The sequence below is a fragment of the Pantherophis guttatus genome, chromosome 2 (assembly GCF_059756535.1).
Source record: "Pantherophis guttatus breed Tessera chromosome 2, ASM5975653v1, whole genome shotgun sequence".
NCBI lineage: Eukaryota > Metazoa > Chordata > Lepidosauria > Squamata > Colubridae > Pantherophis > Pantherophis guttatus.
In genome coordinates this window covers 60,114,522-60,358,481 of record NC_142064.1, presented here as the reverse complement: position 1 = coordinate 60,358,481, position 243,960 = coordinate 60,114,522, and the positions used below count along the sequence as shown (strand labels likewise).

At 38.7% G+C, this 243,960-nt stretch overlaps 1 long non-coding RNA gene across 1 annotated transcript; it reads right to left on the bottom strand.

The window, feature by feature from the left end:
• Nucleotides 1-24,610: 24,610 nt before the first annotated feature.
• LOC148115129 (uncharacterized) lies at nt 24,611-227,291 on the bottom strand. Its single transcript, XR_015731892.1, has 3 exons — nt 227,166-227,291; nt 132,453-132,613; nt 24,611-24,767 (listed from the first exon to the last, which is right to left on the bottom strand). It is a non-coding gene; the product is annotated as an uncharacterized LOC148115129 (long non-coding RNA).
• Between the last annotated feature and the right edge of the window lie 16,669 nt (nt 227,292-243,960).

The window sequence follows — 243,960 nt, the reverse complement described above, 5'->3', positions numbered from 1 at the left end:
ATAAATCCAAACCTGTCAAAAGAGTTTTTGACAAGGAGAAAACTTAACTTGGAGATTGAGGTGAAGTCTGTTTTGGGTGAAGTTGCCGTGTCTTTGAAAATGGGTCTACAGCCTGGGAATATTCTTTGATCCTTAGCTGTCATTGGGCTCATAACCTGTCAGCCTTCCCCTTCAGCAAGGATTGTGGTACTCAGTTAACATATAGTCATTTTAATATGCAAATATAGATCAAAGCAATTCTTTAATATTGCAGACCTTTCTGTTCTGATTATATAAAAGCAATGGATAATGAAAAGAGGTACATAATCTTTCTTTGTTAGGTGACTTTGCTTCAAAAAGTCATCTGACTTTTTGTATGCCACATAATAATTTGCCTACTGCTTTCTTTTGAACAGGAAAAGATCTTAGAAGGAGATTGCAATTTTGAGAACTAGCTTTATTTTTATTATCATTCATCATATTTGCAATGATTAAAGTCAACTCTGTGCTAAGTAAAATTAATGAGATACTGTTAATTCTGATCATCAACCTGACACAATGATTTGTGCTTGTGAAGAGCTTTCTCTAAATGGCTGAAAAGAAACACTTTAGCAAAGGACATAGTTACTTGTGCTTTGTGTTGTTCCAATTTTTGCTTTTTACTATACTTCTGTCAAACTATAATACCACTGTGAAGAGTATCTTTCACTCTTGTCAGAAGTAAACATTAAGCATACTTCAAAAGTCATTTCCAGCTATTTGAAAAGATATTAAAAATGGAATGCTTGCTGTTTTAATCCACGGAACAGTATATTATGGTTTAGAATATAACCTTTTAAAAGGATAATGTATCATTCTCAGAAATCATTTAAGAACACAGGCATTAGATTTTAGTTGTTGTAAGCTACATGCAGCTTGCTGGAATTGTCATTTTCACAGCAGGATGGCATGAATTATACCAGTTTCTTTCTGATCACATTTATACTTTCCACTATTTGAAATAAAAGGCTTCCCAACATTACCAATCCTAATTTATTATTTAACTTAATGTTATTCGTAAGATAAAATTAGCCTGTTCTAGTTATTACAAAGCTTACAGGAGTATCAGGCACTTACATCAAACAGGTGTTATATAGTCACTAATAATTCTATTTTAGAATTAGAATTCTAAAGTTCTATTCTAGAACTATAAAAGCACAGATTTATTGAACATGAAAGTCTGAAACTATTAAGAGCAAAACAAAGGAAAAAAACAGTAGTGATATGGTTGTGTGAGATGTGTCCTTTGCATGTTAGGAAGCAAGTCTGTGTGTTTCTTTGCCTATAGAACAGTGGTGAAATCTAATTTTTTTTACTACCGGTTTTGTGGGCATAGCTTGGTGGGCATGGCAGAGAAGGATATCATCCAAATCTCCATCCCCACCCCACTCCAGGGGAAGGATACTGTAAAATCTCCATTCCCACCCCGCTCCAGGGGAAGGATATTGCAAAATCTCCATTCCCACCCCACTCTGGGGCCAACCAGAGGTGGTATTTGCTGGTTCTCTGAACTACTCAAAATTTCCGCTACCGGTTCTCCGAACTGCGCAAAATTTCCGCTACCAGTTTTACAGAACCTGTCAGAACCTGCTGGATTTCACCCCTGCTATAGAGTTAAATTATCCTATAATCCAGTAGCATATAAAAACAGGTATTTTGGGAATGCAGCATCAAGTTCTCTTTCCCGGCCCAGAATCCACTTAATCATCAGTATTTCCCAAAAACATTTTGACATTTCTAGCAAAAATGGCTGTCTTATCCTTGATTCCGGGTTAGTTTCTAAACTATGCAACTGAAACAGTGGCCAGATCTCATACATAATTCTCTCTTGCATGAGTAATCCACTTCAGAAGTATCTCTTATACACTGATGCAGTGTGCAAAGTAATACTTCTGTAGAGAACCTGGATACATCAAGGACAATCCTTTGGGGATGATCTTTCAGAATATTGCTCCTTCTAGTCTGACATAGCTTCTAATTAGTTCCAACAAATCTCACAAGATCTGATTACCACTGTGTCCTGTGGACACAGAAATGGTTTGCTCAAATATTCTCAGCTATGCAGGCTGAAGTTCTTAGCTTCCGTTTCTTTCCTTTTGCAGACTTCATCTTTTATATTGGAGTATATTGTAATGGCATATTGGTGGTGTTACCTTGTTCTGTCTATGGTGACACCACCCAAAAAATATCCTGTAAAACTTTAGCATTAATGCATTACATATTAGATATAGATGCATGAATATCATCAGTCAAATGCCAGGGTTCTGTGTGTTTAAGGAAGTCAGCTACCTTCAGAAATGGTGGAGAACTCACTCTTCATGCCAAAGTAGAAATAAAACTCAAAAGCTTTTGTATAAGGAATGGAGGAAGAACACCGTCTTTGCCTCAGGCAATGAAATATGTTATACCTGCCAGGTCTGATAAAATAGCTTTTCTTCAACCAGGAAGTCACTGCAGTCAATTATGTATAAATTAAACATGGGATGTGTGTGCCACTCAAGAGTATGTGAATCTGCCTTATTTCTAAATTGGACATTACATTCAAGCAAATGATATATAAATTTTGAAGTTACATAAAATTGGCCTTGGTATTATATGTATATTTGAAGTTATATTGCAAAACTGGTGGCTATTTCAAAACTTGCCACCAGAATTTTTAAATAGAACATCAAATGATACATATAACATTACAGGTTAGGATATTGCATTAGGATCTGAGAAATGCATATTCAAGTCTACTTTCAGCCATCAAAATTCAATGGATGATTTTGGAACACAATCCTCTCCCAGCCCCCCCCCCCCAGGACTGTAATGCAGGTAGTCCTTGACTTACAACCACAATCGAGCCCCAAATTCCTGTTACTAAACGAGATATACTTGTTAAGTGGGTTTTGCTCCATTTTACAACCTTTCTTACCACAGTTGCTAAGTGAATCATTGCAGCTCTTAAATTAGTAACACGGCTGTTAAATCTGGCTTCCCCATAGACTTTGCTTGTTAGAAGGTCACAAAGGGGAGCCCAGGATACTGCAACCATCATAAATACGAATCAGTTGCCAAGCGTGTGACCATGGGGATCCTGCAATGGTTGTAGGTCTGAAAAAAAGTCATAAGTCACATTTTTCAGTGCCATTGTAACTTTGAACGGTCTCTAAATGAACTGTTGTAAGTCAAGGACTACCTGTAGTGACAAGAATTAGGGAAGGAATATTATATTATGAATCCCACCTTGTACTCCTGGAGGAATGACAGGCTTCAAATTTAATTAATAAATTATAAGCAAAGCAGGTAGCAATAGAAGCGTAAAGCTAAATGATAGGTGACTGTAAGACACTGAAAAAAATTAATTGAAACTGTAATTTTAAGTCTTGGACTTACTGTCTAGTAATTTGTGCTGACATACACAGTAATACCAAAATTCTCAGTAGGGATTCAAGTTTCCATCTCCAACTGTTCATCCGTTAAGTTGTATTACAGAGGACACTATAAACTGATCAATTAGCATATCTCTTACTAATTAAGGAGTCACCCAGGGACAATGACACTAATGACAAAAACTTCAAGTTGATGAATATACTCCATTCACAGCGACTCAATGTCAAGGGATCACAGCGGAGCAGGTAGATGTAGAAAAAGAAAGCAGATGAGCGCAGAGAAAACCAAATTACCACGTGTGCAACTGCATATGGATGATTGTCTTTTCAGAATCTTTTTTTAAAAAAAAAAAAAGAAAATGTATGTCTTGTGGAATATATGTAAATTGTTCCCAAATGAGCCGTTTAACATCTTTTGTCCTTTCCGTAGCAACTGAGCAGGCACCACACAATCAAGGGCTTTTTCTGATGTCTCTGGGCTGGTATGCTCTGATTACAGTCCCCACTGCCATGTTTTGGACCATCAACGAGAAGCCCAAAAATGCTGCTTTGCTGGCATGATTTTTTTTTTCTTTTGGTCTTACTGCTATGGGAAACACAAGCTGATCTGGTTGCATGCGGGGAAGAAAGAGCCTTTCTGGCTTTTCTCTGACATGTAACTACTCCCTAGAGTTCAATAACCCACCCCATCAGCAAAGCTGATCTGTTGCAAAGGCGAAAAGAAAGCATTTCAGGCATCTCTGTGGCTTTGCTAATTGTTGCAACGCTCAAACTTCCTCCATGGGGAAGATGGCAAATGCGTTTTTAAAAAAATATATGGGAAAAAAAAGATGTGCTGGATGAGCACTGGATAAGCATTGGTGGCGCTGGAAACGACTTGCTTTTCTTGCTGGGAAGGGAAAAAAAGAGGGACTGTTCTGTTATTTGGGGTTTACTCACAGCTGTCTGAGAAGCCAACAAATACAGTAAAACCTGTGATTGATAATAGAGGGAGAAAACAATGGTTGACTTGCAATCTATGCAATATATTATTGGCTGACTCAGGCTGGGCAGGGATTGTATGGTATTTCAGTCTCAAATTCCAGACTTCCATGGATATGGATCCAATGTATTATGGTGTTGTGGCCTGCCGGTGGCCAGCAGAGCTGGCAGCAGAGTTGGACAGTGAGGCGGTTAGGGAGGAACATGGGCAGTCCTGGGAGCTGGGAAAAGCTCGGACGAGGGCTCTGCATTGGAGGCAGAGAGGGAGCTAGACAGCAGTGAGGCAGAGGAACAGCTGGAACCCGTTCCTAGTGTGTGCATGCGCAGAACTGCCAGAAGACAAAACAACTAAGAAAGCAGGGTCAATTTGGGAGTTTTTGTTTTGTTTTTTGTTTTTATTGGATTTATATACCGCCCTACTCCCGAAGGACTCAGGGCGGTGAACAGCCACAGAATAAAACACATAAATACAAAATTTTAAAATAGAATAAAAACGAATTAAATAATTTGGCTGAGACAAATTTAAAATACCCAATAATTTAAAAACAAATTAAAATTTACATTTAAAAGGGGAAAAGATTTAGGCCAGGCCAGCTTGATGAAATAAGAAAGTCTTGAGTGCGCGATGGAAGGTGCGCAGATCCGGGATCCTCCGTATCTCTGGGGGGAGCTCATTCCAGATCGTAGGTGCCCCCACAGAAAAGGCTCTCCCCCTAGGGGCTGCCAGTCAACATTGTTTGGCCGACAGCACCTGGAGGAGCCCCTCTCTATGGGAGCGTACTGGCCGGTGGGAGGCTATTGGTGGTAGCAGGCGGTCCCGTAGATAACTAGGTCCTAAGCCATGGAGCGCTCTAAAGGTGATAACCAAAACCTTGAAGTGCACCCGGAAGACCACCAGGAGCCAGTGCAGCTTGCGCAGGAGAGGTGTTACATGGGAACGGCACGTTGCTCCCATAACCACCCGCGTGGCTGCACTCTGCGCCAGTTGGAGCCTCCGAGTGCTCCTCAAGGGGAGCCCCATGTAGAGAGCATTATAATAGTCCAGATGGGAGGTGACGAGGGCATGAGTGTCTGTGCGTAGGGAGTCCCGATCTAGAAAGGGACGCAACTGGTGAATCAGGCGAACCTGATGAAAAATCCTCCCGGTCACGGCCGTCAAGTGCTCTTCTAAAGACAGCTGTGAATCCAGGAGGACGCCCAAGTTGCGAGCCCTTTTTGTGGGGGCCAATGATTCACCCCCAATAGTCAGCGATGGCACCAGCCATATCGGGACATCAGAAACCACAGCCACTCGGTCTTGGATGGGTTGAGCCTGAGCCTGTTTCTCCCCATCCAGATCCGTACGCCTCCAGGCACCGGGACATCACTTCAAGGGCATCATTGGGATGGTCCGGGGTGGAGATGTACAGCTGGGTGTCATCAGCGTACTGGTGGTACTTCACCCCAAAACCAGAGATGATCTCGCCCAGTGGCTTTACATAAATGTTGAACAAAAGAGGCGAGAGGACCGATCCTTGTGGCACCCCACATATGAGGGGCCTCGGGGTCGACCTCTGCCCCCCTGTCAACACAGATTGTGACTGGTCGGAGAGAAAGAAGGAGAACCACCATAGTACGGTGCCTCCCACCCCCAACTCTTCCAACCGGTACAGCATGATACCATGGTCGATGGTATCAAAAGCCGCTGAGAGATCTAACAGGACCAGGACAGAGGAGCAACCCCTGTCCCAAGCCCTCCAGAGATCATCCACCAACGCGACCAATGCCATTTCCGTGCTGTACCCAGGCCTGAAACCCGACTGGAATGGATCCAGATACGTTGTTTCATCCAGGTACGGTGGAAGCTTTCGCGCAATCACACTCTCAACAACCTTCGCCATGAAGCGAAGGTTGGAGACTGGATGATAATTAGCCAATACTGCCAGGTCCAGGGAAGGCTTCTTGAGGAGAGGCCTCACCACCGCCTCCTTCAGGGCGGCAGGGAAGACACCCTCGCCCAATGAAGCATTTATAATTCCCTGGAGCCAGCCTCGCGTCACCTCCCAGGAAGCCAGCACTAACCAGGAGGGACATGGGTCCAACAAACATGTGGTCGCATTCAGTCTACCCATAATCCTGTCCATGTCATCAGGGGTCACAGGATCAAACTCATCCCAGATAACATTCTCAAGACCTGCCTCCGTCACCCTCACTGGATCTACCCAGTCGGAGTCCAGATCTTCCCGAATCTGAGTGATTTTGTCATATAGATACTGAACAAAATCCTTGGCTCTTCTCTCCAAGGGGTCCTCCCGCGCTTCCTGGTGGAGCAGGGAGCGGATCACCCTAAACAGGGTGGCCGGGCGATTATCTGATGATGCAATAAGAGCAGCAAAATGAGTACATTTTGCTGCTTTTATCGCCACTAGGTAATTCTTAATATGAGATTTTACCAGTGTCCGGTCAGATTCAGAAAGACTGGCCCTCCAACTACTCTCTAGGTGTCTTTTCCGGCGCTTCATCTCCCTCAGCTCCTCGGTGAACCAAGGAGCCAGGTGAGATTGGCGCCAGGTCAGAGGCCGCAAAGGCACGACTCGATCCAGACCTCCAGCGGCCGCCCTATCCCAGGCGGCCACTAGGTCTCCAGTCAAGGCGTGAGCCAGAACCTCGAGAATTGGCCCAAGCTCCATCTGGAACCTGTCAGGTTCCATCAGGTGCCTGGGGTGGTACCATCTTATCGGTTCCGCCTCCCTGCAGTCGGGTGCAGCGGTTCGAAGGTCAAGGCGAAGGAGAGAGTGATCCGACCATGACAAGGGCTCGATGACTATATCCCCTATCTCAAGATCACTCAGCCACTGTCCAGAGACAAAGACTAAGTCCAGTGTGTTTCCCCTCATGTGCGTAGGGCCATGATTTAGCTGGGTCAGGTCCATAGCCGTCATGGAAGCCATGAACTCCCGAGCCACCTCAGACACCTCACCCATGGACGGCAGGTTAAAATCCCCCATGACCATAAGTCTGGGGGTATCAACCGCCACCACGGCGATAATGTTGAGTAGCTCGGGCAGGGCTGCTGCCACTTGGCAGGGAGCCAGGTACGTGATCAGCAAACCCATCTGAACCCCATGACCCCACTTCACAAGGGGGCTCTCACAACCGGCCGTCTGAGGAACAGTGGCCTCCTTCGGCCTAAGGCCTTCTCTAATAATAACCGCTACTCCCCTGCCCCTCCCCTGTGACCTCGGCTGATGGAATGCATGGAAGCCTGGTGGGCACATTTCTACCAGAGGGACCCCTCCCTCCAGGCCCAACCAGGTCTCCGTAATACCCGCCAGGTCCGCTCCCCCCTCCTGAACAAGATCACAAATGAGGGGGGCTTTATTTACTACAGACCTGGCATTGTACAACATCAGTTGAAGGCCTGGGCCCTGAGGGTCTGTGCAACCTGGAGAACGAGTGGAGCCTTGGGGGCCGGAGCACGCTACCACTTGAAGACAGTGGGTGCATGCTCCCTTAACATGATATGGCCCCTGCTCCCGCCATATCTTCCCCTCCCACTCACAGTACCGATTGTAAAAACACAATGGTAAAAACACACCTTGTGTAAAGCCACACCTTGGAGATGATTGGCCCCTCCCATAGGAAACAAAAGAGGAGTGAACAGGGAGGGGGGTTTTGCAGGAAACAATTCATTTGGTTGGTCATTTCAAGAGTGGAAAGTTCTGTTCATGACTGTAAGAGACTCTGTGCCAAGTTTTGCCTTACACTGCATTTGGAAACAAGTTACGTGGCAGCTTGCCAAGAAAGATAAGGTGTGTTGATAAATATTCCTTTGAAAAACTGTTTGGACAAGCCTTGCTGACTGTGAATAAAAAATTCTATCACTGAAAATAAGGAAATGAAGCAGGAAGAAGAGAACGCACATACCAGTATGTACAAAGTTAGAACAGTCTTAGTAACTTACAGATGAAGATCATATACTGCATTCTGTAATATCTTACTATTCTGTCAAGACGAGTGTATAAAATATCAGTTTGTTCAAATGCATTTCAAGTATCTTTTAAAAAGATGCAATTGAATAATGTCTCAGCAAGAACCAATTATGCATCCATTTCGGGGGGGAAAAAGACATTAAAAAATCACAATTAGATTTTAACCACGGTTATATAACTTTATGGATACAAATTGGGAAATAGTTGCTTAAATTCAGAGGGCTGGGTATCTGTGATTCTCTCCTTGACTTTTAGGAAGCATCAGACAGAATATATTAGGGGAGGGGGGCAATGTGGTTACAGGATAGGAAAGCTTCTTGTTTCCCTTGTTTTATGCCATTTGAAGTTTCCCAAGAAATACCAAAATTTCACTGATTAAAGATTTTATTTTTAAAAAAGTTGCAATCGTTAGGCATTGGTACCTATAATTAAATACACAATATGGTTATGCAAAAGGATACTTTACTTTGATGAAGATTTGTCCAAAGCATCCTTTCAAAGATACTATTGAAAGTGAAGGGAAAAAGTCTCTCACTTCACATCACCCAGAGTCTTATTTGACAGTCCCAGAAGCTGGAAAGAAGCTTTACAGGTAAATTGTGCCTTCCCCCTCCTTGTATTTATAAGATGTATGCACATAAAAACAGACACACACACTTAAAGGGACAGATATAAAAATCAACGAGGGGGCCTTGGTGCTCTTTGAGCTTGGGGTACCCTTCCCTGAGCTACAAATATTCTCTTTTAGCAGTGGTGAAATTCAAATTTTTTTACTACTGGTTCTGTGGGTGTGGCTTGGGGGTGTGGTGTGGCTTGGTGGGCGTGGCTTGGTGGGCATAGCAAGGGAAGGATACTGCAAAATTTCCATTCTCACCCGACTCCAGAGGGAAGGATATTGCAGAACCTCCATTCCCACCCCACTCTGGGGCCAGTCAGAGGTGGTATTTCTGGTTCTCTGAACTACTCAAAATTTCCGCTACCAGTTCTCCAGAACCTGTCAGAACCCGCTGGATTTCACCTTTGTCCTTTAGTGAAAAAAACCAACCCGACGATTACTCGTTGAAGTAAGAGACCTTTTAAATAAAAGTTACTTTAGAATGCAAAACTATTTCAGTTTAAAAGAGGTGCTCTCTAGTCATAGCTCTGCTGGCTAGTTACATACAAAGGAAGAAGACTGAGCAAGGGCAAATCAGCTTTATATACAGCTCATTAAGCACTCAGCTCTAACCATATACATCAGCTTAACAACATTAAGCTGTATAATAAGTATGTGGAAAAGCCCACAAATCAAAGCCTCTTAAATATCTATGTCAGCAGCCCTTCAGATGTGACCAGCTGAATCTCCATTTAAATTTTCCTCAGCTATCATCTGATGGAGTTCTTAGCTGTCATTGTTATTAGGAATAAGGACACTTGTCTTTTCCAATTTTGAACCCACTCTAACAGCACCAATTAACATGCAAGCCTTATACTTTGGTCTTCAAGACAATCAAGATGGACTTCAGGCTTCTCATACGTTTGCCATATAGCTGAGGTGAAAGCTGAACTACAGCGCAGAGCAAAGTTGGCTGCCCTCTATTTTTTAATCATCTACACATAATTTTGTAAGTCTCACAACTGAATAAGCAGAAGCTCCATTTTTTACAAATTCTGCCTCCTTCCCAATGTATCCCACTGTCCAGATTAAAAACTAAAAAGCACAAAACTTAATTGGCACCAAGGGAAATTTCTTCTTATCCCCAGACGAGAGGGTGGGGGGGAGGGGTCAGCAAATATTGAGAGATTACCGGAAGGGAAGGTTAATGTTTGGTTATCTTGCTGAGGATCACCCCCTTGAATAAAGGGGATGAAGGTGGTAAAAAGCATGCATGGGCTTACTAACCAAACCTTATGGCTCTGGTTATTGTGTGAATACCACCAAAGTGATCTTGTTGAAAGGCTGATCAATTATTTAATTTTTAGAAACCTTTCATAGCCCAAAGATTAGCTGCTAGGATCCTGCTCTGTATTCCTCTTCAACTTGTATTAGACTGTTGGGAATTAGGAAGAGGTGTGTGTGTGTGTGTGTGTGTGTGTGTGTGTGTGAGAGAGAGAGAGAGAGAGAGAGAGAGAGAGAGAGAGAGAGAGAGAGAGAGAGAGAGAGAGAGAGAGAGAGAGAGAGAGAGAGAGAGAGAGTAGCATAGTTATGGAACCCTCCCGCAGAAATGTAGAAGGTCCACTACTGCCCCATATGAATGTCTTCTTTTATTGCATATATTATGAATTTGACACCTCACAAATTTCTCCAGGAAAGATTTGTAGAATTCTCTCTGGAGAGGAAGGTTCAGAGGCTATTTAATCAGACCAGTGGAAGACATCCTTCTCCCATATTCCTCCAAACTACAGTATATATTCCCTTTAGATAAGCATTAACGCTTGCTTTACCCAACCATTTAAATGTTAATCATTTTGCTATTTATATCTTTTAATGTGCATTAATTGTCCAATTCTTTTTTTAAAAAAAATATTGTTGATATTTCTGTATTTCTTGTATATGTCATTAGCAAATGAAATGAAAGTTCTACCATTGAAAAGCCAGATATGAACTGTAACAGCAATAATAACGTTTTAACTTGTATTTATATATATATGTTTTTAATTGGATTGCTTCTATCTATACTTCAAGAGTAGTTTGCTGCTATGGTTTATATTAACTATGCTTTGGAGATCTTTGCTCTGAAAACTGAATTTTAAAAAGCTTATATATTTCCCTGTTATACAAAACTAGCAAAGTGATAAGTAGAAATGTGGTCATTAAAAAAAAATTCTAAGTATGTTGAGGACTTCCAGTCTAATTTTCCTTCCCAACAAGAGTGCTCAAATTTTATATATACAAAAGGTGAAAGAGGGGAGGGAAGGATCAGCTATCCCAAGTAGAGCTACCATATCTAGACTGCAAAAAAAACCTGGATGACCACTAGATAAGAACAAAGAGAAACATGCAATATTCTGTGCTGCCATCAAGGGAGTAATCTGGACAAAAGTATATAATTCTCACTGTCTTCCTATAGAGATGTAGAATTATAAACCCTGCTTTTCAGTTGAAAGATGATTCTACCTTCAGTTCATCTCACGGTTCTCCTCTTGCTCAATAAAATAAGAAAATCAATTGAATGTCCTTCTACAGTATCATCCAGGGATGGTTTGCAATTTTCAGCAACTAATCTAAGAAGGTTTCCCTGGAAAATTGCTCTCTCCACCATTTCCCAAGAAACCTTCTTAGATTGGTTGCTGAAAATTGCACACCAATGTGATTTGACTACCTCTGGATGATACTGTAGAATAGTGATGGCAAACCTATGGCATGCATGCCAGAGGTGGCATGCAGTGCCCTCTCTTTGGGCATGTGAGCCGTCGCCCCAGTTCAGCTCTGCTGTGCATGCATGCATGCTTCCCGCTAGCCAGCTGGTCTTTGGGTCTCTGCTGTGCAAGCACGGGGACATGCACGTGTGTGGGGTGCACGCATGCATGGGGGCGGGACGCATACACAGGGCTCACACATGCATGCATGGGTGCATGTGCAGGGCCTGCACAAATTGAATTTTGGGGGTTTGGGTGCACACACACTTTGGGCATTCAGTCTGGAGTGCTGCTGTAGAAGGACATTCATGGTTCAAAAATAGTCAGTGGTCATGGTAAACCCTCATTCTCAAAAAGCATTTCAAAACAAACTTACTTCATCTCTTCCTTTTACTCCTGGGGTGGGGGGAATGAAGTCATTGGTAGCACAAATCTAGAAAAGAAAAGTCAGTCTAATTTTAATTGCATGATTTGCTTGTCCTTGAATTGAAAATAGCATGGAAAAGTAATGATTAAATACTTTGAGCTTGTTTGGAGGATCTAGTCAGGGAACACAGCCATCAAGTACCCTGGGATCAAGAATGGATACACTCCTTCTCTCTGAGATGGTTTTCTTCTTCCGCTGAATACATGGTTCACTGCAGAAGAAAGGAGACACTATCTAGCCACCAAATCAACAGAATCAGTGGTGAAATCCTCCGCGGTTTGCCACCAGTTCGCTGTCTGTGCATGTGCAGTGCACACCAAACGCACGCTATGTCTGTGCCCATGTGCAGTGTGCACCAAACACATTGTGTGCACATGTGTAGTGTGCACCAAATGCATGCTGAATGCACACGCATGCACAGTGCGCACTAAACGCATGCTTCACGCTGAAAAGGGACACTTAACAAGATAAGTAGAACAGCAAGGGGAGGAACAGCTTTGCTGTGAGATTTAGATTCGCTAGAAAGCAGGATTTCCTGCTTTCTAGCGAATATAAATCGCACGACACAGCTGATCGTTGGAAAAATGGTTTTTTTACTACTGGTTTGCCGAACCGGTAGCTTTTATCACTACCGGTTCGCCCAATCCGGTGTGAACCTGTAGGATTTCACCATTGAGCAGAATCAATCCCGATCATCAGTTGGCTGATGGATGTTGTAGCCGAATCACTCTCACTTCTTTTTTCAACTTGTACATCAATTCAGACTCTGCCATAATTTCACATACCCCTATAGGACTGAAAAGAACAACAATATTTCTGCACTGAAGGCAAAATCACCTGCTTCCTGATTTTGATAAATCTGAAATTCTGGTCTTTGCTAGGACCGCACAATAATCCTGGAGAGTATACTGACACAAATGAAAGCAAGTTACTGCATTTAAATATCGTAGGGTGGTTTCACTTCAGCACACTCCAGAATCAAGTAGCTCTTAGGTCTATGAATGCTATTAAGTGCTTCTTTTATGCAACTGGAGGACAATTTTTCCCTGTGGCATTAAAACCTTTTGAGGCCAAACCACTGCCCCAAATCTTTATGAGGCACAAGTAGAAAATTATGCAAAGATGGATGTACTGGAAACAGTGTAAACAAACATTTTGAAATAAATCCTTGCTGCACCCAATGGAACAGCAAATGCTCAATTAAGGCAATCTAGTTAAGGGCTTGGAGGAAGGGGATAAATTTCTGGCTAAAAATCCAATTCTTCCCAGTCAAACTGACCCCTTTAGTTTTAATAGACAGTTATCCTTTTCTGTGGAAATAGGCAGTAGAGTAGAAGTTGGCATTATAAGGACCTTCTGTTGTTGCTCCTAATTTCTTTAGGATAGGGCCAGGTCAAACAACTGATCAAAGAATAAGGATATAGAGTTTAAGATTAAAGTTAATAGGCTGCCCCAATATGGTATAAGTTGGATAAATGACAGCACCTGGGAGCTAGCAAACTATCTTCAAAATCTAACTTTTCCCAAACTGAGAATAGCATTTTTTAAAGCCAGGCATAATATCTTATGATCCACACTGCAGCAAGCCCCATTAACCGAGTGTCCTGCCCACAAGGCAACAGGGAGATCAAAACCATTTTGCACATACTACTGCACTGTAAATTCTACAGGGATAAAGGTAAAGATAAAGGTTCCCCTCGCACATATGTGCTAGTTGTTCCTGATTCTAGGGGGCGGTGCTCATCTCTGTTTCAAAGCCAAAGAGCCAGCGCTGTCCAAAGATATCTCCGTGGTCATGTGGCTGGCATGACTAAACACCGAAAGCGCACAGAGCACTGTTACCTTCCCACCAAAGGTGGTCCCTATTTTTCTACTTGCATTTTTTTACATGCTTTCGAACAGCTAGGTTGGCAGAAGTTGGGACAAGTAACGGGAGCTCACCCCATTATGCGGCACTAGGGATTCGAACCGTTGAACTGCCAACCATTCAATCGACAATCTCAGGTCTTAGCCACTGAGCCACCGCATCCCTTCTACAGGGATAGAGGTCTGCTAATACTGTATTCTGCCCCTAATATTTAAATTTCCAGGAAAACCAGAACATTTCTGTGTGAACCATCTTCTGGAAGATTCAAAACTCTTTATGAGCTATGCAATAGCCAAATGCCCAGGTAACTAATAACAATTATGAAAGTGTATGTCACTTTCTATGGGTTACTTTATACTTTTTATGCTAGTATTTTATCCAATCTATTTGGTTTTTGTTTTTGTTTTTTGTTTTTTTAATTTGATTTATATGCCGCCCTTCTCCGGAGACTCAGGGCGGCTTACAATGCGTTAAGCAATAGCCTTCATACTTTTGTATATTTTATACAAAGTCAGCTTATTGCCCCCACAAACTGGGTCCTCATTTCACCTACCTTAGAAAGGATGGAAGGCTGAGTCAACCTTGAGCCTTGGAATGATTCGAACCAGCAGAAATTGCAGGCAGCTGTGTGCACAGGGTGCACTAAACCACTGTACTATCAAGGCTCTTTTAATTTGGTGTTGTATTTTTTTAAATAAAAATGCTGGTCATTGACCAAATTTTATTTATTTGTATATGTATACATATAAGTGTTTATATGTTTATATAAACAGTGTTTATATGTATTTAAACTCACCCAAATTAGTCAATATAGAATCACCTCCAGGCGATATAGGTGGCATATAAGTTTAATAAATAAATAAATAATAAATAAATAAATGTCTAATAATAACAGCTATGTTATTTATATGTCACATGCGATGCTAGAAACAAAACTAATAAGATACATTTTTGTTGTCTTTGATATTTCTGTCTTTCTTTTTTTTCCTATCATTCTTATCCTATCATTCCTATCATTATTTTTTTCCATCAAATCATTTATTCACTAGCTGTGTACAGTAATGGTGACTCTGAGATTTAGAACTGGCTGGATATTGTGAAATATACTATGTTGTCATTATTGCACCTTTATCAGTAAAAATCAAATCTCCGTAGTTGAATTACAAAAACTTCTTATAAATCTAAAAGTATGTTTATTAGTGTATTTGTCACCCAATAGTCTACATATGTTGTGTTTTATCAGGTTAATAATCCAGCTGTCCTGAATTATGGCATCTGTAAGCAGACTGTTACCAGGAAAAACCACAATATATTGTATATAGACGACATGGTGGCATTTGATATTCTGGATAGCAACTTTCCACAGCTCCAGCCAGTATGACCAAGTTTGGTTAAGCGAGCTCTGCTCTGAAGTAAGCTATGTGCCATGTTGCTTACTTCTTTTTGCTGTCCTGGTCCATGTCTTTTGCATTTTATGTGCAAGTCTAGTCAAACTAATTTGTATGTCCTTTTCTCATTTGCCACATTCATATAGCTTCACAACAGATGCACCATCATAACAATTAAGTTCATTATAAAAATAAGTCATCAAAACTGCATAATCACTGCTATATTCAGTATTCATTACAGCAGAACATCCAATAACACTGTAATAGCAGTATTAATAAAAGTACAATTCATTTACCCAATCTAGCAAAAATTACCATCAGGAATAAAATGCCTCATGCATTAAATAAGCCTTTCCTTTCCTTTCCTTTCCTTTCCTTTCCTTTCCTTTCCTTTCCTTTCCTTTCCTTTCCTTTCCTGCACAGCTACTCAATATGGACTGAGATTACCACTCACAGTGAGGAATTAATTTATTTCCCCCTACATTTATCAATATTTACTTGCCCTCCTACAGACACAGAGATGTGCTTACTTAAAACTCCAGAAAACCATGGAGATTTCACGTTTTTGGGATAGGTGGAGAGGGGACGTTTCTAAGCAATGGCACAGAAAGATGAAATAAGCAACTATCCTGAACAATTAAACTAAAACAATGAGATCAATCCAGATCAGGCCACTAGTGTGCACTTATTCTAAAATAAAATGGCACAATAGTATTTCAAATGGGGTATAGTTTGTTTTCCATGCTTGTACTGGGTGGAAAAATACATATGATAGCTTCTCATAAATTATAAATATTTATGTACCTATGAACACATTTAATGTTTAAATTATAAGAATAACTTTGACATCATTCAGTAATTGAGCTACTGTATATCAATAAAAACTATACACATGTTGTTTTCCTTTTCAATAATTCTAATTTTATACTGGTTTCAATGATTGGCAGCCTCCATGAATGTGGATAATGCACTAGATTTGTGGGTTATAGTTTTAAAAATATATCAATAATTAAGACACAGCTGTCCTTAATATACCAATAAACCAATTCTCTAATTTCCTACATTTGTAGGAAAGGCCAACATTTGTGGTTTTCTACAGTTTGCAATAACAAAACCATGCACAAATTATGCATAAAAGAAGAAAATAAAAATAACATTGTGAATATCTCAGGAAAAATACTCAGAATTGTACTGTACCCTGGGAAAACATTTTAATCTTTGTAATCTGATGTGATTTTACTAGTATGATGTTATTGTACCACTAGGAAAATATTTTTAATGAAAAGGCAGTTAAAAGGTTTTATAAATAAATGTTACTAATCAAATAATAAAGGCTACCTTCAAGGTAAATATGCATATGATTGTACTCTTAAACAGCAGTATGAAAACACTTGCAAGAGAATAAAGGATCCTGAAATGTCTTTAATTTGAGCAACCGAACTGTTGGGCTCTTCCCAAAGGTAACCTACCATAAATCCATGGGATCCACTGATGATCCCAAGACCTTTCCACCAAGGATAATTATAATGTCTAGTGATTTTTTTTCAAATAGATCAAATCATTTACCTTGGGGTGTTGGGTAGGTCATGCATATCTATCTATCTATCTATCTATCTATCTATCTATCTATCTATCTATCATCTAGCTAGCTAGCTCTCATATTTAGAGATTGCCCATCTCCCTCATAGAGCAACTCTGAGTGCCATATGTATAGACATAAAACATAAAAGATATATATAAATATTATAATAGAAAGATTTAAAACAAGAATAAAATAATTAAAAATCAGAAGTAGATATATATGTTTTTAGCAGTAATAAACCTGCAAACCTTTCCTGAAACCTTTAAAAAAAAAAACAGCCAACAATCATTCCAGCACATTATTTATATTTTCTCAGATTTTTTTTGTAACTATCTAAACATTTGCATTCAAGAGCACCAGGTGAGTATTTTGAAGCTTCTATCTTTATGGCACTAAGAGAGGCATTAAAAAGAAGGGGCTTCTTTTGTTTGTTTATTGTTTGTTGAGGTCAATGCATCAATGATTTGGGCATGTGCTAATTCAGAGTTAGTTTTGCAGTACCTTTCCAAACAAGCCATGATTAGCATGGGGATAAACATTTGAATAAGACGCTCCTCAAATTGTATGCAAACCTATGCAAGGGGGCAAGGTGTCCAGGAGAAACTGATAAACCGCCTTGAACATCAGAAATGAACCTTTGTTTCTGAAGTAATATTCTCTTTGGCATCACCAGGTTTTGCTTGTTTGCTTTTTGCTTCTGCAGAGATCCCTCTGGTGTCCGATCATCTTGCGATACTCATGTTTTACATTGCCTGAATGGGGCAGGTGTACGCTGGCTTTGCTACTGTTTTCTCTGCCAAGCACATGCATTCATTTATCAGTCTTAATGAAGTGTTTTAATGGACCATGGTGTTTTCTTTTTATGAGGCATTCTTTTCTGATTTAATTTCCTAATGGCAGGGGGAAAAAATCTCTCTAAAATGGAGAGAGGAAGGGAATGTGAAGGAAAATACCACAGATGGTTAGAATGGGAAAAGAGCAAGCAAATTTAGCCAAGGGCACCACCAGGTTCCTCCCTGAATCTAAATCTCATTACCAAGCCAATACGTTCCTGCCAAAAACACTTTTTTATTTCTGTACTGAGCAGGAGATTTGAATCACAGGTTTCTTTACAATACAAGGATACAATGATCAAGATTTCTGGAATCCATTGATAAGGAATGTTTCATTCCTACAATATTCCACAGCACGGCCTCATGATATGTACTTCTTAAAGGTCACTCTTTAGGAGAAACAGCAAGTCAAATAAAAGTGTATTATATTTAATGTACAGATACAAAATTTCTTATTTATAAAATGTGAAGAGCAGATGAAGGGAGACCTAAGCAGAGGTGGGCTGCTGCCAGTTCGCACCGGTTTGGGGATACCAGTAGTTAAGATTCTGTGCAGTTCGGCGAACCAGCAAATGCCACCACTGGCTGGCCCCACCCGCTCCACCCAGTCAATCCTTATCTTGCCTCGCCTGCCTTGGCCAATGCCCAGAGTCACGCCCGAGGCAGAGCTGCTGCTGTTGCTCTCTGGTTCCCTCGCTTGCCTCAACCACATGGCCCAACTGATCTCTGCCAGGTGAGCCTTCCTTCGCCAATCTTCACTCCTTGCCCAGCTGCCCTCCACACAACCCAGCTCTCTCTGTCTGGTAAGCCTTCCTTCACTCCTCACCCAGTGGCCCAGACTGCTTGTCTGCCTTCTACATGGCCTACCACACAGCGCCTGTGGCCCAGCCTGCTTATCTGCCTTCCACGCAGCCTACCACACTGCCCTCTGCAGCCCAGCCCACTTACCTTCCTTCCCTACAAATTCCAGCGCCAGAGAGTGTGGGGAGGGAAAACGGCCAGGCTGCTGCTGCCTTTCATTGGGGACCTGAGATGAAGCTCCTCTTGCCGTCTCTTCTTCCTCCCCCCACCCCACCGAGAATGGCAGGGTTTCCTGCTCTTCACTTAGCCACCTGCCCCCCTTTTCAATGCAATTTGGGAGTGTGGCAGGTGGGGCGGAGGAGAAAGGGTATTCCTAGCTGACTCCTGGGCCAACTGGTTTCTTCCAGGCAGCTCTTGCTCTGCCTTTCAGTGTCATCCATCAAAGATGAGGTTTTTGTGAGCAGAAGAGCTTGCCCCAGCCACCACTGCTCAAGCACTTCTTTGCCTACCTGATTTCTAGCTCCATCACATTTCTCACCATTGTGTGCAGGGAAGCAAAGCTTGTGGGACTAAAAAAAACTTCAATCAATCAATTCTAACTTCTCGTAAAAAAAAAAAAATCTGCTGCTTGACCTTCCCTTGTTCCAGCAGCTCCCTTTCTCATTTCTCTGTTGAGTGTGGTGCCTCCTCTTTGATAGCAAGTGGAGGGATTTAGCAACCAGGCTCACAATGAACAGAGTAAAAAGGCCCTGTCTTTCCCCAAGGGGGGGCTCTCCAGTGGCTGAGAGGGGCAGGCCAGGTGAGTGATGTCTAGTTGACCCCACCCAAGTAAGGTCAGAAATGTGACATAATTTTATAATGGACTGTTAGAGTAATCATGAGAACAGGAGAAAAAGCTGCAACCAAGACAATGATGGATATAAGAAATTTAAGCCCAGGTCAGATAGGTAATTTGAGAAAACATCACAGAATTGATTCCCTCTAATTCTCTTGAAGATAAAGGGAGGGAGGAAGTGGGGAAATACATTCAGAGTTTCTGTTAATGTAGCTAGATAATAAAAGTAGTATCAGCATTCATAATGTTGGCTTCCTGGTCTAATCTATGTCAAAAGGCTGGCATTTCCTCTCACTTGTTCTAAGTGTAGAAAGGGAATCTGCCATTTCTGATGTTTCCCTCCCCTAGAGCTAACAGACAAAGAGTGGCTTTGTTTGTGTTAGGGTGAGAAGGGATTAACCCCTATGGTTGTTGTCAGGCACAAATCACCAGAAACAATCATTGAGTTCAAAGCACAGAGGAGTTTATCATTGCTACATGTCCCAAAGGTGCTTTTTCAAAAGGCAACGGGACTTTCTGGTTTTTCTTTGAAGATATTTTGCTTCTCATCCAAGAAGCTTCTTCAGCTTTTTGGATCAAAAGCAAAACAACTTCAAAGAAAAACCAGAAACTCCTGTTGCCTCTTGAAAAAGCACCTTTGGGACAACCATGACCTGGATGACTGAGAATTTCATAGACATCATTGCTACATATACACAAGAATCTAGTCAACTAATGGTCAAAGCTAAATTGGTGCTAGATACTGTAAGGGTCAACAGAATTCATGCAGGGCTGGACTTGGGCCTCTTGTGGCAATGCAATGACTCCAAAATGATGGCATGTTTAACTCCACCTTCCAGCTCAGCCTGCTCTTCTCCTACATTTGTGTTTTTAAAACATTCCAATATAAGGTCCAATAGTACAGTTGCATCATGGTTCTTAGTATAACAAATATTTTTCAGGTTTCTATTTTCATCTCTTGCAATGTGTCTCCAACTTATTATAACTTGATTCACCTTGAGTGACTTTGTCCTCACTGAATAGTATCCAGCACATTGAACCATCTCTACTAAGCTTTCTCAGCCATATCATTCTTAGCAGTGCAAATGTATCAGAACTAACTTTGGGGAAACACGGTACTACCAATGTGCTTACTTCCAATGGTTGTAATAAATACATTAGTTATTTGCTGAAACTGTGAAAGTAATCCTTCTCCTTCCTCTAAATTTAAAAATATCATTTTTAAAAAGCCCATCCGGTCAACTGCCAAATTTGCTAACTCTGACAAAATTCTCATGAAATCAGTGGGATTGCACTATGGCTTGGAAACTTGGTTCGTGCTTTGAAATTCAATCTTTACAGAATATAACTTAACTTTTCTCCTAAACATTTGAACAAAACTGATGACTTTAAACAAGAAGATAGGTTTCTACCAGTACAAAAAGATTTCTGTTTCTCTGCCTAGTGTTGCCAAGTGCTGGGCTGCAGTAGGCATGACATGTTTTGCGAATTGATTATTTTTTCATTTCTACCAAATATCATTTCCCCCCACATTTCCTATAGTTATACTATTAGTAGCATGTATAGAAACTCTTAATTTTCAGCTGTATGTTTCCTAAAAGAATACCTGAGAAGGATACAGATGGTTTATATTATTTAGCTTTTGGTGTTCAGGATGATAAGATAAAATAAATCTAGCAAATTAAAGCATGATTGAAATCACAATAATAAGGAATGAACAATGGCTTGCATAATAAAGACATTTCCATAAAACAAGGTTTCCTGTGCAAGATGCAGAAACATTTGTTAAAAAATACTGAGCAACTCCCCCCACCCCAAATTAGCTAAGAGTAATTTCAGTTTTAAAACAATTATACTATATGTCAGAATTGGTATTCCAGCATTTCTCTCGTTCTAGTTTAGTGATTTTACTTCTTCCAAAGACTCTGGAAATTTAACATTTCTGAAAGTGTAAGGTATAGTAGAAACTTCGCTGTTCTTTCAAAGAATAACGATTCTTAGAAGTCTTTGTGGGAAAGCACAATACTTTAACTGGCTTAATTTTGTAATATGGGAGACCTCTTCAGGCTGAATTGCACAATGTTTGCAACGAATTGTGTTCTTGGGGGGGAGTGTTCCTCCCTTTCATCTCTATCAACTGATTTATCACTACTGATAAATTTAGCTCTTGGACAAGATTTTTGGGGTCAAGGAAGCCCATTTAAATATGGCTTCTAGGCAGTGGTGGAATTTGATTTTTTTAATACTGGTTCTGTGAGCATGGCTTGGTGGGCATGGCAGGGGAAGGATACTGCAAAATCTCCATTCCCACCCCACTCCAGGGTAAGGATATTGCAAAATCTCCATTCCCACCCCACTCCAGAGGAAGGTTACTGCAAAATCTCCATTCCCACCCCACTCCAGGGGAAGGATATTGCAAAATCTCCATTCCCACCCCACTCCAGGGGAAGGATATTGCAAAATCTCCATTCCCACCCCATTCTGGGGCCAGCCAGAGGTGGTATTTGCCGGTTCTCCGAACTACTCAAAATTTCTGCTACCGGTTCTCCAGAACCTGTGAAAACCTGCTGAATAGCACCCCTGCTGAATAGCACCCCTGCTTCTAGGGCATAATGAAATCTATGAGGGAGAAGGCCATGGTAGGTTCATCATAGTCTGAACTGGGCCCAGCAACCCTTTTCTAGTGCTACAGTTTGTTTTAACAGACCAATACTTCTCACTGAATTGTTGTTGTTCCTTACATAGATTGTGTACTTAAAAAAATAAAGCCAACTCCCAGGAATAGGATTCCTATTCTAGGAATAGGATTGTGGCTGTACTTTATTTTTTATTCTTATGTAGCTCCTGTGTTAAAGCAGTAGCTGGTTCCAAGTTTGAGAAGCTGATTCCCTAGAGGATCTCCTAGGACAGGAGCTCTTCAGCTTCTATCCAATTTGCTTCAAACAATCCTCCTAAGAAACGTCTTCCAGCTTTGGCAAGTGTTTCTGGAGAATACAGAGAAGAATTGGGAAGGAACGTGAAGTGCTTGATAGAAGCAAATGGCACGACCCCTTTGTTTTAACGATCACATTGCTTCCATGTCACAAATCTCTTCATTAAGGTGAATCTACTCACGGTCACTCACAGGATAAATGAATTCTTTTGCTAGCAGCTCAAGCATTTATAAGAGAAAGGTGGGAATGTGTTACATCTCTCTCCCTCTCCTTCTCTCTCTCTCTCTCTCTCTCTCTCTCTCTCTCTCTCTCTCTCTCTCTCTCTCTGTGTGTGTGTGTGTGTAACAGAGAGAGAATCAATGAGCCCTTTGCTTGTTTCAAAATAACCAGAAACTTTTTGCTTTTAAGGTCCACATATTTTAGCTGAGGGAGAATAAATGAAATAGCACAAGTAACATAAACAAATAATATATTCATTTAATTATGACATGTTTTCCATGCAGACTACATGTTTTATATGCAGAATGGCCTCATCCAATCTGACTTTCTTCTGATGTGCTTGGATTGCAAATTTTAGAGTGTACGATTGTAACTTCTCTCCCAGCCAGGACAGAAAATTGTCTTTTGTTGTTGTTGTCATTGTCATTGTATTAACTGGAAATTATAATTCCAAAACATCTGGAAGGAAGCAGCTTGAGAATATCTCTATTTTAGTTATTGTCCTTTCTAGTTTTAGAAAGATGAGTCTTTCCAGACAGAATCAGTGTGCTCCAGCACTTATTCAGAGGGTGTCCCCTTTATTTCTTTTCAGAAATAATTTTTTTATTTCTTATCAGGCCTTTGTAGGTTACACTATTGAAAGCAAGTCCTTCTAAGAATATTTTTAAAAAAATATTAAAAAGGTAAGGGATAAAGCTGAGAACCATTTTCAGCATACAAACAGGCACACACACATCAGATGCCAGCTTAATATAGTGGTTAAGGCTATAAACCAGGAGATTGTAAATTCTAGTCCTGCCTTAGGCATGAAATCAACTGGATGACCTTGGGCCAGTCATTCTCCTTCAACCCTAGGAAGCAAGCAATGGCAAACCATTACTGGAAAACTTTGCCCAAAAAATAATCAGAGAGTTTTCCAGACAGTTTCTAGAAGTCATCATTGACTCAAAGGGACACACACACACACACACACACACACACACAGAGAGAGAGAGAGAGAGAGAGAGAGAGAGAGAGAGGGAGAGAGAGAGAGAGAGAGGGAGAGAGAGAGAGAGAAAATAAAGTTACATAAATGACTGTGAATTACTCGCACTTGAGAACCCATAATATTTTAAGGTGGAGAATATTTCTGGCTTTTCCCACTGGCTTTATTGTAAACTGGCTGCTGTTTTTTTCCAGATAATTGAGAAATGTGCAGGCACTTGTTTTCCACAGTCTCTCCTGAATCTTTAACAGACTCTGAACAGACTATTATAGTCTGGAACATCCATTTTGGTATCAATCAAAGTAGATAATTATGCTCTTGGTGGATAAAGAAGCTTTGAAATGGATGTGTTTCTTTTCCCCCAGAAATGGTTTGATGATGATCAAAATCCACATCCTTTAATCCGTTAATCAAATAAACCTTGATATGTGAAATAGCACCAGATAACTTATATGAATAAAGTAAATATTTTGTAGTTATGAGTGTACTATGTTTTTCAACAGAGAACTACTAATGAGTCATTTTCTCTTATTGCAGTATTCTTTTATAAGTCCTTTTATAAGGATTTGTATAACAAATCCTGTAGCTTCTCAATGATATCTAAAAACTGAATTCACAGAACTAAATAGTTTGGTGTCTTTTGCTTTGTTTAATGAGTAACCAATCTGTTTCCTTTAATATATATTTGCCTCTTTGATAGATCTTCACACTCCATGGCCTTTTCAAACTTTTAATTCCTTCCCTGTTCATTTTCTATCCTCACTTTGTTTACTGTTTCAAGAACGAATTGGAAAAAAAAATTAACTAGTCAAAACAGAGAATATTAAAAAGGTCAGATTTATAAGACATACCAGGTAGCATTTCGGCTTTTTTTAAAAAAAAAAATCTAATAAACGTATGCGGAGATATCACAACATCCGTAATGATATTTATGTTCCATCATGTGGCTAATTTATCCTTATTTCAATAACTTCTTTCATACATATGACATTCATATCCTGATTTCATCGTTAATCTTAAAAGTGTAATGAGAACCAATTCTGCATGTAGCCACAGAACTTTATATAGGGTTTATTTCAAAGCAGCTCATTTTTATGCAGAGCGTCTCATTAAATGGCTTTGAAACATTTGCTCAGGTATGGCGTTACCCTTTCTTCTCCTTCCAGCTCTTGTACTAGATGAGCACTCAGCTTTTCCAGGCATGCATCAGTACTCTGTGGGAACAAAAGAAAGTAAGGAACTGAAATGAATAAAACTTCACATAAGAAAGTTACAAAGCATGGTACATGCTTTGATACAGAGAGATTTCTTTTCCAAATAGGGCATTTGTTATGCTGTTATTATTTCTTCATGAGGGTAGATCTTGAAATTGGCAGTTTTTGGTAGCAAAAGGCTCAGCGTGATGAACTACTATAGAAAACTTGTCTCTAAAACAGAAACGTTATTAAAAAAAAAAGAAAAGAAAAAAGAAAGGAACAGGATTTTAATCATACTATAACTTGATGGCCAACATGTCTTTTAAACTGAAACTGTCATCCATAACCATCCTTGGCCATCTGCAGGGTATCAAGTAGTAGAAAGCTATAATAATGCTATTAAATTTCTGATCAACCAGAGCATTGTTTCAAAATCATTTTGGGCACTACTTCAGTGCAAAGCGTTTGGTCCCGGGATCTTCCTGGACACCGAGAAATACAGAGAATCCAGAGAAGGTCTGGAAACATAGTTAGAAGAAAAAAAAAGATTATGGTGACTCAAGAGTAAGATACAGCTTAATAAGAGCTGTGGTGGCGCAGTGGTTAGAATTCAGTACTGCAGGCTACTTCTGTTGACTACTGGCTGCCAGCAGTTTGGCAGTTCAAGTCTCACCGGCTCAAGGTTGACTCAGCCTTCCATCCTTCTCAGGTCGGTAAAATGAGGATTGTTGGGGACAATATGCTGGCACTGTAAACCGCTTAGAGAGGGGTTGTAAAGCACTGTGAAGCAGTATATAAGTGCTATTGCTATTAAGATAATAAGAATCAACACTTTAAAGGAAAAGAGAGAAATGTTACACAAAATTAAGAAACAGATAAAAAAGGAAATTTTCATGTTAATGGGGATAGAAGGAAGAAACTGAGAACAGAAAGGTTTTATGAGATTTGCAATTCAGCTGCAGTTGTGAATATTTTTCCCAAAGATTGGACAGCAGGAGATAGTTGGATTCTTTGAATATATTCCATGACATTGAACTACAGAGCTTCTTTAAAGAGTCTTTCTGGATGCTGGATGAGAGAGTGGGAGTCTGTTTTCTTTAACCAAACCATCAATGCGATCATATGGATTTCAGCTAGCAGAAATTCCCATCCTTAGTACTCCTTGTCTGCACTTATATTCATTTTTTTCCAGCTGTTACTCAGTAAATCTTTGCAGAAAGAGAGTCAACAGGAAAAGAAGAGTAAGAGACATATTAACAACCATCATGCTTAAAGGCTGAATTGTTCTGAAAGAGTAAAATTGGAATTGTTGCCTAAGGCAGACTTTATGGCAAAATCCCAAATACATTAGCAACAAAATTCAGCATTATCATTTTTGCTATGTGGCACAATATCTCACAACTACTTATATCTCTCCAAGAAAAAAATCCCCCAAAAATCCTGGTTTTTCTATTTTTCATTTCTGAATTCTGAATACAAATGGGAGGATTTTAAAACAATAAAAAAAGATATGAGATTTTTTTTTCTTTCCATCTGCGTTTGTTTGTTTGTTTGTTTGAACAACTCTGGGCAGTTTAAAACCTTGACTGCATTCAAGAAAATAAATATTTCATATGCTTTTTCTAATGCGAATTCAGCTTTCAGTTATTAGGGAAGGGGGTTACATTGATACCACTTATTCTGAACCATGATTTTTGGGGGAAATCTCTCCACCTCCATCACCATCTATTTCTATGATGTTTGAAGAAGATCCTACCAAGGAAAGCATATTCCTCTGGAATCCCTGCATCACTTTTTATGTCTGAGGCATCACTGTGCTGCTCTTTGTTTCGAAGACATTTCTTTGAAGTGGGCACACATTAGTAAATTCTGTAATAATTCCATATCAGAAGCACTAAAGTGCTTTCATGGTAAAAGGATCAGCTGGTGACATCATCTTTGTTCAAGGGAGATCCAGTTGGTTGCTCCTTTCATGTCCCCATTAATGAGCCCACCAAAGTGGTATCTATTTATCTAATGTTTACACATTTTTGAACTGATAGGTGGACAGGAGCTGGAGTGAATGATGGGAACTCACCCCATCAAACAGCAAGCTTCAAATGTATGCTTGCAAATTGTCAACCCAGGATCCTAAGCACATGAACCACCATGCTTCTCACATTAGTAAACATTTTATAATATTTTTATAACCTAACTGTGCCAAATAAAAATATAGAATGATAGCAGCAATGGAAATCTTCTACATGTTGGGGTGCCTTTCATTCCCCCCCCCCCCAATTATCTCTTTTCCTTTTCCTCCAGCTTTCTGATTTTGGAAGTTATTCCACAATAGAATAGATAGAAAGATAGATATTCTAATCCTACCTGAAATCCACAGGCAAAGTCACAGCTTGGTTGGCACACTCTGGGAAACTATCATTTGTTTTAACTAATGATTTGTGGAATAAGCTATAGTGACTGATTGCACACCATGCAAAACCATAAAATACAATTTCCAAGCCACAATGGATGGATTCTCACAGCACGTCAACAACAATCAAACAAATCATCTTGTAACTTAATAATATGTAAACTAGGCTAGTAACTTTCTGCATGTCTCTTCAAGCAGACTTTCACCTGCCTTTGGAATAAGCAAGCTGTAATCCACTCTATCATCTTATCTGCTGTGTAGTACTTTTTTTGCATGAAGGAAACAAAAAGAGTTTTGTCTTTATGAAGACCTGAGCTGATATTTTCTCTCAATGAAGAAATGGAGCGTAAGATGGATGCAACATTTGATTGCTTTCAACAAATCACATATTCAGACATTATAGTATTGGGCTTAGCTATACAACTATGGAGATGCGATTTGTTACTGAAATGTGCAAAGAAAGTAAATGATTAACCACCCAGTATGAACACTAAAATCCTCTAAAGAAAGGCAGGTCCTGTTTTGTGTTCTCAACCACTCCCCTCCCCTAGAAGGTGTAATACGAAGCCCCATTGCCAAACATTTTTGCATACTAAAGCAATTCTCCCTAATGGTTGTCATAAGCATATGTTCTCCATGTCAAAACTACTGGCACAATAAAACCTCAATGAGCAAATGACAGAAAGGTGAAGACAGAATTTGTGGAGTTGCTAAATGCATGAATAAGCCTCATGTTACAGTTATGACTACAAAAGAGTGTTTCAAAATAAATTGAAAGAAAATACCTGAATCTTTTTTTGCAGAACTTTTAAGGCACTGCAGCAAATTAAGAAAAAATGTTTAAAACTGATATTTTACAGATTGCATAAGAAAAATATAAGTTCATAAAAGAAGCTCAAAACTCTGAGAAGTTCAAAAATGAGTGTTAGTTGAATAATCATTAGTAAAGGAGGAAGAAACACATCTGGAAAAAACTGTCTACAATTAATAAATAAACAATTAAGCACAGCTGAGAAAATAGTTGTTCACCAAATTCAGCTATTGTTTTTATTGTCCACTTAACTGTGACTTTTAAAATGTGTTCAACTAATTGGGTGTTAAATATATGATTGTATAAATCTATTTACATTTCATTTCTATTTAGTTATATCCTTTTTTCTGGACAGCCTTTACATTATGATTAATTTTTTTTCTTGGAGGACACCAACAACAATACAGTTTCCCCAAAATAGATAGTTGTTTCTTCTTCATTTTCTTCTTTTCTCGAACCAACAGAACCTCCTAGGCAAAACTATTACATATATTATTTCTTCAGTTGGCTTCTACGCACTGAATCAATCATTTTATTGCCTTATAGCAATAAGCAACATACATTGATATTATGTACTTTTTTTCAGATTCTAAAGGACCCTATTGTCTAAAAGAAATGCATTTATGCATCATCTTTTCAAGCAGCAAGAGACACATCTGGAGATGTACAGGGATGGGGAGGGAGAGAAAAAATGGGTATCATATAAGTTTGAAAGGCAGGCTTTTTTCTGTTTTTCTTTTTGCATGAGACAAAATGGAGATAAGAGTTCTAGGGAGGAAAAAAAAGCTATTTTCCCTGACAACTGAAACCCTCCTTGCTTAGCATTCATGCAACTTTAACAGAGCAAAATGACTGTCACAGAAAAGGCGACATGAATCATATTTAAAAGGCTGTGATGTCATCCACCTTAATATAAGGACACAAAGTTTGTGAAGAATGATTTATAAATCGTTATGTGGCTGAAACGTAAAACTGTTGAAAGTCAGTAATGTTAAACAAAAGGCTGGTTGAATTCTGGTAAGAAAGATTTAGGAAAGAGCCTGGCCAATTCAATAAACAGAAGCTATATTTAGATAAAAGCAGTGGTGGGATTCAAGTAATTTAACAACCGGTTCTCTGCCCTAATGATTTCTTCCAACAACCAGTTTGCCAAACTCCTCAGAAAGTTAACAACCGGTTCTCCCGAAGTGGTGCTGAACTGGCTGAATCCCACCACTGGATAAAACAATAAGATTTAAAATAAACAAAGCAAAATGAAGAACTTTTAAATGATTTATGCCTTCTGCTTTTTTATAATTTATCAGGAAATTATGCAGAAGCTCTATTGTACAAGATTTTTTTTCTAAAATGATATAACTTCTCTTTTAACTGTACACTGACTGAGGTGACAAACATTTCTTATTTATGAAGAAGTTTCTCACTATCAACTGTAGCAAAGGAGACCGCCAATACCTAGATTTGAAGATTCTGCTGCTTAAAACCCATGTCCCATTCTTAGCTTACTTTCTCACTTTTGCAGGTAAAATCAAAAGATGTATTGTTTTTTAAAGAAAGAAGAATCCACAGGAGGTTGAATATAAGAAGAAACTGAATGGTAGCTGTATTTGGTAACAGTAACAGGGTTGGAAGGGACCTTGGAGGTAATCTAGTCCAACCCCCTGCTCACGCAGGAGACCTATACTAGGGATTCGAACCGCCTTTCTGATCGACAAGCTCAGTGTCTTAGCCACTGAGCCACCTCACCAGGCTATGGAAACATTCTCAGACTATGCACCTCATACTAAACTTTTCAGCATTATGTATGTCCATACAATGCAGATTTGTCATCTATTATTTTAGAGTTACCCAGTTTAGAAATGATTAAAATCAGAACAGAAATATAACACTCTACCATAACAAGGAATACCACGACACCATCTAAATTGCATCGTTGCTCATTCTGCTGCTGAAGGGATGATGGGTAACTTCAAAAATGCCAGCCATGTTTTAAAAGCTTATTATCTTTTATTTGGACTTGGATCACAGAGTCGTCAAGAATAAAGGCCTCTACATAAAAGATATCACCCAGAGAGATCTACAGGTGAAAAATTCAATTGTAAAGAAAAATTGAGGGTCACCCTGTCTGTGTGATCTGAATATAGTCTTCACCACTTATAAAAGTCTATCATATTTTACTGGTCCCAGTGATTAGAGTCAATATACTTTAAGTACTGAAAAAATATCTCACTTGAATCCTTCATGAAAGAAACATTATTTTGTATACCAGCCTGTCACTTTGCAAACCTAGAAATCAAAACATGAGGCTTTGACAATGTGTTCTAGCATTTTGTGAAATATGTTTTTAATTCAAGTTCTTTATCTCACATTTTATCATTCTTACATTAAACAAAAATATCCATAGATGTAAAATTAAATGAACCCAATCACTTGAATGATTGTAATTTTAAGTGGCAGAAAAATATATTCTCAAAGCAGAGTGTTTTGTGGATGAATTTTAGAAATATAGCGTGGATGGAATAGGGAAGGGTTATAAAATGAGTGTTGAGACATTGCAATGCAAACTCCACTTCTTTCATAATCACATCCTCATGTCTCATACTTCTCTCTAAGGAGTAGAACCCCAAAAGAGAGTTTTGGGATAGAAAGAGAGAAGATAAGTTTGACCTCCCAGCCAATGCAAAACAGCTACATTTTACCTATAGATTATTGGATTGTTCTCCTTGATTCCTATACTGTCTTATCACAAATTTATATGCCTATGTGTTCCCATAGTTAGCCTCAGGGGTGGATTCTACTTACCTTTACTACCGGTTCGCAACAGAAGTACAGATCGTCAATTATGACATCCGGACAGGTGGGCGGAGTCTCCCGCTGCTTTTACTATCGGTTCTAAAGAACCGGACAGAACCGGGAGCAACCCACCACTGGTTAGCCTAAATCTCAGGTTGGTTGGCTTTCATTGATTGATAAAATTTGGACATAGTTTAAGAATGTCAGTTGGCATGCATTAGCACAGTGTTTCTCAGCTTGGCAACTTTAAGATGTGTGGAGGTCAGCTCCCAAATTTCCTCAGCCCTTCAACTGGGAGTTGAAGGGCACCAGATCAAGTTTGACAAACACGGCATTAAAATGTCTAAAAGTGGCATATAAAGGCTTACCATAGATGCTCCCCAGGTGAGCAAAGCAGCCTTGCTGAGCTGTATGCACATTCATTTGCTGAGGATGACTCTGAAGTGCTCCTACTGAGGACATAATCCCTTCCCCCCCCCACCCCTCAAAATAAGCAATCTTTGTGGGGAGCTTATTTCCATTGAATGAATTGCTTTCAATATATCATAAATACACTTACAATTGTGCACGTACTTAAGAAAAATGCTAGAGCCTTTCCCCCCATTTTTTTAAACTTTCCCCAAGCCTATTTCTAATGTTAACTATCTGGAGTCCTGGCAACATAGAATGAATCTTTGGAATTCAGTCTTTAAACTTTTACCAGAATGAAGGGCAAGAAGAAAGGCATTGGGGGAGGGGCAGAAAAGTCAAGATGACAGGCGTGACCACATAGTTTGTGCCATAACCTTAACTTTAAAAAAAAAAAAAAACTTTCTTCCCTACTTAGGAAGGAAATAGGTAAAATGGTGCGGTATGGGTTAAATGTTGATAAGTTTATGACAAAATATCAAAATTTTGTCCTGTTAAAAGGTCCAGTTCAGATTTTGAAGTACAGTATTTATAACTGGGCAGGACATGGAAGCCATTCAATCCAGATCCTGAGAGAAGTGGGGCAGACAATGCAAAAGAAGAGCAAAGATGGCCTCAGCCACAAAGGTTGGATTGAATAACAAGAGTAATAACCTGTTTTTATTCTGTTTTAACCTTTTATTTAGACTTAAACCAACAAATCTCAGTAGTAGCTGCTCTGAAGAATTTCTTTTCTTACTTGTTTAAAATGTGTGTTTCTAACATCCCTATTATTCTTTGGTTAAAATTCCAAATGGCTTTCAGCAAAGGTATTTATTAGCAAGTTTGTGGCAAACGAAATGCTACATTAATTGTCAGTGATCAGGAAGCAGAAAATGTCAGTCTAGCTAACACGCACACTACATACACGCAGGTCACTGTGCAATAGATACATGGAGCAATTCCCTTTCAATTAATAAATACATTTTTTTTTCATGTCCTGACAAAGAGATAATTACAGCAGTTTGACTTGGTCAAAAAAAAAAAAAAAAAAAACCAGAAGATTCTCTGTGGAAGACAGGATAGAAAAGTTCTCCAAGGTGCATTTATCTGGGAGTTGAGGGTGAAACCCCTACAGTGCCAGGCAATTTCTTTGTTGAGAGGAACTGGCTCTCTAGGCAGCCTCCCAACATGGTCCCTGTGGGCTCCTTGGCAATTCTCTTTAAAGAAGTCTGCTGCCAAGTCTCTAGCCAACAAAGAGACTTCTAAGAATGATTTCTCCTCTCCTTCTTTTCCTCCCCTGTAAACAGGAATGGGCTGCTGGGGGTTCTCAGGGGTTCAGGAGAACCTCTAGCTAAGATTCTGTGCAGTTCAGAGAACCCCCAAATCCCACTCCTGGCTGGCCCCATCCATCCTGCCCCTCCCAGGAGTCCCTACTGTTTTTGATGCAGGGCACATGCGGAGGCTCGGGGAGGGTGAAAAATGGGCCTACCGGAAGTTTAGGAAGGCCAGAAACAGGCCCATTTCCAGCCTCCAGAGGGCCTCCGGAGCCTGGGGAGGCTGTTTCTGCCCTCCTGGAAGCTTGAGGAAAACCTCCGGAGCCCAGGGAGGACCAAAATGCCCCCCCCATGGTCCAGGAAGCTGATTAGGCCACACCCACCATGGCCACGCCCACCCAGCAATCGGGCAGAGAATTCTCTTGCTAAAATTTTTGAAGTCCACCCCTTCCTGTAAAAGAAACACCCAACCAGTGATAGATGTAAACACCTTTACTGTTTTCATTAGAAAAACCACCCCAGTGTTATACAGGTATAAGAAAAATGTTAACTTGAAACAACATTAAGCTACCAAATACAACTGGAGTATTTTCTTATGTCCTGCTCGCTCAGATCCAGCAGTTCAGACTCAATCAACTGAGTAGTTCCATTAAAGAAGCAGTAAAAACACAGTAAACATTTACATCAATGTCTCTCATTCTTAGCAAATTTAAGATGGGTGGACTTCAGTTCCTGAAATTCTTGGCTAGGTTCTTCTCCTCCCTCTCTTCTTCTCAAGATGTATATGTTCTGTCTTTGCATCTATAGATTCACAACTTTTTATATCTTTATAGACCTTTCTTGGCTCTTCTGAGTTTTGTTTCTCTTTTTCCTACTCTTTGGGACAGACCTGTTTGCCTCCAAGCTATCTACCAGATGCTTCTTACTGCTCCCTTTAATCTCTACCTCAACATCTCTTGAGGATCTCATTTCTTCTGTTTCTGAGTTCTTCCAGTTACAGACCTGTGCAACCAGAATCATCTCTCTCTGTCCCTCACTCACTCAGTCAGTCAGTTTGCTTTAAGCTTTGTTTCCTTTCCTATCCAACATTTTTCATTCTTCTAGTGACAACTGCTGCCATTTCACGGTTTTCTTAAAATAAGTAGAACTATGATCATCAGTGGAACAGATTCTCCACTGGACTTTCAGCCCCACTTTTCCCTCACATGACATGTTAAGGCAATCTATCTCAATGTCGGCAATTTTAAGATTGGCAACTTAAAGTCAGCAACTTTAAGACTCAACTCCCAGACTTTCCTAACCAGCAGAATTCTGGAAGTTGAAGTCCATATTTTTTAGTGTTGCCACAATTGGAGAACCCTGAGGTAAAGGACTAATGTTTTGTTTCCCAGTCTTGTCTTCTATTTCTTCCAAAGTGCAAGTACATATAACAAAATATGTAACTGTATTCAGCAGATAATTAATGAGACAAGCATACTGATGTAATGTATATTTACTGAATCATACTTTCTTTCTCCTTGTGACCCCATATATATGGGTTGGGGTATAAATTGGGGATGTTCATGAGGCCATGAAATATTGCTTGACACTTGTCCTAATCTCTGTGTGCGGCAACTAAGCCTCAGTATTGCAGGTATATAATTTTGACAACGGGGGGAAAGGAGAAAGCACACATATACACAGAAAAAATCATTTTCTTTCCCATTTGCTTTAGAGTATTGTAAAAAAAAAAATCAAATAAAAAACTGACTTGCTTGAGAAAAAGAAACATTGACCAAAAAAAAGTGATAGCACAATGAAAGAAGCAAAACATTTTCACATAGCAAGCTATTTTTCCTGTACATGTAATCTATATAGCAAAACAAAATCAACTTTGATTTCTCCGTTTATAAACAATAGCAGAATGGTGAGAAATTTGATCCAAGACCTTGAGCTAGAAAAGAAAATTCATTTATTCTTTCTTGGATGTTTCTATATGTTTTCATGTTCTGCCTCTGGAAATTTAGAAACAAGACAAATTTGTCAAACGGTGTGTCAGTTCTGGGGACAAAATAGATAACTAATAGATTAAAGAAATACAACTTGGAAATACAATTTTTATTGTCTTATATTCATACCCATCTTTCCATTTGTTTAAAAATTGTATTACAATGCACACTTTAATAAAATATATGAGGTAGATTTAATTCAAATGTTAGACCTTTAGCAAAACATGAGGCTTGTCTACATGAGGTCACTAATTCTTCAAGAAGTCATCTTCATCATGAATCAAATTACATGTTACATAAAACTTTGCCTGCATGCATGTTTTAAAATTACAGCTAAGAGGAATGTAGATCAGCTTATAGTATAAATATAGAATTAATGTAGAATGATTCATTGCACCAATGTAACATTAATGAGGATCATTTTATACACAAATGTAGAGAATGTAACATGACTCAACATGACATTTGTAACATGCCACATGAAACGTAAGCCAGATACTGGAAAGATGATGATCATATGGATCAAAATGAAAAATATAGTTGCAGCCAACCTAGTGGTCAAACAACATGTCATGATTAGGTGAATGACATGCAGTGAAAAGGTCCATGTATATTGTAGCATAAGAACAGCTCAGCTCAACCAAGGCAAAGCACATTTTACTCCAATATAACGTTTCTCATAGTCTCCAGCACTTCGAGGTGCTCACAAATAGAATGTAGAGATATATCTTTACCTGCTGTAGTTCACCTTTGACTGGTATTTGGAGCCAAGCTGTCCCCATTCTGGATGTAATATTGAGCTTTCTAGACTAACATGTTGTGCATGAATTTATCTAATGTCCTTTTAAAACTCAGTGGCCCTCACTGTGTCCTGATAGTTCTACAGGTTAGTTATATGCTGACTCACAATAAACAAAAAAAAATATGTTTAAAATTTCTTTAGCAAGCTTCATTGGATAATCTCTGGTCCTAGTGATTTGAGAGAATCAAATCCAAATTCTCCAAATCCAATATACCCATGGAATGCATGGTTCTATATTGAGGGCCACAAAGGATGGACTTTGTAATACTTGTTCTTACTTGTAGTACTATTGCACTAGCTAAGTAACATGGGTTTTCTTGTGTTTTAAATTTGCTTTTTCAGTTGTATTGCTAATAATTTCCATAAGCCTTAAACTTCAAGAAAAAGCCTCTCTTTCAGAAACCACGACTTTCAGACCATTTGATACATTGTAGATAACAGTTTCATTTTTAGCTGTTCTCAAGCCTCCATGAACGAAGAAAATAGTGAAGCTCAACCTTGGGAAGCATTGAGAAAATATCTTACCTATACCCATCCTGATGTTTTACTTTGCAAATGTTTCTTTTTCTCAGAATACAATGCCCTTTTCTATGGCTATGTTCATATATGTTTGGATGCTTTAATTCTTGTGATGTAACTGGACAGATGACTATTTCTAAACCAATCAGCTTTTGCTTTGAAGTTCTTTGTTGTGTTAACTATAAAAGGTTCCCCCTTTTCATAGGGAGACACCACTTTATCAGAGTACTCTAATAATTTTTTTTAAAATGATCTTCCAAGTCAGTTGCTTATTGGAAAAGATAAACAAAAGCAGAACCTAGGGCCAGATTTGGCCAATGAAATGCAATACCCCAATCACGTCTCCTATTAGTCACTTTCTTTCTAAGTTAAAGATTCTCAAACATTAAAGTGAGCTAATAAAACTGAGGGTGGTGACTTATGAAATATAAACCAGGCACCGAGAAAACATGATTGGACAAGACAAGGCAGGAGGGGAGAACTCCATGTAGTCTACTGCCACATATCAGCATAAGAAAACACATCCTAAGACATTAGATTCTACATCTCTGCTCTTTCTTCCTTAAAGACAGCTGACTTTGGATTTGGGGTTTTCTTTTAAGAACCCAAAGCTCATCTTTTCTACCCAAGCCAATGTAACAGCAGAGATTGTTACAGTACAATTTTTCATAAGTCTGAAGTCATTTGCCCAAGTTTTTGGGTCAGGAAGTTGGGCAAGCTCTGTTTTTGATGATATGTTCTCTTTGTTTCATTGGGGTTTACTGATTTAAGCTTTAGCAGTTTTTATGTTCAGCACGTTGTTTTAATTTTTATACAGTCCCCAAGTCACTCTGTGAAATGGGCTGCTTTATAAATTATATAGGGACATGGTGGGTCAGTGGCTAAGGCGCTGAGATTGTCGATTGAAAGGTCGGCAGTTCAGCGGTTTGAATCCCTGGTGCTGCGTAATGGGTTGAGCTCCCGTTACTTATTGCAGCTTCTGCCAATCTAGCAGTTCAAAAGCACGTAAAAAATGCAAGTAGAAAAATAGGGACCACCTTTGATGACAAGGTAACAGCATTCCGTGTGCCTTTGGCATTTAGTCATGCTGGCCACATGACCATGGAGACCTCTTCAGACAGCGCTGACTCTTCGGCTTTGAAATGGAGATGAGCACTGCCCCCTAGAGTTGGGAATGACTAGCACATATGTGCGAGGGGAACCTTTATCTTTATCTTTATAAATTATATAAAGAAATGGGGAGATTAGCATTGGGAAGAGACTAGCAGGTTTGTGGAACAAAATGTAAGTGACATATTTTCTTCTTTCCTTTCTTCTTTCCTTTCTTGCTCATTGAAATCATATAATTAGAATTGAATGATATTTAATAATGAAGCTTCTGGTTGGTATGGTGACAAATTGAATTTGCCAACTTCTTCCTTGTTAGACTAAGGGGCTATCTCGTCATCTTTTAGCTGTTTTATTGGTAAGTGGAAAAATCCTTTTCTCTTTTTTCATTTAAATTATATCTTTTCAGTAATAAATTATGGATTTAAAATCGAAAGACAGAGAAAACAAAAGAGCTGTTTCCCAAGTGAGGTGAAGAAAAGCAGAAAGCTCTAATTTCAGCCAAATTTCTTCAGGACCCACAAGAGAAAGAAACACAAAAAGTAGCTGAAAAAGAAAATTATTTCTTTTTAGGTTAAAAGCTTTTTTAAAATATAATTTTAGAATGGCTGAATTTATGCCGGTAAAAACTACATGAATTATGTGAAACACAACTTTTTGGAGGTGAAACAAAATTCTGACACAGTAGACCAGAAAATGAACAAAGCTGAAAGTAAATAGAGATGTTCAAGATGCATTGATCAGTTTGCAGGATTTATTTCATAGAAATTGTTGATAATTTTGAAAGATCCCTTACAATGTTGGGCAAGATTAAGTTTTAGTATGACACAATTGTACTTTTTTCCCCTTCATTCAGAATACAAGCATCTTGTGTGGGGTTGGTTTTCTTGTTTGTTTGTTTGCATTCAGTATAAAAAAATCTCATACCATTGTGAGCTTTTTAATATTGATAGTCTGACATCATAGCCTGCAATTTTTTGGCAAGTGATGGGGGTTTTTTTTTTGTTTTTTGTTTTTTGTTTTTTTTTTGGGGGGGGGAATGCAATAAAGAATAATGATTTTTTTCCAGATTGCTTTTCCAAATGTTTCGGAAGTGGAATTTACTCAGTGAAGGTTGTTTGGCAGGACATTGTGGGGGTTTTTTCTGTTTTAGAATGTGAAGAATCCAGAGATAGATGATAGATGATAGACAGACAGACAGACAGGATAGACAGATAGATGGATATATGGACAGATATGATAGACAGACAGACAGACAGTTAGATACATTTTCAGGGAATATTATTATTCTGGGATCATCTGAATAAAAAGGTATAATTCATAATGTGTCCAAAGTAAGATAGTTTGAACCTGGTCAATAAAAAGATGTAATATATTATTTTAGTTCAAGCACTAAGAGACAATAGTTAAAAAGCCAAGAGTCCTTTCCACAGGGCCCATAATCCAGAAAATGTCGGGTAAATTACCTACTTAGAAGTGGTAACTAATTAGAAATCATGATGGTGGCAAAAGAGAAGAGAGTTAGACATAAATCTAACAGTGTGCATATCCATATTTTCTGGAGAAGAATAAGATCAAATTGTGGGGTGAACTTTACACATCAGTTAAATTTCAAAGTTTCTTTGTTTTTTTGTTTGTCTTCTTTTTTGTTTTTTGTTTTTTTCCTAAATGAGGAAAAATCTCATCTGGAAAGGCCAGGAAGCTGCAGATGGTGTAGAAACAAGAGGTTTCAAGGGGAGAAAACTTCACAATCTGAAGGCAGATTTTAGCAGAACATTAGCTGAAGTAATTCAATTGGACTAAATAAAGGTAGTCCTCGATTTACGACTACAATTGAGCCCAAATTTTCTGTTGTTAAGTGAGATACTTGTTAAGTGAGTTTTGCCCCATTTTATGATTTTTCTTGCCTCAGTTGTTAAGTGAATCACTGCAGTTGATAAATTAATAACCCAATTGTTAAGTGAATCTGGCTTCTTCATTGACTTTGCTTGTCAGAAGATTGCAAAAGGGGATCCCATGATCTTGGGACACAGCAACGGTCATAAATATGAACCAGTTTCCAAGCATCTGGATTTTGATCACATGATCATGGGGATGCCACAATGGTCATACATGTGAAAAACAGTCATAAGTCCCTTTTCACAGGGCCGTTTTAACTTTGAACACTAAATGAACTGTTGTAAATTGAGGACTACCTGTACAATACGCTTAAAGGATGTGTTCTTCCTTTCCTTTCACAGGAAGGAATACTGCTTCTAAAATAGGCTGCTACAACACTATGTACAATATGCAAACTCAAAACCATGCTTCAGTTAATGTATTTAATTCAAGTGTATTCAATGGAGTAATCAATTAATCATCTAGTCCTAAAAAAAATACTTCGTGTTTGGGGGTTTTTTTTCTGTGCTTGCAATTGAAAACAAATTCAAGATTATAAATGAGGACACAACCAGTAAAAACAGTAATTATTGAGTCTCCCAGCCAAATTATTAGTCGTATACAGTTTTATGAAATATATAACCCCTAACGTTATTATTTACTTTCAATTTATTATTTATTGTTTATAATATATATATATATATATATATATATATATATATATATATATATATATATATATATATATATATATTTCTTTTGATTCATAGGTATAAATGTGCGATATTTTTGCAATCAGGGTTTTTTCCTATGTTGAAAGATGTTAAAATGGCCATGGTGGGATGAAATCTCTATTCATCACTTTCAGACCTGTCAGAAATTTTATGTTGTTTCTTCTGTGACTTATGGGAGACTGGGATAGCACTATTTCGGCCTTTTTAGGCCTCTTCAGCCAGACACACCCATATTTTGTGACTCCTCCCTGTAGAGGTCAAATATTTATTTCTTTTGATTCATAGGTATAAATGTGCGATATTTTTGCAATCAGGGTTTTTTCCTATGTTGAAAGATGTTAAAATGGCCATGGTGCTATCCATAGTGCTATCCCATATGGCCATAGTGCTATCCCAGTCTCCCATAAGTCACAGAAGAAACAACATAAAATTTCTGACAGGTCTGAAAGTGATGAATAGAGATTTCATCCCACCATGGCCATTTTAACATCTTTCAACATAGGAAAAAACCCTGATTGCAAAAATATCGCATATATATATATATATATATATATATATATATATATATATATATATATATATGAAATCTTATTCTGTTCACCGCCCTGAGTCCTTCGGGAGAAGGGCAGTATAGAAATTAATTAAATAAATAAATAAATAAATAAATAAATAAATAAATAAATAAATAAACGTTGCAGGTTCTGGAATTTCCTCGTCAGATGCAAGAGACCATGAATTTTAATATTATCTATTTCTTGGTAACTCAATGCATTGTACTATTTAAAGTTTAGAGAGAATACCAAGCAGCCTTGCCTTTGTTTTGGCTGCAGAAATATACAGAAAATTGCTTCCAAAACAAAGAGTTCAATCGATGACAGCTTTGGCAATTAAAGATAAGATATGGGCTGTGTGTGCTGAATATGACTGTCATATAACATCTCTGCACATGTCCAAGCCTTCAAATGAATAGAAACGCACAACTTGTGTCACCCTGGTGAGCAGCTGTCAGCAAATGCAACAGATTGGAAAAGAGAAAATCTATTACAAAGAAAACAATGCAGCCACCAGATCCGGGGAGTCATCCTCCAGTGAACCAGGACTTTGTAGAAGGCATAATGTGGTATCCCTAGAAGTTGTAAAGGCTACCGGGCCTGTCCTCCTGACACTTTCTAAATAGGCTATTTCTTTTAACTATCTTCTTCTGCAGAAATGGTGGATTTCCTCACTTAGCAATCGTTCTTCCCATTATGGTTCTAATTATGTATGAGCCCGCAGGGCTAACAAAATGGAAGCACAGCATGAGTTTTTTTTATAAGACCAGGTAGCTTGATGAACATTGGGACTGGAACAGACAGCCTTTCATGAGGTCTAAATATCTATGAACTCTGAGTAGAAGCTGGGGCAGGGTTTAATTTACTCTGGTGTTGCTGTAATTTACATGCAAATGGAATTAAATTAAACTACATTTAACGGGGTCTATTTCTGAAACTATTCCTTTCAAATAATTTAAACATGTTGCTTCATTTTTGCATTATGAGGGAGAGAAGAAAGGTGCAGTTTTGCCTCTGCTGTCGAATACCTGTAGTAAAGAAAAAAGATTTTTACAAAATATAGTTACTCTTCTGGCAAATATGAATGTGGCTTGGGACTAGCAATGTGACAGAAAGGTTGATTCTGCCATGGTGTAGGAGGAAGGGTCCTACTTCAGGCAGAGAGGAACAGAAACAAGCCAAGCTAAGAATTGAATAGTTCAACAAGACATAATAAAATTCTGGCCAAAGAACAAATTGAGTCACAATTCAGACTTTGGTGAGACAACTAAATCAGTGGTGGGTTGCCCCCGGTTTGGACCGGTTCGCAAGAACTGGTAGTAAAACCAGTGGGAGGCCCTGCCCACCGCCCCAGATGTCATCATCAGTGATCTGTACATGCACAGATCCCGTTGCGAACCTCTGGTAAAGGTAAGTAGAACCCACCCCTGAACTAAATGCATTGGATTGCTACTGTGCAGTTAAACAAGATAGTCCTTGACATAAGTCCTCCACTTAATAAATATCAGCTGTGGTGGTGCAGTGGTAAGAATGCAGTACTGCAGTCTAACTCACTGCTCACTCCAGGAGTTCAGTTCTGAGCTGCTCAAGGTTGACTCAGCCTTCTATTCTTCAAAGGTCAGTAAAACGAGCATCCAGATTGCTGGGGACAATATGATGACTCTATAAACCTCTTAGAGAGGCCTGTAAAACACTGTGAAGCAGTATATAAGTACTATTGCTATCATTTTACTGTGCGCCATCTTTGATGATATTTCCTGTACTGTTGCCATATACATCAGCAGTCCCCAACTTTTCTGGCTTGGCAGACCAGTAGTGGTGATGGTAGCAGAGGGGAAGAGGGGATCGATTCGTGCCCGCACCGCTTTCACAAATGCAGTTTCATGTGTGCTTGTTCACCCACCATTTTTGGGGCCAGGTCCCCAAAGGACTATGGAGCTGGACCATGAACCAGGAGTTGGGGGCCCCTGATATACATAATATCAAGATCCTTGGTAGACCTGCTGAATCTGAGAGCTCTGGCAAGCAGATTAGATGCACAGAATATTCTGCTCAGTAAAACTATTGCATTTAATAAAATTAAGAAACATATTCTGCCAGTTTTGGTCTCTCTCTATACCTCTTGATAATTCCAACAAGAAATAGTGATAAGTTCGCAACACATTTCATGGTTGGATGGGATAATGTCAACCCCTATTAATATTATCATATTTTCTCAGCTTATTTCATTAATCAGTTTTTAAGCTCTCTTTGTGTCTATATGCACATTCATATTAAAATAATATTTATAACAAAGAGGTTTATAGATATTGAAAATACATGATTTTTAAATATGGTAAAATTGGGAAAACTATATTTTAATAAGTAAGGAAAAACAGAAATAACTTCACCTTTTTCATTTTCATTAGCTTGACATTTTCTCTAATATTTTCACCAAAACTCTTTTCATCCCATTTCTCATCTTTCACCTATTGGCAAATAACAAATCTTCACCTTTCAATCTTAATCAACAAAAGTCTATTAAGAGCTACCAGAAATAACTACATATATAAATTTTAAAGAAGTAAATAATTTCAAAATTCTTTCTTCTTTACATAATACTTTACTTGTCATTTTCTCTAAAACTCTTCTTCCCATGCCTTATCTCATATCTATAAACCAATCTGAAAACCTCATCATTCAATCATAAAATTCCATTAAGAATGACTAGAAACAACAAATGGAAAATATTAATTTTTAATCTCTTCAAATGAGGTCCCATGAATTAATTTATATTTTTGTCTCCCCTCAATATAATGGCTTATCACTTTCTTTAAAAATACCACAAAGCTCTCTTCTTCCCATATTTTATCCATAAACAAATCTTTGAATAAATCATCTTTATTCTAGTTGGGGGGGGATTTACTGCTGTTAGAAAAGAGAGGATTACTTACAATTTAATCTTGATCATATAGGTCAAATTTATAAACCTTAGTTTTAGTTTTAAGTGTCTTGATTATTCCTTTTGCATAATGTCCCCAAAACTTATTTCTTCTCTCTTTTTCTTTTCTCAGAATTTTCTTCATAGGAATCCTTCACATCTCTTTTGCTAAATCCAAAGTAAGAAAATTGTCTAGATAACTTTTCTGAGTTAAGATCCATGTTTCTAAGTCATTCTTCTGGTTTATTTTTTGTATGACCCTTTTAACTATTGAAACCTCAGCCAGTTTAGAAAAATAGGCAGAGCTGGTGGGTGGAATGTGGAAAATCAACAGCAATGCCACTTCTGGCTTCTAGTGAAAGAAAGAAGACAACTGTCAGTTATCTGACCAAAAGGACAATGAAGTAAATGCAAACATTTCTAAGATGATTAAAACCTATAAAGATGGTGTAATATGATTCATGAAGAAATTGGCAATTGATAGCTGTAAGATAAAAATGGATACACATTTAGGTAGCAAATGATCAATTGTAGCTCCAAAGTCTCCATCTGCTATTTTGCAATGAATTGTTCCTGAAGGGGACAATTAAAATTTGGTAAAAAGCTTCAGGCAGCTGACTATATTCTAACTAGATTATGTTACATTTATCATACTAGACCAGTGATGGCTAACCTTTTTGCCATCGCATGCCAGGAGCAGGGGGGGCATCATGCACGTGCATGCCCACACCCATAATTCTATGCGCCCTGCCCCTGCGCATGCGCCCCCAACCCCCTCTTCCACGCTCCCCCTGCTCTTGGCACGTGATGGCATGGTAAACCCATTTGTTGATCTCCCCAACCTCCAGAGCCTTTCTAGGAATCTGGGGAGGGCCAGAATTTCTGAAGGCCAGAAACGGCCCGTTTGCCAACTTCTGATGTGACCAGTAGGACTGGAAGTTGACAAATGGGCTGTTTTTGGCCTCTGGAGGGCCTCCGGTGAGGTGGGGAAGGCCTCCCCAGACTCCTAGAAAGGCTCTGGAGGCTGGGGAGAGAGAAAAATGGGCCTTCCCCACCAACCCCCCCCCAGGTCCTCTGGAGGCAGAAAACAGCCTGCTTCCCTACTTCTGGTGAGCCCAGAAGGCCTGAAAATTAGCTGGGAGCTAAGCTCGCGTGCCCACCAATATGGCTAAGTGTGCCACATGGTAGATGTCAACTCCTAGAGTTCCCAAGTCAGCTGACTGGGGAATTCTGGGAGTTGAAGTCCATTCATTTTAAAGTTGCAAAGATTGAAAAATGCTGCTATAGACAGTGATACCATACATGGCCTGCAGCAATACAAGTAACTAGTGGATAAAAACAACAATGAGAGTTTTCTGCCAATAGCGGTCATCTGAATTTGTAGAGTGCAGGCACCGTAGCCCAGTTCTAATAAAATACATCTGGTACATTAACAAATGGAAGCATACTTGCTTATTTGTATCTCTGTAAATTGTGCTAATTTGGAGTACATTTGGATGATTGGCTCCACTTGTTTCTATTGCAATCGGTTTCTAGGGGAACTGTGTTAGACTTCTGTAGCAAGAACAATGTATAATCTTGTGGCACTTTAAGCACTGGCACATTTATTTTGACATAAGCTTTAGGGCCTTACAGAATCACTTGATAAAGTGGAATGTAAACCAGAATAGCTTATCTGATCATAAATTTGTAGTCTTTAAAGCGCCATAGGAACACTGTTTTTCTTTCTATTTGACTCATCTGTTTCTTCCAGGCTGATTCATTAGATTAAGTTTTCCCAAACCTCATATTGTTCTGGTGCTTGAATCTTCGAGCATCCAGTTTTGTCTGTCTTGCAGCTCTTAAGGATAGGAATGCTGGCAGAGGCAGTTCTTCTTCTATTTTGCAAATGTGGCTTTATGTTGTAAAAGTTTACAAACGAGGAATGTAAACATATCAGCATAGCTTGGCCCGATGCAACAGGGAACATAGTAAGTGCCCCTTTCAGGGCTGTGAGAGAAAGGGGAATTTCTGCAAGTGTGATTTGCATCATTAGGCATCACTGCAGAAATTCTTAAAGGTGCACAAGCCATAATGAAAATCACTGCTGACTTTTATGTCGGTTAAGAGGCAAATTAAGAATGGCCGCTTGCAAAAGAGGGCCTATCTGCTGAATAGGAGTGATAGGAATGGAAACCCAACTCATTTAGAGATTGGAGAAAGTTCTGTAACACTTAGATGTTTGGGTAACACATAAAAGCAGAAACCAGGAGTTACTTCCATCAGGGAAAAACTTCCTGTTTTGAAAAAGATGTGATCCAATTTTTTTTAAAGAAACCCATCTGTTTGGAGCTTCAGTTCCAATTAGCTTTTCTCATTATGAAATCCCATTTAATAATTTGAATAAAATGAGACTTAGGAGAGGAAAAGAATGGGAAAGAAATGGACAGTTCTTAAAATATATAGACATGCAGCTACACATATGATCTTTTAGAAAGTATCAAATACTGTTATGCTCAGACAAAAACATAGAATATTTCAGCCCTAGAAGGGATCATTTCAATTGTTTCAGAATTTTGGAGAAGGGGGAGGTTGAAGAGTGACCACTGGCTCATTTCAAAGTTGGCATGTTTCATGATGGAATACTTTTCACCCTTATTGGAGACATAGGGTTGGCTGGTATGGCCTTTGGCTGGATTGTTCTGTGTTGTTCTTGAACCTGAACCTGACATATGTGTGTGTGTGTATATCTGTGTATGAGGAGAGAGATTTTTATAAGGCTGCCCAACTCAGGACAATTCTTGACCACACTATTTTGTAAATTAGAAACCTCTGTGATGGAACAGAATGGATACTCCAATTTTTACCTATCTTAAGCTTCTAAAATATGAATATGGTAAAACAGTAAATGAATGTTGCTCCTTAGTCCACAAAGAAATATTGGTAAAAATCCTAAATTACTTACAGCTTTTGGAATAAGAGCATGAAAGAATATATGAGAAACAAAGTAAAATACCTAACTCTTTCTTTGCACAATCAGCTTAGCAACACATTCTTTTCATTGCAATTCTACATATCTCAGAATACTTTGTCTTCCAGTTTCTCATAAAGTAGGCAATATTACAACTAAAGATAATTGTGTGATGGGGGGGTCTAAATCAAATATGGTATCCTTAAGAAGCAGCAACTGAGCTTAAGTAGACAGTATTGATTGTTTAGAGCCAAGATTAATATTAAGATGAAAAAAGATTTCAGATTTCAAATGGGAAAACACATTTACAGTATATGGAAATGCTTTCTTAAAGCCATTCATGCATAACCATAATACCTATCTGTTTGGTATCTGTTTGGTACAGAGAGAATTTGCTCTTTATTTTTGTTATCTATCATTTGACGGGATCAAACACATCATCGGTCATGAGTCACCTGTGCGCCTATGAGAGATCTAAGTCCAGCCCACCTTGAATTCCTTTATATTCTTAACTCCCACTAATTTCCCTTGACCATTAGTAGTTCAGATTGTTGTAGAGAGCTTTAGCTTACAGTAAATCCTTATACAGATTTGAACTGTCTGGATCTCCTGATTTCCCTGGTGTTTGACACTGTATTTCTTAAACTTTAATCTCTATTTATGAATATATCTTAAAAAGTTAATAAAACAGCAATTTTAAAAAAAACAAATACATTATCCAAATGCTTATTCTAAGAACTAGAAAACTAATCAATTCATTATATCGTTCAGTTTAAATCATGTTTGAAAAAAAAATGAATATATCAGTTTTAAACTCCTTGCTATTAAAAGAGCAATATTTTAAATCATGTACAACAAAATAAATCCTTCACTAAAAGAATACAGCAATAATAGGACTGCACAATTGAAAGCCATGTTAATGAAAAATGCAGTGTTCATGTCAAAATCTTCTAAATGCCCCCAGAAATTTAAAGACTACTAAATGCTTTCAAATTTTTGCTTATGACAGATGAATGTATGTTAAATGATACAGTACATATACACATAAATGTTATATACACACATAACCTATCAAAGGAAATTACTTCCAATGAGCAAGATGATTTATATATTCAAGTAACAAAATGGAAGAGTCTGGCATTTATTTGCCATCCAATCTGTTCAGGAATTGTCCATAGTACATGGGAGATACAAACTTCAATGGACTGAACTATAAATTGAATATCATGTAATACTGTACTATTGTCTGGGTTTAGAAGCTAAGCACCATTGGACTGTTTGGTTGGAAATCTAGAAAGTAAACCCAAGAGTTTTAGGCAGGATTATGAACTTGAAAAAAATATCCTATACCACAACATCATACTCATATTTTTGCCAAGAAAGCTCCAGGGATATGTCAAGACAATTGAGTTGAGGTAACCTCAGCTCAGAGTAAATCATACTTATACTAGAAGTTTTAATTTGAAAGTAGTCTTATTAAATTCAGCAAGGCTTCATTGCAAGAAATCTAGCTTCTAAACCCAGCTTAAAAGAAACCATTGATTAGAGTGACAGTCGAAGAGCAAAAGTGGAAGATTGCTCCTTCCAAGCATATCTCTGGATGATCTATAAGGTATTATGTGAAACACAACATGATTGTCTAAATAAGAGTTTCTTCATAGTCCTGGGCTTCTCTATGCAGATATCCCCTTATTATTAATCATGTGTTAAGGCATTTTGGGTCATGTCACTTATCTTGTTCAAATGCATTTTCATATATTACAACCAGGGACACTGCAAGATTTGTGACACAATTTATGTCACAGTTTGGCACAGCAAGGCTAACAACCAAATAATTCAGTTACAGTTGGTGCCAAAGCTCGATAGTTTTTGGCATTATCCCAGATCTATTATTCTACAGCTGGTACAGAATGCAGTTGCACAGGCTGTAAATGGTATTGACTATTCAGTATATGAGGGGCCATTGGTGCTCTCGGAGCTTGGTTGTTTTCTTGTAGATGTTTCATTACCCAAACTAAGCAACATCAACAGATGTTACCTAGTTTGGCTAAGGAAACATCTTCAAGAAAATAACTAAATTCAGAGAGCACTAAGAACCCCTTATTTCAACCCTGAGCTGCAAATATTATCTTTGATTGGTATTCCACATATTAACACTACTGCTTTGTTGGCTGCATTGGTTGCCAGCATGTTTCTAAGTGCAATTCAAATTGCTGTTACCTTTAAAACCCTTCATGGCTTGGAACCAGGTTAATAATAATAATGACAGAATAAGAGAGTTGGAAGGGACCTTGGAAGTCTTCTAGCCCAACCCCCTGCTCAAGTTGGAGATCCTATACAATTTCAGACAAATAGCTGTCTACACTCTTCTTAAAAACCTCCAATGATGACCCACAACTTCTGAAGGTGAATGACACACAACTTCTGAAGGTGAAAGTGATAACAATTAATCACTGGTTAATTGTTATCACTATCAGGAAATTTCTCCTTGGTTCTAGGTTGCTTCTTTCCTTAATTAGTTTCACCCATTGGTTCTTGTCTTGCTTTCTGGTATTTTGGAAAATAAGTTGACCCCCTCTTTTTTGTGACTGTCTTCTAGTGATTTCTACCCATCCAATCTGGTCCAACAGGATAGGCATGGTCTGGTCCTTTCAGTCAAAAAGGCCTGCAGTGCTGCTCTCTGAAACACCCTCCCTCCTGAGATTAGGATGACCCCAATCCTGGTGGCCTTTCAGAAGTCTTGAAGAGCTGGCCTGTGTTCCCAAGTGTGTGAAGGGCCCTTTTTCCTGGATATGCTGACATCACTGAATTATAAAGTCTCTTGTCTGTTATTTGTATTTAATTCCTTTTTGCATTGTGCTTTAATTGTAAAAGTCTTTAGTTTGAGATAGGCAGCTATACAAATTGGATAAATAAATTCTTCTCCTGCGTAAAATTTTAATTTTACGCGGGAGAAGACCTGAATAACCAAAGACCTACATACAAACACCCACGAAAACCTGAGAAAACATAATTTATATACCCCCCCTTCTCCCGAAGGACTCAGGGCGGTGTACAGCCACAAATAAGAAACATAAAATGCAAACATTAAAAACAATTAAAAGAATATATATCTATTTGGCCCCATAATTTAAAAAGTGACAAACCAATTAAAATCATTTTAAAAAAATTTTAAGCCAGCCTGGCTTGCATAGCGGAAGGCACCGAGGTCTTGGATTCTCCTTATCTCTGGGGACAGCTGATTCCAGAGGGTAGGTGCCCCCACAGAGAAGGCCCTCCCCCTGGATGTCACCAGCCTACATTGTTTGGCTGATGGCACCCCGAGGAGGCCCTCTCTGTGGGAGTGCACAGGTCGATGGGAGGTCATCAGTAGCAGCAGGAGGTCTCAAAGATAACTAGGTTCTGTGCCATGGAGCGCTTTAAAGGTGGTAACCAAAACCTTGAAGCGCACCCGGAAGACCACTGGGAGCCAGTGCAGCTCACGCAGGAGAGGTGTTATGTGGGAGCGCCAGGCAGCTCCCGTAACTACCCGTGCAGCCGCGTTCTGGACCAGTTGGAGCCTCTGGGTGCTCTTCAAGGGGAGCCCCATGTAGAGAGCGTTACAGTAGTCTAGGCGAGAGGTGACAAGGGCGTGAGTGACTGTGCACAGGGAATCCCGATCAAGAAAGGGCTGCAACTGGCGGATCAGGCGAACCTGACAAAAGGTCCCACTGGCTACAGCCGTCAGATGTTCCTCCAAGGACAGCTGCATATCCAGGAGGACTCTGGATATCGCATATCCTCGCATATCCTGCGAGCCCTCTCTGCGGGGGCCAAAGACTCGCCCCCAATAGTCAGTGATGGAGTCAACTGATATATCAGGATGCCGGGAACCACAGCCACTCAGTCTTGGAAGGGTTGAGCTTGAGCCTGTTCCTCCCCATCCAGACCCACACAGCCTCCAGGCACTGGGACATCACTTTAAGGGCATTGTTGGGGTGGCCTGGGGTGGAGATGTACAGCTGGGTGTCATCAGCGTAGTGGTGGTACTTCACCCCAAAGCCACGGATGATCTCACCCAGTGGCTTCACATAAATGTTGAACAAAAGGGGCAAGAGGATCGACCCCTGAGGCACTCCACAAATGAGAGGCCTCGAGGTCGACCTCTGCCTCCCTGCCAACACGAACTGTGACCAGTCTGAAAGAAAGGAGGAGAACCACCGTAACACAGTGCCCCCCATCCCCAACTCTTCCAACCGGTACAGCATGATACCATGGTCGATGGTATCAAAAGCCTCTGAGAGGTCTAACAGGGCCAGAACAGAGGAACAACCCCTGTCCCGAGTCCTCCAGAGATCATCTACCAATGCACCAATGCCGTTTCCGTGCTGTGCCCAGACCTGAAACCCGACTGGAACGGATCTAGATAAGATGTTTCCTCCAGGAATTGTGGAAATTGTCGCGCGACCACACTCTCAACAACCTTCGCCACAAAGCGAAGACAGGACGATAGTTGGCTAATACTGCCGGGTCCAGGGAGGGCTTCTTGAGGAGAGGCCTCACCACTGCCTCTTTCAAGGCAGCGGGGAGGTGACCCTCACTCAACGAAGTGTTGATAATTCCCTGAAGCCAACCTCGTGTGACCTCCCAGGAAGCCACTACTAACCAGAGGGACACGGGTCCAGTAAACATGTGGCCGCACTAAGTCTCCCCAAAATCCTGTCCACATCATCAGGAGTCACAGAATCAAACTCTTCCCAGATAACGTTCTCAAGACTATTCCTTGTCACCCTGCCCGAATCTACCCAGTCAGAATCCAAATCCCCCTGAATCTGAGCGATTTTGTCATACAGATATTGTCCAAAATCCTTGGCCCTGCCTACCAGGGGGTCCTCCCGCACTCCCGGATGGAGCAGGGAGCGGGTCACCCTAAACAGGGTGGCCGGAAGATTCTCTGATGACACAATAAGAGCAGAAAAGTAGTTACACTTTTATTGCCACTAGGTAGGTCTTAATATGCGACCTTACCAGTGTTTGGTCAGATTCAGTGAGACTGGCCCTCCAACTGCTCTCCAGGCATCTTTTCTGGCACTTCATCTCCCTCAGTTCCTCAGTAAACCAAGGAGCCACGAGGGATCGGCACCAGGTCAGAGGCCGCAAAGGCACGACTCGATCCAAGGCCCCACCAGCCGCCCGATCCCAGGCAGCCACCAGGTCCTCAGCCGAGTCATGTGCCAGATCCCCAGGAAGTGGCCCAAGCTCCATCTGGAACCTATCAGTATCCATCAGGCGCCTGGGGCGGACCCATCTTGTTGGCTCCACCTCCCTGTGGTGGGGAGTTCGAAGGTCCAGGCGAAGGAGCAAGTGGTCTGACCATGACAAGGGTTCCATGTCTATATCCCCTATAACAAGACCACTCAACCACTGGCCAGAGACAAAAATCAAGTCCAGAGTGTGACCCCCCCTGTGGGTGGGGCCATGAACTAACTGGGCCAGGTCCATGGCCATCATGGAAGCCATGAACTCCCGAGCCATCTCAGACGTTTCACCAACTGAACCCCATGACCCCATCTCACAAAGAGGGATTCACATCCGGCAGTCTGGGGCACAGTGGTCTCCCTCGGACCAAGACCTTCTTTAATAATAACCACCACCACCCCTCCCCTCCGCTGGGCCCTCAGCTGATGGAATGCTCTGAAGCCTGGTGGGCACATCTTGACCAGGGGGACCCCTCCCTCTGGCCTAACCAGGTCTCCGTAATACCTGCCAGGTCCGCACCCCCCTCCTGTATAAGATCGTGGATGAGGGGGGCCTTATTTACCACAGACCTGGCATTGCACAGCATCAGCCAAAGGCCCAGATCCTGAGTATCTGTGCCACCTAGTATCTGAGAGGAGCCTTGGGGACCGGGGCGCGCAATTGCTCTCAAACAGCGGGTGCGCACCCCCAACACATGATGTGGCCCCCTGCTCCTGCCATATCCGCCCCTCCCATCCACCATGCTGATGGTACATCCCTCATTGGTATAACCCTCCATCCCCTCCCCAATCCTTTGTCCTGCACCCTCCAAACCGTTACCCTGTGCCGGGCTCGGCTCCGACCTTAATGGATTACCCCCCCCATCCCCTTTGGTCATCCTCCTGGTTCCCCTTAAAAGATTGTTTAAAAAAAACCTCCCAGAAACCTTTAAAATCTTATTTAAAAACTTCCCCAGAAAACCCCACAGGCCCTTCCTCGCGCCATGCCATCACTCAGGATTCCAAAATCTGTCATCGAGATAGGCCCTCGATAAAGTGGAGGGCCAAACCTGCAAGAGGGGGGAATATCGCCAGGGTAGGCGGGGTAGCTATGACCATAATAAGGCCTAATAAGGCCTAAACTCGGTCAGAAAAGGAAAGAGGGAGGGGGGAAGTATAGACAGCAACATGTCAGTATACATTTTCCGGTCCCCTCAAATCCCTCAAAACTTCCAGTTGATGATAATAGTGCTCCCCAGTTTTGCCCTCTCCAGCTCACCATGGAGGTCTCTGGGTCCGTATGGGGGAAGCCCTACCCCCAAGGGCCAAGCACCCTTCAGCCGCCCAGGAAAATCCAGTATTAAAGACTGCTGCCAAGAGTCCCATGCCATCTCAGTTAGGGTCTACAGGCCTTTAGGAAGCCGCCCTGGCACCAGCCGCTGTCCCCGCGACTGCCATCGCCGCCGCCATCGCCGCCGCTGACACCGTCACCATTGGCCTTCCCGTGGTCATCTCCAGCCACCCCTAGCCTCCACAGATCTTTCTCGAGGTATCCAGGGGCATGGGAAAGCTCCGCAGGGGGCCTCAACGCCGCCATCGTCGGACGTCGCTGCCGCCGTCCCGCTGACTGCCAGGTAGCCGCTGAACCAGCCACAGCCATCCTGCAAGGCCATGCCCACCGTTTTGGGCTGTCTTCCGCCGTCTTCACTGAATGCCATCCTCCTCAGAGCTGGGATGACCCGGAGAGCTGGCGAAGTTCTCAAAATGCTCCGTAGGCACTCCTTTACCCGGCCGGGGGCCATAGATGATCAAACTGCCTCCCCCCCCACCCCCGAAGCCTCCTTGAACCAGGACATCACCCTGAAGATCGGAGCTCTAGTGTCGAGGCGCCATCTTGGACATGCGCAGAAGGGTATATTTCGCTGATAAAGAAATAAAGGGAGACTAGTATAGATCTATTTCAAGTTATTTACTTCTTATCAGCTAGCCATACCCTAATTTGGATTCGAACTTGGGCTGCCTGCATGTTAGGCAGTTGTATTAACCTCTGAGCCACAAGTTCTCCTCCCTTCATCAGCTTGAGCCAGGGGACAGATTAAGTGTTTTTCTATCGAGACACCTAGTCTACTTCAGCATGTGGGAGGGAGCATACTGCATCCCTTTCACCTTTCAGCTCCAATCCAAGAGCTCTCAAGCAGTTGCATTCATGACAAACCATTTTATACCAAATTTATATTTCACTGATAAAGAAATAAAGGTAAACTAGTATAGATCTATTTCAAGCTATTTAGCTCTCATCAGCTTGCCATACCCTTATTCAATTTGAACTTGGGCTGCCTGCATGTTAGGCAGTTGTATTAACCTCTGAGCCACAAGTTGAAATAGATCTATACTAGTCTCCCTTTATTTCTTTATCAGCGAAATCTAAATTTGGTATAAAATGGTTGGTCATGAATGCAGCTGCTTGAAGGCTCCTTCTCTCTGGCACAAGATAATATTGTACAGGGACTTCCGTTTGCGAGCTTCGGCGACGGCGGTGATTTTTTAAAGACCGCCAGCCCCGCCGCCTGTAGAGCCGCCCCGCGAACGAGGAGCGGCTCGAAAACTCCGAAATCTCGAAGATTGCAGGAGCAGAGACAGCAGGGTACAGGTTGAGCCCCTGTAACCCCCCCAGGGAATTGCTTCTGGGGGAGAAAACAGGCGCGGCTCCCTCCCAACCTGCGGAGACTCCGGGCAGCGTGGGACGATTCTGCCTTTAGCAGAACAAGCCGGCAGCAGCAAACTTTTAAAGTGAAAGGAACCAACCCTAACAAACAGCGGAAATACCAACTTGAATCCAGAAACTTGAAAATTGCAAGTATTAGTGCTTTGTTGACTTTTTAAACCAAAAGAGAAAGTGAGTGAGTGAAAGTGATTTGAAAAAATATGGCGCCCAGCAATTGAGTTAACGAGCTAGTGAAAGTGGATTTGTGAAGCCTTCCTGCCTTGCTATAAAGTTACAGAGCTGCTACAAAGTTGCTTTATCTAAAGGAAAAATTCTTTTTTTAAAAAATTTGACTTTGTTTTACTTCAGATTTATTTGATTAAATCTGGGGGACTTTTTTAGAAGTCTTTGTCCAGGAGGGAAAGGAAAAGGAACTTCCCTCTTCAGAAAAACTAGCCTACGTGGCAGAATGACTTCAAAGAAGCAGGAAGGGAAGGCAACAGGGGGGGGATCCCCCACACACAAACATGAAACGCAGCTTCCCCCTGCTCAACAGTTACAGACTCAGAAAAAAGAATTTGATGTGGGAGATTTAAAAGAATTTATTTCTAAAACTTTGGATGATAAATTTCAAAAATCTCAACAGGAGATAGATGATAAATTTCAAAAATCACATCAGGGGATAGATGATAAACTTCAAAAATCACACCAGGAATTTATGCAGGAAATTAATGAAGTTAAAGATATGGTGAAACAGAATCAAAACAAGGTGACCAAAAAAATATCAGAAGTGGCATCTGGCCTGGCAGAATTTATTGGGAAAGTTTGATTTTAAAGTTGAAGAATTTAAATCAGAAGTTAATGTTAAGATGAAAGACAATGATTATAAAATTGCTGATGTTGACAATAAAATGCAGAGAGTTGAAGACGAGATTGTCATGATACAATTCAGGGCAATGGAGTTTGCTATACGGCTTCGAGGAATTCGAGAGGAGGAAAGACAGGATTTGAGACAAGTTTGTTCTGAGGCCCTGGCTAAGATTTTACAAGTTAATCCAGATGTGGTTTTTCACAAAATAGACAAAATTTACAGAGTGAACTCTTGGGTGGCCAGACAAAGACAATTACCTAGAGATGTAGTCATATATTTTACAGATAGAGAAATAAGAAACGATATCCTGCAAAAATCCTTTTACACTTCTGTACAAGTGGGGGGTTCACGAATTGGAATTTATAAAGAATTACCTCCTAAAATGCTGAAAGCTAGAAAAGAATTTGGCTTTCTTGTTAAGGAATTGCAAAATTTACAGATATCTTTCCGGTGGGACGCACCAGTTGGCATAATTTTCAGATACAAGGGAGAAAGATATCATTTGAATACCGTGGAGAAGGCACAGCATTTCTACACTACTATTCTTAAGGAAAGAACACCATCTCCACGTACATCTACAGTTTTGGAGATTAAAGAGAGTGAAGAGAAGCAACCTCAACGAGAACTGCAAGAACAGTCTAAGCAGGAATTAGAAGAAGTGCAAGGTGCAGAAGGAGGTTTTCTGGATGAGCCCTTGCTGGAATCTTCTCCAATCTTGGACCCGGTTCGGATGATTGAGGTTAAGGATCAACGTATAACTCGAGCTCAAGCTAAGTTACTTAAACAAAAGCAACAACAACAACAGGAAAGACAAGACAAGGAGGCAGATAAGAGTACTGCACAAGAGATTGGAGTTATGGGAGGAGCGAGATCGAAGATTTCGGATGATCTTCAATTATTTTGCTCTTTGCTCCAGAAAGAGGCTGATGACCTTTAGGTGTTTATCCTGGAATGTTAATGGGTTGAATTCAGCACAGAAAAGGAAGAAATTATTTACATATTTGAAACAATTTAATAATGATATAATTTGTTTACAAGAAACGCATATCACAACTCAAGATCAAAAATATTTGATAAACTCCAAACTAGGAACACATTTTATATCTTCAACTTCGCAAAAAAAGAATGGAGTGGTAATTTATGTAAATAAAAAGTTAACAGCTAAAGTTATAGAAACAGATGAAGATGGTAGGTTTGTAGCAATTGAATTGTCTACCGCAAATGGCCAAATTCTTCTGATTGGGATTTATGCTCCCAATCAACAACAGGACTATTTCTATAAGATGTTACATACTAAAATATTGCAATGGGATTACAGATCTATTTTAATTATGGGAGACTGGAATGGAGTAATCGATTCTAAATTAGATAAAAAGAGTTTGGCAAAGTCTAGAATCAGATTACCACAGACCTTTTTTGACATGAAAGAAGATATGGAACTAAAAGATGTTTGGAGAATACATAATTCAAAAGAATTGGACTATACTTTTTATTCTGACAGACACAGATCCTTCTCTAGGATTGACTTTATTTTGTTGACAGATGATTTACTTGTTAAGACAAAAAGAACAAAGATTTTTCCAAGAACTTTGACTGACCATAGCCCAGTATGGATAGAAATTGAGATGGACAAGGTTGAGAGACGTTCTTGGAGATTAAATGAGAATTTGTTTAGATATGAAAAAAATACAACAGAACTTAAAAAGCATTTGAAAGAATTTTTTGAAATAAATTTGAATAAAGGTACCCCAATTGAAATTGTGTGGGATGCAAGTAAAGCTTATATGAGAGGGGTACTTATCTATATGAACTCTAAACATAGACTGTTCCGACAAAAGAAAAGATCTGAATTGGAAATAGAAATAAAGAAAAAAGAACAGTTACTTATTAAAAATCCAACAGATGAAAGAATATGTAGTGCTATAAAACTTTTGAAAGACCAATTTCAAATGCTTATGGCGGAACAAGTTGCAACAAACTTACAATATGCAAAGCATAATACATTTTGTAACGCTAATAAACCGGGCAGATGGTTGGCTTACACATTGAGGAAAAAACAAAGTATACGGACTATTGATAGTATTGATATTGGAGGGAAAGAAATTTTTCAACAAAAATTAATTAAAGAAGCTTTTGTGGACTATTATACCAAACTATATGCCAAAGAGGAGGTGCAGAATGGACTTATAGAAAAATATTTAAACGATAAAAGAGTTACAAAAATTACTGATCAACAAAAGGAAAGAATGAATTATCCCATAACAGAGGAGGAGATAATAGTAGCAATTAAACAGTTAAAAACAGCCAAAGCTCCTGGCACGGATGGCTTGACTGCAGTGTATTACAAAACTTTGCAAGCTGAAATGGTGGAACAACTTAGAGATTTATTTTGCAATATTCAGCAAGGGGGTAAAATACCCCCATCATGGACAACAGCTTACATATCTTTGATACCAAAAGAACAAATCGGTCCTAAAAAACCAGAGAACTATAGACCAATATCTCTTTTGAATACAGATTATAAAATTTTTGCGAAAGTACTAGCCAACAGGTTGATGCCAGTAATTCAGAAGGTGATTCATGATGATCAAGCGGGATTTATCGAGGGCAGATATATGAAGGACAATGTAAGGCAAGTAATAGATTTATTGGAATATCTTGAGAAGAATAAACAGATCCCTGCAGTGCTGGTCTTCTTGGATGCAGAGAAGGCCTTTGACAGAGTGGATTGGAATTTTCTATTAAAGACTTTGAAAAAGATGGATTTTGGGGATCAATTTATACAGGCGATTTCGGCAATTTATCAAGAGCAAAAGGCACAGATCATTATTAATGGAAGTTTGACAACAGAGTTTAAAATTGAAAAAGGAACAAGACAGGGATGTCCGCTGTCCCCACTTTTATTTATTTTAACACTAGAAGTCTTGCTAAATACAATACGGGACTCTAATATCTTGAGAGGTATAAAGATCAGGCAAGAGGATTACAGAATAAAGGCATTTGCAGATGATCTGGTTGTTACCCTATCACAACCAATGGAATCAATAATCTTGATGAAGGACATTATACAAGACTATGGTAAAGTTTCAGGTTTTAGATTGAATCCAAAAAAGACTAAAATGATAGCTAAAAATATGACACAAGATCGTAAACATGAGCTTGAAAGGAGGGCAGGTTTTGAGACTGTACCTAAGGTAAAATATCTAGGAGTTCAGGTTGCAGAATCAAATATGAAATTGTTTCAAAATAACTATGAGGTGTTGTGGCGAGAGGTGCAGAAAGATATGGAGACTTGGAAAAAACTGCAGCTGTCTCTACTTGGAAGAATAGCAGCAGTTAAGATGAATATTTTGCCAAGATTTCTTTTTTTGTCTCAAATGATTCCGGTGCTTAAAAGTGATAAACAATTGAAAGTTTGGCAATCTGGAGTGAATAAGTTTGTCTGGAACGAGAAGAAGCCGAGAGTGAAATTGAAAATTATGCAAGATGTTCCAGAAAGAGGAGGTCTTAAACTTCCAAACCTACAGCTATATTATGATGCAGCAGCTTTAACCTTAACAAGTGATTGGTTTGGAAGGAAAAAGACTGGAATATTGAACGCAGAAAGTTTTGATCTTGAATTTGGATGGCATGCTTACTTATTTTACGACGACAAAGTAGATAAAGTATTTAAAAGTCATATACTTAGAGATTCTTTGATGAGAGTTTGGAAGAAGCACCGACTCAAATGGGATTATAAAATACCGCTATGGCTGGATCTTGGTCATACTTTGTGGAATACAAATATAATGTCACTCGGGGGGTTTTTATATAAAGAGATTCTTTTTACAGATGCGGGCAGATGGCAGTTGAAGACATTGCAGACACTGTTGGACGAAGGGATTAATTTAACTTGGTTACAGTATAATCAATTACAATTGAGATGGAAAGAGGACCAAAAAACTGGTATTATGTTGCATGAGGAAGAATTGGTTAGACATATAAGAGAGAAAGGTCCAATGCATATCAAAAGGCTTTATAATGTTTTGCTAGAAAGAGATTCAGAAACTGAATTAGTTAAAGATTGTATGATTAAGTGGGCACAGAATTTTGAAGAACCAGTGATGCTGGAAACATGGGAAAAAATTTGGGTTCAGAATGTTAAATTTACACAGTCACAGAATCTGAGGGAAAATTTCTACAAAATGTTTTATAGATGGCATTTAGATCCCAAAAAGTTGTCATGCATGTACCCTAATGTTCAGCCAAAATGTTGGAGATGTGAATGTTTGGATGCTACATATTATCATGTTTGGTGGACCTGTAGGAAAGTTAAAGCTTTTTGGATAAAAATTTGGTGGGTCATGCAGAATGTTTTGAAGAAAAAAATTCAATTTTCTCCACAACTGTTTTTATTGGGTATAGTTAAGGGTTTTACATTGGGTGAAACAAAATTGATATTGTATATGATAACAGCAGCAAGATTGTTGATAGGTAAATATTGGAAGAATGAAGCTTTGCCCACTATTGAGGAATGGACTTTGAAGATGGCCAGTTTTGCAGAGATGGCGAAGATTTCAGCATATTTAAAAGATTGTTCACAAGAGACTTATGAGTGGGAATGGAAAAGGTGGATAGAATATGTTCAGAACAAATATCAAACTAGAAAGTATCAAATAGCTTTTATTTGAAAATAATGTAATGTAGTGGAAATATTTTAATGTAATGAGGTAAAGAGAAAAATTACACAGGGGAGGGAGGGGTTCAAGTTTACATATAAGTGTTATATTAAGGGTTTTTTATGAGTATGAATATATTATAGGGAAGTCTGGGGGGAGGGGAGGGTTAGGGAGGGCTAGGAAGTTTGGGAAGTTTGGGGGGGAGGTGGGGGGGGGAAAGGGGTGAAAATGTAATTGTAAAACTTTTGCAATAAAAAAAAAAGATAATATTGTACATACTTTGCTCATTTAAATGCATAATATGAGTTTTCGTATTATTAGTCAACTATTAACCTAATTCAAATATATGGACTTTTGGCTCTGGGCTTCACTTTTATTATTTTTTTAACTACATGCATATTACTGGAGAATAAATAAATCTTAGCTATGTGGACACAATGTTTATATATTTGCTTCCTTCCATTTTCAGATTCTGAGTTCTTCCCAACTGTAAAATTGCGCATCTCTCAGAAATGGAGTGTTTAAAAAAAAAACTGTGGCAAATTGCGAATAACGCAGATAAGGTAAATTATTTATCCACAAAGCAAAGAGCTTATAAAGTCAATTGTGCCATTAATATCTATGATGGAAAGTTTTAAAGATCCCTAAATTCATTTCTAAATATTGTAAACATTAATGAAGTGGCTGAATATAGGCATTTGGTGTCTATAAAAGAAGATATAGCTAAGCTATGATTTTAAGAAGGCTATAATTCAAGCTAACTCATTAAAATATATTATAAATCTTAATGTACTGCTGCTAAAACTCCCAAATAAATTTAACATCAAGATTTTTTTTACGTTTGCTGGATAATTAGCAGAGTGAAGTATTTTTTTCAACATTGGCAGTTTATGGATACAGAAGACTTTGGTTTGAGGAATATGTAGAATATTTTCTCAGAGTATAGAAGAATAACCAGTCAGGTGATTAAAATACTTCCCTTTTTTCCTCTGAAAAAAAGTTGCTTTGGCTGAATCAAAGTGATTGGTTTCTCTTCACATTTGCAGATATGACATTCTTTCCATTTCTTAATAGAAGTGATCAGAATTATAATTTTCTTCAATGGAGCTTTGTTTTAATTCCTCCAACTAAATAAAGTATCATACCTTAGTACAACAAAGTCAATTCTTGCGTTTTGAGGAGATTTACAATAGTGACAACATGCCATTGTATCATTTGGGCCAGAGGTGGGTTTCAACAGGTTCTGACCAGTTCTGGAGAACTGGTAGCAGAAATTTTGAGTAGTTTGGAGAACCGGTAGTAATAATGCTGACTGGACCCGCCCCCATCTATTCTCTGCCTCCCAAGTCCCAGCTGATGGGGATGAAATGGGGATTTTGCAGTAACCTTCCCCTGCAGCGGGGAGGGAATGGAGATTTTACAGTATCCATCTCCTGAAGTGGGGTGGGAATGGAGATTTTACAGTATCCTTCCCCTGCCAAGCCCACCAAGCCACGCCCACCAAGCAATGCCACACCCACCAAGCCACACCCACAGAATCAGTAGTAAAAAAAATTTTGAAACCAACCACTGATTTGGGCACATTGTCCTCTAAAGCAGCTTTGCTGGCTGAGGAATTCTGGAAATTGAAGTCCACAAGTCTTAAAGTTGCCAAGGTTGGAGTCCCCTGCTCTAAAAGTTAACAGTTGGGTAGTGGATGGGTAAAGCCCAGTGCAGCATGATGCAGCTTTAAATTAACAGTTAAAAACAAATCTAATAATTTAAAATTAAAAATAAAGTCTCTTTTTTGCTCTCTCTCTCTGAATCTATCTGATGCTGTTCTTCTCTCTGTTTGTTACTGACTTCATCTTATGTCAGGTTTACAAATATTTACCAAAATATTTATCAAAATGAACTGTTCATTGAGAATAAAAGCAATTTTTCATCAACAGTGTATACAAGAGACCTCAGAGCAGGGGTTCCGAAATGGTATGTTAGAACCCCATCCCAGGGATCTTGAGAAAATTTGGGGGTTGAAAATATGGGGTGCATGTACTCACAAAGTTGGATCGTTGTCAGAATCTTCTTCCTCTCTGCCTGGAGGAGCCCTAAATAAAAACCCATAGCATGTAGATCCCAAGCTGTGTTCTGGTCTGATCTGGACAATCTCAAGTTTGCATGGTTACTGCTATCACACCAGTAAATGTGGAATGAGAAATGAGAATTGTTGTCGTTCATGCTGAAATAATGCAAAATTAAGCACACTCATCCATCTCACGGGTTTAAATATGATTACCATATTTTTCGGAATATAAAACACACTTCCCCCCCCCTCCCAAAAAAGAGGCTGAAAATTTGGATGTGTCTTATACTCCGAATGTAGCCAAAAACGCGAGGCATGGAGGAGGTGATGGTCTGTGGCAATCCTAGCAGCCTGGAACAGCTGTTTGGCAGTATTCCAGGAGGCCAATCTACCCACCAATCAGCTGCTCGTGCTGAATCAGGCTGCAATAATGTGCTGAAGCTGAACTAGCTGTTTGCTATTTGCTGCAAGGACTGTCAGAGTTTGCAGCAGCAATCACATCCAGAAAGCACACACAAGTAATTGATTCAGCAGGATTCAATAACTTCTCTTTATATATAATATAAAGTAAATAAACAATACCAAAAGCAGGTTTTTACAAGCAAAACACAAGCAGAGGAGAGGAGTTTCAGTTTCAGTTTTAATTTCAGAGATCAGCACAGCATGCAGCTTCAGAACAGTTGAGCTAAGCCACACCCAGGTTTCTTGCTGTCTCCTTCTTTGTTGCTCACACAGCAAATACTGTTTCAGTTTCTCTCTCACACTGGATGCTAGCCAGATCAATACTGGTAGGCAGAGGCAAAAAAAAATTTCTTATTTTCCTCCCCCAAAACTAAGGTGTGTCTTATACTCCAAAAAATATGATATTTTAATTATTATTTAGGATGAAAACTTTTAAGTTTATAAAGTTTCACGAATTGATCAGTTTTATTTGTTTTATTCAAATTCACATTATTAAAATTATTACTAAAATAATCATTGTAGGAATTTCTGACACTACAATATTTAAACATCTGTGTAAGACAATGAAAAATAGGTATAGAATAAGATAAAGTTTTCACTGAATGAAAACAGCAGGGGTATACCCATGCTCCAAGCAAATATTTAGAAGTATGCTGATATGCCGAATCAAAAGTGAAGCCTTAGTCCCCTCCACCCAGAAAGATAATCTGCAATTAACTTCAAAGCTACCATTTTCCAAAGACACAAAAATAATAGAAATACAAATCCTGCTCAGTTTAATTAAACCAATGCTGTTAATCCTGCAAGAACGGGTGGGAGAATATTGTAATACAATAAGGCAAAGGAAGCTACTTTGGCAATTGTACTTTGAAGGAGATTTGTTAAGAAACGGGAACAGGATAAGAAACTGGATCCCAGATAATAACAGGGGCAACATTTTAGGTTCATCTTATGAATACCACTTTTTAAAAAAGAGGAAAAAATTAAATAAGAGATAAAGTGAAAAGCAATCAAGATGATTCATAGTCTACAGAAATTAGTAATATTGATTATACAGCTGTTGAATTCCACTGAAATATGTCATGATCCATAATTAATAGATGTGTGTACAGGGACATCCATGGTAGTGTGAATGAATGAAGCCTCATTCTGTTTGTTATGTGTGGCCTCCTTCTTGACTATTTTTACTCCATCTCTACCCCGTCCCACAGATGCTCCAATATGAAGCTCAATGGTCTACACCAGCAAAGTCCTTTGAAAACAGATGCAAATCACACAAAGCACTCACAGAAGCAGAACATCTGCCTCTCCACAAGAATTGAGGAATGGTCAGTCTATCTCAGGGCTGTCAAGCTCGCGGCCTGCAGGCCGGATGTGTCATGAGCTGGCCACGCCCACGCCTGGTTTAGCGAAGGGGAGAAAAGTCATGATATGTCAAATAATGCCACCATGACGACACGAGTTTGACACCCCTGGTCTATCTCAATCAATCAGCCTATCTTCCCAAAAGACTTCTGCTGATCAAGGGTGGGTTCTAAAATTTTTTACTATCGGTTCTGTGGCCATGGCTTATTTTTGATGGTCATGTGACAATTATTTAGGATTTAGCAGAGGTACTGGTCTACCAGGCTTTTAACTGCTTGCAGAGCTGTACCGATCTACCCATTTATTTTTGCAGGCACTGGTCTACCCATTTATTTTTGTAGGCACCATCATTTGTTTTCTTTTAACACTGATCAGCTGTAGAGCGGCCCTTTGAAGGCCCATGGCAAGAGTTTAAACAGTTTTTTTTCCCTCTAGCCATCAGCTGGGACTCAGGAGGCAGCAATAGATTGGGGGTGAGGCCAAATAAAAGGTAAGAATAACACGGGGGGGGGCGGGGGGCAGGGGGGAGAACCGGTTCGGTGACGTCATATTGTCACTGCTACCGGCTCGGCGGAACTGGGCCGAACCGGGAGGAACCGGGAGCAACATGCTGCTGATGCTGAGAGGAATAAAGGCTTCACTTTGCTTTGAAGGATAGCTTTGAAGAATCCCTTTGCTTACCTCATCCTATTAGTGAAGCCCTAATTCATTGGTTTTGAATAAAGTAATCTTCACTTCATACTGTTCCAAAAGTTATTTAAAATAAATATACCAAGTTTTCATTTCATTGTTATTTAGAACATTTGCATTTTACCTATTCTTTATGATGGTAAAGTATTGTAGAATTGTATATGGTTCCTCATTCAAATATCATTCAGTATTCTTAATAGCATTGCTGCTGATATGCACTACCCCTAATCCTTGAGTGAATGCCTTTAATACAAGCATATGAGGGAAAGATTGGTAAGGAGAAAGTAGCTCAACCTAGCAAATTCAGTGAGAGCATTCTTGCATAACAAACTCTTCTCTAATATGTGAAAAAATGTGATTAACATAGTTTAATTAAGCAAAGTTTACATATTGTTTTACAAATAGGATATTTGGAAACATCTGATTACAAAAAAATAGATGTTCTAATGAACCATGACTTGAGTTCATGAATAACAAAGGTTTTGGTTACAACACAGAAAAAAATCAGGAACAAAAAGAGAAATCTTTTGTGCATAAGAGCTTGCACAGTTTGGAGAGAAAACCAAAAGGAAAATTATAGCTACTGGGCAGCCCTTAAAGCATCATAAAAATGCAGTGCTAACAAGAATGAAATGGAGTTGTATAGTCATTTTAAACATGAATGAGAAAATGAAATGAATGAGCTGCAAATGCTTGATTCATCTTTATAATGAAAACAAATGGAAATACAAAAGAGGGCAAGGAATGAAATTTTGTTTGTTTTGTTTCCATTCAATTCCATTTTTTCTTAATTGTTTTGCACTGGAGATACTGTTTTGCATTGGATACAGAGTCTGAAATGCTCCTTACGTTTCTCAAAAGGGGTGGGAGGTGGGAGAGGAGAGAGATGCATATAGTGAAATTGACAGGCATGTAAGAAGCTTTTTAAAAGTACTGTACAGCCCAAGAACAGCATCCTTTTCCGACATCATTGTGCAATTTTATACAATGACTTATACACTATCTCTCTCTCTCTCTCTCTCTCTCTCTCTCTCTCTCTCTCTCTCTCTCTCTCTGTGTGTGTGTGTGTGTGGAGAGAGGGGGGAGAGGGAGAGGGAGAGGGAGAGGGAGAGAGAGGGGGGGAGACAGAAATGCTAGAAATCTCAACATCTTTCAAATTTTCAGTGAAGTTGCCTCATGTTCTTGTGAGATTTTTGAATTCTCATAAAAATAATCTCAAATTTTTGGCAATTTTTAATATTTTAACCACTTACAATCAGAAGTGAAATCCAGCAGGTTCTGGCAGGTTCTGGAGAACCGATAGTGGAAATTTTGAGCAGTTCAGAGAACCGGCAAATACCACCTCTGGCTGGCCCCAGGATGGAAATGGAGATTTTGCAGTTTCCTTGCCCTGCCACGCCAACAAGCCATGCCCACCAAGCCACACCACACCACACCCACCAAGCCACACCCACAGAACATGTAGTAAAAAAATTTGGATTTCACCACTGCTTACAATGTATGCACTAATATTAATTATTTATATTTAGTTTTGGATTCCTGTAAGCATTTTTATTGCCTCTAAAATCTGCCAGCTTTAATTCTTTAGATTGAAATTCTTAAAAATGTTATGTGCGTGTGTGTACACACAGAGAGGGGGGAGGGAGGAGAGGGGAGAGAGAGAGAGAGAGAGAGAGAGATGACTTTTTCAAGAATTATTCACACACATGCACACACATTTTGTAAAATTAATATAAATAGCATACCAGTCTATGGAATTTTTTTGTATATTTTCAAAAAAAACACCACAAGGGTCTAAAGCTAAGGAATAGGGCAAAAAGAAACAAGACAGTAGTTTACATGGAATCTAGTCTTATCCTTTCAAGGGCAACTGATCTCATTTCCCATGTTGCACTGCAGTGTACATAACATTGCAGCCATCTGTGTGCTTCCAGAAGCCTTCACCCATCATCATAATTTTTAAGGTTTCACCTTGAAAGAAGATGAAAGTGTGACCAGGACCAGAGAGTTATGTGTTCCCCACTAATTATTGCACATTGCAGGGAAAATTGATTGCTGGCCTTTTCAGGAAAATTGTCCATCACTGTTGAAAAACATCTGAGGAGGCCAGGGGTATGATAGAACAATGTTAAAACCACTGTACAAGGATAGAACTATAAAATGTTGAATTGAGGCCACAGGCTATTTGGAAATATAGAATAAAACAGCTAATGAAAAAAAAAAGAGAGCTTTTAGTAAAACAATTGAGCTTTTGGGGAGACCAGAATTACTTTAGATTACTAGATTATACTAACAAAAAGATTTAATCTGCTTCTATTTATAGTAAATTAAAGGTTCATAAAAAGAAACAGGATTATATTGAATAGATAGAGAGAAGTTACCAGTATAATATCTGTCCATAATAATGAAATTATAGATCTGTGATCTCATTATGATGAATAATTTAATAGTAAAGATAAACATAGTGGCTCTTGTTCACTTTTAACATCATGCTTTGCAATTCAACGTCTCAAACTGGTTTTGAGCTACCCCCAAGTACAACTGGGGAAAAAATCCCATCTGAAACCTTGGAGACTCATCAGTTGACAATATTGAATTGAGTGTTGAATTAATCATCTAACTTAATACAATATACTTCTAATGCTTCTATGTTTGCCATACACATTATCCTAATCATTAACTGTATCTAAGTAATACAATAGTAATACAATAGCCCCATAAAATGCTATAATGTTAGAAATTGTTGTTATTCCTAATTATGACTACTAAATGTAATCAGGACACATGGTATGCTAAGCAGTTCTGGTGACTTTGGTTTCTGCAATATCAAAGTCCCATAAAATAAATTATCAAAGAAATGGTTGCAGTACTTCTGTTCAAACAAGTCCATGGTTTTTTTTTATTATTATTATTTTAAATGTTAAACTACCAAAAATGTAGAATGATTTCAGCCTTGAGTGATTTATTTATTTTTTTCTTTTTTTCTTTCAGGTTTTGATTCTTTGGGGATGATTGGGAAACATGTCTTGTTTACGGTACGTTACGTTCAAGATGGATAATTTGCAATGGGGGGGGGAAGAACTCTGCAGAGAATAAATGTTTTCAAGCCACAGTACATCTGCCATTATTGCTCTATGAAAATTGATGCCCTGGTACAAAATAAAATGTTGTTTTTATGGTCAGTAGAGAGCAGGGGAAACTATAACCAATAATCTTTGCTGTTTGAGAGCAAAGGGGACTAGGATTAGTGCAATGATTGAAGAAGGAAATCAGTTTTTTTTTAATTGTCTTGGTAAAAATGTATGTTTACTATCGTTTTGCTTTTGTGATATAAAACAATCAAGGATGCAACCAGTCCAAACAGGTTTGACCATTCCAAGGCTGCAAGGATTTATACACAGATACAATATTTTGGCCATTGAGCTGGTGTATTTGTTATGATTTAGTTCCCCCTTTTTTTTTTCTTGGAATGAAGTCATGTTCAGAAGTTCATCAGTAAAAAGACATGCCCATTTATAGCTATTAAAAGAGTAGCATCAACCATTTTCATTTAATTTATTGCCTGGTTTATCCAGCCATCAATGCTTGGAGCTACACCATCTGTTATGTAACATCAATATCCAACCAGAGTGGAATGGGTAGAATGAATGCCTTTCACTCTCCTGTCTTATTGAAAAAAAGAAAAAACTGGACTAAATATTATCTATAAATTAACCAACGGATAAATAGTTCCAATGTGCCATTCAATGTAGTTGCCAACTCCCCAAACCCATTACATCAAAAGGCACCGTTTTGGCCTTTCAGAGGGAATGTCTGACATTAGTAACAGCCAGTCTGGTGGGCATGGTGCAAGGCTGGAGGAATCCAATGATAGATTTTCCCCCTGCACTGATGTCAAAGGGAGAGAGAAAACTAATGCTTTTTATGGTCTCGGTAGGCTGTAGCAGTGACTGTATCATTGCAGATTTACTTATCAGAGATGCACAGATCAGTTTTCAACCCAGCTCAGACTGTTAAACCATTTTGAATTGATTATGTGTTTTAATTCAGCAATTCAAATCTATTTAGAACATTGAGTCAATTCAATTTTGTAGCTTTCTCTGGAGCATCAAATTAGATCAATTCAATATTCAGAGCAGATTTAAAAACATATACTAAGAAGGTTTATCCCCTTCCAAACAACTAAATATTTCATATGCATCTGATTTTATTTTACAAGCTCATCCGTCCAATTTGGAAAGTCAGTTTGATTTGTTCTTTTTATTGAATGGTCCTGTAAATGAACCTCCAAAGTGAATAATTGCATAGCTCTGGTCTAGGACTTATTTTTAAAACAATATCTTGCCTGTAAATTGGCTTTTAAAGTAGTTTACAATATAGCTAAGGTAACAATGTTGGTTACAAAATGGTTTTTATTTAATGCTACCAATAACAATAACAAAAGAAAAATTAAAATGCGCAATTGCAAAACCTCAGCTTGAAATCCTGGAAAATTAAAGTCCTTTAACTTTAGGAGTTGATTAAAGTAGACAGTGGTCACCTAAATGACCTAAATGACCTAAAAAAAAAGTCAACCTGATTCAAGACATCATTGTCTTTATTGAGATTCTTCATTTTGGTCAGGAAGGATGAAGCAACTGCATATTTAAAACCTTGTTCAAAGTTGTTCTGCTATAATAATTCATAAACAGCTATGAATTATTTGTTCTTTGGGATTATGATACTATTTAAAAAGAATATTTCTTCTGCAAAGGCAAACAGCGACAAATTATATTATCTGATTTTTCAAATTCTTAGAATCTTTTTCAATTATTAAGTATGTTCAGTGTACATATTGAATAATTTTTGTAACATCAAACATCAGAAGAAGCTTTCAAAGGACTGCACTGTAGTTTAGTTAAGTTTAGTTTAGTTGTTTAGTTTAGTTTATTGTCATTGCACCTCGTACAATGAAATTAAATGCCATTTTCAGTGTACATTAACTATAAAAATAAAACACAAACACACATCCTTCACATTCTATACAATTGAATTGAAAACACGGTATTGTATTAATATTGCATTATACAGTAAAATTCAATATAGTTACTTCCCTGGAATAGAAGCTGTTTTTCAGCCTATTTGTCCTTGTTTTTATTATCCTGTACCATCTGCCAGATGGTAATAGTTCAAAATAAGGGTGCCCAGGATGAGATGGATCTTTAAGAATGATTTGAACTTTCTTAAGGCAGCAGGAGCTAATTGTGCTTTTTATTTTCTCCCCTTTAATATTACCCTTAAGGATCCACCTTTTCCCCCATGCTAAATCATTAGAATATAAAAACAGACAGAGTGAGTATTTTTCTACTTTTTCTTGGTCAGTTTTTTAAGAAATAAGTCTAGCACCATGATGGCGAACCTATGGCATGCGTAGTCATATCAGTGGGCATGCAAGCTCAACCCCAGCGTGCACGTGCGCGCTGGCAATTGATTTTCAGGCCTTCTGGGAAGTAAGGAAACAGGCTGTTTCCTGCCTCCGGAAAGCCTCGGGAGGTGATGGGGAAGGGTTGTTTTTCTCTCTCCCCAGGTTCCAGAGCCTTTCTAGGAGCTTGGGGAGGGCAAAAACATCTTTCCTCACCCACACACACCCTGGAGGCCCTCCAGAGGCTGGAAGTTTCTGACTTCAAAAGCTATTTGAAGTCAGAAAATGGGCTGTTTCCACCCACTGGAGGGCCTCCCGGAGGTGGAGGAGGCTGTTTTCACCCTCCCCAAGCTCCTAGAAAGGCTCTGGAGCCTGGGAAGAGCAAAAAATGGGCCTTCTGGTCCCACCGGAAGTTGGCAAATGGGCCATTTCCAGCCTCCGGAGGGCCTCCAGGGGTGTGGGGAAGGCTGTTTTCGCCCTCCCCAAGCTCCTAGAAAGGCTCTGGAGCCTGCGGAGAGACAAAAATGGGCCTACTGGGCCCACTGTGCCATCACATGCCAGGAGCAGGGGGCAGCGGGGGGGAGCACATGCATGCGCGGGACATGGATGTATAGAATTATGGGTATGGGCATGCGTGTGCGCGAACCCCTCCCCCCTGCTCCTGGAACGCGATGACAAACAAGTTAGTCATCACTGGTCTAGCAAAACACCATTTCATTTTTGTGGTCACTATGAACCTCAAGTAACTACTGTAGATAAACAATGGAACTATGCATTACTGGACTTATTTTTTAAAAAAGAAAACCTCAGGAAAAAGTAGGTAGCCCAGGGAAGAAAAAAAATTTTTAATATGCAGACCTACACAAAAGACTTACCCTCAGGAAGACACAGTAAAGGAATAATTTAACAGATGGATATACTTTGAATGTATTTTATATTTCAAGGTAGAGAGTGGTGTTTATAAATTTGACGGAAAAAAAACTGAGTAGAAGGGGGTACCTTTGTTGGTTACATTATTTAACAGAGATGTCATTACCATGTTCTGTTAAATATATTGGTCTTCTCTCATTTAAATTGCTGCTCTCTTTAATATAATCTAGCCCTGTCCTAACTTTCCTGCTATACTCTTGCTGTCATAGCTTTCTAGAAGTTTAGCATGCACAATGAGGCATTAGCAGCAATTCAAAATGTAGGCATTGTTATTCTTAGCCTGGCTGGGCTTTATCAGCACTGTCTGAGTTTTGCCAACACATAGGTGTGACTGCATTGCATATAATAGGAAAGCAAATACATTTTTAAATTGGATCCTGTTTCATGAGAGCTTTGGATTCAGTATTTACCCAATTTCTGGATTTGTCAGTCATGCTGCATCTTCATGCTGCCACAGTGATTTGAATGCCTAATGGTTTGGCCATGTTCCTTTTATAGGGCCAACCTGATTTGTATTTTAACAAAACTGTGACAGTTCCCTCCCTCCCTCCCTCCCAACTTGCTTCTTTTGAACAGTATGTGGTTCAATAAAATTGAATGAGAAGCATGTTTCTATTCCTTCCTTTCAAATGATAATGGAGAGGGGAGAGAGAGAAACAAATCCTCGCCTTGGGTTTGCCTTGTGACTTGTTTTTGTTTGAGTATGTATGAGGAAGGACCTGCAATTACAGCACTGAAAGTGCAGCTCACAGCACTCTACATTACTAATGAAATGGTGAAGGCTAAAGATATTTTCCTATGAAAAGGATCAAATGAAAGCAATTTTAGAAACAACTCTAGCTTCTGGTTTGGGATACATAACAGTCTTCTAAAAGCCTTCCAAAAAAAACATCTGCCGGTAACCTTCTTAGCAAAATCCAGATGAAATAATAAAAGGATGCCTTAACAAAAAAAAATGTTTTGCTGTATAAGCAAGAACTTCCTGTGAGTTGGTTCAGATGTTACATGAAACCATTACGTATCCCTGCAACAATGACTGTAGAGGAGCCTCAACGTAGCTGCAAGAAGTCCACAAAATGTCTTCTAGTTATATATTAACTGCATGTGATTTGAATTCAAATAAACCACTGGTGGGTTTCAAAATTTTTACTACTGGTTCTGTGGGTGTGGCTTGGTGGACGTGGCATGGCTTGGTGGGCGTGGCTTGGTGAGCGTGGCAGGGGAAGGATACTGTAAAATCTCCATTCCCACCCCACTCCAGGGGAAGGATATTGTAAAATCTCCATTCCATCCCCAATCCAGGGGAAGGTTACTGCAAAATCCCCATTTCCTCCCCATCAGCTGGGACTTGGGAGGCAGAGAATAGATGAGAGCAGGGCCAGTCAGGATTTTTACTACCGGTTCTCCAAACTACTCAAAATTTCTGCTACCGGTTCTCCAGAACTGGTTAGAACCTGCTGAAGCCCACCTCTGAAATAAACTCTGCAAAACCCCAAGTATACTTAAAGGAAAGAGGTTTTTATTTAAGAAATAGCTTGCAGGTTTCCCTTGTAAGTCATATTAAGGTCACCCTTAATTTAGGATTTGCACGTGTAATAAAATGAATGAGAAGCAGTCTCTTAAGGAGAGAAAAAATATTCCTGTATAATGTTTTATGGAGTAAAGGCAACTTTCATTGACGCTTGTAATGAACAATTAAGAGCTGTCAGTGTGGAACTGTTAAGTGGCCACTTTCAAGCCTGCTCCCATCTCTCAAACCAAGCCGTGCATTCAAATAGCATCCACATGGTGGAACTCTAAGCAATTTTAAAGTTATTTTACTCAGAACAGACTCTGTAAGATGCTCCGTTTGTTCAGCCTGTAAATCCTGATCTCATCTGTTAAGAACACCTGGAGAATTTGTGGTCTGATTTCCATCGTTCCCCAAAATGCCAATCCTTTTTACTGTGTTTGAGGACATAAAGAATAAGGAATCGAACTGGCCAAGAAAACTTAGAAAGCAAGAGATGTTGCAACCGTTTTTGAGGACCTGGTAAATTGATTTATGAAGAATAAAAGGGTTCTTGGACTTTGGGAAGATGGTATATGGTACAGTATATGATGCTGACCTAGATGGTTAATCTAGTTGTTTAGTTTTGATTTTTTTTTTTTTTTTAGTGTTTTATGCAAACTGAGCCACTGTTTTTCTGAAATTTGTTAATGCTGGATACCATTTGTCATAAAATAAGTATCACAATCCATTGGTATTTTCTTAAGATATCTTATAGATTGTGATGAGTATAAAGGAGATCAGAGACCAGCCTGCCAAGCCCTTTTTTTTTTTTTTTTTGTTTATTTTAGAAAATTGGATTTATTGCTCAAAATTGTTCCAATAGGAAATATAAAAGAAACTACTAATATGTCAGGCATGTCTTATTGTAACTTGCCCATTATACTATTATTCCAGATGATAACATATTTAGTTCAAGCATGAAAACCATTTGCTTTTCCAACATATAAGAGGTATGTTCATATTGATACTGTATACAGCAAAAGCTTTGCCACTAACAATTATGGAGAAAAATAGAGTTGAATCTGTTATATGAACTGACATTAACAAAACCAGGATTCCGTTTTTTGTATTTGATTCTAGGAAACAGCTTCACAATTTCACCCAATTCTAGCTTGTTTTTATTCCTTAAAAAGCCAAAAGACATTTGCTGGATCAGACCCAGAACCTAGAAAGAATTTAAAATTCATTCAAGGATGGCCCTCTTCTTTTTTTCCTTTTCTTCTCTTCCCCACCATGTTATTGGAATAACCTGGCATGCAAAGAGTAGTCTCACATTCTTTAAATGCTATAGTTTTCCTTTGATATTGCAAAATTTGCCACATCAGTAGATTGGGGGGAGGGATCTCTTGGCCCCTTTATTATCTAATATAAACATTCTCTTGCTCCTATTCAATTTACTGTATTTGTGTGTGGAGAAGAATGAATAGTAGCTGGTTGTTGTTCTCTGAACAGTATGTTTCACCTCATTCTGTGGAAATTAAATACTTGGTTTGACTTCCTCCTGAATTTCAATTAAACTTCATTTAAATCCCTAGTAAGGTATGTTTTTGGTAATTGTTCAGTTGGTCAGCTACAGTCAACTTCTGCAGTTATTCACTTGCTTTTATCATACTGTTTCATTTGGCCTGTAGGCATTATCAGTTTCCACTGGGTTGATTTGAAATCTCCTTCCTTCCTTCCTTCCTTCCTTCCTTCCTTCCTTCCTTCCTTCTTTCCTTCCTTCCTTCCTTACAAAGGTGACACCTAAACCAGTGCTCTTACCAATCTAAAGATTGGAATAATGTTAAAAGTTGCAGTAGAGTTTCTGAGTCACTTCTTTTAAAACTAGGCAGAAGCCTGCAATTTAGCCCTTCACATCTGTGCTACATAACGCTCATCTGCTTCAAAAACCCCAGTTTATTTGGTGTAAGAATAATTCTCACTAGCAAATCAGAACATTTAATTTGCATAAGAAGAGCATGAAGAGAATATTTCCATCGGAGTGAAATGACATCTAGAAGAAAACTAAAGAAAATTAATATGCGAAGGCTTGCATAAATACATAAGTGCTCAGTGCATTTAGTCTTGAGGTGCCATTCAAGGCACTACCAAAAGTCTTCATCTATTTGGCAAGAATATCTAAATAACAAAAGTACTTCAAGTAATGCATTTCTTTCCCTAATGACTTTTGAATTGAAGAAACATAATTGCTCCCCTATTCACAAAGCAAAGGCATTTGATAATCTGGAGCTGAACATTTCGGTGGGACGCTCTTGTGTTCCAGCATCACTTTGCCAAATAATTAAAACATTACATCCTAAACTCTGAGTAGAGGTTCTATAAATAGCTATCCCGTTGTGGCCTCTTTTCTCAGAAGAAGTGCATTTCAAGTGAATCCACTGAATGAAGAATTCTTTCATCTTTACGGGTCTACAGCGAGTGACATTTGGATTGTTTGAGAATGTCTATATGCAGCTTTGTAGATTTCATTTGGAAGTATCTTTGTCCAGCCTCTCAGGAGGCAGATCTGCCTTCTGGGGTACATTGCATGTGTCAAAAGAAAGAAGAGAAATACAGGAGCAAACAAATAACAAATGAATACTTTCTCCATGGAGGAACTCCTGGGAGTCTACATGCTCTTTCTTCCTCAGAGTGGGACCTGCAAGTACATTCTACAATCAAAGAGGCAGCAAACTGTCCATGCTGATAAAAATACACATTTGTTGCTTTTTAAGTTCTGTTGTATTTTTTTCATATCTAAACAAATTCTCATTTAATCTGCAAGAACGTCTCTCAACCTTGTCCATCTCAATTTCTATCCATACTGGGCTATGGTCAGTCAAAGTTCTTGGAAAAATCTTTGTTCTTTTTGTCTTAACAAGTAAATCATCTGTCAACAAAATAAAGTCAATCCTAGAGAAGGATCTGTGTCTGTCAGAAAAAAAAGTATAGTCCAATTCTTTTGGATTATGTATTCTCCAAACATCTTTTAGTTCCATATCTTCTTTCATGTCAAAAAAGGTCTGTGGTAATCTGATTCTAGACCTTGCCAAACTCTTTTTATCTAATTTAGAGTCGATTACTCCATTCCAGTCTCCCATAATTAAAATAGATCTGTAATCCCATTGCAATATTTTAGTATGTAACATCTTATAGAAATAGTCCTGTTGTTGATTGGGAGCATAAATCCCAATCAGAAGAATTTGGCCATTTGCTGTAGACAATTCAATTGCTACAAACCTACCATCTTCATCTGTTTCTATAACTTTAGCTGTTAACTTTTTATTTACATAAATTACCACACCATTCTTTTTTTGCGAAGTTGAAGATATAAAATGTGTTCCTAGTTTGGAGTTTATCAAATATTTTTGATCTTGAGTTGTGATATGCGTTTCTTGTAAACAAATTATATCATTATTAAATTGTTTCAAATATGTAAATAATTTCTTCCTTTTCTGTGCTGAATTCAACCCATTAACATTCCAGGATAAACACTTAAACATCATCAGCCTCTTTCTGGAGCAAAGAGCAAAATAATTGAAGATCATTCGAAAGCTTCGATCTCGCTCCTCCCATAGCTCCAGTCTCTTGTGCAGTACTCTTATCTGCCTCCTTGTCTTGTCTTTCCTGTTGTTGTTGTTGCTTTTGTTTAAGTAACTTAGCTTGAGCTCGAGTTATACATTGATCCTTAACTTCAATCATCCAAACCGGGTCCAAGATTGGAGAAGATTCCAGCAAGGGCTCATCCAGAAAACCTCCTTCTGCACCTTGCACTTCTTCTAATTCCTGCTTAGACTGTTCTTGCAGTTCTCGTTGAGGTTGCTTCTCTTCACTCTCTTTAATCTCCAAAACTGTAGATGTACGTGGAGATGGTGTTCTTTCCTTAAGAATAGTAGTGTAGAAGTGCTGTGCCTTCTCCACGGTATTCAAACGGTATCTTTCTCCCTTGTATCTGAAAATTATGCCAACTGGTGCGTCCCACCGGAAAGGTATCTGTAAATTTTGCAATTCCTTAACAAGAAAGCCAAATTCTTTTCTAGCTTTCAGCATTTTAGGAGGCAATTCTTTATAAATTCCAATTCGTGAGCCCCCCACTTGTACAGAAGTATAAAAGGATTTTTGCAGGATATCGTTTCTTATTTCTCTATCTGTAAAATATATGACCACATCTCTAGGTAATTGTCTTTGTCTGGCCACCCAAGAGTTCACTCTGTAAATTTTGTCTATTTTGTGAAAAACCACATCTGGATTAACTTGTAAAATCTTAGCCAGGGCCTCAGAACAAACTTGTCTCAAATCCCGTCTTTCCTCCTCTCGAATTCCTCGAAGCCGTATAGCAAACTCCATTGCCCTGAATTGTATCATGACAATCTCGTTTTCAACTCTTTGCATTTTATTGTCAACATCAGCAATTTTATAATCATTGTCTTTCATCTTAACATTAACTTCTGATTTAAGTTCTTCAACTTTAAAATCAACTTTCCCAATAAATTCTGCCAGGCCAGATGCCACTTCTGATATTTTTTTGGTCACCTTGTTTTGATTCTGTTTCACCATATCTTTAACTTCATTAATTTCCTGCATAAACTCCTGATGTGATTTTTGAAGTTTATCATCCAAAGTTCTAGAAATAAATTCTTTTAAATCTCCCACATCAATTTCTTTTTTCTGAGTCTGTAGCTGTTGAGCAGGGGGAAGCTGCGTTTCATGTTTGTGTGTGGGGGATCCCCCCCCCTGTTGCCTTCCCTTCCTGCTTCTTTGAAGCCATCCTGCCACATGATCTAGTTTTTCTAAAGAGGGAAGTTCCTTTTCCTTTCCCTCCTGCACAAAGACTTCTAAAAAAGTCCCCCAGATTTGATCAAATAAAGGTTGAAGTAAAGCAAAATCAAGTATTAAAAAGGGAGAAATTTTCCACTTGTTTCTCTTATTACAAACAAGGCAACTTTGTAGCAACTTGGAAACTTTGTAACAAAACAAGATAACTTCACCAATCCACACTCGCTGGCTCGTTAACTCTAAGGCTGAGCGCCATGTTTTTTCAAAGCACTTTCACTCATTCGCATTTTTCTCAGTTTAAAAAGTCAACAAAGTGCTAATACTTGCGTTTCCAAGTTTCAGGATTCAGGTAATTTCGCTGTTTATTAAAGCTGGTTCTTTTCGCTTTGAGTTTCCTGCAGCCGGCTTGTTCTGCGAAAGCAGAATCGTCCCACGTTGCCCGGAGTTTCAGCAGGTTGGGAGGGAGCCACGCCTGTTCTCTCCCCCAGAAACTTCCCTGGGGGGTTGCAGGGGCTCGACCTGTGCCCTGCGATCTCTTCTTCCTCAATCCTATGGATTTGGAAGTTTTCGAGCCGCTTCTTCATCTCGGAGCGGCTCTACGGGCGGCGGGGCTGGCGGAGCTTCAAAAGGCGCCGCCGTCGCCAAAGACAGGGAAACCGGAAGTCCATTTGTTCAAGGAAATGGGGTCTAACTGCAATCCCATTCCAAATATAATTGATGCAGTCAAAACTAACAATGTCATCTTTCTTGATGAGAAATGATGTCATTGTGGAGAGTACTCTTACCCCACCCCTACATTGCTTTTCAGATACGGTAATAAGCACACAGAAAAGAGGGGGAAAGCATGGATATTCAAATAAGGCCTAAACAAAGTCCTTTTTTCTTAAATGCATTTTCAGCAAGTACAAATTCTGAGTGGTTGCTATAAAAGGCTTTCATGACTCTTTGTCTGTAATATGAGGCAAATATCTGTAAAAATCTGCTCTGAATATTCTATCATCTGAACAGTAGATTATAGGTTTCCTGCCTGTTTTTAAAGTTTACATACTTCTTACAAAAAGAAGTGACATTTCAATTTCCCATACAGTAAATCAGCAGGGATAATTTGGGCTCTTCTGTTTTCCATGTCATTTGATCACTGCTAGAAAGAAATTGCTCTCTTTCATCTGTATAATTTGACCAGTGTTCATTTTGGAATAAACCAAACAATTGTAAAAATGTTAATCTGTGTGTGTGTGGGGGGGGTGTTTCCTCCATATAATTGCAATTATGTTTTAGCCAATATAGAATACAATGTTAGTCATTAGTATAGAAAGTATAGAAAATTTAGGCACAAATGTTATTTGCTTTGTATTGCCAACTAGATTTTGAGATGGCGGCTGGTGACACCCAGGATGAGGGCCTTCTCTGTGGGAGCCCCTGCCCTGTGGAATGAACTGCCCGCAGAAATGTGTAAGATCTCCGACCTCCATGTATTTCGCTGTGCCCTCAAGACCCTGCTGTTCTGCCAGGCTGGGCTATCAATGTAATGATTTTAAATTAGGTGTTTTAAATTTGGGGGGTTTTAAATTTGAGCCGAAACTATTTAAATAATTTTAATTATTTTTAATTGATGTTTGTCTTTGTGCTTTTAATAGGCTGTACACCGCCCTGAGTCCTCCGGGAGAAGGGCAGTATAGAAGTAAAATAATAATAATAATAATAATAATAATAATAATAATAATAATAATAAGTGTAACACCTTATCATTGTTATCATGTTATATTTCCCATAACAGTTTGAAACAGCTGACTGGGTATTCTTCAAAAATTGCTGAGAGTAATTGATAGATAGATAGCATTGGTGGTGTGTGAAGTTACTATAGGTACTCAATTAAAATCTGTTTATTGGTCAACATCCGATCCTCATATTCTTGCTCAGTTTCATGACCCATTGATGTTTATTACTTTGGCCCACCAAACTTTTAAAAGGAAAAATAAAATCATTTTTTATTTAATTTGAAGGAGTTGCAGGCATTCTCAGGAGGGTTACATGTGCCATGTTGCTGACTTCGGCTTTGGTTATCCACAATAGGTTTCAATGATGTCCTAGTGATCTACATAAAAAAACAATGTAGTGATACATAAGCCTAGACTATAAATAGTAGCTCAGTAGTTCATTTTTATATATAAAGCTATTGACATTGACCTGCCTAGGAAGAAATTGCACTCATCTTTAAATTATCAGGTATGTGAAAATGTAAAAGGTAAAGGTAAAGATTCCCCTTGGACATATGTGCTAGTCGTTCCCGACTCTAGGAGACAGTGCTCACTCCGTTTCAAAGCCGAAGAGCCAGCGCTGTCCGAAGACATCTCCATGGTCATGTGGCCAGCATGACTAAACACCAAAGGTGCATGGAACGCTGTTACCTTCCCACCAAAGGTGGTCCCTATTTTTCTACTTGCATTTTTAATGTGCTTTCGAACTGCTAGGTTGGCAGAAGCTGGGACAAGTAACAGGAGCTCACCCCATTACTCAGCACTAGGGATTCAAGTGCTGAATTGCTGACCATTTGATCGACAAGCTCAGCATCTTAGCCACTGAGGCACCACGTCCCGGTGTGAAAATGTAGATAAAATGTGGATAAAAGAGAATGGAGGGGAGGTGTAAATTTAGCTTCTTATATAAATAGACCTAACGAATCAGACATTCAACATCTGGCAATGCAAAAACTATTAAAATATTAAACAATTATTGTGTCCTCAATGATATGCATCACTTTTCCATTATTCCCCAGCCACTGAGGTTTTTAATTCCCCATTCTAGCTTCTGGTGATTTTTCTCTTTCATCACAAGTTGTGTACACCCAAAACATGATATTGAATTTGTTGTTTCCTAAGATGCAGAATAAGTATTATTGGAGTTTAACTCTTCAGTGTGTAACTTACCCTCTTGGAATGCTAATTTAAATTGTTGCATGTGCATTTGACAGCACCAGCTTACAAGTTTTGTTTGGCTGAACTTTCAGTGTTCTTCAGAGCTATATTCTCATTATCGCTGCTAGCATGGCATCTATCTCTCCAGAGATTGCTAGAGATAGCTTTTGCACAAATCTTTTCAGTGAAATAAACTACTAAAAGATTTATAGTAGCCCACTAGTTCGATTTCATTTACTGTGGAAAGCGATTATAAAAAGATTAGTTCTCTAATTAATATATTTCTTTCCTCAAGATGATTTTTCAGTTTATAGAGAGAAAGCTATCTCATTCAGCTTCTTGCATGCTCTAAGAAAGAAAAAAATAGAACCTCATGGAAGCGGCTGAAGGACAACAGCACAGAAATAATGTTTTTAAATCCTATTTCCTGGCTATCTACAGTTCTCAGATGAAATGTTCACTTTCAGAGTCGGCTAATTATTGGATCTGATTAATGGCTTAACAAAATAATGTCACAGGAAATAATAGATTAGCCTTTCCCATATTTGCTATTTGAATCACTCAGACACTCATCTCTTGAAAACCTAACCAGATATTCACTACCAATTAAAAGAGCCCTGAAGCTTTAAAAGTGTTAAATTCTCAACATCAAACATTAGTTGCTCTGCTAGCAAATGTTCCACGTTGTCTTCTTGATGATTTCTTAGAAAGTTAGAAAATGTTAGTGTACACTTGTCGTACAAGGAATGTGGAATCTTGTTGTAGAATAATTAATTATGCAGATGTGTACACTGCCAGAATATGTACTAAGAACCTAACACTCTACAGTTCATAAACTGGCAATCAGCAGTTCTGCATTCTTCCTCTTGACATAAGCTTGGCTGTTGAAACTACCATGGGAAGTTGAGTGAGATATTTGCCCTTCTGCTGGCAGAAAGCTCCTCCCAGCAGACTTTTGGAAAATACTGAAAACAGAATTATTCTGGAGGCATTCTCTCAATTTAAGCTTTGTGCAACTATTTTCTTTTCTATTTCTTGCTCTTCTCTGTTATTTTTCCATCTTCCTTGGAAGTTTTATGATGTTATGATTTGTTTTAATTCTATTATGGGCATTTTAATTGTTGTTCCATTGCATACTCTAGAAACTGCTCAAGGTTGTCAAATTACAACAAGATACCAGATAGATGATAGATAGATAGATAGATAGATAGATAGATAGATAGATAGATAGATAGATAGATGATAGATGATAGATGATAGATGATAGATGATAGATGATAGATAGATAGATAGATAGATAGATAGATAGATAGATAGATAGATGATGGATGTAAATAACTTTTAATTTGGTGTTGATGGGTTGCAACTATCCCTACAGTCTTAAATCATTAATTTACAGCTTTGGGTGATTCTATTTTGTTTTATAGTAGCACAGATTTATAGTAGCACATATAGTAGCAGTGTTCCAATATCTCAGGGGTTGCCACAAAGAAGAGGGAGTCAAACTATTCTTCAAAGCACCTGAGGGTAGAACAAGAAGCAATGGGTGGAAACTAATCAAAGAGAGAAGCAATTTAGAACTAAGGAGAAATTTCCTGACAGTTAGAACAATTAATAAGTGGAACAACTTGCCTGCAGAAGTTGTGAATGCTCCAACACTGGAATTTTATTTTATTTTTTTTAAGATTAAGGAAGGGAAATTGCATGTTGTTCAAAGCCAGTCATGATTAGAGCAGCCTATAAATTCTGCAAAATAAATAAATAGAGATTTCAAAGACATTGTTTGGTCGGTATTTTTAAGCAAAAGTTTCTCAGCATTCTATTTCAGAATAGATAAATAGTTTGTCTCTTCTTTCTCTAGAAATTGCCAGAAAATGACACTGGCCGACACTGGTCAATTACTTAGGTGTTAGCCTGTCAGGTCCTAAAATGTTATATCTTATCCCTTGTGCTATCAATATCCATATGAAGACACTGAGAAGGATCATTTGCAGGTTTCGAACAAGTTGTCATCAATTTGCTAACACTCACTTACCCAGCATGTTCTGGGTCATCTTGTCAACTCATGCCCAGTTGCAGTGACTGCCTGTGGAGTAGCATCCCTCTGGAAACTTGGATGATCAATGCTGTTGCCATTTTGTACAGTGCTAAAGAATGGGTGGTTCCTTCAGACATTTGGACTAGGGTTGAGGTGTCAAACTCAATTTCATTGAGGGCCACATCAGGGTTGTGTTTGATCTCAGGGGGCTGGGGTGGGCGTGGCCAGCTTAATGTCATTCGTGTCAGCCTCTCTGGGGGCCCAAGCACTCTGTCAGTGAAAACGGGCTCCTGAGCTCCGTTTTTCGGCTGCAACGGCCTCCTGCAACCCTCTGCCAGTGAAAACAGAGCTCGGGAGCCCATTTTCTCTGGCAGAGGCACTGTGGAACAATCCTTCACTTTTTCCATGGCAGCCCCGTGGGGCATATCTAAGCACCCCGTGGGTCAGATCTGGCCCGTGGGCCTTGAGTTTGACACCCCTGGACTAGGGTATAACTTCAACCCTTTTGGTTAGTTGGTTTGTGATTGTTGGGGTTTTTTGCTGATCATAGAATAGAATGATGTCTTTGGACCTGTGGCACATTGCATTGCTCAATCAATATGTGCATTGATTGTGGTTACCATTTCTTTTTAATTAACTGAGTTGTTGTGAATGAAATGGAATTGGCTAAAGTGAAACTTTTTTCTAAGTGATAGAATAGAATTGACAATATAGACAAAATAGAATTGTTTGTTATTCTGGGGGGGAGGCACTTCTGCAGAAATCATTGTTCTAGATGAGGTAGCATTCTCCCTGAAAGAGCAGTTTGCAGTTTCTAGACAATCATGTAATAGCAATATGTCTTAGACTTGTATGCTGCTTCACAGTGTTTTTACAGCCCTCAGTTGAAGCTGAAGTAGTCATTGACAGGTAGGACATTGTAGCAGATGATTTTATGAGCTATGCTTAGGTCATACTGAAGGCAGCGTAGTTCTAAATGTTCTAAGCCCAAAATTTCAAGTCTGGGGGCATAGGGTATTTTGTTGCGAGCAGAGGAGTAGAAACATACACAGGGAAAGAGGAAACTCATCATTTTGGTATATAGCAATAGCATTAGCATTTAAACTTATATACCGCTTCACAGTGCTTTACAGCCCTCTCTAAGTGGTTTATAGAGTCAGCATATTGCCCCCAACAATCTGGGTCCTCATTTTACCCACCTCAGGAGGATGGATGGCTGAGTCAACCTTGAGCCAATGAGACCCGAACTGCCAAATTGCTGGCAGCTGGTGATCATCAGAAGTCGCCTGCAGTACTGCATTCTAATCACTGCAGTGCACCACCATGGCTCTTAATAGTGTGGTGATAAGGAAAGGTCTTTTATGAGCTTGGTTAATAGAACAACTGGACTCTTATCCTTTTCTCTTTTAACAGGGATTCCTCGTATGATAAAACCTACCCTTTTAAAACAGTTTCTGTGAGATTTGATTACCTTTCTTAGATTGCTAGAACATGGCACTAGGAGCTGTTGAGTTCTAAACCGGGGTCTCCAACCTTAGCAACTTTAAGACTTGTGGACTTCAACTCCCAGAATTTCTCAGCCAGCTTTTCTTCCAAAGGAATTCTGGGAGTTGAAGTCCACAAGTCTTAAAGTTGCCAATGTTGGAGACCCTTGTTCTCCAACCTATAGGCCACAGCCTTTCATTATTTGATACTGACAGTCTCTATAGGAAATGTGCTCTGCCTTTGAGTTCTTTACCTATTATTACGCTTTTCTTTCTGGAGAGAAGAACAGTTGCTTTCTCTTCTGCACCCTCTAGGAAAGTGATATTAACCAAGTTTACATTATATGTTCAATGAGTGAACCATTCTGATATTACAGAATATAATATTAAATGGCATAGATAATGAGCCATTCCCACCAAGGGCCACATAGAAACATTTTTTTTTAAAGTGAGAGAAAATTATTCACTGATTAACATTTGTCACTGTTTCATATTTTCAGTTTTACTCAAGTCCTTTTTGAACGCTCTTCTTGTCAGCAACTTGAGGGAAATATCTGGCCCATTCAGCATAGAGTTTGGAAAGATTTAAGGCGGTAGTTAAAATAAAAAATGGACCACTGCCATTTGAAAAAGGATAGTCAATTTCTATGATGAATTTGTATTTGATTGTCCACAAAAATAATGAATTGGCATCATGAAAATAATCAGCAGTAGTAAATTCCCATTCATCATTATCAACAGAGAATGAATTTGTCTCGGGATTTCAAAAGGACTTTACTCAGCATTATTTCTTGTAAAAAAGAAGGTCACCTTTTCAGGTGCTGCATTGGGAAATTGCAAAACAATAAAAAGGATACATTCTAATAATTAAGAAAATCAAACAACAAAACAAGTAAACTCAATGGAGATGTGCATTCTAGGAAAAAACACATAATATTCTATTATAACATACTTTTTATAGCTAGGTTACTAATCTTATAATGAATCGATACCATTTCAGGGCACACAGTGATTTTTGAAAGTGTACATTGTAATAAAGGTTGTACAAAAGATTAAATTACAAAAAAAAAATCAAAGAAAAATACCATGATATTAGACTACAGCCATATTTGTTTTACATATTTTTGCCAGCCCTGAGAAATGGGGATAGAGGAAATGAAAATATTATAAAAATTACCTTAAGTAAGTGGTGGGGTGGCACCTCAGATTATTTTTCATGTTTTATGATAATCATATGCAGACATGGGAAAGAATTTTTTTTTAAAGATGCAAATACAGTAACAAAGAGATAGATTTTTTTAAAAAAAGGATAAATTATATATAGGAAACCATTTTTAAGCACACCATTAAATCGTGATCCCACGGAATAACATTGATCAGACTCTACATTATCTCTATAAAGACCAAGTTCAAAAAAAAAAGTGAACACATTTTGACAATCAAAGTTAGGAAATATGTGGTTTTCCCCAATATGGAAAATAACCCATGCTGAAATTTCCAATACAGAAACATATTTAAATAATATTGATCTTTTCAACATCATTTTAACAAATATATGGGTGTTAAATCAAACTGGAGCAACAGTGGAACAAACTCATTTTATCAGTAAATCTTCTCATACCCATCTCCTATTTCCAATGTAGGAAAGTGGACAGGAGACTCTTTATATATATTCTATAGCCGTAATGGCGAATCTATGGTATGTGTGCCAGAGTTGGCACGCAGAGCCCTATCTGTGTGCACGTGCGCCACCACCAGCTGCTTTTCCGGGTTCCGTTGTGAACATGCATGCCGGACAGCTGGTCCAGCACACATGCGCACGGTGGCCAGCTGCTGTCTTCTGGGATGCAGCACGTGCATGCGCATCAGCCAGCTGGTTTTCGCACAGAAATCAGCTGGCTGGCTCGCATGTGAGCAACAAAAACCTAGAAATGCAGCTGGCTGCCGCATGCATGCACATCAGCCAGCTGCTCTCTTTCAGGTTCCGGCGATCTGGGACGCATGCCTGCTCCAGTTTTGGCACTCAGTGTCGAAAAGGTTAACCATCACTGTTCTATAGGATAGCCAGTAAATGTTTTAAAAATTAATTAATTAATCTCATGATAAGAAGCATACTTAATACTCTTTAAATCCCTTAGACATAAGTTTCTTAGGAGAAATGTCAACTGTTTATTTCTGAGGTCTTCCAAATAGTTTATCTCTATCCTAATGATACTTTTTAACTGTTTATTTAAAGCTTGTAGAATCATTCCAAACACATTCTAATTTTGTTAGCAATTTTGGAGACTGAGATATTGCTAATGCACCTGGACCAAACTGTGAAATTAAGAACTGTTTTCATATATATATATATATATATATATATATATATATATATATATATACAGAGAGAGAGAGAGAGAGAGAGAGAGAGAGAAGTGAGATAACTATGTGTCTTCTTGATTAGATATTGCCACCTGCAGGGACATGGAAGCATACCTTTTCAGTTACTGCTCTTCCATCTGGGATAACATCCCTAAACGATATTCTCTCTTTAGAAAATATTTGAAGACTTGGTTGTTTCATCAAGCTTCAGGGGCAGAAGCGTTATAACAATCCGTCTGGATCACAATTTTATTTATATTTTGAATGTAAATTCTTGAGTGATTATTTTATAAAGCATATTTTTTTAAAGTTGAATCTTGATTACTTATTACAGATTGTATGTCACTCAAAGTCAGGTTTTTTTTGGGGGGGAAGAACAGTTGCTAATTCAAATTGCTACATTTCTAGCAGGCTTTGATTTTCCACTAAAATATAATTGACTACCCCATCTTATGCATAAGATATGCATTTCTTGTGGGAAAACATGATTTTTCCTATTACAAACTAAAGTAATTTCAGATTTTACGTTGTCCAATTTGGTAAGTAGCTGCCTTACCTTAAAGAGATATCTAAAACCTTTTGATGTTCCATAAAAGTAATGAAAATATGTATATGACAATATTTCTATGGTTCAAGGGATAGAAAAAAATGGTTTGCAAAGTTTTTAAAAATAGAGGGAAAGGATACAAAATAAAAACAGAAAGAAGCTAGAACCCCACCCCACCCCCCCAAAAAACAAAGTTAAGCCTGAAAAAGAAAGTTAAAAAACAATTCACTAGGACTTCCAAATGAGGCATATTGGAATCACAGTGCAGGAACTGTCCTGAACTAAATCAATCTACTTCTTACTTTTAAAGTAAAACAATTAAGACAGCTATTACTTTCATTTCCACCAGCATCTGTGTAATAAAACATTTCCTAGTAATATACAGAGATAAACAAAAATTGCTGTGGAAAAGCATCCTTTATAATGAGCTGATTTAGAAAACAGAAATAAAGCAGGGAAATATGTATTAATTTCTGCCAATTCAATCATTTCTTCACAACTAACACAATCTTCCAGCAAACAGATTGATGCCCATATACGAGGATAACACAGATGGAGTACACTGAAATCAAATTGCCAATATCTTGGGAGGAAAATATATAAGAACTCAGCAAAGATATGGCTGTAGACTGACTGTGGAACAGATCATGAATTCTTACCTGCAAATCTGAAGGCAAACTAAAGTAAAAGAAGAAAACCAACTAGTTTCCCCAATATAATTTTGAATTTATACCTCCTATTTCAAAAAAGACTACCAGGAATTGCTTTGAAATCCTGAACCTTATTGTTAGAAAACCAGAGAAACTGTGGAATAAAGATCAATGAAATTGTTAAGGATGTTTGTGAAGAGAGAGTTCCAAAGATCCAGAAATAGAAGAAAGCAAACTGGATGTCAGAACAAACTGTGGAAATTGCCAAGAAAAAGAAGAAACCAAATTCACAAAACAAAGATTTAGGAAGGAACTAAATAAACAACTTAAGAGAACTGATAGAAAAGTCAAGCAGCATCATTACAAAACTTATCTAGAAACATTGGAAATAGACCTGCAAAAACTTTCAAAAGCTCTCGTAACTCATAAGGAGGTTCCAATCTCAAATTGCTATGCCAAAGGATATCAGTAGGCTGGGAGCAACTGATTCAAAGAAGTGCAAACAAAGAGTAGAATGAATTTTTGTACATTAGAGATATCAATTTCCAAGATTCCTTAGAAGATACTTCCTACTGACAAGAACCAGTAATATTAATAGATGAAGTTAGACTACCATTACAGTCATTATCAACTTGGACAGCTATAAATATTGATGAAATATTCAAAATTATATGGCAGGTAACAACAACAAAAGATTCAGTAAAGTTCTAACCATGCTATTATGCCAGCAAATCTGGACAATGCCCCCTGGCCAACCTAATGGAAGGGGGATACATACCAATGCCAAAGAAAGATCTTAACAGAGGGTATAAAAGTTAATGTTTAGGATAATTCAACATAGATTACATCTCTACATAGAGAGGGACATGCCAGATGTTCAAGATGGCTTTAGAAAAGTCACATATCACTAGGCAGAAACTATTATCCTTTGGATATATTATGCAAAGACTTTGTGCTCTTGAGAAGTCTACAAATCTAGAAACAGGGAAAAAAAGAGAAAAATGGATTGACTCAATTGCAGTCACTGTGGATGCATCATCACTGGGAGGCAAAGTGATTACTAAGAGTTGATACCAATTTGATGGGACTCAATCAATAAATCAAACCTCTTTTTCAAATCCTCACATTTGTTATTCAGATTATCTACTGATATTTTTTTTTTATCTGCAAAGATACAGCCACTCTAAAACTTTGTGTATCATGGAAAGAGCATTTAATAGAATAATATACTATATTACTGGATTGTGCTCTTTTTTCTTTTAACCTCTCCCAGGATAAGAACTCTCACAAAGAATTGATGGCATCTGGCAGACAATAGCACTAGGAATTTTGCTTTGTTGAAGTCATTTTACTTCCTGCCTGTAGTATATTTAGATGAGATATATATACGTACGTACGTACATACATACAGCACCATTGAGAGTGTCCTGACATATGGCATTCTTGCATGGCATGGGAGCAGCTCTGTAGTGGACAAAAAAGCTCTACAGAGAATCATTAAAACTGCCCAGAATATTATCGGACTCCAGCTACCAGCCCTGGACAACATCTTCGAATCTCACTGTTTGAGGAAGTTGCATAACATTCTCAGAGATTCTTCCCATCCTGCTTACAATCTTTTTGGACTGTTGCCTTCTGGCAGAAGATACAGAACAATTAAAACTTGGACCACACATTTTCTGAATAGTTTTTATCCCAGAGCTATAATTGCACTCAACAATGAACTAAAGGGCCACCATCAGTGAACTGTTGGGCAGCATTACTTGGTCTGTTTTTTTTTTATTATTATTATTATTTTATTTATTTAAATTTATATACCGCCCTTCTCCCTGAGGACTCAGGGCTGTGTACAGCCAGAATTAAAAAACATAAAATACAAATATTAAAAAACAATTAAAATATATATAAATTTGGCCCAAAATTACAAATACAAACCAATTTAAAACATTTAAAATTTCTTCTTAAGCCAGCCTGGCTTGCTGGAAAAAATGGGTTTTAAGGGCATGGCGGAAGGCACTAAGGTCTTGGATTCTCCTTATCTCTGGGGGCAACTGATTCCAGAGGGTAGGTGCCCCCACAGAGAAGGCCCTCCCCCTGGGGGTCACCAGCCTACATTGATTGGCTGATGGCACCCTGAGGAGCGCACAGGACGATGGGAGGTCGTCAGTAGCAGCAGGCGGTCTCGAAGATAGCTAGGCCCGATGCGTGTGTGTGGATGTTTGGGTGGTTTAGGGGTGGGGAATTCTGGTGGGTGGGAGTGTGTTTGGGGATAAAGGTGTTGGTGACCACCTTTAAAGCGCTCCATGGCTTAGGACCGGGGTATATACAAGACCGCCTTCTGCCACCAACAGCCTCCCACCCGCCAATATGCTCCCACAGAGAGGGCTCCTCAGGGTGCCATCGGCCAAACAATGTCGACTGGCGACACCCAGGGGGAGAGCCTTCTCTGTGGGGGCACCATCTCTCTGGAATGAGTTCCCCCTAGAGCTTCGTCTCAGCCCCGACCTGCTTTTGCCACGCCCTGAAGACCCTTCTGTTCCAGCAAGCCGGACTGGCCTAATACGAATTTTATAAGGGGTATATGTGTGTTTTAATTTTTGAGCCAAATTGTATATATTTGATTTTAATTGATTTTAAATTTTGTAAATCTCTGTGTTTTAATATGGCTGTACATCGCCCTGAGTCCTTCGGGAGAAGGGCAGTATAGAAGTCTAATTATAAATAAATAAATAAATAAATTATGTGTGTGGGACCTGGTCTTTGGGTGTTAAGTAAATTTCGTTGTATGTGTATACTGTGTATACACATACAATGACAATAAAGTTTATTATTACTACATACATACATATATATATGCACACACACGCACGCACACAAAGTAAACAATGATTAGTAAATAATTATCTAACAACACAAAGATTTTATAAAGGGAAGGGTTACGATTAGGGTTTTACTCACCACTAGTTACATGGTTAATGAAATACACCAACATATTGTCTGAATGGGGCTCCTATTATCTGTATTTCCATCAATTTTACTTTCAATTACTTTGCTAACAATTAATCAGAGAAATGTCCTGGTCCTTTATCCTTTTAAGATTTTGTAGATTTCTTCCCTAGGGATACAGCTAAAATGTATACCATTCCTATAAGATGGAGATAAATGAATCATTGCTTCTCACAAATGTGCCGTGTAGCCATCTGCCACCCACCCACCCACTCACTCATACAAAATATAATTATCTGTACTGGACTATATAAAGGTAGCTGAGTATTCCTTATACTGTATATCACATTTGTAAAATTCATTGGAGGATAAAGCCCACTCTTTTTTGAGATCTCAAAACTATAAAATTATTATTTTACTACCAACCCTGAATGTATATGTAAGGTTTGAAGCTGGTGAGTAGGAGATCTCTTCTTCTTGTAGCTGGAAAAAAAATATTTCTTAAAGCAAGAAACAGAAATCTTTAGGCCTAGAAGTTGATTTTAAAAGGTGGGAGAAAGAGACCTAGGATTGAAGCCTTGGGACTAACATATTTGTTAGATGGAGAACTGCTTTTATTTACATAGCTCTCTAATTCACTGCAAGGTCTGGTTATCTAACCATCTTGAGTCTGTTTGGGAATGCAGAAAGTAGAGCAAGGCTGAACAGCATACCCAGTACGTAGATTTGACAATGTGCAAATGAAATCTGGCAGGCTTTATCCATTAGGAAAGGGCAACATTGCTGCCAATTTCCTCCAATTATCTCAAGAAATAAAGATGTTATCAGCAGTTATCAATTTTATTTATCTATTTATGTATTCTTCATCCGTGTTCCCAGCCAGGCTAGTTGATACACAAACACATTTGAGAGCATGAATATCTGCACTTGAAAGGCAGGTATCTTTCATGCCTGTGCAGTATATCAAGTAAAATTCCAGAAGTCCTTCTCTTGCACAATTATGCATTTGAAAGCATTTCTATAAAAGGTAATGAAACTACAGCTAATAGGGCAAGAATGGTGCATTCAACTGGCCAGAGCTAATGGTGCATGTTCATGTGAATCAGCCTTCTGATAAAACTCATTACAAATGCACATTAAAGAAATTGGCAATTACATAATGTTTTAGCCAGGAGTCTCCCCTCTAACATCAGTGTTAGCATTGTTAGAATTCGGTTTAGTGAGTTCATTGCATTCAAGTATTGAAATGTAATTCAGCAGACTGGCTTGAAAATTAGCACTAAGTTAAATGCTCTCCTAGTTTAATTTTTACCTCAAGAGTATTGATTTCAAGGTGAAGTGAACAGCCTCTCTCCCTAATAGTGATCCCATCATCTCTACAAATATTTGCTAACAAGTAACAGTGTTCTGAATTGTTGGCATCCACTTTATTTTGTTTATGCTGCCACAATCAAATGTTGTTATTCTTTATTTCAATTCTCCTGAAGCCATTGCAGCCATACGGGACTTCTGCATAGGCCTGACCCTTCCTCACACACTATTTCATATATTGTGAGTTTAGCTATCCTCTTAGATTCTGAGACTATGTCATATGGATTTGAATCAGATTTCTTTTTTTCCTCTCTCTGCGCAAGGTTGTAATGTTGGAAAAGATGGAAAGAAGGAGGTAAAGAAAACAACCAACGGTAGTAGGTAGATTCAGTTACAATGACAATAGATGTAGCGTTAGAAGACTTGAAAGATCAGGCTAGGGAAGATTGTTCTATAGAAAATCTATCTATGTGGTTGCTCAGAATCAATACCTAATGGAACATAAACAATCAGTCTTTATTCCTACAAAATCTTCATGGATGGATGGAGGGAGGGAGAACAAGAGAGAAACAGATATATGCATTCATTCATTCATTTATTTATTTTGTTGAGTATGTATTAGATAATATATATAAATATAAGCATGAATTGAATACATAAAATGAATACAATTAAAGGGAACATTAGGACAGGGATGGTAGGCACTCTGGTGCTCTTATGCACGCCCCTTACAGACCTCTTAGGAAAGGGGTCAGGTCAACAGTAGCCAGTTTAAGATTAAAATTTTGGGGGTTTTGGGGATGAAACCACAGAGTCAGGTAGTGCATTCCAGGCATTGACCACTCTGTTGCTGAAGTCATATTTCCTGCAATCGAGCTTGAGTGGTTCACTTTAAGTTTGTATCTATTGTGTGCACGTGTATTGTTGCAGTTGAAGCTGAAGTAGTCATTGACAGGTAGGACATTGTAGCAGATGATTTTATGAGCTATGCTTAGGTCATACTGAAGGCAGCGTAGTTCTAAATGTTCTAAGCCCAAAATTTCAAGTCTGGGGGCATAGGGTATTTTGTTGCGAGCAGAGGAGTAGAAACATACACAGGGAAAGAGGAAACTCATCATTTTGGTATATAGCAATAGCATTAGCATTTAAACTTATATACCGCTTCACAGTGCTTTACAGCCCTCTCTAAGCAGTTTACAGAGTCAGCATATTGCCCCCAACAATCTGAGTCCTCATTTTATCGACCTCAGAAGGATGGAAGGCTGAGTCAACCTTGAGCCAGTGAGACCCGAATTGCCAAATTGCTGGCAGCCGGTGATCAGCAGATGTAGCCTGCAGTTCTGCATTCTAACCACTACGCCACCATTCAACTCTAAGTCAAAAGCGTTTCAAAACCTTTCTTACCTTTTAAGAAAATTACATATTCCAACAAATGTTCAGTTAACAAGACAAAACGATATTTTTTTTAATCAAAATGATAATGGGTACAGCAACACAAATTATTTTTCACATGCAGTGCCTTATATATTTTCTAGTGAAAATATACATACAGCACTGCTGTATGATCAATTCATCAGTGTGATTATTCCCACAGGGCACTCTTCGTTATGAATCATAAATGTCAAGAGCATAAATATATCTCCAAAACTCTAATGATGAACATGTATCTCACATGTATTTGGAATGTTACATCAAAAGTGCAAAGTAAGCCACAGTACAAGATTTCAGGGAAGAGAGAGTGAAAGAAAGCTTGACTACTGACATTCACAAGCCTCATCTATTTCTGGTGCTGACCAGTGAAGCATTGTAAGCAATATGATATTTACGTCAGCCGTAAAGAATTATTTTCTTGTTAGTAACATGAAATATTCATATCTCAAGGTGGGGATATCTATTTCTTTAAAGAAACAACAATAATAAAAGCTATACTGTATATTCCTACCTGTTGTGGCCTGCCGGCAGCCAGCAAAGCTGGCAGCAGAGTCACACAGTGAGGAGGTTGGGGAGGAACTTGGGCCGGTCCTGGGAGCTGGGGAAAGCTTGGACAAGGGCTCTGCATCAGAGGCAGAGTGGGGGCCCAAGGCTATCTGATAGTTATGTGCTGCCTCCAGAGTCTCCGGAGCCTCCAGAGTCTGACATCAGTGAGACAGAAGAACAGTGTGAGCCTGTTCCCAGTGTGTCCATGCACAGAGCTGCCAGAAGACAAGAACAATTAAGAAAACAGGGTTGACTTGGGAGTAAGGCTTGGAGAAAATTGGCCCCTTCCATAAGACATAAAAGAGGAGTGAATGGGATGTGAACTTTTGCAGGAAGCAATTAGTTCATCTGGTCAGTTCAAGCTTTGAAAAGTTTTGTTTGACTCTGTGCCAAGTTTGGCCTTGCCCTGCATTTGGCAATTAGCTGTCTGGCAGCATTCCAAGGAAGATAAGGTGGGTGTTTATAAACATTCCCCTGAAAGACTGTTTGTGAAGCCTTGCAGACTGTGAATGACAATAATTCACAGCCATGTAAATAAAATTTTACCAGGACTAAGATTGTGCTTTATACTTTCTAAGGAAGCCTAGGTCAGAACAACACCAGAGAAATCTGCATACGAGAAATATCTCTAGATATGTATAATCTAGATAATACTAGATTATAATTAATAATTAATAATTTCTCCTCCTGTGCAAGTAACAGAGTGCAAGAAAATAGGGACAAGTCTTGTCCAACATCTTGTCCAACAACCCTTATAGTCCCTGATTTTTTTTGTTTTGTTTTATGATTCTTCAGTGTTTTGAAGTATTTTTATTTCCATGATGGCCTGGAAATTTTCTTGGATAAGGAAATTATTCTCAGAATGATAATACATTTGATCTTAGCTAAAAAAAACAACAACCCAGAAGCAATGTTACAATTGTATAACAAACAAAAGTTTGTGTAATAAGATCTGTTGAAGCATGGAGAACACCAGAATCTACACAATGTTTATCAATATTCATTATAGCAAAGTAAATGCTTCTTTTTCAAAAACAGATGAAAATAAATGTGGTAGATTAAATGTTCCCCATAGTTCTGATTTTTTTTAAAAAAAAAAAAGTTCTCTATAATCAATGCATGAGATAATATCTGAATTCTTAGACCTCTGGGCTAATTTATTTCCTGGTAATACTGTGATAAAAATTTTGTGCCACTCAAAATTCTCTTAGAATCTTACTTGTTTTATCATTCTGGGAGGGAACTTTAGAGACCATTAAGTCCAACCCCCTGCTCAACGAAGATTCCACTAGAGCATCCAGTCTTTGGTGAAGGAAAGCTCATTATTTCATCTGACAGCATCTTCCTTTTGTTAAAAGCTCATATATTCAGGAAGCTCCTTTCTATCTGCTTTATAAGCCTCTATCTGCTTTCGTATAGTTTTAATGAACTGGTTCTGCTTCTGATCTCTAAGACAATATAGAATAAATCCACTGAAAACCCTTCAGATATTTGCGGACTATTATATCTCATCTCCCCATAGCTAGATGTTTTAATCATTCCTTGTGGACTTTCAGACCTTTCACTAACTAGGTTACCTTTCTTTGAACTTACTTCAGCCTGTCAGTGTCCTTTTGCAGCTGAACTCTAAGTAACATCTAAACAGAACAGTACACAGTAGAAAATTACTTTCTGAAGAAAATTACTTTCTGTGATTTGTATTATATACCCCTATTAAGGCACCTCAGGATAACATTTGCTTTTTCGGCAGCTGCATCGCACTGATGGTTAACTTCTGACCAACAGGGACATCTAGCTTGTGCAGTTAAGAATATTAAGCTGCTGTTAAGAAAAATTAAGCTGAGTGCCATACCATGTGCACTAATCAAACAGGTGATATGGAAGAAGGGGAATTCAGACACAAAACACATTGTATAGATAACAAATCCAGGATCAGCCAAAAAGGACTGAAATGCCTATATACCAATGCACAATGTATGAAAAATAAACAGAGTGAACTAGAAATCCAAGTATCTGGGGGCAGATATGATATGGTTGCCATTACGGTAATTTGGTGGGATAAAAGCCATGAATGCAATGTATAGAGGGATTTAAATTGTTTAAAAGAAACAGAACTAATAAAAGAGGAGGTGGAATTGTGCTATATATGAGAAATAACTAGATCTCTACAGAAATACAGCAGAACAATGATGAAAACTATCTTGAATGCATTTGGGTCAATATAAAAGGAAAAAAGAATGACATTGCTATAGGTGTATACTACAGGCCACCCAACCAAACAGGAAATATATGAACTTTTTGCTAGTCAGTTACAGTAACTAAGATATGTAGGAAGCACATCACAATAATAATGGGGGGGACTTAACTACAATGAAATCAACTGGAAGACAAGCTCCGCACCTAGTGGAAGATCAAACCAATTCCTGACAAACCTAGCAGACAACTTTGTCTCCCAAAAAGTAGAGAAGGGAACTAGAGTGTCAGCCATACTATATGTAATTCTCACTAGCAGAGATGAAATGATAAAAGGCAATGAATTTACAGGAACCTTGGGGGGGGAGTAACCATGCAATATTGGAAATCAACATTATGGAAACAAGCAAAAAATAAAGTCAAACTAGAGGCTTGGACTTTAAGAGAGCTGATTTCAATAAACTTAGAGACAGATTAGGAAGGATTCCATGAATGAGAATCCTTAATGGGAAACCAACCCAAGGAACTTGCGAAACTTTAAAAAGTGAGAGTATAAAAGCCCAGTCAACACAATTCCAATGTAGAAGAAAAATAAGAGACTCAAAAGAAACCAGCATGGCTGCACAAAAAACCCTCTGATAAATTGGAGGGGAAAAAAGGAAAAGAATAAAAAGTGTGAAAACGGGCATATAAGTAAGGCAAATATCAGTGAATAGCCCAAACCTGCAAAGATGAAGTCTGGAAAACTAAGGCTCAAAATGAATGAAGCCTTGCAACAAAAATCAAAAATTACCCCCAAAAACCCACTTTCTTTCAACATGGGGGAAAAAAAACAAGAAAAAAAGCAAGGAAGCTATTAGTCCATTAATGGGAGAAAATGGCAAAAAGGTGACAAGCAGCAAGGAGAAAACAGAACTGCTTAACTCATTTTTGCATCTGTCTTTACACAAAAGGAAAAAAACAGGCCAACCTATAAAAAATGTTTTTTAAAAAAATCACCCTGAAAAATGCAGATTAGGAATGCAAGACAAAATAAACAAGAAAATAGTAAGAGAATATGTGTTCACCCTAGACAAGTTCAAATCACCAGAACTAAACAGATTACACCCCGAGATTCTTAAGGAATTGGCAAACAAATCTTATTGCATTCTTTGATAATGTGACAAAATTAGTGAAACAGAGAAATGCTGCGAATATAATTTATTTGGACTTCAGTCAGGCATCTGATAAAGTAAACCAGAATCTACTACTTGATAAGATAGAAAAGTGTGGATTAGATGGCATCACCATCAGACGAATTCATAACTGATTGAGCAACTGCACTCAACCTGTAGTCCTTAATGGAACTCATCTACATGGAGGGAAATCTGGAGTAAGGTACCCCTGTCTTAGGCCCTGTGCTCTTCAATATCTTCATCAATGATTTAGATGAAGGGATAGTAGGGGAACTTATCAAATTTGTGGACAACACCAAGCTGGCAGGAATAGCAACACTCCAAAAGGTTGGCTCAAGTTCCAGAAGGATCTTGACAGACTTGAACTTTGGGTCCTATCTAACAAAATGGAATTCAATGGTGAGAAAAGTAAGATTCTACATTTAGGCAAGAAAAACCAAATGCATTGGTACAGAATAGGTGATACCTGGCTCAATAGTAGTATGTGAGAAGGATCTTGGAATCCTAGTGGACAACCATTTAAATATGAGCAGCAGTGTGCTGCAGCTGCTAAAAAGCCAGACAGTTCTAGGCTGCATTAACAGAGGGATAGATTCAAGATCACATGAAAAGTTAGTACTACTTCATAATGCCTTGGGAAGGCAACACTTAGAATACTGCATCCAGTTTTGTTCACAATATAAAAAAGATGTTGAGACTTTAGAAAGAGTACAGAGAAGAACAATGAAGAAGATTAGGGGACTGGAAACTAAAACATATGAAGAACAGTTGCAGGAATTGGGTATATATAGTTTAATGAAGAGAAGAAATAGGGGTGACATGATGACAGTATTCCAATATATAAGGGGCTGCCACAAAGAAGAAGGAGTCAACCTATTTTCCAACCTATTTTCAGTGGAACAACTTACCTCCAGACGTTGTGGGTGCCACAACACTGGAGATTTTTAAGAAGAGATTGGACATTTGTCTGAAATGTTATAGGGTTTCCTGCTTGAGCAGGAGGTTGGTCTAGAAGACCTCCAAGTTCTCCTCTAATGCTGTTATTCTTTTACCTTTATTGTTTTAAGAAGGACAAAGAATCAAAAGGAAAGGGGGAAATTTCTCAGGAATTATTCCTGATAGGCTGAAACATTTCAAACTAATTTCTTTTATATCTTGATCTCTAAAACCTTGTGTATAACAAAACATATGGGTTGCGCACTGTGAGTATTCCATGACTCTTCCACACAATCAGCAGAAGCATAATATTTCACTCTTAATTCTATGGATTTAGCTACATTTTGCTTTCAGCGTGGCTGAACCAAACATTTTTATGGACATGAGCTATATTTAATAAATTGGGGTATGAATGCAAAGAGGCATTTTTTATAACTTGCACAGCATGTAGTATCACTGTTTCAAAAAACGTGGTTGTTTTAATTACTCTCCCTCTCAAATTCTGGAATGTTTTATTGACCTCTGGATAATCTGAATCTATGATATAGTTATTAGTCATGGATCAGAGGTTAAAAAAATTATTGATTTATCCATGTCCTCCATCATAACTAAATTTTAGGTATAAATTACTTATTTTTCCTTTACCTCTCTCCCTTTATCCTTTCTTTTATTTTCTATCATCATACTAGAGTTGTAAGTTCCTTGGCAACTGAGACCTTCATATTTTTTGTCTGTAAAAGTAGTCCTCACTTACTGACTGCTCATTCAGTGAGTATTTGAACTTACAGTGGAACTGAAAAGGGAAATTTATTATTGCTTCTCAAAATTGCAGCCATTGTATAATTTCTGTGATTAGATTATTATATTTGTGTGGTTAACAACTGGCAAAGTTGTCCAGCAAAGTTAATGGGGAATGCTTAATGTCAATTCTTAACAACTATAGCAGTAGAAAGCTGGAATAGTCATGTGACATTTCATATTACAACTGTATCACTTAGCAACATCGTTGTCAGTCCCAATCGTAGTCAGCAAATATGGACTATCTATATAATCTTGGCATGTTCACTAGTGGCTCAATCTGTAAGAAAACAATCATTCATCCTTACTACAGTATAAGAAAGCACATGCTAAATAAAGCATGTAAAATTCCTTTAACTACCTAGCATGAAGTATTAGGGCTTACTCTTTGAGCCTCAAGCCCATTCACACTTCAATTTAACTGGTAGCTCTAAAAAACAGTGAAAAGGAAAAAAATTCAGAAGATGATCAACAGTATAGCTGTGGGAGAACATACTATGGTTTGGAACCTCAGAATAAAGTGAGGAAAAATGTGCATGATTTAATGTAGAATTCTTTCATGGGCTATGATCTCTGCCAATTAATGAAGTACTACAATTTATGTTTTCTTTAAGCTCTCAATATAAAGAAATGATATAAATTATGCAGCAATGTTGTTTGAAGTTGAATCTAATCAGTTTAAATAAAATTTGCATCCCACTAATATATTGCAGCTTTGCTGGCCATTCCTAGCATCTAGAATGAGCCAATGGGATAATAATGCAGATAATTGCTGAGCAGTTGGATAGCTACACGATATATAATTGGTTTCTTCCCTTCAAGGTCTGGAATAAAATGAATATGACTAGAATATTCAACTAGGCTTTCAGCATGGAAAATAGACTGCTTAATTAACTATATTTTGTGTCCTGAATTGTTTAAATAAGGACAGGGGAATTTTTAAAAAAGTAAATACTTTTGGAATTCCTATATTTTATGCTGCTATCATTATGGAATAGCTAATAAATATGTTTCATTAAAAGGGGATATAAGAAATGTTACTCATAGGTCTATCTCCACCATTCCATTCCCAAAATATTCAATCAGATGCCAATGGAAATCAACAAACAGCAATGGCATGGTAATTTTTGGCTCATGTTCCCCAAAGTTAATATTAGAGAGCTAATAGTAGCATAAACCTATGCAAATTAAATCCAGTACAATCTGAATTATTTATGGTATTCATTTCTGATCATTAAGACAAACCCAGTGGTGGGATTCAGCCAATTCGCACCACTTCGGGAGAACTGGTTGTTAACTTTCTGAACAGTTTGGTGAACTTGTTGTTGGAAGAAATCATTAAGGCAGGGAACCAGTTGTTAAATTATTTGAATCCCACCACTGGACAAACCCACATTATGAATAAAATCTATTTAATATGGTATAGATATCCAGATATCCATGGCTCAGGACCTGGGTACTTGCGGGACCGCCTACTACCACCAATAGCCTCCCACCAGCCGGTACGCTCCCATAGAGAGGGGCTCCTCCGGGTGCCATTGGCCAAAAAATGCCGACTGGCGGCCCCCAGGGGGAGAGCCTTCTCTGTGGGGGCACCTACTATCTGGAACGAGCTCCCCCCAGAGATACGGAGGATCCCGGATCTGCGCACCTTCCGCCGTGCCTTAAAGACCTTTTTATTTCACCAGGCAGGCCTGGCCTAATTTTCTCTCTCTTTTATAAAAGAGTTTTAATTTTTTAATATTTTTTAGTATTTTATATATTCAAATTTTAAAATAGGTTTTAAATTGATTGGGGTTTTAATTTGACTGGGCCAAAACTATTTAATTTGATTTTAATTCCACTTTTAAATTTTGTATGTATGTATTTTATTGTTTGGCTGTGCACCGCCCTGAGTCCTTCGGGAGTAGGGCGGTATAGAAATCAAATAAAATTAATATCAGTTCATATGCTTAAATACATGAACTAAATGATTAAATGCATTAATGACTAAATCAATCTGCCTTGGACTGATTTAGAAATATCCAATTGGAATCAGATAGCTACTTTCAGAAATCCCACTTTCATTTGATTCAATTATATTTTGTTTTCCAAACTGAATATTCACCCTGCTCTAGCGTAGGATTATCATAACAACTGTTCAGTTTATTCTACATTCATTTGTCTAATCCCACTATAAAGTTATCATGATAACCATCAACACATTTGGTAGTTTCAAATTTCATTTTTCATGTGCTGGGTGAAAAATATATTTGGATTGAAATTGAATCTTCCACAATTCAAGGGATCAGCTAGGAGATTCCTGCATATTCTACCACTAAAGATGTGATCTCTAGTGATCATTTATGGAATTCCCTTCCCAGAAAGGCTCAACTGGCACCCACATTAGCATCATTTAGTGCCAGGTAAAAGCCTTCCTATGTTTTCAGGTTCTAAATTATATGTTAATTGTATTTTAATTCATATTGTTTTAGATTTTGAATGCCCACTTTGCTGCTCCCTAATTTATATGGTGTTTTTATTTTGCATTTTGTTTGATGTTATTGTGCATTTTTTTTATTCAAATTACATAATTACTGTGTTTTATTGGGAATTTAGATTTTGGAGAAGCCACATAAAAAAAAATATCGATGGTTTTGAATTATGATGCAATTGAATGCTTTTTGATATTGGAGAAAACCCTTGAGAATATCATGGATAGCCAAGAAAATGAACAAATGGACAAATTCAAAGTTTTCACTCCATGACCAAGCTCAAATTACCGTATTTTTTAGAGTATAAGATGCACTTCCCCTCCCCTAAAAGAGGCTGAAAATTTGAGTGCATCTTATACTCCGAATGTAGCACTGCCCACCCACCAGCCCCTACCCTTCGGTCTCTGTGCAACCTCTTCCTGCTTGCAGAGATTGCCACCATCAATGGCTTGTGTTTTGGGGCTCCACGCATCACGTTTTCAGCCTCCAAATGCTCTATTTGAGAACCGTTCAAGGCTGCAGGGATCACCAAAGTACATCGCTGCCGATTGCCACCCGAAAATGTGACGGGTTTGGAGGCTTAATACGTGATGCGCAGTATCCAAAATGGTTACCCAGAACAGCTGCTGCCTTCTCTTATCCCTTCTGAGCTTCACTGGAGCTCCCTCCAATGATCAGCTGTGCTTTCAAAGCTTTTTTTCAGCCTTAACGAGGCTCTAGCGATCTTCCGCGCTTCACCTGCTTTTCACATTGGTGTTCCCTTTGACGATCAGCTGTGCTTTAAGCTGTTTTTAAACCCCAACCAGCACATGCTCAAAACCAGCAAACTAATGTACTGAAGCTGACCAGGCTAAGGACGCTAGCCAGATGAATACTGGTAGGCAGATTTTTTTTTCCTATTTTCCTCCCCAAAAGCTAAGGTGCATCTTATACTCCAAAAAATACAGTATTCTATTTTGTAAACATTGTGCAAAGATCTAAATCTTTGGAGAAGGTGCTAATGCTAGGAAAGATGGTAGCAAAGAGGGCAACCAACAATAAGATAGATGGAGTCATTTATTGTAATGATACGTGCAATGTTGGAAGACCTAAAAGAGCAGGTGAGGTTCAGATCATCATGGAGAAAATTTATCTATATAGTTACTAAGAATCAACATCAACAATCAAAATTATTGTGAATCATCCAGAGATCTTCAGCTAAAGGGCAATTTAAAGTCCCCCCCCAAAAAAATACAAAATAAAATAAAATAAAAATATTTCACTAAAAAGATTTTGTAAGCAGAACAATTTTCAACCTAGTTAGATATATTAGTATATATCTTAAATTTTACAGTATTATGATAACCAGAAAACATAATTAAAGATATCAGCAAGGAGAAATGTCTTCTACATAAACATTTCCTATTTGGTTTTGCGTGAAATTATGATTATAGAAGAGAAAAGCATGGCAGACTGTCACGGTTTTGGGAAATCTCTTTAATACAGTGGTGCTTACAAGTTTATGAGTCTTTCTGAATTTTCAATATTTCTACATAAATAAGGATCTAAAATGTGATCTGTCCTGAAACTAAATAAAAGGAACCCAATTAAACAAATGAGTCAAAAACATGCTCATTTCAAATGAATCAAATGAGTCAAATACTTGTTCATTTAGATATGAAGAAAAAAAATCCAAAGCTATGTATCAATATGTGACCCTTTGTTTTCAGTAACTGGTTGGGGGGCAATAACTACAAAGTTAGCAAACTGTAGGCAGGCAGCAAAGCTCTTTTTGGAGAGTTGTGGTTTTTGCCTTGCAACCTGCCATTATTATTCAGTGTTCTTTTGATGGTGGTCTCATGAAAACTGACATTCACCAATGCAAGGAAGTCCTTTAGCTCCTTAGATATTACCCCTGGGGTCTCTGGAGACTTCCCAGAGAATTTCATGTGTGACATTGGTTGGTTAACCAATCCTGGAGAGATGAACAACAATATTAAATTGTTTCAATTTCTACACAATATGTGACAACCTTTTTCAAGATACTTTACTAACCCTCTCCAACTTGGTGAGCATCAATAACTATTTTTCAGAGGTCCTCAGAAATCTCCTCAGAAATCTCCCTTGTTCAAGCCATAACACACTTCCATATACCTACACTGTGAAGCTCACACTTGAGCATGAATATTCACATTTGTGTTGTTTAAACAAGGCAGAATCTCACATACTTATACCTGGTTGAAACATCTGACTCCAATTTCCCCTTCAAATGAACTAATAATCCTAAAGGTTCACATATTTTTGCAACACACAAATGTGTGGCTTTCAATCATTTTCTTCATTGAATAAATGAACAAGTACAATGTTTTTGACTCATTTGTTTAATTGCTAGTTTAACTAGTTTTAGGCCACATTTTAATGCAGAAATATAGAAAATTCAAAATGGTTCAGAAACTTTTAATCGCTGCTTATTTCTGTTGATTTTTTATTTTGGTATGATAAATCTTATTCTATGTGTAGTAGGTTATTATTAAAACATTTGCTTGAACACTTTTTATACATAAAAACAGTAAACAGATACGTTGGTACTGTACTTTTATTATGACAGAATTTGTTTGAATTTAATTGCCATTGATGAAGTCTTTGGGAGAATTTTTAATGCTGAGCCCAGTGTGCTGAAGCAAGATTTCATATTTAACATGGTCTCATCAAAACAAATTGACACTTGAATTAACCATGAGTAGTTTCACTCCTATTAATTTTAATAGGAATACTCTAAGGCAGAGAGGAGTACATCTGTCACGATCATTCTCCTAGTTCAGGTTTTTTATAAATATATAAATTTTATTCATTCCATTTCAGTGTAATAATTTAAATAAATAGGTTTATGGTTAAAAAAGAGGCACAATTTTACAGCACACTGGGCTTATTTTTTTTCTAGCAAATCTCATTTTTGCTAGAATTTAGAATTTTCTATAATGAATTGTTTATTTTATAAATGCATGAGTTTTTATGTATTAATGCAGTTTATACCTTTCATAACTCTTATTATATTTCTGCAAGATGAATGCGTAACTGATGGAAATATAGATATAAACATAGTAAACAAAGAAGGACTACTTGTCATTATGGAACCCCTATGCACTGTAGATTTTTTTTTCTTTTTCTCATAATAATTTTTATTTAAGTTTTAAAATACAAAGATAAAATATTAATATAAAATAAGGAAAGCATAAAAAGTAGAAAAGTATAAAAAGTGCAGAGCAGTGGTGGGTTGCTATCGGTTTTCCCTGGTTTGGGCAAGCCAGTAGTGGAGGCGGGAGGCTCCGCCCACCCACCCAGACATCAGCTTCTTCACATGTGCGAGCGAATCAGTAGCAAGTGAAACCCATCATTGGTGCAGAGAGAAAAAAGGAGAAAGGAAAAAAAGAAGAATATGTATATAAACTTCCTTTTTACGACACTGTAGTCCCTTAATTCATGGTAGAGTCGGAGTGACTGGATGGAGCTGAGGCCTTCCTGGCCTTCCTGATGTTTACATGGAATTCACAACAGATGTTTTTTTTTCTTTCTAGCCCTAGAAGAGAAACATCTGCTGCTACCTAGGATTGAACTCTCAACCTTCCCAGTGGGAGGTGAGTATCTTCACCACTAGGCCACCATAAAGGGGAAAAGAAAACACCAATACTGTAGAAAGAAATTACTTCCTCCTTTATCAAGGCAAGTACAAACAAGTTTCACAACTTAACACCTTCTCTAACATTTCAACCAATGATCTCTTTATTCCATATCTTATCTTTTATCTATTAGGAAATAATAAAAATTCAGCATTCAATCTTAATCAGCAAAATCCATTCAGAGTTACCAGAAATATGAAACTGATTTAATTAGTTAAAGCTTGTTTATATATTTGTGTGTACACTAACACATAGACAAACTTTTCACCAATTAAATCAGTTTCACATTCCTGTCTTTAACAGTGCCTTGTCATTTCCTCTAAAAATACAAAGAAGAAAAAACATTTTTCCATATTGCACTAAGACTTATAGACCGCTTTGCAATCCAATGCAGAATAAGTGCACTGGAAACCACTGGTTTGAATAGGCTTCTCAGTTATGTTGGAATGTGGCATCAATCAATGTCAATAATGGATGGATTGCCAAAATTTTGTATGTTTTTCCCAGCACACCAATATTTTTGCATTTATTTTATTGTTATTTGGAATGAAGTGTACATTCGCCTGTCCAGCACTCAATTAAATAGTGAGTTTTGGCTTTGTCCATCTCTTCATCCTAGCAAGATTGCCGTAGCAAAATATCAGCCAAGCAAATAAACATTATTTGTATAAAACAGTAGTCTCTCTCCTTCCCTCCCTGCAAAGAATCTTAATACTAAGGCTAAACTTGTTGAAGGTAACATGATTGTGTTTAATTATAATAGCAAGAAGGTCACTTCAGTTATATGCCGGGATGTAAAACAATAAGCGGTTTCAAAATAAGTTCCCAGCTGAAAGGCTATGAAGGTGCCCGTTGTGAGTTGCCTAGTGTGGAAGTCAAAGCAATGACAGATGATGCCAAGAAAACAGAGCAACTCTGTGTCAACTGGCTTTCATCTTTATAAATAGGGTCTGCTATAATATTGCAAACAAGAATGTTGACAAGATACAGGTGAACAGACCCAAATGAGTGTTAAAAGGAGCATGTGATGAAACATCTGGGCAATGTTTAATGAATTCTGGAAAAGCTGAAGACATTTGTTATGTCCTAGGAGGCTAAGAAATGAGAGTCCTAATACTTGAGATGCCAAACCAGATGGTAGAATTTAATATCTTAAGTTGCATGTATAAAGCAAAAGCATTTGCTAATTAACAAACTTACAAAGATATCCTAAATCCTATGCTTAGATGGACCACTGAGTCTTCTAGCACAGCAGAAGATGTTCTATTGCAGTAACTCCTCTGAGTATGAAGCAACTGTCTTTCTTAACTTTTCTACTTAAAGCTTTTCAGCTGGGAATACCAGACTAAATAAAAAAAAATCTGCATCAAACATCTGTTCTCCATGACTTTTTAAAATTATCTTGAATAATTACTTGGATTATAAAATGCATCACAAAAATTACAAAAATCACGAGATATCAAATCAAGTTACATAGCCATTTATAATGAGATATACCATGCTGGGTAGTGAAAATATTAGAGAATATAGGAAAGGCATAAAATTAAAGAACAAATAATTAGGGACTAGCTTTTAAATCAACAGCCGAGTACCACAAATTAACCAGAGTTGGGAAGTTGAAAGGGCAAGATCCATATTATTGCCAAAAAAAAAAATCGTATCTATAACATTGCAAAGAAAACTATATAGACATATCCATGACATTACCAGAGTTCAGATGAAGAGAAGGTATTGCCATAAAACAATGCAAGCTACCTATAAAAAAATTGTATTTAGGATACAGTAGACGACTTTAGTGGAATAATTTCATAACTATGATAACATTGCTTACTTTCAATGGGAAGCATTATATTAGATGCAGTCACTGGTTGTTTCTTAGAAAAATAACTTTACTATTTTTTTCTCCCCCCCCCCTTTTTTTTTTAGCAGCATCATGAATCAGATGAACTCACTGCCACAAACAACTCTTCACCTGTCCAAAGATCCAAACAGTGATCTGGACTCATGAATTAAAGAGAGCATCATCATTCGTGAGAATATTGAAAGAAAATTATGCCTTCGTATCACCTTGAATAAGGGTTCTGAATTTAAGCTAACTTGACAGTTGCAAGTTATTAGACTAGAAGTGAGTTATCTACATTTTGAGGAACCAAAATAATGGTAGGACTTGCTGCTCATTATCCTGAAACTAAGATCTACAAATTCCTTTTTGAGGAATGAAGAGTTTTTTTTTTTATGTTGATTTAAATTGTGTTGGTGAATTTAGACAAGATGTGTTTAACTTTTTGGTTAATAAATTTTTTATGTAGGGTAGTTTTATATAAATTCAGTGAAACCTAGCCCAGTTTAGACCCTTAGAATCTACATTAGGCAACTGCTGGCAACCAACTGCTGCTTGATGTAGTGTAGAATATTGAAATTTCTTTCTACTGAGTGAGCTAATGATCCATTCAGCTGATTATATTCTATACTGACCAGCAGTGACTGTCCAATTCTGTTTAGTCTCTGTTCAGAGACTTCACAGTTTGAGGCTACATGCAAAACATATATTGGGACTGTGCAAAGCATTCCAAAGTATATAAGTATATAATTTTTAAGCATTGAAGGAAGTTTGAAAAGTCCTTTGAAAGTTGCAGAATCTTTCTCTGCTGGTTTAAAATTTGATCCGTTTGTTTTTATCAACCAATCAATACTTTTTTTTTAAACTTTGCTAGACCCATGTAACAAAGCTTCAATACAACCCTATGTATCCACTTCTCAAAAGTTAGTCTAATCAAGTTGGAAAGGATTGCCCAGATAATGCGCAGAGAATTGCACCTTATATATCAGAACAAAAGTAGTAAAACTAAAATTGGCCTTTTCAGTTGATTCTGATACACATCTGTGAGAACAGGTCTTCTGGATCAGATCTAGACCCATGTAGCCAACATTCATCTCCCAGTATCTAGGAAGTCCAAAAGTAGAAGACTGAGGGAATATTCTTTTCTAATTGTTGGTCCCCAACACCCAATCACAGTATATAGAGTTACCCTAATCAGCATCCAATTATCAAGGTTAGTAGGCATTAACAGAACTGAGATCCAGGGATTGGTCTAGTCTCCTGTTGAAAACATCTAAATTAGTATCCAACACCACATACTTGAATACACCACTTCCAAAACTTGAAGGGCTGCCATAAGGAAGTGGGGGCCAATTTATTTACCAAAGCATCTGTAGGCATGACAAGAAACAATGGATGGAAACTAACCAAGGAGAGAAGCAACCTAGAACTAAAGAAAAAATTCCTAACAGTGAGAAAAGTTAACCAGTGGAATACCTTGCCTTCAGAAGTTGTGAGTGCCCCATCACTGGAGGTTTTTAAAGAGACTGGACAGCCATTTGTCAGAAATAATACAGGTCTCCTGTGAGAGCAGAGGGTTGGACTAGATGATTTCCAAGATACCTTCCAACTCTGTTACTCTTACTGCTGCATCTCATACTGCAGTTCCACAAGTTGATGACATGGTGCATCTATAAATGCTTCCATTTATCAGTTTTAAAATCTTCTATTATTGAGTTTCATTGGTTTTAGTGTTAAAATAGGTACAGGTGGAGAAAAACACTTTCTTTATCCTGCATAATTTTATGACCCTCAGCCATCTTTCCTCGTATGCATCTTTTCTCTAAATCTTCATAAAATTGGACAAGATCAAGAAATCTAGAATTATACAGACTTCAGTAAGTCAGAGACATTAATGCTCACATTAGCAGTAAATACAGAATCTTGGAAGCTGCAGGAGGAATTTCCCACCTCCACTTATTAGTCAGTGCATTAAGGTGTAATCTCTTAGAACACTTTAAATCAGTTCTTCCTTTGTTTCTTGTCACTTGGACTAAATTGCCATTCATGTGATAAGCTACCAATGAACTCCCCTCCTAGCTCTTGAATGTTTATGTCTAACATTCCTCTCATCATTCTCCTAGTCACCCCACAATCATTCACACCAAGCTAAAGAGCTCTAACTGTTGCAATTGTTAAAGCCCTCTGATAATTTTAGTTACTCTTTTCTGCACCTTCTCTGGTTTCATAATATTCTTCTTGAGTTGCAGTACCAGAACTGTATATATTATAGTAGTCTACAGCAGTGAAATCCACTTACCTTAGCTACTGGTTTGGGAATGGGAGTGTAGAAGAGGCACACATGCCTCTTCTATGCATCCACAGAGCCTTCTGCACATGCACAGAGGGTCATAAATGGGACATAATGACATCCTGGTGGGTGGGCAGAGCCTCCCGCCACTGGTGCTACTGGTTCGTGCGAGCTGGATAGATCCGGACGGATTTCACCGCTGGTAGTCTAGATACAGTTACACCATACAGTAGATTTATGTAACTGTGCCATAGTAGTAGTTGATACATACATCTTTTCTCTAATGACTTCTAATTATGTTCTAATGGAAATAGGCACTTGGGGATAAATCTTATTGAACTAAATAAAATAACTTTCTTAGTAAGCCTGCATAGGATTGTGTCACAAGGCTATCACTTTTGCCCTCTGCCTCAGGAGATCTAGAGTACAGAAAAACTTCTACAGTAGTACTATAAATGAGAGTAAGTGACAAAAAATAACATACTTTTTTTTAAAAGGCCATGTCATTGTATTCAACAAATAGCAAAATACTTAATTGCATTTTCATTTATAACACCAGGACCAACAATTGGAAAAGCTAGGTCTTAACATCTACATAAGTTTTTGCAGTAAACAATTTATGACGTTGACCAGTAGTTCTTAACTGGGGGCCATTTGAGGGAGCAGGATATTTCAAGGAGGCCACAACTGAAAAACATTTAGGGGGGCATGGAAATTGCCCAGGGGGACACAGAAGAACAAAGTATATTGTACCACAAGTACTATTTTGTTGATGCCACAAAATGTACCATGACCATATTCAGCAAGGGGAGCTGGATGGAGGAGGGTGGACTCTGGAAAAAACAAACAAGGTTGAAAGGGAACCATGGATGAGAAAAACTAAAAATGTTCAGGCTATTTTTTTTAAAAAATCATGCAAATATATTTATAAAATAAAAACAGGCACATGTTTTATGGGTTTTTTTTATTATTATTGAATTTGTTTATGTTTGCATGAATATGTTTAAAGTCGCTTCCAGAGATTTTGGAATATAGTTCTCAAAATCAACTACAATATCATCAACCACATTGGCTGAGGGTTCACCAGATTGCCTTCGCCTTGAATTGTGCTGGGAGTATTGTTTTACTGCTTTGAGAGGCCATTGACAAACCAGGGCAAACAATAAATGGGAATAATAATTGCTTTCATGAACAAAGCAGGAAGAAAGCAATTTGATTCTCACCATAGATATATTGGAATCTCCTGGGACTAAATTTTTTTAATAAACTGAAATTCAAGATCCAATGTAATCCAAGATCCAATGCAATCCACCAAGATCCAGTGAAATTCAAGATCCAATGCAATCGATCAAATGTGATATAATTTCATAGCTCTTATGGATTACGTCAAATTCCCATAACATTTCTTCACTGCTCTCTTAGCAAATTGCCTCGGTAAAAATCCACTTGGGAAGCTTTTTCTAAAATAATGTTTATGCCATCAGAAACCAAAGTCACAGACAAAAGTACAGGAAACATTTTTTGCTGGTGAAACCTGTTATCAAACTCAGTGAAAAATATGCCTCCTTATTAGTATCATACTTACTTTTAAGATACCTACCGGTATATTATCCCCATGATAAGCTCTCCTGCATGAGCTGCACTGGCTCCCAGTGGTCTTCCGGGTGCGCTTCAAGGTTTTGGTTACCACCTTTAAAGTGCTCCATGGCACAGAACCTAGTTATCTTTGAGACAGCCTGCTGCTACCGATGACCTCCCATCGACCTGTGTGCTCCCACAGAGAGGGCCTCCTCGGGGTGCCATCAGCCAAACAATGTAGGCTGGTGACCCCCAGGGGGAGGGCCTTCTGTCAGCGTTCCAAATTAGGCTTTCTTCCAGCGCTGACATAACAAGTTGAAGCAGAAAGAGCGGAAGCTTGATTTATTGCTGAGATGAACTTTTACCTAGTTTTGTTTATACAGATAGGGTTTCCTGGGAGACGAGGGTGGGGGCTGCATTCCTGTGAAAAGAACATGCCGGGATGTAGAGATGGATCTGTATGATGGCCAATGGGACGTGGGGGCTGGAGAGCGGAAGAGGAGGGGGTTGGCAGGAGGGGCCAGTTTGGCTGCAAATTTGAGTCAGAAATGTCGGATTCTGCTATGCTTAAAAATAAAATGTTTCATTAGACAGCTTGCGCTTGAGAATGAAGTTTATTCAAGATAGCACCGAAACCTGACAGACAGCCAAACTCTCCTCCAAATCCAGGCTGGCTGAGTTTAAATCATCCCGTTCCCTCCCAGACATCTGGTCGGACGGACTATGGCTGAAGCCAAGCTCTCGGAGGAAAGCCTGCTTCAAGAAACGGGAGGAGCAGAAGCGGTAGTGATTCCAGCCAACTTGGAAAATACAAAGGTAAAAGATAAAGAAAAACCCCTAAGTGAATTGGGAAGGGCGAGCTGGGGATGGGAATGGCAGCGAAGCCCAGACAAGGCAGCATCTCCCCACCCCACGATGAGAGACGAGGCAGAGGACTACCAACACCAAGGCTGGCCCTCCAGAGCTCAGCACAGAGAAGAGAGGGCAGAGAGGGAGGAACCACCCCAGTTCAGAGGGAAATTCGATGGTGACCCAGACAACCTCGCCCAATTCCTCGATTCAGCTGAGATATACATAGAGCGGTTCGGACACCTCTACCCTTTCCCCAGAGCCCTAGTGAATGCTATCTCGGAAGGGCTGGAGGGAGAAGCAAAGAGGTGGTCAGCATCACTCTACAAATACAGGGCCCCCCAGCTACAAAATGCGGATGGGTTCTTGCAACTATTGAGAGCCCGTTATGAGGAGGAGGAGGAGGACCCCTATGTGGAAGACGAGCTCAGAAACCTAATGCAGAGGGGGAAGCCTATCAGAGAGCATATCCGTGAATTCAGGAGAGTCATTGGGACACTGCCTCCTCTACCAGAGCGATTGCTGGTGTATTTTTTTAGAACAAGCCTAGATAAAAGAATTTCCCAAGTGACTGCCTATCGTGACATCCCAAACTGACTCGCTGAATGGTTCCGGGTAGCGATAAAAGTCGACAGAGGGCTGCGGGCGAGTGACACGTCAAAACCACCAGAGGGAAAGGAGAGAGGCCGACCAGTCCAGGGGCCACTCAATAGATGAGAAACCCCAACATCACAGCCCTCCTACAGACCAACTGCCCCACGGAGCCCACTGAAATGCTACAGATGTGGGGGAAGCGGCCACATAGCAGCAAGATGTGGAACGCCTAGACCGGGACCCGATCCACCACCCAAAGCACGGCCGGAACGAGGGCCCAAGCGCGTCACCCACGTACTGCAGGAAGCTCCCCAAATCCCTGAGTTTTTCGCTCATCTGACCGAAACCAGAGGAATCCCAGACGAGAGAGATCAGTTCCCCGAACCCTATGACACGGAAGACGAAGGCGAGGATGACCCGATGGTGAGTGGACCCGTCCACCCTTTTCTTTTCCCCATACGCCTAACAGCCCCCAAAACAGGGGCCCAAGAGACTTTCCAAGCCCTAATAGACTTGGGTAGCACACGGTGCCTAATCAACCTACCCACAGTTCTAAAATTGGGAATCCGAGCTAAACAGCTCAAACAACCAATTCACTTCGAGCAAGTTGATGGGTCCCTAGTGGGAGGAACGTATGCCACACATTTGACTGAACCCGTGAGACTAGAACTCGCAGATCACTGGGAGACGATCCGCTTCATAATAGCCCCCAAGATGACAGAACCAGTCATATTGGGACTCTCATGGCTCGACAAATGGGGCCCAATCATTTGGTGGCAAGAGGGAACCCGCAGGCTGAGAATAGCAAAGGGGCCCCAACCCCTGCCGCCCCGACCAGAAGAATTCCCTCCCACGCTGAAACCCCAAAGCAGCCCTCCACTACAGAAGAAAACACCACCAACACAAGGGCCCCTCCCAGAAGGTGCAGCAAAACAATTGGCAGCCGCACCCACCACCGCTTGGATTGCAAGGAGCCCCGGCAGTGTTCATGCAGTTAATAAACAAAGTCTTACATGAACACCTTTACAAAGGGGTCCTCGTCTACCTGGACGATATTCTTATCTACACGGAGACCATAGACGAACATATACCCCTCGTCTGCCAAGTACTGGAAAAACTGCTACGGGCAAACCTATATGTCAAACTGCCAAAATGCGATTTCCACCAATCACGGCTAGACTACCTGGGCTACCGAGTATCAAATGAGGGGATAGAGATGGACCCAGCCAAGGTCCAATCAGTTCTACAATGGCAGCCCCCTCGCACCCGCAGACAACTGCAAAGTTTTCTAGGTTTTGCGAATTTCTACAGACAATTCATCCCCTCGTTTGCGAAAATTGCCAAACCTTTGACAGACCTCCTAAAGACAGGAAGCCCAACGAGGAAACCTCGCCCGGGACAACCCCTACAGTGGGACCTGACCTGCCAACAGGCATTTGAGACGCTAAAAGGACTGTTCGCGAAAGAACCTGTCTTAAAACACCCGGATCCAGAACAGCCTTTTGTCATCCAAGCAGACGCAAGTGATGTGGCAGTAGGAGCCGTGTTACTCCAAAAGAACAACCAAGGGGATCTACAACCCTGCGCCTACACCTCCCGCAAACTCACTGATACGGAGAGGCGATGGGCGGCGTGGGAGAAGGAAGCGTTTACAGTAAGGTGGGCCTTGTTGACCTGGCGGCACCTTCTAGAGGGAGGCCAGAAACCATTTGAAGTCTGGACTGATCATAAAAACCTAGAGGCCCTAAAAACCCCACGAAAACTGTCGCCCAGGCAAGTGCGGCGGGCACAATACTTCAATCGTTTCAATTTCGAGCTTAAGCACATCCCAGGTGGGAGAAATTTCCTGGCTGATGCCCTCTCCCGGATGCCCCAATACAACAGTGAGCGGGAGCAGGTAGTGAATGCCATCATCCCCTCCACCCAAGCTGCGGCCCAAGTGATCACCAGACAGCAACGACGTGACCAGCAAGGCCAACTTGCAAGTGACTTAACTGCAAAATTAAAAAATGAAACACTGACAGACCCCTGGTATCGGGACAATCAACATCTCTTGACAAAAAGAGATGAACTAGCATGGAGGGGGACAAAGCTCTATGTCCCACAGAGTTTACGCATCCTGATTCTCAAGAGGAGCCACGATGTTAAACCAGCAGGACACTTCGGGTTCCTAAAGACTCTGCACCTAGTACGGAGGCAGTTCTGGTGGCCACATATGAGAAAGGACGTAGACAGTTATGTAAAAAGCTGCACCATTTGTGCCACGATGAAGACAAGGCCAGGGTGCCCGCCTGGATTGTTGCAACCAGTAGCCAAGCCAACAAGACCATGGAAGGAGATTGCAATGGACTTTATAGTAGACCTACCGAGGAGCAGTGGAAATACAGTGATCTGGACTGTAATAGACTTATTCTCCAAACAGGCACACTTCATTCCTTGTAGTGGACTGCCTTCAGCCCGTCAGTTATCCAAACTGTTCCTGAAACACATTTACCGCCTACATGGAGTCCCCAGGAGAATCATTTCCGACAGAGGGGTCCAGTTCACAGCAAAGTTCTGGAGGGAGTTTCTACGGTCCATAGGTTCATCCCAAGGGCTCAGCTCAGCATTTCACCCGAGCACCAATGGGGGGGCAGAAAGACTGAACGCTATGATAGAACAGTATTTAAGATGCTACGTCGACTACCAGCAGTCCAATTGGGCAGACCTCCTATCTTTTGCGGAGGTTGCATATAATAATGCTGTCCACAGCAGCACGGGGCTAACCCCGTTCAAAATAGTGAGTGGCATGGATTTTGTTCCCATGCCAGAATACCCGAGGGAGCCCCCTTCCTCAGTCAGTTTGACCGACTGGATGGCAATGTTGAGACAAACGTGGGAAAATGTTAAGAGGGCGCTGGCAAAGGCGGCTCAATCTTATAAGGACCAAGCAGACAAGCACCGAACTCCCCAAAGACCATTTCAGCTAGGAGAGAAAGTTTACCTCTCCACCAAGTACTTGAGACTTAGACTCCCGAGCAGGAAATTGGGCCCAAAATTTATAGGACCATTTCCTATAATAAAAATAATCAACCCCGTTACAGTGCAATTGCAGTTGCCACGGCTTTTGGGGAAAATTCACCCCGTTTTTCACAGTAGCCTTCTAAAACCTGTAGTGGGGTCTACTTTAAGGCCAACGCCACGTGAACCTCCTGGGCCCCTGGTTGTTGGGGGCCAAACGCACTACGAAGTGCAGCAGATTCTTGATTCAAGATGGCACAGGGGGCGCCTTCAGTACTTAATTAAATGGAAGGGTTACCCATTGTCAGAGGCTTCCTGGGTGAAGAGCGCAAACATCCAAGCTGATCGCCTTATAGCAAAATTCCATGCAGACCACCCGGGAAAGCCGGGAGGGGGGGTGCACAGCCAGGGAGGGGCTGATGAGACTAATCTTGTTGTGTTTTCCCTATGGGATAGGTGATGTTGCAGAAGTGAAGGGAGAGAGGCCGGATGTCAGCGTTCCAAATTAGGCTTTCTTCCAGCGCTGACATAACAAGTTGAAGCAGAAAGAGCGGAAGCTTGATTTATTGCTGAGATGAACTTTTACCTAGTTTTGTTTATACAGATAGGGTTTCCTGGGAGACGAGGGTGGGGGCTGCATTCCTGTGAAAAGAACGTGCCGGGATGTAGAGATGGATCTGTATGATGGCCAATGGGACGTGGGGGCTGGAGAGCGGAAGAGGAGGGGGTTGGCAGGAGGGGCCAGTTTGGCTGCAAATTTGAGTCAGAAATGTCGGATTCTGCTATGCTTAAAAATAAAATGTTTCATTAGACAGCTTGTGCTTGAGAATGAAGTTTATTCAAGATAGCACCGAAACCTGACACCTTCTCTGTGGGGGCACCTACCCTCTGGAATCAGCTGTCCCCAGAGATAAGGAGAATCCAAGACTTCGGTGCCTTCCGCCGTGCCCTTAAAACCTTCTTTTTCCAGCAAGCCGGGCTGGCCTAACACTTTTTTTAAATGTTTTTAATTGTTTGTTATTGTTTTTAATCATGGGGCCAAATTTATATGTATCTTTTTAATTGTATTTTAATGTTTGTAGTTTATGCTTTTACTTGGCTGTTCACCGCCCTGAGTCCTCAGGGAGAAGGGCAGTATACAAATTTAAAAATAAATAAATGAAAATGAAAAAATAAAATAGGGAACACTTTGGTGAAATAATATGATCTCCTTCAGTTGGAATCCTCTTCCATTATTTCTTTATTGAAAAAATAAGAAGTAACTACTCACAACATCTGTGTGTGATTGTATTTATTCTTAATATTCTGAAGAAGAGCCCAAAGGGTGACTTAGTTTATTCTTATATAGTCTAACGGTTGGTTTTAGAGTCTGGCTGAGAAAAACATTCATTGGAAAAATAATTTTGCATTTTGAGCACCTGGTGTTTATGGTCTTACGTCCAATGGATAGCAAGATAGCAAAATGCTTAGCAGCCTACTTAAATATATATACATATATATCTGGATTTCTTAAAAAGCAGACATTTGCAAGGAGGTGATTGAGAAGTCGTCACTACTGCTGTATTGCTATATATAGAAATAGAGACATCCTTGAGAAGGGAAAAGGTGTTTAAAAAGGACAAAATGGTGGTAACAATTTGAAACACACCTCAGTCTGTTCAAAAGGGATGTTTCCACTATGTGAGCATAGCAGCCAGGTAGAATTATTAACTCTTAAAAGTAACCCAGAAACGGGCAGTTTGTTTTTGATTTTTCAAACTAAGTATATTCCTCTAGTTGGTATTCAAATTCTGCATAATACAATCTGATCATTCTGGTCTTCCTGGTGTATAGGTCATTATTTTTATTTTTCCCCAAATTGGTAATTATATAGACAGTGCTGCAATGTGATGATCAAACAAATCAAGCCAAATTTAAAAGCATTTAGAAAACATGTTTAAAACCAAAGGGAAGAGTTCCACATGCAAATATTTCTACCATATGCCATAAATGGTGAAATTAAATTCATATGTCTGAAGAATTTTTAATTTTAGGACTTTTTTTTTTCTCAGAACTGCATTTAAGGCTGTCGTAATCCACAAAATTCTGATTCCCACTTGAATTCCTGGGTCATTTTTTTTTCTAATATTAGAAAAATATTTTCTAATATTTTTTCTAATATTTTTTTTCTAACATCTATGCACTGATATCCCTTTCTCTAAAGTAGCTAATACATTTAGTATACTCCAATTGGACTAGAACACTCAGTATTATTATTATATACATAAAAATATGAAATCACAACTGCCAGGCCTTTTGCTGGTATTACCATTCATACACGTCAAGTACTTAACAAGAACATAGGATGTCATAATGTAGCGAGATAGTACATGTGTGGATCCAAACAGTGGGGCCTTTTGTAATCAATCGATGGAAATTTTGTCAATGCTCAAAATGCTGTCAAAGATTTTTGGGTATGGCCCCCAGGATGCCAATAATCACTGGGACCACAATGGCCAAATTGTGCCATAATCTTTTGATTTTCAGATGGTGATACTTTGTGAATTCTCCAGTTCTTTACCTTCTATTCTATTGTCCTCTGGTATGGCCACATTAATTATCTGGTGTGTTATGAGCCAAGACTTCATTGGTTTGCATTTGGAAATCCCACAATATTTTAATTTGCCATGTCCACTATCCAGACTTTTTTGCATTTCTTATCATTATTTATTATTCAATCCAAATGTAAAGCTTAAAAATTCTCCAAACAATTCGACAAATATTTAGTTTCAAGTAAAGCAGTTTTTGTAAGGTGAATATTTTGAGGTCAAATGTAATCTTTTCAATCCGTTTTGGCAATACTGCTGTAAAAAGTTCCTAGTGCCCTAATAACTAAGGGGGAAATGATGTCAGTTTGTTCCATAATATTTGTATTTCCTGATAGTTTATACCTTTTCCAGTTCTTTTTCAGGTACTCAACCATCGTTTGATATTTCCCCGTCTAAATAATTAAAGCTGGCTTCTCTTCAGCTTCTTGTGTTGTGTTCTAGAAGTTGGTTCGTCTGAATTCAGAAGTCCCATAATGTTTACATAAATAATTTGTACTTTTTACATACATTCCAAGGAATTCCTTTTGCTGTCTGATCATGTCTGTCATCATTGTAAAACCAGGAGTACCAGGTTAGGGACAGATTGTCATGAAGAAAATGTTATGTGGTTGCTAAGAGTGGACAACAACGTGATGGCACGTAATCAATCAGTCATGTCTGCTGGTTAATCTTTCTGAGCAATTTTGCTAAGGTACTTATTAGGTGCTGACCAGCTCTCCCTGCATAAATAACTTGTTGTTGCTTCCAGTTTTTTTTATTTTTATTTTTATATAATGTGTTATTTATATAATGTGTTATTTATACTTCTGCAGCAGCTATTAAGCTTCTGATTTCTTCTTGATAGATCCACTCTGAAGCCATTGCCAAGTTTTGTGACTATTCCTCTGACCTTCGGTTTCTTTCAGGTAACTGACTATGCAGCCCTTTATCTTTTGAATGTTTCATTTTTGTATGTCGCCTTTGATTATGGCACACTGCAGATGTTTCACAGACATTTATTAACATCTTCTCCTGACTTGCTTTATGACATTGTTTAAACTTTTGATTTCATCCTCCACTGTTGACTTCACTGGCAGCAAACCACAAGCACCCATTTCCCTTGGTAAATACAAATTATCTATATCACTTCTTTTGTGTAGCACATGATGTATTGTCATGTTTATAAGTATTGTAGTCCAAATCATCTAATTCTTCTTGGGTCCAGTCAATAATACTTGCTGGATAGAATCTTACAGAGATTCTATTGATTGTATTACCATCATTCAGCTTTAATTTTTAAATGTTGTTAACTTGTTTAACTCAGAGTTGATTTCTTTTTCACTTCAGCATGCAGAATATTGACTACATTTTGCTACAGATTTTCATTGGCTAATACAATTATGAATTTCTGCCAACTGCGTTTACTCATGACTTCCTTTCAGGGGAAGGGACAATCACATTTAGCAATAGCAATAGAACTTAGACTTATATACTGCTTCATAGTGCTTTACAGCCCTCTCTAAGTGGTTTACAGAGTCAGCATATTGCCCCCAAGAATCTGGGTCCTCATTTTGCCAACCTCAGAAGGATGGAAGGCTAAGTCAACCTTGAGCCAGTGAGATTCAAACTGTCAAATTGCAAGCAGCTGGCAGGCAGAAAAAATAACCTGAAGTGCTGCATTCTAATTACTGTGCCACAATGGCTCTTTGTACATAGCTTTCTAAGTACATAAATTACTTTTTTGCACAATATTGCATACATTTCTGTATATGATTATGTGTGTATACTGTCATACCTCCCATACACAGTGTGTGTGTGTGTTGTATTTATTTATTTATTGTTTATTTATTGGTTCGATTTATATGCCGCCCTTTTCCGGAGACTCAGGGCGGCTTACAATACGTTAAGCAATAGCCTTCATACTTTTGTATATACCTGCTTAGTAGGGCTTTCGCCCCCCGCCCCCCCAAGTGGTGTTCTTTTTTATACAAAGTCAGCTTATTGCCCCCACAAATCGGGTCCTCATTTTATCTACCTCGAAAGAATAGAAGGCTGAGTCAACCTTGAGCCTGGTGAGATTTGAACTTGCAGTAATTGCAGGCAGCTGGTGTTACTTCAAGTTCAAATCTCATACATATGTATGTATGTATGTATGTATAATTCAATCACCAAACATTACAACTTCCATGTTTCATGGACCACTGTACTCTTTCTTGGACTCATTTAAGTAATATGAATTTTTATCCAATGGATAATGTCAAATATATATTAAATTTTTACTAATAGAACACAGAGGGTGGAACAAAAGCCATATTTATGAGCATTCCACATGGCAAATGCATAAAATTAAACATCAGGTTATTAGCAGAGTGAGATGAAAAAGTATTAAATGACAAACAAACTCAGCTTTCATCCACAAATGTCCCAGAAGAAAACTCTAAAACACATGTTACTTCAGGGAAACCAGATGTTTCATTATAAATGAATTTGGGAAAAATCCGCATCTTGATCTAGGGATTACTAGTAGACAGCAAAGAAAGGACAAAGGAGCAGGGTATTCTACGTTTTCTTTTTTTATGCTGCTGTTTAATATGTAGTAAATATAAGACTCTTGGTAGCTCAAGAAGCAATTCACACACTCTTGCCTTCCCTTTCTTAAAAGATTACAATTTTTATTATTATTATAATACTCTGACACCACCATACTAATTATGGATGAGTGTTTAAGCATAAAACAGACAGTCCAGACATATAGATACACAGCTGCTCTTGAGCATTCTATGTTTCAGTTGATCATGTTGAATGTATTAACAAAACAATTACCGTAACTGCAGATTTGATGTAAGAGGAATGATGCAAAATAAAAAAAAACATTCTCATTTTAGAAAATGTGTATAAGTGTATATGTCTGTCTATCTGTCTATCTATCTATCTACACACACACACACACACACACACACACACACACACACACACATATACAGACATATACATGTGTATGTATGCATCAAGGGTGGGTTCTACTTACCTTTACTACCGGTTCGCAATGGGCCACGTGTGCGCAAACGCAGAAGCGTCTGCGCATGCAAAGAAACATTTTGATGATGTTGGGATCAGTGGGCGGAGCCTCCCGCCGGTTTTACTACCAGTTCTATAGAACCGGTGCAAACCGGGGGCAACCCACCACTGGTATCCATGCATGTATGTATGACTTTTCTATGACTTTTGTTTATCCTTAGAGAGCATAGTTTGTCCTCAGGGAAAGAAGAACCTAGCTATATGCCTACATGCTATATAGCCAGAACATCACCTTATAACAAAATATTGTTTTGTATTTTAACCTTTGAATTATGGAATGGCAGCACATGATATGACTGGACAGTCCTATCTCTGACACATATGGAAAGAATGCCAACTGAGAAATCTCCTAGATGATGGGTAAAAGCAACAGAATATTCCAAGATATTGTCACAAAGTAGGAAATAGGGCCAGAGTATGAAGACCTTAAAGGAAAGATGGTTTGGGACATCCAACTTCAACCCTACAAGATCAACTATTCTAGCAAATTTCCATATACTTAGGATTTGTTCTAGGTTTCGTGTAACTTAAGGACACATATTCAACCAGTATTTCTCTATTTAAGTCAATTTAGTTCTTCTATAGCTAAGAGGCAAATATCATATGCTTTTCTAGCAGGACATCTTGGATTCAGTTCCTGGCATCTCCAATTAAAAAGATCAAGTAGCAAGTAAGTCATATCAAAGATTCTGAAGAGCCAAGATCCAGAAGAACTAAGTAAGTCAAGTTCAACTCCTCATACTGGTATTATAGATGGTTTGTTCCTCAATGGTGAGTGATGGCAAAATAGTTTCCTGCACAATGGTGAGTCACTCAACACATCACCTTGGTTCTGGGGGGGGGGAGAAATTGCCCCCTCAGAACGGGCTCACAATTTGGGTGTCCTCCTAGACTCACAGCTAAAATTAGAGCAACATCTGACAGCTGTGGCTAGGGGGACCTTTGCACAGGTTCGCCTAGTGCACCAATTGCGACCCTACTTGGATCAGGAGGCTCTCCTCACAGTCATTCATGGCCTTGTCATCTCAAGGTTAGATTATTGCAACGCGCTCTACGTGGGGCTACCCATGAAAAGTGTTCGGAGACTACAGTTGGTCCAGAATGCAGCCACACGAGCTGTCGTGGGTGCACCTAGATACACCCACATTACACCAATTCTCGGCGAGCTGCACTGGCTCCCTATTGGTCTCCTGTTACAATTCAAGGTGTTGGTTATTACCTTTAAAGCCCTACATGGCTCAGAGCCAGGTTATCTTGAAGACCGCCTTCTGCCGCATAGCTCCCAGCGACCGGTAAGATCCCACAGAGTTGGTCTCCTCCAGGTCCCGTCAGCTAAACAATGCTGGCTGGTGGGCCCACAGGGAAGGGCCTTCTCTGTGGCTGCCCCAGCTCTCTGGAACCAGTTACCTCCTGAGGTCCGGACCATCCCCACCCTATAGGCCTTCCGAAAAGCGGTGAAGACCTGGCTTTTCCGGCAGGCCTGGGGCTGTTGATCTCGCTCTTGTGATCTGTCGAGATCCGGCCATGAATGGCATGAATGAGTTTTTAATGTTTTTAATGTTTTTAATTTTTAAATGTTTTTTTATAATGATTTTTTAAAATGTATTATGAGCCGCCCTGAGTCTTCGGAGAGGGGCGGCATATAAATTGAATTAATTAAATTAAATTAAATTAAATATAAAATATAAAATACAATACAATAATAAACTTTGCAGAACAACTGATCAGCTTTCATCTGATTAATTGCTTTGACTTGTTTACAAGAATTCCTCCACATGTGTGCTTCAGTTGAAGCTGGGGTGAAATGAAGGATCCCTTCATAGCCCCAGAGACCTTAGCGAGGTATTTTCCCCCAGTAGCTCTTAACAAAGCAACTACAACAGCAACAACAGGAGAGCTCAACCTCACTGACCTATCAAGTAAACTAGAAGAATATTTGAAGCTTGACAGTATGTTTCTTTACATGGAAAAGATTTTCCTAAAGTTTAAGGAAATCCATTTATTGTCCATTTATCAGCACGTGTTCATTTTAGTTCCAGAATAATAACTACAAAATAAAAATAATAAATGGTTGCTGAAAAGTTCAGCCAATAAATTATAAAAGCTCTCAACTTGTATATGTTGGCATTTTTATATAGCATACAGGTTTGATTTTCCCTTAAACAGTGTCTGGTCTAATGTTATCTATTATGGGTTTTTTTTTTTCTTTGAGAATTCCAAACTCCATTAGCGCCATTCTAAAGAGCAAAGACCCACTGAACAATTTTCTCCAGCTGAAGAAACACTTTATAGTCATTCAACTTAACAGGGCTAACTTTGGAGAGAATATTTTTTAACTATTATTATAAAAACGGAAAATAGCTCTTGCAAAGGCTCGAAGGGTTGTTAGGGGCTTTTCCCCCTGCTCTTTTGAAGTGAAATGTGTGTGTACAAGATCTGAAGAGAGCTGCATTCACTCTCAGAGACTTTTTAAAAAAAATAATAATAAATCTTTAATAGTGTCAACTCAGTAACCTCACATTTGTAAAGCAAAAGCCTCAAGTGGCCATCTAAAAGAATGTGTTGTTTATCAACACATACCTTGCAGATATGCTTCAGTTTATTTGCTGGGCTTCAAAAAATGAAAATAGGAAGAATATTAAGAAGGGTAGATGCAGGTTTTTAAAAAATCCTAAATGGAATGACACCAGGCAAAATCTTTGATAGCTCGTCTTCATATCCCAGCTGTCTATTGCAAATAGAGGTCTGTTCGAATCTCCCATTTTCTGTCTGCCTACATCAAATACTAAAGCAGAAGACACTTTGAATAATCTCCACATTCACTGTTTCCTGATTCACTGCTGGCACCTAATTAGAAACATATTGTGAGGAAAAATAGAGTTCAAATTAAAAACTCATTAGTACTTTAATTTCATTAAGTGTTAGAGAGGCACTTCCTCATTTAAAACCTCCTCATGGATTTATGGAAATGTAGACCTGTATAGATTGTTTGATCCCCAAGGTATTTATTTATTCAAACATTACCAATGGTCAATATGCCATTACCAAAGAGCAGGTGCCAGTTGTCACTAGGAGGGCATGGCTTCATGTTATACACTACTTGCACCTTCCTGGATTGGGAGCCTCTGCTTACAGCCACTTGTCCCCTGGTCACTTCCAGGATGGACTCCTGTAACGTGCTGTACATAGAGCAGCCCTTGGTATGTGGAAGTTTCAGCTGTAAAGAATATGTCAGTCCCAGCCCTGCAACAGTACCTGGGGCCGCCATTCCTGTGGGGATCGCCATTCTGCTGCTGCACACTTTCGCCTTACTGTGTGCCTGCTCTCCTGGATCATCAGCCCCAAAACATGCCTCTCACTTCGACTTCCCAGCCACATGCTAAATGATGTCAGGGTCATGCACTGAAGCAGTTTATCAACCTTATCACTTTAAGGAAAGACGGAGCAGCCAGAACAACTGAAGTGGTTTGTGATGGATTGAAGAGGGAGAGGGAGGATACGTGATAATTGGATAATTGAGTGATTGCACTAGGGTGGAGCTGTATGCTGATTAAAAGATGATGGGGAACACGGGGCTTTAGCTCCAACAAAGATTCCTTTCTGTAACACTTTAAGGTGGTCAGTTAGTATGGATATCAGGGTAAACAAACTTGGTTACTGCTTTTGCATGCTGAGGGGTTTTTTCCCAGTCTTTACGGAACCTGACAGAATATAGTGACACAGGCAGTTATGTGTGCCCCTAGAATGGCACACATTACACCTCTGCTCTGCAAACTGCATTGATTACAAGTTTGCTTCCATGGCCAGTTCATGATTTTGACCTTCATGGCATAGGAATGGGTTATTTGAGAGACCACCTCTCCCTGATTACATCTGCCCATTCCATCAGGTCTGGCAAAAGAGGATTGTTACGGGTCCTGTTTGCTAAGAAGCTACAACTGGCAGAACCCAAGAGATGGACTTTTTGTGTGGTGTATCTGCACTATGAAATAATATCCATCACTATCACCCCAAGATGAGGTTGGCCCCATCCCTGTCAACTCTCCATAACGCCCTCAAAACCTGGTTGTGTCAACAGTCCTGGGGATCTCAAGAGAATGGTAGGAATTGTGAGCTGATGAGGAAGCTCCAGGGGTAGGCTGCTGGGGGAACCTCTAGCTAAGATTCTTGCAGTTCGGAAAACCCCCAAATCCCACTCCTGGCTGGCCCCACCCACCCTGCCCCTTCCCCACACAGCCCATTTTGGATGCAGGTAAGTGTAAGGTGTGTGCAGAGGTTGGGGAGGGCAAAAAACAGAGCTACCAGAAGTTCAGAAATGGGCCCATTTCTGGCCTCCAGAGGGCCTCCAGAGCCTGGGAAGGCCGTTTTCACCCTCCCAGAGGCTCAAGGAAAGCCTCCGGAGCCCAGGAGGGTAAAAACACCCACCCCCCATGGTGCAAGAGGCTGACTAGGCCAAGCCTACCATGGCCGCACCCACCCAGCAACCGGGCAGAGAACCCCTTGCTAAAATTTTTGTTGCCCACCCCTGGGTAGCTCCATTGTCCATAATATCTGATGCTCTTTCTTTTTGATTATAATATTACTGCTTTAATTCTTGATTGCTTTTTATATTGCTATTTTATAGGTTTTTATTGTACATTGCCCAGAGTCACATGTTGTGAGATAGGCAGCCATATAAATAGGATAAATAAAATGGATGCTCCAGTTAGTAACAGAACTCATTCTCCACTCAGGTACTGCCTATAGTCTATCTTGGGAAGTAATCTATATCTATATCTATATCTATATCTATATCTATATCTATATCTATATCTATATCTATATCTATATCATCTATATCTATATCTATATCTATATCTATCTATCTATATCCTAGAATGTTTGCTAAGAAAATAGCAAGTAATTCTTATGGAGAATTTTACTTTGCTCCATGTAATCTTACTCAAATATTGGGATGATTCATTTTAATACCTCATAAACCAAGCTTATGCACTCATTGCTTTTCTATTTGGCCTAAAGTCAGAATGCTGCCAAATGTAATAGATGTAGCAGTAGTCTTCTCTTCATCCAAAAGGCATAATTAGAGGATAGTTAGCATTGTCAATAATTTTGAAAATCTATTTTCAAACAAGATTTTTAAAATATTTAGTATCACTTACTTACTCAGTTAAAACTTCTGCATATAATCAATATTTTCATTCCCTTGTTACTGTAATAAATCATACATGTTCAATATCTGGTTCCATCTTCAGTAAATATGAATACTTCTGACCAATACATGCTACAGTGTACAAAAACTTGTAAAACTCTAGTGTACTTCTAGCACTTGCAAATCTGTGGATCATAAAGCTCACCTTACATAGCCCCACATCAAACATGTTCAGAAATAATCACCATATGCAAAGCAATAATCATCAAATCTCTATAGTAAGTCAAAAAATGAGAACCCCAGCCTTAAAGTTTCCTTTTACAAGATGCTTAATTTTTTTTGTACTACAGCACATTTTAAATCTCTTTATAATTTCTTAAAATCCTAGGGTAGATTCCACCGAAACCATGGCAACCTTTTCTTTGATAAAACCAGACACCTTTACTTGCCATTTTGTATGTTAAAGAAATATATCATTGCTTTACTATTCAGCCCATCAGTTTTAATACGAAATGCCTTTATCCTCGCAAATCTCATGGGACAAAGTATTTAGAAGAACTTCATTTTACAGAGTAGTGAAAATACCAAAGTAGAAGCATTTCACCACTAATACTTCAGCCTGACTGTTTCTTAAGCTCTGTTACCCACTGAACAAACTATACTTGCATGTAATTGGAACAATCCATTCATGCACAGATGCTGAGTGACGAGGCTGTATTCACTCAGCATTTTACTTTAGTAGTCAATCATCTCTCATCATTTTCTCTTAGTAAATTAGACATTTCAGTTTCACAGTGGCTTACATCTGTTCAGAGATGTTGAATAATAGCCATGACTTTTTCAGTCTCTTTTTTAAAAAGACCAACATGTTTTATAAGTTTAATCTTAGATTTTAAGTCAAACTCTTATATATAAAAGCAGGGAAACAGGAATGAAAATATGGTGTTACACATCTCTTTGGTCTTCTCGGAAAACATTAGTAACCCAAAGTATGTTACTATACTTGTTTACATTAGTAAAAAAGTTCAAGACGAAAAGCTTTTAATTAATAATAGACGTTAAAAAAGAATCAAAATAAATCTACAAACTGAGATTTATATTAAGTCTGCACAAACCAAGAACTGATTTTCTGATTTCTAAATGCTTCAGATCTTCATCTAATTTCTGAAGTTATGAGTTGCTTGAATAATGGTCAAGGATGACTTGTGGATGATCTTGTATACCATGTGGGGGGGGGGATACTTTGATCTGAGCTTTATGTGTATTTACTTAATTAGTACCTCCACAAATCAAGTGGTATGCTACAATTAATAAATCTGCTATAAAAATTTGAATGTATTAATCTCCACGAAAAAGCAAATACGCATATTAATGAACAATGTTAAACATATATGAACTACTAGGGAATGCAAAATGCATTATACTAGGAGAATTGTGGAAATAAATGCTAGTCACATATGTGAAGAAGAAAAGTGTGCGAAGTGTTTGTGAAGTTTCTATCTTCTTGCTTTTTTTCTTATCAATAAAACAGAAAGAAAGAAAGAACTTTCAGCCAGGAAAATGAGAAAAATCAAAATTGACAGATTCACTCATCCCAGGTTATAGACCCATTCAATGGGCAACCTGCTGGAATTGAAGGTCAAAGGTGATGGAGATGGTACTGGATGAGCTGCCAAGTATTTCAACCTAACAGCCAGCCCTAATATTGGAGCAAGATATCCAATCTAATGACAGTTGTTTAAGATTAAGAAGCAGTAGAAAGGTTGTGGAGCTAAAAGTTACCTGCATTCTGCAGACCAGCACAGAAATTAAAATGGTTCCTCACATGTAATAGATGATATTGTTCCATTTATTTAGTTTATTTGTTTCAAATACATGCAATATAAAAACAATAAATAAAAAAGACAAAGAAAACCATTTAACATCAAACACATTTACATATATCTGTCATTAGTTTGCTCTTCTTTATGTTTAATGTAGAACATAAAGTAATAGCGTTGGAAGGAACCTTGGAGGTCTTCAGTCCAACCCCTTGCCTGTGGCAGGAAATCCTATACTATTCTGGACAAATGGCTGTCCAGTCCCTTCTTGTCACAATTTCTTAGACTCATTAGTCTCTTCAATGGATAGTTAGAACTGCAGAAAAAACAATTGCTACCAGCCTGCCTTCCATTGAGGAGCTGTATACTGCACAAGACTTAAAATATCAGTACTGCACAAGTACTGAGAAAATTTATTTATTATTTTTTTATTAATCATATTTCTATGCCGCCTACTACAGACACTATATCTACAGATACACACACACACACACACACACACAAACACACACACAATATCCTGGACATAAACTGTTTCAACTCCTTCCCTTAGCACATTGCTCTAAGCATGCCAAAACAACTGGACACAAACAGTTTTTCCCCCTGTGTCATCACTCTGCTAAACACCTAATTACCACAGCACTGTCTAATGACTAAGGATATTTACCCATGTAGTATGGCTGCATTACTATTATCCTTCTCATCCTTCCTATTACCTTCTCCTATTGGTATCTTATGATTATCAGTTTGTTCCTTGTATGTGCACTGAAACCTTCTGCACTGGAGACAAATTCCTTGTGTTTTTGGCAGTGGTTTGCTCTCCAAGCTTGTTTCAGTTTAGTTTTAGAACGTTTCGTTACCAGACTAGGTAACATCATTAGCAGGATTTTCTTATCCTATTCCTCTTTAGCTTATAAATGTCTTCCAAACAAGCTAAAGAGAAATAGGACAAGAAAATCCTGAACGAAATGTTCAGAAACTAAATTGAAACAAGCTTGGAGAACACACCACCACCAAAATCTAATACCCAAGCTACAAGTATTTTCTATTATTTCAAATTCCTTGTGTGTCCCAATCACACTTGGCCAATAAAAGAATATTCTATAACCTTAGACTCATTTTTTCATTATGCTCTTTGACTTTCATGAGTAGATCCTTTGCATTTTCAGTTATTGGAGAATTATCAGATTCAGCGGATTCAGTGAAAGCGCTTGGTTCGTCCAAATGGAATACAGAATGAGACAGGAATTGAATTGGGTTTGTTTGTATTTTCATATAGCAATACTGTAGAGAAAGCAGCTTTAGCATAATGCCAGACAGCTAGTCTCTGCTCCATATAAGCACAGAGTCTCCAATCACTGTTCTCATGATTTCCAATAATTATATCACTGGATTGATACCAATGAACTGCATTGCGCTTGTAAGTGGTTTCTTTTTCTTTTTATGGTAGAAAAAAAAAAGAGAATTATCATCATACTATAGGTTACTGAAGATTCTTCCTCTAGTTTTAAAACCCCATTCATCTTCAAATCCAGCTTCCCTTAATATCTGTAGATTGAATAAATAAGGATCATGTCCAGGGGTGGGTTCTAAATTTTTTTACTACCGTTTCTGTGGGCGTGGCTTATTTGTGGACGTGGCTTGATGGTCATGTGACAATTATTTAGGATTTAGCAGAGGTACTGGTCTACCAGGCTTTTAACTGCTTGCAAAGCTGTACCGATCTACCCATTTATTTTTGCAGGCACTGGTCTACCCATTTATTTTTGCAGGCACCAGTCTACTCATGTATTTTTGCAGGCACTGGTCTACCCATTTATTTTTGCAGGCACCAGTCTACTCATTTGTTTTCTTTTAACACTGATCAGCTGTAGGGTAGCCCTTTGAAGCCCCGCAGCAAGAGCTTAAACAGTTTTTTTCCCTCTAGCCATCAGCTGGGATTCAGGAACCAGCAATAGATTGGGGGTGGGGCCAAATAAAAGGTAAGAATAATGCGGGGGTGGGGGGTGGAGGGACGGAGGGGAGAACGGGTTCGGTGACATCATATCGTCACCGCTACCGGCTCAGGGGAACCGGGCCGAACCGGGAGGAACCCACCACTGATCATGTCTCGTTCTTTTGCCAATCTGGTGCTAGTCTGTTTTGCCATGTTCTATCAGCACTGTGGCTTCCAGACCTATATATGAGTTACTAATGAAGACAATTAGAGGTTTCGGGATTCCCTTTTTTTCTGAACACATTCCCCATCAGAGGCCTTTCTAAAATCAATTAAGCCTATATTGAATTATTATTATTTTATATACAGCATGCGGCAGAAATAATGGCTCATGTTGCTCAGCCTTTTATAAAGCAAGCTTGAACATCTGGCATCTCTTTTTCCATGAAGGACTCTACATTTTGACTATGGCAATTATTAACACTTTTCTTTCATTTAACAACCCCAAGCAGTTTGTTTAAGGCATAGGAGATGGAGGTGGAAAAAATAGTTTGATAAAAGAGAGGCTTATGATGATTTAGCCCTCATGCTGCTTTTGCATTTAAGGCATGATACATTTGTGGCAACTTATCTATATCAGCCCATGTAGAATTTTTCTAAGCAAATAAATATATGCAGACATCAAGCGTTTCTGACATTTCCATTTGCTCAAGGAACGCCTTTTGCTTTCAGATATTATTGCTCAAGTGTCAGACAAGTTCTCTTCACTGGCCAAAGAATCAGCTCAAGACCTTCTTGTCTATCTTTGCACTGTATTTTAGATAAATTTAGATATCTTTTTTCTCTCTGTCTTCACCTTGCAAAGGGGAAGATCCTACTGATGCTTGAACATCCAGACCAGTACATGGAAGGAACAAAGTATAAACAGCCATCAGAAATGATATTGTACTTAGGCCTTGGATGCAGGCTCCACTTACTCTTAATGTCTGGCTACTCTAACTTCTGCCATTAATTTGCTGTATTAATATTTTTTATAAATATATACATAGCTCGGATTCTGGAGAAAATCTTTTTAGTTGATATTTTATCTATGATAGATAGATAGATAGATAGATAGATAGATAGATAGATAGATAGATAGATAGATAGATAGACAGACAGACAGACAGACAGACAGACAGACAGACAGACAGACAGACACAAGGTGATGATAGGTAGTAGGTGGATAGATAGATGATAGATAGATAGATAGATAGATAGATAGATAGATAGATAGATAGATAGATAGAGTTACACACACACATACATATACATATACATACATAACACATGATGTGATAGATAGATAGATAGATAGATGATAGATAGATAGATAGATAGATAGATAGATAGATAGATAGATAGACAGACAGACAAATAGATAGATAGACAGACACACACATACACATATGATGATAATAGGTGGGTGGGTGGATAGATAGATGATAGATAGATAGATAGATAGATAGATAGATAGATAGATAGATAGATGATAGATAGATAGAAAGATAGATCATAGTGTGTGTGTGTGCGTGCGTGTGTGTGTATTCTTTTTGCTACAAAATAGAATTAATCATACTTTATTTCCACCATATAAAATGGTGAGGCACAACAAGCAGGTCATACATTCAAGAAAAGTGGGTGAAATAAGCTTTGGAGGTAGCTGGAACTGCAACTAAGCAAAACATGAACAGGTTCCTAATGAACTATAGGAATAGTCCACAAATCATAACTGAAAATAATCTAAGAGAACTGTTCCTATAGCCAGCCAGAAAAGTAACAAAAGAAACTGATCATCTGACCATGCCTACTGTACATGATCAACCAAGTTGGCAAAATAGCAGTTCAGAAATCCTGGCAATCTCTGCACTACTTACCTCCAGGGAGCATTTTTCACAGAAGAGGTTGTTTAACTCATGATATATATGTTGATGATTGCCTTGACTTGACCATGTTCATGTGGTCAATATCAGCTAACAAGACAAAATGCTGCAAGAATATATTTCCCAGGACACAAAGGTTCAGACAAGTAGATTTATTGTAGCAAACTATAAGGTAAGTTTGAAAGAATTCCAGTAATTGTGGTGCATCTTTGTGTATTACAGTGTTCAATTCCTTGTATTTCTTTCTCCTACTTGCTTTCTGCAAAGAGCTAGAAATGTTTGTTTTTGATGGCAGGTGCAGATTTATTTTTTTCTTTATTAGATACGCTATCCAGATCAGAACAATCACCTCAGAATGAAGGGAAGGAGGGATGCTGTGAGGCAAGAAATCAAGGAACATAAAGATATTATATATAATACATATAGGTCCTATATTGTATATTATATAAGCATACTGTGTATAGAAGGGAATTGTAGAGCTTATTTTTATCATAGCTGGAAATTAGAAAAGAAACGTAACTGATTCGGTCCGATCTGATATAATACCAATAAATATGGTATCCAGTCTCTTGGAAGAGTCTGTGGTGGACAGAAATTGGGAAGCGAGAGAGAGATACATGATCCTCAACATAAATGGAAAGGCCTTGGCAATGATAGAAAGTGACAGAAGTCTAAGAAGACTTGGCAAGATAAAGTTCTTCCTTGAGGAACTAGTGCACTGTCTAAAAATCTTTACCCACTTTCAGGGATGGGTAAAAGTTGAGGGTGAGTGTGGTAACAGGCCTGGACAGTAACTGTAAGATGACTGTAAAGCTACATTTAAATAAAAGAATGAACCCAAGTTACTTTGTTCAGAGTAACTGTCCTACCAGCCATTTGCATCACAATTAATGATTTTTCCTGGTTGAGTTCATCCTCTCTGTTTCAGCATTAGATGTGGGTATTATGGAATGGAATTGATATCTAAAAGTTAAACTAGACTATAAAATGATTGGTATGCTTATGCAGATCCTGATTCTCTCATTGCCTGAAAATGTAAGAATACACTTAAGATTGGCCTCCCTTTTAAGGAAAAGCAATGGCAACTATTTCTATAAAAAGTACCTTCCAGTTTTCTGGTTTTAATCTCTGGTTTTAAGATGCAAGAGTCCAGAAATTTAAAGAAAATTCACTCTTCCACTGTAACATAGAGAAAGTTTTTAAGGAACTGCAAAAGTACCCTCCCCTTTTCTTTAACATAACAATAACAAAAAGGACATGTTATGTTCATGTTTCACAAGTCATCTATTTGTTACATAATAAGAGTAATTTTCATGGTTTTGTACTAAATGTACAAGAAATTGCTTGCACAATTAGAGTATGCTTCCTTCATGATTTATTCCCCTGAATAAAACCATTTATAGCTTGCCCTGTCATAAACATCACCCACTGCATAATACATTTAGTTTGAGATGAAAGTTAAAAATATTTCATAAGACAATAGCAGCTTTTTTGTATAAAACCATTCACACCCAACTGGATAGTTGTTAAATATAGCTTATCTTTCAGTATGCAAATTCTAAAATGTAAATAAGTAAATGTCTCCATGCTAAATAGGCTATGCCAGAGGCATTTTAAAACGTTTCAATGAATTACATGATCAAACACATAATTTAACTTCAAATTTAGCTCACAAAGGATGAAAACCAAACTAATGATGTAAGACAAGCCTACTTCGCCGCATTTATGCAGTTTAGGCAAAGTCATTTTAGGATTGTAAACAAAGCAATTTGTAATGTCCAGAAGCCACTGAGGTTAGTAAAATAACTCTAAATTTAAATATATACCTTGTTCCAAGTAGTGAAACTGCTCCCAGTACAAAAAAGAGTGTTTGATCTTGTTCCATTAATTTGAAATGCCACCACTCATTGATGAAGTAAGAGTAATGATTCCAATTCTCAACTCTTGGCTGGTAGTCAGCAATTTGGATTCCTCGGCACACCATAGTCTGAGGGGAAGGGAATGTCAAAAAAAAAAAAAAGAGTTAAGATAACAGGAAAAACTATGAGACTGCAGCCTTGCCCAGTATTTATATGGGTGCAATGCACATTAAAAGGGGGCAAGGTTTCAATCATGTGACTGTGCCCTTCATCTTGAGTTTTCTTTTATTTTGACTTTAGCTCATCTACCCTTGCTGATACCTTAAGAGGCTGGACATTTTATTTTGGCTAGGCTAGTTGTATATTTTGAGTGCTATTGACCCACCGGTTTGGGATGAATCAGGAGGTCCTTGCTGCCCACTGAGCTTGGTTGTTTTCTTGCAGACGTTTCATTACTCAAGCTAGGTAATATCATCAGTGCTAGTAAGATTTGGGATTTGCTCTCAATTTATATTCTAGAGGCTTGCCTTGTCAGTGTTGGTGAAAGTTGTCTTGGAGGTTCTTTGGCTGGGCTGTTTACTGTACTTGGGTATTGTTTACTTCTTGATTGTTGGTCTGATGTTAATCTTGGAGTTATTCTCTGCTCACCTGGGTGTTGATTGCTGGTGGGGAGGTGTTTTGGTCTTTTTGTTCCCTTTTTGATTTGTTGATTGTCTCTTTTCTATAATTTGTAGATATTGTTTATGTTTATGTGTCTGTTGATGGCTAATTTGTCACAATGCCAGGTTTCTAGAAATTCCATAGCATTTTTGGACTTAGTTTGGTCTAGGATGGTCACAGTTTACCAGTTAAAACTACGGTTAAGTCTGTCCATAGGTTGTGAAATTAAAAGTTTTCATCTGGTTGGTGTTTATTGATGCGTTCTACCAGTCTTCTGCTTGTTTGTCCTACATAGTGGCTGTTGCAGTCATTACATTATACATTACATTACATTGGTGGCGCAGCAGACTAAAGTGCTGTTAAAATAGCACCAGCTGCCTGCAATTACTGTAAGTTCAAATCTTACCAGGCTCGAGGTTGACTCAGCCTTCCATCCTTTTGAGGTAGGTAAAATGAAGACCCGGATTGTGTGGGCAATAAGCCAACTTTGTATAAAAAAGAACACCACTTAGGGGGGGCCGAAAGCCCTACTAAGCAGGTATATACAAAAATATGAAGGCTATTGCTTAACGCATTGTAAGCCGCCCTGAGTCTCCGGAGAAGGGCGGCATATAAATTGAACCAATAAATAAATAAATAAATATGTTGTAGATGACTCTTCTTTTTTCTTCTGGGGCTGTGTATGAATTGGGTTAGGAAAAACTGCACTACATTTTCTCCCCTTCTGAACATTTTGTATTCTATTAATTGAGACCTATCACTCTAGTGTCCAGCAGGCCGGATACGTCACGCACAGGCCACGCCCACCCCGGCTCCGCAAAGGCAAAAAACATCATGATACGTCACGATCCAGCCTGTGACGCGATTGAGTTTGACACCCATGTATTAATCCGTTGAGATCTAAATGAAAGTTTTGTATATGACTTTGTAAGAGAGAAGGGATTAAAAGAACACCATCTGCTGAACTTTATCTCATCCTCTCCACTTGAAAGGTATTTCTGATTTAAATTCAGGAAAGGAAATATGCTGCAGTACCATATGGTATGCTCCAGTAGTATATAGTAAAATAAAAATCCTATTTCACATGTATATTTTTCTGCCTCTGGCTGTGAAGATCTGGCCTACAAGTGGTCATAACTGGCACTATGAAGGAATTTCTTCATCACTCACTTCCAAAGCTCAGACGCTTCTTCATGAGAACACATTAAAAACCTACATCTCTTCCTAAAATCGCTTTTAAGGAGAATTGTTGTATTAAAGAATGTTGTTTGGTTGGTTGGTTATATTATAACTCTCTCCTATTTCATACCAGATTATTCATATTTTAATTGAATATTTTTAAACATTTTTTTGGCACAGTGCCCTAGGATCCTTAATGAAGAAGGGCTATATAATCATCAAACAAACAATAATCAAATCACTTTTCCCCCTCTGCCCCCCTCCCCATGTGTCATTGCTTTTAATGTTTGTTTTTATGTTTTAACTTAGATGTAACTGTAAGCCACCCAGTGTTTCCTTATGGTAAGATGGGCAGCCAATAAATAAATAAATAATAAACAATTTATTTTATTTGTGTTGAGAGTCAGAAACTCAAAACACATGTTCCACTCATTTCTTTTTACTTTCATATGCAGTTAAACAAATGTCTACTGAGAGAGGAGAAGCATATAGTGAAGTCTAGGGGTATTGACTTTAATTCTAAATCATGAGTATTTTCTCCTTTTGCTCCAGAAAGAGGTCATATGGAATCATGTGATCTCCTTATTCCCAAAAGCAGTATCAAGCCTCAAATGACTTGTCAGCTGCCAGGAATCAGGAGATGTGCTTTCTCTGCTGTAGTTCCTGGCCCCTGGAATATTTTCCCTTTAAATATCAAGATGACCCCAACCCTTCATTTGATGCCCAGCCTGGGGCCTCACTGGGTTCCATTTTCTTGTTGTATTATAATTTATAGTAACAGTTTTAAATTGATGCCATATATATTTATATTGTACTGCCTATATTGTTTTAATTGGTTTTATGATGTATGCTTTCCAGAGTCACGTTGAACTGAGCAGCTATAGAAATCAAATAAATAAATAAATGAGTTTTCAAAATTGAGCAGATGATGAACAGAGGATGAAATTTAGGAATATCTTGGAAGTTCAATCTTTGTTACAGTGGAAGACTCTAGAAAGGGCATCTTAAATTCTCCTATTTGTATGAATATAATTTATCCTAAGAGGTTTTGTTTTCTTGGAAATAGTTTGCCACTGCTTCTTCATGTTTCCTTTGACTTTCTAGTCTGGTCTAGATCTCAGATTTCCTGGTGTTTTCTTAGCCAACTGTGAAACAGAGATCCTGAGAGAAACCAGGAATTGATTTGAAGGAGTAAAAAAACAGTTCTGTTTTTCTTAATGATTACTTAGTAAAGAAATCTCAAATGGATAATACACATTAAAAACCATTGTTCTGTTACACTGACAGTAGCTAATACTAAAGTACAAAATATAGCTTGCTTTTTTGCTTGAAACAGGTAATTAGTAGAATGGAATGCTTAGGTTTTATGGATTGATCTATTTTTGCTATTAAATCATGTTCTGTCTTTTACACTGAAAGAGACCTCATTTTCTTCCTTAGAAATTGCAAAGGGGGGATAAGAAGAGAATAAAGAGGAGGAGGGGAGGAGGAGTAGGAGTAACAGTATGGTGATGGGATGAAAGCAGTGGTGGAATTCAAATTTTTTTACTACCAGTTCTGTGGGCGTGGCTTGGTGGGCATGGTGTGGCTTGGTGAGCATGGCAAGGGAAGGATACTGCAAAATCTCCATTCCCACCCCACTCTGGGGCCAGCCAGAGGTGGTATTTGCTGGTTCTCCAAGCTACTCAAAATTTCCACTACCGGATCTCCAGAACCTGTCAGAACCTGCTGAATAGCACCCCTGGATGAAAGGAAGGGATAGCTACTTGGAGAAGAGAAAGAAAGGAAAGGGGTTAAGAGATAACAGGACAGAGAAAACTAGACAAGAAAGATATGAATTGTTTATCCTTTGTATATTGAAAATAACTGAACATGAAACAAGATAGGGATATAAGTTGCTGCCATTTCTTCCCTTTACTTGAGAGTATGGACTTTAGAAACATGAATATTAAGTTAAGGAATAATGGAAACTTTCCAACCATGGGTTCCATACCAGGGCCAAATTAAATCCAACTGATGCCCTAATCATAGCCTAACAATAGTGTCTCTCGGCCTTTCCATTGCACATTTAGACATTTAGACTAAGTGCTGAAAACTAAAGTTAGATATGTCAGTGAAAGAATATGCCCAGTGAATGGGCATGGTAGCTAAGGGGGGAAATTGTGGTGCCCATCTTCCCTTGGTACCCTAAACTTATTTTGCTTAATGGTTGGTTAATCCATTTCTCTAGAATCCCAACAGGAGCAATTCCTGTTCAGAAATTTCTGCCTCTATTCTACAAATGTAAAATGACCACACCAAAGGTAATTTGGGAAAGGGGAGGGGGATCTCATTTTCCTTTTGGGTAAATATGCTGTGTAAGGACAGTGAAGGTGGCCTAATCAAATAGGTCACCTGATAAAAACCTCAATTTGGGACTCTACAATCACCCTCTTCTATCTGCTGTCCTTGAACAGATACATTATGTTAATTGACCTTGGAAGAAGGCAAGTTTTCTCATTTTTAAAGAAACTATAAAGCCCTTGAATGCTATTCCACTGCCATTCTAACCAATCAGTAAAAAGTTCTATTTTAGGAGAAAGAAGAGAAAAAGATTAAATGGCTGGCAACCAGTTTCACTTACAAGTTCTGAGTTAACACTAGGGAACATCTCAGAAAACATTTTGAGTATCAGTATTAAGCAAACTATACCGAACCCCTTCATTGTAAGGAAAACAGCATGCCATCGTGAATTTTTAAGGCAGTGGCTGGTCTTGACAGATATCACCAAAAGGCTATTTCGTTTTAGATTATCAATGCATCACATCCCCCAGAATTGGCATTATGAGTTTTCTTGAAACAATAAGAAAGTGATCTGACAAGAGATTGCTTTGCCTCAATGCTATGTTAATATTCTTTGCATTCCATTTATGTGTCCTGTCACATCATATCAAATATAATAGGACATGCCATAACGCAGCCTGACAATGTGTACCTAACACAAAGCAACAACAGAACGGGGGCAGGGGGAAAGAACCCTGTCAGACTGAAAAGTTTTCTTGGGTTAATTTTCTCATTCATAATTCTCTGAGACTACTGACTTACCAATTGTCAGTATTGTCAGTATTGTTGTTGTCGTAGAAAAGCAACATATTTCATTTTTGGAAATGATATTTGCCAGGATCGGTTTTGCAAACTTACTATTTCCTTTTGTGTAATCCTTGATATTTAAAGAAAAAAGCACCCTAGGAGTCTCTGCCATGTTGGTTTGTGTTCCCCTATCTTGCCTGCAGATGTTATGTTTGTTTCTTTGTTGTCGTTTTTTAAGCTTTAAACTTCAGGGGAAAATAAAACTGAGATCTTTGCTTTGTCATTCTCTGCTGGAGTCTGAGCTGTCATCTAAACTGATATGGAATGCAAAATAAAATTAGCATGATCTTAGATCTTGCACACCACATCCTTTGATTGTAGGTTGGATGTTATTTTTGTAGGAGTCAGGGAAAGACATGACTAACAGGATTTAGGAGAGCAGTCTTCACATATCTGCACAACAAAATTCTCTGTTGTTTTAGAGAGAAGGAATAGGACAAATGAATAGAATCTGCAGGAAACCGGGTTTTTAGTTTAGCCTCAGAAGATATGTACTAATAGTGAGAGCAGTTTGGCAGGAAGATACAGTGTCTCGGAAAGTGACATGTCTCCTTTGTTGGATACCTTTAAGATGAAACTAACTATCTGTATTGCCCTGAGAAAGGGTTTGGACTGGATGGCTTTGAGATCCAACTTCCAACATTATGATTTATTTCATTCTAGGCCAGACTCCTCTTCTTTTATTCTTCGAGCTGCTACTAGCCCCAACTGGTTAAAAAAAAATCAAATGGTTCATTTCTTTTATACTCTTTGGGTTCCTTTCTATAATAAAAAAATGAAAAGGAATCTGGTGGCCTATCAAAACCTATTTGTTTCCTTTGTGCTTGAAAAAGATGCAACTAATTGAATTTATTGAACATTGAAGCCAACAAACTACAAAATGGTGATTTACAAAGTTAAAAATACATAAGTAAAGGTAAAGGTTCCCCTCACACATATGTGCTAGTCGTTCCTGACTCTAGGGGGCAGTGCTCATCTCCATTTCTAAGCCTAAGAGCCAGCACTGTCCAAAGACATCTCTGTGGTCATGTGGCCAGCATGACTCAACGCCAAAGGCATACAGAACACTGTTACCTTGCCATCAAAGGTGGTCCCTATTTTTCTACTTGCATTTTTTAGGTGCTTTTGAACTGCTAGGACAAGTAACCCCGTTATGCGGCACTAGGGATTCGAACCGCTGAACTGCTGCATCTTAGCCACTGAGCCACCGCATCCTTTTAAAATATACATAACTGTAAATACATAACTGTATTTTAATTATAAAAACAACTGCCCAGACAAAACTGCATTAATATCATTCAAAAGAGAGAGAAAGAGAGAGAGAGAGATTCAACAGGAACAACACAAATTCTTAATTCTAGGCTTGGGAATAGACTCACTTTTTAAGAGACTTCTGGAATACTTGGAAAGTAGGGGCCATACATATTTCATTCCTGAATCTTATATTTTGTACACTGAAATTCTGTTCACACAACAAGATTAACTGAGTCATGTGCATAATTCAAAATGTCATCTAAACATCAAAATCTAATATATAATGGAGGTAGAGAGGCTTAGTTTTAGCCCAATCAATCAAGGGGGAGGGGTTCAAGCTTAATTAGCCTTCTCCATTTATTTTGCTTTTTGGCCTGGGAAAAGAGGGTTTACAGAGAGTTAACCCATTCTTCTTGCTGCTTGTAATGGGCTGTGAGAATAACCGTACAAGACAGGAAGAAAAGCTGCAGCCTAGACCAGGAGTCGGCAACCTTAAACACTCAAAGGGCCAGAAAGGTCCTAACTGGAAGCCCCCATTCAATTCTGGACCCAACTGGAAGTCCGGTCCCCCCATCATAGTCTCCTCCTAGCATGATGTCCTTTTTCCTCTGCCAACTGGAAGTCGGTTCCCACACCATAGAGTCTCCTCCTAGCGCGGCATCCTTTTTCCTCTACCTGTCCTAACTGAAAGTCCTATCAATTGTGGAGCCAACCAGCAACAGAGAGCCGCAGCAGAGGGATAAATGAGCCACATGCAGCTCCTGAGCTGCAGGTTGCTGACCCCTGGCCTAGACAATGGTCTGATAAGAGAAATCTGAGTGCAAAGGAAGGGATGGGGGTAGGTAAAGCATCTCAGAAGGCACTTCCCCTAGGTTTTTTTGGAAAGTAAAGGCAGGGGAGGATGGAAGCGTATTCAGACTTGCAAGGTTCTGTTACTATAAAACCTTAATATAAATGTAGAATTAACATTTATAGTTTTGGTATATGTCTGCATTACCTCAAAGGTTTAGGATTATCTAAAGCACGGGTGTCAAACTCGATCGCGTCACGTGATGTATTGTGACATATTGTGACATTTTTTGCCTTTGCGGAGCTGGAGTGGGTGTGACCTGTTCATGATGCATCTGACCCATGGGCCACCAGTTTGACAGGCTTGATAAAGCGAAGTATTCTGAAGTACTGTCACAACCACAGGCAGAAGAAGGAAAAGGATGGGCTACACAATATCCCTCCCCAATTCCACAGTAAACCAATCACAATTGGGCCGCCAAAGATTTTTTTTTTTTACTTAAAAATAAAAGGGGAGTAAAAAGAAACATCTTTCCAACAAGTTTTGTGATAGTTGGGAAGTTGTCAAAGTATCTATTAATTTCACTGGAGTTTCTAGGCAACATACTGCCAATACAAGTATTTTCCCCAGAATAGCAGCTAACTGGGTCAGCCTTGTCAAATAAACTCAGCCATTACTAATCTTTCCAGACAATTTCTGAGGCACTTCAAGAAAGATTCAAACATCCAAACTGACATGAAGTCTACTGTCTTTGTTGTGATTCATTGCACAACTGAGTATTGGTCTGCAGGAAATCTATGAATTGCTTATACTGTCATGCCAAGAGACCAGTTACTTACTAAATAACTCTAATGGCAACAGCTTGTAGCATACAACTGCACCTAGATGTCAGTAGTATTGTCCCACATGGGACAATCATCTTCAGAACTCAATGGAAAAGAAGATGGCTGCTGCCTACTTAAAGGGCTAGCTGGCAAAAATCCTAAAGCCTGGTTTTATGCTACTATTTCCAATACACCCAAAGGAGCTTTAGATGTGTAATTTTCAAACACATAGATAACAAAGCTCATTTCAACAAGAATAAATTACAAACACAGTTCATAATATGGCACAACATAGCTACCATCCAAAGGGGAAAGGTTGACTTTTCCAAGGAATTAGATATTCCTAAATTAGGACACAGGAAACCTGAAACTTTAAAGCAATATGTGATTTTTGACCTAATTTCAAAAATCTTTTGCAGATGATCCAGTCAGACCTCTGGCAAGAGGTTATTATCCTTTCTTGAAGCCAGCTGCAAGAAGTGACAGAAAAGAGGATATGAGGAGGAGGAGGAGGACGAGGAGGACGAGGAGGAGACTAGATGCTAGAAAAATAGTTAATAGTTTATCATACCATTTTTTTGTTTGGATCCTCTGTGTTGCTTGCTTCAGTCAACCTACCACTGGCATGCAATACAAATCAAACATGTGATTTCTGCAGAAATACAGCTCTGGATGATAAATGGCTCTAAAACAAGTGCAATTCCCCTCAGCACAGTACAAAAGTGAAGAGTTCCAGGTCATGGTATTTCCTACTTTTCAGAATATAAATATGTAAAGCATAGCTGTCAATGTTTTTTGTACAGCAAAACATCATTTTGCCAGCTCTCATTGCAACAGACTTCATATGCAACCGATTTCCACTATGCTTTAAGTCATTTGTGTAATGACTTCATTATGCAAATTATACACTTTAAATGATGACATCATTGTGTAAATGGCATAAATTGACACGTTAACCAATTAAATAGAGATTCAAGAATAATGGACCCACCCACTCCCCAACCCCAGTAGACTGTTAAAGTAAGGTTTTTGCTATAGTTATTTTTAGATGTGTAATAGCACAGAATGGGGAAGAAAGGCTGTGATGAGAAACAGATGCTTGTAGCTATGATGTAGTCTATAAAATTGCATATACATTTTTCTTAATGATGCTGTTACTAGGCCTTCGTACAAATTATTGAACCTCAAAACCACAGTTTCTTGAAAGACTGATTTTGTGCCTTTGAGGTCCTCCTGAATTTTTCTCCTCAAAACCAGGAGAGATGGTTTTTAGGTAAGTACACATACATGTACTAAAAGATTTCAGGAGGACTTCAGAGTAGCCACACCTAACTTTCAAGAGTTGCATCATTTCATGGCTATGAACAGAAGTTTCATCCATGTCAAATGATTTGCCCATGTGCTAGTAAAAGTCACACTGTAAGAAAAGTATAACTCAGGGTCATCTAGTGAGACATATGTATGCATATTCAAAAATAAGAATTTTTGGTGTCGGTATTAAGAACATTACTGTGGCCAGAACATGTCTTTCACAGCCTCCAGATTCAAGCAAAATATTTTCCTAGCCCCCAAAAATATTACTGTCCACATTCTCTTCAGAATAGTTTTCTCGGGTTTCTCTTGTAATTTTAACTATTGAAATTAAATTAATGAGATGGTGACAAAACTGAGAGGCCTATAAAGAAAATTGGTTAATAATGTTTCCCAAGGAAACATTCCTAGCTGTATTAGACTCTTGAATTAATTGTAGCTTATTATGTGAAATTGATCATTTAGGAAAAAAGGAACTATTAGAAAATAAATGTGAAACCTCTCAACTAAAATAGTTCCTTGTTAACAAATTCATATAAAGTGGGCCCAAATGCCATATAAAGGTAACTGTTCTGAAAAGAAAGCACACCTCCAGTAATTTTGCACACCTCTGGTAATTTTGCACACATCTCTGGTATTTTTTTCTTTATCCAATTAAGAATGACTTATCTCTTGTGGGATCACCAGCAGCCTGAAACCAATGCTTCGTAACCTTCATTTGGCTAACTGTAGTAATCCAATCTAAATTAATATTTAATATAAGAGTGCTTTTGAAAACAATCTGGGAACTTCCACCAGTGGTAGGACAGGGCATTAAAATGTGTCAATATTTTCTTATTGTTATTCTGTCTCATTGATTTTGACCTTTATCGATCGCCCCATATATCTCAACCTAGACCAGGGGTGTCAAACTGATGGCCCGCAGGCCAGACGCGTCATGTGCTGGCCACCTCCACCCCCAGTTTAGTGAAGGGGAAAAAGTCATTATATGTCACATGACGACAACATGATGCCACGAGTTTGACACCCCAACCTAGACCATCAAATTCTTACCTGAAGCCAAGTGAGAAGAAGCTTGTGATTATAAGGAAAGGGACTTTCAAGTGGTATTCATCAGCTTTTATTTTCCATGGCACTGAACATCTGAGTAGATATGTGTAGAAATACACTGTTAATTTCTTTTTCCTGACAGGTCAGGCCGTCCCAAATGTGCTTTTTCAAGAGGTAAATGGACTCTTGAAGTCCAGTTGAAGAGGCAACCAGAAATCCAGTTGCCTCTTGAAAAAGCACCTTTGGGACAACCATGACCTGGATGACTGAGAATCTCCATAGACAGACAGGTCAGGGGGTTTTTTCTCTCCAGATCTTTGAAATAATTTTTAATGTTGTTTCACTTTTGTTGGTTGGGGTTTTTTTTTTATTATTATTTGTTTCAATTTGCTTGGTGTTTCAATTGTGTATTTTATTGTATAGTAACTCTATTTTTGCATTTATGATGTGTTAGTTTTTGGAAAATATTGTTATAGGCTAATCAATCAAAAAAGATGTAAAAGAAAAGATATAAAAGATATGTTAAGAGGAATTTCACTATCCTCATTGGTTTTTCCACTTCTTAATTCTGGGCAATACAATAAATATTATGATCAATCAAGAAATATATCTTATTGTCCTTTTTTTCGCTCAGACTTCGTTCTGTTTTTTTCCCCTAATTTCAGCACTCTGACTCAGAAGGTAAAAAATAAGGTTGTTTAGAAATTCAGACAAGTATTTTAATTGAAATAACATTTGACTCCTTTGAGATTGGTTTTTTGAATCAGTTTAAGGCATCTAAACTAATCAGGTGCTTTTGAATTGCTTCTAAGAGATTAGAAGGGAATTCAGAGATTCAAGGGATTTTCTGCATGTCTAGAATCTCAAATCCCATTGCAGCTTTCCCTCCACATATGGATAAAGCCAATCAGGGTGGGCAATGTGATCAGTTCTCTGATAATGAGAAGATATATAATGGTGTTTGTGTGTGTGTGTGTGTGTGTGTGTGTGTGTGTGTGTGTGTATTAGCCGGTATACTTAAGCCAATGAATGAATGAATGAATGAATGAATGAATGAATGAATGAATGAATGAATGAATAAATAAATGCTGCCATGCTGTTTTTTGCCAGGATTTTTTGCCAGGATGTGTTAGGGACAGGTTCAAACCAAATCTTTATGCTTCAAACACTCATCCAAAACAATAAATGTGCCACAATCCAACCACTAAAGTGTACAACAATAAAGATAAACTGGAAGATAAATTCAATGAAGTCAACTGTCAATTAATTTTCACTGCACCCACTCAAATTATGGCAGTGTTCCTTGTTTTTTTTCTTGCCTGGCATTTGATAAAAGAAGTTAGGTATACAATTCACATGTTCTCTCTTGAAACTACTGGAAGGTAGGTGCTAAATAAAATTCATGAGTATCTCTATAAAAATTGTGGTAGAGAAGTACATTCTAGACAGTTTGACCTCTCCAACGACAGAGGACAGTTTTAGTCTGCTGCTTTTTAAAATAGATTGATTTGGTCTTTGTTATATGATCTTTTTGTTTCTTTTCCTCACCTCATAATCTTGCTTCCTTGCTGTTACTGTCTGTCTTTGTCACCTGTTGTACCAACTGAACATATTCATTGCACAAACAGAACTGAAATGGTGTGTTTGTTATTTGACTACAGTTTAACTATTCATGGCCTACAGATCACATACAGCTCTCCAGTCTTCATTTCTTACTCTGAGATCCCATTGCTGATTTTTTGTTGTTGTTGTTATCTTAACAGGCTAATTTTAATTAGGGTTAGGGTTAGGGTTAGGGTTAGGGTTAGGGTTAGGGTTAGGGTTAGGGTTAGGGTTAGGGTTAGGGTTAGGGTTAGGGTTAGAGTTAGGGTTAGGGTTAGGGTTAGGGTTAGGGTTAGGGATGCTAACTGGAACACCATGAACCTCTTCTGATTTCAGACAATTTACTTTCAGGCCATGGCTGGATCATTCCTTTCCCTCAAGTTATGGTTGCAGGAGTGCTTGATGGAAATAAAAGCATATTTTAGGCTCTAGGAGCAGGACACAAAGCCTTTTTGTGAGGTTGGAAAGAGTTAGGGCTTGCTTAAGCCAAACTGTCCACCAATATATGACAAAGGCAGAACCCATGAGAATATATGTTCTGTGCAAGCTTAGGTCTGCTGTAGAGTTGAAAGAAAAATACTTCAACTTTCCTCCAGAGTTAGAGAAATGCTGCAGGGCCAGAAAGAAAACCAATGCAGTTCTTCAAGCAAACTAATGTCATGCAATCAGATAGGATTGAATCATCTTCCAAGTTGTAACGAAATGCCTAACATATATCATTCCCAGTAGGGGTTAACATTGCTAATTAACCATGACAACAAACTTGCCAACTCAGAATATGAAGCAATCAGAGATTAGTGGATGTCAGTATTTAATTACCAGATTTTTTTAATTTTTAAAAAAGAGATTTAAATTCTATTCTACTTCAGCACAACGGGTCTTGGCTGGGCCATCTGAAGGTTTCTGTGCTATCTTTCTTCTCATCTCTGAAAGACAGTCATACCTGCTCCCAGGTGTCTAGTTATACAAGAAGCTTCCAGGTATCTATAAGATATTTTGCATGATTTTGACAAGTAGACAAATCCTTGAACATTAAGATCAATTTACAATTCAGTCTCAGTCAGAGCACACACATCACCCTCTCATACAAACCTTTCTTGAAATAAAGCTGCCTCCCTTTTTGTAGGCTAAAAGTGAAAGTTACTCAAACTGTTTAACAGAGAGTAAATATATAAATTTCTGATAACCAACATCTGTATGAATCATGAAGGGAGGGAGACAGTTTGGAAACTTGAAAACCTTCATATAAAAATGTCTGTACTGCATAGAAATTTAGTTTAAGTTAAGCTGTTTGTATCAGCAATAAAAAGAAATTATTTATTTCAAAAGCACTGCAAAAATAAATAACATTGTAGTTTGGAGCAGAACAGTCTGTGTTTCTGAAAAGTTCCTGACCCCTTTTTTTCACACTCTGATATATGGTATCTGTAGTGGGATTTGGAACAGATCCAAGCAGAAGATAAGTTTTTAGCACATCAGGAAGATAAATAATTTGGTACATAAACAATATACCAAAATGGAAGGATCTGAGATAAAGGAGGATAAATTGAAGGAGAAGGAATTAAAGGAGATAAAGAAGAGTCACTTGTTGTGAGATGGGAGGCAAATAAATTTAATAAATAAATAAATAAATATTCTTCACACTCTAGGTAAATGTGTTTCAGTTAGTGTTACAAGTGGATGAAGAAGGTCAATGCTTTGAGATATACCAAGAGATGCCATAGCATTGGCAACTTCAAGATACGTGGATTTCAATCCCCAGATTTCCCCAGACAGAATGGCCACACCTTGAAGTTTCTGAGGATGAGAAACATGGTTTAGAGCAGCAGCCACCAACCTTTTGGGCACCAGGGACAGGTTCTGTGGAGAGAGGGTTTTCCTGTGGATTGGAGAGGGTGTGGTTTCATTTTCTCCCTGCATCCCATGGATGGGGCTTCGCTTGTTTGCGCGGACTGGTTTCTGACATGCTGTGGACCGATGCCAGTCCACAGACTGGGGATTGGGGATCCCTGGGTTAGAGCATGAAATATTAATAATTATACTATAGTAATGTACTATAATGTGAAGAGGAGGAAGAAGCCTTTAAATTTTAATGTAGCCATGCTGGAACAAAACTACAAAGTTTTAATTAATATTATTTCTTCTGTGAAACTGAATAATTGGGTTGTTTTGTTGTTGCTGCTGGAAAGTTTCTATGGCTCCAAAATTGAATGAAGAAACAACCTGTACCTTTTTTAAAAAACGATCTCAGCATCAAGACAATGGTGTTTTATCATGGTTGGGAGTGAAAAGAAAGGATCTGCATTAGAGCCAATGGGGAGAATGTGGGAGTAAGATATGATTGCATCCATGAGCTCAGTTGCTTTGCTTTCCATCTGGAAAGTGAGAAGGAAACAGTCCCTGAAAGTAGAAGGCAGGACTGGGAGAGCTAACTTAACTTCCTTGCTTGGTGAAATGGAAAGAGCAAGAAGCAGGGGGAATGGTCCTTTAGGGTCTACTGTGACCAAAGTACAGAACAGATCAACCATAAAAATGGCCCATAACAAACATTGTATTAAGCTGCCTTCAAGAACACCTGGTGGCAATAAGGGACATAAAAGCATTACTGTGCAGAATCAAATTATATTGGAACTGCAAGTGTGCTTCTCATTATTTTTTTCCCCCATGAGGAAAGAAGAAAAGATGGGGAAATGGTTCTTAAGCCATTAAAGAATCTGTTTCACAGTACAAAGAAGAAATGAATAAAAATCAAATCCTGCAACAATATTTGAATGAATTGAAGATTAAGACTGTTAATAGTAAAAGGCAGAAATATAAAGTTCATTTACTTGATCAAGGCTAAAATGTATGTTGTTACTTGTAGCAAGCCATTATGGACTGTGCTGACAACATGACTGAAATAAAGATATTTTGTTAATTTGTTTATTGACATGGGATAGGATGGAAGAGGAAAAGATAAATGTGTGTAAATTTAGAGGGGTGAAGAGTCACTTATTTGTTCATAATGGTATTGAAAACTGAAACTGTACTTTCAGTAAAGTTACTTTATATATTTCTTGTTTCTTTGCTATATTCTTATTTTATTCTTATTTTATTCTTTTTTTCTTGCACTTTTTACTTTATATTTTTTCCTTTTTAAGATTTCACTATTATAATCAAAATTCTTAATAAATATAATATAAATGTTACTTATTATTTTATGCCTAATCACACAAGTTTATTTTCTATCCTTTCTTCAAAGGCAATCTTCTAATAGATGTTTCTTTGAGCAAAATTAACATGAAGTTTAAGCATTTTTGTATAACTTGATCTCTTCTTATCTTCCTAACAGTTGTCACTGACATTATAATATTCTTCCTCCATTCCTCACACATCCTTTGTAACCTCCCTGGCATAATGCTTGTATTTCATTGCTGTACACTTTCCTGGCTGGATTGTGACACATTTGTCTTGTTTTCCTGTTTTATTGTTTTGGATGAGTTTGTAGTGGGCAGTTTTGTGGTTGATCTGTTCTTCAGCCACAGCAGATCCTAAAGGGCTATTCCTCCTGCTTCTTGGTTTTTCCATCTTGCAAAGCAGGCTGTCAGATTAAGTTAGCTCTCCCAATCCTGCTTTCTGCTTTCAGGTATTGTTATCTTTTCACTTTCCAGATGGAAAGCAAAGCACACATCTTAATCCCACATTCTTGCTGTTGGTTCTAATATAGACTCTCTGGGAGAAATCCCATTTTTTCCATGTAGTCTTTAGTTCTAGTCAAACCAGTGTGAAGTTTATTTAAACATCTCCAAACTGTCCACTTCTCCTTCAAGTCTCCAGGCAACATCTCAAGAGGTCCTATCCAATTATGAAAATGCTAAATTTTGAAATGTAGTAGCAGTCTACTCGGTGCAATCTAAAAAGCTCCTTCATGATTTCAATCCTTTTGTAGGGATACTTGGCTAAATAATGGCTGTGCCAAATCATGTAACATCTTTCTATATTCCATGTCTTGCACCATACTTCTTCAAACACCTGTTGCATATGTAATAGACAAAGAGGAATATCACCTATTCCTGCACACAGATGGCCCATGCTGGCAATGGGCCAAACAAAAAGCTCAAATCTGCCTTAATTCTTTTTCATTAAGTAATCTTCAGGCCTGTAGACAGGGTTGGGTTTAGGGTTATATTCCAGAGTAGGCCATGAGTTGCTTTTAATGCAAACATAAGCTTGTCCACCATACTATAGACCAGGGGTGTCAAACTCGATTTCATTGAGGGCCACATCAGGGTTGTGTTTGACCTCGGGAGGGAGTGGGTGTAGCCAGAGTGCTCTGCCAGAGAAAATGGGCTCCTCAGCTCTATTTTCGGCTGCAACACAGAGGTGAGTTTCAGCAAGTTATGACCAATTCTGGAGAACTGATAGCTGAAAGTTTGAGTATTTTGGAGACTCGTAAATACCACCTCTGACTGGCCTGACCCAGACTATTCTCTGCCTCCTGAGTCCCAGCTGATTGGGAGGAAATGTGGATTTTGCAGTAACCTTCCCCTGGAGTCGGAGGGGGGAATGGAGATTTTACAGTATCCTTCCCCTGCAATGCCCATCAACCATGCCACGCTCACCAAGCCACACCCACAGAACCAGTAGTAAAAAAATTTGAAACCCGCCACTGCTGCAATGGCCTCCTGAAACCCTCTGTCAGTGAAAATGGAGTTTGGAGTTTTTGCTGGCAGAGCCCCTGCGGGTCAGTCCTTCGCTAGTTCCAGGGCAGCCCATCAAAACACCCCGCGGGCCAAATCTGGCCCCTGGGCCTTAAGTTTGACAGCCCTGCTATAGACATTTTTGCTATATATTAGCAAGTTCCCCTCTATGCCAGTACTATTTCCACTCCCCAAATCCTGTAAAAGCAATTAGAAGTTAATTTGTGATTGTTTTCTTCTAGCAGCTCTGCGACACTAAGAAAAACAAACAAGCACTACTTTTCTCCAACAGCTGTAGGCCCTGAAAAATAAAGATCCTCATATCCCCATGCTTTGCACACTCTCCCTGCCCCAGGCACCCTTCCTTCATGTCTATCTGTCTGGTGGTAGTATACAAAGGAAAAAGAAATCTAGGAAGTTTCTAAGAGGAGCAAAACATCAAGCTAGTTGAAAGACATAGAAAGGTAGGTGAAGTCTTGGAACCAGGTGGGGGCGTGAAAATGAGGAAATGGACTCCAAACAAGCCTCACTGAGGCATAGACATTCAAAGAAAACACTGCTTTTAGTGCAATTTCAAATATCCTACAGCTGAGCTCCAAAGATAGAGGTTCAGCTTTTGAACACGACCACCAGCACAGGATCAATGATGTCCAGAACTGCTTTTGAACTGAAGCAGACTGTCTGTCCCAAGATCAGGGAAGGAATGTGTCGGATGTTAGCTTGCCTGAAGCTTTCCAGAACCCTCAGAAGTGATTTCCATATCTCAGTTCTTCACCAGTCAGTATTATTTCTTATTAGGCCTCTAGGTCTGGGAATAGTCACTCAGCACCAGCTCATATGTGGTTACTGAGAAACAAAAGGCACACTCTAAAGAAGACACTGTACAAGGGACTTCAATGGGAAACAGCATTCAGTTGGCTTCAGACTGCAGTTAAAGATAAATTCCCTGTGGCTATTAGTGTTCTCTGTGGAGTTACTAAAAAAACCCAATATGTTTTGAGAAGTTTAAAGGAGGATAAAATTGATATTTGTTGTCAGGAGAAGAGAGAAAGAATTAAAATAAGCAGTTAAAGCCATAATCCACAATACGCAAGAATACAAATTGTTAGGACAATGCAATGAAAAATTGAATTTGAAGAGTGAAATCTATATTTACTTACACAAGCAAGGCACAGTTTCTTTTGAGTATTACCAACAAGTATCTAAGGCAAGGGTAGACTAAAATAGATATTATTACTATAAAGCTACAGAAGGGCAATTGCTTATTTTTTTCATTGTTCCAAGATTTATTTGTATCTGAGACAGCTTTCATTCCCAGTACATCAAGAACACGGCAGGCTGAAAACTTTACTATGTTAAATGGTTTGATACTTGCACATCGCTGAATACTTCCGAACTGAATTGAGCCAGGCTAAGATTCGATATTGGGATAAAACTCAAATATTAGAAATCCAAATCTTTGGTCAAGACAGAAGTGCCTCTTCGTGCCAAGGTGCTGAGATGACAAACGGTATTTGACGTAGGTACAGAATTGTAAAAGGGCAAACTGACCCTAAACAGGTACATTCTGTTGTTTAATGTTTATTGCATCCCAAATGTCATGCATATCCCTAGATAAGGGGTGCTGCTTCCTTATTGCCCTTGAGGCGTCTCCTAGCCTCTTATCTCCTTTTGTTATGTCTTGAGCGCCGGAGCAGAGAACCTGAGTATGTGAGAAGAAGTTTGTTATTTCCTTTCCCAGAGATAGATGAAAGGGCAGCTTCTACGTGTGAAATGCATCACTCTCTGTAATACTTTTGCCTTTAAACTGTATAAATACATGGCCAGAAGAAGCCATCGGCGTTCAGACCCTTTTCTTGTCTTTGGACTGTTTGAACCGTGCACAATAAACTTTTTCCTGCATTGGAGAGCTTGCCCAGTCCGTTATTTTGTCTACAACAGAATTAGCTGAACATTTGTAGAATTTCACAGTCAGAAAGTTACTTTTTATATAAGAAATCATACCTTACAATTTTAACAAGCATTAGATGCTCAATGGTCAGCAGCAAAACAAAACAAAAAATCCTCTTTGTTGAACTGCTATTAATTGCCCTGCAGACAAGCAAAAGTATATACTAATTATACCTGCTATGTGAATCGATTTCTGTGTTTTTCAGGACTCATGCCACAGGTCCCCAATCTTTGGGATTGTTAAGAACAATATGGATGCTCTCAAAAAATAGTTGCTGCAGCTTTTTCATTTTTTAAAAAAATAGCTATTGGGTGGTACAAATAGCCATTAAGCACAACCTGGGACTACTCATCTTAACTCCCACCAGCCCCCAAAACACATGACCTTCTCCACTTAATTTCTTTCCTACTATATTCCTCTGGCCAGAAGATCTTGCATCCAAAGCATTTAGTTGCAGTAAACTGTCATCTTTATTTTCTGAGATAGTTTATTGAACCTATGTGAGACCTAGGATATTTTTGGAAATAAAAATGATGCTAAAGACTGACACTTTCTTCAAATATTCCAGTTTCTAGGAGAAGGGGGTTAAAATAATATTTTAATCTATAAAGAATTTCCTTCAGTTGTGCAGGGAGCTTTCAAGATATCCAAGAAGATGTTCACAGATACATTGGTGTCCCCAAGATTCACACTGGTATACTGTAGGTCATCAAAGCAAGTTATAGCAACTCAATAGCGTTCTCCAAAATAAAATGAGAATAAATTAAAAACAAAGCTTTACTCTGACAGCAGTAGTTCTTAAAAGATGACAACTCCAAAACTGTTTGCAAACCAGATTTTTTTAATGTGACAATTTAATGCACTATGCTAAAACGTACTTTGATTTTTTTTTTCAACAGTTTGTTAGTGGCGCTGTTTCTTTTAATTATAACCCTTCCGTCCTTCATTCTCTCTCATTCCTCTCTCCCTCCCTCCATCTTCAGATTAAAGAGGTTCACCGAATCAGAAACAAACATTTACAATCTTAACAAATAAATAAACCCATTAAAGGCAACAGCCAATAAATAAACCCATTAAAGGCAGCCTTACAGAATGAGACTGATGAAAAGAAGGCAGTTCAGACAAGTAGTCTCAAGGAATATGTCACACTTTATACCAAGAATTCAGCATTTTCTGGAATACCTGAATATCAAGTTTATCAATGCACAAGCAGCATGCCGGACCTAGGTATTGCATCAAACAAACTAATTGGCTTGTTAAACAACACAACTAACAAAGCATGGGTGATATATGGTAGCGTGCATGTGAAATAAATCACAGCATCTTACCTGGCCTTTTTCTGTACAGGACTATGCAATGTCCTTGGTATAGATTAGATTACAAATGAGTTGTAAGGTGATGTGTTTTATTAAACCAACTATATCATTAAGAGAATAATTGCATTCTTTTGTATGAGTGCAACCATTCATACAAGTTCAAAAGGTAACACTAAGGGCTGAGAAATATAAGTTGTTAGCTGGTACCGAATGAGTGGATTCAATCAGATCAGTATAAACCAGTGGTGGGTTGCCCCCGGTTCAGACCGGTTCGCAAGAACCGATAGTAAAACCGGTGGGAGACCCCACCCACTGCCCCGGATGTCATCATCAGTGATCTGTACATGTGCAGAAGCAAGGCACGCGTGCAAGCGAAGTGAGCGCGCACACATGATCCCATTGCGAACCGGTAGTAAAGGTAAGTAGAACTCACTCCTGGTATAAACCCGCACAATGTTCCAGTAAATTATACCTTTTTATTATATGAAATACACTGGTATGTATGTATGTATGTATGTATGTATGCATGCATGCATGGATGCATGCGTGCGTGCTATCATTTTTAATTTTAAACTTAGTTGAATGATAGCAAGGAATAAAGGTTCAATAGCAAATAAGAGTTTCCTATATTTCATAAATTGGTAGCAGACAGTAAAGCAAGCTAATTTACTAAATGCTAATTTTCTGCTAAGTATGTAATAAATTAAGCTTAATGCAGGGAGGGAGGGAGGAAGATTTTTTTATATTTCCTAACAGATTCCCACAAGGAAAATCAGTGGTTCATCCCGCCTGTGGTCATTGTGTTTCTCTATTTAGATAAGGAAATATCTCTGAAACACGACCCAGTCGGGGTTAGTCTAGTACAGTATGTATTAAAGACAGTGGTGTGCTAATAGATATATGAAAACTAGCTCCATTGCTTCTGCCACACCACAACTGGCAAACAGCTGATCAGAGCACTAGTCATTGTGATTCAGTCTTTTCTCAATCGGCTTGCAAAATTCCTGAAAATTTAACAATTCACTCCCACAAGCCAGTACAAGCCAGCTCCAACAAACCACTATTTGAAGGTAAACTCCTAACTCAACAGTCAAAGAAATAAATATAGATCTCTCTCTCTCCCTCTCTCTCTCTCTCTCTCTCCCTGTCTCTCTCTCTCTCCCTCCCTCCCTCCCTCCCAAATGAATTTAAAGATGCAAAATTAAAAGTAAGAAAATAAGTGCTACTAAAAGCTATTCATTTATTTTACTTATTTGGAAAATTTATATTGCCGCCTTCTTACTCATAGCAATTCAAGGCAGCTTATAGGAAATAAAAAGACAATATAAAAGAAATGAAAATAATAAAAAAATAACCCTCCACACACCTCACCTCAGCGACACTTATGCCAGTCATTTAATGGGCTCCATCCCACTCTGGGTTCCCCAGGCCCCCTGGCAGAGCCGCATCTTCAGGGCCTTCCAAAAGAGTGTCAGAGTGACGCCAATCTAATTTCCAAAGGGATGATGTTCCAGAGGGAGGGAGCCACCACGGAGAAGGCCCTTCTTCTGGGTCCCGTCATATATATCTCCTTAGGGGATGGGACCCACAACATTCCTTGCCTGCCCTGCTCTAGTGGGTCAGGTGGATGTGACTGGCAAGAGACTGGTTATTGTTACACAAAAATATTGTACTAAAAATAGAGGTTTGGATGTGTTACATGCATGCTGCATGGAGGGGGGGAGAAATATTAATGTTCCAATAGACGTTTGTTTAATATTTTCAGTAAGAATGTGCAAGATATTGGGCATATTTGCAGTGAATAATTAAGCTGCTTCTGTCCTATGCTACATGGCAAACCACTTGGGAATCCAGTAACTCAAGGAATATTTCAGGGCTGCTTTGTCAAGGACAGCATTTATTCTGTTATTTGGAGGAAATCTTTAAACATCAAGTTGAGAAAAGAACAGACTGACTGCCAAATAAGAGTGGGCAACAGAAGTGGAAAGGATGTGCTTTTTCAGAATTCAGACAAAATCTTTTCCTGGGGTAAGCAGATCCTTCCAGAGTGAGTCCACAGGTTGAATGGAAACTTGATGAGAAAGAGCAGAAATATAAGTATAGAACAGAATAAGGAAGACTGAGTCTTTGATGGTCTGTTACTTTATTTTTCACCTAAGTGAGTTGTATCCGTTTAAAAGAACAATCAATTTGGTTTAATAAATATTCAATTAAAACTGTTTTTGATAACTGAAAGCATCTCCAATGACTATATTTGGAAAGCAGATCCATTGAAAGAAGAAGGATAACTTTTGTTTTCTTGGAACATGCCTGTTACAAATGCACATGTGAGGTGCTAGCCAGCACTAATCAAAATTATAACCACATGAGCATTTTCTTGGCATTAGGTCCAGTGGAGACACCATGGCTTACATCAGAGTAATGTATACTATTGTACCACAGTTCTCTTTTCCTTGTGTTCTTCTCAATTAAGTACAAGCCTCTGGGAAACATATGTTTATGTAGGTTATTGTAATTTTTTTCTTCCAATGAGAATCCTGTGAAGTGGGTTGGGCTGAGAATGACTAACTCAAAGTCACCTAGTCAACTTTCATGCCTAAGGGAGGATTATAATTTATAATCTTTAGGTTTTTAGTCCAGCACCTTAAGATGCTTTTCAAACTATATAGTAGTGTGTAGTAAAAGATCTGGGCTGGTCAAATACCATTTAGTTAAGAAAATTAATCCTAAATATTAATAAGGTATGAATTATATGTATGAAAATCAATAGTGGAAATCAATCAAATATGAATCTCCTTCCTTCATTCATATTCTTAGAAATGGAAACCGACTGTGCAATTTTGAAACTCGTGTTTCACTGGGAATAATTGTTTTTCTGCCCCAGTGCAAAGTGGAGAATGATTGATTGTTTTATTTGAGAAAAATCAATGTTGTTATTGGAGAAAAGAAAAAAATAAACATCATTGTTTAGCTTAGTAATTCAATAATGGCTTAGAAAAAGGTTTTGCAAAAGAAATAATTATCTGGAGGAGGATTCGTTAGCTGTAATAGTTATTTGGGAAGAAATTCCAATGTTAGAGGTCAATATTGTTTCACCTGATTGCGATGTTTGATGAGTTTGTTCTCATATCAGGGAATGGTGAAAATGCAGCAGTGGGCACTGGTTAAAATGTAGGAAAATATTATTTGCTTATTCCATTTGCAAGATTCACTGATTAGCCAAGTGCTTTTAGCAGATACTGTAACTGTCATAATGTAAAGAAAAATCACTGCTTTATTGGCCTTTAGCATAATGGGCTATATCCAAATTTAAGTTCTCTATAGAGCAGACTCTATTGAAATTTATAGAATTTGACTAACCTAAGCCCAGGGCCGGATTTTCCTATAGGCTAACTAGGCTTCAGCCTAGGGCCTCAAGATCAAGAGGGGCCTACATTCAAATTGTTAGCAAAATTAAAATTACACTTTCACTATAGGTGAAAGGGCCTCATAAGTGGAATAGCCTAGGGCCTCTTTTCATCTAAATCCGGCCCTGCCTAAGCCCATTGATTTCAGTGAATCTATTTAAAATGGCTTGGCCTGGATCAACCCAATCACTTTGAACAAGTTTGCTCTGGGGCTTAAGTTTCCTTTAGCAATAGTAACTGTCAAACTGCATTCAGAAATTGTAAATGCATTCCAGTAACATTTGATAGAGGCATCATTATATCCATTACTTCCAAAACTGAAATATCACATTGGCATAAGTATTCAGAATCTTCACTCAGTACTTTCTTGAAGCACCTTTGGCAGCAATTACAGCCTTGAGTCTTTTGGGGTGTGACGTGACAAGTTTTGCACACCTGGATTGAGGGATTTTCTGCCATTCTTCCTTGCCAATCCTCTCCAACTCAGTCAGGTTGGATGGTGACCATCAGTAGACAACCATTTTCAGGTCCCTTCAGAGATGTTCAATAGGGATCAAATCAGGGTTCTGGCTAGGCCATTCTAAGACATTCACAGAGTTGCCCCTAAACTACTCCTGTGTTGTCTTGGCTGTGTGCTTAGAATCATTATCATGTTAGAAAGTAACCTTCAGCCCACAGCATGATGAGGTCCTGAGCACTGTAGAACAGATTTTCATTGAGGATATTCCTGTACTTTGCTCCATTCAGCTTTCCCTCAAACCTGACCAGTCTCCCAGGCCCTGCTGCTGAAAAACACCCCCACAGCATGATGTTGCCACCACTATGCTTCACCATGTTGGGATGATATTGGGCAGGTGATGAGCAGTGCCTGGTTTCCTCCAGACATAACATTTAGAATTAAGGCCAAATAGTTCAATATTGGTTTCATCAAACTAGAGAATCTTGTTCTTCACAGTCTAAGAGTTTTTTAGGTGCTTTTTTTGCAAACTCCAAGCAGGCTTTCATGTGTTTTGCACTAAGGAGAGGCTTCTGTCTAGTTACTCTGCATAAAGCCCAGATCAGTGGAGAGCTGCAGTGATGGTTGTCTTTCTAGAATTCTGTCCCATCTCCATACAGGATCTCTGGAGCTCAGTCAGAGTGATCATCAGGTTCTTGGTCACCTCTCTTACTGAGGTCCTTCTCCTCCGATTGCTCAGCTTGACTGAGCAACCAGCTCTTGGAAGAGTCCTGGTTGTGCCAAACTTCTTCCATTTGAGAATTATGGAGGCCACTGTACTCTAACCTTCATTGCAGCAGAAAGTCTATTATAGCTTTTCCCAGATCTGTGCCTTGCAATGACCCTGTCTCTGAGCTCTGCAGGCCCTTCCTTTGATCTCATGGCTTTTGCTCTGCTACAGTATGTATTGTCAACTGTGAGGCCTTCTATAGAGAGGTATGTGCCAAATCATGTCCAAGCCATTTAATTTACCACAGGTTGACTCCAATCAAGCTGTAGAAACACACCACAATGATCAAAAGAAACAGGAAGCACCAGAGTTAAATTTCAAGTGTTGTTGCAAAGGGTCTCAATACTTATGCCAATGTGCTATTTCTGTTTTTCCCTTTTACTAAATTTACAGACCTTTCTAAAATTCTTTTTTCATGTTGTCATTATGGGGTACTGAGTATAGATTAATGAGGAAAAAAATGAATTAGGATTCATTTGGGTGGGATTAGGCTGCAGCATACCAAAATGACAAAAGTGAAGGAAATCCAAATACTTTCTCAATGCACTGTAGTCACTAAGTGAGGAATGGGTATATAATGTTTGTGAGTTGTTGGCACAGCTGACTGTCTAATCAATTAATCTCTTATAATTCTGCAATGAATTTTACTCCTGTCACTCAAAGGAAGTCCCCTATCCTTTGTATAATTGCTCCTCAACATATCTCTATGAAATTTACATTGGTTTTTTTTTTCTTTCAAAATAAGAACTAGTGTAGCAAAACATTTCATCCCATTCTTGATTATAACATATAGATAACAAATATTATTATTTCTGCTGTTGTGGCTGTTGTATTTTGAAAGCTCTTCCATTTATTTCTACATACTGTACTATAATTGTATACTCTGTATGAAAGCTAAATTTTAGTCCCAAATATAAATCCATTCTTTTAATAAAAAAAATAATTATTATAATCATATGTTCCTTCTCTGTGCTCAGCTATCAAAAACTATGGTTGATAATTGCAGAATCCTGTTCCTGAACTGAACATTGAGTCTCATTGGACCACTCAAATGGCTTGGGTTAAATCTGATTCTTTGTGGACTTCAACATTATGCCCCAGAACAGAATCAGGTAGACTTTTCATATCAGTTGATTATATGTATCCAGATTAAGGACCCATACATATGAGTAAGAGCCAAGGTGGTGCATAAGAGCTGAGGTGGCGCAGTGGTTAGAGTGCAGCACTGCAGGTTACTTCTGCTGACTGCTAGCTGCCGTTCGGCAGTTTAAATCTCACTGGCTCAAGGTTGACTCAGCCTTCCATCCTTCCGAAGTCAGTAAAATGAGGACCCAGATTGTTGGGGGCCATATGCTAACTCTGTAAACTGCTTAGAGAAGGCTGTAAGAGCACTATGAAGTGGTATAAGTCTAAGTGCTATTGCTATACTCTCTCAAAATTCAGTTGTAGAATTAAAACTACAACATGTAAGTATTTTTACCTAACACGGCTTTCATCTGTGTATTCCTTCATATATGAATGATTTGCCAATAACACTAACAGTTTCTGAAGATAGTTTTGAACTTTAACTTCCAATCATGACTGTTATAGAGAGTGCATGGGATTAAATTCAGTATAGCTTTTATATCTTTTAACCAATACTCAGGGGGAAGTAAAAAAAGATCTCTTAGCAAAAACAAGAGTTCTTCAAAACGAAGTTAAATGATTTACAAGAGGCTGGTTTCTATCTCAACAGCTTTATAGTTCATATTGTAAAGATTTTGCCTAGTCAGTCAATTTAAGACTTTCCTTCATTTTCTAAAGACAAATAAGAATCCATTTTTATGCTAGAAGAGTTAATTTATTAGCACTTTTGCATTTCATAGCAAATAGCCAAAAAATCACAGGGGAAGATCTTTCGTGTGTGTGTGTGTGTGTGTGTGTGTGTGTGTGTGTGTGTGTGTGTATCCTTTGTTTCTCTTGGAATCCCATCAACCCTAGGATTCTGCAAAACACAACTTGAAAAATCCTGTTTTACAAAGCAATCCCAGCAAAATGTCTGGGAGAAAACAATACTTTAAAAACTCCTCTGTACCCTTATATTCAGCAAAGTGATGAATGAAATAGATATGCTAAGGAAGCAGAAAGCTATGCTTGAATTTTCCATCAACTGCATCTAAGAAATATAAGGATATATATATGGACTGCCTACTTTACCACTATAGTTGGATTTCAGTGAGCCTTAAAAAAATAGCAGTAAGTAGAAACCAGTAGTTATTTTAATATGAAATGAAGGCAGCAAAGAAGAATCTGATTAACAATTTGCAAACTGATCTCTATCTTCAACTTGAGTGCCTATTAAATTAAAGGTAATTACTTTCCTGTGCTGGCAATTTAGGTTTAATAGTCACAAAAAAATTCTTAGAATAAAGTTATTTTGTGAAAAGACTTCCATATAAATTTTGTTTTAAAAAAAGACATAAAAGGATTAAGAAAGCTGAAACTTTTTCCCCCAGATTCTGCAAGTTTCTGAGTATTGCAATGCTCCCAGTAAGGAATATCATATAAAAATGTTTTTTTTTCCAGGAATTTGACTTTTGTAGCATATAATCAGGGCCGGATTTTCCTATAGGCTAACTAGGCTTCAGCCTAGGGCCTCAAGATCAAGAGGGGCCTACATTCAAATTGTTAGCAAAATTGACTTCCGGGTTGCTGTTTGTCGCTGCCAGACGTTCCTTAGGGATCGTCAGCTTCCATCGCCTGTTAGAGCCGCCTTCACAACGGAATGGCGGCTCGAAAAAACTCTGTTTCCATGAGGAAACGGAGATAGAGCCGGCAGGGGTGGGTAGAACTCTCTGCGGAGTCCCAAAAGTTTTTTTTTTTTACTTTTGGGACGGAGCGGATGAGATGCCCCGTATCCCCAGCCGCCGCTCCGGGCTTTGGGAGACCTCTGCTAATGCAGAGCCAGGCGTCAAAAGCAAGCCTGCAAATTTAACAGACTACTCAAAGAAAATGTGAGCTGGACCTGTAATATTGAACCGCAAGTATTTTACTGATTTTTTTAAAAAAAAATTACTTAAGAGAGAGGAGGAAAAGAAAGAGGAAAAAAAAAAGCCTTTTAAAATGGCGTTGGCTGGAGGAGAGGCTGAAAGGGAAAGTCCTTCCGTTTTCTATTACTACAATGTAGCGGAATAAATACCACTGGCTACATTTGTAGACAAAACTTCGCTCCTGTGTCTTTTTTTCTTTTTTTTCCCTTGGAGACCTGATATTGTTGTTGATTGGAAAGAAGTCCTTTTTTTTTTTTTCTTGCTTTTTTTTTAACAAAGCCTGCCTGGGCGGAAACATGGCACTGAGACTCATAAAGTCAGATAAACAAAAAGGGGGGGGATCCCCCCACCAACAACTTAAAGGAACAAGTCTTAATTCTTCAGTCTCAGAAACCTGATTTTAATATAATAGAATTTTTTATAGAGGAGATTGAAAGAAGGGAGGAGATTGTGAATCAGCAATTTGAAAAATTTAAGCAGGAAATTAAAGAATTGGTGAAATCTAAGTTTGATTTTTTGGAGAAAAAATTCTCAAAAGTGGTTAATGGTTTTACAGGATTTATGATACAGTTGGACACAAATACTAATGTACTAGAGTCTAAAATGGAAGAAATTCAAGATAAATTGGACAATAGAATTCAAAAAATTGAAAATGATTTGACAAACACTCAGGATAATAGCTTAGAAGAAAAACCTAAAATGGATGCTGATCAAAAGTATGGTAATGCAGAAAATCTGCAACAGAAGATTGAAAAAGAGATTTTAATGGTACAATATAATTTCACAGAATATGCGATAAGATTAAGAGGTTTGCAGGAAAATAATAGAGATGATTTAAGGAAAATATCTTCTGAATTTCTAGCTGGGATTCTAAAGGTTCAACCTGACGAAGTGTTTTGTAGGATCGACAGAGTTTATCGAATCAACTCCTGGATTGCTAAGCAAAGGCAATTGCCTAGAGATGTGGTGATTTATTTTACAGATAAGGAAATTAGGAATAATATCGTTCAAAATTCCTTCAATTCTAATTTGCAATTGTATGGAAGAAAGATTTGGATTTACAAGGAACTCCCACCTAAGATATTAATGGAAAGGAAGAAATTTGGTTTTCTGGTGAATGAGTTAAAAAAGAGAAATATCTCCTACAGGTGGGACGCCCCAGTTGGTATTATATTTAGATACCAAGGAGAAAGATATCAGCTAAATACTGTTGAAAGAGCGGAAGAATTTTATCAAAATAGGTTGAAAATGAACTTAATATCTCCAGGTATAATACAGGATAAGCAGAAGGAGCCGGAAATAAAGGTAAAATATCGAATTACAGAGACTGTACCAGATGAATTGCCTTTGGATTTATTGGATACCCCAGCTGGACTATCTACAAATTTGAGAGAAGAGGCATCTAATCTTAATGTGATGACTTATCAAGGCAAGGATAAACATGGAAACCAATTAGGGGATATACAAGGGATAAAAAAGAAATATGAGATACAAAAGCAAAACCAACAAGACCAATCTACAAAGCAGAATAAAAACCGACCAGATGATACACATTTTGTAGAAAGGGAACCAGGATGGAAACCAAACCCACAAAAAGAAAAGAAAAAAAGAAATAGGTGGCATAAAAACAGAAATTTCTAAATCAGGCAACAGTGAAGCCAGTGATTTTAAAATATGAACGATTATGTGTAAACACAGAAGAGGCGACGTATTGGTTAATATCATCCTGAGGTTTGTGGCAGATCTCTGCATGGCCGTAATCTGGGGACGTGAAACGAGCCTTAAACTGATGGATTTGAATTATCCATTTTGGAATTTCTTTTTGTGTTGATAAACATATTATATTATCTTGAATCACAAGGCAAGAGAATTATGCTGGGGCATGCAGAAGATCGGGTTGTTACCCACTACGATGATGGGAATTAATAATCCTGATGAAACCCACAATTATTAATATATGGAATATAATTATAATGTCACTCGGGTGGTTGTTTTTACTTTTATACATATAAGAAGATATTTACTACTGATGGGGGCAGATATGATTGAAGATCCTGAATAAACTGTTGCACCAGTAAGCTATGTTACCCGATTATGGATGTTGGTTCTACCAATCCAGTGGAAAGACCTCAAAGAAGATACTATATGGATTATAAATTTAAAGTCATTGTCTTTTCTTTTTTTTTATTTAGATATAATGGAAAATATAGACATATATTTTTAAGTAGTGTGGGCAGTGAATCAAAGATGTTAAGAAATGTTGTGTATGGCAATTTTGCATGATAGTGGGTGAATAAGCTAGTTAGTAGATTGATTAGTCTAAGAAAAGGGATTTTTAAGTGTTATATTTAGGGGAGTGGAGGAAATGGATAGAGTGGAATAAATGTTAAACTAGATTTTATGGGGAAGGCCGCTTTGAAATGTTATAGTAATATATATAGAAGATTAAATGTTAAAGTAGGACTTATCGTATAGTTTTAAAGTGGAGAAGTTATTCTATAATGTCATAGTATAATGTCTTTTTTTTCCTTTCTTTTCTCTTTTTTGATATGTATGGATAAAGGGGGATGTTATAATATTAATAATATTTTTAGTAAGTAAAGGTCAATATCTAGAGGAGGGAGTAAGTAATCTGTTATGAATTAGGTTTTTTTTTGTTATGAAGAAGTCACAGGGGGGGATGGGTGGGGAGGGGGGGTTAGGGAGGGGGAGGGAGAGGGGAAAAAAAGGGGGGGGGGAAATTTGTATTTGAAAACCTTTTCAATAAAATTGTTAGCAAAATTAAAATTACACTTTCACTATAGGTGAAAGGGCCTCATAAGTGGAATAGCCTAGGGCCTCTTTTCATCTAAATCCGGCCCTGCATATAATGTTCAAATCGTGAGTTTAAATGGTTTCGTGAGCTTAAATGGTCTCTGGGGGATGGTAGAGGACAGGAAGGCCTGGAGAAAAGTTGTCCATGGGGTCGTGATGGGTCAGATATGACTTCGCAACTAACAACAACAAATGTTCAAATGGTATTTTGTTCAGCAGAAGAGAAATCAAGTAGAAAAAAAATACTTAACAATAGAACTATACAAGACATGCTTTACAATTATAGAAGAAACTTGATTTTTTTTTCTTAATTGGATTTTATTTATTTTGAAGAGTTCTTCACTTAAGAGTTTTGATCCAAGCAACTATTCACATTTATATAAAATTTTATACTGGACTGGCTATCACAATAAGTATATACTTAGAGTGTAGTGCAATGTTTCTCAACCTTGGCAACATTATGATGTGTGGACTTCAGGTCCCAGAATTCCCCAGCCAACATGCTGATTGGGGAACTCTGGGAATTGAAGTCCACACATCTTAAAATTGCCAAGGTTGAGAAACATTGCTAATGTATGAAGAAAGACAGAGCACAAAACAAAGTGTTAAACCTTAGCTGAAGGTAATAGGATATTCGAGCAAGCAAAGAGAAGATGAATCCCTCCACTGATGAAGGATATGGAGAACATTAGAAAGTCCCAAATGAGTCCTGCTAAAATTAAGCCCCACCCTAACCCACTGAAAGATGCTAAGGTTATAACAAGTTAAAGCCTACTGAAGTCTTCTGTAGGTGACCTGATCAATATGACAGGATCATCCTCAGAAGACCTGACTAGACTATTAAAAAATCCTCACTGTTTTTCAGTCTCATATTTTTGTAAAAATTTAAGGCAAGAGCTGATGATTTAGAGGTTCATCCTCTCCATCTGAAAATGGTGGCAATAGTGTGTCTCTAAGCAGGAGGACATCAAATCTGATCTTCTCTTGGGGATTCCTCATTTGAATTTAATACATGTGCCCTAAACTGCAAGGACAAATGGACAAGGGAGATGTTGAGTAATCAAAGAGAATCAACAGGTTCCTTGCTTTTCAGGAGATACATTAGTACAAACAACATTTTAGGAGTTATTTCAAAGCTTAAACAAGCTAGAGTTGAATCTAAATATTCTGCTTCTCCTAATAGACATGAGCAGCAACCGCTTTCAAGATTTTGTCTAAGAAACTTAAATATTATCAATTTGGTCATGATTATTAAAAATCATCTATATTAAAAAGGGTTTCATAAGAATGTCACTCCAATGTCTCTTTCAGAACACCTGCGATTCTCCTTTTGCAATAAAGCAGTAACTACCAACATTCAAATATCAGTTAACACGCTTCAGTTGCAACTATTCAGTAATGAATACTCTTGGAGACATTGTGAGATTAAATCCTGTAAAGCAATATACTGTGTTTTCCCGAAAATAAGACCCTGTCTTATATTTTTTTGAACCTTGATATAAGTGCTTGGCCTTATTGCCATGCGCTCAAAAGCCTGATTGGGCTTATTATCAGGGGAAGACTTATTTCGGGGGAAACAGGGTACCAGTTTTAATACAGAGGAAGCAAAAGTCTTCACCTGTGTTTAAGGGATACTGCAAGAGTGATCTTGGTTACCAAGGGAACAGAGGTGGTATTCAGCCGGTTCAGACTGGTTCAGGCGAACCGGTAGCTCTGATGATCAGTTGGCCCCGCCCACCCATCCGTGCTCTATCGTGTCCTTTATTTCCTGCTTTGTGGCTCATCTCAATCACGCGGCACAGCTGATTTCACACACCCTTCTCCATTCTACTTGCCCTTGCTGACTTGGAAGGTAAGCAGCTGAGCTTCTAAATGCTCCATTTTCAGTGCTGCGCGCAAGCACCTTAGGTTTGAATGCTGTTAAATTGGCAGTATTTCACCACTGCAAGGTAAGGTTGAAAAAATAGAATATTTCATCTGTGAAATGCAGAAAAGGATGAAAAAACATTATTTGTAAATGGCCAAAGATGGTATGCAACAAAATAAATCAAAACATTGTGGCATTTCATGCACAACTGTGTTACTTGCAACTACAATACAAATGAAACTATGTGTTAATTGCTAACATTAAGTAATCCCTAACTAATATAATTCTCTTTGTCTTTAGAAGTAGAACACCATTGACCCACAACATACATCTATATATCAATGTAAGTAGAATAAGGATTGTTTAAAATGTTTTCAGTAAAGAATTAATTCTACTGATTACAGTTAATAATATAAACAGTTAATTTTGGATAAGCAATCTTGAACATCCAGTCTCAAAATGTATTATTCAAGCTTTTAAGAATCTTATAGGGGGAATGTTAAATTCCTTGAGAAGTTTTATCTGATTAATTTATCATTTGTCAAAAGGTGTCCCACTTCAAATACTTTAGGATCTACCGAAGTCTTAATAGGTTGATATGAAATTTACTTTTTGTACATTTCAATTTAGTATCATACAGATGGTATTTCACAAAGGGAGAAGGGAATTATATTGAATTTATAAGTGTATTGAAAATTCATGCTAATGAAAATGTTAAAAGTTTATGTTCCTGAAATTAACAAAATCCTAGTTAAGAGTCATATATAAATTTTCCAATTTCACTTTACAAAGCTTTTTTTTTAAAAAAAAAAATGTGCCACAGTATTAAACATTTAAATAATCCTTAAAATTTAGCAATTCAGGAAATGTTTAACTAATCTGTTCAAGACTAAGAATGAGGTTATTTTTAATGATTTATTGTAATTATACATTTCAGTTCTAAAATAAAAGGCATGATTTTCTTTTTCAGGTGGAAACCAGTGTTTTTATGCAAGGGTGGACACAGCCTTCCTGCAGCATCTATAACTTGCAAATACTTCTTCTAGCTTCATTCAAGACTTGGTTGCTTGCCTTCTGATCACAATCTAAGTAACATAGAAAGTCCAATTGCCTAATCAGCAATATTAACACTCTAATGCAAATGAACCTAAATTCACTGGCTATTTCATATTCTGCACAGGAAAAAAGTTAAGCTTTTAATAAAATATTATATACTCCCTCTGTGGAGTTGTTATTTGCAGTTGCTATAAAACAGGATATAATCTCCCTCTTACTTTCAAAGAGATGAGTTAAATAACCCAAAACTAGTAAATTCCAAGCATGATTCAGAACTAGTAAATTCAGCACATGATTCAAATGTTTGATTCATGTTATGTAAAATATATGTGCCATCTCCAAGTTAAAGCAGACTATTTAAAGACAATAATGGTATATAATTATGGCACCACATCGAAGTCAGCAATGTTGTTGCATATATGGCTCCAGTATGCTCTAGGTTGGAGATGATAGGAACTTAAATTCTACAATAGGGCTATCAAGCTCAATTTCATTGAGCCGCATCAGAGTTGTGTTTGACTTTGGGGGGGGTAGGCATGGCCAGGGTGGGTGTGGCCAGTTTGACGTGCACATTTGCAAACCGGTAGGGAAGTGAATTTCACCTCTGGTACACACACACACACACACACACACACACACACACACACACACATCACAGGCCATTTAGAAAACATAGCGCAGTGTTTCTGGGAGTTGAAGTCCACACATTGTCCAGCGGCCAAGGTTGAGAAACACTGACATAGCGGAACAAATTGTCTTGAGAGTTAACAAGGTTGATGCTATATGGTATAAAGCTATTACAGAGTCTAGTTGTTCTGCTTTGGATACCATGAAGCCTCCTCCCAGAAGGTAACAAAGAGGAGAGGATGTGTAATATTCCAGACTAAATATATACATATATGTGGTTGCCAACTAAACCATTGCCAAAAAGGGCCCTTGACAAATTCAGGATCCCATACCTAACCAGATCTTCACTGCCTTAAAGCTTTAGGGTTATCCTAATCTCTGAAGGGAGAATGTTCCAGAGTCCAGAAACTATAGAAAGGATCTTACAATCCTTGCCAGCCAATTTTCCTTGCTTGATGGGGCCCATAACATGACCAACCTGCCAGATTGAATTCGATGGGTAGAAATTGCTGGGAGAAGATGGTGCTTTGGGTAGCCCAGATCCAAGCCATGATGGTGTTTTATTGAGTATTCACTTAGAAAAATGTTCGTATCAAATGCTCATAGTTCTATACATTTATAGGCATGGGAGGAATGAATGCAAACATGAAAGCATGTCTGATTTTGTTATAATTAAAAATTAAGAAAACTGATGAAGGATACAGGATGTAGATGTTGAAAGATCTGTTGATCTTTGAAAATGTCAAAAGTGGACATTTTTTGGGGAAAAAATAATATAGAAAAAGAAAGAAAAAGAAAACAGGGAAAATAAAGTAAGCATTAAAAGCAGAAGCAAAAATATCCCTGAAAAGCTATTAGGAGATTTTTAAAAAAAGGTTCAAAGTATGTAATCAAAGAGTATGAAATTAGATGAAAAGTTTATAAAACAGGCAACAATGAACTGCATTGGAATAAGGGTATATATTTCTTACCCCAGGCTTTAAATTTTTGCCTTCCTATTTTTTACTCCTTTTCTGCATTCTGCATAGTTTTGTTTATCTTGAAAAGGAATAGCAGGATAGGCAGGTATGTTTGTATATAGAAATGAAAGGCCTGGGAGAAATTTTTGTAATGGGCGATAAAAAAAATGTGTACAATTGTTTCTGTAGAAATGTGAACCTGAGACATAAAGATAATGAACCAAGAGACTCATTGTTTGTAAAATAGCAATTTTATCATTTGTGATAGCTGAACCAGTCTCCAAGTAACAATCTGCAGGACTAAAACTAATTTAAGTAGTATCACTAGTTTAAAACTTGTAGAATTTTGACTCAATTACTTTTCAGTGATGTTTGCTAAATACCAAGTTGCTATTATCATCATCATTTCACCTTTCTGTGCACATGTATTTGTACCCAGAAAAAGTGACTTTTGTTTTTTTTTAAAAAAAAGGCTTTGCTCTGTGGATACTTAAGAGTTTCCTTTCACATTATTGTGAAATACAAATCAAACTGTGACAAATAAAGTTTCAGTTCCACACAGGACTGCCGTTCCAGTTAGAAAAAATACTAGAAGGTCACAACAGGCCTGTAAAATGTATTATATAAATATTGTAATGTGTTGCATTATAATCAGTCTATTTCAGTGGTGGGTTGGTATCGGATTTATCTATCATCTATCTATCATCTATCTACCTACCTACCTAATTTGAATTTCATTAACTATAACTGTTATGTAGTGGGTGCAAAGAAGGACTGGACATAAGGTAGAAGTAAACACTTTTATTAGCTCCATAAATCGCAATGACTGAGCTAGCCGCGGCAGCTCCTTTTATAGCTAGGAGCTGTCCCCAGCTTCAGCCACTGACGTTCCTCTGAATTTCCCGCTCCAGTTCCTATTCCTGATTGGTCCATTCAAATCTGTCATTCAATACTCAACAATAACAATGAAGCATCTGCTTGTCTGCTAATTGGCCTTTTCCTCAGTTTTGGCTTAGGCTCATAAGAAAAAAAACTGAATAGTAAAACATTGCTAATAAAAGGAATCTTTCCTACAGCTTAAGACAGAAGCAACAATTGAATAGTCACATATGGAGTTTTGGTCAATAGTTGCCATGCTTTTTAAAATCATTTTGGTTGAAACTGATCATCCGGATCTAGTTCAATGAAGATTTTATGTCTGATTTTGAAATTGGAATTGTCATGCTTATTATGATCTATATTAGAAGAGGGACCTCCTTTTTTTTCTCCTGAAATTGTCAGAGAAATGATAGTTACCAATACTTTAAACCAGGGATGTCAAACTCGATTTCATTGAGGGACGCATTAGGGTTGTGTTTGACCTCGAGGGGCCAGAATGGGTGTGGCCAGGATGGGCATGGCCAGTTTAATGTCACTTGTGTCGGCCCAAGTGCTCTGCCAGAGAAAATGGGCTCCCGAGCTTCCTTTTCAGCTGCTTTGGCCTCCTGCAACCCTTTGCCAGCAGAAACCAAGCTTGGGAGGGCCACACGCAGCTCTCCCGAGCTCCATTTTTGCTGTCAGCGGCACTGTGGGCCAGTCCTTTGCTGTTTTCAGGGCGGCCCCACAGGCCAGATCTAAGCACCCCACAGGCCGAATCTGGCCCACAGGCCTTGAGTTTGATACCCCTGCCTTAAACACTTTCATTGGGCTTTAGGTGTGCTAGCCACAGTGGTTTCAGAATTGATAAAATAATTAATTCCCTCTAAATCTTAGAATATGACCCTGTTACAGCTTGATTCCAAAGCACTTATGTTAATGAGTACTGGGGGATTCTTTGTTCTATTTCTAGGCTAGACAACCTATCTAAAGCCACACCTCTCTTCTTACCTTTTTTTTTTTTTCCTGTAGCAAAAGACAACAGAAAATGTCTATAATGTAATCATAGCAATGGAAGGGTGGGACAGAATTTTGGAATATTCCCTAGATCAGTGATCTCCAAACTTGACAACTTTAAGACTTTTGGACCAAGTCACAGAATTCCTCAGCTGACTTTGGTGACCCCTGCCCTAGATGAAGGCTTAGTTGCAACCTGCAGCTATTTTGCTTCCCCCTCCCAAAACAATAAACGAGTGGCTCAAAAATGACCTCTTATCTAAAAAACAGTAGAAGACGGCACCTCAGAGGAATCTGCCAGCTTACAATTTTGAGATTCCTACCCGGGGATTGTAAATATTGGAAAGAAACCATTAGCTACATAGCTATTGTGGTCCACCAGCAGTCTGCAGACCTGGCAGCGGAGTTGGACAGTGAGGAGACTGGGGAGGACAATGGGCCAGTCCTGGAGTCAGGGGAAGACATGGACGAGGGCTCTGCGTCAGAGGCAGAGATGGGGCCAGGGCCATCTGGGAGCAATGCACGGACTCCGGAGCCCCAAAGGCAGACAGCAGAGAGGCAGAGGAACAGGAGGAGCCTATTCCTAGTGCATGCATGTGAAGAGCTGCCAGAAGGCAAGAACAGCTGAAGCAAAAAGGACGACTCGGGAATAAGGCCAGAAGATCATGGCAGCATCACATGATATATCTGGACTTTTTTCCCCTTCACTAAACTGGGTGTAGGCATGGCCAGTGCATGATGCATCCGGCCCACAGGCTGTGAGTTTGACAGCCCTGTTCTATAGCATAGTTCTAACCTGTTGAATGGTTACACTTTGGGTCTTTAAAGTTTCTGGTTTGATCCCTTCTGAATGTGATTTTCTCAAAGTTTTGTACTCACAATTGGACTTGAGTATTTTGATCTTTGGTCTACAGCCTTGGATTCAGGTTCTTAACATGACTGTTAAGATTTGATGCTGATTAAATGAGTATGCAATTATCTTCTGAAAGTTTTACTGTTGGTTTGAGCCCTAAGTAGGACTTAATCTTAGGCTGTGATAGAGAAATTTTTAAAAGGGGATGGGTCCCTTAGCACTAGAGTTTGGGATTGTTGGAAGGAAGATGTAAAAGAGGACAAAGTAGCATGTGAGGTCCATGAGAATCAGTGCTGGAACTTTTAAATTTCAATATTTGTTTTTAATTACTTGGCTGAAAATGTGGAAAGTGGAAACTGCCAGATGACTGGAAAAGTGGAAATTGAATGGCACAGTTGATACTCCATAAGACAGAAATAAAGTTCTAAATGATCTTGATAGTTTAGAAAAACAGCTGAAAGTGTTTTTCAGAACAGAGACAAATGCAAAATTCTTCATTTAGATTAAACTATGGCTTGGTAATTGTACTTTATGAAAACAGAACCTCAAATAATTATTTCTTACAAATAAGACAGTGGGTGATAGGGTTCCCAAAAAACAAAAAAAGCAACTGTGCCAGAATAAATATAATTTCCAAATCTTATGATATACTTGTTTCATTTTCTTCTGCTTGTAGACAGCATCTCAAAAGTCTCTTGTTCACTTCTGGACAACACAGTTTGGGACCAATTCAGAAACACTGGACAGATTGGAAGAAAAGCAACAGGAATGATTTGGGAACTACAGACTTAATCCTAGAAGGAAAGATTTAAGAATATCTACCCTTAAAAAAATACAATTGGCAGTGGATATGATGACCCATGGAAGATCAAGATCTACTGATACACTTTAGAGGGCACACAACATACAGTACAGTAATGATTACAGCTACAAGAAGGAAGATTCTGATTGAAAGAGGAAGAACATTTAATAACTGTTACATAATGGAGCTACTTAACAAGAGATGGCTGAATATGTTCAAGTAGAGGTTAGATAGCCATCTGCATCAGTGGTGGGTTTCAAAAAATTTTACTACCAGTTCTGTGGATGTGGCTTGGTGGATATGGCATAGTTTGGTGGGCGTGGCTTAGTGGGCGTGACAGGGGAAGAATACTGTAAAATCTCCATTCCCACCCCACTCCAGGGGAAGGTTACTGCAAAATCCCCATTTCCTCCCGATCAGCTGGGACTTGGGAGGCAGAGAATAGATGGGGGCGGGGTCAATCAGAGGCGGCATTTACCAGTTGTCCAAACTACTCAAAATTTCTGCTACCGGTTCTCCAGAACTGGTCAGAACCTGCTGAAACCCACCTCTGATCTATATAGGATGCTTTTATTTAGATTTTGACACTGAACTGAAGAATAGACTTAATAGTCTAAATAGCCCCCTTTATTCCATGATGCTGTGCGTATAAGAAAAAGCATGTTGACATATGCTGGGTCAAATGTCATTCAGCCACTGAATCCATTTTTATTAGTCATGTCTTTCCAAAAATTTTGTATATCGTTTCAGCTGCTTGATTCATGAATCATCTGGATTTTATTCCTCTTTGGAACATTTGCACTATTAGCATTTCTCAATGAATCTTCATCTTCAACATTGCATGAACAAAAGGCACACATAACACTTTCTTCCTTAAAAAAAAATCTAACTGGATAAAATACTCTCTATTTTATTCTTTCCATGTTTTAGTCATCATAGAAATTCCTCACTTAAAGGAAAATAATGATTTATTTTTTAAAGAAAAATTAAAAATATCTTTCCTTCTTTTCTGGTGTCAAAGAAGTTCTCAATGTTGCAGATTTTTAACAATTTTAGGGCTTAATGATATTCAGAAGTATACACATGAGACTTTTATCACAGGATTGCCATGTGGTGGATTATGTGAATAAGCACTTTAATTCCACTATGCATTGTGACCCTCAGCAGAAATCATGGACCATACTTGCATATTATAGTGGAACTGCAATAATTTCTCCTAAGCAATTAATGATATATTTTCAAAGGTTAGGAAGAGAGAAAAATGTAATCATTAAGTTCAGAGTTCCTACTACATTGCAAAATTCTGACTTTCCGCTGGCACTAGTCAAGGGACTCAGTGACTACATGAATCATTTGCCCAGTAGCAATTTCTCTTCCCAAGAGAAAGACTGTAATGAAGAAAGACAAATAGTAAATCCAATAATGGATTTCAAAAAAAACAGATCTAATCAAGATAGTGAAAAGCTGTATACAACTTGCTGAAAGTATTGCAACAGATGGAACAAGCTGATTTGCATTAAGCAGATCAGCAGTGTAGACAGTGCAGCAAGGGTAAACAAAACACAGCCAAAACAAAGGATAAATGTGGTCACATCTATTGTAATGAACAGCCTAATCCCATTATTGAGCACTACATCAGAAGTTTAGCAAAAATACAAGAACAGGAAAGTGAAGATCACAAATAGAAATTCTGGATAGCCCTCAATTCAAAACATTCTCTGCATTGCCCTCAGAAACTAAACAACTACCAACAAGATATGCAAAGAAAAACAAAAAGCCATATAAGTAGAAAAATTATTGGATGGATGCCATCTCTTCCACCTCATTATTCTAAAGCAAAAAAATAATCCACCAGATTATCCACCAGAGAGAGAGAAAGAAAGAGAGAAAGAGAGAGAGAGAGGAGAAAAATGATCTGAGCTAAAATAATATCCTAGATCAGTTGATACATGATAAGCAAATAATATAAGCATGATTCAATTTCATTAGTTGGCCTATAAATATTGTAGTAAAGTGGTATATATTGAAATGCCAAGAGTTACATAATCAGAAACATTAATGTCCTAATGACTTGCTCATGATCTAGCTTCAGAGTCTGCAAGAATAAAAACCGGGCACACATAAATCAATGAGCTTGTGATTGTTTAACGTAAGGACTGTCAATCTCTTTCATGTAACATCCCTTTCTTTCACTGATTTCCTTTCTCACTACATGCCACTGGAATAATAATCATGAAATTTAATAATATATATGTTACTCTCAATGTGTGAAATTAAGCATTTTATAGAATGTGTAGGAAATCTATAGAATGCCAAAAATGAGACGTCAAAGTATGAAACGCTTAATGTTTCACACATTTCCTAGGCATTCTATGCAATGCCAAAAGGCAAACCAGCAAAGTATAAAATACTCCTGCTAAAATGCCATTCTAGCCTTCCTTGTTGAAACATGCAGATCAATATTGGTCTCTCTCTCCGTCTCCCTCTCTCCCACTCTCTCTCCCCCCTTCTATTTTATTTTTTTTTAGTAAGAAAGTCCTGTACTTTATTTTGCATTTCTTCTTTCATTTTCATATACATCTTTTCACTAAAGAGTTAGGGTTAGGTTTAGGCTTAAATTTAGGTTTAGGTTTAGGTTTAGGTTTAGGTTTAGGTTTAGGTTTAGGTTTAGGTTTAGGTTTAGGCTTCGGCTTCGGCTTCGGCTTACGTTTAGGCTTAGGCAGTGGTGGGTTGCTACCAGTTCACCTTGGATTGGGCGAATCGTAGCAGTGGCGGTGGGAGGCTCCGCCCCCCCCCCCCGCCCAGACATCTCTGCGCATGCACAGAAGTGCGCGCCCATGAGCAAACCAGTAGCGGTTGAAATTAAAACCCACTACTGGGTTTAAGTTTAGGCTTAGGTTTAGGCTTAAATTTAGATTTAGGTTTAGGCTTAGGTTTAAATTTAGATTTAGGTTTAGGTTTAGGCTTAGGCTTAGGCTTAGGTTTAAGTTTAGATGTAGACTTAGGTTTAGGCTTAGGCAGTGGTGGGTTGCTACCAGTTCACCCTGGATCGGGTAAACTGGTAGCAGTGGTGGTGGGAGGCTCCGCCCACCCGCCCAGACATCTCTGCACATGCAAAGAAGCGCACGCCTATGAGTGAACCAGTAGTGGCCAAAATTGAAACCCACTACTGGGTTTAGGTTTAGGTTTAGGTTTAGGTTTAGGTTTAGGTTTAGGCTTCGGCTTCGGCTTCGGCTTCGGCTTTGGCTTACGTTTAGGCTTAGGCAGTGGTGGGTTGCTACCAGTTCACCCTGGATTGGGCGAATCGTAGCAGTGGCGGTGGGAGGCTCCACCCCCCCCCGCCCAGACATCTCTGCGCATGCACAGAAGTGCGCGCCCATGAGCAAACCAGTAGCGGTTGAAATTAAAACCCACTACTGGGTTTAAGTTTAGGCTTAGGTTTAGGCTTAAATTTAGATTTAGGTTTAGGCTTAGGTTTAAATTTAGATTTAGGTTTAGATTTAGGCTTAGGTTTAGGTTTAAGTTTAGATGTAGGCTTAGGTTTAGACTTAGGCAGTGGTGGGTTGCTACCAGTTCACCCCGGATTGGGTAAACTGGTAGCAGTGGTGGTGGGAGGCTCCGCCCACCTGCCCAGACATCTCTGCACATGCAAAGAAGCGCACGCCCATGAGTGAACCAGTAGTGGCCAAAATTGAAACCCACTACTGGGTTTAGGTTTAGGTTTAGGCTTAGGTTTAGGTTTAGGCTTAAGCTTAGGTTTAGGCTTAGGTTTAGGTTTAGGCTTAGGTTTAGGTTTAGGTTTAGGCTTAGGCTAATCCTAACACCAACACTAACACTAACACTAACACTAAATCTTTTCATACTTTGCCTAAAAAGTTCTTGCCATTCTGCATAATGCCTAGATATTATATATAGTATAATACGTCCCAATGTCTAGGGAAAACATAGCATATATGTCACACATTCTATAGATTTCCTAGGTATTCTATACAATGCCAGCTTTTCATACATTGCCGGTAACATACACATTGCATGTCAATTGCTAGCTTCAATATTTATCAGCAAACAGAAAAGTCTAGACTTTCAGAACTCTGATTCAATCTTTTTGTTTAATTTCCTCTCTCTACAGTAAGTTTAGCATATTGTTACTATAACGTCAATGTGAAGTCCTTTAACTTTAATGCAACTTTCCCTCCTGTTTCACACTTTGTCCCTTTACTCTGATTTGCAGTACTGCACATGGATTTTAATCCCATCAGCAGGTATTAAGTACTATAAGCCTCAAAGTGAAATGAATATTTAAAACATACTTCTTACTTACTAGAAAATTCTTTATGTAGAAAATAAATAACTGGGGTCTTTTCCATGTTGCAAAAACAAATTCAGTGCTCTGAACTCTTTAGAAAAGAGAAAGTTTTGACTTCTAACCTAAATCTTTGGCCGTCTTCCAACCATTTGCACTTCACATGAATTTGTGCATTAGAGGAGGCAGAAAAAACTCTAATGTTCCTTTGACTTTGATGATTTCTAAATTAAATTATTCATCATTTTCATGCCTTTAAAATCTGTACTCCAACCATCACCACGACCCCAAGAAAATATAGACTCTCAGGGTCTATTCCCAAAATACTCAAAATATCCAATATTCCTTGGAATGTAAAGTAACTCTGCAAGATATCTCTAGTGGCAATCAAGTGTCCCTTAAAATCCCAACAGTTGTGCCTGATTTGCGGAAACAAAGAGGAGTTATGCCTGTGTTACTTTCAGTATTTTGGAATCAGGAGGTTGGTGGAAGGATCTGTATATGCCCTTCATAGTCCATAGGCCAGATCTGTATAACTATTATTGAGCAGTCTGCTGGTGGCTACATGATCAGTAGGCCTCCGTGGAACATTCACAAACACTCATGGTGAACGGCAATGAACCTGGGGATGGATATGTGAGACTACCACATTGTTATATTTCATTTGTTCTCTCTTCTGTCTGGATTCAGAGCTACATGGCGCTAATTACCAGTTCTTACACACTGTCAAGCTCTACGCAGCCATCCATTTTTCCTGCATGAACTCTCTGATGTCCAAGAACCATGCATTGTGTGAATTGTTGATAGGGTTTTGTATTGCAGTACCAGATAGCACCATTTGTTACTTCTGGCTATCCGCTCTATTTCACAGAAGGGTATAATTAATACATGGAAGTTTTGTATACCGTCCAGGATACGCCATTTTGTACAACTCACTTGAGCAGCTGTGACTCACCCGGGTCAATGGTAATTAAGTCACTGATTCTGATTCACTCTGACCTTCAGTTTTGGTCTTCATAAATAACAGCGCTAATAAAAATGTGAAAGAAATCTTGACTCAAGCTAGTTTGTTATACAACTCTTACTATTCACTGTTCCAAATTACCTAGCCCTATTAAATACTTTCAAATCCTCTTAAGGCATTTCAGGGGCTAAAAGAGGCAAACTGACTTCATACTAAGTGGCTTTGATTACTGCAATTTTTCTCTCTCCGCCTACCTCCATAATTGTCCCTGGATAGAATCACCTTTGTTTAACTGCTAAAAAGATTCACCATCAGCTACTTATTGCAGTTTTAACATCTCTTCGGAACACCCACCCTGATATATATTATTGCCCAAAATGCAAACATCGTGCTATTTTCATTCAGGCAAGCGTGCAATCCAAGAATCTGGATTAATTGTCTGTGGCCTAGTTCGGTTGAGAGCTTTTCCCAACAATACAGCCTTTAAAGAGTTGTCTAAAGAAAAAGACTTGATAAGACAAAAGACAACTTCAGGTTGGCAGCCAGCAAGCATTACTGCTGGGATATTGACTTAGAAAGCTGGAACAGCCAAGGGTATTATCCAGGGGGTGGAGAGTGCTCTGGAAGAACAGCTGGACAGAGACTGCTAGTACTTTTCTACATAGGCTTAGAATGCCTTACACAAATAATAACTGTAGGTTTATATATTGCTTTGTTTAGTTGACTGTCCCACATGCATATTGCCAGAATTAGCTCACAGAGTATGAAAGTCGAAGAGGACAAAAGAGAACAATGCCGTCTGCAGAACAATGCTTCTCTTCCATTGAAATGAAAAATAGTAAGAGGAGGAGAATGAATAGAAAAATGGGGACACAACTGAGCATTCTATTGTTAGCAAAGTAAATGAAATTGGCCAGGGGCCCTGTGATAGCATAACAAGCATCACAGCAATTGGAAAAATATAGTAATTTCAAAACAAAATACTTCCGGTACAGTTGAAATGTAAGCAATTTCAGAGGAAAATTGCAATGGCGGTGTATCTTTTATCATCTGCCATTCAAGGAATACAAAAAGAGTACAGAGGGGGAAAGTTACAAGCTATTTTCAGGCACTTGGGGAATCAGCTGCTTTTAGTTAAAGTGCATGAGCTTCTGGAGGGATTTGTTGGAGTGACAAAGTCCATGTAATGTTTAGCATATTTTTCTGTTATGAAGATCGGGGGTGAGGAGGAGACACCAACGGAGTCAAATATGTTGTCATGCTTTACTTGCAACCTTAATGGTACTAGCAGTGGTGAAATCCAATTTTTTTTTTACTACTGGTTCTGTGTGCATGGCTTGGTGTGCATGGTGTGGCTTGGTAGGCATGGCTTGGTGGGTGTGGCAGGGGAAGGATACTGCAAAATTCCCACTCCTGGGACCAACCAGAGATGGTATTTACCGGTTCTCCGAACTGCTCAAAATTTCCTCTACCAGTTCTCCAGAATCTGCTGGATTTCACCCCTGGGTACTAGGCTTTCCACTGCAATTCCTTTTCATTTTAAAAACAATTTATATCATCAACGCATTTAAGAGTTCCCACTAACTAAGCCAATGAGGACAAATTCTCATCTAGACCTTTCAGAAAATCACAAATTTTGATGAAAATATTACACCTTCCCAAATCCTTCCCCCCAAAGAGAGGTTTCTTCTTCTGTTTATTCAAGAAAAGATTGACATGAATTCTTCAGATTTTACAAAACCACTCACACCATTCCAGACATGCTGGCTGACCAAAAATTAATACAATGGGCCAAGTTGTTAAAGAAAATGAAACAATTCAACATATCTGGAATGAAGCCTTAAAGAAAATTGGGGGTGAGGAAGCCCCTTAAGTTACTAAGCAACCTGAAACTGGCCCCATGATGGGATTTAGCTACACAAGCTTTGTGTGGCCTTTTTCACTTAAATTTAAGCAGCAAAATCCTATCCATATCCTATCCATACTGCTGTGATAAAGATGAAGAATGAGATTCAGTATTATTCATTACAGGGCTTAACGGAAGTTACATTTTGGGGGAGAATGTCATTTTTCTTTTGCAAAAGAAAGTAATACTATGGAGTTCTTGCATCTCTGAACTTGGGTAATCTCATCAGTGCAATGGTCTCATACCAGGAGTGAAATCCAGCAGGTTCTGACAGGTTCTAGAGATCCGGTAGCGGAAATTTTGAGTAGTTCGGAGAACCGGCAAATGCCACCTCTGGCTGGCCCCAGAGTGGGGTAAGAATGGAGATTTTGCAATATCCTTCCACCAGGAGTGGGGAGGGAATGGGAATGGGAATTTTGCAGTATCCTTCCCCTGCCACGCCCACCAAGCCATGCCCGCAGAACTGATAGAAAAAAAATAAATAAATATCACCTGACACCATCTCATACTGATGGGTAATGCACCTACAACCAAAAAAACACCTACAACCAAGCACCAAGAATTCCACAGTTCAACCCTGTACTACATATACTCTCTTCCATTGGAAAGTAATATTGCTTTTCAGAATATAGCAGTAACTATTCACCATTTTCTTTCAGCAAACAGTAATAGATTTGCAGTTACCAGGCAAAAATGCTTTGGAAAAAAATGGAATAGATTTGATGCTCTAGGTATTTCCAGAGGTCAGGCTTTTTAGATCTTCTAATTGAAAGATATTGTGCATCTCTCCTACTTTTTGCTTCTGGATGTATTTGTGCCTGGCAAAAAAAAGTTGCTGGATAACAATGAACATCATTTGAATCTCTCATGAGATCCCATAAAATAAACAGTGCACTGTATCTTTCCCAAATGCATCACAGATAAGATAACCCAAGATAGATTTGTGAAAAAGTAAGCTGACTAGGTATTGTGGAATGTGAACTTTTGTGTACATCCTTGGGGTTCCACCTTGATTTTCAGGGTCAAGATTCATCAAACCAAAAACATATCCATTCAGTTGTGCTGTGGGAATACCAATGAAAAGATGAAAAACATTCACAAAACATTCAAGGGTAGAGGTAACAGTTAATGGGAAATGTAATGAAAGGGAAAATAGCAATCATTGAGAAATAGCATTCAGTGGGGAAATACCATTCAAGCTACTGAAGGGAGAAATCCCTGGAGGCTTCTGATGGAACAGCATATATACTGCAGTTTCAAAGAAGAAAACAAATCTAGCATATACACTGCATAAATACCACTCTTCATGATAAAAAATAGTTTGGGACTAGGGAGGGGGCTTTGCTACTGGCACATGTGCCTTAGCTTTGGGAATAAGGAATTCAGTGGGACAAGGAAGGAAAAGGAAGACAGATAGACAGACAGACAGACAAGGTTCATTCTCTGAGTTTGTGGGTTGGTTTCCGAATGTTACCAGGCTAGGTAACATCTTTAGCAGATGTCAGCATTTAGGAGATGTCAGTGTAAATATTCCTCTGTTTATAAGGGCTTCGTGTGGTCAGTAGGTCTTGTAATGGGTCGGGTGAGGGTGTGTCAAATGAGGTTCTTATGATGAGTCAGGTGTGGGTGTGTCAAGTAATAGATAGATGGGGAAGGAAGACTGATGACCTATCTGTTGCATAGGCCTTGTTCACAAGATTGGTTAGAAATTCCTACAAGGAAAAGAAGGAAGTAGGCACTATTAAGCAATAGCTGCTTGATAAAGATTTCTCTCTGGATGAGGTTAGCATGATCCTTGCCTTCTGAAAGTCATTGTTCTCCTGGCGATGGGGATATAGACCAGTTCAGAGAATGGGTAGAGATACACTATCCCTTTATCTGATTTGAAGCACCTGAAAAGACTTAGCTGGCTGGTTTTTCTGTCTATGAAACCCAGTCAAGTAGGAGGAAATGCTAGGAAACTAGAGGTCGCAAAATGGGACAATTCATCATGGCCATCATGGCCAACTTGCTACACAACAACTTGCTGGAGGACAATTCAACAAATACTTCCGGTACAGTTAAAAGTTAAATTAATTTCAATGGAACCATGGTTAATAAAAATAAAATAAAGAAAGACAATCCAGAAATAAAAGAGTTACAATCATTTCAATGAAAACTTGGTCATCAATTATGAAAGTAACTGAATGAAAAGATTAATACAGCATTGAGATGTCCTGTGGTGAATTGTCCCACAGCGAATTGGCCATGGTGAGTTGGCCACAGAGTGTTGTCCTAGACCAGGGATCTGCAACCTTAAACATTCAATGAGCCATTTGGACCTGTTTCCCCACAGAAAAGAAAACACCGGGAGCCACAAAACCTGGGTGGGCATGGCCAACTCGATGCCACTCACTTCTACCAGTCACATGACTCCCCTAGCCACACCTACCCAGCCGGTCATTAGGGCAGAGAACCAGTTGTTAAAAAACACTGGGAACCACAAAACCCTTTTGACATCTCTCTCTCCCTCCCTCCCCCCTCCCTCCCTCTCTCCCCACCTCTCTCTTTGTATCTCTCTATGTCTCTCTCTCTCCCCCTCTCTTTGTATCTCTCTGTCTCTGCCCCAGCCACTTCTCCATCACCTGCCGTCGCCCTTACCTTCACAGGCCAGGCGAGGAGTGACTGGGAAGGGAGGGCGAGGGGCAGGGCCAGCCAGTGATGGGATCACCCGACAGGGAGCCACAGTAGAGGGCCCAAAGAGCTGCATGCAGCTCCGGAGCCGCAGGTTGCTGACACCTGTCCTAAACCCCAGAGGCTAGGCTTCTGTGATCTAAAGAGCCAGCATCCTGGAAGACCCTTAGCTTCTAAAAAGATCCAAAATTTTCTGGTGTTATACCTACAAGTCTAACTCAGTATTGTACCCAATGAAAGCAGGTCCAGTTTGCTTAGGAGATTTGACTTCAGATATTGCTTATAATGTGTAGTTAAAGTCAAGAACTGATTGCCCAATTCTGCACTTCCTGCTGAGTGACTTCAGCTACTGATGGAGAGAAAGACTCAAATGAGTCTTCTTTTAAGGTGGCCAAAAAATGAAAGTATTTTAAGATGGTCAAAAAAATTAGGATGTTTATATGGTATTCATTCAATGGTTTTTTTCAGTGGGATTCCAGGATCATTCCTCACATAGAAGTTCAAATATGTTTTCCCTTATTGACTACCTTAATAATTATTTTAAATTGTCCTCTTTCAATCAGGGATGATCAGTACAGATGAAATTGTAATCCAGTCAAACTTTAGATAGATCAGGGGTCTCAAACTTGGCAACTTTAAGACTTGTTGAACTTCAACTCCCAGAATTCCTGGCTGAGGAATTCTGGGAGTTGAAGTCTACAAGTCTTAAAGTTGCCACGTTTGGAGACCCCTGAGATAGATCATCTATGTGTTCACTCCATATCATCATATTTTATCTTCCTATGGGTGTGAGATAAATCTGAACAAAAAAAATAATGGTTACAGGTAGGGACAGAGAGATTCATTAGAAGCAATGTCCTGTAGTAACTTCATGTTTTTTCCCAACAGTGTCCATGTTATGAATATAATTCCTCTTGTACAAACCTAAAATAGTCAGGGTTGAAATTTCACTGGCAGGAGAACAATCCAGTCCAGCTTTGCTTATAGATAGATTTTTTAAAAAATTAGAAATCCACAGAAAGAATTGGTGTGGTATAGTATTTAAGATGCTGGACTAGGCCAGGAAGATTTAGGTTTCAGGTCCACTCTCAGCCATAAAAGTTCTTGTGGACAAAAAAAAAGGGAGAACGGAATGCTATTTTGAGCTCCTGAGGAAAAGGTGGTCTATAAATCAAGCTAATTAATTAAAATTTGTAGTACATTGTAGTACAATATAATTTTAAATTGTTTTAATAGGGTTGCTGATTTTAATTTTTATTTCATTGTGATTTGTATTGGAAATTGTCATTTTGTAAGCTGCCTTGAGTCCCCAGGGAGAAAGGCGGCATATAAATCGCAATAATAAATAAATAAATAAATAAATAAATAAATAAATAAATAAATAAATAAATAAGCAATATATGGAGGGTTGGTGGACACCTTCCCTAATATTCAGAACTTTTAATAGAAATTACCCTACAGTGGCTTTTACACAGAGTGCCCTATACATTTCACTGATAGGTTTCCAGATTCTTCTATCCTACGTTTCTGTCCTTAAAAGTCTGTCAGGTCATAGTGTATTTCAAATATTTTGTGAGGCAGTCAGGTTTCTGAGCCAAGGAAGCTGAACACAAGTCTGGAGCCATTGTGTGATATTTATATTCAATAAGCTGTAAAACTCGGGAGGAGCAGAAATCACATCCAGTGGTCAAATTCAGACTAAGTTCCGAAGGGCTTTTCAATATCTGGAGTAATGTAACACCACCGACAATGCAACTACCCTTCAAAAAGACCTTGACTATGTGTCAGATTGGTCTAACAAGTGGCAACTTCAAATCTCAACCAATAAATGCTCTGTCTTGCACATTGGCAAAAAAGATCAAAACATAAAATTCAAATTAGATGGACATGACCTTGTAGATGATCTTCACTCTGTCAAGGACCTTTGAGTACTCATTTCTAAAGATCTAAGTGCCAGAGCCTACTGTAACAACATTGCCAAAAAGGCATTAAGAGTTGTTAACCTAATCTTGCATAGCTTCTTCTCTGGTAATGTTGTACTACTAACTAGAGCATACAAAACATTTGCTAGGTCAATTCTCAAATATAGCTCATCTGCCTGGAAGCCGCACTGCATATCGGACTTAAATACAATCAAGAGAGTTCAGAGATATTTTATGAGAAGAGTCCTCCATTCCTCTAAATACCTTATGCCACCAGACTCCAAATTTTGGGCTTAGACGATTTAAAACTACGCCGACTTCAGTCTGACCTAAGCATAGTACATAAAATTATCTGCCACAATGTCCTTCCTGTCAATGACTACTTCAGCTTCAACCACAACAATACATGAGAAAATAATAGATACAAATAATAGATACAAATAATAGATACAAACTCCAGGTAAACCGCTCCAAACTCGACTGCAGAAAATATGACTTCAGTAACAGAATGATCAATGCCTGGAATGCACTACCTAACTCTGTAGTTTCCCCAAACCCCCAAAACTTTAATCTTAGGCTGTCTACTGTTGACCTCACCCCATTCCTAAGAGGTCTATAAGGGATGTGCATAAGTGCACCAGCGTGCCTACAGTCCTTGTCCTAATATTCCTTTTTATTCATATCCACTTCATGTATTCATAATCATGTTTATACTTTTATCTGTTATCTTATATATGCTTGACAAATAAATAAATAAATAAAATAAAATAAATAATAAAAAGTTTAGCTGAAGCAGTACAACTATGGCCTTGTTTTGTTCAAAGTCTGGAGCTAACTTATTTTGGGTTGCATGGATGCTTGTTTTTCTTCTTTTAGATGGAACAAAATGTTGAACAACTGCTACGACTGCAATCTTGAAGTGAATTTGAGTGACATAAAGGCCCTCTGTATTTTGTTTATTTATTTGTTAGATTGCTACTCAGCCAGCTCTGACAATTTGCAAAAGGTCAAGGATGCAAGACGTCAGATCCACCCAACAGAACTGTCCATCAGAGTTGGTAAAAAGCAAATCAACCTCTCAAAAAGTGCCTTGAAGTCTAATTGTGTAAACATTTATTTTCCTTCTTTCATGTGACTGGGCCTCACTGCCTGTCTTCCCCTCTGTCTAAAGTGAAATACAGATTTTTCACTATGTTTTACATTCATGTAAATGCATCTTCAACTCCTCATTATGTTCAGAACTTGTCAATATGATAATTTTAATGGTCCCAAGCCTGTGTTCGAAGCAATTTAGAGTATGAAAATGAATAGGTAAAACCTGCATACCTCAAATAAATGATTCACATTTGCCACAGTTGTATAAATTTATAACACACTAATATTAGTTAAGTATATCTGCAAATAAGCAAAACCAAGCAATTGTTCATTAGATACAATAGTGAATTATGATTCTTACAAAGGATTTATGGACAGTTTTGTTCTCTCCCATGTGAAACACAGTATTAATTTAACTAGCTTTCTGAAAGTTTATAGAAATACTAGTTGTACATCAAAAACAGTCTATAAACAATGCCTCTGTGACTCCCTGTTCTCCCCAATGAAACTGTAAAAATATCCAGAGTGTTTATGTCAGACCACAAATGCACAATAGTACAAGGATACTTGCTCATTCTCTTGGGACTGTGTCTTGTCCAGAAGTTACAGTTTAGTGTAAGAAATTTATATAGAATTCAACACTATGCTTTATAGATGGAATATCCTGTCTTTGGTTATCCAAGTTTGTCTTTCTTCCAAACAAGCCAAATGCTTAATAAAACAGAGAGAGAAATAAAAGGCTCTCAGGATGAAAAGGTGATATTACAAGCCATAAAATAACTATATATAAGGATATCATTCACTCATCATGCTAAAAAAAAATCCAAGAAAAAGAATCAATATGGATTGTGCAGAGAGAGATGTTCTTCTGCCCCACAGATTAAAGAAAGATCATAGGAAAGTCCTGGAATTTGGAATGCTTCAGGTCTTGCCATATGGGTAGATTACAATAAAGTCAAGTTTGGATTTGTGACTTTCAGCTTTGTTGGAGTAACAGTCTTATTACTTCAGGTCCACCTGAAGGAAAAATACTCTTAGATCAGGGGTGTCAAACTCCCAGCCTGCGAGCCGGATGCATCATGCACTAGCCACGCCCACTCCCAGTTTAACGAAGGGGAAAAAAGTTATGATATATCACATGAAGATGCCGTGACAACACAAGTTTGACACCCGTCTTAGATACATACATACAAACAAACAAACAAACATACGTATATATTGATTGTTTCTGCTTCATAAACTAGGGATGCCAAAGAATTTTCCACAGAAAAGTAAAAGCACCAGCTGGTTTCTATGACAAAGAAGTCTCATATTGGTACAAATTTGGCTGGTTTATATGTTGGCTGGCCCATTACTTGCCAATGACTTCTCCCCTTTTTAAGATGAATGGCAGGGATGAAATGCTCCCGGTTCGGACCAGCTCGGGCGAGTAGGTAGAGATGATAACCAGTGGTTCGGAGAACCAGTAGCGATGGCAACCTGAGGCTCCACCCACCTGCCCAGTCGTCGTTACTTCCTGCTTTTACTTCCAGAGAACCGGTAGTAAAAAATGCTTAAAAAGTTTTTTAAAAAGCTCCGGCGATCAGCTGAGCGATGCACGATCATGGGAATTTTTTTTTTTTTTACTTTTCAAGCATTTTTTTCTACCGGTTCTGGAGAAACAAAGCTCTCGGCTGCTCCCTCTTTTCACTCACCCCAAGCTTCCTGCTGTGAATTTTCATGCCTTGCTTCACACACCCGGGATTGTCGCCCTCATCTTCTTCTTCCTCCTCTCCAAGTGGAAAAACGCCAGGACTAAGTGCAAAAAGAAGCGCTTGCTTGCTCCTGACATTTTTCCATTTGTAAGGAAGCTTTTGTGAAGGCAAGTCTGGCTTCCTGTGCTGCTCACTAAAAACCTCACCAGCACTGCTGTGCATGCAGCTTGTGCATGTGTGTGTCTTTTTGCTCCTGGTCTTTCGCAGCAGCCTGTGCCTGCCGTCCCATCCCCAGCCAGCTGAACCTGAGTTGGGGAATTCACCCCTTCAATCCACCCCCGCCTTCATTCCTCTTTTTTTTGGAGGCCAACCTGAAGGAGCCTCAAGTCATTCAAAAGGTCTTTTAAAGCCTCTGTGTGTGTGTGTCCTGCACTGAATGTCCGTGCGGAGGCAGGGAGGGGGAGGGAAATGGCCCCTCGAATCCACTCCTGCCTTCATTCAAAGATTTTTTAAAGCCTGTGTGTGTGTGTGTGTGTGTGTGTGTGTGTGTGTGTGTGTCTTTGCTCCTGGTCTTCACAGCAGCCCATCCCCGACATCCACACACACACAAGCCGCGCGCACAGCGGTACTGATGAGATTTTTAGTGCAGGAAGCCAGACTTGCCTTCACAAGGTACGAAAGCTTCCTTATAAATGGAAAAACGCCAGGAGCATTTTTCCACTTGGAGAGGAGGAGGAGGAAGAAGACGAGGATGACAATCCCGGGCACGTGAAGCAAGGCATGAAAATCTGTAACAGAAAGCTCGGGGTGAGAGAAAAGGGGGAGCAGCCAAGCAATTTGTTTCTCCCCCCCCATCATCTCCCAGACTGGGTGGCCTAGGTAGAAAGGCTTACAATCTTTGGGGCTAGGAGGCGTTGGATCTGGCTTGGCGAGCGGGGTCAGGCTGGTCAGATGCTGATCATCGGAAACTTTTTTTTTTACTTTTTAAAGCATTTTTTACTAGTTAAAAATTAAAAAGTAAATAAATGGCCACGCCCACCCAGTCACATGACCACCACCAAGCCACGCCCACAGAACCGGTGGCAAAAAAAATTAGATTTCACCCCTGATGAATGGTATATTTTACAGACTCCCTAAAAATGCAGAAATGGAATACTCAGTAGGGTCAGTCTTGTAACTTGTTATGCAAATTCATCATAGCTCTGTAACATTTAATGTGTTATAAAACTTCCATCTTTTTATTTGCCTTCCTTAGCACCACACTAAGGCAAACAAAACTTAGCACCACACTAAGGATACATACTTCAGGCAAATTTGAAAATCACTTTTTCCCTCCAAATACATCTTCTGTATAATATTCCCTCAGTTTGTAAATGGCTGGGATGTGGGGTAAAAGTAATTGGTTCCGCTATTTTGCATTAAAAACAAATCATTATGAAAACTATCAGACGGGATCTTGTCCTGTTAATGTGAGCATTTAAACAGAAATAATTCTTAATGATTCCATATCCCTAATGTAAACTAAAACCCAGTGTCCATGACCAAACTGGCCTAAGAAATTCTAGCATTTGTAAACATTATTTCTCCAGGTTTGAAGAGATGGTTATATAAATCTTGACTCACTCCCACAAAAACCTATAGGACTCATTCATCATATTCTCAGTGTTATTAAATGGATATTTTTGCTTGATTTTTTTTTTTTTGCCCAAGACTTTATTTTCTATAGTAACTCAATCAAATCAGCCATTCTGCAAAGACAAGTAAGTAAAATTTTGTGACCAACTACAAGCTGAAATTGTAACTTGTTGATTGAATTTAGAAAAGTCAAACCCATTTTACAATTTGAAAAATACAAAAAACTATTTCTAATTTGGACATTGAAACTCAAAGGTCAAATTGAAATATTTAATTTAGATTTCTGTATACTTAATAAAATTTAGGTAATTTCTGTCCTTCCATAGAACCATCTGAATCAATTTAATCAAATTTGATTCAGAACACATATTTAGTTATTGAAGCAACTTCAAATCAGATTTCTAATTCAAGTGTTTGCCTAGCCATCTATTGGCAGCCATTAAGTATTCATTTTGAATATAATTCTATGCTACGTTTATTTGGAGGCAATCAAAACTTTAGGATTAGGCTTTAAATATCTCTGGTATGTCCCTTAAAAATGAAGTATGTCATTGCAAACAGAAATAAATATTGGGGAACATTCTTAAATTTAATTTGTGCCTCTTAATAAAAATTATACTATACTTTGTTTAATTTGTTATAAATATTTTATATTTTGTTATTATAACATAATTTTCTGATATTATCAGCACTTATGAAGGAATTATTTTAACTATACACACATACTCAGCCACAAATATGTATATGTAGGTAGGTTGTGTATAAAAAGTCAGGCTCGTAAACCGATTACAATATGTTTTAATTTTTATTCAGAGAAAAAGTAGAGAGACTACTTATGGATTTAGAAGATCAATGCATCAAACAAACAAGAAGATGTTTAGAAGAAAATGGCAACCACTTTGAATATTTAACATACTTCATATAATAAATTGTCAGGGGGATTGACTTTTGGTACAATCTGTAGGGAGAGGGAGAGACACAGAGAGAGAGATGGAATAATTGATTGCAGATTGAGGTAGGAAAATAATACCATATTTATAAGGGTTGATTAATGTAAAACTAAGCTTCTAGTGCATGTCATAATTTCAGTTTGATCTTAATCCAAGTAAAACGCCATACAGAGCACACAAAGATTCCTTAAAACTATGGTATTCTGCCAATAAAAATATCACATTTTTGAGCTGAAAAGAATGTCACCTTTTAAAAAACTTGATACAAGTGCTAAAATGCCCATGTATATACCAGAAGAAATAATTCCCCAAGCTGCTGAGAGTGTTGAATAATAAAACTTATCTTTGCATTTCACTGTCAGTTCTTTGGTTTTCATATAAGCAAACTAATTCTCTTTTTTTAAAGGAAGGAAGGAAGGAAGGAAGGAAGGAAGGAAGGAAGGAAGGAAAGAAAGAAAGAAAGAAAGAAAGAAAGAAAGAAAGAAAGAAAGAAAGAAAGAAAGAAAGAAAGGAAGGAAGGAAGGAAGGAAGGAAGATGGTTTGTGGCTAATTTCCATATTGAAAGGACAAAAAACATGTTCTATCAATAAAAAAACCTGGTATTAGCATTCAATTTACGGGCAGAGGCTTCATTTTTGCTTATAAATCAATCAATCAGATGTGTTTCAATGCATGGCTAACAGATGAATGACATTTTACTGATTTGTACAATTCTCAACAATCCATTCTTATTTAGATTGGTGAAGACTTATTCTGGATTTATGCAAATTCAATGGGATTTCAGACACAGTGCTCCAATTAAGAAACTCAAAGTTTGGGCATTGCTTGGTACAAGGAATATACTAAAGGTTTTCCTTTAATTTCAGGCACCAATGTCCATAGGCCTTCAGCAATTTAGTGCCAGTCCTGAGAAATAGTGCTACATCCAAGAAAGCTTCTTCTACAGCAGCCTTTTGGGATTTAGGTATTGGGCAAACTATCTGGAAATGTTTTATTTATTACCACCAATTCTCAGAATGTATTAGAAAATGAAAGAATATAGCAAGGGAACTCAGGGACCCAAAGTGGTTCACAAAGAGAGCTGGTAATTGAAGGCCATCCTGAGGATAAGAGAAAGATTTGGAAATAGGTTTAGAATATGTAGACTTTTGTCTCAATTTTCTTAAAGCTAGATTTTTTTCCCATATTTAACATTTTTATTAGGTTATAAAATAAAATACAAAATACAAAAGTAAATAGGAAGGCACAGTGGGGAGGAAAGGGGGAGAGAAAAGTGAGGAGAAACTGGGGAAAAGAAAAGAAGAAACGTTAACTTCCGACTCCCTCTGTTGCAGTAAAAAAAAAAGCATTAACATCAAACCACAACTAGCCATTTCTATAAAAACATATCAATCTAATTGGTAAAACCCAAAAAATCCACTTTTTTCCACTTCAAGCACAAAGTTAAGAGCCTATAGTACAGTGGACTAAAGCACTGTTATTAACATCTGCTGCTTGCAATTACTGTAAGTTCAAAGCTCACCAGGCTCAAGGTTGACTCAGCCTTCCATCCTTTCAAAGGTAGGTAAAATGAGGACCCAGATTGTGGGGGCAATAAGCTGACTTTGTATAAATATACAAAAGTATGAAGGCTATTTCTTAACGCATTGTAAGCCGCCCTGAGTCTCCAGAGAAGGGTGGCATATAAATAGCAAAAAAAAAAAAAAAAATCACAAAGTTAAGAAACACTCTCCTTGTGGAAACAGAGATACTTATATTCTTTCCTTTAACCAAAATGGATTTAGTCATTTCTGCCAACTCCATCAGCTTCTGTAGCTAGAATATTTTGTGTTCCAGACTGAGAAAAAGAACTCTCCATTAATTTGAAGCTCAGTTGGTAATTATCCTATTCTAAACTAAATTAAATGGTTTGAATCCCTAGTGCCATGTAACGGGGTGAGCTCCCGTTCCTTGTCCCACCTTCTGCCAACCTAGCAGTTTGAAAGCATGTAAAAAATGCAAGTAGAAAAATAGGGATCACCTTTGGTAGGAAGGTACAAGCGTTCCATATGCCTTTGGCATTGAGTCATGCCAGCCATGGAGATGTCTTTGGACAGCGCTGGCTCTTCGGTTTTGAAACAGAGATGAGCACCGCCCCCTAGAGTCGGGAACGACTAGCACATATGTGCAAGGGAACCTTTACCTTTACCTTTTAAACTAAACTAAACTTTTCATTTGCATCAGGAATTGTTCTAAATGGCAATAGCTTGATTAATAGGACACAGACAAAAAAAAAGTATATGTTTCAATTTTTTAAATAATTGCTATTCATTTCATTACTACCTGGATGGTTTGAAAAATAACATTACTTAACATTACTAATGCTGTCCTCCAATTTATTTCCAAATCAATGAACTTCTGTTTGCTATCACTCAAAACAGAGTATTAATGTCATCAGATAGAGGAGAAAGTCTCAATATTCTGTAATAAAATTACTCATACAGTCAACATCAGCTTCAAGAGACTAAAACGTAAGCCTAATAGCACTTACATTATATACCACTTTACAGTGCTTTAAACGCCCTCTCTAAGCAGATGCCCCCAGCCATCTGGGTCCTCATTTTAAAAACCTCGGAAGGATGAAAGTCTGAGTCAACCTTGAGCCGGTGATAATTGAACTGCTGGCAGTTGGCAGAATTAGCCTGCAGTACCGCATTCTAACCATTGCACCACCATAGCTCTTGTATACTCTTGTATTATACTCTTGCATAATACCATTCCATTAATTCGCATCTCATTACGTCTTGTCCTATACAATAGTTCCAGTGCTGTGCTGATAGCCTAGAAAATTTAGATGGGGATGGAGTGAGAATAGCAGTATTTTTAGTCTTATCCCTTGGAGGGGGGGGAACCCTCAGCAAAACCCTGAATAGACCCAGAAGCTATTGAACCCTAGGTCCTCCATACTGCAGAAGAACATATAGTATCTCCTACTACATTTTTCTGATTGAAGGATATAATTCCATGATTTTTTCCAGACTCGGATTCAGAGGGTTAAAACCTACCTCCCAAATGCCTCCTTTGTTCTTCAGCCCCACAAGAATTTAAAGCTTCAGAAACAACCTCAGACTCTTCAAGGACCGGAGTTACTTCCATTTTATTGAATCTTTAATTAATTTGCTGAATTAGATGATCAGTTAAAGCTGAACGAAGAGATTAAGTCAGATTAAGTTCCCAGTAAGGCCAGGCACTTGATGGCATTTTTGTGTATAAGCAAACAGGGATTTTCCCCTATCAAATCAATTTCTGATTCATAAATCCCATTCATAAATTCAAACCCAACTAATATTTGAATTGGAACTGAACCAATCAATGTACTTGCTAAGGGAAAGCAACATGGATTGTGTGCAGAACAAAAGATTCCTCAAGGATTGTACATTAAAGAAAGAACATGCCACAAATAAATATGAGACTGTGAGAAGTAAAATGAAAAGAGGGTGAATATAGTGTTCATTGCTTCTACCTACTAAGCTGGAAGAAAAGGTTACTGGGCACAAGGAATATTAGGTCATAAATGAATACCTGAAAAGTAATTGGTTGTTTAAAAATCCTGCTCAATTCTGCACATCTGCTCTGCTCTTGAAAAAGTGGCTCAGGTCTATATACCTGTGACACAGAACAGAAAATATAAGAGAGTGCCATTATAGCTGATGCTACAATTAAAAGCATTTGCACCATTAGCCTCCCCCATTTTATGATGCAAAGTAATTTAATTCAAGGTGAATGTTTTAAGTTGTAAGATATAATCTATAATGAATGGGAACAAAGTCATTATCAGGTGTTGACTGTTCAGTGTTCTTTTGAAAGAAAGGAGGGAAAAAGATTCCGTTGCAGGTCCTATAAAACAGCAGAGAGTGTAATCTTGGCTTTTGTTATGCAGCAGGAGATTGTCATTAGTGAAGCAAAGTTGTAATAAAGTCAAGGGTTTTGGTTTTATTGGGTGTTTTAAGGCCAGCAGAGTGGAGAGGTTCCAAGCTTCAACTAACGCAGTACACGTTTTTATTTTTAATGCTATTAGACAAATTTTGCAGAGTTGTTTAATGCTTTTCCTTCATAGATGCATTGAAACACCAAGTTTCCTCAAACTGCAAGATCCAGGCTCTGTGAAACTTTATCGTTTCTCACGTGACAGGAAAACTCTCTCAGATTAAAGAAAACACACACAAACACCAACCTCTCATGGTCATCCATAAAGTAGTTGTCAACCCTGAAGTGAACCTGGCTGAGGCCATCTTGGAGGCTTCAGGGTTGCCATACAACAGAGGGAGGGGGAAAATAGTTAGATGGGGTTTTGTAGCCAAAACAATACAGCTTTCCTGTGGGAACCAAGGACATTCACATAGGTGGCTGGCCAGGGGAGGAGTCAGCAACCAAGCAACCAGCCAGCAACTGGATTGGACAGTGTGACCAGTGACTTGGGGGAAACGGGGAACTTTTAATTTTTAATTAGGTGAGAGCCGCGGGAATGTTAAAGTCGGTTTTCACCAGTTATGCCAATATGATGCTTCCAATAAACTGTTCCTTGAGGAACTAGCCTGCCTCAGAGTTCTCCTTTCTATGGGTACATTACTTGGAGTGCTGACAGTAGTAGAAGGATCTTCCAACCCTTATCAGGTTCTTCCATTTTCTTTTCGTTTACATTCTCCTAGGAAACCTTTATCTTTCCTCTGGTTGTGTGTGTGTGTGTGTGTGTGTGTGTGTGTGTGGTGGGTTCTACTTACCTTTACTACCAGTTCGCAATGGGAGCGGCGCACTTCTGCACATGCACGGATCATCCATTATGACATCCAAGTGGGTGGGCGGAGCCTCACGGCGCTTTTACTATCAGTTCGCAAGAACTGGACAGAACTGGGAGCAACCCACTACTGTGTGTGTGTGTGTTGTGTGTGTGTGATTTTTCAGTCATAGAGACTCTTTCTTCATCAGCCAGTTTGCAATCCAAAACTCTGAAAAGCAAGATAATACTTCACAGTTTTGACTCTTATTATTTTGTTCATTTGAACTAATGCGCTTGGCTTTTGGCAAGTGTAATATGTTGGTGCGGAAGAGTGCAAAGCTAACAAAATTGTAAGAAGTCCTTTATGAATGAATGAGAACATTTAAGATACAAGGTTGCTCTGAGACAGGAAATGCTTTCTCTCATTTGGCAGTACAGAATCCCTGCTACAGACAATTTAATACTATGGCCTCATTCAGACCAACTATAAACTATGATTTAGTATTATGTGAGTAAACCCTGCATGAAGCTTATCTGTATAATCCATCTTCTCTGGTATAACCAAAGGAAGAAAATGAAAATCTTTCAAAACAGAGCAGTGCAGCACACTGTATTTGATTCCAGAAAAGTGCTTCAGAGCATACAATATGAGGATTCCCGAATGCAAGCACGGAAAGCTACATATGCCTGGGCAAAGATGTAATTGATTCAAAGAGCTGTGAATTATTAAGTCTTCATTATGGCTTACTAAAAAAAAAACAAATTCATACTGTAATTTATCAGGCTGTTTGTTTTAATTAACCATGTTAAATATTAATTGCAGGCTAGAATTCTGAAATAAGGAATGCAAACATCTAAATTTTCCTTCTGTGCCTCATTAAGTTTACACAGGCTTATTTGTGCAATATTAACCAGGGATGGAAAAAGTACGACTTCCTTGAGTTTGGTCTAAAGTAGGGGTGTCAATCGTCACATTGTCGTCATGAGATGTATCGTGACTTTTTCCCCTTCGCTAAACCAGGGGTGGGCATGGCCAGCATGTGACGCATCTGGCCTGTGGGCCTTGATTTTGACACCCCCTGTTCTAAAGGCACCAGGCGAGAAACCCAGGAGACAGAATACTAGATCCACTTTAGACATGAAAGCTGGCTGGGTGACTTTCGGCCAGTCATACTCTCTCAGCCCAATTCACTTCACAGGTTGCTGTGGGGAAAATAACAGGAGGAAGGAGTATTAGGTATGTTTGCCACCTTGAGTTATTTATCAAAATTATAAAGGCAGCGTAAAGATAAAGGTAAAGGTTCCCCTCACAAATATGTGCTAGTCGTTCTTGACTCTAGGGGACGGTGCTCATCTCCGTTTCAAAGCCAAAGAGCCAGCACTGTCCAAAGACCTCTCCGTGGTCATGTGACCAGCATGACTAAACGCCAAAGGCGCACAGAACAAGGTTACCTTCCCACCAAAGGTGGTCCCTATTTTTTCTACTTGCATTTTTTACGTGTTTTCGAATTGCTAGGTTGGCAGAAGCTGGGACAAGTAACTGGAGCTCACCCCGTTACGTGGCACTAGGGATTCGAAAGGCAGCATATAAATAAATAAAATAAAAGTTTGCTGGACTATAAATCTCATTGCTGGCCATATTGTTGGAAGCCATGGAATACAAGGGAGGAAGGAATTAATATTTAACAAGGAAGGAAGGAAGGAAGGAAGGAAGGAAGGAAGGAAGGAAGGAAGGAAGGAAGGAAGGAAGGAAGGAAGGAAGGAAGGAAAACAGACTAATCTTTTATTAGTCTTATTAAAGTACCATTTATGTTGGGGCTAAAAAAGACTTAGAGAATTCTCAATCTAAAGTTTCCTATATGAGGCGGTGCAAAGGGTCTTGTTTGAAAGCTTTCTCTCCTGATCCCTGATTAGAACTTCACGGTGAACTCTTCAATTCTCAGAGGTCATCATTGGTGTGGCTAAGAGGTAATTCTGCTCTTGTCTGGCCTTGTCTCAGCCTGCTGACTTTCTCCACTGCCTCTCCAAAGCTAGAAGTCAAGCCTCAAAAAGACCTTCATTCATCAATGTCTTCACCCTCCAGGTTTTACATGCACTCTGAGGTTAAAGAAAATATTCTCTGCTGTTACTGGGAGTGGGAATGCTTCATTGTCAAAGCCAAATCAAAAAAGGAACAAAGGAACAAAATAGTATGTTCACTGTAGGAAAGTGACGGATGAACATACTATTTTGCTCTTTTCTGAAAAACAGACAATGCTGCACAATTATGTTATTTTTCCCTAACAAAAATCTGCCTAGAATTTAATTTTTCCCCATATAATTAATTCAATTTTGCACACATACAGACATAAAACTGAGAAAATGCGGGGAAAGAGAAGGAGTATTGGGGGGGGGTGTCACAATAATAAGCGATTCAGCACTGAGAAAGTAATTCAGGTGTAGGAAGTGTTTCATTTCTTTGTACAAATTATTAACTGCCCATCCACAAGGTAACTCTGGGCAGCTTATACTATTAAAAAATAAAACTCTGGTCCCAGTGACCAACCTAGGGTCACTCTTGCAAAAATAAAACTGTACAAACCTGCTGATATAAATACAATACTATAAAAATCCAGATAACAACCTAGCTAAAAGATGGGGAAGGAGGGAGTAGAATGAGAAGGGAAGAGGGCATAGGATCCGTGGTTAATCTACCAATCATACCCAGTGTGAAACCTCCCCTCAATTGGAGCCCCAAGCAAACTGTCAGTGCCAGGTCTTTAAGTTGCTGTGGAAAGTCAGGAGGGTTTGAGCCATCCTTACTTAGCGAGGCATATTCTAAATGGCAGGCTCAACAGTAGAGACGGCTCTTCTGCTGGACCCCATGAGCTGGAATACCTTGGCCAATGGAGCCCGCAGCATGCTCCTCTGCCAACGTAGATGGATGGGCAAATCACAGTGGAATGAGATGGTCTTTCAAGTAGGCTGGACCAGTAGTGGGTTCCACTTACCTTTGCTACCAGTTTGGAACTGTGAGCATGTGTGATGCTTCTGCACATGAGCAGAGCATCTGTGATGACATCCAGGTGGGTGGGCGGAGCCTCCCGCCGCCACCACTCCCAGTTCACCTGAACTGGGTCAAACCGGTAGAAACCCACCACTGGGCTGGACCCATGCCATGAAGGACTTTAATGGTGATTACCAACACCTTGAATCCAGCTGAGAGATCACAATATTTAAGGGAGATTTCTTAATGGTTTGTGTATTTTGAAGTGAAAAAATTATTCTGGGTCTTTGCACATGAAAAGTGTCCAACCACTACCCATATTCTGCTCGTGCCTTTAGAAAATGAAAGTACTTTAGAATTTACCATGGTTGGCATCATGAACTATATCTTCATGAATTTTTTGCACTGGTTGGTCAATCCTAGTGAAGCCTGATCAGGATAGGCAATTCCCTGCCTCTTCTTTATGAGCTCTCCATCATCTGCTGAATAAACAGTCTAATTTTGCATTTTAAAAATCTATTTCTGAAGGCTGATTTTCTAACCTCTGCCACTAACACAACACAAACTCAGGAAAGGGGGAAAATGTGTGTTTTTCAGTATACCATAACATGAGAACTCCTGCTGGGAAAGTGGTAAATATTCTTATACAAGCAAGAGTTTGAAAGGGAAAAGTAGATAAAAAAAAAAACAGTTCAAACCAACAGCAATGGAAAGGGGGAAAATACACGCTCCAAAAAATTCACTGATGTTATGTAAAATCTTTGAAATGCAACTTTTGCTTTGAAATGAAACTGCACCTCAGTATTCTCAGGCTACTTGGGAGGGGGAGGGAAAAATCTAATACCCTGGACTAAATTAACTCCAGGAAAGATAGGACTGAGATGATGAAGTACTGTAGAGTAGTGTTTCTCGACCTTAGCAATTTAGCAACAGTCTATACTGAGGAACTGTCTTCCACAATGGTGGAATTAATTTGATATATCTAGATCAGTGTTTCTCAACCTTGATAGTTTTCAGATCAACGGACTTTAACTCCCAAGAATTCTTAGCAATGGCCATATTGGCTGAGTCTTCACAGAGACTTTACATGCATCACAGAGCTGCCCAGGTTGGCAATTACTGGTGTAGAACATCATAAACCATAGCTGATGCCATGTGGGTACCACCAGCTCAGCTCTGCAAAGACCCTAGTAAGGATCACCCAGAAACATGATGGACTAGAAAGCATTCTATCAAGCTAAGATAATATATCCTTGTTACTACAGAAGTGGCTGCAGTTTTAAACTGCATTTTGGCTTGACAATACTTTTCTTCCATGGCTTGCTGCCAAATTCATCCATTAAGGCCCCTGTGCTCCATCATATTGTTGATGAGCAAACAGACCATCCCTTTTATCTGAGCAATGTTGTTAATAAGCCCAAAAATCATTTGAATTGTAATTGTTTTCCTTTCTCCTCAAGGGTTATATCATTTGTATACAACCTCTTTAGTTGCTCAGGCCCAGGTTTGGGATTCAGCATGATGAACGGACCCAAAAGGATAAGAGAGGTATAAACAGCAGCAGCTTTCTTAGAAATAAGCAAGCTTGTATTTGCCTCAAACAGCATTTGCTAGTGCTTTGGCTTCATTATTTTCCACTGTTGTGTAGAAGAATAGTAATAATTACAGCAATGCTGACAGTCATGGGATCAAAGACTGCAGTGGTATATTTAAGCCTAAAAATATAGAACAGATGTTTGTAATAAATTTGCTAGTAATACTGACATTTTCTTATTATTTTCAGCCAATGTTTTTAGCAATTTTCGTCAAGTGTGCTTCAGATTCCATGCCAGCCGAATTCAACCCTTCTCCTATTTCTTCTTAGCAAAACATTTGCTATTCACAGCATGCTGGCTCAGTTATGTTGGTGCAAACTCAACCAGTAAAACTATTGAAGTGCAAAGAAGCTGCAGTGCTCTCTGGACATAAATATCAACAATCAATACTTGTGCTGGACAACAATCCTCAAACCAGTTTCCAGTGTTAATCAACATTCAGTCAACCTATCCGAGCAGGGCAAATTTCCCTACTGAAAATCATGTAAGCACGATGATGTTTGGAAAAAATATTAAATGATGGCTTATTACTACTTAAATATGCCATACAGCTGCAGTAACAGAGGGATAGAATCAAGATCACATGAAGTATTAGTACCAATTTATAATGCCTTGGTAAGACCACACTTGGAATACTGCATCCAGTTTTGGCGCCACAATGTAGAAAAAAGGTTGAGACTCTAGACAGAATCTAGGGAAGAGCAACAAAGATGATTAGGGGACTGGAGATTAAAATATATAAAGAACAATTAGGTATGTCTAGTTTGTTTGTTTGTTTTTAATTTGATTTATATGCCGCCCTTCTCCGGAGACTCAGGGCGGCTTACAATGTGCTAAGCAATAGCCTTCATTCTTTTGTATATTTTATACAAAGTCAGCTTATTGCCCCCACAACTGGGTCCTCAATTTACCTACCTTAGAAAGGATAGAAGGCTGAGTCAACCTTGACTCAGTTTAATGAAAAGAAGGATTAGAGATGACATGATAGCAGTGTTCCAGTATCTAAGGGGCTGTAACAAAGAAGAGGGAGTCAAGCTATTCTCCAAAGCACCTGACAGCAGGATAAGAAGCAATGGGTGGAAACCAATCAAGGACAGAAGCAACCTAAACTAAGAAATTTCCTGACATTTGGAACAATTAATCAGTAGGAAAACTTGCCTACAGACGTTATGAATACTCCCAACACTGGAAGTTATTAAAAAGAGATTGGACAACTATTTGTCTGAAATGATATAGCAGGAGGTTGGACTAGAAGACTTCCCTTCCAACTCTGTTATTCTTCATCTGTTTTTGTTGTTGCTTTTTTCCTTTTCACACAGCCACAAATAGTAGTTTTAAAGTGTTCCTTTCGCTTTTAAATGCAGGGTGAAAAAAACTATTATATTTATTAGTTAACAGAAATTGCAATATAGACAGTTTCTGAAGTTGTCTTGCTTGAATAAAGCTTTTTTGCAACTGACGGCTACATATACTCCTTCATATTTTTCTCAACAACCGGATATTACCTCTGTGACATTTCCAGGAAATACGGTACTGTATTTTCTGCTTTTTTGTGTGATTGTAGTAGTGGGGTGTCTGATTGTTATTTTTAATTGAAATTTACCACAACTTTGTTAGGAAGTAACATTTCACCACTCAGAGTCTGCTATGATTGGAACAGTTTATAAGCCCAATCGATCAATTAATGGGTTAAATCAGAATGGAAGTTTGAAAACAAAACTTCCACAGCCTTTTGTGTATGTGATGAATTATTTACAAAATTCTAAGCCAGATTTTCCCAATAATGCTAACAGCAGTGGGTTTCACATTATGTTACTACTGGTTCCCCACGTGCATGCTCGCTTCACGGATGAGCCTGCCTTTCATGCGCCCGGCCTTCCGTGCATGCGCTTTGCTCTTACACGTGCCTTCTGCACATGCGTCCAGCCTCAAAAACATGCCTAAACAGGATGCACAGAGCTGGGGCAGATATGCAGGCCCACCCACAATTTCCACTACTGGTACGGGAGAACTGGTCTGAACCGGCTGAATACCACCTCTGAATGCTACCCAGTCATGTTGGTATAAACTTCATGAATTCAAGGTGAAGTTTTATCCTCTCATAAAGAAAGGCCTCGCTATTCAAGAAGTTTGTTAGAAACTTTCTTCCATCCTGTTCACGTAAATAAAAGTTCTTTTTCTATTAAGAGTACAGTTCCTAGAATTACTTAACTAGTTAGGAATTTTGGGGGATGAAGCCTCATCCCTTGTGGACAGCACAAAACTGAGAGTGGCATTTCATATTCTAATAAAGGAGAATATTTGTAGCTCAGGGCTGAAATGAGGGGTCCTTAGTGCTCTCAGAGAGAACCAAGGACTCCTCATTCCATATTCTATCCAAACAAAGTTTCCCAAGCAAGCTACCACCAGGTTGTTTTTTTTCCTCGTTACAGAAATTAAGTACTGAACATTAGAATTTGAACTTGGCAATTCCACATCCATCTATTATATGTGTTTTATTTTACACTTTTCTATAACTTTCCTTAATAAACTAGACTGCTGATGCAGGTGTTAATTAATGAGTGAAAAAACCCCTAGGAGGAAGTTTAAATCTATTTTCCCAAGCTAAAGTAATTCATTTCTAATGAAAATTCACCTGACTTCTTACATTTTAGCTGGTCTTATATGTAGCACCTCATTATCTCTATTTGACATTTAAGCCTGTATGAATTATAAGCTTCCTAAGGTTTCTCCAGCACACTTTCCCAGAAGGACTCTACCTATACAGTTAACAAAAATGATTGCATATGGATGTAAAATGAATATAGGTATATCTTCATAACTATGCAACTTGTACAATACACACAACATATGAAAACTAATGAACAGACTACTTACCTCTTTACAACCACTGTATATTTAATATTGCAGATTTGATCTCCCTATATATCACTGAAACCAATTTTTACAAGGAAATCATGTTTCAGATAATTTTCAATCTTCTGGACCATGTGTCTGCATGTACAGTTTTGTTTTAATTGGCCTTTAAAGCTACAGAAACTGAGAACACATCTATCAGAGTGCTTTGCAGCAGATTTGTTTAGTGAATGTAGAAGCTGTTTATGTATAAAGTAAGAAAGCAGGAGAAAAAAAACAGAGCAGGTCTTGGAGCAATGTGGGCACATCACCACATGCCCAATTTTGCCCATGCCATCACATTCTGAACAAACTATAGCTTCTGAGTGGTTACCAAGAGCTGCCCCATGCATACTGCATAGCAAGAGTCCAAAACATGAGGTAAATAGAGCACAAGTGACTGTCTGGAAGACCTCCTGTTTCAGGATCGGTCTCAGATGGCTCAACAGATTAAGCTGTGTTCTTTAAGCAAAACCTGTGAGTCAAAGATAACCCGCAGTCTACATACTAGTCGTAAAAGGAGAACAATCCTACCCAATGCTAAAACTGAAAAGTCTCCTGATGCAGACCTCCCCGCAAATCTATATCCATTCAGTCTTGTGAGGGTTGAGCCCAAATCTCTTTCTTAAAAGGATAAACACTACTTATTTTTTAATTATTTATTTATTTATTTCGCTTATGCACGCCCCTTATAGACCTCTTAGGAATGGAGTGAGGTCTACAGTAGACAGTCTAAGGTTAAAGTTTTGGGGATTTGGGGAAGAAACCACAGAGTCAGGTAGTGCATTCCAGGCATTGACAACTCTGTTACTGACATCGTATTTTCTGCAGTCTAGTTTGGATCGGTTTACCATGTGTTTGTATCTATTGTGTGCTCTTGTATTGTTTTGGTTGAAGCTGAAGTATTCATTGGCTGGTAGAACATTGTACCAAATGATTTTATGTACTATGCTTAGGTCAGACCGAAGACATCAAAGTTCTAAATTGTCTAAGCCCAAAATTTCGAGCCTGGTGGCACCGCCTTGAAAGAGGCGGTGGTGAGGCCTCTCCTCAAGAAGCCTTCCCTGGACCCGGCAATGTTGGTAAATTATCGTCCGGTCTCCAACCTTCGTTTTGTGGCGAAGGTTGTTGAGAGTGTGGTTGCGCAACAGCTCCCCCAGCACCTGGATGAAACGACGTATCTGGATCCGTTCCAGTCGGGCTTCAGGCCCGGGTACAGCACGGAAACGGCATTGGTCGCATTGGTTGATGATCTCTGGAGGGCTCGGGACAGGGGGTGCTCCTCTGTCCTGGTCCTGTTAGATCTCTCAGCGGCTTTTGATACCATCGACCATGGTATCATGCTGCACCGGTTGGAAGAGTTAGGGGTGGGAGGCACTGTGTTGCGGTGGTTCTCCTCCTTTCTGACCGGTCGCAGTCTGTGTTGACAGGGGGACAGAGGTCAACCCCGAGGCTCCTCATATGTGGGGTGCCGCAAGGGTCGGTCCTCTCGCCTCTCCTGTTCAACATTTATGTGAAGCCGCTGGGCGAGATCATCCGTGGTTTCGGGGTGGAGTACCATCAGTACACTGACGACACCCAGCTGTACATCTCCACCCCGGATCACCCCAACGATGCCCTTGAAGTGATGTCCCGGTGCCTGGAGGCCGTACGTATCTGGATGGGGAGAAACAGGCTCAGGCTCAACCCATCCAAGACCGAGTGGCTGTGGTTTCCGACGTCCCGATATAGTCAGTTGATGCCATCACTGACTATTGGGGGCGAATCATTGGCCCCCATGGAGAGGGCTCGCAACTTGGGCGTCCTCCTGGATTCACGGCTGTCTTTAGAAGAGCACTTGACGGCCGTGACCGGGAGGATTTTTCATCAGGTTCGCCTGATTCGCCAGTTGCGTCCCTTTCTGGATCGGGACTCGTTACGCACGGTCACTCATGCCCTCGTCACCTCCCGCCTGGACTATTGTAATGCTCTCTACATGGGGCTCCCCTTGAGGAGCACCCGGAGGCTCCAACTGGCGCAGAGTGCGGCCGCGCGGGTGGTAATGGGAGCGACATGGCGCTCCCATGTGACACCTCTCCTGCGCAAGCTGCACTGGCTCCCGGTGGTCTTCCGGGTGCGCTTCAAGGTTTTGGTTACCACCTTTAAAGCGCTCCATGGCTTAGGACCTGGTTATCTACGGGACCGCCTACTACCACCAATAGCCTCCCACTGGCCAGTACGCTCTCATAGAGAGGGACTCCTCCGGGTGCCGTCAGCCAAACAATGTCGGCTGGCGACCCCTAGGGGGAGAGCCTTCTCTGTGGGGGCACCTACCATCTGGAATGAGCTCCCCCCAGAGATATGGAGGATCCCGGATCTGCGCACCTTCCACCGCGCTGTGAAGACCTTTTTATTCCATCAGGCGGGCTTGGCCTAATCTCTTCCCTTTTTAAACATGTAAATTTTAATCTGTTTTTAAATTATTGGGGTGTTTTAATTTGTCTGGGCCAAAATGATTTAATTTGATTTTATCTGGTTTTTTAAATTTTTTGTATCTATGTTATTTTATTGTTTGGCTGTTCACCGCCCTGAGTCCTTCGGGAGTAGGGCGGTATACAAATCAAATAAAACAAAACAAACATAAACATAAGGTATTTCGTTGCGAGCAAAGGAGTGGAGGACTCTTCTTGTGAAATATCTCTGAACTCGTTCAATTGTATTAATGTCCGACATGCAGTGTGGGTTCCAGATAGATGAGCTGTATTCCAGAATTGGTCTGGCAAAAGTTTTGTATGCCCTTGTTTGCAGTTCAATATTCAATATTGATTCAAGGCTCCTGCATACAATTACTGTTTTAAAGACTGCTGAAGTGAACATGAATAAAATTTGGCTTCAAACAAAGGCAGCTTTAGATTCAGATTACTGCTCAGCTACGACATGCATCTACTCTCTCTAGCTTACTGTCAGGATGCTTTTCTTCCTGGCATGCAGCATCTTTATTTTAATTCTTCCCGAACTGATCTATTCCTCTGTCATTTTTCATTCCATGCCCCTTCAGCAGTCCCCTAAGGCTAAAGTCCTGGGCTACACTGAACAGAATGAATAGGGTTCTCATGCCATGTTATTCACAGTATAGGAAGAAATTGTTCCACAGCAATTTCCCAGAAAGACCATTTAAGTAGTAGATAGAGAGATGGATGGATAGATGGGTACATAGGTAGTAGTATAAAGGTCATATGAAAAAGTAATTAAGAGTAAGTTGAATGGTCTGTGCAGGTGGGGGAAGGGGTGTCAAATTTTTTTCTGTGTTCAGCACACTGTAAATCTCTATAATAAAAATAATACTTTACTAATACCTGACCTCACATGGCTATTGAGAGTTTAAATTGCAGCCTGAAGCTCCTTAGAGGTAGGGTAGAATATTAAGGTAGTAAATAAATTGTTCTAATGATAGCTTGAAACACAGCAGCTAAACACACAAATATACCCAATTACCTCCTTTTAAAAAAAAGAAAGAAAGAAGGTACTATTGCCTAGGGCTGATTTGTTTACATTTTCCTCTATAATGCTGTGAAGTATTACATTGTGAGCAATCATAAGACATGTGTGCACTTCTTTGAAGTGTCCAGAGTATTTCCATGACAGAACATGAGAAAAATCCTTTGTGAACATTAAGGTGAAATTATTAAACCTTGCATGCTTTTTAAAAATAATAATATAGTTACATTTAAAATGCCTATTACCACTGCTGCACGTAGAGATGAAACCTATTAGAATCCAGTTATTCCCATAAGTACTCATGTTCTGAGTTTGTGCTAAACAAGCAGAGCCTTCAGAAATGATTCATCAAAATCAGAGGAAGAAGTGACTGTGACAACAAAGGTAACTTTATAACAAATTGGAAGGCTTTCTCTTTGAATGACTAATGGAGCTCTTCTTAGAGGACAAAAAAGAACCAGACATTTATGCCTAATGAAATTTAAATACCCTTATACCGATGGCCTTGTTAAGTCTATGAGAGGCCTCGGGGCAGAATTCTAATTTGAGCTCTACTTTCCAGTTTCTGAATAGAGGTTGTACTGTCTCAATAATCATAATGTTACTTGTTTTTATTCATTTTTACTAGTGCATTCATAGCCTGCTTTTCTTCCAAAAATCTCAGCAATTGTGATTTCCTAAATACTTTTTTACCAGTAAAACAATTTTATAAAATGGATTATTCAGACTGAGAGACCCAATGCCCAGGGGGTTCTACCTGGATTTCCTCGGTCTTATTTTATTCCTTTCAATTATTTCTCCTCAACTTTCTGAGATGTTGAAGTTCAAAATGCCAAATTCCTAGCCTATAAATCTTGCTGCACAACCACATTCTTTATTTGAACATCTGGCATTATCGATGTCCTGCTCTTGGAATTTCAGGGGCTAGCATGGTAAAATTAAAAACTGATATTAAATTATCTAAATTGGGGGTCTCCAACCTTGGCAACTTTACGACTTGTGGACTTCAACTCCCAGAATTCCTCAGCCAGCTCATGCACTGGCTGAGGCATTCTGGGAGTTGAAGTCCACAAGTCGTAAAGTTGCCACGGTTAGAGACCCCTGATCTAAATGATATTTTTAAAGTATAATCACAATCATTTACAGATATCCATATAATAGTGGAAATTTGTGTTGTTGTTTTTCTTGTCTTTCAGTCAGATTAATGGAGACTGGGCTACATGAGAGCGATTGGCCCAAAGTAAGTTCAGTTGTTATTATCTTTGGTATAATAGAATCATCATGCAAAGATGTAAAAGAATAGAAATACAACAGGAGTTTTGTTCATTGCATCTGAAGTCCACAACCTTTTCCTTCCATTTTATTTTATAAAGACTTTCTCTGCTGATGAACCTCTTACCATGGGTTGCATGAACACGCTGTTTATTCTTTGAGTAAAATAATATTTGCACTGACTATATCTGGATGAGCACAAGAAGCATCTAGACACAGTCTCTGGAGGTAGAAGTAATGCAAGAGATGAATTATAGTTCAGGCAAACACAGAACTCTATACCTTTGCTATTCCTGCATTCGATTGCAGGAGGCTTTTGAGCAAAGCAAAGATTCAGAAGCTCTGACAAGCAAGCTTTATGCCCTTCAGGCATTGATTGGGTTTCTTGGATTAGAGGTATGCAAGCTAAATCATGCTGGGGGGCAGAGAACTAGTATGCTGCTGCAGTCACAAGTTAATATTATTTTATCTAACGGAGCCTGTCATTTTTGCCATATGTAGCCTTCTCTATTCTAATGCTAGAGAGATAGAAAAACTGATGTGAACTAAATGGAATACAGAAGAATCTGCTGCTCTTTTCAATGTAGAGAAGCTGAGAAAAATAATGCTGCATTTATGACAATTAACCCCATGCATTGCAGGTGCTCAGTCTTTGGGGCCAGGCAAATTTTAAGATCATGTGCTTCCAGGGAAGAGAGAGGCTGCTGTTTACATAATGGATACGGTGCCAACTATTGTAAACATCCGTTTATCCTTTATCCCTTCAAGCCTATCAGCATCCATTTAACTGCATCTTTCTTCTGGAAGGAGAAACATATCCTAAGAGTACAATAACCTACCGTTAGCTTTTTTATCTTTTAAGAATGCTGGTAAGCCTGTCATTCATTTAGAGGAAAAAGTGATACTAGAAGTAAGGTTTTAGGAGATGGGATAAAGTCATCTTCTGATTTATTTCAATTTTAATTAAAGGAATCTTTAAGCAAATTAATTCAATTTTGGCAAAGGAGATCAGCATGGAAATCCAATTGTTCTTAGAAAAGGATCTACTCTCTTCATAATCTAAAGTGGGGTTCGTGCCTAGTAATTCCTTCATATTACACACATTTTGACATTTAGTTTGCCTGGGCATAAACAATGCCCAATCACTGTGAACAGAACAGAACTTTAACTGCATATTAAACATGTCCCACCCAGAGGTGGGTTTCAGCAGGTTCTGACCAGTTCTGGAGAACCGGTAGCGGAAATTTTGAGTAGTTCAGAGAACCAGTAGTAAAAATTCTGATTGGCCCCACCCCCATCTATTCTCTGTGCCCCGAGTCCCAGCTGATCGGGAGGAAATGGGGATTTTGCAGTAACCTTCTCCTGGATTGGGGAGGGAATGGAGATTTTACAGTATCCTTCCCCTGCCATGTCCACCAAGCCACGCCCACCAAGCCATGCCGCGCCCACCAAGCCACACCCACAGAACCGGTAGTAAAAAAATTTGAAACCCACCACAAATCCCACCTCTTAGACTATGGTGGTGCAGTGTCTCAATAGTTAAGACTCTGGGCTTCTTGGCTGGAGATCACAGCCCAGGTTCGAGACCTGAGTGACACGCAACAGGGTGAGCTCCCATTCTCACCCCAGCTCCTGCCAACCTAGTAGTTCAAAAGCATGCATATGCAAGTAGATAAATAGGTACCACTTCAGTGGGAAGGTAACAGCTCTCTGTGATGTCATCTGGCCACTTGACTGACTCAATGGCCTTGAAATGGAGATGAGCACTGCCCCCTATATTCAGCAATGATTAGTGGAGAAAAATCCACAGGGACTCCTTTGTTTAGAATATAGTGGGATGTAGATCAATGGAGAACAAGTGGGTGGCTGTCAGCCTTCTTGGATGTAAAACAAACAGGAAATTTCAGCTAATTTTACTTTATTGTAAGGCTACATTAACAGAATCTTGCAAGTTTGAAACTACAGGTTTCTTGTTGTCTGTTATTACAGCCTGATTAATTAGGGTGGGTCATTCCTAAGTTTCTTGCTCTAAATATCAAGTCATTGGGGTACCTTCCTCTCTTGTCCTCTAGCAGCATCACTTCCCCACATTCTTCAAGATCATTCCCACATACCATTACAGTGGCTGAGAATGGAAAAGGAACTGCCATTTTCCTATCCAATCCCATGACATATTATATGGTACATGATGAGTGGCCCATTGGAGTTAGTAATGTCCTTGGCAATGGTCTGTCTAAGGAAACACTGCCTCCTCTTCTCATCAGAATCAGACAGAGTGTTAGTACTGCAAGAAGCTGTTTTTGGGGCGATTTGAACTAAATAACTGTCTTCCTAGAGGTGTGGTGCCTCAGTGGCTTAAAGATGCCCAGAGAAGGTCTGTACTCCAATGGTTCAAGTCCTAGCACCACATGATAGAGTGAGCTCCCATCACTTGCCTCAGCTTATGCCAACTTTGCAGTTCTAAAGCATGCTACATGAAAGTAGATAATAGGTACCACTTCAGTGAGAAAAATGATGGTGCTTCACACGGAAGTAACCTAACTGGTGCAGGACCTGCCCAAATGCAATATCTGAACACAAGGCCAGATCAGTGGAAGGAAAAAGCACCGGATAATACTGCACAACATCATTAGCCATTCTGAGCGCAGAGCTAGTTTGCCCTCTTCTGGTATACTCTGGATAGGGTGCATGTGTGAGCTGAAACAGACTAACAATCAGCAGCAGCCTAACAACTATTTTGTGTTAACATACTGTAGTCTCCTGGCTAATGTAACATTACCATAGGCTAAATAAATAGATAAACTGCCTTCCTTCTACAGAAACCACTTTTGAAGGAATCCAGAGATCAGTAGCCAGCACATAACCATCATTCTTAGAAGCAATAAGGGCAAATTTACACTGTGGATGGATTCCCTTAGTAATTATGTGTTCCAGAGTGGTAATCACTTTAACTATCCCTTGGAAAAACATCTGCAGAATGTTACTTAATTGTCTTTGTGGTAGAGTTTCACAGAAAGATTACATTGTATTTTTATGATGCAGATAAATAGAAAACCACATGGGGAAACAACTTGCAAATGAAGTTTTAGCAAGTTGGCAGCCAGCTTCCCCAAAATGGGCAAACATTAAAATTGAAACTTATCTGAGGCAATTCTTGAATCCTCAAGAATGTATTTAAAAATTCATCCTTAAAAACAACTGGGTTTTCCCCAATAAGGTGTATCTCTACTTTACTAACTCTAGTTACCCTCCACGATAATAATATGAAGTCAGAACTGCTAATATTAAGCAATCACAGAAGATGTTAGTCCATAATTAACCACTAAATACCACTAAATACAATGACCAATTTTCATAGGTAAGAAAAACGGATGGTTGGTTTTCCCCTCTTTATACAATGTATTTTTATACTATTTTCAAATTGGGTTCCTTGTGCCATTTCTGTTTCTCCTTTCTGGCACTTGACCATGGTTTCTCCCATTAGTACACAATAATGTGCAGAAACGGCTTTGATATCAGGTAGCAAATGTCCGTGTCACAGATACATGAAGTTTTTGTAGGCTGCTTCCTAACATCTGCTGTTTTATTATGTGACCCTTCTGAACATTTTAAGGTTTGTTATTTTGCCATTTCTGCAGACTATTTTTACATTTTACAAGGTACCGGGAAGCCATAACATTATTCAGGAATGTACAAAACTCAAGTTCACATTTTGGTGGGATTTGTGATCATGAGATCTTGACAGGAAGAGTCATTTGTAACAGGTGACACCTCTGTCTATGTGCATGTGTGTGTGTGTCCAGTATATAACTTCTGCTTTTGATTATCTGAAAAATGGAATGCAAGTGGCACCATATATGATCCGTATATTGTATATGTTGATGTATATAGCCTTAATAAAGAGATTTATGTGGGTTGGTCGTTTTTTAAATTTATTAGTTTGTGCATAATAGGGAACATTTGAGGCCAACAAAAGTAAATTAATGTTCACATCTATATCCTGAACATGGGATCTTTGTCTAAAGGCTATAGTAGAAATCAGCTTTGTATTAAAAAAAAATAATAAAGGATAGCCTCTTGTTATCTGGTCCTGCTTTTAACCTAACAATTCCAAGACTAGATCAATGGAACAATCTACACTGCAGTAGGCAGTTTGTACTCTAAATTTGGCTAAAGTGCCATTCCCATAAGTTTTTGCAATCGTGCAAGTGGTGAGGGATTCTGGAACAAGTGCCACATATGGGACATCACAGGTTGTCCATGTATACCCAACATTGAATTACAATTGTGGCCATGGATTTGAACAACTACCTTATGTCCTCAACTAACAATTCCTGTGTGACTGGGCTGGATGATGAAATGCAATTCCTTCCACCTTCTGAAAGAATAAGAGTTTTTTTTTTTTTTAAATACATATAAAGAAATGGCCTGGGACTTTATATAAGGAATCCTGGTGGCATGATAGTTAGAATGCAGTATTGCAGGCTAACTCTGCCCAAAATCTAGAGTTCAATCCTGAAGGGCTCAACATTCACTCAGCTTTCCATCCTTCCAAGGTCAGTAAAATGAGGACCCAGATTGTTGGGGGCAATATGCTGACTCTGTAAACTGCTTAGAGAGGGTTGTAAAGCACTATGGGGCAGTATGTAAATCTAAGCGCTATTGCTATTGCTATAAGAACCATGGCAAATGGATAATCTGCTAGTTGTTGCTAGCTAGCAAGACAACACTGCATCCAAATTAAAGTAATCTCACCAGAACAAAGAAGAGATTATTGAGATCATCCATGGGATTCCAGACAACTACTATTACTCAAGAGTGGACCACAGAAACTATCAATTTTATAGTTGGCCTATGAATAAAGCAACTGGGAATTGGAATTTACAGCAAGTTCAAATTCCCAAAATAGCCTTTATGGACACTAAGCTTGACTGAGACTTATATCTTAACCACTTTTTTAGATTTTTTTTTCCTTTGCATATTGCAGAGATTAAGCCCTTTGAGACTGGCAAAGTTTTACAGCATTCATTGGGTGAGTTTCCATCTACTTTAAAGATGATGGTGTAAATTTGATTTTAAAACTTTTAAAAATATATGATTTTTTTTTAACTATACAGCAAAAGTGCTTAGTATATGGATTTTGAAAATTTAATAACGGATTGAGGAGCCAGGGGGATTTAGAATTATAGCTTTGAATTACTTAGAGTCTTAGGCGATACTTTCTCATGGGAATATGGAGATTGTTTTTGGGAGGGTATGATAAGGAGACTTTGAAGGCTGGACATTAGAGCCAGAGGATAAAGAAAATGGAGCAAAAATCCTTAATGCAAACTTTTCAATATTTTTCAGCTAAGCTTTTGGACAGAATAAAGCAGACGATTGATAAAATTGACAGAGCATGTTCTAATGAAGTTGTAGAACAAGAATAAATTGCATTGAAAGTTTATGAAATTACTTTGAGGGATAATTTAAATGAATAAAAATGGCCCAGATAGATGATTTATTTCCTAAAGGACATGAACAAACATTAATCAGATTTTTTTTTCTTCATCTGGATATAGAAAACAGCTCTGCTAAATTTGGTAACACTTTTTTAGAAGTGACAAACAAAAGGATAAATTTACTTGTGGATGCAGGAGAAATCTGTTAAAATTCTTAAAGATTTTCACTTTGAAACAGATAGTAGCAAAGTAGCAAATAAATAAATAAATAAATAAATAATTTTATTTCTATACCGCCCTTCTCCCGAAGGACTCAGGGCGGTGTACAGCCAATTTAAAAACACAACACACAACAATAATTAAAAATTAAAATAATTACATAGATTTGGCCGATTTAAAACCCCAAACATTTAAAATACCCCAATTAAAATTATTAAGTTGATAGCCCTGCCTGGCGGAACAACAGGGTCTTCAGTGCGCAACGAAACACTCGGAGGTCGGAGATCTTGCGTATTTCCGGGGGCAGTTCATTCCACAGGGCTGGGGCTCCCACAGCAAATTACCTCTGTGACTTTTTTGAAGGGATCAAAGAATATTTAAAAAAACCAGGGAAGATTTATAAAATTGGCTTGTTCAATCAGAGTTAAAAGAAGAAAATAGCTATCTGGGTGCCCTTAGAGGACTTTTGTTGACAAAGATTGATGTAGAATTTGATTTTATTTATTTTACTTATATTTATATCCCGTCTTTATTATTTTTACAAATAAGACAAGGTGGCAAACATATCCAACATACCTTCTTCCTCCTATTTTTCCCACAACAACCCTGTGAAGTGAGTTGGGCTGAGAGAGAATGACTGGCCCAAAGTCACCCAACTGGCTCTCACAGCCAAGACGAGGCCTGAACTCATGTTCTCCTGTTTTCTAGCTCTTAACAACTAAACCAAACTGGCTCTTTTTTTGTTTTCCTTATCTAATTAGTTATGAGATTACCATATTTTTCGGAGTACATGACACAACCTTTTTCCCCATAAAAAGACGGTGAAAATCCCGTCCAGCTTCTCAAACAGAGGTTTCAGAGGCTGAAAAAAGCATCAGAAACGATGCTTCAGAAAGAAGCCCCCAAACAGAGCTTCAGAGGCTTTTTTTCTGAAGCTCTGTTTCGGAGGCTTTCAAAGGAAGGAAAGAAGTTTTTTCTGAAACAAAGTTTCAGAAGTTTCAGAGGCAGGGAAAAACGCAAAACAAAAGCAAGGCACAAAACTCACAACCAAGGAACCTGTTGCTAAAATTCACCTCTGGGAACAGCTGATTGGGGGTATTCTGGGAGGCTGATCCACCTGCCAATCAGCTTTTTTCTTATTTTCCTCCCAAAAAACTAAGGTGCGTCTTATACTCTGAAAAATATGATAGTTATGAGATTGTATTTTAGTTACATCTGGTGATATGCTATCAAAATAGATTTTACCTGCTGGAATGAAGGGGGAAATTGCTTCTTTTTTCCTTTCCCCTTTTTTCTTTCTTTTCCTTTTTTCACACACCCAATCTTTGCATTTTTCTATTTGCATTTCTTGTAGTTTGTATTAACTTCTATTATTTACATGTATAATTCTTAATAAAATTATTTGAAAAAAAGAAATTGCTTTGATTTTAAAAGCTGCATATATATGGCAGCTAGTATATGATAAGGAAATACATGTTGAACTAAATAGCAGTTAAAAACTTTATTTAACTAATAAACGTATGATCAACTAACAAACAAATTAGGAATTTTCTTCCTGAGACAATACCTTATGTCTATCATTTAATACTTATTTAACCAGGAACCTTTTAATTTAGTAACCTACCTTAGGCTGCAATGTTGGTCAATATATAATTGTTAAATATATATTATGATGTAAAATGAATTTCCATTCATGCTGAATCTAACAACTGGATAGGCCTCTTGATAGTTCTGCTCTTCACACTGTTTACATTTCAATTCATTATCTGCATTATAATAACTAGGAGATGGCAAAATGATGAATGACCTCGTACACTTAGTGGATAATAATACCTAAACCTTGACTTTCTATCTTGTATTTTATTACTTTTTTTCCATGTTTAGTTCATTATAGTCTTTCCTCTCCAGTTACTGCTAGTGGACACTTAATAGCTTAAAACAAATTTCTAAAAAAATCTGCTGCTGAAGTGTTGATAATAATTATGTTCTGCTCCATGGACAAATTGTAACTTCAGCAATTTCCCAAGGAATGAAAGCCATTAATAGGAGAGAAAAAAATAAAATCAACTGCCAAGAGCTACGAACTAATGGAATCCTGAACACTTGAAACACGAGGCGATGGAACTCCTAACACAAAGTTCAGAGTATTGAACATGCAACTGGTATTTCAACCAAGGATGATTCAAAATGTTCATATGGATTTGGGAGGGTAAGAAAAAAGGGCTTTCAGGTGGACTAATACGCTTAACTCGTGTTGTTCCTGTTCAAAGCTAATGACTTAACCTCAAACTATTATAAAACCACTGAATTTGTTGGAAATTTTCTCCTTCATGCTCCCTTCGCATATCTGTTTGCTATATATTCCTTTTCTGATTGATTCTGGCAAAGTCACATGTTGTGGAATAGAGGTCTCAGCAAATAACTGGTTGGATATGGATTTGGCCCATTAGGAAAAAAAGGGTTTATGCTCCATTTTTAGTGGGGTATAACATTATAGTCCTAATGACAATAGAGGAATCGATAATTGTGGTTCTAATGATAATATAAGATGAAGAAAAAAAGATCGCATTACCAGTTTCAGCACTTCATAAATGCCTTTTTTCACATAATGCTCTTCTCTCCATTGGAAATTTAAAACGGATGTCAGGCAAAAGCAACTAGAGCCACACATATAGAATTCAAGCTAACTACATTGTTATATTCTCCCTATTACATAGGAAACTCCCCAGACTGCTTTCCCTCTCTTGGGAACAGATAGATAAATCTCTAAGAAGCTTAGAGAGTCAGTTCTGGATCTCTTTTGACTGCACAAGACTAATTCCCTGCTTGACATCTTCTCCCAGCCTGGCTGGCTGTTTCCTGGGGACCACTTCCAGGCAATTAGTGGATAGAATAGGCTAGGCTAGAATAGGCTAGCTTTAGCTTCCACTTATTTTCTCCATTTATAAATTCCAAAAGAAAGCATTAGCTGCCCCACCATTTCCTCTGGTTAGGGTTAGGGATACAAAGCTGGAAATCAGGTAAGACAGCAAGGTGATCCCTGTCTTGCTCCATGCGCCCCAAAATAATAAGACCTCCCCAAAAATAAGGCCAACACTTATTTCGGGGTTCAAAAAAATATAAGACAGGGTCTTATTTTCGTGAAAACATGGTATATATGTGTTAAGATTTCCTGAAGAGAGTACATCAAAGGACTTCAGATAATATAAATTGTTCAGTAAAGAATAATGTTCTCCTCTTGTACCTGAACTCATAACTACCTGTGAAAACTGTACTCATGCTACAGTACTCATGCTAAAATTATATAGTGTGACCTCTACTGCATATAAAAATTGCATGTTTATATTCAGTAGAGGTCACACTATATAATTTTTATCCATCAACACTAAGCTGTTAAGCAAAGGATTCTAGATGGAATCACCATCTTGATTCCTGCTGATTCCTTCCTCCCTAGCTTCCCGCAGAAGTATTTGTTCTCATTGACTTTCCTTTCATCTTCGTTGGATCAAAAATACTTATAAAGAGCTCTGTGTATTTCAAATACATTAAATAATTAACAGTGATGTTCTCAGGGGTTTTGTAGCACATGGCATTATGAAATAAATTACTGGAAATTGCACCCATTTGGCAACTTTCTCTAATTAGGTACAGCTTCTTCAAAAAGCTTTCAGAAAAGCAATATATCAATACATGGACAAGCATTATTCTCTCAAAAATGACCTCTCTTTTATCCCTGTGGAAAATTATTTCAGGAAGCACGTTTTTTTCTTTATGCAAACACATAGAATTACCTTTGTTACAGTTATCTAGTAGTATATAGATGATGCAACTCTTCAATTATTTTAAAGGATCAGCAGCTCTCCTTTACAGTTGAGTTAATTATTACTTTCCTTTTCAGAAAGAATTTTGAACCTGAATGTTAAACAATGTTAAACAATGCTAGAAAAATCACTTATTCAATAACCAGTATAATCAGCATTGACTTCTGCTCTAAGTAACTTTCCACTCCACCCAGATTCCAGAATATATTAAAGAAGTCCAAACAAATTCCACTGTCTGCTCGGCAAACTCCTTTAGGCACATGTGAAGGGATTCTTCTTTATGCTTGTCAATAATGAAAAGATGAAGTACTTCTAAAGTGTCCTTAAAAATTGTATATTCATATCCTGGCTGTCCTAGATTTTTCTCTGCTTATTTTTCTGCCCCTCGAAATATGTGATAATACATTCCATTATGTTCTTGTTCCACTTGAAAAATTATTTTACCTCAAATTTTAGTTAAACTTTTCAGGATAGCCTGCATCCAAGAATAAGGTATAACATTCAATCTGCAACATTGACAGTAAACAATCTTCAAGAAAGAACTTGAAGAGAAAGAAAAGTTCTGACATTCCAGAAAAGTTACTGTTTCATACTTCTTCTTGTCAGATAAGTAGCATCCATAATGCTATATTTTTCAGCAATGGTGTCCACTTGGTCTCCTGTCCAACAAGGGATTTCAGAATTTTACAGTTGCTAAATTCCTAAAGGGATGATCTTAGAAAATCTTGCTGGGAAACTTCTGTTCAAAGGCATAAGTAATGATAACTTGCAAGTTTTCACATAATCCATTTTAAAGCATAGAGGAAACTCCTGGCTCAAATAATTGGGAGAGTTTATTTTCTCAAAACATTGATGAGTCCCAAATGTACCAATCCTTTCCATCCAGTTCTAAGGAAGCAATTCAAGTTCTGGAATTTATATAATACCAGAAGAGATTAAGACAAAATAAAACATCTAAACCCAGACTACATAAATATCAAGTGTTTCAGGTGTTTGAAAAGACAGATCTAGGAAAATGGATTCAACTTGTGTGGGAAGTGCTGTATTAGATTCATTGCTGACTTGGGATTCTTACATTCTGTTGTTATTCATGATTTCATTTGCCCAGAAACTGTAGCTCTGGCCATGTGGACACATATCTTAGTTATATATTCTATCAGAGGTTCTATGATATATTCTATGTGAGGTTAACTTTGAAAAGTTCAATTATTTGGGTACAATCAGAGGTGGGTTTCAGCAGGATCTGACCAGTTCTGGAGAACCGGTAGTGGAAATTTTGAGTAGTTTGGAGAACCAGTAAATACCACCTCTGACTGGCTCCGCCCCGAGTCCCAGCTGATCGGGAAGAAATGGGGATTTTGCAGTAATCTTCCCCTGGAGTGGGGAGGAAATGGAGATTTTACAGTATCCTTCCTCTGCCATGCCCACCAAGCCATGCCACACCCACCAAGCACACCCACAGAACCGGTAGTAAAAAAATTTGAAACCCACCACTGGGTACAATCATGACAGTCAGAAAATACAGCTAACAAAGGACTTTGGAAAAGTATACTATCTTTCCTACCTGATAACACTCACATAATTCTGGGCTATTTCCTAGAATTTCATTATATGATATGCCATTATAAAATTGGTCTCTAGTTTTAATTTCACAAATAACAAGAAAATGAAATTGTACTTGTCACAGAGAGGATGTACAATCTGTTCACTCACTGGTAGCCTCACAACTTCCAAATCAATTTCACAAATTTATACAAAATCTTTGAGCTTTACATCTGGAACATTAATGCAAAATTGCTGGCCAAGATGCAGCTAAGTCTTCAGATAGCTCTATAGTTAACCACCATTGATAGGGAAGGTAATAATTTGTGTTCTATAAAGTGCTCCTAATCCCCATGATTTAGTCAATGGAAGAAAATAATCTTTCTTCTTTTCAAATACAATAATTGTAAAAGGAAACCTATATTTAGGTAAGGTAAACATATCTGTTTTAACTATACAAAATGGAGGGAAAAATGCAAATTTCTATTTTTAGTTTCAAAATAGACTTTAAAGCACTAAACCACCGTGGTCATTTTTCTTTATTTAGTATATTAGCATGTTTCTAAATCATGGGAAGAAGGGGATAGAGGAGGAAGAGGAGGAAGAGGAAGAAGAGGAAAAGAAGGGGTTTTCTTGCTTTCTATTTGAATCTATGAACTGCCCAAAAGCTCATTTAAATTCAGAAAGGTAAGCTAAACAGAAATATTTTAGTATCACCACACATCAGAAATGTCATTGGAATGTTCTGTTCATTAGGCTTCTCTCCCAGTTACATTTTATCTTGGTCCTACACTCAAAACAAGGTGGTCTCTCCCATCATACAAAACTTAAAAGAGAGAATACAGCAATACAGACATTAGAACATAAGAACTATTACTGAAGTATGACCACAAGCATGATTGGCCATAACAAATGGTCTCTCTTTGAGCATCTCTGAGACATTCATCAAGCTGTTTTGACTCAAGTATGGGTCATAAGTCAACAAATCTGCCAGAGTTAATATGCTGAGCAGATGCTTAAAAATGGTATATGTGATAGACTAAAGTTAGCTTTTGATCTGGAATTAATATACATTATTTCAAAGCAAGAATGTTTTTAATTTTTTAATATTGGGGGAGGAGGATTGAAATGAGTGAGAATACACAATCAAAGCCAGGTTTAATTTCCCACGCAGGGGTATGATTCCCCCCCCCTTTTTGTAAAATACATTTTTATGAGTTTCCTATCTCAAATGGGAAGCCATCCCATTGATTTTTGCAAAGGTGTTGCCAAAATCTGGCAGTACAACTGGAAACAAAAAAGAGATTCAGGAGCTACATAGAGTTTTACAGATTTCTCGTCCTTTAGATCAGGGGTGTCAAATTCACATTTTCACAGTGGCATCACATGACGTATCGGGACTTTTTTCCCTCCTTCACTAAACTAGGCATGGGCATGGCCAGCACATAATACATCTGGCCTGTGGGCTAGGGGTTTGACAGCCCTGCTTTAGATGATGCATCCTCATCCTTTAAAAGATACTACCTCATCATTTATGATACTAGAAGAATTACATAGAATATTCTGAATAAGCCATTCTACTGGAATGTGTTAACTTTGCCCTGTACTCATCCTGTCAAGTCTACAGCTGTACATATGATGCTATCCAGTGACAATCCACATATACTATACTTTCTCATTATCATTGATAAAGGTTGTATTTTAATTAAATGACATGTCTTTGGAATATCTTCTTTATAGAATAAATTTCTTTGCTACTTATAGATAATCATTCCAGGAAACCTTACTGCTTTCAAAAATATGTTTTGACAAAGAAAAAAAAATATTTCAAGCCAAGACCTTTCCCTGATGAACTCATTTTCTTCAAGCAAGCAGTTTTGATGTTAGTGGAACCAATACCATATTGGTAAGGAAACTGCAGGGTTGCGTCTATGAAGTCACTAGGAGTCAAGCAGACTTAACTTACTTTGGAAAGTACAAAAGAAGTGAGAACAGCAGCAGTTCACTTTATTGATACTGACAAGGCTGTAAGAAATCTTAGACTAATTCATTTACAAACAGCTTTGATCTTTGTTCAAATGTAACAAAGCTAAATTTGGTTCTTTGTACCTGTTGGGGGTGGTTTAGTAAGAAATGAAACAGTTAGACATTTCAACGGGTGACCTGAGTCACATGCTGTGATTTAGCAGCTGATCCAAGAAAATGTGTATCAAACAAACAAAAATCCTTTTCTTTATTCACAACTGAAATTCATCTAGTCTAGGAATGTTAATTAGTTATTAAAATGATAAACTGATTTCTACACTCTAATTTGTCAAATTGGGCTAGGCCAGACTATATTGGTATGGGGTTTAACTTTAATTCCATGTAGACAGATAAAGGGATTAGGTTTCAGGGACTGATTAGGGTTAAGGTGGCCACTTCAGACATCAATAGTGGCCAGTTTTCTCCACAAACCTTTATTAGTAATAAGACAATGCAATAGGTATGTAATAGCAATGTACATAGAATTTGTAGATCATTTGGAAGTTGTCTCAGCATTTTGTTGTTCAGTAGCTAAGTTGTGTCTAACTCTTTGCAACCCCATGGACCACAGCAGGCCAGGCCCCCTTGTCCTCCACTGTCTCCTGGAGTCTGCCCAAACCCATGTTCACTATGTTGTTGCGATCATCTGGTGGGCTCCTCATGAGGGGTCCAGATTAGAGAAGACACAGACACAGGTGTTTCTCGGGATGAGAGAGTCTCGAGCTGACTCCAGACCTCTCTTTTATTAAACAAGGGTATTGGGCGTATCAGAAGACATGATTACAGCTATACATTCTCATATTACATTCGTGATTAAAAGGAAAGTATTCAGTTACTACATATTTACCCCATATATGGGCATAAGTTTCATATCCTACAATCCCTACAGTAAATCACATGATTTCTAGGAAAGCAATACCTAAACCAAAAACAAAATTTAAACAGTCTAATGATTCATGATCTCCAAATTATTTCGGTGCCAGGCTCCGCATATGTGTTCCAACCAACCAGTCTGATCTACATATACACAATGGCTACCTCACTATGTCAATGACACTATCTAATCATCTCATCCTCTTCCATCCCCTTCTCCTTTTATCTTCAATGTTTCCCAACATCAGGGTCTTTTCCAATGATTCCCTTCTTCTCACTTGATGACCAAGGTATTTGAGCTTTCTTAGCATAGAAGAGTTCTATTTATAACACTGCAATTAAGGCATGTAGATTAGTGAAGATTCGTCCTTATAACAGGAAAAAATCTTAAAGTTTGTCAAGTGATCTATAATCTTTTTCCTTCAAAAGTCTTTGCCACTTGATGGGATTAGGTGCTGCTTCAGTGTGGTTGCTTCTCTTCTGATTGTTACAAACTCCAGGCCAATCTCCAGGCATAATCCCACCATAGTGGATGCTTATCATAGCTTCTGGCAGTTGACTAAGAATTATACATTCCAGACATCTCTTCCTGCTCCTCCTCTGCTTATTGTTTTCTCCTTTCTTATACACCCATACTTTTATAGACTAAGGACCAAGATGAAGTGAGGCTGCCTCTGGGTATTGTCACATTCCTAAAAAAGTCAGCAAAGTCAGACTTTGGATCCATCACTCTCTCTTAGCTCTAGACTGGGCAATCAAAACACATCTACCTATCTATCAACCATGCTGGACCAGATTACAGTCCATAGCTTTCAGTAAAGAGGCCATCATCCTGCTATCAATTGATTCAGGATAAGTGTGATAGTAATAATGTCCCATCTTTAAAATATTTTAAAAGATAGACAGTATATTTTAGAGCAGTGTTTCTTAAATGTTTTTTTTTTTTTGTCAGAGCCCTCCTCCCTTGAGAAAGTCTCCAGAAAACATCTAAACCAAATTATGGTTGTCTACAATTCTCTGAGAAGAAGTGCATGGATGCTGCTGAAGTACAGTAAGACTCAAATACTTTTAACAAATCATTTTGGGACCTTTCCTAACAGATTCCCTTTTTATTCTCTCCTGAAATTCTGGAATATTTGAGAAACTACTTGCGTTGTGGAAGAAGTTGCTGATGATCGGAAATCTGTGAAAATGGTTACACCCATCTGTCTCATAGTAATTACCCATATCATAAAATGTCTTTCCTTGGCCTTCTTTAAAAAAAATATTGTAGTAATGAGACACGGGGACAGTGAAGTTATCCTGAAATATCTAAAAAAAAAAAAAAAAAAGAGGAACTGAAACCCTAGCCATAGCCATGGTGGTGCAGTGGTTAGAATGCAGTATTGCAGGTTAATTCTGCTGACTGCCAGCAGTTCAATCCTGACTGGCTCAAAGTTGACTTAGCCTTCTATCGTTCCAAGGTCAGTAAAATGAGGACCCAATTTTTGGGGGGGCAATATGCTGACTCTGTAAACCACTTAGAGTAGACTGTAAAGCACTGTGAAGTGATATATAAGGCTAAGGGCTATTGCTATTGCTATTAATACCACATCAGAACGCACATCCATATATATACATGTCAGAGGTGGGTTTCATCAGGTTCTGACCAGTTCTGGAGAACCGGTAGAGGAAACTTTGAGTAGTTCGGAGAACCGGTAGTAAAAATTCTGACTGATTTTGCCCTCTTCTATTTGCTGCTTCCCAAGCCCCAGTTGATCGGGAGGAAATGGGGATTTTGCAGTATCCTTCCCCTGGAGTGGGGTGGGAATGAAGATTTTGCAGTATCCTTCCCCTGGAGTGGGGTGGGAATGGAGATTTTACAGTATCCTTCCCCTGCCACGCCCACCAAGCCATGCCATGCCCACTAAGCCATCACCCATAGAACCAGTAGTAAAAAATTTTAAAACCCACCACTGATACATGTGTATGGCACAGACACAGGCATGGTGCTGTAGTTGCCAAAAAGGCCAATGCAATCTTGGGCTGCAAGATAATAGGAATTTGGGTCATGATAATAGAAAGTGATCATTCCATTCTACACTAAAATTTCTCAACCATTAAGCAAGTGGGACAGCTTGCCTCTAGGAATAGTGAGAGAGTGCACTATCATTAGTGATAATGAGCTATGGTGGCGCAGTGGTTAGAATGCAGTTCTGCTGACTGCCAACTGCCTACAGTTCAGCAATTCGATTCTCACTGGCTCAAGGTTGACTCAGCCTTCCATCCTTCCAAGGTCAGTAAAATGAGGACCCAAATTGTTGGGGGCAATATGCTGGACCCTATAAATGGCTTAGAGAGGGCTGTAAAGCATTGTGAAGTGGTACATAAGTCAAAGTGCTACTGCTATTGCTATCATTAGAGATTTTCAAACAAAGGTTGAATAGCCATTTTTCTAGGATGGTCGGAGGATTCCAGTTTGGGCAGATTGATGGACTAGAAGACCTTCAAGGTCCCCTCTAATCTTATGATTCTATGGTATACAGACATGTTCATGATAAAGCAATTTGAAGTTTATTAAAAGAACATGTCTAATTAATGCAGAGAACTCAGGAGGAAGTGATGAAAGCAAACTTTGTGGAAAATATGTAAAACAGCTTTTCCATATGTAGCAGAGGAGAATTAAATCCAAGCTTTCTGAGGTGAATTTAAGCAAAGATAAATCTTTATTCTGAATGGTGATTCACTACTCAGAATGTACTTATTAAGAGCAAATAACCTTACACATCTTATAAATCCATTTGGAAGCGAGAAAGAAAGGAGACATCGTGTTTAATATTCTACCTTGGGAAAGAATTTAAGCCTTCTTTTTTTAGCCAGGTCTTTTGAGAATTGATGACAATTTGAGCTGTTGTTTTTGAATTTTAATTGGGTTTTATCTCTTCTTCTTCCCTCCCTTTCTTTGGGTATATATATATATTGTGTGTGTATCATTAACACCTGAAGTGCCCATGGATGGAAGGGTAGGATACAAGTTGAAATAACAAAGAATGTAAAAATGATGTTTTAGATTAAACCTAAGTTTATCAAGATCCCCTAAACCAGTGATGGCTAACCTTTTTGCCATCATGTGCCAAAAGTGGAGGGAGTGCGGGGGAGTCATGCGTGTGCATGCCCACACCCATAATGCAATGCACCCCACCCCCTAGAAAGCCTTGAGCCTAGGGAGAGTGAAAAACGGGCCTTCCTCACCCCCGGAGGCCCTCCAGAGGTCAGAAACAGCCTGTTTCCCAACTTCCAGTGGGCCTGGAAGGCCTGAAAATCAGCTGGCCAGCACACACATGTGCACTGCAGCTGAACTAGGGCAATGCTCGCATGCCCACCGATATGGCTCCACGTGCCACCTGTGGCACCCATGCCATAGATTTGCCATCACGGCCCTAAGCTATTGCTATCCAGATATATTAGTAATGTGCCAAAGAGCTTTGGGAACTTTAGGCAAAACTCATCTAGAAGGATGATAGATAGCATTACCTTTCTTCAGCAACCAACATTGATGCTTGTGGGAAACCATGGACATTGACATTCATAATGCCTACAGTTCTCATGTCTATACTGTATATTTTCAGAAACATTGTGAAATCCACAATGTAACTACCAAAACCCAGTACAAATTATTAAAGCCACAATCAAAACACGAAAGTAATGGTTACCAGAAGATATTAACACTTTGCCCAAACATAATATGTACAACATCCAAATGTGTCAGAATACAACAGCCTTAACCAAAAGTATTTAAAAACAATGCTCAAGGTGGGGCTTTGTCTAGTTGGGAAAAACCTATGGAAGCCTACCCTAGAGAGACATTTTTAGTGTCTAAGGTGTGAGTTTTTATAGCACTAGTATTAGGAAGAGCATGAATATCGTGCTGTACAAAGATACTTGCCTTAACTCAAACAGAGACGGATTGAGGACAAAGACCTCCAAGATAGATTACGTATTAGTTGGCTCATTAAGGAAAAGTCAACCTTTCAAGTTTCCTAATTTCATTTTTATATGTGCACAGAGAAATGGTTCAGGCTTGGAACCAGTCTTTTTATTACCAGATAATTTATCAGAGGGATGAGATTTGGGATGAATGGTGCCTACTAATTTTATAAAGCCTCTAGATGGCAATCTAGTGGTCAGGCTCATAAAGTTTTGTCACTCCTGTTTTCAGCTTCTGGTTAATAGGTTGATCCTTATATCTTTACGCTTACCCAAATTCATGAAACAAGGTCAGAAATTAAGGTAGTTGTTAGGAAATGCAGGTGAAAATTAAAAAATACACTATACTGCAAAAATACCGGGTGGCAGAAAATTTCTTTTGCTGTGTTTTGTTTTGCTATTAAAATTCAAGAACATGCAATGTAACATTCTACCTTGCAATGTAATGCACTAGAGAAGTATAACTGAAGGATAGCCAGCAGCCCCCAAACATCTTAAGTATGCCTCTCAGATACTTCCAAAACTTGTTGCCCAAACACAATTTTAATGTAACATTATTATTTATTATGTAGAATAATTACATTATGTAGAAAACTAGACACAAGAACAGTTTTTTCCCAAATGCCATCACTCTGCTAAACAAATAATTCCCTCAACACTGTCAAACTAGTTACTAAGTCTGCATTACTATTAATCTTCTCATTGTTCCTATCACCCATCTCCTCCCATTTATGACTGTATGACTGTAACCTTGTTGCTGGTATCCTTAAGATTTATATTGACTGTTTCCCTATGATTAACATTAAGTGTTGTACCTTATGATTCTTGACAAATGTATCTTTTCTTTTATGTACACTGAGAGCGTGTGCACCAAGACAAATTCCTTGTGTGTCCAATCACACTTGGCCAATACAGAATTCTATTCTATTCTATAATAAGTAATAAAATTTAGGTTTTGTTCCAGCAAAGTCTGACCTGAAACATGCTACTTAAAAGACCAAATATGGCCCTCAATCTGGAAAAAACTGTGCTCCTCTTATTGAGTTATGCTACTCACGAAGACCTCAAAGTTTATGCTACTCTTGTCACAGTCTTCCCTGTCAATAAGTGAGGGGAAAAAAGTAGGAGTCTGCATGAGATAGAAATGCCAGCACAATAACGCATGTTTGTTATCATTCTCATCTGCTGTTTGAACATTAGATCCTCATGCCAGCCTGTCAGTCCATATTCCCATGTGGAAAAGAACTTCCTAATGCCAGATTGTCAGTCTCATGAGAGAAAGATACACATGCTGGGTCATATTCAGAGGGAGATTACCTCAGCCCCTCTCTCCTTCTCCTGGGGATTAAAAAAAAATCAGTTGTTTTAAAAGTAGGAGCAAAACTCTAGAAGTTTTCATCTAAGGTTGAGAAAAGCAGGAGGCTAACATCGTTCTGCACAGCCTCTGACTACAGTTTGGGAATTTCCAAGAAGCTGGAATACAGAACATTGAAACAATTGAGCAGATGTTTCAGGCAGGGCTATGAATTGCATTAGCTTTGATTTCTGAGGATTCTAATGTTGTGCTAAATCAAGTTTGTCTCTCTCTATCTTTCTGTACAAGCTGGACTTGTGCAGGCTGCAGGCTTCATCCATCTACCTTCTATGCTGAACATCCTTCTACACAGCCCCTGACTGAAGTTTGGGGATTTTCAAGAAGTTGGAATACAGAATTTTGAAGCAATTGAGCAGATGTTTCAGGCAATGCTGTGAATTGCATTAGCTTTGATTTCTGAGAGTTCTGATGTTGTCCTAAATCAAGTTTCTCTCTCTCCCCCTCCCCCTTCTGCATAAGTTGGCCATGTACAAATGGCAGCTTTCACCCATTCACTATATATGGCATAGGGCCATACTTTTTGCAAGACTTATGTATGCTCACCACATCAGAACTGACAGGACATGCTCCAGGTCCAGTCTTAAAAGCAGTGAACCGTAGTAAACCTCTCCAAACATCCCAAGTTGCAATATTCCATGTGCCATGGCAGTCATCCAGTTGGCTATGTAAACCTCTATTACCCATCATGCCTTGGTTAATCAAGGTTTTCACATGATACTTTTAATAATCTAAATAAGAGTTATCACATGGATAGTTTTCTGCTAATAGTAAGGTCAATACAGGTCAGTTTGAGCACATTTTGACTAATGTGGCTCAAGTTCACCCATAGGCTAGTTTTATCATAACCATTATTTTGTGACATTCTGTGTGAAAAAGACAGCACATGCTATTCCCTGTGCTAGCTATGGCCTAGTACTAGTGAGAGAGGTGAAATATTTTTCACTATGTAATGAACAGTTAGAAAGCTCAAATCTGCACTAGTCAGCCTAGAGTCTGTATCCTTTACTGAATAAAAGTATATTCTTCCTTTCAGAAACTATTAATAAAATTGTATTTAAAAATCCAGATTTTGAAAAAAAAAAAACATTTTTTTCATTGTGGTTGTAGATAATACTCAATATAAATATTCCCTTTTTGAGTACTAGTTCTCCAATTATAAATGCAGGAGGCTTATTGAAAGGAATGAGCTGCCTTTGGACCTCTCTATATATCTTGGGTTAGTCACAAAATAAAAGGAACAGTCTATTTGCCTACTCATTATCTAGGTTCAGGGGTGAAATGCTCCCGGTTTGGACTGGATCACCCGATCCTGTAGCGATGAAGGCGGGTGGTTCGGAGAAAGAGAAAAAGAGAACAGTGTACTCAGCAAGATATAATCCCATAATTGCTCAGAAGAGCATTGAAAAGGTTTAAAGGTTTCCCCTGTCCGGTCGTGACCAACTCTAGGAAGCAGTGCTCGTCTCCAATTCTTATCTGAGGGAGTCTGAGCTACAGGGGTGAAATCCAGCAGGTTCTGACAGGTTTTGGAGAACTGGTAGCGGAAATTTTGAGTAGTTTGGAGAACCGGCAAATTCCACCTCTGGCTGGTCCCAGAGTGGGATGGGAATGGGGATTTTGTAGTAACCTTCCCCTGGAGTAGGATGGGAATGGAGATTTTGCAGTATCCTTCCCCTGCCATGCCCACCAAGCCATGCCCACCAAGCCACACCACGCCCACCAAGCCACGCCCACAGAACCGGTAGTAAAAAAAATTTGGATTTCACCACTGCTGAGCTGTCCGAGAGTTGTTTCTGTCATCATGTGGCCAGTAAGAAAATACGGAATGCAGTAACCTTCCCATCAAAGTGATACCTATTTATCTACTTGCATTTGCATGCTTTCTAACTGCTAGGTTGGCAGGAGTTGGGGCCGTATAACGAGACTTCACCCCATCATGTGGTGGTCAGGTCTTGAACCTGGACTATTGACTTTCCAGCTGACACTTTCAGCATCTTAACCACTGAGTCATGGAGCCTCCCTCAGAAAAACATTAAAGACTAATTCAAAGTGTGTGTGCAGATGATAAAGTATCATCTGTGATTAATAATACTGCATGTGTATTGTGATAGAGAGAACTGTCTGGCCTGACACTTCAAGACCATCACTTCGCTACCATATCAGATTCAGACTTGGCTTCTAGCTGGAATAATAAGCAGATCAATCTAATTTCAGCCCCAATCAGTTTCATAGATCTACTGTAGATTGTCTTTCACCGCATCAATCTATTTTTTTTAAAAAAATGCACAAAAATCATAGGTAAGCATGCATACTGTACATTATTATATGCATTTCTAAGAATACTTTTAAAAACATTTTTAGAAAAACACATACTGTGTAGAATGCAGTATATAACTACAGGTGGTTTTTGTACACTTTTTTTTAAGAAGCCATATTGTATTTTTCTGAATCTAGAAGTGGATTACAAAATGTAGGGAAATGTCAATTCAAGTAATTGTTTTTGGAAGTGCTTTAGCTCAAAAAGTGCAAATCAGCCCAATTCACTCTAAAATTTGAAACAAAATCAACATGACACTTTCAGTTCTTAATTTACCCAGTCCTATTCAATCACCTGCACTTGCTCACCAGTTCACCAGCTGGTGTAGAGAACGTCAGATTGCACACAGAAAATACAGGCCATAAATAAGAAAAAATCGTCTCAGTTCTCAAATCCATATGTACTACCTGCTTTTCTTTCTCCAAATTCTGCTCTATTGCCTAGGCATTCAATTTCTCTTAGAAGTCAACCAAAAGTGAAAGAAATTCCTTGGTGGACAAGCCCCTTGGGAGGCTTAAGACCAGATGCACCATTTTCCAATATTCAGACAAACAACTTCATCATGCCGAACGGCTACACATATGCTGGTGGGATTAATCTTTTTAAATTCAGCGTTACAGCGTCTGAGGCGATGAGTCACGGAGCACTTCGGCTAATGTAGCATAAACTAAATCAGTCAGACCTCCAGCAGAAAGTGTCCTACTTTGGCAAAAGTGACAGGTACCTTGTTTGGAAGCAATGCAGTCCATTTTCAGGTCAAGCTGTGACTCCTGTCTGCTCTGAATACTGATTTAACATGTCCCATTAGAGACCGCCAAACAGAAAGGTATTACCAGGATTAAGAATTTCCCTGAGACAAGCGGAATAAGTTATTAGAAATGGCTTTTGAACACAGCGTCTTCCCCTCCTCTACCCCCGGGACCCTGACTGGATTGTTTCCACGCTGGATTAGGTCAGGACTCAAATAAATGTGCATTTTCTAGCCAAGCTGGCCCTATTTTGCATTTCTAACTTTGCATAGGTTTATAATTTATCAAAATAGAAAAACCCATAAGAAATTATTTTCATAAGAAGTTGGAGCCTGATCAGATACTTATTGTATCTTTGTGGGGGGCTGCCAATATTACAAGTCCCTTCTTGTAAAGGAAAGTTTCTCTCAAATTTAGGTTGACACAGGGGTGAAATCCAGCAGGTTCTGACAGGTTCTGGAGAACCGGTAGTGGTAATTTTGAGCAGTTTGGAGAACCAGCAACTACCACCTCTGGCTGGCCCAGAGTGGGGTGGGAATGGAGATTTTGCAATATCCTTCCCCTAGAATGGGGAAGGAATAGGGATTTTGCAATATCCTTCCCCTAAGAGTGGGGAGGGAATGGAGATTTTGCAATATCTTTCCCCCAGGAGTGGGGAGGGAATGGGGATTTTGCAGCATCCTTCCCCTGCCATGCCCATCAAGCTACATCCACCAAGCCACGCCACGCCCACCAAGCCACGTCCACAGAACTGGTAGTAAAAAAATTTGGATTTCACCACTGGCTTGACACTTGATGACTACGTGGGCAATCAGTATAGTTTTCTTGTTTTCTTCAATATTGTGCAAGCAGCTTTTTCTAGAATACTTTTGGGTTTCCCAGTTTACCTACAGCCCTGATATTGATCTTTTTTTTTATAAAAAAAAATCAATAGTTTAGCTTTAGAGTTCCTCAACTGGCTGGTTTGTTGTACAACAGTATGTTCTTATTTGTACAAAATGAATGGGCTATCCTGATGGTATCAACCAGTACTTGTATACCCTGAAAATCTTTATGTATCCTATTCTCATCCTTTCCTTGCAATAAAAACTCACTTTTTTCCTGAAACCTGGTGTATTCTTGAACTAATTTCCCATGGGGTGCTTTCCTGGAAAATCTTTTCTACCATTTTACTACTTCTACCCAGTTTCTCCATGCAAGATATTGTTATACTCAATCTTTCCGCATAAGATTAATGCACTCAATTGTTTGAGGGCCAGATCATTTCTGCAATAGAGTAATACACATCTGGAGCACCCTTGGAACAGCCAGATCAGCATTTCCTTTCTGGAATGTTCCATCTTTGGAACTGGGAATTTTCTGGAATCTTCCATCTTTGGAAGAGGGAGTTTTGCACATCCTAGCAAGAATCATTATTGAGCTTGATTACTTGGTCAGTCAATACATCTTTCCATACCACCTACCTAACTATGAGAAGAACACAATTAGTATGCCTATTTCAAATGTTCTGAGATCTAAACATTCATCCAGCTGTGTTTTAAATATAATAAGCTAGGTCTGAATAACAGTGTGAGTTGCCTGTCTACAAACGGAACCAATTTTGCTGTATACATTCTGTACAGTGTCAATAAAGGTTTTAAAACCTTCATGGGCAATTTATTTGTATGCCATATTCTAGATTGTTATTCAATTAGATTGTGTGTTCAAAACAATTCACAATAGTGGCATTATTAGTAATAAAGTACCCAAAACCCAAAATGTATTTTTAAATATCTCTCTCTCTCTCTCTCTCTCCCTCCCTGCCTCCCTCCCTCCCTCCCTCCCTCCCCCCCTCTTCTGACATCTTGCTTTTGTAGGAATTCCAGGGAACTAAACGTGGGATTTTCATCAGACAAACTGTGTTCTACAATGAACTATAGTTATTCCCTAAAGTACACTATCTCAAACTAACAAGAAGTAGTTCAACTAGCTTGTATCCAGTCCCAGATTTTATTCTCATTGTAACATAGGGTACAAATTCAAATGCCAGCATCCAAAATCCTTATGGGAATGCCCAAAATCCTGCTGAAGCCACTCCCTTCTTTTTTCTCTAATTCATCTAATACTGATAATGGGGAACAGAGTTCCTATATGCTGTCTGTGATTCCCCCCACCCCCCACCCCCATTCTTTGGTTTAGGTACCCATGCAAGTTAAATGCTGAATGGAACTTCAAAAATTATTCAAACCCTTCCAGCTTTAAATCTCTTTTATACTATTATGTCTAAAACCATGACCAAAAGACATTATTTATCCAATCAGCAATAGCCAAACAGGATAAGAATGTAGTTTCCAGTTGTTAAAGTTTCAATCAGAATAGAGCTGGAGGTGACCTTAGAGGTCTTCTAGTCCATCTCCCTGCTCAAGCAGGAAACCCTACCATTTCAGACAAGTGACTGTCCAATCTCTTCTTAAAAACCTCTAGTGATGAAGCATTCACAACTTCTGAAGCAAGCTGTTCCACTGGTTACTTATCCTCACTCTTAGAAAGCTTCTCCTTAATTTCAGGTTGTTTCTCTCCTTGATTAGTTTCCATTCATTGTTTCTTGTCCTGCCCTCTGGTGCTTTGGAAAATAAATTGACCCCCTTCTCTTTATGGCCTCTCAAATTGGAATACTGCTATCATGTCTCGTCCCCCCCAGTCCTTCTTTTTTCTAGGCTTGCCAAACCCAAATCTTTCAACCGTTCTTCATACGTTTTAGTCTCCAGGCCTTTAATTGTCTTAGTTGCTCTTCTTTGCACTTTTTCCAACATCTTTTTTCCAAATTTTCATAAAGCCTACCATGTTTCTCTGAAAATAAGACCCTGTCTTATATTTTTTTCAACCCTGAAATAAGCACTTGGCCTTATTGCCATGCGCTCAAAAGCCCGATTGGGCTTATTATCAGGGGATGTCTTATTTGGGGGGAAACAGGGTAGTACAACATGTGCGTTGTGAGTCTTAAAGTAGCACAATGGCTAGCAAACTGAACTGCCAACCAGAAGCACCTTCATCAGGATGTGAACTATGTTCCGTGCTAATGATTGTTCCTTGCACAGATAAAAACATGCACAGATTAAACTATGTTTGTTTTGTCTGGACCCAATGCAGAGCTCAGTATGCCATATAGTACTGTAACAGCCTTGTTGTGGCCTGTACAGAGTTGAATTCTGTGATCTGGATAACCTAAACACTAAATAAATATTAAATGTTTTTATTAGTAAATGTAAACTTCTATCTTTTGCACTTATTTGAAACCATTAATAAAATATACTCTCAAAAACTGTGTCCAGTTTATATGAACATTCATTTTTCATTATCTGAAGTACTTTCTATACTTTTAAACCATAATTCTGGGACAAGATCTTTCTTAATTTTGTTCATTTTGCTTTTTCAGGAGACCTCAAACATTTATGTTTTGATTTCTATCATTTCAAATTTATATTTTACTGGATTTTAATTCCATTCTTAACTATTTCCCTTCCCAAATAAATTCCACAGCCTTAACAAATTAGCCTTTTCTTTTGGTTATAAGTTCACTCTGTATTACAATGGAACATGTATGCCTCACTACCCAAATCTCAACCAGTTTTAAGTTTTAAAAATGTTTTTTTTAAAGTACTTGAATTTAAGCCAATTCATTTCAACTAAATCAATGGGACAGAATTGGCTTAAATCCAAGTGCTTCCTCTTAAGTGGTCTGCAGATTGGGCTGGAATGTTTGAAACTTCACCCCATGGACAGATTTTCTTAAATCACTATAATTAGAACGGTGCATTCATGCTAATAGCCAGATAGTGAGCTGGGATTTTTAAATATACTGCTCAAAAAAATAAAGGGAACACAAGCAGAAGACATCCGAGATCTGAATGAATGAAATAGCCTTATTAAATACTTTGTTCTTTACATACAGTAGTTTATACACTGCTCAAACAACTAAAGGGAACACAAAACTACTGTATGTAACGAACAAAGTATTTAATAAGGCTATTTCATTCATTCAGATCTCGGATGTCTTCTGCTTGTGTTCCCTTTATTTTTTTGAGCAGTGTATATATACTTGAAAGATATTGATCCCAGCCCCTCACCTAGAATATCCTGCTTCATTATACAGGTCTGTAAATAAGAATGAACTGAAATTATGTCATGTATTGTTATGGCAGAAATACTATATGGTGGAAAAGAAAATACAATATGATGGCAGAAGCCTAGGGAACTAGCACTTGGACTAGATTTGTTTGTTTGTTTGTTTGTTTGTTTGTTTGGTCGCATTTCTAGATGAGTGGATCCAGAGCAGAGGATCCATATGAGTGAATGTATGTGAAGAATCTATGGATACTGGATCTTGATAGATTACTTATATTAAAGAAATCCAGAATTGGTACTGATTTAATTTCAAAGGATTTGTAAAAAAAAAAAAATGGCAGTCTAAACATCCTTTCAACCATTCCCATATTTTTCAAATTGGCTGACTTTTTCCTCTGTTGAAGCATGATGTTGTCAAATTGATTTGATTCTTAAATGCTCAGCTATTTTATTAACTGATCACTTGCCAGCATAGGATAGTGTCATGTTAGTCTTGTGCAAGGGACACACACAAGTTCACTTTTGAGCATAAAACACAAAGATTCACTTTTGCTCAGACCAATCCATCTCACTGGATTATTGTTGTAGTCACCAAAATCAGGAGGGACATCTCTATCTGCCACTTTGAATTCCCAGAAAAAAAGCAGGATACAAACTTAAGGAAAGTAAAAAGGATCAGTCTTGGAAGTTCTTTTATATCTTGCATTGCATCGTTGGGCTTGTCCCCTTCCTTGTTTCCTTCCATTTCCAGAATAGCCAAGTCTGCATTCTGCCATTTTCTGCTACAAAGAACCCAAGGAAATAATACATTCTGGGAATTTATCATTCACTGTATGGACCTGAATACTGATTTTCCAGAACATTTAAGATATTGTCATACCAGATTCTAAAACTCACATTGTATCCTATGGTCACCATCATAGATTGTAAATTTGCATGACTGGGCAAGATTGAAGAAGGGGTGTTTAGTCCAATCATGCTTAGTATGATGATAATAAGGTTGGAGGTAAGTTGAAGGAAAGTCTGTAGTAAATTGCATTCTTTTTCTGATGAAGCATCAAAGATCAAGGAACTTTCAGAAATTGATTGGGAAAATTCAATAGCAGTAGTGGTAGGTTAGATGGACTAATGCTGTGATGGTGAACCTATGGCATGTGTGCCACAGGTAGCACACGGAGCCGTATCTGTGGGCATGTGAGCATTGCCCTAGCTCAGCTCCAGTGTGCATGTGTGCACCGGCCAGCTGATTTTTGGGCCTTCCAGGCCCACTGAAAGTCGGGAATCAGGCCGTTTCCGGCTTCCGGAGGACTTCCGGGTGGTGGGGAAAGCCATTTTCGCCCTCCCCAGGCTCCTAGAAAGCCTCTGAAGCCTGGGGAGGTTGAAAAACAGGCCTACCGGACCCATCGTGCCATCACATGGCAAAAGTGGGGGGAGCGCGGGGGGTCATGCGCACATGCATGGGGGGTGGGGCACATTGAATTATGAGTGTGAGCACCCACACATACCCCCCCTGCACTTCCCCCGCTTTTGGCACACAACGGCAAAATGGTTATCCATCACTAGACTAATGTCTTGACCCAATTTAAGACAGTCTCTTATATCCTTACAGCCAATAGGAGATTAGTTTACCAGTTGCTAAACTGGGTTCAAAAAGACTCAGATTTTAAATAATGCAGGCAAACTCTTGAGAATAAATGTTCTTTTTTTTTTCTCACTGCCAAATCTAGCAGTGAGAAAACCTGAGATTTATGTCAGGCTGAGATAAGGAACTCCAACTTCAATTCCAACTCCAACTCCTAGTAATAGGAAAGATGATGGGAACTGTAATTCAAGAACATCTGGAAGGGCAGATTCCTTAAATACTCAGCCAATAAAATACAAAGCAACTGTTAAGCCTTTCGCAAACATTCCAGTCTAAGTACTGTAGCTGCAAAAAAATAACATCAATAACTTCATAAGAATAAGAGCTTCAATCAATTTTAAAAGAGGAGGATGAGGAAGAAGAAGAAAAAGATGTGAGGAGGCAATGGGCTATGTAGCAGCTACTTTCTAAAATGTGCACTTTAACAAGAACAGTGTCACTGTGAGCTGATGAGTCTGACTCAGGAATTTATCTTGGTAAATGTGCTTTTTTGCCCACCTTGGGTTAATTGGCGATGGATGACAAACACATACAGATTGCAATACAAAGGCCAAAAATTTTCTCCATACAATTTTTTCTAGCAAGTGTATTCACTGTAACTCTTTTTCATTTAGCAGACAAAAGAGATATCAGGATTTTTATGCCTGTTAGTGATATTGAGAGAGATGATTTCAGAAAGCCAGTATTATCTAATATCTCAAAAGTTGAACATGATTCACTGAGATCAGGTTCAAATTCATATTAAGGTATGAAATGAGCTTGGATAAAATGGCTTAATTCTGATATAAATTGTTTTAAGCTTCTTGAAGCAAATAGCAGGTATTCCAGAATATAACAATTTATGGCTCAATTCCAAGTACATATTTGGCCCGTGTGCCTTTAATATTTGTGGTTCAAATTAAGATTGACAACTGAAGCATCTTCCATAGAACCGGTCATATTACTAAGATTTATTACAGGTTGAACATCAACAACAAATGTGTTGGCTCTTTATATAAGAATTACTTTTTTATTATTATTCTGTTCAAGATGACGATAATTGTGGGGATTTTTTTTCTTCCCCTGTTGTCAATTTCTGAATCAAAAAACAAGCCTGGAAGTAAAATTAGTGTCTTGTTTGTATGACAAGAAAATGAAATGCAATTTCAAATAAATTAGGAGAATAATAAGGAGTGAAGTGTTGGTTCTAAAGGTCAACTAACCTTATTAATTCCTGGTTTGCGCTTGTTGTTCCCTAGGTGGATCTAGCCAAGAAAAATGGCATCATAAAAATAAACTGTCAGTATATATACCATATCAGACACTAGGTTGCCAAATGAAATGTCATGTTTTCAACCCAAATAAGGTTGTAAATGTTGTTTAAGTAAACCAGAGAACCAGATGACTTTGTAGAACAATGTAATTTTTCAGAAAACAATGGAGTTGACTAAGTCCTTTCTTACCCCGTCTTCATCTTTTTCAGGGTTTAACATTTCTAAATCAGAATGCATGTATTGATTCTTTTCTCAGAATTGATTTTATTCAAAGGTAGGCAATTTGTAACGGTAGGAGCATATGCTACCTTCAGCTTAATTTCAACAATTCTTGGCAGGTGATTAGATCAGAGTTCTGACCTGTCCTTCCTGCCTGCAGGAGAGAAAGACAAGAGAGAAAGAGAGAAGAAAAGGAAAACAAAGGAAAGAAAAGAAAGCTGGTTTCAGACATAGGGAATGGGGAAGAAGTCATGGGAAGAACAAGAAGCTTTGGAGTTTCACAGCCACTTGAGTTAAATAGGCTCAGCTTGGTATGGGAGTTCTTAAAAGGGGGGAGGGGTAATAATTCTTCAATTGTAAAAAATAAATGCTGTTTTGATATTGATTTGATGAAAGGTTTAAGAAAAGGTAATATTTTACACAACCATTCTCTACTTTAAAAAACCTACAACAAAGGCAGGTTTATCCAAAAGATTTTGCCACAGGAAAATTCAAAACCTGAAAGATATTTAGGCATAAACTAGGAGTGTCATTGTACAAGCATCGCACGGGATTACTAATGGACATTCATCCAAAATTACTGTGATAATAGACATGATACCATAATATTCTGAGGTTGTCTGTGGTGATTGGCGTGATAATTGGCATTCATCCATAAAGGCTTTAAAACCAAACAATCTTATTAAATTCTTGAAGAAATGTGTGGTTCTTGACCAATTACGTTAGCAAAAATTTGCAATTATAAAAGCAAATTTATGTGCAAAATTTCAAGTTGCAGGATTGAAAATAAGACCTAATATGAAATGACAATGTTAAGAGGAGAGCTATGTGGCACTCCCATAAGCACGCCTGAGGGGAGCCTGACTAACTTAGCTGAAGGAGGCAGATGGATCCATGTGGGGACTTGGGAAAGGACAGCTGTCCTGAATGCCCTTAGCTTAATTTTTTCCAGATGTAGCCAAGAAAACTTTGAAACACCCAAAGCACAGGACTCATTTCTATTTGGCTTTTTATTTTTCCCCTGGAAGTTTTCTTTGCTTAGCTTCTGGCTTCCTGAATCTAACGTACAGTTAAGCCGTTATTTACACCAGCGTTTCTCAACCTTGGCTATTTTAAGATGGGTGGACTTCAAGTCCCAGAATTCTCCAGCCTTCGTAAGGTAAAAGTTCCCCTCGCACATACGTGCTAGTTGTTCCTGACTCTAGGGGGCGGTCTCATCTCTGTTTCTAAGCCAAAGAGCCAGCACTGTCTGATGACAATTTCGTGGTCATGTGGCTGGCATGACTAAATGCTGAAGGCGCACAGAACACTGTTGCCTTCCCACCAAGGTGGTCCCTATTTTTCTACTTGCATTGAACATTACATGCTTTTGAGCTGCTAGGTTGGCAGAAGCTGGGACAAGTAATGGGAGCTCACTCCATTACGCAGGGCTAGGGATTCAAACCGCCAAACTGCCAACCTTTCTGATCGACAAGCTCAGTGTCTTAGCCACTGAGCCACCATGTCCCCTTCCAGTCCTCATAGAACTACACTAATATTGGACAATGTTTTTGAGACAGTTGCTTGAAAAGGTTGCAGTTTAAAAGAGAATAATAAAGTCTACTCTGCTAGCCGATGCAGGGAAGATGATCCAAAATTGAACAAAGGAGAGCAGTTTTAGGAGGAAAACAGAATAATGGATGTATATTTTCCCCATTCCAGTATGATTTATTTTAAATAACTCTACTGGGCTGTCAGTCCAAAACTTCAGTCTCTATTGTTCTACATCCTCAAGAGATGCTTGAAATTGAGCCGAATCCTTGATAACAAAACAATTCTACATTTAATGTGTTGTTCATTATCTGGTTTTAACAGCTCTCTAGTTCTAATCTGCTTATCTGGAACTTTGACACTGGTGCAGCTGCAACAAAAACTAAATGAGCCAATGAAACACTTTAGGTTACATTATGGTAAAAAGGAGGGAAGGGTTAAGAACTACCATTTACCCATGTAACAGATCTGCCTTCAAAGAAAAGAGATGCTTGTGAAGAAACCGTTACTGATCTAGCAGCGTCTGCAGCAAAAAGTAATGCCGTGGAATTGATACACATGCACATACAGTATGATACAGTCACACAAATGATGCATTTGTGTACTTGTGTCAGGATACACATGTAATTTGCAACATTTCTGTCATGTTACTATGTGCATGTCATCATTTGGGCATACAGTAAATACAGTTTCCCCTCACCCTTTGCAAGACTTAAAAGAAAAAGGTGGAAAAGCTTTTCCCAATCTCAGTTTATTTTACAGAACAAACTACCAAGAATCACAGAACGGACAAAATTCTCTAGGACTATAGATATCTATAGTCCTAGATATCTATAGTACAAGGAAATAAAAGAGGACAAGAATCTGAAGGATCATATCTGTTAAAAACAGAGAAAATCTGTTAAAAATGGAATACCTTCAAAGAAACATAAGTCTAATGATTTTACCATTACCATCAATTGCTTTTTTTTCAAAGACAATTACAGTAAGAAAGATCTGATCATGCATGCCAACGTATGTGATAATCACAGATGTTCAAAGTTTAGTATAAAAATATTTCAGTAGGAATTAATGGCTGGGGGAAAAGAGGAGGCTACTAGAATGATTTCCGTCCCTCTTTTTTTCCTTATTGTTTTTATTTTTGTTACTTTTGCAGATTATTAAGACAATCGTAAAAGGCCTCAATGAATCTAATGGTTTTTTTCAACGTTACAAGTATTAATTGATAAGGTAGTCGTAATCTGTCTCATGTGTAACCTTATCTACATAACTAACCTGTCTTCCCTTCCTTTTCACCCCCACTTCACCCCAATTTAAAATCCTACATCAATCTACCATTTTATGCATCGGAGGAAGAGAGCTGCGGCTCATAAAAACGTATGTGTTTTAATAAAATTTGTTAATCAGAAAATAGGCTATGAGATTCCTGATTGCTTGCCACAATAGAGCTAACCCGACTTTCCTTCTACAATATCTACTTAAGTGACCATTTTTGAGCTGTTTCATGCAGCAACTCTAATCTAGTGACCGAAGCTTTTTGTTTTTTTTAAAAAGTGGTTTTGTTGCATAGTAAAGAGATATTTTATATTGTTCTATTGTTTTTAAGGCCATTGGTACTCTTATTGTGGTACAGGTAGTCCTCAGTTACAACAGTTCATTTAGTGACCATTCGAAGTTACAAGAGCATTGGAAAAAAGTGACTTATGACCATTTTTCACATTTACGACCTATGCAGTATTTCCATGGTTATGTAATCAAAATTCATATGCTTGGCAACTGGTTCATATTTATGACGGTTGCAATGTCCCAGAGTCATGTGATTATGAGCCATGGTGGCGCAGTGGTTAGAGTGCAGTACTGCAGACTACTTCTGCTGACTGCCGGCTGCCTGCAATTTGGCAATTCAAAACTCACCAGGCTCAAGGTTGACTCAGCCTTCCATCCTTCCAAGATGGGTAAAATGAGGACCCAAATTGTTGGGAGCAAGATGCTGACTCTGTAAACTGCTTAGAGAGGGCTGTTAAGCACTGTGAAGCGGTATGTAAGTCTAAGTCAGTGTTTCTCAACCTTGGAAGCTTGAAGATGGGTGGACTTCAATTCCTAGAATCCCCCAGCCACCTGGCTGGGGGATTCTGTGAGTTGAAGTCCAACCATCTTCAAGCTACCAAGGTTGAGAAACACTGGTCTAAGTGCTATTGCTATTGCTATGCGATCACCTTTTACAACCTACCGACAAGCATGTTATTTTACAACCATGTAACAATCATGTTATTTTACAACTGGGGCAAGAAAGGTCGTAAAATGTGGCAAAATTCACTAAACAACTGTCTCACTTAGCAACAGACTCAATTATGGTCATAAGTTGAGGACTACCTGTATAACTTTTTATTATTCAACATGGATAATGTATTTTATAAACAAATCATTTCTATTACATTAAGGAAAAAGTGTCTTCTTTCTTCATGACCCCTTCCTACCTTTGTAAAATACTCCTTCAACCTACCTGTCAATATGAAACTTCAGGTTCCCACAAAAAGGGGCTCCTATCAGTGCAGATTTCATCATATTATATTAGAGAAACAATAAAATTATAATCTTTTTAAAAACAATTGTAAAACAGTATTTTCCTACAATACACATAATAGAAATGCTATATCCTCTCATACAAGATAGTTTGTCTGTATATTTCATTCCTTCCTGCTAGAAAGCAGAACAAAAAAAAGCTGACAATCAGCCATTTTTGTTTTCTCAAAATAGACAATATGATGTCCTGCTCTCTTCAGTGCCCCCCCCAAAAAAGTATCTGCTTTTCCCCTTCGCCATAGTTCACTCGATGATTCTCGGCCTGATGTCCTCCCATTCTAACTCACCTCAAGAATTACTGCAGGGGAAAAAAGGCAGGTTGCCATGTACCCCACTTAGAGTCCCAGTTGAAAAGTGGGATATACTGTATTGAAAGAATTAATGGGAGAAAATGAATTAATGAAGCTGGGGAGTCTCATTGACTAAACCTTTGAGACTGCATGTCATTTCTTTTTAAAGCCATCTAAACTAGTCCAGACAGTCTGCAAAAGAAGCCATTTCTGGAAGAAAGGTGATATTCACATACCACCACCTTTCAGGTTGCTCTCTATACTACTAAAACTCTCTATACTACTAAAGGTCTCCTTGTCATGACCTTTAGTTGGATGAAACAATGGATCCTACAGCAACAATTTTTGAACCAAGGTACTTCAAATGGGCTAACGTATAATGCGTCCAAAATATGAGAGCCATGATTCCCAAATGAATGAAAGTTGAGGTAGTTGTGATTACTTCAGTGCTACTGGCTGCTGCTACACTGTTGGGTGATGCTGCGGTCACAAGATATTCATTTCAAACATTGTGACAGTTTCCCAGCCAGTCTCGTAATCCCTCACTCCCACTCCCACCTAGCAGCAGCCACTTACTTGTCCTGTAAAGGCAAGGTAAGGCAAAGCAAAGCAAGGAAATTTCCAATGTTCTCTGCCAGAGCCTCAACTCAATGGGAAAGTTGGAAGAAAGTCAGATGTTGCTCCTGCTCACTCTGCATTTTTGCACTCCCTTGGTCATCCTGTTTCTCTACTTAGATAAATAAATATCTCTTAAACATTGACCCAGCAAAGCACAGATTGTCAAATCACATAAACTTTATTTACTATACCTTGCTGCTGCCTAGGCAATCTGCCTTCAGAGGTTGTGGGTACTCCCTCATTGGAGGTTTTTAAGAAGAGTCCATCTGAAATGGTATAGGGTCTCTTGCTCAAGCAGGGGTTAGACTAGAAGACCTCCAAGGTCCCTTCCAACTCTGTTATTCTATGTTAAAAACATTCAGAAAACAATCTGAATAGAAATTTAGCTTTCCTGTTTTCTGGATTCTGTCCTACTTTCTCTATCCCACTTGTAGAATCATTTGAAGGAAGGTTGATAAGCATTGAATACTTTTTAATTCAAATCACTATCTATTTACTCAAAATCCATTATTTTATTTTTGGTGGTCCTGTTTCATTCCCAAAGCAACAGACATAATTAGTTGAGTACCTATGATAAGAAGCACATGACCTAGTAATAAATTGTGGTAACTCATTTTTTTGACACCATTTATTGAAGAAGCCATAGTGTCACTTTTTTTACAGATAATATTAAGCTGAGATCCATTGTTTATGCATCATAATGGCTAGGTTTATGTTCTGTCCTCACTACATGTTAGTCTGCGTGCAGCTCAACATGCAGCTAAACCCACCACCCTCCAATAAAACAGACCATGTGCATAGAACTGGATGCTTTATTGAAAGAACAGGATGTGATGAAACTGGGGATAATAAGAATACATACAATGAGAACCAAATACAAGATAGGCAGTATTGAGTTACTGCTGAACATAACAATTAATAAATGCAAGTAATCTAAATCTCACCAGCGGTGCTCTGTGTGTGGGATGTGGGTTTGTCCTTGGATGACCATGTGCCACAGATTAAGATGGATTCTTCTTTGTGCTTCTGCCTCCTCCAAATGCCAAAGGAAATTGGAGTCAGGCTTCCCAGTGTGCACTTATTTTGAGAGTGCAAGCTGATGGGTAAAGGGGTTAGATCAGCTTCAAAACAATATAATTAGTATGTGTCCCCCCTGCCACTAAATGGGGCTAGACAGCAACAACAGTATGTATAAAAAGTTATATGCTAGGGCATGACAGTTTATACATAAATCTCAATAAATGCTATATCAAATATGCTTATCCTGGTATGTGAATCTATCTCTTCCAGAATATTTATTATACTTCTCTTTTTCTTTTCCTCGCATTTCTTTCAATAGACACTAGATGTGTTAAGTCTTCATTAGAATATTGGAAGGAGAAGGGATCCTTTTTTTCTTTTCAATTATTGTTTTTTCAAATCCTTGCAAATTTGATCCCTCCAGATATGCTAATATCAATAACTCCTTGTTTTTCAATAACTCAGTTTTTGGAGGCCCATCTGATATGCTCAATATTAGAGCATAATGAAGATGCCCTGCAGATGGAGTGTGTCCCCCATTGCTGATTGTTTCCAAGTTACCACAGCATGACCACAAGAAGCCGTAGGCATTACAGTAAATTCTTCTAGGGAATCTTAGGTTGCAGCAGCCACACTTCTTAAATTTAAATTAAGTAAATGCAATTAACTTGCTTTGTTGCTATCATTGTTGTTTTATGTAAATTCATAGCGCCGCATAAGATATTAGCACTGGGAAGACAAGAAATCAGGGCAGAAAGCTAAATCTCTCATCCTTCCTGATGATTCTATCATCCTTCCTGCATCCCAGTGAAAAATCAATCCACTTCCATTATCATCCTTCCTCAAATCCCTTCCTTATGCAAATAGCCACTTTGGGGGAACATTTCTCAGGATCATGACAATTCAGTCCTTTGTGTCTCTTGAGTAATTCACTCTGTTTCTATGACCTTCCACCCTCCATACACACAGAAAGAGTGGGGGGAGAGAGAGAGGGAGAGAGAGAGAGAGAACTTATGTTCTTTAAAAAATGAATCTTAATAGCATTCATCAGAAGCAATCTTACAAATCACCTTGAAGTTGCCATTAGCAGTTCTAGGGCTCTTATCCATATTAACCCCCATATGAACATGCCATTACTTCATGCCATATCCTCCTGTTATTGCCTTCATCTCAGCACAGTCCACAGCCAGCCATCATAAAGTTGCTTTTAGCTGTTCTAGTTTTAAAGTAGGATTTTCTCTCTCATCCTGACACAATTTTTTTGTCACAGATAAAATCTAGCCTATTTGACTGGCAATGGGATTGTGGATGCAGTTGCAGGCAAGTTCTGCCCAGCTTCTATTGGCTACTGCAAGATGTTATAGACAGACCGTCTCCCACTGGAAACCAGTCTCCATGGTTATGTGGGCTTTGTCTTCAAGGAAACTGGATACTCAGATCCCTTGAAGATATTTGACCAGGTAAAATCTGATATATACTTTGTGTCAGAGAGCAACTGGCCAAGCCAGGGGGAGGAATCAAATGGGGAATTAGCCTGGAATCCCTACCTGGGCACAAGAGGGTGAAATTGACCCCTGACACCTTAAATACCATTGAACGTTATCTAACTTTACCCAGATGCAAACTGTCAGTCTGAGGAGATTCCTGTTAAAGGCGTGAGCAATAAAATAGCTGATTTAAGTCTTTAGATATGGATCTGACTGTTCGCACCTGACATTAATTTTGTCCGACTAATGGGCCTCTTCATCTTGAGAGAGTGTTATTCTTGTGCTAAATTGATTCTGTCACAATTGGGTGTGTCATGGGTTTTCCATAACTTCTGCCAGCCAGGATTTGGGGCTGGCGTGTGTGACTGTATGTGTAATCCATTCCATCTCCATGGCTGTCATTACCTATTTCTGGTGTTCGTGGCCGTGTGGAAAGAAATGGAGAAAACAACGTACTGCCAGTATTTGCATCCTTTGGAGCATTAGTACCAGATAGAATTTTAATCATCTGCCTGAGAAGCTATCCACATCCCTACTCTAATGAAAGGTATCATTAGAGCAGCATTTGTTTTACTTTCATCTAAATAATGAATCCACTCCACTTTAGCCTCTGGGAGCCACAGATTTCATTACAGAAACATTGGAGTATGTCTCAATGGAGGCTCTATGAGCTCAGAACTTGCCAATACAATGGCTTCTTCAATGTAGACTGCGTGGATCTTTCACCTAGAGGGGTTTGAAAGAAATCATAAAAGAAGAGATATTTGTGTCAGGCTATGCTTTGAGTTTGGCAAGATATGACCCAGTTCTGTTTTCAAATTGGCAAATCATTATCCTGTGCTAATAGCAAAAGAGCACAAGAGCTACTGTGTGCTGCTGAGCACTGATGAGGTATGTGCTTCCTTTACATGGCAGGGGGGTTACATGAATAACATTTCTAACTTAACATATGTGGCTCATACAGGGCAAAGTACAAAAGCTAGATTTTGATATGTCAGGATGTATCTGTGAAAGAAAGGAGAAGTGACATAAAATGATAATTGAAAGTGGAGCAACTTGCTTAAAGCTTGAATGGAATAGCTTTATGGTTTAGGAAAGAAAGATAGTATGGACTTTTGATATAGAACTAAATGGAAAAAAGAGGCAAATATTGCCTTGTTTCTAGACCCTTGAACCAATGAACCTTCTCCCTGAGGCACTAGGTTTAAGCATGCAGAGAAGTCGTTTTGACAGTGTTTTCATGGAAACACTGAGCTACTGCTGAAAGGTTACAAATCATTGTTCCTTTGGTACAATGATGACTGGATAACTCTAGAAGAGGCTGCAAGCATTAATGGGGAAATTGTCCAATATTAAATTAGGAAGTGAGTTGATCATTATCATGGAGAAATGCTGAATTAAGATTGATTGCTTGATTGATCAGATATATCAGGCTGCCTATTCCAATATAGTGAGTCTGGGCAGCTATCAGTTCATTAAGAACATAAAATAGACCAAAATAAGATAATACAAAACAATCAAGGTTCCAGGTAAAGTTCATCTATACCAGGGGTGGGTTCTAACCGGCTTTACTACCGGTTCTCTTTGTGCGCGCGCTTCATGCGCAATTGCCTCTTCGGTTGTGCACTTTGCGTGCATGCGTGCCAAACTTGCCCTTTGCGCAAGCGCGTTGTGAATCTGCCCAGCTGAGGTGCGGCAATCCGCTCTGCTGTACCTCTCAGCTGGGCGAAAAAAGGAGAAATATAAGGTCGGAATAACACGGCGGCGGGTGGGAGGCCCAGCTCCCGAAGAAAGAGAACCGGTTCAGTGACATAATAGCGTCACGGCTACCGACTTGGCCGAACCGGGCCGAACCAGGAGCAACCCATCACTGATCTATACCATCTCATGTATCCAATATCCTCAACCAATATCCTAGTCTCAGTCTCTGAGAGATAAGTCAGATCTTCTTAGATTTTCAGAAGGCTAGAAAAGTTGTGGATGCAAAATGCTGCATGCCACCAAAGAGGACATCCCCCTCTCAG